This window comes from Anguilla anguilla, chromosome 1 (assembly GCF_013347855.1).
Source record: "Anguilla anguilla isolate fAngAng1 chromosome 1, fAngAng1.pri, whole genome shotgun sequence".
NCBI lineage: Eukaryota > Metazoa > Chordata > Actinopteri > Anguilliformes > Anguillidae > Anguilla > Anguilla anguilla.
The window spans coordinates 64,535,548-64,790,729 of record NC_049201.1 but is presented as its reverse complement, the minus strand read 5'-3'; the positions used below and the strand labels follow the sequence as shown (position 1 = coordinate 64,790,729).

General features: G+C 41.3%; 11 protein-coding genes and 2 long non-coding RNA genes across 25 annotated transcripts in view; 4 read left to right on the top strand and 9 right to left on the bottom strand.

Annotated features, from left to right (window-relative positions):
* LOC118230689 (glucocorticoid-induced transcript 1 protein) overlaps nt 1-24,274 on the bottom strand; it is a 33,623-nt gene extending 9,349 nt beyond the window's left edge. For both annotated transcript variants that reach the window (XM_035423918.1, XM_035423928.1), the window contains exons 1-3: nt 23,518-24,274; nt 8,211-8,362; nt 2,466-2,555 (exon numbers count right to left, since the gene is read on the bottom strand). In XM_035423918.1, the coding sequence (XP_035279809.1) occupies nt 2,466-2,555; nt 8,211-8,362; nt 23,518-23,884 (609 nt within the window). In that variant the 5' untranslated portion in view covers nt 23,885-24,274. The remainder of the gene's footprint in view (nt 1-2,465; nt 2,556-8,210; nt 8,363-23,517) is intronic.
* Nucleotides 24,275-31,498: 7,224 nt separating this feature from the next.
* On the bottom strand, nt 31,499-36,318 carry LOC118206955. The gene is made up of 2 exons (XR_004761282.1): nt 33,463-36,318; nt 31,499-33,390 (listed from the first exon to the last, which is right to left on the bottom strand). It is a non-coding gene; the product is annotated as an uncharacterized LOC118206955 (long non-coding RNA).
* Nucleotides 36,319-36,320: 2 nt separating this feature from the next.
* On the bottom strand, nt 36,321-44,366 carry mios (missing oocyte, meiosis regulator, homolog (Drosophila)). Its single transcript, XM_035380141.1, has 11 exons — nt 44,290-44,366; nt 41,827-43,202; nt 41,441-41,539; nt 41,051-41,305; nt 39,723-39,892; nt 38,858-38,923; nt 38,371-38,529; nt 37,562-37,714; nt 37,070-37,274; nt 36,720-36,849; nt 36,321-36,465 (listed from the first exon to the last, which is right to left on the bottom strand). The coding sequence occupies exons 2-11, from the start codon at nt 43,139-43,141 to the stop codon at nt 36,375-36,377; spliced, it is 2,643 nt and encodes an 880-aa protein (XP_035236032.1). The 5' UTR covers nt 43,142-43,202; nt 44,290-44,366; the 3' UTR covers nt 36,321-36,374.
* Nucleotides 44,367-50,058: 5,692 nt separating this feature from the next.
* On the top strand, nt 50,059-84,142 carry col28a1b (collagen, type XXVIII, alpha 1b). Its single transcript, XM_035406889.1, has 36 exons — nt 50,059-50,167; nt 50,905-50,948; nt 52,926-53,072; nt 53,373-53,938; nt 56,168-56,188; nt 56,331-56,393; nt 57,279-57,332; nt 57,446-57,490; nt 57,792-57,818; nt 58,283-58,327; nt 58,412-58,456; nt 59,821-59,874; nt 60,589-60,657; nt 60,864-60,932; nt 61,382-61,450; nt 61,825-61,893; nt 62,247-62,315; nt 62,430-62,498; nt 63,354-63,422; nt 64,865-64,936; nt 66,122-66,190; nt 67,256-67,327; nt 68,399-68,467; nt 69,281-69,349; nt 73,240-73,308; nt 74,284-74,352; nt 75,551-75,619; nt 76,266-76,334; nt 76,705-76,773; nt 77,550-77,630; nt 78,602-78,637; nt 78,805-78,841; nt 79,013-79,567; nt 80,317-80,495; nt 81,411-81,672; nt 83,451-84,142. Exons 2-36 carry the CDS (start codon nt 50,924-50,926, stop codon nt 83,621-83,623), a joined length of 3,594 nt encoding a protein of 1,197 aa, XP_035262780.1. The 5' UTR covers nt 50,059-50,167; nt 50,905-50,923; the 3' UTR covers nt 83,624-84,142.
* LOC118221655 lies at nt 67,241-69,279 on the bottom strand. The gene is made up of 3 exons (XR_004764160.1): nt 69,202-69,279; nt 68,355-68,456; nt 67,241-67,313 (listed from the first exon to the last, which is right to left on the bottom strand). It is a non-coding gene; the product is annotated as an uncharacterized LOC118221655 (long non-coding RNA).
* On the bottom strand, nt 84,091-86,408 carry LOC118221645 (glycoprotein-N-acetylgalactosamine 3-beta-galactosyltransferase 1). The gene is made up of 3 exons (XM_035406904.1): nt 85,900-86,408; nt 84,953-85,620; nt 84,091-84,761 (listed from the first exon to the last, which is right to left on the bottom strand). Exons 1-3 carry the CDS (start codon nt 86,072-86,074, stop codon nt 84,579-84,581), a joined length of 1,026 nt encoding a protein of 341 aa, XP_035262795.1. The 5' UTR covers nt 86,075-86,408; the 3' UTR covers nt 84,091-84,578.
* A 6,794-nt stretch (nt 86,409-93,202) lies between these two features.
* On the bottom strand, nt 93,203-123,724 carry si:dkey-256h2.1. The gene is made up of 12 exons (XM_035425738.1): nt 122,992-123,724; nt 122,042-122,178; nt 120,530-120,705; nt 119,089-119,249; nt 116,161-116,301; nt 113,892-114,013; nt 112,261-112,429; nt 109,804-109,949; nt 101,203-101,327; nt 99,843-99,969; nt 96,998-97,131; nt 93,203-93,465 (listed from the first exon to the last, which is right to left on the bottom strand). Exons 1-12 carry the CDS (start codon nt 123,480-123,482, stop codon nt 93,346-93,348), a joined length of 2,049 nt encoding a protein of 682 aa, XP_035281629.1. The 5' UTR covers nt 123,483-123,724; the 3' UTR covers nt 93,203-93,345.
* A 141-nt stretch (nt 123,725-123,865) lies between these two features.
* Nucleotides 123,866-133,861, top strand: LOC118231679 (protachykinin). Of its 2 annotated transcripts, XM_035425752.1 has the most exons (5): nt 123,876-124,951; nt 126,008-126,110; nt 126,499-126,522; nt 132,915-132,971; nt 133,337-133,861. In XM_035425752.1, exons 1-5 carry the CDS (start codon nt 124,838-124,840, stop codon nt 133,363-133,365), a joined length of 327 nt encoding a protein of 108 aa, XP_035281643.1. In that variant the 5' UTR covers nt 123,876-124,837; the 3' UTR covers nt 133,366-133,861. The 2 variants fall into 2 exon arrangements, with proteins under 2 accessions (XP_035281651.1, XP_035281643.1); XM_035425760.1 differs by lacking the exon at nt 126,499-126,522 and having other exon boundaries at nt 123,866-124,951.
* Nucleotides 133,862-136,013: 2,152 nt separating this feature from the next.
* On the top strand, nt 136,014-145,151 carry LOC118231847 (uncharacterized protein KIAA0895-like). The gene is made up of 7 exons (XM_035426162.1): nt 136,014-136,449; nt 137,566-138,233; nt 140,462-140,605; nt 141,985-142,117; nt 142,775-143,080; nt 143,465-143,562; nt 144,362-145,151. Exons 1-7 carry the CDS (start codon nt 136,425-136,427, stop codon nt 144,518-144,520), a joined length of 1,533 nt encoding a protein of 510 aa, XP_035282053.1. The 5' UTR covers nt 136,014-136,424; the 3' UTR covers nt 144,521-145,151.
* Nucleotides 145,152-146,773: 1,622 nt separating this feature from the next.
* LOC118231842 (endonuclease/exonuclease/phosphatase family domain-containing protein 1-like) lies at nt 146,774-164,907 on the bottom strand. Its single transcript, XM_035426150.1, has 7 exons — nt 163,444-164,907; nt 157,157-157,208; nt 151,891-152,001; nt 150,316-150,447; nt 149,658-149,787; nt 149,234-149,428; nt 146,774-148,906 (listed from the first exon to the last, which is right to left on the bottom strand). Exons 1-7 carry the CDS (start codon nt 164,298-164,300, stop codon nt 148,710-148,712), a joined length of 1,674 nt encoding a protein of 557 aa, XP_035282041.1. The 5' UTR covers nt 164,301-164,907; the 3' UTR covers nt 146,774-148,709.
* A 5,836-nt stretch (nt 164,908-170,743) lies between these two features.
* sept7b (septin 7b) lies at nt 170,744-202,476 on the bottom strand. Of its 2 annotated transcripts, XM_035431421.1 has the most exons (15): nt 202,320-202,476; nt 201,254-201,255; nt 194,826-194,925; nt 186,000-186,106; nt 181,022-181,122; nt 180,804-180,938; nt 178,711-178,828; nt 177,341-177,433; nt 176,534-176,630; nt 174,784-174,835; nt 174,412-174,537; nt 173,658-173,678; nt 172,833-172,968; nt 172,464-172,609; nt 170,744-170,928 (listed from the first exon to the last, which is right to left on the bottom strand). In XM_035431421.1, exons 1-15 carry the CDS (start codon nt 202,321-202,323, stop codon nt 170,889-170,891), a joined length of 1,278 nt encoding a protein of 425 aa, XP_035287312.1. In that variant the 5' UTR covers nt 202,324-202,476; the 3' UTR covers nt 170,744-170,888. The 2 variants fall into 2 exon arrangements, with proteins under 2 accessions (XP_035287312.1, XP_035287322.1); XM_035431431.1 differs by lacking the exon at nt 173,658-173,678.
* A 1,116-nt stretch (nt 202,477-203,592) lies between these two features.
* On the top strand, nt 203,593-227,254 carry nek10 (NIMA-related kinase 10). 9 transcript variants are annotated; one of them, XM_035405334.1, is made up of 38 exons: nt 203,593-203,941; nt 204,869-204,976; nt 205,114-205,171; nt 205,393-205,529; nt 205,723-205,821; nt 205,956-206,040; nt 206,267-206,308; nt 206,393-206,471; nt 206,568-206,635; nt 207,290-207,369; nt 207,650-207,736; nt 208,682-208,906; nt 209,327-209,466; nt 210,089-210,150; nt 210,400-210,477; nt 210,801-210,865; nt 210,961-211,063; nt 211,268-211,396; nt 212,113-212,250; nt 212,754-212,799; nt 212,934-213,055; nt 213,680-213,782; nt 214,504-214,579; nt 217,292-217,421; nt 217,944-218,014; nt 218,661-218,868; nt 219,096-219,228; nt 220,513-220,587; nt 222,544-222,598; nt 222,693-222,730; nt 222,815-222,877; nt 223,217-223,317; nt 223,587-223,697; nt 224,331-224,436; nt 224,895-224,947; nt 225,081-225,141; nt 225,484-225,510; nt 225,872-227,254. In XM_035405334.1, exons 2-36 carry the CDS (start codon nt 204,906-204,908, stop codon nt 225,135-225,137), a joined length of 3,294 nt encoding a protein of 1,097 aa, XP_035261225.1. In that variant the 5' UTR covers nt 203,593-203,941; nt 204,869-204,905; the 3' UTR covers nt 225,138-225,141; nt 225,484-225,510; nt 225,872-227,254. The 9 variants fall into 9 exon arrangements, with proteins under 9 accessions (XP_035261225.1, XP_035261278.1, XP_035261260.1 ...); XM_035405387.1 differs by having other exon boundaries at nt 203,593-203,961; nt 219,099-219,228; XM_035405369.1 differs by having other exon boundaries at nt 203,593-203,961; nt 225,484-225,500; nt 225,889-227,254.
* Nucleotides 227,255-231,527: 4,273 nt separating this feature from the next.
* Nucleotides 231,528-244,375, bottom strand: LOC118223156 (leucine-rich repeat-containing protein 3B-like). Of its 2 annotated transcripts, XM_035409371.1 has the most exons (3): nt 244,183-244,375; nt 235,847-236,790; nt 231,528-231,612 (listed from the first exon to the last, which is right to left on the bottom strand). In XM_035409371.1, exon 2 carries the CDS (start codon nt 236,620-236,622, stop codon nt 235,885-235,887), a length of 738 nt encoding a protein of 245 aa, XP_035265262.1. In that variant the 5' UTR covers nt 236,623-236,790; nt 244,183-244,375; the 3' UTR covers nt 231,528-231,612; nt 235,847-235,884. The 2 variants fall into 2 exon arrangements, with proteins under 2 accessions (XP_035265262.1, XP_035265252.1); XM_035409361.1 differs by lacking the exon at nt 231,528-231,612 and having other exon boundaries at nt 234,680-236,790.
* Between the last annotated feature and the right edge of the window lie 10,807 nt (nt 244,376-255,182).

Here is a 255,182-nt window from a genome sequence, read left to right as displayed (position 1 = left end):
CGGAGTAAATAAATCTGGTGCGGTCTCTGACCTGAGGTAACCCGTATCCGCAAGCAGTGCGTGTTTCCCTCGGACCGAAAAAACGCACAGGGATGTTTAACAGGCCCTGCTTTTAGCAGAGTCATAATGGGAATTTGGGAAATCGTGCCGCTGTAAAAAGTAAATGACTCATTGCAGAATTGCTGTAGCTGCAGATCATCTGGAAAAAGTGAAAGGGAAGAGGTGCAATTTGACAGCAGGGGAGAAGCCTTCCAGCAAAGAACAGAGAAGGGCAGAGACATACTTATTACTAATAAAGGATATTCCAATCAACGTATCAATACATTTAGGAACAAATGATCCAAGCACGTACAAAGTATAATGCATAGCTTAGAGGTTACTGCCATAATGCAGACTCCCGGCTTCAGTCAAAGGGTTGTACTTATAGACTAGTTGCTGGGAGAAAGAAGCCTTTTCCTCGTTGTTGCTTTCACAGTGGCAACTGAACAACCGCCATTCTGACTCAGAGCACATTTCCAAACTCCTGAATCTGCATACATCTGCTGGATAAAAAAAACATGTGGCAGGGCATGCCTCAGAAAGGTTGTCTGGCTGCTCTTGCGTGTCGTAAATAGAGGCAGGTCAGGGAAATGGCTGCCGTGGAGCCACTAAGTGCATATGAGGATCAATATTGACAAGTTCAGACATGGTCTGTTTATGTTTTTTTTTAGCTAGGGGGGGGAGGTGCAGTTCTGTAAAGCTAAAAAACCATAAAAGAAATTCGACATTTAATTACAGCAATTATAAGCTTGGGCTAAGCAGGTATCGTGTTGCAATAGCATTTGTCGCTTTCTGCAAAAAAATCCTGTATTGCAGGATAGTTTGGATCCACTGTATGCTTTTATTTTCAACATCACACTGACCTGAGTATACGGGTACCAGAAAATTTCTGTTGAAATTTCTACTTTTCTTAAGGATTTGATTGAGTCAAATAAAGAACGAGTTACAGTATGGCTTTATTCAACTAAAGCACTATTTAAAACATCAAAAAATAAAGTTAGGTACATTTGCTCTAATGGCATGTACAATGGCATCTTCAATACCACTCTTCATCGGTATTAATGCGCTGGGTATTTGTGAGCTCAGTTTACGGATGTCCTACATACATCTCTCCCCTGAAGGTCTCATGCTAATCGTGCTTAGCATACATGCAAAGCCAAGTCTAAAACCTGGCTCCAGGTGACCGGACATGTGCAATCAGTTCGGCTGATCTTTCAAAGACCTTTCATTCATTTAAAAAATGAAGACGGCACACTAATTCTCTGAATAAAAAGTCCAGGCTAGTGTAAGCACAACACCTTGTGCTGAGAAACTGGCTTTGCTCCACCTCGGTCTGCACGTCTGATGAATCACAGCGATAAATGCTCAAGAACCTTTGTTACTGAACGGCTTGACACCGCACATTCTTTTTTTCCCTCCTTTGTTGTTCTGGAGCAAACTAGCGAGGGTGCATAAATCCAAGCAGGTTTCAGCTGTTGCAAGGGGAAGTGGGCAGGTATGCAGGAGATAGGGCAATCGTCATTCCCCTTGTGGGCATATCAGCAGTGCGGAACTGAGAAAGGCTGATAAGGGCCCTTTTCACGTGCTTCCCCAATGAAATTTGAGGAAGAGCAATCATTTATATATAGAATGTGGGGCAGAATACTAAAAGGAGAATAGCTTGGTGTGGTTTTACAGCTTGCCGTATCTTAGATTTTTTTTTTTTAAATAGCAGCAGTGCTTGTAATACTCAATGGAGATTTTGGCATTTGTTTGGTCGCTAGAGGAGTTACAGTACTGTACCACTACTTCAGTGGGGCTCTCTTCTTTGGGTTTAATGCTTAAACTTTGGTTTTTAGTTGTATTGACTAGTTGTATCCTATTATTCCTGAGACTTGGTAAGCTTTAAACAATTTTATGTCCCCAGAACTAAGAAATCAAGAGTAATGGCTATATGCACTTGTTTAAAGAGCAATGTGCTGTAAAATGCAGAAGACATTCTCAGCAATTGAATTACACTGGCTGAGATCAAAAATATTCACACTCACACATGCATGCATGCACGCACACACACACACACACACACACACACACACACAGAAAGCTGAGGAGCTCTGGCCCTGAAAGAAGGCCTGAGGAACAGGGTTATTCTGGCTCAACAGCTCACAAACACTCGATGATGCAGTTGTGACATACGTAAGTTACGCTCCCACCCACATTTTCACCATCATAATTTGCATGCCTTTCCAGGAGAACCAGAAGAGCTCCACTACGTAGAGACACAGGACCAGGCAATGTGCACACTGAAATGTGGGTGTACACACGTTACACACACACACACACACGGACAAACACACACACACACACACACGGACAAGCACACACACACACACACACACATACAAACACACACATACATACACACACACACACGGCTCTGCCGTTACCTCTTTGAGCTGGTCGGCGCTGCCCCATGACGCAGAGCGTTGGTGCATGCCCCTCTTCTCCCCTCCTTCCTCAGTCCAGCAGCCGGGCGTCTGGGAACACAAAATCAGCCGGTAATAAAAGCACCCACATCCCCTCTCCCAGGATCCGGGTCAGGAGTTCCTGTTTCTGAAGAGATACAGTACGCTGGGGAGGGAGTCTCCCTGCAGTACAGCCATCTCATATCAAAGAAAAATTATCGGGGGGAGAGGAGAGAGAAAGTGACATCGCAGAATGCTCAAAACAGGATGCTCAGGTCACCTCGGACAATGGTGTTAGTTTAGCGAATTACAGAATCACGCTGAATAACCGATTGTGTGTGGCAGTTGCTACGAACGCAATACAGAGCTAAAAATGAAACAAAGGGTGAATCTACTGAGGCTCAGTACGCCTCCTTGCTGGCAGGGCTTGTTCCATCTAGTAAAGCACATTCCAGCCTAAATATGGGCTGAATCTTTCCACTAACTGATCGGATCTCTGTAGACTCCTCTTTTTTTCCAACAAAGCTGGACTTGTGCAGAGGAGAGGGCTGACCACCTGGAAGGCTGAATTCATTCAGTTTCACCACTGGTCTCCCATCTGAGGACAATAATGACGTCGAGGGGAGATGAGCGACTCTCCTTTCTGAAATAAAATCTTCCATTTAAAACATATTTTATTAAACCTGTACTAGAGTGATATTAAAAATGATCTTGATGCAAATGAGAAAGCAATTCAAAGTCATCCCGTGCCGCCAGGGCTTATGGGTAAGTGGAGAGCGGGACAGTGAACACAGCGGCCAGCAACGGGGCAACAAGTGAATCCTGCAAAAGCAACACAAGCGCCGCACTGTGAAAGTCCACAGAGAAACTCTCAAACGAGCGTGGGCAGTGGAATCGAGGGAGGACTCTAAATGCCAATGTCCTTAGACTGACTCCTGGCAGAACCCCTCAGAGAAAATGTGCCGTTTGACAAGGAGGGAAACGCGAGAGCGAATGGCTTTCGCCGGAGCTCTGAGGCCGCTTATCGGCGAGCAGCGGGCTTAAAAGGGCCGTTTGTCCTGGGAGAAAGACGCCTCTGTCCTCGGGGCCGCGCGGACCCCGGCCCGAGCGCCGAGCCCTTTTTAGCAGCGCCCCTGGAATAACTGGGAGACGCTTCTGCCAGGAGTCAAGTGCGATGATCTTTTAGCAGACAGATCAGCGGCGCTGTAGGGTGAAGGCCTGCACTGTAAAGACGGGTTTTTTCCACTTCTCTCTTTAATGCAGTGAGGACATAACACAACTGGTGGATTGTCAACTGCCAACCACAGCGCAAGATAAAACAAACCAAACTCTGTACTTTCAGTAACGTGCATTTGTGCTCATGCAAATCTAACGTGTCCACAACTCAGAGTCCCCATCTGGGAGACATTGTGTGTGTAATGTGATCTCTCAGGTAGCCTGTTCTTTGCTTTTACAGCTATGCTTTCAGTGGCAAATCACACACACCCATCCACCCACACACGCACGCACACAAAAAAACGCACACACGCATTATACAAATGTAACCGTGTGGTTGGAGCAACGCCAAAAACAGTAAAACAACTCATTAACGTTTGATTTGGCAAGAAAAGTGGTTTAAGCGTATAAACAGTGTGATTTGGGTTCCTCCTGGGGAATAAAAGCATTACGGTGAGTCAAACACGTTATGCGATGTTTGACCCGCTTGTTTAAAGAGCAACAGTCAGAGCTTATGAATCCTTTTTACATACACACATCTCCCACTCCAAAAGTCTACCAAACAGACAGAACCCAGCACGAGTCTTCAAAGGGCAACAACAGGAACGTGATATTAATACACAAGAAGAGCAAAAAGAAAGAACGCCTCATTCCAAGCAACTAAAAATAATCAGCAGACACACCTTGCGGCTGTTTTAAATGGTCTTACTCCACGCGCTAGGCTACACTTCTGCATTTCCATATTTGCACAGGACTGCATAACCTTGAGGTCAGACGCGAGGCTAGGCTACGCTGATTCTCGGTGATGAGAGTGTAACGTGCTGCTCTTCGCCGGCGGGCGTAACGCGCAGTAAAAACAGGATGCTTGTGGTCTGACTGACATTACTCGGCTGCAGAGCGCGCTTCTGCGTGGAAACAAAAAAAACACACAGGCCTCACATGTGACCCGAACGCAGGAGCGCACGCAAACGCGTCTCCTGTTCCGCAGAGGCACATTCACACCTTTCTATCGCGGGCAGCGTTCTCTGTTCCTCCAAAGTGTGCGAGAGCCTTTAATAAGCGGCAGGCCTTGCGTGCTCCGTGCGTTGTGATGCCGTGATAAAGAACAGAGAGAGAGACGGCGCTACGACAGAGCGGAGAAAAGATTCAGCCCATACTGCGCACACACGCGCCCATTATATCGAGGCTTCGGGATTAACAAGATCCGCCCTAAAATGTCTATATTTCTTTCTCTCTCACACACGGACACACAGACGCAGACAAACACAGCACGCACACACAGACACAAAGACAATAGGCCCGTACGCAGGCTGCGCTAGGAACCAGGCCTATCATTAAACCCATTTCACATGCGCGCGCACACACACACAAGCGCTAAATCTTGGCTTTAGTGTGAACCAGGACTTTAAACTGTCACATCACACAGGTCTGTGCACATACAGACATGCACAGTCCGGTACGAACCACACAATGAAATGTGCCGTCGCACGTTAAACGTGGCTAGACAAGGCCATCATTCTCAGATGAATACCTTGGACATTTTGTGTAGGTCCTAAAAGCTCTGTCCAAATCCTACAAGAAGGACTGGTGTTCAGTGAGATGTTCGGTGCAGAGCCTAATGAATACAGTCCTCCCTCCAAAGCTGTAGCAACAATGGCTACAAATTGCCACTGCCTCACTGTTATTTACACTTTTGACAACAATCTTATTCGCAGAAACTTACACGGCTTAGGCTACTTTCTTTTACACACAGTCCACTTATACAAGTGGATATTTGTAATTTATTAGGCTAACTGAAAAAATTCAGGTTAAATATCTTGCTCAGTGATACAAAAGCAATCTCCCCACATGTGAATCAAACCTACAACCTGTATGATACAAACCCAGTCCCCTAACCATTATTCCACACTGCTGTGGTCATCATCATCATCATCATCATCATCATCACCCTGACAAAAATGGAATATACTGTACTATAAACATTAGACCTTTTGTGTGTTTTTAATACTTTTCTCCAATGGCCTATCACAGACAGACATTGCTTATTGTAGAAGCCTCTATGGATTTATGAGAGGGCAGACAAGCACACATTCTCCAGAGCATGCCATGCCAGGAGCTGCTTCTAATCGCCCCGCAGTTTGCAAGTCGGGCATGCGCAGACACTGGCACACGATGAGGAACTGGTGATCCCGGCTGCCTGAAATCCTCCCATCCCCAGTGTGACACCACAGCCAACTGCAGCACAGACTACGCCGTGAGTCCGTGACTCGCAACTTAAATGTATTTTCAGCGCGTTTCATGTCTTTAAGGGCATGATCATCAACACCACCATTACCATTCACGTACTGTACAAAAGTTATCAGGAACACAAGCATTCTTTTGATAGGTAGAGAACTAAACTGCAGTACAGCTGGGGTACTTCCGGCAATTAGGCTAAACCAAACCAACATCAATATCAAATGACTTTAAACAATGAAGGCGTCAGTTTTCCTAAGGAACAATTTCACTATGACACGTTCTCCATTTGCTGCTATCAGTGACCGCATCCAACCTTGCCGCCAATGTTGTACTGCCGTCCCCACAAAACAATGACACTTCCCTCTCGCAACTGGCCCACTTGTGCAAAACAACGGCCATTGTGTCGCTGGAATAAACAGAAACTTGACAGAATTAAACTCATCTGTGTTCGGCAGGCTTCTGCTGGCATGCTTTGCAGTCAGGCACGTTGTATCCAGACGGCAGACCTTCAGCTCCGTGCTGATATGTGTTTATTTGTAATGGACAGTTCTGACCTCCTGACCCCATGACCACTGTCCTATTGTACGGGAGCCGATCTGGCCCGAGTGACATCCTGTCTGGAGCGGTTTGGGACGAGGGAATGCGTGGATCCCGATGTCACGGTCAGATACGGGTCTCATACAGCGCTGCTGAAATGCTGACACATCGCTGTCCTGGCGGTTTTATCTTGTGTCGACGCATCAACTGTATAGGCCTGATACTGAATGACATGAAGAAAATCAGTGGGTGGCAACTCTAACAGGTGCCATTTCTGCCCTCATTACAAATTAGGAATACTAAATGATTCACGTCATTTCCCTGTGAATAGCCCAGATGTTCCAGGTGAAGCACAGTATAAGAGTCAAATAAGTTCGCTGCTTTAAACAGGTCTTAAATGACTTGAGACTCCGTAATTGTACTATAACTGCTATTGTCATCACTACTGCTCTTAGTACTATACTCTTATTCAGCGTGGGCTTTAGAGAGCATTAGAAGATTTCACAAACTTCCTTTTGAGTGGTTCCATTTTGCGGTCGAGGAAACAGAGCCTTTGTCAGCGCCACTGAAAAAAAAGCAGGGGCTCAGCAGCTGGAACGCAGGCTGACTGCTTCCGCAGCACCTGCGCCCGTCTACCTGGCGATTCACCGGGCTGAGCCTCAGAGCGAGGGCTGAGCCGCGGCCGCCTGCACTGAAACAATACAGAAAGCGCCTCACGGTAACAATGCAGGCCGTCGCCGTGGCGGCGCCCGCGTGACTCCACGGAGGCTCGGGCCCCGTCGGCGGGCGGCGCGACTCGGGCCGGCTCCCTTCAGCCGGCCCCCATTAGCATATGTATGGGCTTTAGCCGCGGGGCGCCGCGCCACAAAAGGGCCGTGGAGGAGGGACAGGTGGCCGGGCGAGGCCGGGCGCAGTGTGATCCCCCCGCCGGAGGTGCAGGCCCCGCGCGGGACAGGTGCAAGCTGAGTGCTTCCCCTTCACAGACTCTTTTCATTTCCGTTTGTCCTCCGCAACTTTTCTTTTTTTTCCTCCTTCTCCTTCTCCTTCTCCTTTCTTTCCCCGGCGCTCGCGCAGCGCGCATAAAAGGCCCGCTTTTGTCCCCCCGGCCCGTTTTGTTAGAGACGTGTTAAGAAGGGCCGGGCGCCGCAGGTTTCTCTCCTGAATGGACGTAGCCGTCGGCGACCGCGCGAATTTCCGCGGCTACCCGTGGCCCGCAGCGGTGCGGCCTGTCACAGAAGGCCGCAGGATTGAATCCCGCGTGTGGCACAGCCGTGGGGCCTCTGAGTGGGGTGCGTTAACCGAACTGCCTCAGATAACGTCCAACTGTTCACCCTGAAAAATCAGTCTGCGCCCTCAGTCTGCTAACTCGTGACCTGTAGGCCTTCTAAACCCTAAGCTAAACCTCTCCCCCAATGCGAAGTGATACACACTGAGGGTTAAAGAAACAAAATACAAGGGACGTACATCTCACAGCTAGCTCACCTCCCACACAACAGATTTCTGAAATAACTTAAAACAGCAGCCAGAGATGATCTTATCAATTGCAAACTGACACTGTAAATAAGCTCCTTCAAAAAAAACAACAACAACAGATCCATCATTTAAACCTGTACTATATTGTTGTGTTTTTTTCACCTCAAAAATGTTTACGGGAGAAATTACATTTTGACAGTGCACATATAGACCAGTGTTTTATTGGCAGTTAAATGATAAACAGGAAGTAGGAAAGGGCCGTACCTGCGTGGCCTTGTCCTTCATGCAGGAGGGGTAGTGCACATGAGGGTCGCGGGGCCACTGCCCGGTGAGGTAGGGGCCCATGATGGTGTCCAGGGAAGACGTCCGTCGGATGGTGTTGGAGCTCCGCACTTGCTGGGACTTGGACCTCTCCACTGCAAGACAGAGGGAGGGATAACGCATGCCACATGGCGCTCTTGAAAATGTACCAAATTGCTCACTAAAGAAACCAGGCTGCAACAAATTGAACTTCAAACCTCTAAGGAGTCATTCCCATCACAAGTCAATTACTCATCTATTGGGAATCAAACAACACTATGTATAACTATAAACAGACGTAATACATACACATACTATACATAATATACACATAGATGTACACGCACACACTTTGCACACATTTGGAAATAATCACTGCCTTCAACGCCTGCCTTCAATCAGCCAGAAGTATAGCTGGACTTCAATGTCTGCCTTGAATCAACAAGCAGTGTAGCTGGACTTAAGAATTGATTGACCAATGAATGGCCTCTCACTGAGAGACAAATCAGTCAATGCCAGTGGCTTCCCTACGTCCTATTCACAATGCTGCCATTGTCATCGGACCCCTAGCGTTAGTCATTTAACCTAGCACACAAATCCACAAAAACACATGCAGCTGTGCAACTGCGTCTCGTCCACTCTGCCAGCTATGGAGGGCTACACATGCTGCATTTACCAAATCAACCAGAGGAGGTGCTATTGAGTAAAGGGGCAGGGATATCCAAGCTACAGCTGAAGCTGTGGGCTCCCATAGGGCCTCAGGTCAATCAGGTCACGGCGGCACAGGCTGTAGAGCACAGCAGTCCAGCAACGCACAGGAGTCCGACAAAATAGCTCTGATATTGGCACCACTAGGGAGCCCTGAACATTTCACACTCAGACCATCTGACTCGTGAGCAGAGTTAAAGGTATTTCCAGTCAGATGAAAGGGAGACTGAAAGCCTTGATGCTGTTTGGAACCATTATCAATGCCGGCAGCGGGAGGATCGAAGACAGGGGGAGATACATTTCTAAGACAATTACAGTCTATCACACAAGGCCAACCTCCTCAGTGGGTAGTTATACAACATTAGGCTTAAGTGCTAAGTTTTAACGGCTTAAGCATGCAGTAAGTAGATAGCTCACTCAATCATCAACAGTTTGAGGATGTTGCCAAAAGCATCTCAGCACAGTGTAGGCTAACACTATTTGCCTTTCAAACACATCGTCCAGTAGCCGGAAAAGGCTAAACATATTCTAGAGTCACATTCAGTGACTTCTGCTTGGATATGTCCTCCGCACAGATCTTCCAGAGAAGGAAGCTAGCGCAAGTCCAATGTCTCAACCCAGATGCTGCAATGCAACCCTAAAGCAAAGCTATTCCACTGGATGCCCAGTTCATTTTCACTCTGTAGTCTGGTCTCCCAATCAGGAACGCCCAGGTTATACTGGTAAGCAAATCTCATAGGCCCTAGGGTTGGGTTGCACAGTAATACTATATATCTAATTGTGGTTTTGTAATAATCTGACCAATCACCACAATCTGGCATATCAGTTATGATCAGGTGTTGTGTTTTTTTAATCACATGTAAGGTGTAAGGCCTTACTGCTGATTGGCCATCTTATCAACACCCAATAACTATAATTGGTACTGCTTTTTCCAGGAAGCATTATGTGGCCTCTGCATCAAGTATGATTAAAGAAAAAAAGATGAAAGATAGCAAATATGCATTATAGCCTAACGTTTAAAAAACGCACTTAGATATATTTGTACAGCCCTAGGTGTGTGTGTATGTGTGTGTTTGCATACTGTACATTTTATTGCTGGCTTCATATATTTTCATAATTGATGTTGCTAGACTGGTTTAAGTATTGTCAACATAACAAATAAACAGAGCTTTTGAAGCATTTTTCATTGCAGCCATTAGGTAGGAAAGTTAAAGTGGTGTCATTCAGGCCTACTATTTGATCTGTCATCATTCGATTTACAGGCCGTAGCTTTGTCCACTTTCCTTACGAATTCTGTGTCTTGCCTCCATTAGTTGAGGTACACTAGACTAGATCTCAAACTCCCTAATGACTTTTGTGAGTGAAGCCATAAATTGATATTCAGTGGTGCTTGTGACATCATGTAAGGATACTTTGAATATGATACTAGTTCCCCCATAGGTAGGCTATATCAATGCAAATATCCTCCAAGGAACACATGCAAAATGTTGAATCCATGCATCACGACTGAAATTATGAGCTGCACTCTTTCATGGTTAGACCTGAGGACTGGTAAATCCTTGTGGATTAGTGACCCTGGACCCACTGTTAAAAGTTGAATGAGAAGTCTTGCAATAATCAAACCTTTGTGCATTATTCTTTCAATGAACAAACACACAGGTTATACACTTCCTTATAGAGGATGTAGAGAAAAGATTCTGCGTTAATTACAGTGTATAATGGGCTGGGCTAGGCTATATTGTAGGCAGACTTGGAGGGAGGAGACATACTTTCTAAAAATAATAGGCCTACATATTTGGTTGGATATATAGGCCCTATTTGGTGTTTTCACTGGAACAGTGGTGCAGTGGTACACAGCACATTCCCTATGAAATTAAAGTAGTTCTGCTCCCTCTGCATTGTTCCATTTGATCACAGGCACACGAAAAAAAAAAAAAAACTTTTCAGAGGTTCGCCTCTAGTGTGTCTGTGCAAACAGTGGAGTGTGTGAAGAGCACGCTTCGGCCCGGTTTGCTCAACACCGGCAACACAAACACAAGCCTGCCCTTGAGCAAAGCTGCCCAAACAGGATGAGCTTCTGCAGCTACGCTCCGGCGTGACCGAGGGAGATCGGGAGGCGCCGTGCTTCCAGCCGAAGCGTGCAGTAAACCCTCAGGGGCTCCCGCTGCAGGCTCACACCCACAGGAGTCCGGAGACATCATCATCTTCATTAGCACCGCCGTAGCAGAACCTCGCACTCCGGATCACCGGCAATACCGCCCAGCTTAAATTCACACGGCTGGATTTCTGCTGGCCTAATTGAGGTTACCAAGAGTTTGTGCACTCATGTCCTCTGTAGGACATGGATGAACGCGCTGGTAAAAGACTTCATCTGCTCAAAATACTCCAATGGGAGGCAGCAGGTGAAAGTCTAGCCAATTCTGAAACTCAACACCATAATACAGGCAGTTGGTGTCTCTCTCCTAGTGTCTCTCTCCATTTCTATGTAGGCTATATGCAGGCAGCACAGTGCACACACGCACACACACTCACAAACAAACCTACACACACACGCAAACTCAAACATAAACATAAACATAAACACAAACACAAACACACAAAAATAAAGATACACACACACACACATTTTAAAATCCTCCATTATGTGACATTCTGACTTTGTGACTGAAAACTCCGACACCTTAAAGAGGAAATGGAAATGAAAGCCTCAGGTAGGAGACTGAGTCACAAAAACCAGTAAGCCTAATGTATGGAGCGTGTCACTACAGCAGTCATTAAGGCATTAGCCTACGCTGAAACCGTGTCACAGCACTGCTAATACAAGCATTTGATTCTGTTAGCCTTGGTGTCTCTAACAAGCACTGACTTGATCCTCAGTGAAATTAGCTCAGTAGAAGTTCCCTGGAAACGCAAATCCATGTGAAATGAGATTCAGTCCAATACAACTCTTCTCAGGAAATAGGCTAGCCAACAAAATAGCTACTGTACTGGAAATACAATTCTAATCACAGCAAGTGTTTAGTCTCTAGTTTAAAAGCTGCCAAAGGAGAGTACTGTAGGTCAGGAGGTTTTGGCAGGCTAAATCCGATTATCCATTTCCATATAAAATAAATTATTCTAAACACGTAGCCTACAGTTTTTCCGGACATTACCTGACCAATTAAATAAGCTGCATGCTTCAGCTTCGAGATTCTGGCAAAGGTGACATAGGTGATGTCATCTTGTGCAAATCCAGGGGATTACAGGTGCGTTTAAAGGGAAAGGATTTTGATCTGCCCATGATCCCATCACAGAGCCCAGTTTTCCGTATCCAATGGCAACAATGGCAACAGTTGCATGCCAAGGCATACAATCAACAAACTCCTTTTTGAAATGGCTTAATTCTGTTTTTCATACGTTCAAAGCCAGGAGCAACACAAAAAAACCTGTACATTGTAAAATATCTGAAGACTCCTTTTGAAAATAACGGCTATCAGTGCTAGTCAGCTTATGTGCTTAATAGCTGCTAAATGTAGGCTACTTGAATGCTGTTCTTATTTTATAGACTAAGTGTTTATTACATTTATTATGGTAATACACAACACCGTCTAATTGAAAACAAGTTGTCTAACAGTAAAAACATTCTCTACAAATGCCGGTGACTAGCCTATAGGCTATAATGTAGGCCTACATATAATATAATCAAGCCTTGTTCACTACATCTCCAAGTCCAACCAAAAACAAAGTTTTATTTTTTCCACATCACATAAAAACCCCTTAAACAAAATAGTCTGTTGCTTGGTATGCCCCAATAAATATCTTTCTAGGTTTTATTTTGTCATAGACAAAAGGTGCCTTTAGTTGTTGATACGCTCATTTCAGAAGAATTGGGCCAATATGAAAGTAAATTTTACTGAAATAAGTGAATAAATGAAGCTCCACTAAATAAGTCTAAATAATGACTAAAGATAGCTGTTTTGTCCGACTTGGGGATCTCCTGTGTAACCAAAACATTGCCCAAAAATGAATGGAAGCAAATGTGAACTATTCAAATGTATTTACATCTCTGATACACAGACACTCAGATTAGCTGGGGGATTTACATAATTTTGTTATGTAAAAAATGAAACTGTTATCAGATAAATGCAACAGGCACAAGAGGCACTTCACTACAGCCATTGCACCTGTCGCTTGCAGAGTGACTTACAGATTAAAGTTTTTCTAAAGCTTTCCATCGTTTCCCCAAGATTGTGAAGATGAGAGCAAGTTGCTTCACTCCCTTGAGAACCTGAACATTAGCAGATTACTGTAGGCCATCTATCACATCTTGGCTGCCCGCTTGACAATATATGTGTATGAATAGCTTTCAAAACTGTTAATGGTATTTTCCCTGCATGTGCTCTGTGTGGATTCAGTAAAAGTGCTTCTCGTACTAGTGTCTGGCCAGTGTATCCAAGCGCATAAAAAGAATAGTTGACAGTGACAGCGTAAGCACCATAAAATTTTAAGTTTATTAGCATTTGACTTTAGAACATTTTTCAGCGGCATTAATGATTGCTATATTTTGTACTAGTTTCAGAATGTACCGTCACGTTGCTAGTAAGAAGTGCATGGATCTTTCGATGCAAAAAAAAAAAACAATAAATAAATATAATGTTAAAAAAGAAGTGCATGGTAATTAGACTGGCTCTGGGATCCTGGCTAAGGAGATCTGGTTTAATTCCAACAGCATGGTGGTATGCTCCTCTTGCTGTGGTTTTGTGATATGTCAGTAATTATTCATTTGATAAGGGTGATGAAACAGAAAGAGACCAAATGTCCCCCAGATTGTCCACACCCTGACAGGACAGCATTTGGTGTTTGGTACTGAAGCCCAGTGTTTTCTCCTCCTTATTTTCCATCAGTTCAGCAGATGGACGGAGTTTGTTCCGATGCCAAAAGCGGCCAGTTGAAGCACACACAATGACACCATATCAGTTTGCCAAATATTTTCCACTATCTAATGTAAAAACCCAAGACCCAAATCCCAGCCACCAATAATGACTATGTCCAGAAATGAGTGCAGCAAGTTTGCAGCTGGCTATAAATGCACAGACACAAAGGAGCTGTTCTGAGAATGCAAACACGGTCAGTGTACACTAGGAGAAGCGCTGGTAGAGATGTAGACAGGCATGTCCGAATCAGTTTAGGTATTTTATCAGCACTAACACATGTGAGCCACACGGGCTCATTGCGCTTCACGGTGGTGTTTCAGATTGAGATGAGATGAAGCTCTGAGAACGTGACTGTACACTGGCCAATCAGGAAGCTTTCCACATACTTATCAGTGTTTCCATTCTTTGTAGCTATATGTAATGCATACTCACTGCACTCGCCCTCACTAACTACACTCACTGATTGGCCATTATGCCATTAGTAGATACACAATCTACTTTCAAGTGTTTCTGCTAAGGAATTGCAGATACAGGTTGTCTATTTGTCTTAATTATGAGATGTATGCTAAATTTCATTGATGTTTCAATGTAATTTAATGTTGTGTTCTTTAATTCAATAAAGTATTTTAAATGAATTTTCCTTTCCAAAAGCACAGCGATTCTGATAGTGAGGTAGATATTTTAGTATACCACCCAAACTCTCCATCTGAAAGGCATGTCAGTCATTTCCAATGTTCATTATGAACACAACAAGCCATTGCTTGTGATCGATTCTTGTTAATGTCACCTGTGAAATTCTGTGAAAGGGTTAGAGCTGCCAAGAACCAAGAAGCCATGTAGACTGGGAATAGCCTCATTTGCAAACATGAGTTTACAGGATTGATAGAATGGGCCCTTTCTTGGTTTACATAAACTGTATTACTGTACAATGCAAAATATATTCTGTAATTTTATGCCAACAGACAACTGTATTTTCAAGGAGTAGAGCTGAAAGCTTTTGGAGAGTTGAATTGAGTTAAGTTAAAACCTTACATACAATTGAAAATTTTGAAATACAAATTAAATGTAATTGAATTTTGATTTCAAAACATTACATACAATTTCAAATAATGAATGAAATACAAATTTGGATTTTAATAAATTCCCTGAACAGGGAAAGCAATAAATTTAAATTGTTCCAGCTTGTATGAGTCAAATGTGATACTTAGGTCACAAATATAGCTTCATTTTTGGAGGCTGTTTGCGAGAAATAGGCCCATTAGTGACAATACTGAGGAAACTGTGACATTCAGAGCATACTGTATAAGCCCTACTGTAGCTAGCTATGCTATGGCCTAAAAACACGCACACACTTTAATACACACTATAACATTGAGCTAGCCCTCAGTTGCTAGCTAGCTCCGCTAGCCAGCGCTGCATACAGCATTGTCCTTGATAGCTGTTAGCTAAATGGGGTGACTAACATAATCTTTTTGCTAGGATATTCAGACCAGCGTTCTGCACCAATTCAGGCCCGACAGTGCTGATTTTGGACCAGAAACAGTGCAGATCCAGCCCGGAGTGGCTTGCCGAGTTGCAGCCTACTTAAAATATGAAAGTGAACAAATCTCTTACATCCATGCTTCTCTAGCTAGCTAATGCATTTAAGTTTCTTCATTCGCGATTAATTTTTCTATGAAAAAAAACCCTCACAAGAGGCAAGCAAAGAGCAAGGAAGTACTGCCTTGAAAGACTCCCCACGCTGTCAAATTCAAACTATAAAGCAGCTAACATAACTAAAAAGCCAATAAAACCAAAAAATATAAATGTTACTATAAAAATTTAATGTCAATATGTTTTCATTTTAATTGTTCTTTTCAATTTTAATTGTAATTTAATTGTAAAGAATTTGCCTCACTAACCAATGTCTGATGTTCTTTTGGGCCAGGGGTTCAGTTAACACCTGTCACAAAATAAAGGAAACTCAGACTTGTGAAAAGTCCTTTCTTCTTTAACCCTACATGTGATTCAAGTGATGAAACACTATCCAAGTGGAATTTAATATGGTCATATTCAGCAAAAGATGTGAGCAAAAAGTCAAATATGTATTTTTCTTAAAAAAAAAATACTTTGATAAAACAGAGTTTTCTACATGAGTTCCACTTTTCTCAGCGGAAGGCTGGTAATTAACATGGTGCATAAGGTTAAACCTAGGCTATATTAAAAAGCTTACATGAAGAGGGTTTACGTAACAGTATGTGAACGATGGTAGTCGCTTGTAGGAGTGTACAGCATGGCTCTACTGTACACACACTGAATGAACCAGACAGCTGAATTCACTAGCGGACTGCCATCAGGGAGGCTGCAGACCTCCTTTGTGCTGGAAGGGGATTGTTTCAAATGCAAATAACCACCGGCATCTGATGTTCAGCTGCGTAACAGAGGGAGCAAGATGGCTGAAAGATGCCCCCCCAATGGTGCACCCCAGGTGAAACCAGATTACCCCTCTGTTCCCCGAATGAACGGGCTGCCTGTTCTACTTCAGAGCGCTGCAATAAGCATATCCGCCTCTTGTGTCTGCATGTAGCCTATTCAGTGTCTTTGGCTGCTTACCAGCATCATCGCCATTGCCATATTATTCAAACCTAAACCTTAAAATAAGGTTCCATAAAGCAGAACTGCCAATTTTAATATTAACAATTCACAATGGAATCAGCTGGGCTGTCGCTGAAAAACTGGGCTGTCACTGTTCTGTGATTTGACCCTCCCTACCATGGTAACTGTCTGCTGGAATGGTTGGACTGTTTTTGCCAAGTGGATGATTGCTTGGCTTGTTGCTCAAGAAATAAAGGCAAAAGCTTACAAAATATCTGCACATCAGGTGTATTCTCATGGAATGACTTCTATTATGGTACATTGCAAATAGCTTCCCTAATTCTAAGAGTATACAGAAAAGAGGGTGGCTTCTTCTCCTTGAAAAAAAATAAGCTAGGAATTAGCTAGCCAGTTTTATAAATTATATAGTATAGGTAGAACAAAGAAATATAATTAACCAATTAGCAAACACTAGCTGCTGTAGTGAGTACAATGCATCTCTTCTTCTGTTTGGTTGAACGGCATATGTTGTTGCTAGTTACGCTAATCGAGTTAACTTGTTAGCTTTGCTGCTTATTTACTGTACTGTGTTAAAGTCAGAGACCATTCTTACTTTCATTTACTTTCCTGTAAAGAGTTCCATTAAGTGCAAGTTAGTGTTTTTTCAATGTCAGAAAATAATGTAGCAAATGTACATCTAACACAAAATTACACAAAAACCTCCACAACTACAGTATGTACAATATCAAATATTTCAATATTTAGTGTGTCCATCCTTTGCCTTCATTAAAACTTCCATTCTTTTCAGGAGACTTGCTTTGAGTTTTTCCAAAGAGATCTGCAGGGTTATTTTTCCATGCCTCCAAAGTTCAGTCTTAGAAGTTGGTTGCATTTTAGGTTTCTCTTGATCCATGTAATCCCAAACACATTCAGTGATGTTGAGGTCTGGATTCTGGGGTGACCAGTCCATTGTTCTGAGAACACAAAGAGCTTGATCTTCTTAGCATGTGTGCTTGAGGTCATTATCTTGCTGAAGAATTAATTTGCCCCAATCCAACATTGTCCAGAGGGTATTATATGATATGTTAAGATTTGCTTGAATTTATCAGCACTCGTAATACCTTCAATCAAAACCAAATGACTCCAGATGTTATTATACAACCCCAAGCTTGCACTGATCCTCCGTCATGCTTGACTGCCTTCTCTTCTTACTTCCGAAAATCACAAATTCACAAATTAGAGATTTTTTGAGACATTTACAAACCAATCTCAAATTGATCCATAAAACTTTACTCCACCTCTCAGGTGTCCAGTGTCCGTGTACTCGTTGAAATTTTCTTCTCTTTTGTTTATTTTATTTTCTTGCATTGAGTTGTCTTCTCACAGTGCCAGCACTGACAGTCAGAAACACCTGTGGATTTATTCAGAGAGTGGTGTTTGATTTATTTATTTTTGCCACAGTGCATGACCGAATTTATTTCACGCGTGTTTCTGACATAACAAAAAACACTGATGAAAAGACTAAATTTCAAATCACATTTAAAGGACACTGAAAGTCAAAATCAACAGATGAATAGATTCACTCCAAAAGGGTCATCTTTTTCCTCCTCTGTTCTGCTCTCCTCAGCTCTTGCCCCTACCTGTTTGGGCTCTTTACAGATTTGTACTAATTGAAAAGGGCTGGAATTACTGCCATGGCAACCTGACATGAAGGGTTCATGATCAGGGCAGAGTTGTAAGGACAGACTGTCAGGGGTCCTTAGCCTGAGGAAAGGGGTGTGGAGAGTTTGAAAAATTAAAACAAGACAAAAACTTTTGGGAAACGAAGCTCAAAGAGGGATTATGCCATTCACCTCATGCTTATTTTACAATAGAAACATTTGCGTGCAATTGTTAGGTCTAGCTAAAGCAGATGCGTGTGCATGTTTTCTGTAAATATTTAACAAACCAATATGCCAAAATCCATGATAGAAAAGGCGCAAATGGAACTCAACTCAACTCAACTTTCTGTCTTCCTGAGTAACGCCACAAAAGGTTGTCACATCATTCAAATTAATTTAATGTAGTTAGTGGTGTTTTTGACAATCAGATGATCCTGTGTTCAAAGAACAATCAGTGAACTGAAAGGCATTCTCATGGGACAGTTAATTTTGTAAATATTATTTCTCTGGTATTTCTCTTGTGCCGTGCACCATTAATGAAATGTGATGATCCTTTAAGCAGAAGCAGTATTTTTCTCTGGTTCCTCTTCCTCTTGTTTCTCTTGTGCTTTCTTTCTTAAATATTTCTCTTATCGGCCACTCACATGCTGTCCTATGTTTTTACAGTAAAGCACACATTACAGATGAGCGTATATAGTACTGCACTGGCCCCTCAATGAAATTGATGAGTTCTGAGAAACAAGGAATTTCACAACTTATAAAGTTCCCTCTGCTATCTCGTTAAAAAATAAAAATGCCGACACAACCCCCAGCAATGAGCAAGCACGGAATCTCATACTCATTCTCGATTTCATATGACATCGCTGAATCTCATTGACACTTACGCAACCCCCAGATGCCATCCACCAAGTATCAGCTTGGCAGAACATGCCCCATACCCATACAGCACAGAGAGTTTGGCACTTTTCAGGGTTTCCAACAATAACCAAAATGACCACAGACACTCAGTCTCAGCCCTTAAGAACATTTACTTCTGTAACTTCTGACCTCATGTAAACACAGAATTCAGATCCAACTTCACACGTCCTCACAATAAAGCCACAAAATTGGGTTATTTTGTGTTGTCTCCTTCTCCATTAGCCTACATCTACCTACATCTGCCAATAACAACATCTGATCGAACTAGTCTGATCAGAGTAGTCAATTGCATGATACTCGGATACACAGGCAAAATAGACACGTATCACCACAAGTGATGCTATTTCAGCCAATAGAACGCATTTCATTCTTAAAACTTTGAGGTCGCCATCTTTGTTTTGTGTGGAAGCTAGCTTGCTTATCATCTAATAATTGTCAAAAATTAAAACGATCGCTTTTACAGCTGTATAATCTTTGTCGGAAATTCATGAATGTTATTCTGCAGTGTCCCAATTAGGCTAAGCATGTGCATCCTTCCTGTGATGGAAACTGTAAATACAAAAACCCAATTGGAAAATGTGATTTATAATTTAAGACAGTTGAAATGTTTTTTTTTTTTTTAGACTACTGAAAAATACCAGTCATCAAAATAAACAGTAATTTACAGTAACTTGACATTTGCTGTTATTTAGTGAGTCATCAAGCAGGCATTAAACTTGGTAAGTTTTTTTAAGTAATTCATAGCATGTTTTTTTTTTAAATATTTCAGTACATTAAGAATGTCTTTCTCTGTAAAATATTTAATCGAAAGGGAATTTTTAAATGATGTGTGAATTTAATGTTATACAAGCCATTCTACATGTGCTCATATGTACATCATGTAACCTAGCCTATATCATTTTATAAAGCAGAATTTTGTATTAACAGAACATCTATGAATAAAGAATGTGCCTTTTTTAATAAAGCATTCAAGAAAAAAAATTACTTGACAATTAATGTGAAATCTTTATTGTTAACTTAGACAAAATAACATTTCTTATAATTTCTTAGTGTTGAGTCTTTAAATATAGCTGTTAATAAACACTGGCTAATGTAGGACTTGTGAGCCATTGTTGCCAATATTGAACTCACAGACATTGTACTAAATTGTTAGAGAATAAATTAGGCCTGCTCAGTAAATTGCATGCACTGCCACTGTGAAGGACACCAGGAAAATCTGCATGGGCCACATGAATTCAGATAGTATTCATTGGCTTTCCTTGAAAGCTTTCAGTCATTTATATCGTACAGCAAGTGAAACAATGGAAGAAAATCCAAATATAGCCGAGTGTAGTCCAAGGTCCAGTTTTCCAATTACCTGTCAGTTGTTATTTAAAAAAAACACACATTTCTTTATTTTATTTTCAGCATTTAAGTTTTTTATTATTCAAATTTTGAAATCAACCCATTCTATGAACATAGTAGGCTATAGGTAATGGAATTGTGGTACGTTCCAAAATACTAGTGAAATCTCATCAGGTGCATTAGTTTCCCCACTGAGCAAAAGTATATTTGACCATCAGGCTACATACAGTAAGCATAAGACAGAAATCAGAAATTTTATGCAAGACGATAGAGAGTGAACAGGCCACATTCTCAGTCGGAGTGTTATAATTTGGCTTTCTAATCTCTGCTCTAATCTCGTCCTCAAAGTTAACCGTAGGTGGTTGTGAAGGGTGTGATTACAGGTCAGGATGGGGAACTGGGTCGATTTCACCATGAAAATTAATTGATATATTCTCAATATTTAGTTAAATAAGTTAATACCAATACAGTTTACTGAGACTACAGAAAGCACGTACATGGCAAAAATTATCCCTTATCCATAAATTCATATCACCTATGGTTAAAGCATGCCAGGCTAAACCTCCTGATTATCCACTTTTGGGTGAAGTGATTAATAATTTTTTAATGGTATACAACTTTAAATTTCAAAATCTCTTGTCAATAATCACTGCTGCTGCTGGGCTATTTTTTGAGGGAAGAATTCATCTGTTGTCCATAAACATGTAGGCTATTAAACACAAAGAACAATTTCAACCTTGGCAAATCACAATTGTCGATAAATTTCAGTTATGGCATTTTTTCTAGTACTTCTTTTGGTGAAAAGTTAAATTTAATGTATACTTGTATTTAATATTTCTTTATAATAAAATACAAATGAAAGCAAAGGCTTTCCAAGTGATAAATAAACCATCAGCTTTGACATCTGGAGGTTTGGCCAAGAGGGGGCCTTTCTTTGTTGAGGAGTATCTGAAATAGGGATGATGTCATCATTTCAGAACCTAAGGTCATGTGTTGGAATGTCACCCTTGTCTCTGGACTTCACGCCTGTCCTGTTGTCCTGGGAACTCTTTCAGTACTGTCAAGTGTGATGACAAAAAAGCAGAGTCTAGAGTGTGGTTTCAGATGAAAATGTTTACACTTCGGTCTCTTCCAAATAACTTAGGCTTGTACAGTTCACCTCTAGGTACAAAATCAGAGGGGAGAGGGGGGAATTATAAAACCAGCGAATGTACCAATATGAAATTATCATTAATAGCACAGTTAACATAGCCTACCTGTGGGGTAACCTGCTTCAGGGTGATTTTTAACCCTGTGTAAAAGTTAACACCCTGTCTACAACAAGACTGTGTTCATGTAGCCTATTTAAATTCACAAGAAATCTCTTAAGATCAACATAAGCACAAAGAACAGTGGCAATCAGTGTGAAACTGAGAGAGCACAAAGACAGTAAAACACATCCACAAGTGAATTTTTTTCTTCTGCTTGCTGCATTGCGGTGTCCGTCTGTCCAGTTCAGGTGGAGCGACTCCGCTTCTAAAATGCATCGCCCGTTTTGATTCGGAGGTCGCCCCGATCAAACTCTTCGTCAACTTTTCATCACGTCCTTTGGGGTTGGACTAGGTTGAAGGTCACAGCTTTCAGGGTGACAAAGAATGCGAAGCATGCTATTGTCACGGACTCAAGTCACAAAACGCACAGGACCCGCAATGCAGCACACAAAGATGGAGGCTGCCATTTTGAAAAGGTAAGGACAGCCGCCATTATGCTCTGCCGATGCAAGAGCTGGTTCGACAGTGGGGATGACGGAATATGAATCGAGATTCATGGTCTGTGCCGACAACAAAACCCTGAAGGTCACGCTGGTGAAACTCCCCTTTGGCCACTCGAAAAATAGTCTTAAATTACGCCAGCCCATCAACTCGGTATACCACCAGACTCGGATGCCAATGTCAGAAAAAAAGCGCTCACAGCAAATGCCACTTTTTGTAAAAAAAGAAATCTATTGTGCAGAACCAAGAATATGTTAACCCGTTTTTTACTTATTTGTAACTGAATACACTGTAGTAAATTTTATAAATTTGCATAATTGCATAATATTAGATCAATACACAAGTGATCTGAAGAACACACAAATCTGTCTATAAACAGAGGACCAGAGAGAATAGTATTCTCGGGTTCTATAACACCCCTGGGAGCACATCCACACGATTGGCAGGATTTTAGGGGGCCTGTAGTGCTTAAGAGGGCGGACTGGCCTTCCATCTTCCCTTTCAGTGCATCTCTTTATCAGAGGAAGCATGACCGTGCATCCACAGAAACACAAAATGTCAAAGCTCTCATCTCTCTTGCACATCTGTTAATATGTAAAACAGACCTTAAAATACCCTTGTCTGTTTCATGTCGGACGTGCACACGCCTACACACACACACACACACACACACACACACACAGGCTTGTGATTATGTACCGGACTACAGTTTGGTAATTAGGCCCATGTTCTACCTTTCAGTTCAGGAGGTGCTAATCCTAGGCCCTTAGATGGCCAGGCAAGCTTCTTCATCCCCTGTGCTTGTAAACAACATCGTATTGGCAGCACCCAGGGAATGCCAAGGGATTTAACTGACTTCCTCATCATAAACACTCATCTGAAAGGTTCACTAACTTTCCCCTACATCTATTTTCTGAGTTGAGCTTCTTTTACCCAAAAGGGGAGCAATTCGTCTCGTCAAAATACAATTTAAATGTCACAATCTGTGCCATTGATTCACGACTAGCTAGCCAGGTAATCTGATTGTGCTGAAATAAATTGCCTCTTTCAAATGAGCATTCCACAACCGGATTGCTTCTACAGTCGGAAAGTCCTGAGAAGAGGAAAAGGAGACTGTACTGTAGGTTTTTCAGTTTGTTAGCAACTGTAGCTACCTCACCAGATCAACGGTAGTATGTTCTTAGTTATATAATTTCAGTAAAATGTATAATTAAGAAATGTACAAAGTATAAAATGGTAACGGCTGTATCTGTAATACTGCAAGGTAGTGTGGATATAGCTTTATCCTTATTTAATGCCAGATTTGACACACTAAATTAAATTACAATACATTAGCAAGCTAGCCATCATAATAGCGGCGGACGGATGCAAGGGAACATAAATGGTGGGTCAGCCGTCTTACCTCTACAGACGGGTGAGTTTGGAGTCCGCTCAGGTGAGCCCTTGTTGTCTGGCGACAGTCTCTGTTTTGCAACCAGTTTTGCGTCCACTGAGCCGTTTGCCCCGGGATTCGACAACAGCTGTGTCGGACTTGGGGGGCTGGAGCAACGGGTCGTGGTCTGTCCCGTGTTGCTCCCAACTGAGAAGGAGGAGAGGGACCGAGTAGGACTGTGCTGACTTCCACGCAAGAGCTGGTAGGGCACAGTGGCACGGATGGGTTGCAGCCGGCTAATGCTGCTGTTGTTGCTGGTGGAGGTGGGGGAACCTGCATTGCTGCGTCTGACTCGCGATTGCTGCTGGTGAGCTGAGTTTGTAGCGGATGCGGACATGATCGCTTAGTCCAAAAACACTTTCAGTTAGAAAACAGAACGATTAGACAGAGCTCACCCGGTCCTCCTACAAAATGAAGGACGATTTCCGATAAACATTTAACTTCCCTTGACAGCAATGTGGCTTTGTAAATAACAGTTTAAGTGCCAGCTTAGTTTTGCCCCAGCTACCTATCAAATGTTTGGTAGTTAGTTAACAGTATAACACACCCGTGAAAACAAGGACATTAATCCAGCATTTCCATGTTAAATGTACTTCAAATATATATTGAAGACTGGTATTGTTAAAATAGGAAGTTTGAAGTGAAGAGGACGCAATATTCCAATGCAGTCGGTACGTTTCCCTACTATGCCAACCTTACTCCAAATGACAGTTGCATCGGCGCAGCGACTGGCTGACACAAGAAGGCGGGATACAAGCCTCAACCGTAATCATCCGGTTGGTGGTTGTACGATAGGATTCTGTGATCATTGGTCTGAGATGGGATATTGACTTCGATTTTGGCAAATGAGTTCATTGAGGTTTTGTACGGCAAGGACGTATTCTGTTTTTCTCCCAAAGCCAATTGGTTTTGGAATTTAATTGACAGGACACAACGTGATTCATACACTTCGTAGTGTGCTTAAGTAGCATAGTGCACCGTGACCACAGATATTAATATGAAATTATGGAGCGCTGTTAATATTATTTCAAATGCCTAAATCAATTGTTTCTTCATAAGGAGTATTGTATAATAAAGAGTGCATGCATCTGCCGTTATGTGTAGGTCAAAATAAAATTCACAGTGCTTTGCAATGATCCATGGAATCAACTGCATGACTGTAGTTACATAACATTCAATAAAGTGATGAACAGTGCACCGAACTTCATTGTTGGACTGGGAACCGTGTGGCGTATCAGGAAGGGGATAAATCCTGGTTCTGGTCATCTGAACAGTTTAATCTTTATGGTGAACGGTTTTGGTTTTTAGAAGAAGGCCTAAATACTTCCTTTCATGGCGCATTATCCCATTTCACAATATTTTGTGCTGCTGGTGCTGCTATTATGCAAATGTTTCCTATTTTCTAAAATGGTGAGAGCGATTACATGTAGGGATTTGTCATTTTTTACTTTCAGTGAAGACATACTGATATGCATGATTGTTAATGCAGGCCAGTTATGTACAGAGACATGCTCACCCAGCAATATGCAGAAACATGCTTACAATGTAGTAAATGCATGAACATCTAGTAAAGTAACATTTTTCAATGGAAAGTTTATAGCATGGCATTTCTGAAAGTGGGGGGGGACAAAAAATCCTGGTGTCCTCCCTATTCCGGCACCCATGAAAGTAGGCTACTTTGTTGTTTGTGGTTTGATTGTTGAATTTAATAGGTGAACAAGACGATAACAAAATGCTTACATTTTACATTATATAACTAAAATTGATTAATTTGGCAGATGTACTTGTCCAAGCTACTTCCAAGTCTTTTGGATGTATGTCTAACTGATAGTGAAACAGTATGTGTCAACATGCAACTGTCCTCCCGGTGTCTTTCTATGTGCACTGAAGTACAATAATTTAGTTAATTCCTCACAGCAGCATTTCCTGTTGATGTTTACAGAATTGAGTGTATTGAGATTCTCCATAACCATACATGTTGTAGCAAAGCTTCGAGTGGACAGCAGGTATTTTCCTGACTCCATGTAGAACGTCTGATTGGCGATATTCTGGTATTTTGATGACATTGTCCTGCTACCACCATTGTTCTTATGAAAACCAATTGTATGTCTCTATTTTCAAACAGTGACACTAAGTTGCTGGGCAACTTTTCATAAGGTAGCATTAAAGGATTTGGAAACATAATTCTGATCTACCGGTAAGTTCATTCTTCAGGGAGAGTGTACACTGTATGTTGAAAAATCAGTTCATATTACAAGGCTATTCTTTCTATCTTTGCTTAATTTCTCTTTTTGAAGAGGAACTATAAATTAACTTTAATCACTTGTAGAACTGAAGTATATGAGGACAACATAGATGTCACTGATTTAACTTTTTTCTTTCAGTGGGACATTCTTCCGGAAAATATTCTTTAATATGTAAACACAAGTAATACTTATAAACATCTGCTATAGGATACAGAGTTTACATATGTGCATATGTGTATACGTGTTTTTAGTCAGTAATGTTATATAAATGTCATATAAAATGGTTTATTAAGATGATGTACACTACATGGCCACAATTATATGGACACCTGTTTGACTCCTGTTTGAATGAACCACTTGCAGTGCAGGGCGATTTGTGTATGGTTTGAAAATCAGCTAGCTGCCCTATGGACTATATGACCTGTGGACAATATGACTTACCTCGCCACTACTACATTTGTAGGTTTGTGATTCAGCAGTATACTCTACAGCAGATGCGTTCTAAATTTAAAACTGTCTGCTGAACATCAAAGAGAAGTTCTAAATATAGAATCTAACCCAAGTGAATATACACACAAAAATCTCATGTTAATACTGTAATATTGTTAACACAGCATGTCTGCACAGTTAATATCGTATCTCACTCATGTCAGGGCAATGATGTAACTGATGCAGCCAAATATTGCCTCTGCTTTTACATATGGGTTGGCCTGTCTGCAGCATGGGTGCGCTCTGCAGAATATATTAGAGTATTCAAAATGTATTTAAAATAAATACAAAGTATTAAATCATGCTACAGCCATATGGTATATTCGATAGTGTTGCACAAGCAGCCATGGCATCTGTTAGCCTGTTGGCCAGTCCTGGCCACCTGGTGCCATCAGTGGTACAAATGTGTCACGAGACAACAGTGTCTGGGTGGTCATAAGGACAGAGAATAGCTTCTTTTGTCAAGTTTACAATGAGAACCCCAACCAGTGACCCAAATAAACTGTGCAAAATTTTTTAGCTCGTGCATCTGAGGTAAAAACTTCCACTGTATCACTAAAACATGCATCTGCTACCTGATGGAAGATAATGAAAATAACTTCTCTTGCTTGTTTTATTGCTTCTTTGTTTTTCATTTGTGTTGAGCGTACATGTGGCAATCTACCAAATGAGAATCTCAGCATAATACACAAACATCAATATGTCATTGTGGTTTCTCTTGAAAATACACTGAACATGGATGAGAGGGTTTGAGTTCACTGCCACCCCCCGGCCTTAAACAGGGACCAAATATGCATTTAAGCTTTAAAAAAGTTAATTGGTTCATTTATTGCAGGCAAATGTAAAGCAACGGACAAATCATTGGCCTGGAGGAAAGAGCAACATATTTTGTTGTCTGTTCTGAGGTTCCTGGTTCTTAATATTTACACTTTATAGAAATAGATTATGTTGGTAAACAGACTGCCATCTAATTGTAAAACTGTAAAATTGTAAAAGTGTTTTTTACAAATTATGCAGCATTTTAGCATTGGCAGCAAAATCTAGGTTTATGATTTAGCAGCAAATATACATGACAGTGGTACACATACACACACTTAATGAATCATACACTAAAATCAATCAAGTCTAAAAAGTCTATTTACTGGATTTTTAATACATTATCTTTAATCTTTAAAACATTAATCTTTAAATGTGGATCTAAAATCATAAATTTGGTTGGTTACGATTTGTTTTTAGGGACATAATTAGCTAAATAATATTCTAATTGTAAGGAATAATCACTTTAATCAGTTTTCAGGTGGTTCAATGTTCATAACCACAGTATTAAATCCTTGCAGTAGCCTCAAGAATAAAGAAAAGAACAGGATTTGTGTAACATTGCGTTGAATTAGCACTGACTGTCTCTCTATATGTATCTATGCTTCCAAGAAAAAGTACATTTCACAATTTTTTAATCTGTACACATTATTAGTAAGTAAGCCAGCAAATGTATTCTCACCAGAATTCAGTTCATGTGTGTTTTTCAGGTATGGAATTCTGGATGAATGAAAATATTTATTTTTGTATTTTTGTTTCCCACACGTTTTTCAGTTATGATGGTAGTGTCACTAATGATAAACTATACTACAGTATATGAAGATAAGGATATTTTCTTCAGGTTTGCCATCTAAAAAAAACAGACTTGTGCAGTTACTGTACCACTCTGTGATGTATAGTGGACAAACAAAGACAGAATCCCTTCATTTTTTCATAAATGTACTCATTTCTAATGCAAGCTCAATGTGTAGTCGAAGTTAAAGGCCAAAGAGAGTTCACAAATATGCAACCTAAACAGTGAATGTGATTAATATAGAAACAAGGGGCAGCAATTTGCCCAGAAATCAGACAGCCTTTTTCTCTCCTTACCCCCAAATTTCCTGTCATCTGGTACTGCAGTTCAGCTTGAAGAAACCACAATTAAAAGGTTCACCACTCTAATGTCTCTAAGCCAAATGAAAAAATGCTTAAGCACCAAAAATACTGGGTATATTCTTGTAATGAGGCCCACAAAACACCTTCCATCATTATATACAGAAGGAAACTCATGACAACAGTTTAAAAACAGAATAAATGGAAATTAATAAGTAAAAAAAAATCCTTTCCTTCTCACATATTGAATGTTTCTCTTGGTATCACTTGTAAATATTGTTATTCAACTCTGCTTTGTTTCATTATTCTGCAGGTTTGGTGGAGTAGTGTTGCCCCTTCATGCACTTACAGTACAATGACACTGGTTGTTCGCAATCTGTGTTCCACAATTTTATCGGAAAATATATGTACTGTAAATAAGGATTCAAGGTGATAGCAAAATATTCTGATCATTAAAAAGGTATGAAAGCATGAAAGCAATGCCTTTTTCTTTGTATCTATCGGTTTCAGAAAAGTATTACTTTGTTCATGAGGCAAATGGGTCAATAATGTGGATTATCTGTATTTAAAGAGTGGTTTTCTGATCACATTAATGGATTAGGGAGTATTAAGGCCTTCCTGAGACTTAGTAACAAAATCCCCAAAAGGCACAACAGAACACAAGACCAGTTCTGGCTTTCTCTATTAATTTCCCAATACCATAAGCTCTCTCTAATCAGGACATCTGGAGGATAACTAATTACGAGAGGATTGCACAGATATGCTGCATTTTCATTTACCGTTGCATATATTTTGCCCCTCTTTAAGACTGAAATACAAATGCTCTAAATTATTTGTAAAGAAAATATGATGTATGAAGCTTGGATTAAAGCATCCTTCCAGCATACAGTAGCTTTATTAAGCAGACTACTAGAGTCTCAAAGCTATCCATGACTAAGTGATTGCGTCAGTTCTTGGGTAGGCCTCTCGCTTATTTGAATTGTGTGAATTGAGGCAGGAAAGGATGGGGGCAAAAAGAGACTTTGGGGGGAAAAAAAACTCATTTTGAAAGACCAATTTCTTTAGGCAAGATCATTCATAGCTCCTCCTCTCCCCCATCCCAGTCCCAAAAAGCCTCAAACATTGCTGAGCCTGAATATGCATCACGTTTTTGATGTGTAGTACGCACATTTTTGAATTAGGGCTGGATTTGGCTGCGGGAGAAAACAGAAGGCCTCTCGCCTCTCTGAATCAATGGTTCCTTGGCAGCTGAAGTTCTTATTAGCGGGAACAATTTGGAGGGCTTGTCTAAGGGGTGAGCAGCTGCTGTTTTCAGGGCTTCCTCTGCAATCTCCCTCCTCCCACAAGAAAAAGAAAAGCCCAGACTGTAAATTTAACCTGGCCGCAAGCAATATTTTTCACAAAGACCCCCCCCTTCACCACCCCTCTAACTCACCCCCTGCCTCGGGGCCAAAACACACACATACTTGATATAGGTAAATAACCAAGTTTTTATTCACAGTTTTTTATGCGATGAGTAGAGTTACGGCACACACAATAACTGGAAAATAATTTTGTCGTCCAATATTACTAATCAGACAAGACTAATAGTCAAGTATGATAGAATGTTGTTAGAGACCATATATACAAATACACATATAAAATGTACAATGAAAAAGTATCTGCATTCACTCCAATTTAATTTACCTTTTGTGCACTAATACATATAATGTGTTATTTCTTTTGAGAGACCTGAAATATCTTCAGTTGGAAAAGTCTTATTAATGTAGAATTGTCTGTGCATGCCATGTAGTATCAATGAAATTTCTAAGAATTTTTTCCAAAAGGCTATGAAGTTTGTTAGGTACAGTAAACAGGCGTGGGCCTTCGGTCAGACCTCCTAAAAGGCAGCCCTTGTCATGAGTTGAACTCCAAATGGCACCTTGAGAAAACAGCCTGTTTCTATAAAAGCAGGCACTACAGTAGCAAGCTTCCCTTAACACAGGCATGTACTAAGGATAACAATATATTCCAACCTGGGTAGTTACAATAGCCTGCACAACCTTGTGATTTGTGTCATCTGAGCATCCAAAATGTTATGAGGTTTGTCCTACAGCTAAGAATGGACAGAACACCTAAGGCTCTGCATATGAATTATGTACCATTTTGATTCCAAAGGGAATAGGTTATCCAGAGAAGCACCGTCATTGCACCGAGTGCAAATTCACTCCCACTGTGAACATTTATGATGGTAGGATGGGTCATGTTTCCCACATTTCTTAAATTATGTTTTTATGAATATCTTGTTATGTAATGGTTTCCACAACAGCCATCTGTTTAAGTTATGCCTTACAGGCAGGACCTCTGCCAGTGGTGACTTATTTAGATTTTTCAGTAAAGAGAAGTGCAGAGAACACAGTCTATATTATTTAGCTTTTACGTTGATATATGGCTGCCAATTACATCCTCCAGAAATAGCTGTGCATTGCTGGAACCACTGCCAAAAACAACCAAGACTGAAGCATGATGTGGGAAACTTGTGTTGTCTGTAATAACTGGCGCTGCATTACTGAGTTATTACAGAATATGTGTTCAAATGAAACATCTGACTTTTTAAATATTTGAATTTACTTTGAAATGAAAAGGAATTTTGTTTTGATTGTTATGTTTGTCATTGATGGCATAGTACTGAATATGTCAGGCTATGCATTCCTCTTTAATGTGAGTATGAGCATCTGAGGGGAAACGATCCTGTTCAAATATAACGAGGCTATAGCTGTGCATATTGAAAATCAACACAATGTTCAAGTAGGAAAATGTGATATTGTAATTCATTGACAGATTCACTGATGACTAATGGGCATGTGATATCTATTTCAGAACATTAACATTATTGTAGTTCCCTGAGGGATGCAATGTGGGTTTGGGGAAGAAAATCGTTATTGTTTCAATGTGAGACCTGTAAATGAGATTTTTCTTCAGCTTGCATTAAATAAGACAAGACGTGCAGCACTGTGCTTATGTTGTTGGTGATGTCAAACATGTTAGGTTACATAATCCATACTGAACATGCTGTACTTTAGAGGTACAGCTTTGCTACAGCTCTGTGTCACTATAGACATATAGTTCCATATTATACATGTGGACATGATGCATGAAATTTCATGGAGATTAAAATTATGGTTTTAGGAGCAGTCCATTGCTGGGTGAATCACAGTGACTTACAAAATGAGTCTAATTAGTGGAATAGCCAAATAAAATATAATGAAAAAAGGTACTGGCAACGAAATATGCTATATGATTTCAAAATAAGAACCTGGAGCATATAATAGTTTAAATGCATCAAAAGATTTTATTTTTAATGTAATATTTGTACAAATTCTTTATTCATCGTATCTTTTTCCTGTAGAATAGCAACGAGAAAGAAAAGGCAAAGCACGCAGACTAGCATATTCTGACCACCGAGTCCCTTTGTAATTCAGCTTTTAGTCACTAGCACAATGCAACCCGTCATCAGTCTCCAGTTGCACAGCCACACAGAAAAAAACAACTCCCACACTACAGACAGCTGCTTGTGACATCACCAGCTTGTTTTGAGAGGGATCTCTTCAATGTCAGTTGCAGGTTATCAAGCAACAGTTCTGTCAGGTATTCAGTCCTTTTTACACCCCAAACATAAGTATACAAAATGAGCCTCATCATTCTGCGTGCTGTATCGTAATAAAAACAGCCAAGCAAACATGATCCTTGCTCATCTGACTGTCTTTCTCCCTCCCACAGAAGTTATTACTGACATGTAATACTCAAATTTTAATTTTTAGCATGAATTGTTCTAACCCATTACTACTTTCATCTTGCTCCATTTTGATTTCCATTTTTAATACAAGCCTTAGGAAATTGGATATAAACATGGTCTAGAACTTTAAACAGAATAAAATGATACAGGGATTTTTATGTTGTTAATCTAATTTATCTTTTGTGCTACAAGTTTGTTGTATTTTTTAAACGAGTCACTGAATGCAAGTTAACAGTAAATGCATAGAAATCAACAGAAAAACATTCATTCGACCATTGTAGCAACTGTAATTATGAAGTTTGCTTTACAGTGGTTAGTATAAACTTTTTCTTTATTCATAGCTATGGTGCAAATTATGGTTCTGTTGGAAAGTGTTGTTCTGCTGGAAAGTCTTTGCCCTGCACAGTGTAGCACACAAACTACTGTATGAGTCAGGACATGGAAACCGAAAACCTCATCCCCCCGTCTAGTGTGAAAATGGCCTTTTTCAGCAGGGCCTCCCTCCCCCTCCTTTCCCCTGGCAGGCTTTACCCTGACTGGATAACCGAATGTTGAGCAGGAGACTTTAGCATGAGAGCGACAGCAGCTTTCCGCTCGACCACATTCCGCTGGCTTTGCTCGCGAGCCTCTCCGAAATCTCTCCGTTTCAGTACAAGCCGGGCGCAGTGAAAACAGCGTGTCTCCGAAAGCACGCCGCTGTAAGCTCTGAAGAACTCTGGCTTACCGCACTCGAGACGAGCTTTATCTGAACTGAAACAATGGGGATGACACAATCGAGCGCGTCGGTCATCAGTTCGGATTAGCGCGCCGTGGCCCACTTTTGAGTGTTTGTGCAGGCGGCGCTCTGCTGAATGGCTCCTAGCCTTGATCGTGAGGAAATTGCGCTGGCTCTGTTGCACAGTCACCTCTGAACCGTGAGCGTGAGCCAAGAGCAACACGCAGTATCTGACCATCTGGGTCCGTTCCTCTGAAGAGCAGCTCCAGCTTACAGCAACAGGATGAAACAGAAATTACACTGCTCTGTACTAGAGAGAGGAGTTTCCTGCCTACCAGTAATTTCTTCCCCATTTTCAATCTGCCCTTGCAGATTTACAGAATTAGCTTTTGAAATCGCTTTTTTCTTGCCAAACATCTTTCAACATCAAATATAAATTCTGAGAAACTATGGCAAGTGACTGCCTAAACATATTCATGCATACAAATAAATGCATGTGCCTTTGGAGAGAATACTGTATCAAATCAACCAAAATACACAATTCTCTATAACATAATAATAATAATAATAATAATAATAATAAAATTGAGCAGGTGTTATAGGTGATTTTGTGAAAACAACCAGAGAAAGTGGGAACTTGGTTGTGGTCCGATAGTTTTGATAAAAACAACCATAGACAAAATTAGAGTAAAAGTGACTCTCCCCGAGACCTCTTGAGCTCCGATAGTTTTGATAAAAACAACCATAGACAAAATTAGAGTAAAAGTGACTCTCCCCGAGACCTCTTGAGCTTCAGACTGCTGTAGGACAGACCCCACGCAACAGCCCACTGTAGCTTCTGAATCCCTGCTCTGTTCTCAGGGATCATTTGTTCATTTTGTTCAGTCTGAATCATTTGCATTTCATATGTTTTCACCACATCATGTTTGAGTATGCTGTAAGTGCTTTGATTTCACTCAACCTTATAAGACTTACTTGAGTATAATGTATGAATGGGTAGATTTGTTTTTACATGTTGTTATGGTAATAATGAAGATGAACAGCTGGGTTTCATTTTCACCTTGGAAGGATGTGCTTTTATAATTAATCCCTCAGTGAGAAATATAATGAGTTCAAAAGACTGACAGAAAGGTAGGCAGGAAAGTTAAACAACTAGGTAGTTTGTCTAACATCATAAAGCAGTTTGTATCTTGAGACAAAATGGCAGCTGGGGAAAAAAGTTGTAAAATTGTTAAGAACCCTAATTCAAGGGAAAAGTTTAATTATTGAAAACAACAGGCTTCATCCTGTTTACTGTTAATTTGCAACAAACTGGCGGAAAAATGGGACTGGAAATAGTGGCAATAGAAATGGCTAAGATTTGCTTTGAATGAATGCACTTACACCAAGCGAGAGATGGAAAAAGGACTACGTAGTTACGCAGTCACCTGTGCCACAGGAAACATGCTTATTAACTGCACTCCTTCAACCATGTCACAGCACATTACCAATGCTAATTTTAATCTCAGCCCAAATACACATCCAAGGCAGGAAAACAGACTTGCACAAAAGATGGAAAAAATCAATTCTTACAGAAGCAGTATGACAAATATGACCCAAGGAGGATCTTTTTTTTTTTTTGCCTAAATGTAATGCTAAATTGCAATATCTACCCAAAAAGCTTTTCCAATATGTAAAGAATTGAAAAAAATATGAGACTATTTAACTTTTAGTATTGGTCATTGTTTTTGTTTTTTTAAATGAGGCAAAATTAAAAGTATTAAAAGAAATGTAATCAGTAATCGTATGTGTTGTCCTATCAGAATGGTGGGACTGAATGCAACGGGGCATTAATTAAACCACGTCAGCGCTTCGATTAAAAACAGGGTGATATCAAAATACTAAAATCAACACCCCTACCTTATAAAGTGCGTGAATGTATGTGTACGAGACAGTAGTCATGCTTTATTCATTTAATATATAAACATTTTATTTCCAATACTTCCAAAAGCCAATCTAGTATTTTTACAGTATTTGCAAATGTGCATATGCAAATATGGCAGAAAACTATATATTTAAAAGAAATACTTAATTTAAAATCATTTTTTGCTAAACACAGACATACAGTAATATGGTCATAAATACCACTGTTTGTACCCTTGATTGCAAAAAGCTTCAAAAGGAAAAATCCTGAGGATAGCAATATGGTTATTTTGATCAAACCTATAAACATTCTGATTTTATAAAATACATTTTTCTACAATGTAAATTCCTGTGCTACAGAAATGTACCATAACTTATAGTGTGCATTTTAGTATGTGTTACTTATACTTTAGTATGTGTTAATTATGATTAATATTACACTGTTGATTATAATATCTGTGGAAAGTGAAGCATATGTCAGCCAGGCTTTGATTGACAGGTGTATCTCATTTATTGGCTCCTTTTCCCATTCCACTAGCTCCATATCACATTTTCTAAAGTATCTCAAAATATACTGTGGACCAAACACTGGGGCCAACACTATTCCACAATTGTTTGCAAATCTGTCAGTGTGACTATATTGGTGAAAAAAACTGTCCCACACGTACAGTAACACATTTCTATCCAATTCATCAAAAAAAAACAAAAAAAAAAAAAAAACACCTACCTACTGTTACCGAACGGCTGAGACTCTCATAGGCTTATTGGTCAATCAGACCAATCAAAACCTGACGCAAAGCTGTGCCTACACTCACCATCCAAAACTAAAGGAAGTTATGGAACACCACTGCATCAGTGGGCATTAGCTGTATAATATTACACTAGCACCAAAATGTCATGTTTAGTTAGGTTTGGCAACAAAACTGCATAATACATTCATAAATCTATCCGGATTTTAACGTGTTGTGAAAAGGAATGACCAAAAAGCCACTGTATATATGATGTTGACGGCATACTGTGGACAGCAAATGCACTGATCAAACAACTGAAAATGAGATTTAAAAAAAAAAATTTTTTAGTTCCCCAACTTGCATAACCTTGCAACAGGTTACAATACCAAAAAAGGGGTCCAAAGCACTCCACTGTCGTTTTAAGTTAAGTCCTCATTCCACTACGGTAAAAAGGTTTAAAAACACGAACACACTGCAGCTCACCTGAGCCTTCATAAGGGGCTCACCCAAGCCTTTAGCCTTCATCACCACACCCTGAGGAAGGCTCAGGTGAGCTTCAAAAAGGTTCGGAGTGCCTCGGACCGCTTTTTTTGGAATTGTACCCCGTCGCAAGGTTATGAAAGTAGGGGAGCTTCCAAAAAGTCTCATATTAATGTCCAGTCCATTCTGAAGAGCACCTGTTGAATTTCACAGCCGTGGATTGTTGCAGCATTGACAACCCATCCGTCATTAAACAACTCAAAATGTCGGTAACGGTGCGAAACCGAGCAGTAGCCATGGATATGATGCTAGTATACTGACACCTTGTGTTTGGCCGTCGTGTCCCCCTTAAACCGCCCGGGGGCTGTCTCAGCCAGCGCCGTTCTGTCCCTTGTGCATCCGAGGAAGCGGCCTGCTGAAGAAAGCCGGTCCGCTGAAGGAAACGCAGCAGCTGGGCGGGAAGCTCCGGAGTTCTCAGCGTCGCAAGCGGTGCCCGGGACAGGGGCTGGGGGACGGGGGCTGGGGGCTGGGGGAGGGGGGAGGGGGGAGGGAGGAGGGTGAGGCCTCCTCGGGCGGACCCTCTAGGCGCTGTCGGAAGGCACGAGGTTCCCGGTGGTGTCCAGCTGCATGCACTTGCAGGTGCAGGCCGAGACGGGGCACTCCGTGTGGTCTCTGTAGGGAGCGGGGAGCGGTGAAAACCCACGCAGCAAAGCTAAGAAGCCACGCCCCTGTTCCTTCATGCCACTCTTTTTTTTTTTTCTTTTTATAAAGACATTTATTCATTTCATTTTTGTCCACGTGTGTATGAATTTATTATACATGCATTTGTCTCAAGTGGAGCACTACTTATTTACTGCTTTGCTTTAAGCATAATGATCTAAATTTAGGTAAGAAAATATCTGCACATAACAGGTAATGATGCTCACCTAAACCAACTGAGCATGTGCCCCGCGTGGCCGCCATGGCGACAGTTGTGGCACCAGGTGAACCAGTTGTTGAACTGGGCCAGCTTCTTATCCTTACTGAGGTCCACCTTTTCGTCTGACTTGCCTGTACCTGGACATAAGCAACGATGACAATCAGCTGTAAAACCTGAAATTATATTTCAAACTTTCAAACCGAAAAATGCTAAAAGCATTCTTTTACACTGCAAATTCCAGTATTAAGAGAACACTGCACTGATACCGAGTTTTTGCTAGCAGACAGAAGGAAAGTGCAGCTAGCCGTCGTGCGTTTGTGTGCGTGTGTGCGTGCGCGCATTCAGACCCATCAGTACCTGGGCAGCTGGACACGGGCGTGCCCATGTTCATCAGGCACAGGGCGCAGCGGGGGAGGGGCTTGCGGCACCCCGGGCAGCTGGTCACCTTCGACTTGGTGGGTGAGCCGCTGACCCCGTACTGGCTGAAGCCCCGCCCCTGGTGCGGCATCGCCGAGCAACTGTAGGAGATGGACTTCCCACAGAAGTTACAGCTCACGAAAACCTGACGGGGGTGAAACGTTCACTCATCTCAACAGGAACTTCATTTACACTTTTCAGCGACTTCAAGAAATGCCCTTTTTTGGGTACAGCATTAACAAATCTACATTTACAAACTGCTGATATTCTACTTATATGGGATTATAGAAAATAAACTTCCCTTGTTATGTTTTAAACCGAGTACGATATGCAAACATGACAAACTGTACTACCACGCAAAAAATCATTGCGTGGGACTTAGTCAAACTGCATCATTTATCCACAGGGCTAAACCACGCTTCAGCGCCATGCCTGTGCCAGGGGCTTGGAACTGGGGTCCAGTTTGCTCCGGAGGATGTCAAACTCGGCTCTTTTGTGCCAGAATCTCCAGGCGTCCAGCAGGTTGCGGTAGTTCTCAATCCAGCACTGAACGCGCGGGTCCTTCACCACCTCCCCGGGAGAGCCCTGGGAAGAGCGAGAGACAGAGAGGGGGACGACGTCAAATCCCACACGGAAACCTCCGGAAATAATCAAGCTTTGTTTGTGCTGTTCCCCGAATACCCTTACGTGGCTGATCTGATTTACATGATCCACAAGTATTATTATTTCCGGGGAGAAGTGTCCAGATTAAACAGCAATTACATTTTATATAAATTAAGTTCAACATTTAACAGTATATCCAGTTGGCTGGAGGAACCCAATTATGAAGTTCTAGAAATTGTACCTTCCTCAAATAGACCACCATACAGCACAGGTCCTTCACAAAAACTCCACTGGAATGAACATGTGCATGTACTGTGTGGCCCCAGAGACCAGGGTTGGTAAGCACTTTACTTCCCTCTTTGAGCAAAAAATACACGACAGGATACTGCTAAAGATACTTACCTATTAAACATAAACTTTTACATACTAGACCAGAAGTACCTATCCATGTCTAACCCAGTACAATCTCACTCTGCCTTTAACACTCACCTGGGAAGTGTACTTAGAGTGCTTGTTACAAGAAAACAGCTTGTTGAATTCACTGAATAAGTGCCCTTATGAAAAACCACCTGGTCCACAGCTTTCCATGAGCTAGGCAGAGAATTGCCTGTACTATACAAGAGAGTCCAGCCAGTTACCTTGAGCATGCAGAAGCTGGCGGTCTGCACATCTCCGGTTCTGTCTACGTAGCTCTCCATCAGGTCCACCCCGTCCTTCGTGAGCCCCGTCAGCAGGATGCCCTCCAGGTTCCCCGCCTCCTTCATCTCATTGGTCAGCTTCTCAATGTAGCGGGGCAACTGCACAGAACAGATCAAAAAGCTTTGGTCAGGACACTTCCCATACTGTTCAGTTTGCATACAGTGATAAACTAGGGCATGTAATCATTCTCGTACCTACAGTGAATTTAATGGGTTTTTTTAAACGTCTAAATATTTTTCAGATAGCTGAAGGGATCACCAAATGTAAATGTCTGCAAACATTAATAAGCCAGAGGAAAGGTTTTTTTTCCCACATTTCTTATCCATTAAGTCAAGAAAAGAGAATTAACAACAAAGAAAAGATATGTGGAGGTGTTTTTCATTTTTTCAAAAGAAAACGGGTGGTTCCTCGGACCAAGAATCTCACCTGCGAGTCACTGAGAAACATACAGGCAAAGGCAACCCGGTCTCTGACTGCCACACTGCTCTCATACTGCAGACAGGAAGAGAAGAACATGGAGTCAGAGCCATTTGTGTTCACAGGGACCTGCCCTCAATCAGAGCTACAGTCCCACCCCCACACCCCAACAGAAAATCTAAATTTACAGTAAGAACTCTATACACTGCAATAACAGACCTTCCACCTTCTAAAGCCAAACTAACAATGAGTAGAGTCATTTCCTTTACTTCTTACATAAAGTAATGCACCAAATATAATTTTTTTTTGGTCAATATACAATATTGCTCATCTAGTTACATCGATTATTTTAAGCAGATATCTGTGATTAAACAGCCAAAATTAGTCTTACTCGTTGCCCATTTAAATTCAACCTCCAACATTCCAAAACAGTTGATTCTACGAACTCATTAGTCCTACCGCTTGACCATCTCCTTCAATTGAATCAGGGAAATATTGCGGAATAATACGAGGAAGGGGCAAACAGCGAAAAATGCTGCATTTTGTACTTCCTGTCATTTGTCCCTATGGCTTCCTGGAAATGCAAAGAAATAAAAATCACTCTTTGGGCCTATTGTTAACACTGCTGTGCTGATTTATTTAACACAGTATCACAATGCACACTGCATGCTATGATATGCAACTCATGTATATGCACACCGTGTTCCTTATGGAGCCATGCTAATAGACAGGGCTTTCTCAAAAAAAGGCTATTCCTACAGGTCTGTCCCAAAACAAGGAGCCCGTATTTCAGTCTCTGTCTCAGAGAGGACAGTTCACACTCCCATCCCAGCCCAGACTGAAGTCCCGGTGCAGGCTCGCCCTCCCCACGCACCAGCACGGCGTCGTAGGCCCCCGGCTCGCTGGTGAGGAAGGCAAACATCACGCACAGGTACGGGTTGTTAAGCTGCAGTCTCAGGGAGCTGCACATCTCTCGCCACAGGGAGTTCTTCTCGTCTGTGTATCCCGACAGCGCCATGGCAACCACGTTCAGGTTCAGGTCCCCTGCGAGGGGGAGGCACGGGTTAGAGTCCGGCTCGCATGCTTCACCGAGCCGCCGATCATCTGTGACATCAGCATCTTCGGTGGGAGCTCACTTTCCAGGATGTTTATCATTTACTTCTTGCATACAGCGCGGCCTGTAGCACATGGGTGCTACCAGTGCACACACAGACTAATGTAGGGCACGGGCGTGTTGACAGCAGTGTTCCACAGTATTAAGAGACTCTCCGTGCAGGGATCATAAGGCTTGAATTACAGTAGGGTGGCAGGCAGTGCACTTACAGCCCTGTGTACACACCTTCTATCTAATTACTACCACTGCCATTCATTACCAGGCAACACTCGCAGAATGTGCCGAGTTGCCATAGGAGCAAGGAGTGGTGCGATATCAGTAATAGTTTGAAAACCTGCCCTTACTCTGAACTTGAGCCGCACAGCAATGGATCTGCTTCAAAGCAGTTCAACGCCTGCTCCATGAAAGAGATTGAGAAACTCACAGAGGACTTTGAAAAGGGCTGCAGCTATCTTGTGACACGCACCATCCACCCTGTTACTGTAGATGTGAGCAGTTTTGTGGAGTAATCATTTAGTCAAACCCACAAACAAACAGAGAGCTATATAACATATGGGCAGGGTATTTCACTGACATTGTTATTCAGAAGGTCCTTCAGAAGTGTTTGTGACGTAACTGTAACTTAACCACGACCGTGGAGCGATCAAATAAAGGAAATCATTTTTATTGATCAATACAATGTTAAAATGGTGATTGTGGACCTCTGTTCTTCCCAAACTCAAATTTCTTTTTTTCCAAGAAAAGGAAATACGTCCTAAATTGGCGACTATTACAGACAGACAGTTAAAACTACAGAGAACTGAAGAAGGGTGGTACTGCAGATTAAGAGGAGAATGCCCTCAGGTAAAATCCAGCAGAAAATACACATTCTGTAAGTACAGTGTTACAGTGTAAAACAAGTATCCAAACATTTGTCAATAGGAGTCAGAAGGCACTCCCAATGTAATTGCCATCACCTGAAGCTCTGACCAAGACAAAGAGGTGTCAGACTGTGGGCTCTTTAATGACACGTGCAGGTGTAGATTTAACTGGAGCGTGAAAGCCCGGTTTAAGTTCGTAAGCAGCTTGAGCTGGGCGAGGCTGCTGACCTTTCTCAGAGGAGGCGCCCTTGTTGAGGATCTGGATGGCGCGGCGGATGTCCAGGTTGAAGAGGGCGACGGCGGCGGCTCGCTCCCACTCCCCCTCCTGCTCCAGGGACTTGAGGAAGGGCTCCACGTCGATCTCCGGGCCCCGCCGGATCCAGCCGCACAGCTGCAGCGCCAGACTCCGCTCCTCGCTGTGGAAGCGCGGCGCGTCCGTCTGCCTGTCCGAGCCGCTCCAGCAGCGCCGGCTCTCCGTCGTGCCTGCAGGGGGCAGCGTTGGGCCGGTGGGAGAGGGGAGAGGGCTGCATCAGGCTAGGTCAAATCTCAAACTCGTTCCACTGGTGAGCCAAGCTCCAAGTGGACGTTCATTAGAGTTAAATCAGCAAACTCACTCACCAGAGGAGGACCTGACGATGTTCTTGATGCCAGAATACACCAGAGGCTGCTTGTTCCCCTGCTGCTTCTGCTCCAGATCTTCAGTGTACTGTTTCATAAGTGATACTTACATAGGAAATTTAACACTCGACCATTAAAATAACTGCGATATTTATCGTGGAAGCACAAAACCCTTTTTATTATGCCACCTACGCCCTGCATTCTTGTTCAGTGCACACATGTTCTGGAATTTACAGATGCCTCCAAACGATAACAAACAGAAAGAGGGCTGCTTTAGCATCAGCGAACGTGTGGAAAAACAACAGACGGCTCACTTCAAAAGAACCGTCGCTCCAGTCTCGGTTTGAATTTTACATTCAAATCTGCAGCGGCGTGTTGAAGGATATAATAGAGGGTGTACCACAGGGACTTGAGCTGTGGGTCGTCCCCTCCGGCCAGCAGGTGGTTCCTCCACACCTGGACGGTGTCGTGGCCGTACCTGGACTGGGCGCGCTGCCTCATCCTGGTGGCGATGTCCTGGTCCGCGACCCCGCCCCCGGCCCCAGCCCCAGCCCCGCCCTCCTCAGTGCACTCGTACAGGTGGCGCCCGCACGCCCACATGAGCGAGGTGGTGGAGCTCCAGGCCAGCGAGATGCGCTCGAACACGGTGAAGTCGGTCATGGCCCGGTTGGGCGACACGGCCACCATGCGGTTCTGGGAGGACGGGTGCCAGGCGAAGCCGGCGATGACGCCCTCGCACGGCTGCACGCTGCGCTCGATGATGGTGGGCTCCGTCTCGTCGCCGATGGGCGTGGGCGCGTGCTGCATGTCGTACAGGCGCACGATGTTGCTGTCGCGCGTCAGCGTGGCCAGCAGGCCCGTCCGCGTCGGGCACCACGCCACCTTGGTGAGCGGCTTGGGCTGCTCGCTCAGGGTCAGCACGGGCTTCTCGAACTTGCGCAGGTCCCAGATGGCCACCTGGCCCTCGAAGAAGGAGGCCACCCGCTCGTGGAAGTGCGGGTCCACCGTCACGCCCTGGATGGCCTTGGTGTTGACGAACATCTTCTGGCTGGTGTTGCGCAGGTCGAAGATGGCCAGGTTGCGGTGCATGCCGGCCAGCAGCAGCTTCTGGTCGCGCGGGAGCCAGCAGAGGGACAGGCAGGCGTCGTTCTGGCCCAGCTCGTACAGAGGTTTGGTCACCACCTGGCCCGAGTCGGCGTCGCCGGCCGACAGTCGTATCTTCTCCGTGGCGACGGACGCCTCGGGCGCGAACTTGCTGCTGATGTCCCAGATGAGCACGGAGAAGTCGGCCCGGTGCTTGTCCAGGCCGGCCGCCAGCCAGTTGCTCTCGTTGGGGTTCCAGGCGAGCGTGTTGCACTGGCGAGCGTGCTTGGGCACAAACTCCTTGCCCATGAGCTCCTTGCACTTGGTGTTGTGGCTCTGGCCCAGGCTGGTGAGGACCACGCGCCCGTTGGCCTGGCCCACCGCCAGCAGGCACTCGGGCTCGTGCTTGGGGTACCAGGCCACGCACTTCATGTACGGTGTGTCCGAGTTGATGGCCAGCAGCGTGGCGGCCGTCTCCTCGGACAGCGGCAGCACCCCGGCCTTGGTCTCGGCGCTGCCCACGGACTCGATCCGGTACAGGCTGAGCTCCGAGTCGCAGATGACGAAGCGGTCCACATGATGCGGAGACCACAGTATATCGGGCTTGGAGCCACTCATTATGCAACTTAAAAAATAGAAGCTATCCCCAAGGAATTCTTGCAAAGGCTCATCTTTGTATCTGAGAAAACAGTAAAGGTGCGCAATTATACTTCCTGTTTTTATTTTGCATTTTATTGGAACATCAATTCAATGCATTACCATGTAACATGGGCAGAAGCATGAGGCTTTGTGACTAGAAGGTTGCTCGGTTCAATTCCCACATGGAACAATGATGTATTCTACACTTCAGCAACGTACAATACCAGCAATGTAGAAAATATTGAAACATGGACACTACAAAAAATGTGACAAGCATGGATAGTCATCTGCTAAGCCGACAAATGTAATAAAGACACTAAATAATAACGACATTAAACCAAATATTGAGGTATGAGGTTACAAAATTTCTTAAAGCAAATCGTGTGCGCCTTACAAGACATGATGATATTGATTGCATAATGAGCGAAGTGACACTGAAATAAGACACCTATGTTATATATTAATGTTGTCCCAAGAAACGCAAAGAACTGTGAACACTGTCAACGTTAAGTTCTATTATTCAATCTTATAGTACCAGCTAACACACTTGGTTCGGACGTGAGTTAGCCAACTAGCTGGCTGCAGTACAGGTACCACTAGCAACACAACGACTAACATTTTTAAAGAGAAATTATCTACAATCTAGACTGCAATTGTTATTGCCTAGCAGTCTGGCTAGCCAGCTGAAGGTAAACAATCTATCCTTTGCGCCTAAGTGGCTGTCGAGACTGGCTGGCTTGTTGGTAAAACAGGCATGTGCGATGCTTGCGTCCCATAGCTTGTTAGAAAGTGTAATTTACCATTTGAAAATATCGTAGACAAGCTAGGAAATGTAATGCACATAATGTTGCAGATACCGCGAGCTAGTTGGCTTATTTCATGCTTGCATTGCAATAGCAACCAACAGCTAACCCGCTGAATGCTAACTGGCTAGCCATAACTAAACTAGCTCGTTAGCAAACAAAAGTTGGTGCATTTAGCGAGCTACCATTCAGTCTCCGTTCCTCTCGTTAGCATACAAACAATGCTTTGTAGCTCAATACTATGCACATATATCGATCAAAATAATTTGTTATATGATGTTTAATTTCACAACACACAACGCTGTTATAAACCGTGTTACTCACAAAATTCGGTTTTAGTCAATGAAAAAGGCCTCCACCTGTTACTGTGCCGCACAAAAATAATTCCCCGGAAACGTAATTGTGTCCAAAATATATACCGGGTACAAAAGGATCCTAGGACTTTATCAAAGTATTAGGATTTGGCGCCATCTGTCGATTTGGAGTACAATTCGAAATTCCAAAGGATTGTCCAAAAGGGGGCGGCAAATAACTTTCTGAACGTGTATGAATGCACAGCAATGATCAATCAATCAATCAATCATCCTTCATTTATATAGCACAGTTCATACACCTTAGTGCAACACAAAGTGCTCCACAATGAATTAAAAGAACAAATAAACTGTAAACGTAGAAAGCATCAAAAAGTATTAAAATGAACACAACAAAAAGTAAAAGAGGCAATAAAATACATACAATCAATAAAAGCATGGAATTCAGTTGGTCCAATAGTTTAAATATGAAAAGTTAAAAGTCCCTTCTATTTCTGCTCACTTTTCCATAACCTAAACAAACCAAGCCCCTGTCTGACTCACTGACTTTTTTTTTTTTTTTTTTTTTTGGCTGGGCATTGCTACACATAGTTACATGTTCAAGAGCAGTTCTACCTCTCTTGTTTGCACAGTAATATTGCATTTTACTCATTATGTCTATAGACCATGTAGGTGGTGCGGCAGTTATAAAAATGTATAGTACATACTTCAATTAAATTAGTTTAAGGTTTATGTATATAGCACATTCCTAAAACTAAAAGTTTTTAAAAAATTATTTTAAGAAGATTTTCTGTCAAACATCTCTAGTGTGATTGGTGGTGCATGGCACACTGACAATGATGTTATTTTCCCTCAGAAAAGAAAGAAAAAATATTGTGTTGGCCTGCTTCTCTTCCCCTGAATGGCTTGTGCTGCAGACAGGCTGTGCTAAATCAACACGCACAACAGACATGAAAACAACAGTACTGCTGCCAGAGGAGCAGGAGGAGGGCTGGAGTTTCCTGCCTCATCTCTCACATGACGCTGCATTCACACACAGCCGAGGATCACCAGTGTCCCTGAAACCTTCCTGATGTGGTGGCTGCTGCAGGGTCACCATATTGTTTCCAGTGCGACAAAGGGGTGAAATTTGTCTCACAAATAAACTGAATGTGTGAAATGTCTGAGCTGACACTGCTATGAGAATAAAGCTTGGGATACCCAAGCAAGTGGGCTTGCTCTCATGCAGTTAAGGGAGCCATACTGTAAATCACAAGTAAAAGGACTGTAGCTGACTGCTGGGTAATTCATTCATTATTGTGACCTCACCATCATGGGCGTGGTTACATGACTAGCACATTTCAGCCTCAAATCCTTGTTGTGACTGACCGACATTCCAGATTAGTTTAGACCAGTAGACAATCTCAGTGTGCAGTCAGGGTAAGCTGACTCAGTTCCAGTGGGTCCATGTATCTTTTTTATTTTTTTTTAAATCTTGATTTCTAAACTGTCAGCAGAGATAGCAGAAAAAAACCTGTAAATATATGCAATCAGAACTTAAGGTTTCTGAAGGTATCCTTCCTATAACATTCTCTTTGACAAGAAAAATCCGCAAATCAAAGGCTTACTTAATGTCAACATACTTACTGAGAAGGTTACTGAGTAAACTTGAAATATACTGTATATACTAGACATACATAACTATTTACCCATTAGTCTCTGACATGCAACTTAAAAAGTGCCTCAGATATTAGCTGCAGTGTTTAGTAGAGTGACAGTTTAAAGTCCTCCAGTAAGTTGTTGCTGTAATGCAGTTGGGGGTGTTTTTTTTTTATTTATTTTTTTTAACTCAGAATGTTTGGATAATTAGTTACACCTTACTGTATAACATGTAAAACATAAAATACACTACAGCACTGACAGCTTGATGGGCCATGTTCAGACCCTGCCTCAAGAACAGTAATACATGTATATTAATAATACATGTAATACATGCTAAAGTATACAAAACTAAATCAGACTAAATTTTAACCAGGTTTTTTTAGTTTTTTGTTCTAGTATGCCTTTGCATAATTTGCAAGTTAATTGGCAAGTTCATTTTCCAAAATATCTTAAACAAGCAAATTGGCATTAACAGTCTTCTTTAGAGTAGAGCAAATGGAACACAGAAAGCAAGTCATGAACATGGACAAAGTGACAGCGATAAGTTTTTGATAACAAATCCTGCATGGGTATAACGTATGTGCTGAGTACTGACAAAGTATCTCAGAGTAATATCAGGATATATTTGCTCTTGAAAAAAGACTATTGGCTGGCAATTCAGTCTGTTGGTTCTGTGGCTGTTATTTTGAGGGACTGTGTGCATTAACATTCACCACTATTGCCAGAACTGCTCACAATACTGCAGCTGCTGAGTCAGAAGCAACATTTTTCCACCCTTTGAGTACTGTGTGGAGATCAGGAATAGTGTCTCATAGATAGTCATTGTAATTGCTGAAATGACATGGTGCACAGGCACAAACACCAAGAAACAATATTTTGTTCATTTTGTTTTTCATTCATTCTGTCCTCAGTAACAGTAAATTGAACCAAGACGCTTCCCTAGCTTGCCCTATTGTAAATTCTTACATTACAAGAAAGCTCACTCAGTGATTCAGCAACATTTTTTTGTATGCACAAAACGTTTATAATGTGATGAGATGTTTACCTTTGCATTTTCCCTGAATCTCTGGCTTCTCCAAAGTAGAGGCTGCTTGAACAGCAATCTAATCTTTGTTTGTGGTTAGTTGTGAACTGTGTGCTGCATGGCAACTGTTTCTGTCTTAGACTCAAACCCCTGAGTGAAAAAAGTAGGTATTTTCCATTCGTGTCCACAGCAGAGGCCTTAAATGTTAAAAACATTCGTGTTCCACTTCCCAACAAGGAAAGAAATGCTAAAAAAGACATTTGTAGCCAAAACCCTGCTTCCTCTCAATACACATGAATCGTAAATCCACCCACAAAATAGAAGCACAGAGCCAGCAAACTTAATCTGCAACTGCATTACAAACACTTTTTGATTTACATTTAAAGGGACAATAAACACAAAATCACATTTTTTTAGTAGTATCCTGTTTCCATTTGATACATCACATTAGTCATATTATTAAAAAATTTTTTTAATTAAGTCCTGTCACCGCATTTTGTGCAAAAAATTACCATGCTCTGCCACCAAAAGGGGAAAAGTTCGGTTTCATTTTGCCTGGTGCCCAGCCCACATCCGTGTTGCCGAAGTAGGTAAGAACCTACTTCTGCATAAGCAAATCAATGTCCTATCTCCACCCCACATGATGGGTCAGCATTGTCAATTCAACTGATCTAATATGACTGCACAAATTACCCAGCTCATTTCAAAACGCCTGCAGTCCATTAAGATTTATGTACAGTAGTTAGACTCGTTTTTATAACCATACATAGCTTTTCCAATTGTAACATTAGTCTTTTCTAATTTTATTATTTTATAATTTTAATATTTTTTTCAAATGCAGCAAGTAGGCTAAGGTCATTTTCTAATTATAGCTGAGGTGGCCAGCATGGGTTTCACTTGGTGTGTCCGTATCAGAAATTACTTACAAAATGATATTGTTAACATTGCTTCTGTACAGTAGTTGATTGTACAAAGCTAAACCATTCAATTATGGTCTGCTAGCTAATGTTCATCTACTTTCCATGGACATCGATCACTGGCGTGGTTCTAACCAGGGAAGTAAATAAGATGATACAGTTGAATCATTTTCCTACTCAGTAAATGCATAAGGACAGCACCTGTTGCTGGTCTTTAGGAAACAAGGATTCAAAGTAATTTGCAGACATTATAATAAAAATAGCAACTACAGCTAGCTTGATCTCTGGTGGGTCCCAATTCAGAATGGAGACAGACAGGACTTTTTCTTTCTTTCTTTGTTTCCCCTTGCCGGCTCTGCCTTTGAAGCATTACTGACTGGTTCTATCGCCCCTCCCTCCTCAACCCTCCCCTATGTGTTCTCACTCTCAATCCAAATTAGCATCTTTTAAAATTGTGAAGTGGGCAGTGACAGACGACATGCTGGTGTCGCTGTACACTTTAACTGTCTCTGAAAGCTTGTCTCAGACACTGAAACCACATGAAAGTACTATGTAAAGGAATAACATGTAAAGAATCACCTCAGTGTTTCTAGCTGGCAGCTATCAGTGGCAAGACTCTCGTATGCTTCTGGCACTACTGAAGTTTAAATCTAAGTCAGATATTTTTAATCACAAATGCACATTTATTGAAACAAAAATTGCTGATGGCTTGGGATATTGCAAACATAATGAAACATATTTCATTAGGAATAGGACATTTTGTTTTACACATTTTTTGGCATGTCACATTGACACATTGATATTTAGCCAAGAAGATCCTGCAATATTTTCTCAAGCAAAATTGTGTGAATGTGTGAAAGCATATCAGCATAATTTTTCATATCATTTATGTGCCAAATTGCTGGCCATTTCAAATTCAATGTTTGCAAAGCTTCAGTGCTCCCACATGATATTGGCAAAAATGAAACACAGGAAAAAATACTCACAACAACATTAGGTTTCACACACGCATGTACGCATGCACACACACAAAGAGATTAGGGTGGATGTACTATTTTCTTGAAGAAAAAGGATTTGAATTTAAGTGAAAGCAATCTTAGTTAACAGCTAAAAGTTAACAGCTAACAGAAAAAAAGCACATTGTTGAGAGATACTGAGAGAAATAAATTATCCATCATGGATTATCCGCCAACTGGTCACCTCAGTGATACAGCATGCACACATATTCCACTGCTACCCCTTAATGCGCACAGAGGCATTATATACAGCTTCAACAATGCATCGTATTTTAAATATCATACTAATTATGTGCAGATTACATACAGATACGTCACTACTGCCCTTCTATTGTATTGAAATTCTCTCTACATATTTTTACCTGCTGAAAACTGAAGGAATCTAGGTAAAGCACATATATCAGGTAAAGTATTCAATGTTTTTGCAAACATATTCAGCTCTGCCTACACCTTTCCCTCACTGATCTGAATCCCCTCCTTTCCTACAAGCTCACCCACCCGATTTCCACTAGGTCAATGCAGTGCTTGTTTTACATGCCCACCCCCGGCTATTATGTTTGCCAGTTATACTTTTGACAGATGGTATCCCTTGAAGGACAGGGTAAAGGTCACACAACCTTGTACAACCAAGTGTTTTACTGCAAGTTTCCTGATTGAACTTGTGTATTTAACATGCTCAACATACTAGTGCTTTAACACTGAACCTGTAAATCATCTGTCTAAACTCTAAATGTATCCAACTGAAGTTTAAAGTCTACTTCTCAACCATTTGAATTTAAATGTACAATTTCACAATGAAGAACGTGGTTATGATGATTGACTTGTCCTGTCCCCTTGGACCAAGAAAGGAGATATTAGTTCTAACGACTGACATCTATTTCAAATAGTACAAACGACATTCAAACGACACGCAACACTCTAAGAATATTAACATGAGAAATCCTAGAAGGTAGTACTAGATAACGGGTAGCGCTGTCTTTTTTTATTGCGAAAAATAAAATAAATTAAAAACTTCGCTATTCGGCAGCAGATGCTGTAGTGTAGACCGTTCCCACTTTCCCTTGTTTTCTTGATATGACAACAAAATTATATGAGGTTGCGCCCTCCGTGACTATACAGAACAAGCCTCATAAATATTCATAAATGTCCACTCCTCCGTGAGAGTTCGAATTGTGAAGCGCACTATCCCACTAGCCTTGGTACAACGCAAAAAGAAAGTTGGTCCAGCAAATAATGTAATTCTCGGATCAGGAGACCTTTTTTAAAGCCATCATCTGGCAAATCAGAAAACAGGTAAGGTTTAATTCGCCAATATTTTATCCTCCAGGTAGTCTATCTGAGACCATGGGTATCTACCGTTGCCACGTTCTGTTTTTTTAAATTATGCATTATATTCTTCGCACACCCGGTTGTGGGAACAAGCCATATAGATCAAAATTATTAACTGCATCCATAAATAAGTAGCTTTTACATTGTTAATAATATTGATAATGCCGTTGATTCGGTAATTTCGTCGTTACTGCTGTTACTGTAGCTACAATTGTTTTTAGTTTAACACTGGCAGTACAGAATAAAACTACCTTTTCTTAAAACTATGAACAAAATGTAAATAAATGTTTTGTTTGTTTGTTTGGTCATTGGAATTTAATGATGGCACTGAATTGAGTTCCCTTCGAATCTTACCTGCATATTCAGGAAAAATAGGCTTGCCCATGGGGGCTTGCAGTGGAAGGGGGTTTGAAAATTCACCTTTGGGGGATTAAGCGCATGACACGTAACTACTTCTCCAAACTTTAATAAGCAGAATTGGATTCTTACAGTAGGCTACTTCATGTTACATGAATTGCTGCTACTTTTAAACATATGAAGTAGCATAGCCTAAGGCAGTAGAGAACCTAAATTTATAGTCATACTATCCATCAGTGTTTGATTTGGTGAAATGTGGAATTTACTGGTTTTTAACTAATTTAATGGCCTCGATGTTATGTTTTCCGATGGAAAAATAATTAATGTTGCCTTTTCTCTTACAGACACATGGCTTAACACCAAATGTCCTCACAGACAATTGTTACAGGTAAAAAATATTTTTATGGCTCCTTTAATGATGGCTCCTTTAATGATTTGTTATTTTTAAAAAAATAAGGGCCCTCCAACTACAAAATTGGAACTGATTGCATTGTACTTTTTAAGTTGGCTCAGTTTAGCTTCTAGGCCTTTCTAAGCCTTTTATGCTGACACAGTAATAAGCTATAAGTTAAAGAATGTATTTTAAAACCTTAAAAAATGTTCTGTATCGAATAATTATTTGTTCAATATGGCTTTTCCACCAAAAAATCTTCAGCAAACCACTCAAAATGGCTTTGGAGCATCTGTACACCTTTACCCATTTAAGAATGCCGGAATATATGAATTTTCAAGTTAGCAACGCTTGTTGCTGTGGTCCCAGGATATAAAGTAGACACTGGCATCTGGGTACAAAATCAATTTCTTTGTGGAATCCATTGACTTCTGCATGCAGTTCTGTCATCTGCAAAATGTGCACAACAAACACGGATTCCCTTTATACTGTCAGGTACATACACATGATTTTTATAGACAAATTACACCCATTTTTGTTTTAGAATGGGCTCTTTTGATAACGCATGGAATAAAGTTCCTACCTCAGGACTGCATCTTAAAACTGCACAACCTGCCATGTTCAATACACCAGCTATCACAACAATGTCACTAACTGGTCAGTTGATGGTTTACCACATCCAAGCAGTCAAAACCGGACTTTGTGTTTGAAGCTCACTACCTGGTCTTGTTGAGAGACATTTCTCACGAGCACCAATGCGGTTGGCTCCAGTATAGGTTTTTCAGCCACCTGCAATAGCGCCAGTGTGATTGGCTCCATTATGAGTGTTTCAGCCATCCGTTTCAATGTAAGTCAATGGTAACAGTATGGTAAAAATACAAAGTCAATCATTTTTTCTCACAAGAAAATCTATTTCTCAGAAGAAAATGTATTAATAGTAGGTGTTTTTTCTTCATTGTCTGTAAGTTATTGTGTTATTTTGAGAAGGCTGTAATATCTAATACGAATCAGAGGCAGTTTGCGTCACTGCTGAGTCACTGTATCTTAGTGGACGACCGGACTTAATACCCGTAAGGGTCCTGCTTTTCCCAACTGTGCAGTCTCTGGCTCCAATTTGTACAACATGGCGGTGCCCTCAAACTGCACTTCCCTAGCTTCAAAAGGCCTTTCACCAAGCCTATGGAGAGTCAATGGGTGATGTCACGACTTGGTCGATATTTTTTCTACAGTCTATTACTACATCGCTGTCCTGTAATTTGCATGTCTTTTCATAGTTGACCATGATAGGTTTGATATATTTGTGATGTCTCAAATTTTTCTTGAACGTGCACATTTTCAACACACATTTCAGAAGCTCTCTGTCTACAGTGTCAGGGTGAAGACATACATCCTGTGACGAGATCACTAGTCATTACTCTCACCTCCGACAATCGGTCGCCTTTGGGCATAATAAAATTTTACTAGCCTGGAGTTTGGAGCCTGCACACTGAAGAAGGCATTGCTGGAACATTCGTACAAGATGTGTAGTCTGCATTTTTTCAAATTTAAAACAGTATAATGTGAACTTCAAAAGCCTGGAAAATCAATTTCAGCACATGTATTGTTGCATAAGGCTTATTTTCTTGTCAGTTAAACAATATTTATTCATTTCTATATGTTTGATATATTAGGCCTTTACTATAGACAATGCATCAAAACAAGGAAAATGAACTTCAACATAAGCAATGATATGATATATATAATATGATATAATATGTATAATATATAATGATCACAAAATGTTCTGAATAATGCTAAACCAGCATGCTTCACCTCTCAAGCTCTGCATCCTGATATCAGTTTTGCTTCACAGCACATAAAACAGCTTAGCATGCTCACAGCGACAGTGTTCTGTTATGTTCACTTAATATGCCCTATGCGGTCTGCTGCAGTGTACTGTACCACAGTAACCATGCAATATTTCCTCTGTTGAAGGGCGGAGATTGGAACCGGGGGGTAACATGGCTAAAGGTGTGCTGCTGTGTCTTTTACTGCTGGCCCTTTCAGATGTGGCCAGAGTTCAGGGCAGAAGAAAGAAGGGACAGAGAGCAAATGGCCTCATTGTCAGAGATGAGGGACACAGTAAGAACGCCTGCGGTCATACTACATGTGTTCAGACTTAGAAAGTAAACGTCTGTGTGTAAGAACGATGAAGGTCATGTCTGCGAACAGTTCCAATAATCTCTTCAGTGTCTTTCCATCGAAAAGTAATTCAAGAAATTTTAGAGCAGTTTGATTGGGAATGTGAAGATGCCCATTTCTTATCAGTATACATATACTGTCCTGCAAGTTCAATTAATCTGATAATGCTGCACCTCTCACAGGTGTGGACATTAATCCCAAAATCTCGATGAACTTTTCATGATTTTTCATTCCTTAAAGGCATGACTTGCACGATGGACATTGCCTTCATCTTGGACAGCTCGGAAAGTGCAAAGACTATCCTTTTCAACAAGGAGAAGGAGTTTGTGCTGAGCCTCAGTAGCCGGGTCATGCAGACGCAGCAGGCTGGCTGGAAGCTGCAGATCAGAATGGCTGCTCTGCAGTACAGCAGCTCAGTATCTGTGGACCACAACTTCCTGGACTGGCAGGACCTGGACGTGTTCCAGAGTCGGGTCAGGAGCATGGCCTACATCGGCCACGGCACCTACACCGCCTATGCCATTACCAATGCCACGCAGGTGTTCGCCCATGAGACCAAGGCCGGTGGCTCGAGGGTGGCCCTGCTCATGACCGACGGCGTCGACCACCCCCGGAGCCCCAGCGCCATCGCTGCTGCCACCGAAGCCAAGAGCCACGGCATCAAGGTGTTCGCCATCGGCCTGTCGGACCTGGCACGGGAGAGCCAGAACAGCGCCAAGCTGAGGGCTATCGCTAATTCCCCACCTCAGCAGTACGTCCACAGCCTGACAGACAGCTTGCTGGAGGAGAAACTGCTCAGAGAGCTGGTGGGTCAACTTACGCATTTTTTTTACACAATACTTAGTTACAGTGCAGGGGCTCATTTCACGAAAGCTGCGTGAGAGATCTGCAAGATGCAATAGAAGAAGGCAAGGTTTTACGGGGTATCTGAAGGAATTCAGCTCGCGGTCAGTTTAAATTAGAATCATAAGCCTACGTTTTATTTTAAAAATGTCATTTTAATGATTTTATTGTAACTATTACATCTCTCTGGTACATCTAATATAACCTATACGTTATAGCAACGTTAGGCCTTTTGCGATTTGTAATCAAATTAAACCTACCCACGGTCACCTAGAAGCCATACATCAGTAATGTCGCCTGTGATGAAGTGGTCACACAAATCACAGTCGCTCTAAATGTTCTGTAGTTGTCGGGTGTGCTCCCAGGTTATTTAACCACAGCGTCTACTTACTCTGCGACTAGCATCATACTGTACTTGTGCTTGTATGTTTACTGAGTGGTACCCTTTTGTACACACAAGAGTGTGTTCATTTTCAGTCAGGGTCCTGATTGGAATTAGTGAATATAAATTGCACCAAGGATTTTTGGGAACAAAATAGTGTGTAGAAGTTTCACTTGACGCCTGTGTTGGGGCTCGTGATTTTTTCCTGGAGCCTACCTCCATCTTTGCACATCAGAGCACATGCCATGTTTGCGAGAGAAAAAATGGTTTTGTGAGAGGTTTGTCATTGCTGTTTTATTTGCGATTTTCGCGTTTTGACAAGATATTGCAATCCTCACAAATCACTTTCATGAAACAAGCCCCAGGATTCTACGGGGTAATCAAGAGGTCAGCCTAGGTTAGTTCTTAACCACTGGTTTAAGTGCTGTCCAGTCTTGTAAAATGTTTATGTAAAAACAGTCCTTCAGCCAGCCCATTCCAGAAGAAGGTAGGAATGACAGCATAGTAAAATAAAAGTGAAAGCCATAAAACAGAATCTAGGAACACCTGAAACTTTGTGTCTAATCCTCAGTGCCATATGTGGGAGGTTCAAATATCTCACCTGTGAGGTGGCAGAGATGTCAAGTAATCAAACAGCAATCACATCACAAAACATTTCAAAATAAGAGTTTGAATGCAGTAACGAGAAAAAGGAAATGCAAACAATTTTGTACTTGTTAGATGTAGCCTTTTATTGCTGCCCTGCTGTATGATTGTTTATTACATTTAATGTATTATTATTTACAGATGGAAGTCTTGGAGAAGAATCTTTTGTAGCTTGGGTCAAATATAAATTAACATCACTTTCCACTCAAAATAGATAACAGCTTTCCTGTTTTAGCTGCTTACTGAAACTATTTTTAAACATTAAAAAAACACATTTTCTACATTGCCAACTGTAGCCAAACTAAGGAAGTTAAGGAATAACTTTTATGTGTATCTTAGAAATGGTTTGTTACAAATAATAGAGGGGGTTGCTTGTGAGCTATATTAACCAACTAAATGAACTCTATTGGACACATTTTGGTTGGGTCAGTTTTTTATTTACTGTCTTGCAACAAATATCCTGCATTGTTTCACCCTGCTTCAAAGTTTTAACAGGTATATCCCAATATCTCTGTAAGTTTTTAATATATATTTAATGACAGGGCTCTACAATTTTTACATGCTTTTCCACTGGAGATATTACAACTGACTCAGGTGACTTATTATAATAATGAATGTAGAATTTAAACCCATGACCTTCAGGACAGTCTCTGCCCACAAAGCAAGTAACTTTGCGTTATGGTGTCCGACTCTGACTGTGAAGCTGAGTGAACCAACGTGAACTGAAGTTCTCTAGTGAAAGTTTCTGAGCACTTAAGTCTTCATTCGGCTGTCCTACAGGACTGTGTTTATCAGTTCATTGTTAACTATCATGTAGGAGTGGGGCTTTACACAGTGTCCCAAGCCTCAATGCTTGGATTGTGTTAAAATGGAGAGACTTTCTCCACAGATGAGAATTTTCCATAATAAACACTGAACTATCTTGAGATTTATGAGGGGTCTGTCTGGACTGAGACAATAATGCAGATTGTGCGCCACCCCAAGTATGCATCTGCATAAAATCTCACTTTTGCGTGCCTTTCGACTCAGATAACCTTTACAAATGCAGCAGGATGTCCTGGATTCATTTAGAATGTAACAAATTTCCAGAAATCCACTGGACCCTTGAAGCATGTTGTTTAGTTGACAATGCTTTTAAAACTAATTCATCATTTTTTTTTTTCAGAATGTCTTTGCTGGGGATGGAGTAAGTATTCAAATATAATAAATATGTCCCATAAGAGTATGAGTAGTGGATATTTTATAAGTAAATATGACTTTATCCACAATAATAATAATAATAATAATAATCTTTTGTCTTCATACATACTATTTCTACAATTTTTCAGTGTCCACAGCCACAAGCACAATGTGCATGTGATAAAGGGGAGAGGGGCCCTCCTGGTAATCCTGTGAGTCGATCAATGAGCCTCCGCCTTCACAAAATGTAAACAGGGAACGGTTGCATTAGGACAGTTGACAACAATGCCCACATTCACATACACACTGAAGCTCATGGACCAGTGACAATTCTGGTATGGTATGGTTTCATTTTAATTTAGCTGAATCTCTGAAAACCTTTCTTGTATAACATCTGATCTATGGAATCTGAACGATACTTGAAAAAAAAAGTTGGCTCCCCATGGAATTTCCTTCATGCGTAAAGCACATAGATGTTCCTGGTTGCAGAGAAAGGAAAACGTTATTTTTATTCCAGAACGTTTTACATTCTAGCCACTATGGACAGTACTGTAGGACCCAGATAATAGTAAAACACAAGCTCGCACTAGAAAATGACTGAAATGGCTTCCCACATTGCAAGTGTAGCATGCTGCTGTCCGCTTGGAAACCATTAAATCCTTTATTTTCATTACCTCATTTTTAAAGAAAATAATGTCTTGCTGTATGTGAGGACGCCATTTCAGTGAAGGCAAAGGTCAGAAACAGGATTAGGAACAGACAAACATGCTGATCAGTGTTGATTTTCCCACATAAATGTGGGGATTTAAAGTGAAGAGTGAAAGGTGAGGACAGATGCGGTCTTGTATGTTCTGAATTGTACTTAAGGATGTAGACATATGTCAGTACAGCACAGCCCTAAATTATTGCAGAATGCAGAAATAAGTGGCTAGTACTGTTCTCCTGTCACAACAGTATGACACATGATGACAAAGGAAGTCATTAAAATACATAGGTTTAGCAGATTATGCCAATATGTAAGACACTAAGCTTTTATTTTTTAGTTGATTGGCCAAAATTTTGCTTCTGTTGAAACTATCAATTTCCTTTTTCTGTAGGGCAAAAAAGGGGATCCAGGATACAATGGCCCCCCAGGTCCGAAAGGATCCAGAGTTAGTATGCCTCTTCTAATTTACGTTCTTGTCAATATCTATGAGATAGAGTTACACATATATTCTCTGAGACCATTTATAATGGGTTATATTTCCATTGTTGTTTTCTAAAGGGTGAACCTGGTATCAATGGCCGTCCAGGAATTGAAGGCATTGAGGTACACAATGTCATCTTTTATACTTTCCAGTATGTGTGTGTTGGGTGTTTTATCCATGTACAAGCTATACGTGTTTACCCTCAGAATCAGTTTAGACTGATTCATTTCACAACCATGAACAGGAAGGCATATAATTTAGATTCTGCAGCAGTTAATCTTCCAGCCAGTGGAACAATATCCCAACCAATAATTATGTCAATCTTTACAATAAATAATCACTATTTGTGATGTCATCAATTTACAGTGAGCATTACAGAAGTTTCTCACATAATGCTGAAACACGATTCTTGTCATTTTACAGGGAAGACCTGGTTTTAAAGGTGAAAGGGTGAGATTCATAATTCATAATGCGCTTTATTGTAATGTTCTTTGTGATATGATATGAACTGCCTCCATGGATGATCACTGTGTGCAGCTGTGCATGCTCTCACTCTGTAAGTGGTATGTACGTTAATACTGTGTGAACAGTGTCATTATGGCAATGCTTTCACTGTAAGTGTTGTTATTCTGTGTATGCTGTTGTAATTGAGTGCATGTACACAGTCAGTGTGCAAATTATGTTGTGTAAACCTTGTCACTGTTTGAACACTGTCATTGCACACTGTCACTATATGAGATGTAGTTTGTGTATGCTATCACTATGAGAGCACTGTTTCCGGGTGTACATTACCACTGGGCGAGCCCTGTCATTATTTTTGTGTATGCTTTCACTGTTCAATTACTCTGATTAAATATGCATTGTAACTGGAAAGAATACAAGAATGTAATTGTACAGGGCTTGTCTTGTTTCAGGGTGAGAGAGGTGAATGCGGTGCCCCAGGGATAAAGGGAGAGAAAGTAAGTTCATTAAACCCCCTCAGTGTCTTTGCATTATTCCAACCATGTTCACGAACTAGTAAATCATGTCAATCATTCCTGCAGGGTCAAGAAGGGCCGCCGGGGCCACGTGGATACAGAGGAGAGCAGGTGTGGTGATGTCTGTGTGTAGTTTTTAACAATATGCTTTTGATATTTTATGTTATTTACCTGTATATAGGGCAGTGTTTATACCATAGATATCCTATAGCGACATTTCTGTGATTTCAGTACTATTTGCAGCATGTTTTTACCAAGTAGAAGACTTTGAAATGAATGCAATGGGAGTTCGGAATTTTTATTAATTCAAATTATTTGAATTAATTTAGATTTAATGATGATGGGTCATTAGAACCAAAAGATGGCGAATACCATTTCCTAGGAGCATGCATACAGAAAATATAATGAAATATTAGATCAGAGCAAATCAGATATTCGAAACACCACAAATGAAATACTGAAACTAACAAGTGGAAGATCTGCATAGAAATTGAGTTGCTTCCTGGCTTATGCACTTGTGCACTTATGGAATGTGAATTAAGGATTATGCTTAATCCCAATACTAATGTGAATATCTAAAGCTGTGAAACGAAGCTTGCACTATATTATTCTTTTTCAGGAGCAGACTTTGTCCTATAGGATTAGCACTGGGACAGAGCTACTCAGTTGCCTCTGTCTCTTCATACCCTGCAGCATTGGCATGGAGACAATAGCCTCCATTTGAAGGACTAGCTTTTGGTCATGTGGGCAGTGCCCTGCTTGGAGTTCTCAAACTGTAGTCTTGGTAATATCCATTGGGTGTTTTATATGTTGACTGTTTGGCTATTCATAGGCCATAAAAAGAATGAAAAATGTATGTAAATGAATGACAAATTTTATAAGCATTGAAAATTAACATAATCTTAATGCTCTCTTTGTCTTGTGTTACTGTCATCACTCTCAGATTAAAAGAATATGGGGAAAGATGGTCCAATGATTTTTAAACAAGAATTTCATTATCATGTTAACAGTTAGCCAAGATTAAATTTGGAAAACAACACCAAGGTGGTATTTAGTCATTTATTAGATTCTAGGTCTCATCCAAAAACAAGACTTTTAGACAAACTGACCAAACAATCTCTGATTGTCCAAAAAATGTTATTTTTTATATTGGTATATATGATATATATGATGAAAAGAGCTAAACCTACTCAAAGGAACCAACATAGATGCCCTACATCCCCAATTTTAAGCAATAGTAGAACAAGCTATCGGCGCTATGAAAATACACAGCCATTCAACAGTTTTGACAACTAAGAAAACACATATAAAGCGGTTTAAGGGCCTGATATTCCTACTACTGCTAGACTGGAAGCAAAAAGTACAATATTGTAACCAGAAGGCCCTTTTTTGTATAATGTTCCAAAACAGTTTCTTTCCCTATGTAAATGATAAGTCTCATAGCTGTGTCCCACTATTTTTTGCTTTTACTGCAGGGTCTAACAGGACCAGCCGGAGATCAAGGTCCTGAGGGGCAAGCAGGACCCAAAGTAAGGAAGTGGTGTTTGAGCCAGAAATACACAAGAGGAACTTAACGCACAACACGGAAAATATATTCACAACAGTCTTTTTGACTACTTGTATAAATGCCCAGTGATATTATTCATGTGCTGAAAAATACATACCAGTAGATCTGCCAGCGAAGTGGGCATGTCCTGACTTTACAGCATATGTCCTACTTGGCTGATATCTCGCTCACTCGTTGGTCGTTGGTCATAGCCAACTAACAAAATGTGCCAAAAAATGAAATTCCTGCAATCGAAGGAATATTGGCAATGGGTTTTTACAAGAACAAATGCCTATTATATGTTTTTGAAATGGTGCAAATGTCAGCTTTGTAGTTCCATTTCAAAAGGTCACCGGACCCCATTAAGGATACCAATATAGCTATATCTCTCTTTCGGGAGAATGTCATTTCTCCAAGACTAGACTTCAGTTCACTGTAATGTCATTCATTGCGTTCTTTATGTTTAAATCTTTCTGGGATTTCTCATTTGTGAGCTGAAAAGAACATTTATGAGATATTCTTGTCCTTGATCACATTATTTACAATTTTTCTGACCAGCACATATAATAATGGGGAACAGTTTATCATATAGTTTAGTAGTAACCTACATTTCTACATTTCACAAATGTCTGTGGTCTAGAAATTTAAACCTGAGGTTTAAAGTCCTAAGCCCCCTAATTTTGTACCCTTAACATAGGGAGACCGAGGGCCCAAAGGGGCGTCTGGACCACCTGGTGACACAGGCATCGGATTCCCTGGCCCAAAGGTGACCTGGATTCTGTGGAAATCCCGATCGTGGATTAAAGCGCTGCATGTTTAAAAGTCAATGACCCATGACATAGTGGTTTTTGCCACATGAGAACAATACAACAGAGTAAACTGAGTTTAAAAGGGTTTAACCCTGTATTACCAACCGATGCATCTGGTGTCTTTTTAGTCTCCTCCCCTCAATTATTTGTGTATGTGTTCCAGGGTGACAAAGGCAACCAGGGAAGATCAGGTCCAACTGGCTTCCCAGGAATTGGGGAGCCAGGCCTGCCAGTAAGTTTTCTGTGCAGGTACTCAGCAGCAGAATACGTACTGAAGCAATTCCAGGAAGGCTAAGTACCTTGCTCAAGGCTACAACGACAGCACTCCAAGTTGGAATCAATCCCACAGTTGGGCTGGACTTGCAATCTCAGATTCCTAAGCATGACATGACTCTGCTGTTCAAATTGCTCTATATTAATGCTACGTTGTATGATGCTGAACTGTCTCCCACAATAAACCTTTATTCTATTTATCTAATAATAAATAGTATTCAGGGTAATTGTGCTTTATTTAACAAGATTTAAGAGTATATTGAAATTATTCTGTGTGTGTGTGCGTTTATGTGTGCATAAACGTGTACATGTGCGTGCGTGCGTGTGTTTGTGTGTGCGTGTGTGCATTCATGCTTGTGTTTTGTGTGCTTATTCATGCTTTTGAGTGTGTGTGAACTTGTGTTTTAGGGCCCTCCAGGGCCTCCAGGAATACAGGGCAACCAAGGGACCCCAGGAGAAGGTCTGCCAGGGCCCAAGGTAGAGTGGTCCACCATTATTATAAGTACATGTTTTCAGTAAATAATTATCATAATAAATATCTTCTAACTTACGTTCCTGTCTGGAATATTATCTGATGAATGGAACAATGGTATTCCATAAAGCATAATATTTTTTATGACAGGTGGCTTATACTGTTGGGATACCTATGTTGAGATAATTCTGTGGTATATGTTTCAGAATAGCATGAGTATTCAGAATACACATGATATTTGCATGTATTATCTGCAAGCTGAAGCAGATGATAGCTACAAAAAACCATTCTTCAATTAAGGGTTATTTAGTATTTGTTTTGGATGACATAAACCACTTGTTCGTGTGGGGACTGCTCTTTAACAGCGTCTGTGTTTCAGGGTGACCGTGGATATGACGGTCTCAGAGGAATGCGGGGTCCCTCAGGTACAGGAGCGAAGGGTGAGAAGGTAATCTGAACAACAGGAACAAGTCGGCTATTTACAATCCAAAATCACAGTAAATGTAAAACTGAATACATTTCAAGGTACTATAAATAAAAATAAATAGAATCTTAGATCATTAGTTGAACTGAATTAAAATCGTCATTTTTTCATTTCAAACATTTTTAAAAAAAAGTATCGCCAGGAAACATTTTTACTACATTGTTTAACCTTACAAGATACATGCTTTTCATTGCTTTGTGTTCAAGACATTACAACCATCATGGTCATATCTATCATCATCCTGACTGCAGTTTACATGTTTTTATGATTCTGATAAAAAAGAGCATGTTTGAACTATGACCTTTGGCTCTGTCTAGGGAAATACAGGCTCTCCAGGATTGCCAGGACCTGTAGGGTTTCCAGGAGCAGGGATTCAAGGCGAAAAGGTAGGAAAGAAACATATGTTCTAATTTCATGGTCAATATCATTTTAAATCATTCTTCTGAAAAATAATTCTAGTGTGGAATACATATTGCATCTCTCTTCCCCTCTTTGTTTAGGGTGATCAAGGACCAATGGGTCCCTCTGGCCCCAGAGGAATGCCAGGGGTGGGGTTCATTGGTACAAAGGTAAGTCTGAGATCATGTAATGAGTAGTATTGCATGGTTATAAATTAGAAGGGGGACTTATCCTTTAAAAAATGAAATTAATCTGGAAAGTGGCCGGTTGAGAATGTTTCTCTCAGATTAGGTTTGGGAAGAAAGAGGAAAATGGATCTACCACGTGAAAGTCCTAAAGACTCCATTTAAATACATATAACTACAGGGAATTTGTGTGTCCATATCCAGGAGTATATGTGATGTGAGGTCATAAAAACCGAGAGTATGTGGATTAATGCATGTTCACTGCTTTGGGTGATTTATCAAGGCTAGTTGCAACTGAACAAAATAAAAGTGTGTTTTTCCTACGTGCGGAAAGCAGATCTTTACTTTTTGAATAGAGACACAATGTGCTACTCAAGCACATTCCATCCATCCTTAAATGATGTAACCCGCTTATTCCTGGTAAGGGTCGCGGGGAGTGCCGGAGCCTATCCCAGCATGCATTGTGCGAGAGGCAGGAATACATCCCAGACAGGTCGCCAGTCCATCGTAGGGCACACACACCTTTGGACTGTGGGAGGAAACCTACGCGGACATGGGGGGAACATGCAAACTCCACACAGAAAGGCACAATCCTCTTATATATATTGGAATTTGCTTGAGTAACAAATTCTCTCTGTATTCCAAATTGTAATCTGGTGCCAATCATGGTGTAAGGTGCAGTATCCACAATCAGTGTACGGATACATTCCCAGTCCTCAGGAACACGTGACTCATCATTCACGGGGGATCACTGCTGAGCAATGAAACAGAGTCATACCCACCAACTGAATCCCTTCTTCCATGACATTCTTATCTTCCTTCCTTATGTTTCCTACACAGGGAAACCAGGGCTTTCCAGGAGAATCTGGTCCCCAAGGGGAGAGAGGAGTTGGAGAACCTGGACCAAAAGTAAGCATGACATTTCATATTTTAAAGAAAATGATCTGAAAAAATAGTAAAAATATAGATGTATTCTTTAAATCATTTCATCTGAAGTAGTTGTCATTTCCATGTGGGAATATGCTGTACACAGCACTGAATGCAGCATTTTACATGTCTAAAAACCATCGACATACACTCAGTGCCATGTTATTAGGTACACCTGCTCATTAACGCAAATCGCCTGCTCCTCCAAACAGTGACTCATGTGCCTGCAGCTCAATATATTAGGCATGCAGACATGGTGAAAAGGTTTAATTGGTCAGCCACATATTAAAACGGACAAGTGACTTAGACCATGGTATGATTGCTGGTGCCAGATGGAGTGGTTCCAGCATCTCAGAAACTGCTGCCCTCCTGGAATTTTCACATACTACAGTTTCTAGAGTTTGCAGAAAATGTTGCGTAAAAAAACATCCAGTGAGCAGCAGTCATTTGGGCGAAAACACCTTGTTATTGAGAGAGCTTTGAGGAGAATGGGCATACTTGTTCAAGCTAACAGAAAGGCCACAAATGCTCAAGTAACAGTAGGGCATCTCTGAACATCCAGTACGTCAAGCCTTGAACAAAATGGGCTACTGCAGCAGAAGACCATGCTGGGCTCCACTCCTGCCTGCTCAGAAGATTAGGCTACAGTGGGCATGTGGTCATGAAACAGTATGACTGAAAATTGTAAAAATGTCACCTGGTCTCACAAATGTCAATTTTTGCTGCAGCATGCAGATGGTAGGGACACAATTTGGCATAAAAGGCATAAATCCATTGATTCATCCTGCCTTGTGCCAACAGGTGATGGTTTTATAGTGTAGGGAATATTTTCACGCACACATATTAGGCCCCATAATACCAACTCAGTGTTATTTCAATGTCACAGTACACCAAAGCATTGTTGCTGACTGCACATCCCTTTACGGCGACAGTCTACCCGTCTTTAAATGGATATATCCAGCAGGATATTGTGCTCTGTCACAAAGTGCACATCATTCTAGGTTGGTTCCGCAAACGTGACAATGACTTCAGTTTACTTCAATAGCCTGCTCAGTCCCTAGATATCCGTCCAATAGAGCAGACAGAATGGGAGGTTCACAGCATGAATGTGCAGTTTAAAAATCTGCAGGAACTGCGTGATGCTGTCGAGTAGGCATAGACTGAAATCCCTAAGGAATATTCCCAGCACCTTGTTGAATCAATGCTGTGAAGTATTCAGGCTGCACTGGTGGGAAAAGAGAGTTCTACTTGTTACTAGATAAGTGGACCTAATAAAGTGGGCACTGGGTGTGTTTAGCCTCATGTTGATGAAAACACATATCTGCCTTACTGCGGTGGTGATTGGTGATGGTTGCATGTTGTAAATGTGTTGATCCATAAGTGAGCTTACTGACTACAGTATTTCTCTGGGGGGGGTATGCCAGGGTGACCCTGGTTCAGCAGGACTACCTGGACTTCCTGGTTTTCCAGGGGAAGATGGCACTATTGGAGCCAAGGTGGGGATGTTGTCACGCTCTTTGGCATCTTACCTGAGGTTTCTTATAATGCTAAACTAATTCAAACTGTCATACTCAATAGTCATTTCTGGTGTGCTGCAAGATCATTATTTAATGAGTCAACTAATATCCTTTTCTCATAGAATGTTAAGTAAGTTCATTACAAAATCTTTAGTAGAATTGTAAGTTCTATTACTAATATTGTGCATATGAATTCAATTATTCATCAAAAATGTAAGAAAAAATGTTTGTTGTATAAAGAAATGAATGTGGTGGCAAATTACTGAAAAGTAAAATAGGCTTTGAAGATATCTGCTGCGGGAATGTGTAATCATTATTGACCATCAGTCTAGATCAGGAACATATAACCATACACTACAATGCCGTGAAAAAAAGTATTTCTGATTTCCTCTATTATTGCATATTTGTCACACAGAATGGTTTCTGATGTTTATATATATAATCATTTTTTAAGATGTGTTCTGTGTTTACTCAGTTTCCCTTTGTCTAATATTACATTTTGTATAAAGATCAGAAACCACTGAGTGTGACAAATATCCAATTATAGAGGAAATCAGGAAAGACACTTTTACACAGCACTGTAGATGTAAATGCAGAATAATTCATGCATTAATGTGTTTCTTTTTGATGCACATTAATGCATAAATAAATATTATCCTCAATTTGTATGCATCCTTAATGCATCTGTAATGCATAATTTAAGCATTACTTTGAGCCTACTTTGAGTGGATGGTTATTTGCTCCAGATCTTACGGCATTCTGCTTGCATCTCAGCCAACAATAATGAGATCATCACCAATTTAACATTTGTTTCAATAACATCAATCTATATCATGTTTACTACATAAAGGAGCCATATGTGTTTATTTTATCTGACTTAGGGATGCATATAACATATTAGCTGCATTAACTAAACTTTACATATGACACGTTCCATTGTGATGTCTTTTGTATTGAACATAAATTAATAACGGACAAATCCAGATGGCCTCCACAATATTATGGCTCCTCTCTGACTAAAGCAGCATACAGTGCATAACAGCAACTGCTTATAAACAGCTACTGTCACATGCATGTTTGTTGTACCATAGCTATCATATTATTGAATATGTTTTATGTAATTTTGTTCATAACCCCTGCAATTCTCTTGTTACTTTAAATTAGGGGGAAACAGGGCCAGCTGGTCCCAGGGGTCCAGACGGCTCACCTGGGAAAGGAATACCTGGAGAAAAGGTATGAAAACCAAATCAATATACTGTTTGATATTTGATACATAATTATATTCCCCAGACACTCCCACGTCACTCCCCTGCTAACTACCCTCCACTGGCTGCCTGTTATAGCTCGCATCAAATTTAAAACATTGGTCCTAGCATACCAGGCAGTCAAGGGATCAGCCCCAGCATACCTCCACAAGATATTCAAACCCTACATGCCAGCCAGATCCCTCCGTTCTGCTACCTCAGGACGCCTGGCACCTCCCCCTCTTCGCACCTGCACTTCCAGAACACGTCTCCTGTCTGTTCTGGCCCCACGATGGCGGAATGACCTCCCCGTGGAGGTCAGAACAGCTGTGACACTGACCCATTTCAAACGACGACTGAAGACTCACCTCTTCAGGCTGCACCTCTCCCCATCCCTCCCTACCCCCCTGTAAATGACTGTAAGCTTAGGGTTGTAACTAGGCAGCTGTTTCGTAGGTGACTTAGGTGCATTAACTGTCTTAACTGCTGCTTGTATTTTTGCATAGACTGCGTTGTTGCCGTTCTCGTTGTGTTAGTGTTAATCAGTTTAACCTTCAGGGTCCAAGTTGAACTATGCGGTTGTTCCCTGCACTTGGACCGGTACTTCTCTCTAGGGTTTTCGTCATACTTGTTCCTGGTTATGGTTATACACTTTGTTGTACGTCGCTCTGGATAAGAGCGTCTGCCAAATGCCTGTAATGTAATGCAATGTAATATGTAAGTCATACAGTTCAAAAACAAAGCACAATTCATATTTCTGAAGGTACATTATTTTAAATTCATGCTTAAGTCACTCAGTTCCAGAAATAATCATAATGTTCAGATTTTTTCTGTAATTTCATGTTTTTTTATATTGTTTCACAAACATTCAAATACATCTATTGTGTTATGTATAGAAAAGAAAAAATTTAATAGCATATTTTTTGTAAGTTGTTGCTTTTTGAAAGTTTGTTATCTTAAACTTCCAAATTATTTGGAAATAGTATATTACTATAATTGCTGGCAGTCTGCTGCGGATGATTCGGGGTGGAAAAGGTTTTTCTTCTGTGCACAGGGGGACCGAGGAGACAGGGGTCCTAGGGGGCTGCCAGGATCCGTGGGGCCTGTGGGGCCTGCAGGGGCCAAGGTGAGCAAAGAACAATAGGCAAGACTTTCTTTAAAGGGCCCTACAAAGACACACAATCTTTCAGGTGCTGTATGTGAAACCTTCCTAAATACCACATAAATAAATAATAAAAAGGTATGCCAGTGACATAGGCTTATTATACAGTACTGTAATATTTTCATTTAATATTTTAAGGTACTGTTCTATATGGTTGGCAGTAATGTTCATGAATATTTACACAATAATATTTTAATGAACATCTTATGTCGGTCTTATGAAGGTCTTGTGTTGGATATGGGTAATCATTTTCATTACCCTCACAGATCAGCAGGGATGCTTTAAGAATAACAAACATAAACAATACCACTTCTGCATTGCTGGAGCTATTTCTGTTTTTGTTCCATTCAAATAAATGACATAATTAGATAAATGATAGGCTATATACCTCCATTGTACAAGGCAAATTAAGTCCAAAACGATGACCTTACATTTGTACTGTAAGACGTAGTGTAACAGTGCATTTTACGACATTTTAAGAGCTATAAGTAGAATATAAGAGGATGTAAGATAAACAAATGAGAGAAAAGCCAGACAATACAGACCACATTGAAAGCAGGGCCTGTTAGTGTCTGGTGCTGCTGTCTTATAACTTGAAATATTTATTTTAAAAGTTAATTTCAGTTCATCTATGAAATACATATACCTTGTTTGGAATTGTGTTTTTCTGATAGTCCACATGATGGTGCTGTTAATGTTCTTGTAATAGCTTACCCTCTAAAGAAGTCTTATTTTACAGAAGATTTTTATATTGAACAAGAGATATCAGTAAGAAATTAAGTTGTACACAACATCTTTAAATATTAGTTGTACATTTTTTAAAACATCGACACAAAGAGTAGGTGCCTTTCTTGAAGATTAGGCATTTCAGTTGTGTAGCTGATACTGGTGTAAACCGCATGGATACATTGTATCCTGAGGAGACGTTGAAAGGCCAGTCAGTTTTGAGTTCAGGATAATAAAAAAGTAAGTGATAAGGAAGTTGGCTTACCTGTGATGAAGAAAAACATTTCTTTGAATTGTGACTGTGTACAGGGAGAACCAGGAAGCTCTGGGCAAGTCGGAATTCCTGGGCCGCCTGGGCGGGGAATTCCTGGTGCCAAGGTAAATATAGACATTGTACCTCATAAAAGTAAATGGTAAATGGACTGCATTTATATAGTGCTTTTATCCAAAGCGCTTTAAAATTGATGCCTCTCATTCGCCAGAGCAGTTAGGGGTTAGGTGTCTTGCTCAAGGACACTTCAACACGCCCAGGGCGGGGTTTGCACCAGCAACCCTCCGACTGCCAGACAATCGGTCTTACCTCCTGAGCTATGCCACCCCGTAGTCTTCACACTGTAATTATATTCTTGCCCCTTGATTATTTATTCATTAGGATAGCTGTTGAAAAGCATCAGCTAGTCCACACAAAGCAAGACAGTACAGAACAGCTAGTTTCGAAACATCACAAAGATTACACTATATAAAGAGTTTTAAAAAATGTAAGCACTTATATTAACATACTGCATATGGTGCCAATGCACTTTATTATGCAGTAAGTTAATTTAAGTGGCAGTCTCTAGATGATCACTCAAGAGACTAGAATATATTAGGTGACAGTCCTGTTCTTTCATTTAAATTATATAAAACACAAATTGAAGAAGAGACTAATTAAACTCATGGAAATGTCAACCATCATGGCACCCGAGTTCTAATGTACAGAAATGTTTTCATTAAAGCTTGCATTTTCCCTTGATAACAATGATTTAACTTTAGTGAAATAACACATTGATACATTTGCAGTTTTATCAAAACCACCGATCTTGTCAACAAATGCAGACCCAAAATCAACTTACAGTGCTCAAGTAGTTTCTCTTTCTGGTGCAGAATATTTTTTTGAATAATCTGATCGATGCATGGCTTGTTTGTCAATAGGGAGACCCTGGTCCTGTTGGACCAGCCGGACCAGTGGGGGAACCAGGACTTGGGATAGCTGGACCAAAGGTAAATTCACAGCAAGGAAGTTACTTCACCATCCTCGGGGTCTTCCCCATGGAAATATAATGTGTTACACTACCTGAATTTAGCAGATACTTTTATTAACCCTCCTGTTATGTTCATGGATCAGTTACATCACTTACTATATGTTCCCACCGCTTATCCACCTGGTTTAACCGTTGCCTAGTTGTCATACAGGTATTTTACCCTCCGGTTTCATTTTAACTTAACACCGAGTCAGCCATCTATGGCTTTAAGATTGACAATATTATTCTGTACAGTACAGACTTATAATGATAAGACACATAACTTTTTAATTTTCTTCTCTTTGACCTTGAGCCTCAGCAGCATCCTGAGGGAAAAGATCCTTGGAATTTCTTGCTGACAGGAGCATCGTTGTTACTGTCACTCTCACTATATTTGCTTTCATTTGAACTATCACTCCTTTTGACCACCACCAATAATGGTATTCTACTCTTTTAAAATACCTCCACTGGCATTTTACCCGTATTAACATTAGTCAACTCGTGAAAGAGCAACACTCACACTTCTGCCATCTCTAACATTTTCTTTATGATGTGTCAATCGTGCTGCTGACAGGACAAAGGGGCATGCCACACAGCCTCTCTCACTATCTCTTTCGCTTACTCTCTTTCTCTGACTCACTGAAACACAGCTATACACAGGTTTCAGTGACAATGAAGTTGTCTGTTTTTTCCCCCTTCGAGGCAGGAAGAGAGAAAAATGTGGCTCGGTCACCAAGGCAATAATACACCAAAAGCTTTAGAGGAAAATAGCTAGCTAGCGACTCGTGTTACAAATGTCAAAAAATACGTTTATTACTTTCAGCAAGTTTGTCAGTGTTTTTCAGAGAGTGCCGGGCTTAAACTGTCAGATTGTTAAAACCTGTGATTGAACTGGTTGGCCAATATTCGAAAATATTTTAAATGAATTTCTTCATCCTGCATTTCACTCTTATGTTTAACAAGAACGTCTCTCTGTTTTCCCTCCTTTGGTTTATGGGACGGGTGGACCACCTTTTTTCCTTCCTTGTAATTTTCTTTAGAACGAAAGGAGATTTAAATTTTCTTCCTCGTCTATTATCTCAATAATTTTATGAAGGTTTCTATGGTTAATGGGAGTTTGGCGTCTTGTTGCCCAAGAGAACCCTCCCTGCAGGCCTTTGGCAAAGTATAGGCTACACAACACTAAGCTAAGTGTAATATTATGCACTTGGGTGCTTGGGAATTAAAGCGAACTACCAAAAGTTGTCACGGTTTCTGTGCAGGGTAGATCATTTTTCCGTGCCTGCACCGGCTCAGTGGTTATAATTCCGATTAGCCACTCGGTTAATCGTTATTTTGGTGTGTGGGGACGATTAGTTTCGTGCTTGCAGATTAGCCACTCGGCTAATCGTTTTTTTTGGTTCCTGTGGGATGATTGTTCCTGCTCTAACATTCCTTGCATTCCTGCAGGATTACCTCTGATCTGTTTCACCTGTTGGTTGCTCACATCTTCCGCTGATTACCCAGCCACACCTGTGGCTGGGTATTTAAAGTGTCAGTAGGCAGTGGAACGGTGCTTTAGTGTTTTGCACGTTTGTAACGTGTTTTGCTCTAGCCAGTTCCCTGTCGCTTCTCTGAGCAAGGTGTAAGGATTTTAGGAACCAAGGAATTTAAAAGAATTCAGACTTCAGTTTGTTCTTTTTTGGGGAAAAAGGTATTAGGACAGTATTTGTCCACATTCTGAGGTTGGCGGTTTTAAGGGGTTATTGTGTCACCTGCGGGGCACAAACCTTTCTGCCTCTTACTAACCAGTTTTCCCCCTGGTTTTAGTTGGCCTCAGAACGTCTTCTGTTTGTTTTTGAAAAGACATTTTCTTTTTCTCTGCTTCGGTTCGAAGTCGTTTATTCTTCATTTCTCATTTCCCTGTTCCTTTATTTTCTTTATATACTCCTTCTTCCTCAGTTACCCGTTTAGGGGTTTATTATTCATTATTTGGGATACGTCCCTTAGGAGTATAGCACCACCTTCTTATTTTGTCTCTCACGAGACTCAGTGGTTACTGGAGTGCCTTTTGGTAACTTATAGATCCCCTGTTTGGTCACGTCTGGTCTTCACACTTCCCCTCCCTCACAAAAAGTAATATAAAGAATCTAGATTTATTTACAGCATGAAGTGTATGTGCTTACAGGTGCATCAATAGTCTTGTCAGACACAGGAAGGCTAAAATACCTAGTCTGATGTATACAATTAAAAAGCAGTGACATAAGCCCACCAGAGATTTGGTATGACTGTTCTATTATCACAAACACAGTTTGGTGCCACTAGTAGGTTTCAGTAATGCCACGGTAACAAGCCAATAGAGTTTTCCATTTCCATTAATCCCAGGGTTCTTCACGAATAGCTTTAGCACACTAACTTCTTACTGGGCAACAATTCTTATTTGACCACCCCTAGCCAGCCAAATATAGACTTCCCAGATATTTGTCTTGGTGACTTGAAATAAGGCCTTTTACGACCAACTTCTCATGTTCTCCCTCCAATGACCCTTGTTTTGCTAATTTAACCAGAAGAGTCCATTGAAATTTTTCATGAATGAAAGCTCAATTTTTAACCAAAGGTAGAATATGCTTAAAAAAATGTTTAAAAAAATGTGAACATGAACAATGTTATCCATATAGCCCTGCCATTTTTCTCACATTTGATTGGTTTTTTATCATTGAACACGACTGTATGGATGGATGGATGGCTGGAGTGACTAATGTGCTTGCAGAATGTGATCTATTCATTCTGTATGTGCATGACAGTATGGGAGTGTCTGTGTACGTGATGTGCACATGCTATTTCTTGTTTTCGTAGCAAGTTGTGCCAGTTTTTCAGCTGGTTCTTGGAAAAAAGACACCTCCTCAAAATTCTTCACCTTGAATTTCTGTCTGGGAAGGCCTCATCCCCTCCATCGCCTGTGAAATTAACCAGTCAGTCTTTCATCCACTATGACTTCAGGATCCCACAACTGAAGACTCACCTCTTCAGGCTGCACCTCTCCCCCTCCCTCCCTTCCCCCCTGTAAATGACTAAACTTAGGGTTGTAACTAGGCAGCTGTTTCGTAAGTCACTAGGTGCATTAACTGCCTTAACGACTACTTGTATTTTTTCCATAGATTGCGTTGTTGCCGTTCTCGTTGTTAGTGTTAATCAGTTTAACCATCAGGGTCCAAGTTGAACTATGCGGTTGTTCCCTACACTTGGACCGGTACTTCTCTCTAGGGGTTTCGTCATACTTGTTCCTGGTTATGGTTATACACTTTGTTGTACGTCGCTCTGGATAAGAGCGTCTGCCAAATGCCTGTAATGTAATGTAATGTAATAATAATTTGTTTTCCTAATGTTGAGTTACCACATGGACAGTGTGTGTGTGTGTGTGTCCACTCGTGTGTATGTATGCATATAAAACCTAGCAAGTTGTCATAAACTTGATCTGTGCATTGTTTTTTCACTTGTTTTTGCACCCTGTTGCTGCATTCGTTCTCACTAGTCTGCACCCTCTGGTCAAATTTGACCCAGAACAGTATCTTTATATCAAAATGGTGTCTATAAATGATAAAAACATCAAATTGCTCATTATCAAATTCACACGTTCATATTTGCACGGATGAGGATGTTGTTCCAGTCTCCACCATCATTGAAACACTCTGCTTTATAAACTATATTTTTCAGAGTAGATTGTTTCAAGGATGGTAGAGTCTAAAACGGGTCCGTTTTGACCTGAACGTAACAGCAGAGTTAAGAAAAGGACACAAAGGTGTTATTACATAGGTTAACAAGAGCAGAGGACATTTCAGGACAGTTGTACACCTGTTCACCCCCAGTAAACATTCATTAAACTTTTTTTAGGGGGAGCGAGGATTACCTGGACCCACGGGACCACCTGGGGGGAAAGGAGACGGCTATCCCGGCGCACCAGTGCGTTATTATATATGTTTGATTACCCTCAGTTATAAGCTTGGGTATTGATATACTTAACTCTTTGGCCATTGATGTTTCTTACACTTGGGGATAAACAGAAAGCAAGTTTTAATATTGTGTCATTTGAATACAAAAATTTGCAACTGTATTTCATTAGCTGTATCTTACTGTATGTCATTAGGCCATGTGTACCATAGTTCTCTCCCTCTCTACAGCACTAGGCTGGAAACAGACTGCAACCATAATGTTTGTTCTATTGAGCCTGCTTGACAGGTAGTATCTTTATTGTGAACAAACAATTGACTATGTAGGATGATTGCGCAACTCATTGTATACAGTGTTCATTTTAGGACATTCTGCAAGCCTTTGACTAGAACTTCATGTCCACATAGTAAAAACACCCCACCCTAATATACCTAACAATTTAGTCAGCCAACAAACATCTTTTGAAATTATACAATGCACATAATGCAAGGAATAAAGGAATGAAGAAGAATGGGCAGGGTGGAGTAGATGAAGACAAGATGTCTGATTAAAAATATGTGTGATTAAAAATGCATGTATTTTATTATGTGTTTTGCTTTCATCCAACAAGCTATTGCAGTTCACAGTAGATATTGTAATGCACAAATCTCAAAACCAGGACATCTGCAGTAGACAAGGTAGCTCATCTCATTATTCAGCAACAATAGCCTTCTAAATGCATATTCTGCATTTACTGGATGTTATATTGGACTGTCAATGGAACAGAATGTCAAGGACGGTAGTGTGTTCCAGACACACACTGTTCATTGTGTGGTTAATAAGCAGTGTATGTGTTTATATGGATTTCACAGAATGGCTTGAAGGGAACATAACCAACAAACGGAATGATAAAGGCTCAGTTTAACTTTGTGCATTTATCAATGGCGAGCACTGTAAATGCGAATCATTCAATTTGCATGAACTGTGCTTTCTCATGCTAACCTGCAGGGACCCCCAGGGTTGCCAGGACTATCAGGAGAACCAGGGCCTGAAGGCAAAGGATTACCTGGGCCAAAGGCAAGAGGACCTTGGAGTATCTCTTACATTCTTGTTTTATCCTTCTAGCTTTTTGTAGTTTCAAGCCATAAAATGTCAGGGAATATAGACATGTTCAGTTGTTAAGTTAATTAGTATTGAATCTAATAATGCTATGCCACCAGCCTCACTGACCTCGTATTTTAGTCAGATCTTGAGGTGTCTTTTTTTCGCAGTGATTGGAATATAATGGTGCAATGGTAGTTGTGAACATAGTCTTAGAAGCTGTTATGTATCACAGTACAATATCCACTCTGTATGATTGAGGGAGTAATTCAATCAAAGCTAAAAGCCCTTCAAAATCAAACAAATAAAATCTGAGAATTGGGTAAGCTTCAAGTAATATAGTACAAGGTATTGTGAATTATTAGCCTTCAGCACACTCCAACTGATTTGCCAGTTACCCACCAAGACCAAAATCTTTATTTGTCCATGTGTTCCATAATTACCATGCAGAACTGTCACTGAAAAATTACCTCTGGTGCATTTACAATAATTGCAGTATTGCAGACTTATGGAGATTTTTCCTGGAAAAATTAAATGAAAAGTCACAGTATGAGTGAACGTGAAAATCTTTGTTGTTAGTTGGGCTATTAAAATTTTTTTATTGTTGCATTGTTAAACATTAACATTTTCAGATGTTGGTAATTATGTTGCCATTTCCTGCAGTTCCATTCTAAAAGAAACGGCTGTTTCACAAATGTTTTTTTTTCTCTTAAAGTTAAAAGTTTTGTAGTGTGATTAAATTATTTACAATGAGCCATTGACTATGGCATTACATTACATCACTGGCATTTAGCAGACACTCCTGTTTCTGTTTATACACCAGGATGTGTTCTGAAGCAATGTGCCTTACTCAAGGGTACAACAGCAGTATCCTAGTTTGGAATTGAACCTGCAACCTTTCTGTTACAAGCCTACTTCCCTAAGCATTATACGACACTGCCCTCCTGCATTTACAATTATTGTGGCATGACAGTTGCATGTTGCTGTAATGAGAAAAATGGTTGATAATGATCACTTTATTTTAAGGACCTTGGAGCTTGATTGATTTACAGTCCAGTGACTATGCTGTCAGGAGCATGCACTGATAATATGGAGTATCAACAGTCCTATGAAGGATATGAAATTATTTATTAATGGTTGTTTTTTGTATTGTCTTCTGTTCTTTTGTTGTTAGGGAGATCGGGGTTCTCAGGGCATATCTGGACCTCCAGGACCACCAGGAATTGGCCAGATGGGTCCTAAGGTTGTAGAAGACCTCATTCAGTTCTAACAGACCTGCTCTGCTCTCTTGAAAATGTGCTTTGATTAGGATAAACTTGTGTTTGCTGCAGGGTTAGTAAAAAAACACCAGATCTGAGTGAGGTACAAGAGGTCGGAGATGCAAAATAAGGAAGTATCACCACTTTCAGTTAAAGCAGCTGTTCTTATGCCATATTCCACAAGGTGTGATATGGGCAATGCCCACTCCTACTCCTAAATAAAACTTTTTTATTTAGTTCCTGTTTTACCCGTACTGTATGTTGGTGTTAGGCGGGCAAGATGTGTCATTCATAATAAAACAAATGGCTGGCAATTTCTTTCAGGCAGCCACTTTTCCCTTTAACAGCATGTGAAACAAACCAAACCAGTTTAGTAAACAAACTTTCCAACATACAAATGCTCATCTGAAGGATACATTGTGGACATTTTGTGGCCAATATTAATCTTTGCTGACGTGTGGCAATGTTTATTCTAATAACTAAAGTACTGCATGACTGCATCTCCAGGGTTACACTGGGTTAACATACTAGCTTGCTGACAAAAGTAAACAGTAGCACAGATTATTTTATTTCAGGTTTTATGTCTGTTATCCTGGCTACTGGACACATTTGGCATGTTTGTGTTTCCAGGGCTCTATTGGCCAGACTGGCCCACCTGGTCCTCAGGGTTTACCTGGAGAGGGAATTCAGGGACAGAAGGTATAGCATGGTCACGTTGCTTGGTCACAACTTAATACAGTACATGGAAGAACACGAGGAGCCTGGTTATACTGTATGTCAGCTTAATGCATTGTGTGTATGTGTGTGTGTGTGTGTGTATGTGTGCTTTATAGTATTTATTCAAATAAAGAGCTGCATACTTTTTAAATAAAGGTTGTGTACTTGATCCAATGCAGTTTGATATTGCTAGGACATCTTTCAGTTATACAGTAATAACTGAAAATGGACTACAGAGAACATGTACATGCAGCATTGCATGCTATCATGTGAAAAGTGCTTATCTACAGTATTTGTAAATTTAACGTTAAAATGAATGTTAACCGGCCTGGTCTGTGGTTGGTATTTTCAGGGGGATCCTGGATTTCAGGGGATCCCAGGGCCCAGAGGACCTCCAGGAGAGGGTCATCCAGGAGAAAAGGTATACGAGACTGCAAAGATATAAGAAAAGTTTCAGTAGTGATAATCTCAGAGGATATTGATGGTGTATGACAGCTGTTTACCACACTGGCATAATCAAACACCTACAGCATTAAAGGATTCCTTTTGTAAGGATCAATTAAAATCTGCCTTCCCACACAAACAAAAATTGGATAATTGTTGGTCTGAGCCCAGCTATAAACCTCCAAAAAGTGGTATCAAGAAAATGTTTAAAGGGTGGTTACTTACTTATCTCCTATAGAATCTGCCTGTGAGGTAGGGTCACTCATGTCTGCTCTAGTTATCCCTGCAGTGATTGCAGCAGCTCAATAGAAGAGTGGGTAGAATTGAAAAAAGCTGGGAAACTGCATGCATGCCAGAATATGTGTGTACTAGTGTATGTACATGGTCCTACCGAACTGGCGGTGCATATTCCAGCACTTTTGTTGGTCCTATCAAACTGACGGCATTTCATAATGGAGTTTTTGAAAGTGGTTAAAGCCTAAGTTCTGACTCCTTTATTGTGATGTAAAGCAAATTGTACATTATATAAGCAAATCTCTAACTGTTGTATGTGTTCATGATCTATGCGACTCAATGAAGTTTCACCCAGTACAGTACTTTCAGTCAAGAAATTCCCACAAAGTGCTCTATATTGAAGAATTGCAGAATTATTGCAGAAATTCAATAATGCAGAACTCATAACCAATATGTCATAATATCTTCATTGTTCATTATATCTGAGGCGGTTTTGGGGTCACTGATGTTTCTTTGCAGGGAGACAGAGGATTGTTTGGTGACCCAGGAAGAAAGGGGGAAAAAGGAGAACTTGGGCAGCCAGGAACAACAGGACCTGTGGTATGGCATTATATTAGCCAGTGAAATTGTGATGGTGCATTTGATAACAGGTTCTTTAGGCTAAACCCATGGTCGGCTAAACCGGTGGTCCTGTGTTCCTTCAATCTTTATTACTTCCTAAATACAGGTATTTCTGGTTGCAACGGGATTCTGGTGCTCTGATACCATTTATGAACATTCATTTGGAGTTTCAGCTCCCTCATTTGAAACATAACTATCAATATTCTGTATACGGTGCAAACTTCTTTGATGGTTTATAGAATCATAGAAGTTGATAGTGCCCAGTTCTTCAGAGGTGTGGAAAGAGGGTCCATTGTTCTATCATGACTTCTGTTGTCACAAGACATTAAATAAAGGAAAATAAATTCCTCGTCTACCACTTGTCCTGATGGAGATGGGTATGGCCTGCGGTGATCCAGGTATCTTGCACATGAGAATTCACTGATCACTTCCGAACCTATGACCGGTCCAGCCATAGCCTTCATTTGGTCTCTGGAGAGTGATTGTGGACAGTACTGTACTGTTACTTCAGTTATTTCCTTTGTTGCATGATTTTCTATTTTTATTCTAAATTTTTTATCATTATTTCTTTTTTTAATCTGTTGGAGCTGAACTGCTTGTGTAGAGCACATTGAGTTGCTTCCTGTGTGAAATGTGCTATATAAATAAGATTTGATTTGATTTGAATAATAGCGGCCAGTAGGACTCAGGAGGTAGTCAGCCCAGAGACTATAAATGTTTGTCCTGTTTGTGAATAATATTTTAGTGGATTTATCAATACTCTTGCAAACTTCCATGCATGAAGGATTTAGAAATTGTTAAATTAATTGGTCTGGCTTCAACCTTAGTAGGAGCATATCAGTCTAAATACAAATAGCATTGTGTTCAAATTCAGCATTAAGCATTTTTATAATAAATACAGAATGAAAGACTAATTCAATAAATGTTTTTCTTAACTCTGATAATTACAGGGTAGGCTTGGACAAAAGGGTGAACCTGGTTTAACAGTAAGTAGCCATACATTAATACAATATATTTTATGACAAATTTATCATTTCAAATAAAAGTTTAGGTTGCCAGTGGAAATTACATTACATTTATTTGGCAGACGCTTTTATCCAAAGCAACGTACAATAAGTGCAATTATGATTATAATCTGTTCCCTTTCACACAGAGAGAAGAAGTTATCAAAATAATCAGAGCAATCTGCGGTATGATAATATATTTCGATTTCTACTACTACTTCTGTTCCTACTATTGAAATATTCTATCTAGCAAAGAATTGGAATTTCAGAGAGGCATAAAATCCAGTTTCTGCAATATTTGCCTTTCCTGCTGCTCAGGAACAGTAACGGAACATTTCTTTTGCCGTTGCTGTTCAGGCTGTGGTGTAAAATGCCGGGAGAGCCCGCTGGAGCTCGTCTTTGTCATCGACAGCTCCGAAAGCGTGGGCCCCGACAACTTCAACACGGTGAAGGACTTTGTGAACGCGCTGATCGACCGCGTGTCGGGGGGCCGGGACGCCACCCGCATCGGCGTGGTGCTCTACAGCCACATCAACGTGGTGGTGGTCAGCCTGCAGCAGCACTTGAGCTACGATGACATCAAGGCAGCCGTCCGCAGGATGACCTACTTGGGCGAGGGCACCTTCACGGGCAGCGCCCTCCAACGCGCCAACCAGATATTCCAGGCCTCCCGCCCTGGCGTGCGGAAGGTGGAGATCGTCATCACGGACGGGCAAGCAGACGGAAGGGACCTGGTGAAGCTGGAGGACGCGGCGAAGGACGCCCACGAGGCTGACATTGAGGTGTTTGTCATCGGGGTGGTCAACCAAAGTGACCCTTTTTACTTGGACTTTAAAAACGAGATGAACCTGATCGCCTCAGATCCTATCGAGGAGCACGTGTACCTGATTGAGGACTTCATAACACTTCCTGGTATGTTGTATTAGGTGGTTTGATTCAATGATTTATTTGTGCGATTTCTGGCATTAGCAGGTTATTTTCCCACGTGCAAACGTGAGCTACAGTATATCCATTGTTTTGAATTTCAAGTGTCTTTAAGGCACAATAAATACACACATTTGACAGGCCTTTCAAAAACACGCTTCACTGAAAGGGATGTTTATACACTTGGTTTGGCAATGTCTCTCCTGTAACGTGCTTTAAAAGACCGGGCCACCAACAAACACATCACAATTAAACCTGTGAGCGTCAAAATATTCCTAAAGGTTAGAGGTCTCTCTTACTGATGCAAGTCTTCAAATTGTCTCTGTCGCCCAGAGACAAGCTCTTGTGGAGGCTGCCAATTTGGGGCGGAAGGTGTGATGAAGCCCTCAGAGAAAGAGAAAAGTTTGCAATAAAAACAGCAGGCCCATGAAATGCGGAAATACAGCCCACAAGCTGCTATAACGGAAGAAAGGGCAAAGACCTTCAGACTTCTGTACCCTTTCATTTTACAATATGTAGTTTATTGTTTTCTCTTTACATAAAGAACAGTACCTGGACAATGGTGCATAACAGCCAATCTCCTACATCAATTACCATATGCCTGGACTCTCTGACCCTTACAACTTAACCCCTATTCCACATTTCATCTAAGGATCAAACCAATACTTTATTCTGAGTGTTCTGGAATCAATATTAATTAAACGTGGCTGACTGGCTGGTGCTTGTGGTCCTTTTAGCCCTGGAGAGTAAGCTGCTGACTCGAATCTGTGAGCCTGAAGACACATCTCTGTTCAGCTCCAGCCCCAGCTCCCTGCTTCCCTCTGGAACTCCCACCAACTCTGAGCTCCCCTGGGAGACACCCGAGAGGATGGACACCCCCACTTTCACTGGAGACTACAACAGGCTATATGAGGAGGTGAAAGCATAGCTCATCTACCATGCTACTGTAGTTTTAAATGAAAGTTAAAATTAAATACTGAAGATAATTCTTTGAATGTTCACTGTTCACCGTCAAACTGTATCACTGTGACAAACATTGCTTTATTGCAGGAAGGAATCCATGTGAAAGAATTATCAGGCGCAAAAGAGAATATTATTATTCTGGAAGGCAACGCATTAGACACTGTATAAGATAGAAACACTGAAAATACATTAGCTGTTAAAACGGGATCATTTATAAACTAGAAGGAAAATCATAAGAGCTATTTATTAACAAAATTAACCTGAATGCTACCAGTTTCTTGACCTGAGGGAAATAAATGAGGCTTTGGAGAATAAAAAGCAGAGTTGGGAAAATAAAATGTCTAATATAGTTCTCCTTCTTCACTGTTAATGCTAAAAGGCAGTGAATTTATGAGAAATGTGAGGTTGGGAAGAGAGTAGGAGCAACAGGAACCCAATGATGGAGGGTGGAGATCAAATAAAAAATATTCTTCCTGCATGTTACTACAAAACAGTCATCTTCATTTAGAATCAACAGTCATCATATTGATTATGTATTTGTGTTTGACAATTTTGTCAGTTCATTAATGAATAACCTTCCCCATCCATCACCACAAGTGAAAACAAGATATTCTCTTGTTCAGTAATTTAACATACATTTTTTTATCACTTCCCACATTTTTGTGGTCATATATACTGTAGCTGCACCACTTGTAAAATTTGATTCAAACTTTGTATTTAAGCAGAACATTTTGGAGTTGCATGTTAGTCTGCTGAGGAATTTGTCAGAGAGCAAATTACTTATGCATGTATTTTCAATGAGGACAAGACAGTATGGTAAAATCCCTGTTTGGCAGAGTTTAACATCTTTAATAATTCTGTTATTCAGCCAAGACTTCCTGGGGAATTGGAGAGGCATCCGTTCTCTCAAAAACGAGACAGTGGCAAGAATGGCAGCATCAGCATTACCAGGAAATTATCCTTTGATGGAGAACCACTCAACAGCCTGACAGATCTACTGCCTGATCGAGTGAAGCAACTCTCATCCAGTATGCCAGTGGCAGGTCCCCAGGCCCCTCCCAAACGACTTTTTACAACAACACAGCCATCTCCCACAACACAGTCTCGGCCCCTGGTACCGAGCAAACAAGGTAGTCACTGTATCTCCTGTATCTCATGTCCCTCACAATTAAATCACAATTTCACAAGTGAATTTAACATTTTCACATGCGTATTAAAATATTCACATGTGAAATAAAAAAATGTCACATGTGACCTGGACAGTTTCACATGTGATTGGCTTTTTCACATGTGAATGAAAATTTACATGTGACAAAAAAATAGTCATGTGAAATTTTGCATCCTCATTTTTCAAATGTTAACTCTGCCCTGATCTTATAAGTGGTATTATTTTGATAATGCACATGTGTACTCTTCACATGTTGTGTGTTCACATGTGGTTTTTGGACAGGTGGTTATTGCACATGTGATTTTTTCATGAAAGTGCCACTCATATCGCCCACTTTCACATCTTCAATATACCCAAGTAGTTCCATTAGTCTACAGATGATATCCACTATCGCATCTGACTAATTCTGCTTCCAAAAATGGCTATCTGTTTACTTTGTCTGTGAAGTAGACAATGTGAAGGGTTGGCAACACTGGATATCACACTGATAATTGTTATGACAGGGCATGTTTTCGGTACATGTTCTGGGTATGTGATGCCACATCATTATATTACAACTAAAAAGACATACAGACCTCCACAAGTATTGGCACACAAGAATAAGATGCCTAAATAATGATCGTATAAAATCAACAACACAGGTAATGTACTGTATGCTCAAAAACGGGAAAATTATGTTATTTCATACAAATCACTCAGATAAAAAAGGTTTAATGAAAGTTATTTTATTTCTGTAAAATTATTTGATTTTCAGTGCTTTGTGCACCCTCCCTTTGTAAGGATAAAACTACTGAATGGTCTTCTATAGTTCTATAAAGTCTTATTTGTAATCCAATTGGGGGATCTTTGTTCCAATCCAGTTTCAGCATTGGACCTAACCAGACCAGTGGTGGGTTTGGCATCAGAATAAGGGTGCCTATGGTGAAATATGGAGACTATCTCAATCACCAGCCTTTAACTGTTTGGCAATGGCAGTCCACATGTACAGACCAAAAGATCTGAAGGATCTTATAGAATTCTATATGGAGGAATGTCAAAGATCCTCCTCAGTATGATCACTAATCTCATAAAACACTATAAAAGAACGCTCAGTAGTTTTATCGTTGCGAAGGATGTTTGAGCAAAGTATTGAAAAGGTGGTGTATTCTGACATCTATCTTTCTGGGAGATGTAATTATTAAACTTTTTAGTATGAAAGTATATATTTTCCCATTTTTGAGCAGATAATATAACTCTTTAACTGTGTTATTTCATACAACCTTTCAAAGTATCTTGGATGAGTGGATTTTCCAGCATGAGTAACCACAGGGCTCATTTACAGGCCCTCTAGGGTAACACATTGACTTGGGTATTGTATGGAATTTTCTGTTTGTGAACTACAGTACAGTATGTCCAAAAGTCTCTTGAATATAATTGATCCCCTCAGTCAACAAATGTTGATTTTGTTCCATTTTTTAGCCCATTTGCCTGTTCCTTCCCCCTACAAGTGTACCATAATCATGAAACGTATGGTTTAAAACTAAAATAAGAATGGACTCTTCAAAATAAAATAATTGAACATAAAGATGGTAGCTAAATATAAGCTGCAGGTTTTTAAATAATGGCAATACTTTTCATGTTGAAGTCTTTACTTCCTGTCATCTGAAATGGCACTAGAAGCAGAATGTTAAACAGTGATGTGATTTTATCCTGACAACAACATTTTAAGCAGATTTTTTATTTTGTCTTTTTCCTCTTCAGATGAAGGATGCGAAGAGGACTTGGATCCAGGTCCCTGCCGAAAGTATGTGGTGAAATGGTACTATGACTCAACGGCAAACTCATGCGCCCAGTTCTGGTTTGGAGGTTGTGAGGGAAACAGGAACAGGTTTGAAAGTGAGGACAGCTGCAGGAAAGCCTGTGTCAAAGTATAATGATGTACGGATAGCTGTAAGGAGCTATTAGCAAATATGTATTTGTTTCAACAAGCCATTGCCATGCTCATCAAACAGGCCAATGGGAGACAAGTACTGTTTTTGTCTTCAATTTTTCACTAGATGTTTGTCTGCTAAATGTACATGTTTATGAATTTCCATAAAACCTGTCTTTAAATAAGCTTAAGATATGTACAACTCACAGAAAGTGAAAGGGATTTTTTTACTGCTTAACATATTGATAGCATAGTATACATCACTTGTATACATTGTCTCCATAGTATTTGCATTTGTAGGATTTAACTATATTTTAACAGTGTAATTACATTTATTTATCTGCATTGAAGTAAATGGTACACTGCAGGCTGTGAGAATTCAAGTGGCCACAGTCATGTTATTCATATTCGTAAGTATAACAATGGTTACCTATGTTGTAAATATTCAATGAATTGAGGAAATTCATTTGGCTGGTAAACCATCTGCTTCTCAAGTTACAATAAAACAAGTAATTGTTTAGAAGTATGCAAATAATGTCCAGTATTTATTATCTGCTTGGCAACGGCACAAACAAACATTGCATAAAGTGACACATCTCAGTGATATTTGTTTATTTTGGATATTTTATGTATTATCATAAACACGCACCACCGGTTATTTAAACTGTCTACGTATATATTTTCATATATAGACATTGGTAAATTGGCAAAAACTGGACACTTTAGAATCATGGAAAAACTTTCTGACTTGCTGAAAAATGTTGGAACTCAAGTTATCCAGAACTATAATTATGTTTCAGTTAAAACCAGTTGAACGTTCCAAACCAGATGAACAAGATACAATTTGTTTTGAATTATTTTTAGATCAAGGAATGGAAGAGCTACCAAGATTTCAGCAGGCAATGTAAGGGACAGAAAACCAGTTCAAAGATATTAATCAAGATATGATTAAGCACGACTTATGTGCCCATATTTGTATTTAATGCTTTTATTTTCTCAGTATTATTTTGTGGAGAATCAGGATTGAATCTGTAGTGGTAGCCATACGGACGAAGGTGATAGGTAAAATAGTCCAGTACATACATATCATCTGGGCGTATGTAATGGAAGGACACTGAAAGATCTGAACAGCACTCAGGACCCTGAGAAGAAAAAACATAATATATTATTTATTCTTGCATGGACAAAGCTTACTGAAATGTCGATAATGCAATAAGGAACTTATTGTGTCTAATTATCATGGCACTGCAACAGGTGTATTACACATGGGAGCCCTGCCAGACTACTGCACACCTTTCGTAGATTTTAATTGACTTTAGGTTTGAATACTTACTTCAGTGGTGGGGTAATATCCATAACCCCAGTACCAGGATTGTTTATTGCCCGGATCCTTGATTAAATGCGATTCTGGGTGAAAAGGGTGAAATGTCTCCCGCTTCTTTCTGTCCCTGGAGTCTCCTGCTTCCACTTCCATGGTCTCCATGCATTTTCCCAACGCCATGTCCTCAATGGAAGAAAAGTGGGTGCATTTTCCAACGCGAAATCCTTCCACAAACCTCCTGAGCGCCTCTTTGCTTAGAACGTAACCAGCCCCCCCGCTCATGTAGCCCTGTTGTATGAATGGTCTGAAACGACGGCCAAAATAAATGGGTCGATCCGAGTCATATTTAGAAAGGAGATAACGAAGATTGTCCAGCACAACGTAGGTGTCGTCGTCGGCTTTCAAAAACCAGTCGGCATCATCCAAATGGGTTTTGTGAATATACTGGAAAGCTCTTATTGTCTTCCAGTAGAGTTGGTCTCTGCCCTCGGTAACATTGAGCCCCACTGTAGGAAACTCGGTCTCCTCCGAACTCATGAATAGCACTTTATCACATCGTTTGGTCCAAGTGGCACGGACATGCAATGCCTTCTTCTGAAGATTCTTAGGTGCCGTCATTACCCAGCACAGTACTCGAACTTTGGGAAAGTGGTCCTTCGTGAGTTTCAAGATTGGCATTTCTACAATATATTTACAAAATATTATAATTAATAATCATAATAATAATAATATATAAAAATAGAACATTTTCAATATTTTAAATGAAAGAACTAGACAGAAACACACGTTCTACTTCGGTTGATTAATTTTTCTATTTGTGAAAAGCAGGCGTGTGTGGGGATCTGAAACACAAATATTAAAATTCCATAAACCAGAATAAATTCAGTCAAATTAAAATAAGCGCTTGAATATAGTTTCCATTTCGCCTAATTTGTAGAGTTGAGGCCTATTGCGCTTACCTTCGGTTGGCAGTAAAGCATCCGCCTTTGGAGGGTTTGTGGTAGATGTATTCGTTATGTGGTTTCCCGGAGTAAGCCGAACATAAGTAGAAATGTCAAAGTCAGCACGTAAAACAGAATAACTGACGATGAAACCAAAGAAAAGCCCAAAGGCAAAAAACGGTAGTGAAGACATCTAAATAAAAATCAAGGTTTATAGCTAGGCTAAATCCTTCGTGAAATCAGTGATGTTTCAAAATTCCAAAAAGGATAGTCTAAGAAAACGCGCCGCAAGTAGGTTAATTCACAACATGCACCTGCTCTGAACAGAAAAGAACGGTCCACTAAGAATATCTAACAAAAATTTTTTTAACTATCATTGCAGATTTAGGAAAGTACTGTAGGCTATGTGCCTATTTTACAGAGACCATAAAATAGATTAGAAAAACAAACAGGCTACCTTTAGAAAACTTTTATACAGCGTCTTCAATTAGGTAGCCTATGGTAACGGGGGTGAAGGTAGGTCTGCACCACGCCTTAGGGTGACGGAACGAATCCGCCAGTGAATAACAAGTCTTATTTGTACAGGCCCACCATTGACGTGAGCCTAAGAAAATATAAGACTATCTTTTAGGATTAATTTTAAAGTAGGCTACCTTTAATGGTTTACGAAGCTCTTTAGCACCATCATACTTTTCGGATTGCCTGCCAGCATATGTTCCAAGCAGAACACTTCAGCTGCTGGTTTACGCAAAATAAAATAATTTTTAAAAAAGAAACATAAGAAATCCGGTAATGCAGCTTTTAGTGTTCATGCCCCAAAGGCTTGGAACGATTTTCCGGTTGTTTTTAAACAAGAGCTGTTTTAAATCGTTTAAAAGTTTAAAAACGTTCTTTTTAATTTGTATTTATTTTATTTCATTATGTAGTTTTAACTCTTTGGTTTTACTGTTTAACGATATATGCTTTCGTTTACACATTTTAATTATTTTCATAGCCTATATTGTGTCATTCTATGCGTTTTTCCCTGTTTTATTTTATTTTATTTCATAATGCTTGAGCTCCATTTCAATGTATGAAAGGTGCTATAAATAAAGCCATTATTATTACAGAACAGGATGAAGAGGGAAAGAATAGGTCAGGTGTAAGAAGATTTAAGATGCTTTAATGGCACTGATGTGTGTCTGAGAGGCGAGTGAGAGTTATAATCTCAAAAGAATGGTAGAAATACAGGTTGTCTAAAAAAATTAAAGGGTTGAACAAATGGTTTTTCCCGTTGTTCTGTTGTTTCTTTACAGCTTGTTAAAGACATATGTACCACAAATAAAGAATAATTTTTTGTTTCTGTATTTATTTTCTCAAGTTTTTCTCCCAATTTGGTGACCAATTATACCATATAGTTCTGTTCAATTTCCCGTGTCGTGCTCAGAAACCGCGTCGGTCAGCAGTGGCAAGGAGGTAGCCGCGTCTCCTCCGAGCCGTGGCTCCTCCTGCCCCTTACCGTGATCCCGATGCCTAACCAGGCAGCTTTGTTCGACGAGTCCCTCCCACCCTCCCCGGAAGCAGCCGTCCAAGTCGACCAGTTCCTCAATGCACCGGTCATACTCAGATCTGGCATGACCTGTGCAACCGCATTGACTCCAACGCATCTCGCAAACAAATTCTGATCCGGTGGCTGATATGTAGGAGGAGCTGCCACGTGCACAGATGGACGTCAACATATCCTGACCTGAAGCATATGCCCTGCCCTGAGACTTTTTTGTTTTTTTTTTTCCCGCAAGTGCCCTTTGCAATCACTATCTCCATTTTCTTTCTGAAATATTGGTGACAACTGTCAAAATTTAGGAGGTCAGCATTAAAGTTTACATTTCATACCTTTATTCATATAATAAAGATATAGATTTACGAACTAGCATTGGCCAGGGAAAAGAGTGGTGCAATCTCAGAAAAACTACACCCTAAAAATGTTAGTTTAGTGGGTGGTATTAAGGTGTGGTTGTCATGTAATGCACAACTACACATATTAAGTTGCATACTCGCTTGAGCAGCTTAATTTCAAGAAATGTTGTGAAAATAAGCATGTGTTCAAATAAAGATGGTGTGTGTGTGTGTGTGTGTGTGTGTTTGGGGGGTGGGATTACATTTTTGCAATTCAATTACAATTGCAATTACAACTCGCTTCACCTGAGAATGGTGCTGTTCACTGATAAGGTTGTCTGTGAAACGGTTCCTACTTTAATATACTGCAAGACTCCAAATGAACTGAGTTGGGAAGATCACATCGTTTTTGGAAATATTCTGGTTAAAAAAACATGAAAAATTTAAATATTATGAATTGGCATTGGCCACCGGAGGGAACAGAAAGCATTGCATTCTCACAGAAGTAATATTTCAGAATCCTTAGCTTCAAACTGTGAAGTACTTAATGCTGATGCCTATTGAGCAAGCATTAAGTCCTCATTGAAATAACTTATTTTTGGGAATATTTAGAAATAATGTCTTGCTCTAAAGACGGTACAGTCCAACGTATGTGTAATGTGGACACTAGATGGCGACAACACATTTGTACATTATACTGTGCTTGAATATAAAGATAAAATGATTAAAATATATGAACAAGCATCTAATTCCTCGACATATTATGAAGAACAGAACAAAACAAAAGACTGAGAGGCAATAAAATACATAAATTTATATGAGAAATAGGAGTAAAAGAGAATTATGAGTGTGCTTATTACACTCAAGCAAGAGGTTCTTCTTGTGCTGCAAGTGTTCCAGAAGCTGACAGTGACTCAGATGTGTGGCCCGTCTCCATCTTCTGCATTTATTGCTCTGCTTATAAAATATGTGCAAAAACATCTATGTCCAAAAAAAAAAAAAAAAAAAAACGACAGATTTTTAAAAAAATTTTTACATTGACTCTATGTGCAGTGGGAAGAACATTTTTGAAAGGTGCCTATAATGTGTATTTTCCCTCAGTAAAGCCATCTCTGCATGTGTCTAAATTTATGCACAGTTTCCTTTGTGCAGTGAAGCTATATGCTTTGAATACTATTATCATTTGGAGGGGTGGGGGGGGGGAGCAACTCATGTTCTACCTGTAGATATAATTACTCTGATACTACTGGTAAGTATAGCTCCTACTCATCTAATTAAGTGAGCAATAATTATATACTCCTCAAAAAAAGTTTGGAAATTTGTGTTTGGTCAATCATATCTCTGTTGTCATTGTATTATTAGCATTGTATCTTATATCATTTTGTATTGTATCTTATATCAAGCCTGTTCATTTCCCTTTACAATGATGTCCCATTTGTAAGGATCACGCATTTGTGGGATGAGCAACACAGCTGATTATGTGGGTGGAATCCAACTGAAATGTGGCAAATTTCCCTGCCAATGTCAAACAGTGTATTCTCCTGTTGGTATTGACTCGATTGTTTTGAGTTGTTTGGGGTATTGGATGATTGAACTCTCTATCAGTAACAAGGAACGAACAAGACATATTGGTAATTTTACACTTTATTCATTGAACAAACAGTCGGGAGCTTCAGTAGCGGGTGGAAGAACCATACGCAGCCACAACAGCCTGGCATCTCCTCCTCATGCTGGTCACCAGCCTGGTCACGCGTTGCTGTGGGATGGCATTCCATTCCTCAACCAGGATTCGTCGCAGGTCAGCCAACGTGGTTGCGTTGGTCACTCTAGCACGTACAGCACGCCCGAGCTGATCGCACAAGTGTTTAATTGGGTTGAGGTCTGGGCTGTTGGCAGGCCATTCCATTCAACCGCGTTGGCTGACCTAGGCTACAATAATGTTGTACTGTAACACAGAGCTGTTGTACACTCAACTCAACATCAGTATCAAACTTACACCCAAATAAAGAAATACAGATTTTTGGAGGACCTACTTACCAACTTACTCCATCACACGTCTGTTCTGCTACAACCGGGAGTGTCTCTAGCTACAATAGTTGGGAGGCAGGTGAAGGGAGGTAAGGCACTGCACCATGCACCAGTGCCAGCCTTTCAGCAATGCCACTTTGTTTCTTGTAGATTGTCATGTTGGTGAAGTCCTCCTTGCAAAAATGGGCACTACAAATATTACCTGTTGGGGCTATTGCAAAATCGCAGTGCCCATTGGCCTCCAGAACTGAAACCCATTTAATTGTGTCTCCATTTTTTGGAAAAGAAAAAAGAATATAGTTTTTTCTGCATCCAGAGAAGGCAGAATGCTTGGGTTCTTATTTTAATAAGAATTCTGTCCGAGCTTCACCTTTAACTATGCAAAGACAGCAGTGCCAGGAACCGCCACCAAGTAGGAACACAAATCAAATCACTTAGATCCATTTACTGAACAGAGCTCCAGAATCTTTTAATCCACAGTGCCAAGACAGCACCAGAGGGGAGCAGCACCCTCAGAAGCAGAGACTGCTGCCAATCATGCGTCTGCATACTATTTCATCCCAAACTTGTACTGGGGCAGATTTCTTGGATGGGTTACATGAGTGACTGAGGGTCAACAGGGCCAGGAGTGCACTGTCCTCCAGTAAAAGGTATTACCAGTAAAATAAAAAAAACTGTTCGGAGTCTGCGTTCAGTGCCATTTTTCAACGTGGAAGCAATTGCATTTGTTTTTCTTGGAGAAGGTAATGTCAGCCTCATATACCAATAACAGTCAAATTCAATTACAGGAAGGCATTATATGAGGCTGGCTCAATTTCCCCATTCAGCAATACACAATTGAATATATCGAACAAGGCCATATATATATATACATTTTTTTTTTAAGTAAAACTATACTGTACAGTGTCTATACTGTAATTAAAATGAAAATGCCCAAATGATCCTCCTGTAATTGAGTTGCATTTATTTCAGACTCCAGCATCAACATCTTGTACATCATACTGTGAAAAAGTGATATGAATACAGCTGACTGAGATTAGAGTGAACGTGAAGCGTCTGTATAGAGCCTGTATGAAATGACCCATTTGGTTTGATGTACTACTGTACGTGATCTGTGGCCCTTTCAAATGTCTGCAGACGTGCATGCACACGCACACTCGGAGAGAAGCACAGTGCGTGAGAAGCCCGTTTCTGTAATATGTCCATGTCTTACTATCTAGAGGCCATTACATGTGCTGCATTGCTCAGGAGAACAAGAGAAACAAAGGTCTGTTATCCAGTCAGAATACGATGTCAGGACAGCAAAACTGATGAGCAGATGAGCAGCAGCCCGGAGTGTCAATGGACTCACAGCCAAGCCCACCAATTAGATCAACATCGATGCAGGCAGCCTTCACAAGTGACAGAGGATGAGAGGTAGGCTTTCAGAAGCGACAGACCCACGGACACTCCCCTGAGGCACCGAAAGGACGATTCATTCATACATGACATCAGTCAAAGGCTTTCCCTTCCTGCGACACCGCAGTACCCCAGCACTCCAGCGCCCAACATCGGCCCTTACGAGGGTGCAATTACGTTAAAGTGCTTTTGAGACGCGGCTCAGAAACAAATGCCCCTCCAGTGTTATGTTCCTTCTCATTTGTTCTAAGGACAAAATTATAACCTAGTACATGGGAATCTGCAAGGACTAGCACTATTCCTTGAATGGTGTAAGCTTTTATAGTATCAGAGGACCTGCAAGTAGTGTTCCTATCAACAAAGACTCATTATCACCAAATAGTCACTGCTTTTGAAACAAGCTGTTTAAAGGAAAGGACATATATTGATAACACCAAACAAAAGAGGCACCACCCTGAAAATCTGATCCCTAACCCACAAAATGTTTTATCCTTAGCTTTAACTTACCAATTTGAAGTTAGGGTTTCCCAATATATTGCATTTATTTCAACAATAGTTGAACCTGTGATGATGCATAAGGACTGAAAGAGACACTTGCTGAAATCCATCCATATATCTGTGATTATAAGTATTGCAAGTTATAGCTTGTGAAAAAATGTGAGACCCAACACTGCCACAATTTTTGAAAAAATATGGAGTAATATTGATCCTGTAAAGTTTCTTATGTAGAACTGAAGGTATATTTTGTAAAAATGTCTTACAATGCAGATTGCTGCAAAATACCTGTTAATTAGTGTTCAAACTGAATACAATTTTTACAAAATATACCTTCAGTTCTACATAAGAAACTTTACAGGATCAATATTACTCCATTCTTAAAAGGGTGTACTACCCTCATCCAGATCAGATCTGCAAACTAAGAAACCCCCAATCCTGTGTGAACTTAAAAATAATGTTAAAATCATTTCTCCAATGAAACCTGTAAAGAAGTAGAGCGATATAAAAAGGCACATTTGCAAACCCTGGGACCGAATAGAAAAAAAGAGACAGATGAATAAACGTACACTGACTTGATTTTCTGGCTGTGTGTACAGAGTGACTTCAGCAGAATTTCCTTAATTTCAATTAGCCATAAAACAGAGAGCGGAGGTTGCATGAAATCGAATACACGGGAAGAAAGTCCAGAGAAATGGTTATACAGATATTAAGGAACTGTAACCACCATTAACAAATTAGAAAAGAACTCCCAAGATGAACACTGAAACAAATAAATGCAATGGTGAAATTGTTAGTCGCTATGTGCAACAATGCAATTCACCATCTTGCAAAAGTCATCAGGTCTAACTTGATAAAACCACCTTCGCCTATGAAAGAGTAAGAGACTATTTTAATCAGTCAAACCAACCAATTAATGGAAAGTAATTTCGTCACTTTCCAAGCCAAATTCCACAAAGAAACAATATTTCCCAAAACTAAAAAGGAAAAAATGAAGGACACTGCTAAACCTAGATCAGACAGGGCTTTGTGGAATGCAATCTGTGATGCTGTTTATGACCTGTGGCCCTCTCAGATGCTAGTGGTAGCCAAATGCTAAACCTCTAAAAACATTGCACAAATACTGCCATTCTTACTCTCAAGATAGCATAATTTTCTTAACTAGATTAATCATCTTTTTAGTGTTCTCGTCGTAGTAGAAGCTCTTTGAATTCGAATATCTTAAGCCTATGAAGAGTTCACCAAGGATCACTGTGCCAGGTAAGATGATAAGTTCTGTGCCAACAGCTTCTTTAGTTATTATTTTGATTCCTGTAACCTCTAAAGCAAGCCAAGCTCAGAGACTCGCTGTACTCCGAGGCTAGGTGACATCCTGGTGTGTTGATTGTTGGTTTTCAATTCAACACACATTTCTTTTAATAGGCAAGACTAAAACTCACAAAGCTTACTGCAAAAACACTAATCCAAAGCCTTTTAGTACAGGTTAAAAATACAAAGCAATAATTAAAGCAATTTCATTATTAAATATTTTGTTTCCCCAAACCATTTAACGAAAAAAGCATTGATTATCAAAACAAGCATTCTAAAATAAAGTTTTATTCACAGTTCTGATTCATCATTGACATTTACAATCATTCAAATAAAAGCCACCTGTTTTCCAATGAAGCATTACTTATAGAACACAAGGTAGGAGTACATCACAATATAACCAGGGTTACTTGTGGGGTTGGGGTCCCGCCCTTCATACAAACCAAAGTACAATATGGTATTGGATCCACTCATGTACAGCTGAAAAATAAAGAACAAATAATTAGAGCTTCCTCACCCAATACAACATAAGTTGGCACACAAATATCACAAGTTGGCACAAATCTCTTCATTGAGAGCAGCAAGCTACCAGATTCATAGGTCTATAAATCCTCAGTCACTGACAGCTCTGGGCAATGCACCGATAAAGGATTTGACAATGAGGACTTGCATCCCTGCATTCCAGGGTTGTGGTTTTCTCTTGTGCTATAAACTGTCAAGCCTCAAGGGCCTCAAGGGACCGAACAGTGCCAAATATTGCAGTGAAAAATAAGCCGTTAACATTTTTCTTCACAATTAAGAGAGAAAGAGTGTTTATGCGAGTTATTATAACTGGATATTGAAATCTTAAAACAAAAAACTGCACCTGACACAGATCTCTTCGTATCTGCAAAGAGCATACCGTTTTCACTTCTGAACTTAAATGTAATAAACCGCACCAATGTAAAAAAAAAAAAAAAAAAAAAAGGTAATGATGCTGGGGGGGGGGGGGGGGGGGGGGGGGGAGGCTTGTTAAATTCAAGAACAAATGGTCCTTTCATCTCCTGGATAATTCAGGCCCACTGCAGCCCCTGCTGTTTCAGTAATGCAATATTTCACACTCCTAAACAGGAATTAAAAAGAACACTTTATTGTGCCTTGAAAAAAAAAACGTGCAACATAACATGAATTTGTTTGTTTGTGGAGCATTGTTACTGCCCCTGTGGCTATATTCAATATTCAAATAAACAAGACGGTAAATTTGGGCTTTGGAGACTGAGAGGGTGCATTCACTAATGACTTCCTGTGCCTCTCGTTTTTCTGAAGGACCGCCGCGGCTGGAGAACTCTCCCATTTTAAAAGGATAATTTCATGCAAATACTGAAGCAAATGGATACGGGCCACAATCAGCACTGTGTGGAATGCCTCCAATTAAACAGTCTCTTTTGTTTGGGATCTGAATTGAAAGTTAATAATTTACAAGGCCTCAAAGCAATGCTGGGATACATGATGGCCACAGCCTTAAATGTGCGAAGGAATAAATTCATCGGGGGGAAACAAATAACAGCGAGTCTTCACAAGTTTATTTACGATGGCTGATTTGACAAAATGTTACGAGACACAGGGGTACGAATGAGTAGATTTGGATGAATACTAAAAAAGGTCATTAACACGCCTGAGAATGAATCAGAGCACGGAAATTATTTTTAATGTGCATTTTTCGTTAACCTTTATTTAATTCTCACGAGGACTCATTGCTGTAAAAGTTATAACTTGGCTGGTCCTCTGGAATTTAAATTTGATTAACTGAAATGATATTTCCCTATATTCCCTCAGATCTCCTCATACAAACGGTCATGTTCACCTGGGCTTTCAGAAGACTGAGCAGCTTTGCTACTCCACTCTGCCCACATCGTTTCCAAGGTGACTTTTCAATTCATTAAAGAAAGAATTCCAGAGGAAGTCAAGAATTTATTATTTAAAGCCAGTTATTGAACAGGACATATCATTGGCACTCTAATGCATACGCCATTCATGGTTACTGAACGTTATAAATTGAATGGTCGAGTCACCTTAGAAAAAGCAAAATGATTGAACTTACACCAGGAGTGGTCTCTCGAGAAATTAAAACGCAAAGAAAACCTAGCTGGTTATAATAGGTTTTTGAAAGTCAGCATGGTAAAAAGCAAAATGTGCTTTTGTGCACCCAGCTAAACAAGTTCCCTGGGGTACATTTTCAAAAAATGTGAGATTGAATTACTGGCTCCAATCCAGATTTACATCTTAGAATAGTTTTTATTTTCAGGTGGACCAAAGATTTGAGTATTTGATTAGAGAAACGCCGCACACGCCAGCCCTCATCTGTATTCAAGGACCGTGCTGGTTTTATAGCAGTAGTGACTCAGGCAGCGGGAGGGTTTTATGGCTGAATGCACTTGCCATTCATACAGGACAATCTTGTTTTTATGGGTGTCAGACCTCGAGCCTGCGAGCAGATCATCTGTTTAATTTCCCTCGTAGTCAAGACATGAGATATGGTCCGCATGCACGCGGTGAGTCGCAATAACTTAAGTGCAGCAGCAAAAGGAGCAGCCTGCTCTTCCTAATGAGGAGCGTGTCCGTTTTACAAAGCTGTGATGCTCATAAATATCAGCTCATTATTGCCATTTCAGCTTGATGTGCCAGAGTGCATTAGGAAATACACAATACCATTATGGCATAAATCAATTGAAGCAGATTCATCCCTAGCACCGGTTTCAAACAACTACATTAGATCCTGCTCCAGCTCTTCCCCGGCCCTTTTCAATTCTACTGATGACGGCACATTTTCAGGACCCCTGACTGTAAAAATATCTCTGAGAATTCGGGAACATTCTCAGTTAGAGTACACTCTGTTCACAGTTAAACACATAAGACATGATGGCCACTGGCTAACCGCTGTTATGAAATCACTGCTGTGTTCCACCAGCTCTTTTCTCTCTGACCTATGTAGGGCACAACATCTCTCGTTTAGACCACAAAGTCTCCCTGTCCAGGAGTCCGTTTGATCCCTAAATAATTACTCTGTCAGAATACGTTTAATTCAAGCTGACAAACATTCATATATTGCATGAATACATATACATGAGTACAATACAAGGAAATTAACAGGGCAGGTATGTAAGTGAGAACCCTCATTGGTATGAGGAGGTGGAGTAATTCATCTGAGGACTGCTCCGATTAAATGACATGACATTTCAGTTCTACAAGTCCGCTTGCCACAGCAAGCGATAACACAAGAGGTCAGTATGCCTCTCTGGGCTTTTATCACACCAATGGGCTGTCTTCCTCTAATTAGGTAGCCACACAAGCCACGCCCATCATGCTATGAGGGTGAGCATGATTGTCACATAGCAATGTAACATTAGTAAAGACATCAGCCTCTCTATTTCCGTCAGACTTGCCGCTTGTAAATGCTACAGATTACAGGAACAGAACTAGACCTGGTACTGCTGGAACTACAAACGTAATCAATTCTCACAGAAAAACATATCTCTGATAGAAATGATCACATGAAGCAAGAATTTTAAAGATTCTGCTTCCATTGGCTTTTCCTCTAAAGAAAAAAAAAATTGCGATCTATCTTGCCCCACTGAGATATTTATGTCATTTGAATCTAATTTAAAAAATGCAAAGTAGATGCAAATACAGTACCATACTAAAGTTTATTTTGAGTATGGCGCTGTAAAATAAAAAGCTTTTATACAAATCAACCGTATTCATATTTGGCTTTGTGAGGATATAATTTTTTAAATATTTTACAACACACATATTATAAAGTCTGAAAACAATACACGCTCTGGAGGAAAATTAACACACAATCTTTAACTGCCTTTTCATGAACGTAAGTAGTATATAGGAGGAGAAACTGAAAATGAGACAGCATATTAAATGAAGCAATAAAAGGATAAATTCACAAAAAAGGCAAGAGAGACAGTTCTGATAGAACAGAGAGAGTGAGAAGAATTACACAACACAGATTGGTTTGCCTTACCTGATCAGAAATGTCAATTCTCCAAGGGTTCACCTGGAGCCCATCACACCACCCTCCTCGGCCGTACAGCCAGGTACCGTGTTCATTGGGCACCGCCCCCTCCCCAGCTCGGGCTGCACAGCCCAGGGCAGTACCTAAGGTCATTCAGGCACACACATCACAAAATGTCCAGTGACCAACAGAGGAAATATTTATTTGAAGCAGCAACACTTTTGCCACAAGACATTGCCTGCCCCATAATCCACTCAACAACAACAACAACAATGTATTTTGAATCCTTGAATATAGCTAACTCTAGTTCATAGCATGGAGCAAACCCTTCTAAACACACTGTACAAAACACACTGTACAGAATAAAATGTGGATTGTGACTAGCAGTAATGCATTCATTTCATAGTCGACCTCTTACAGGGGTAGGTTTCATGCAGGTTAAAACCAGGAGCAAAGACTTTTCAAAACAGAAAGTGTATTCATATTTTTCATCACTGAGGGGTACTATAAATGTTACAATTATTTTCTGTGAGTCCTCTCAATGTCAAGGTTACCCGAGGTATGCACGACGCCAATGTAAAAAATGCCATCTCCAAGCAACAGGTCATACAGGCAAACATGATACCAACCTGAAGCTACGCCACCCAGAATTCAAAAATTCCTGATGCATCAAAAGCCTACAGGGCACCAATACAACCTGCAATGACCCATATCCTGTTCAAGAACTTTGTGTTCTGACTCTCCTGGGCAGTCATTATGGCAGTCCTATTTCAGTGTACCAACATCAAACTCTGAGCAGGTACAGAATCTCCATGCAGCCACTGTGTTCAGAAACATTCCCATTACCCAGCTGTTAGAGGGATCAGTGACAACAAAATGGTGGCACAAGAGCATGTCATCTTTGGTTTGGGATCAGTGATGGACCAGTTAGAAAAGGGCAGGAGGAAATCTGTGGCTTCTTTAAAGCCAAGAGAACTCGGAGAGTTTTAGGTATTAAGCAAACATCTTTGGAAACCTGGATCGATTAATATCCTTTTATCTGAACAATAACAGAAATTACCTTTGATCTGTGCTTACATTTCCTCAATGCATCAATGAGATAATTGAAGAGATTTATTTGAAACAAGCATTGGGTTTGAAACAAGCATTGGGTGTAGGGGTTTCGTCATACTTGTTCCTGGTTATGGTTATACACTTTGTTGTACGTCGCTCTGGATAAGAGCGTCTGCCAAATGCCTGTAATGTAATGTAATGTAATGCATTGTAATGTGGCTGGAAAACAACATGAAAAGCATGCGCTTCAACTTCTCATGGATGGTGCATCGTAATAATGAACTGCATGATGTAAAAATACTTTTCACAGTGGATTATATGTGCTGTTTTTTATAAACATTACTGTGGAGTGAAAGCAGCCAAAACGCCCCAAAATTAATGAAGAAAACTGTGAACAATTAAACTGTTTACAGTTGTGTTTGCCAGCAAGGCTTTTAGATTTTTTTTGATGAGAAAAGCAATTCTGTCCAAAGTCCCTCAAGGGTAGGAACATAATATGCTTGGGGCAATTTCCATTTGATACCAAGAAACATCATCATCTAAAAGTCATTTATTCATGAAAGGTTTAGTACTGGGAAGGCCATGCATGAACTGGAACTTCAGTTGTTCTGCATTTTCTCTACTTGCTACACAGTTCTATCTGAAATTGCCAGAGATCTGACCGCCTGTTTCTGTTTTAACTAAACTAAGCCGAACTGAGCAGTTAGCATGCATATTCCAACTCCCTCAGCCCCATATGCATTGCTAAATCAGAGTTTCAGTATAGATATCCCAGCAAGTAGCTGTTGACCTAGGGCTTTATTACTTAATACACTTTTCCTGTCGATTATGGAATCACTAACTCTGAGTCATCACTGCAGCACCCGCCCCTTTGGCCACAGTAGAGTGCAGGTGCATGTACTGCTGCTAGCCAGCTGGAAACTATCTTCCAAATGAGAGAAAGATAACTACATCCAACCACAGCTGACTCTCAGTTAGCATTCTGTTGACCCCTTCTCCCTTTGAAAGTGCCTGGTTCCTATAAAAAAATAAGGTTTGAATCCATCTTCATAATTTGCTCTGGTCTCAAATCTTAAAACCAAAGCTTGCCACTTCAAAGACATTACAGTACACATCTAACTGTATGATCATACAGCACAACAAACAAAACTCCAACATTATTGTATAGTATAACATGACCTTGCATGCATATGAAGGACACATAGGTACACAGTGTGTATACGTATGTACATTCATTGACCACTTAATTAGGTACACCTGCTCCTCCAAACAGCAAATCATGTGGCTACAGCTCAATATATAAAGCATGCAGACATGGTGTAGAGATTAAGTAGTTGTATGACCTAAACACTAAAATGGTCAAGATGGTGCCAGACGTGGTGGTTCCAGCATCTCAGAAAAAGTTACCCTCCTGGAATTTTCATGCACTACAGTCTCTAGAGATTACAGAAAATGGTGCAATCAAAAAACATCCAGCAAGTAGCAGCGGGAAATCCAGGCTGCTAGATCGATGTACCTAATAAAGTGGCCAATGAGTAAGCGAGCGATCGAGCGTCTCTGTCTGTGTGTGTGTGTGTGTGTGTGTGTGCGTGTGTGTACACTTACAAACAGCGCATGTTTTGTAAACATGCCAAACCACATTTTACAATTTTAATCTTATAAATCACTACAAGATACAAACGCTCAATCTTACTTCAACCTCACAGTGTTCACAAAACAACCTCATGCATGTATTCATCGGACACATCATGACCAATTTAGCAGACAAGAACCGTCTAGGCTGAAATGTCACCAGGCTCACCGGCAGAGTCAAAGATGCGTGAGTTATTGGACAGGCCGTTGATGAGGAAATGATGCGACGTCACACAAAACTCCCCGCATCCGTTCTCATCGCTTCCGTGTCCAGTGATTACGGCGTAAATCTCAACCTGGGGACCAGGAAGGAAGATCAAATGAAAAGCCAACAAGGAAAGGAGGTTGTCAAGGCAGCAGGCTAGAATTAATTAACGATATTCTGTGCGTAAAAGACTCCCTTCCTCCTCCCACTGGAAGTTCAATGATTCCCATGAAATATGCTGTTCTCCATCCCTCAGTTTTCTTTTTGTGCTGCTGATCTTGTCAGGTTAAATTATGAAGCACGTTTTCTTTTTCTTTACACTGTTGTCGCAGAAGACATTAAAAAGATAGCCTTTCACAGACTGAAGAGGGGAGCCTTTTTTCCAATGAAAACTGTCAGGACGGACTGCTGAATGTGAGAGTGGCAGATTACAGCCATTACAGGTGCGGTGCGATGTCAGATTTAGTCTTTATTGCATCTCTCATCACAAAAAGAGTGTGCATAGGACGGAGGAGGGACACGGCTGCTTAAGAGAATTAGATCCCATTTGCATTTCTATAGAGAGGCACCGCGATGTGGAGGCAGTTCCAACAGATGGGGGGAGGGAGGCTGGCTTTCAGACCGACCACTAAGGTCTTTAATCTGAATTACAAATGTCTCCAAGTATCATTCCTCTACTGCAAACTGCTTAATAAAGGGACCAAATCACTCCGGGTGTTTTGCAGTATTTCATTTAAAAACATCACTCGAGACAGAAAACCCCAGTGCCCTGATGCGTATAAAATAGAGAATATAGTGGTGAGGATACTGCGTGCAAAATATTTCTTTCAAATACCTTACGCTGCAGGCAGCAGTAAAACTATTGTATATTAGTTTTAAAAAGAAAAAAAGTGACTTCTTCAATAATATTCAACAAAATTCTTCTTCCATGTGATTGTACATTTTGATTAGTAACATGTCTTCCAGGAAATTCTCATGGATCTGCAGAGGTTGCTTCAGATGTTACCAGCACCTAAAGGGTTAAAGTATTTTAAATTACCCAGGCCTGCTGTTCTGTAAGAATATATAGGGGCCCAGAAGGACCCGTGCTCCGGGTTTTATGGCCTATTGCTCTGTGCACTGAATAAATAAAGACCTGAGTACCTCAGAATCAGTACCGTCCTGGACAATATTTCCTGTATGTATTTAAACAAGTCCCACTGGATAAGAACAGCTGCCAAAGGCCTAAATATAATGTAAATGTTCCAGGCCGATGCTTGCTGTAGGCACTGCCATTTACACAGATATAAAAGATAATAGAAATGATATTAGAACTAGTTCTTACTTTTTTAGTTGAAGCTGGCACAGTGAACTTGATTGGCTGGTAGCCCTTGTTATAGTCTTTGTCAAAGGTTCCTCCATTGTACAGGGACATCAGCGTGAATGGGTATAGTCTGTCTGAATGTTGACCTGTGGAAAAAAAAAAGTTGTATTCAGCATCAGAAGTTAAGTGAAGCAACTTGACAATAATTATGAAAATACGGATTCACTGGTACTCCCGAGTCAAGCTTGTCAGTCATACAGCAGCAAATATGTTGGGGGCCTTTAATGTTAATGTCAGTACATTGTAGGAAAAAAGACATTGTTTCCCATACAAAATATGTATAATAAATACATCAGATCAGATCACCAGATCTACTGTAACCCACTGCATCAGCTTAAAGTTTGGAATCACTTGAGAAAAGCATACGATTTGAAACTGGTCAGTTCACATATGTACAACAACTCGTTTTATTTAAACAGAATGGGATTTTTGCCATGACTAATCACAAAACAGTAGGAAGACATGTAAAACCAGACAGGAAACCAGATTAGGCAACAATGCACAGCTTACTGGATAGATGCACAAGATATAAGATGCAATACTGAAGCTCATCTTGTACAACACAATGTTATGTCCTTCTGTTCTGTACTACACCACCACCAAACAAACTAGCAAGAAACAGAAAGCTTACCGATATACATAGCAATAGTTATAGGCATAACCAGTGCCATATACTACAAAGAAATTTGTGTTTCGTGTCAGACTTTCCTCCAATTATTCTGCAAAATGTCAAATATTGTACTGTTGTACTTCAGAAAAGGTATGCAATTTCATTCAGGCTGCAGAGGTATGCAATAACTTCAGTATGACTCTCACTCTGCAACCTCTGCTGTTGTAAAAGGACCAGAACTTTCTTCAGCTAGGTTTTAATGCACATAGTTTCCTGAATACAGAATTTCACATTCCTTCTCCATTCTTCCACAACGCTTTCAATAACTGGCCTTGCTTCAACAAAAAAATACAAAAAAGAAAATATAAGCATTTTATCAATGCACCCGTCTCCACCCCCACCCTAAGCCTTACTTTCGATTTTAGGAATGCATTGTAATGAATGTTAAAGCAACAGTAAATTGGATGGGAGTGAAGAACAAAGATGCATAGAACAGCAAACCGATTGGACGTGCTGAACCTACAAGTGCGGTTTCGAATTAAAAAACGCCAACTGAGAACAGGGTAATGGGCTTATACACAAGTAATTCTAATCTGTAAATCAATGGGGGGATTTTTCTCTCCCTGCTTACTGTAATCTTGAGGCTATCACTCCTCTCATGTTCAAGCCAAGCAATTGCACTTCCTCACTCCAGGCTGCTGAAGGGTACCCGCTTCTTCATTTCTCCATTCTCCACCTCCTCCCTCACACCAGCAGTGCAGAGAACAGCAGAGCAGGTTTGAACTTGGCATTCTCCATTTTACGCAAGTCAAGATGTACACTCAGCTCCATTATGTTTGGGACAAAGACTTGTTTTCATGATTTCACTCTGTACTCCACAGTTTTAGATTTGTAATCAAACTATTCACAAGTGGTTAAAGTGCAGACTATCTGCTTTTATTAAAGCGTATTTTCATACATTTCAGTTAGAAATTACAGCAGTTTTAATTCAGAGCAAGGAGCTGACCATGTGAAATCTAAATAAAGATCACCTTGTTTCTATGTTTTTTTGTTTCGCTGACCATAATCCCAGTGGTTAGCACTTGGGAACAGTTCGACCCTCGAGTTGAGACTAACCGAGGCACAAAATTCAGCAGGGCTTAACTGCAACAACACAGATCAGGTGACTTGCTCAAGGACATAAAAGCAGCGTGCCACTAAAAACACTTACTATGCTAGTCCTCAAAGCCCACATTATACCAAATTGTTATATTCATCATTTCTAATGAGGCAATACTCATAATGCATATTTATAGATAGCTATAAATTAATTTTTAAAATAGACTTCATGGAGCCCTTAAACAGATTCAAAAGTTCACTAGTGTCACATTTCTTGCCCTGTTGTACCGCACGCCAAAAATAAAAACAATTTCAGAAATAAAACTGAGTACATTATTAAAAATGCTCTGAAGAAAAATGAAGCAAGATTTCAACCTCTAGACAAAGAAAGCGTGTATCTGTTATGACAAGTCCCTTGTCAGGAAAGCAATTGTAGCTCATAGACAGACAGATATATAGGCCGACAAACAAATAAACAGATTGAAAGATCCTTTAAAATGTAAAATAATCAGTAAACACTGCACTCCAATAAAGATAAATGTTTTTTTCTGTGAATTAATTCCTAGTGTAGAACACAAGCATTCCTCCAGATTACACACCGAGCAACAAAAAGACAGAGAAGTTATTATCTTGTCTGAGTTAGAAAGATTTAAATGCTAATGGAGTTCTTTTATATACAGCTGCCTGAGCATCATTATTCCAAGGTGAGGAGTAACTTTAGCAGGGAGAACAGAGAAGCACAGGATGCATTAGGTAATTAAAATAATCACTCCTGACACATGCCGGCTACTAATGGAAGGCTTCTGTTGTCAGGAGCAAAACTGATTTATGCAGACAATGTAAATGTGCAATATCCCGAAGATCACAAAGCCAGAATGAATACATATTTAATGTGGGGTGAGACTGCTAAATCTCACAGTGAGACAGTTCTGAATTCAAATGCATATCTACGGGGTACTTCATGATTCCTACAATTAAATCCCTAAGCACATACAGGAGTATGCTAATAGTCGTACGCATTACATTATTTGCAGAAAGTGGAATCAAATTTTTTAAAAAGGATCAGCAGCACCTTTTGCATCATTACAAAAAAGAAGAAAAGTAGTAAACCTAGTAAATGAAGAATCATATCACTGAGCACAAAAGCAGCATCAGACCCCAACTGCCCATTGATGGCTCATTTCACTGCATGTGAACGTACAGGACGTCTCCGAACTCCATTTCAACCAGAGAAACAGGAGGCCATTTCCATTTTCTCCTCCAAAGGGAATCTAGGAGGATACATCAACGTACAGTAATACTGTCATACCCAATGGCCTTAAGGAAGAAATTGACTTGGCATGTTTTCTGTAGCCAACCAAGCCGTTTGTGTAGGATAGCTATAATTATATAGTTAATTGGGATGGCAGGTATGCCATCCCGCCAAGTTACGCCTTGGCGGGGGCATGCCCCCATACCTATACAGCACCGAGAGTTTGGCACTTTTCAGGGTTCCCCACAGAAATATATTATATACATGGCTGGATTATGGACCGGGCCAGTGGGGCCAGTGACCCGGGGCCTCGGACTGCCAGGGGGCCTCCGAGCCTCAGGCCGTGCGCGGTGCATGGCCCAAGACTTCCCGAAGAAGCTGAACGCTAGGGCCCTCAGTGTGCACAGTGCAAGCTGACCACTAGGCCCCTGGGTGCTTCTAGCGTGAGCTCACCACTAGAGCCCCCCAAACCCCTCAGTGCTTACAATGTGAGGGCCCCCGGGCCCCTTGGTGTTAAAAATGTGAGCTCACCACTAGGGCCCCCCAGACCCCTCAGTGCTTACAATGTGAGGGCCCCCGGGCCCCTTGGTGTTTAAAACGTGAGGTGACCACTACTGCCTCCAAGACCCCTTGGCGCTTACAATGTGAGGGTCCCCAGACCCCTTGGTGTTTAAAACGTAAGCTGACCACTAGGGTCCCTGGGCCCCTCAGCGCTTACAGTGTGAGGGCCCCCAGGCCCCTTGGTGTTTAAAGAGTGAGCTGATCACTAGGGCTCCTAGGCCCCTGGGGCTTAAAGCGTGATCTGACCACTAGGGCCCCTGGGCCCCTCGGCACCTACAGTGTGACGGTCCCTGGGCCCCTCCACGCTTAAAGCATGAGCTGACCACTAGGGCCCCCAGGCCCCTCAGTGCATACATTGAGCGTAACACCTGGGCCCCTTGGTACATACAGTTCATGTTTAAAACGAGAGCCTCTCGGAGAGTACTGTGCTGTACAACCGAGCCACTGGTTGGCACGCTACAATATGCTGTGACATCATACGATATTCACCAAGTCAGTTCATGCTGCATAACAGGACAGTTTGTAGGGTGTCATATTATGGCAAGCCGTTTGTTATTTGACTTACTGTAATCAGCTATCCATTTATTTTAGCTAACTGCCCATTTTCCCTAGCTAGCTGCCCATATGATTCAGCTTGTTAACAGAGATTAGTTAGCTAGCTGCCATTTTTGCCAGCTAGCTGCCCTTACAACCAAATTAGCTGCACTAAAAAGCCAGCTAGTTGACTAGCTATCTGCCTAAAACTCAGCTGTCTAACTAGTTAGGTGGAACACAACTTAACTAGTTAGTTAGGAGGCATTTGTTCGTGGGTCGTCTGTGAGAAAGGGGTATAAGATAAAGGGGTAGCTAGATACAGTGGGTTGAATAAATGTTAAAACAGCATGCCATAGTCATGATGCTTAAATCAAAGCTACTAGCTAGCTAACTATTAGTGCTATTAGTTCAAAACATGGGATGCTGTGGCCGTGGGAATAAAAACCTCATTAAGAGCTTATTAGCTAGCCCAAAGGAACAAGTGTGCTAAATGCACATTGTGGTGTTGTTACACACTAGCACACTGTTTAGTGGTTATCATTTAATATTGTTGTTTATACTGTATGTAAAATTGTCTATTCTTTAAGTAATCTGATTATAATTGTGGACAAATTTTTTATATTCACTTGATAGAGCATAACAAAAATACAGAAGGCATGATTAAACAAAGGCAATATTAAATGGAATAAAAGTAATGAAATGGCTTCTTTTTGAAAAATACACCGTGGTTTTGTGAAACATTTAAAAAATATGCCGAAAGCTATAATTAAGGAAAACCCCATTCATTTTTTCTATAGACCGTCTGTTTTTAGATCCACGGAAGTAGATAATGCTTTCAAAAACCCTCTAATAGTAATAATGATGACAGCAGCACCATGTGAGGAAGGAACTAGCACTAGTTCAGTTTCCAGTAATGCTGTCACTCCCCCAGAGCCATCCTTTGAAGGCGAACTCTCAACAGCTAATGGTATAAAAGAACCATCATTTCCACCTCAGGAGCAGTTGGGCAGTTCACAAGAATCAAATCAGCAACCAAGCCATTCCTGGTGCTATGAGGTCATTGACCCTGCATTATGGCAAAGCACTTCCAGTGACATTGTTAAGTCACTGCTTATTGAAAGATGAGCAGTCCCCTTCCAAAACCACAGTTTCATGTGAGCACTTGTGACTGGTGTTCCCCTATCCAGCATATCGCTGCAGGTCACCTGATCTCAGGAAATCGTGACTCATCCTGATGACGTCTGTGGACAAATCAAGTCACTGACAGCACCCTAATTTTCTATGGCTTTGTAGTCTCCACCCCAGCAATGTTTAAAATAGACCTCTCCTAATATTTTTTTTTCTTTTTAGAGCCTTGCTTTGCTGTTTAGAGCACATATTCCTTGCTATAGCACCAACTAAACAGATCAGATATTTGTTTCAACCCTTTAGTGAAAATAAGTCTGGGGGGCTTTGCCCTCTCACTTGGGCTTTAATGTTCTCTCATGGTTCACTTAGTGCCACAGACCGGAAAGAGGGGAGGGTGCCAGCTAATGTCAATGCCAATCTAGCCGGCTGTGTACCTTGCGCACCTTCTCACGAAGGGGTGAGGCAAAAGTAATTGCGGGTGACACAGGAAAATAACACACTGGAGCAGAGCCAAAAGGAGCCTGACAGGATAGCAAGCGAAACATTGTGAATAGTGATAAGATAAAATACATGTCAGATAATAAACCCCAAAATGAATTGCACATTGCTGCTACACGTTTACCAACCTACTGTAAGTCTTTGTCAAATGATCTAGTAAATGTTCAAGCCAAAGTCAATAGTTTAAAGCAGGAATTACACCCTGCCATGCTAAAGTGAAAGACCATAGTGCAAGAACGTGAAGTACATGGTAAAATAAGTTATTTGAAAAAATTGGTTTTAAATGGAATGCCCTTCTTCTCAGAATACTCGTAAGAATCAAGGTTGCAAGAAAACAAAGCCACACAGAAGGAAGAACAGTGGGTTCATAAGCTACTTAAACCCTATTCTTAGTACAGAAACCCACCCAGCCTCTGTTAAAGAAAGACATTGTGAACAAGAGATAAATAAAGTTAGTGCAAATGGGATCTTAGGATATGCATGTAGATCAAGATGCAGATGCGAATTCTGACACCCAGCATCTTCTGAAAGTTAATTTACAAATGATAAAATTAGAATTATTATTCTTTTTTGAAAGATAAAGCACTGAGAGTTGAGAGAAAAAGCTGAAAAAGCTAACCCATTCAATCTAACTTCATTCTACAGTACTTTTGTATTCCAATTATATTCATTCATTATATTCATAATTCAAACCAAGGGACAAAGCACCATCATGTTTAAAGTGAATTCCCTAAAACACTTGACTGGTGGCTCATGGGATGAAGGGAGTATATTTGTGTAATGGATCATCGGGAGATACAGCTGAAACTGGCCTGCGGGAGGCATTCAAGGACACGGGCAGGAAGTAGAGGATTAACCCAATCTGTGAGCTCCTCTGCACATACTAATGAACCTTCCTCATCACCCTCTTATTGACGATAACCACCTCTGAATCATGGCGTTCCTCTATTTACACCCAACCTTGGAATTCACTGCCAAGAATAAAAAAATCATTAACCAGACAGGATAAAAAAAGATAAAATGCACGAAGCACTCAACATTTCATAATAAATAACCATATTTTGCACAGCAGCAGTATGTGGAATACTGAATAGTCCTCTGGGATCAAACTGTAGGCGAGACACAACTGATATATATATATATTTTTTTTTTTTTTTTAAAGCTCTGTCATACTATAAACATCGTATATGAATATATGAATGAGAAAACTAAGCAGTCATTTGGACTGTCATTTGGCTGCCATTTTCTGCAAATCAGCCATGCACATGGCAAGTATTCTGAATATGTAAAGAATTCTGAATAAGGGATTTACAAGAATAATATTTGTAACTAATGAATATGGAATGGAATGGAATATCCCATATATTGTGTTCCAAATACTTGCATTCTGAATATTGGTTTTCATATTCTGAATACGGTGGTTTATGCCCTCCGATAGATTGTGAGCCTGTCCAGGGTGTAATCTTGCCTCTCGCCCAATGCACGCTGGGATAGGCTCCAGCACCCCCGCGACCCTGCCCAGGATAAGCAGCTAAAGATACTGGATGGATATTCTGAATACCGCATACTAAATATAGATATGGATTCTTTTATATTGGGAATAAATGGACATTCTGACCAATAGAATACTACGGTTCATGTGAATGCAGTCATTGAGCTCATTGAAATTGCCATGGTGCTTAGTACAAAGAGCAGGGGATTCTTTGCTGTTCAGTCAGGCCATTTTATAATCCCCCAATTAAACAGGTTAAGCAGATCGTTCCCTCTCCAGTGTATGATAAAAGCCACAAAATGGCTGCATGGCATCACTCAGCCTGATGGTATGCACCTGTGAAAACTGCACTGACACCCGCTACTCCCCTTTCATTTTAGACTAAGGAGCTTTGAGATCATTGGAAAAGGTCTGAAAAGTGTTACGCAAATGTATGCACAATATAAAAAGATAGGATACAAAAACACAGCTAGCATAGTCACCATGATTAATCTCCAAATTAAACAGGCAATGATCAAATGCATTAAGAAATGCTGATCATATCACTTTTATCGATAAGTACTTGCTCCATCTTGAAATTGCTGATCTAGATTAAGTATCCATGCACTATGCAAACAATCTCACTAGAACACAAGGAGAACAATAACACAAATTTGTAATGTGATTTTTTAAATTATAAAACATATCTGGAGGACTGGAACATTCAAAAAATAATGAAGAACTACAATAAGACTGAAGAATTACAATGAATTATCAATGAAATGCACGATCGGAGGGCAAAAATGAAATATGTACAAGAACTGTATAAGATAAAATTATTAATTCTTCATGCCTTATTATATTGGACAATGATCAAATGAGCAAAGGATCATACACAGTCCACTTGTGCATGAATATTAGGTTTGTGGGTCTGAGTTTGAAATAATCTGTGTAATAATGTACTGTTAAATAATTACAGCGCACACAATGCAGTATGTGTCCTTTGGAAAAGATCTTTGAAAAGGTCTGACACACTGCACTCCGAAAGAATTGTCATGGTTGACACTATAAAAGGCTCACTGCATTCACCAGGGAACTGCTGTGGGGAAGAGGCTTGAATGTGTGTGAATAATGTGGACTGTACCAATAAAAACCAAACCGAACCCTAAATCTATGGAAAATCCATGGAATATACACCATTTGTAGTATCCCTTGCAATACCAACTGAGGCTTGTTAGCCTAATTCCACTATAGCCATGACAGATTCATCTAATGGAAAATACAGTTTGCTGTACTGTACCACTGTGACCACGGCTTAGCCAATAATACAAGGTTTTCCATCTACGTTGGCGTTTTCCGTGAGATTAAAGCTCCAATACAGAAGAGCAGTCGAGTGTTTATATGACTCACCTGAATGATTGCTACTGCTGAATCGCAGGTTCAAGGACGTTACCCATGGCATCGCCCAAGGCACCGTCTTCATGGTGAAGGCACACTTTCCATTGTTCAGCAAGGGCAAGAGAGGGGAGACATCAGTCAGCCAATGGCCAGTACCTCTGTGAGAACACAATACACATTACATTATGAGTACACAACAGTTTTCATGCATCCAGTTTGCACATGGTCTAATAAGAGACTTGTGAAGTGAAGGACATTTTGAAATGGAAAATGCCATCCTCACACATAAGCCGTTAATTGGTAAACTCATATAACCTGGAGAAGAGAACTCTCCTTGAATTCACAAAGGGTTGGATTTTCATTGCATAGCTATAAAAAGTTATTTATTTTTGCTAAATGAATAAACCGACATTTTAAAAAAATCAGGTACCTTCACCCACTATTCGACTTCCAAGCATTTTCACAACATGAATTTTCCATATTCAATTTCAAGCACTCTCATGTTTTCCAGGGCCTGTGTGAACCTAGTTTTTTCAGCCTCTAACAACTGTAAATGCTCTCTTAGCTTTCGTTTGATCAAAAATCTGTCATATCACAGTGTCTTTAACGAAAATGAATGTGGCAAATGCAATTAATTCAGAATAAATGAAAGATTCTCCATAATTTAGCCACAGAAGCCATAAAAGCACGGTGCTCTGAGTAAATCTGCATCAGTCTGGATTCGGCAAGTGAATGAGTAATGAAGAACAGTATGTTTAAAATTACTGTTCCATCTGTATTCATTACAGTTTTTCATTACTGCAGAATTGCAATCTCTGCGGCTGTTTGCCACTTAATCTTTTGTCATCTGGTGCATTATAGAGAATTATATTTTTCTCTTATTACATCCATCAAATAATTTATAACATAAACATAAAAATACAGACTTTCCGATCATTTTCTGTGTAGGGTAATTCCAGGAGAAAATGGCACCTTTTCAACCATGACCTGTAAGATCTTTGTGATATCCGACACCCATAGGATTAATTACGTTGTAGTAATGACCGTTAGTATATGTTTGCGAGAAGAAAAAAAACACAAAGTGCCCATTTTCATTTCACTTTTGGCCTACCCACCTCTAGTTTCTAAACATACAGCTTAACTTAACAATTAAAACAATATCTTGGTCTCATTGTAATCACAAATACTTTTTCTACAACACGAGTCATGTTTGAATATCTTCACTTCATTCTTCCATTTATTAAGGAAGTAATATTATTTATCAAATTATCTGAAAACTACTAAATTGTGCTCAATTTTTGATATGGTGTTCTATACAGTCCATTATCTACAGATGCCAATTTACAAAGTGGGATCTCTTGTAATTATTGTTTTACAGCACATTTGCAAGACTATTACAAGGGGTGATAGACTGGTTAAAACAACAGTTCACCCTAAATGATTGATATCAGTACATCAAATGACTTTGTTTTGATTGTGTGAATGATTACTTTCAGCTTCTTCTCACCATACATTTGAGAGTTTTGCCATTTTCTTCTCACTGACAGGAGAATCCCCCATGGCAGACAGACACTTATTGAAGTCTGCCAATTCTGTGTCCATCCAGTCACCTTGCTCCTCATTACATGACAATTTCTTACGGCACTTCCTCATGGGATTTTATTCTTCTTGAAGCATTTTTTAAAATATCAGAAGAAATCTGAGAGGTCAAGATTGAAAATGAGCCATTTTCATCTGGAATTACCCTTTAGTGAAATTTGTTCAAGATGCGAGTACTTTCTTTGACTGATACAGCACTGTTTCAGATTACTGGCTCTTGTCGTTTTTCATGTTCAAATTTATTTATTTATTTTTTTTACCAGAAAAGTTCTTATGGCATGTATAGCATTTATTAGTGCAATCTGATTACCATTTTTTAATTGCCTCAATGAAAACTGGGCTGTGGTTAGCATAACATAAAATAACCTCTTGCCTCCATTCACACACACAATGTAGTTCTGTATTGATTTTCTCCATGCTGCAGCTACACAGGCTTACACATGCCGCAAAACATGACTGAAATGGAAAAATACAGCCAGTGATAAGGTATGCTTCTCAATGACCTCCAGCTCATCTCCATTAAGTACACTATGTATTACCTGGAGCTTCAGTTTCCAAGGACTAACTGTAACCTCCTTTCACAGAAACACACACTGCTATAATGAGCTGGACCGAACAGTCCTTGAGGAAAATAAAATTGTTCCAATTTCAGTGTACAGCCTTGCTGACAAGGTACACGGTATTCAAGGCATTATCCACTATTAAATACTTTCCATTTATACAGAATATTAACCGAGGAAATTCAAGTAAAGCGCCTCGTCGAAGGGTACAACAGCAGTGCATCCCTTGGTTAAAGGCACAGTTTCTCAACCAGTGTTCCCCCTGCCAGTCCCCAAATACAATATTAGCACAGTATTAGCACCAGGTTACCTGCGGAATGCCGTGATCCAACGGCCAAGCTCCATGTTGCAGAGGGGACTGAAATTATCGCAGCACACAAACAGCTGCACAGTGTGATCCCAATGAGCACAAGTCTCATCCCTTTTTCCAGGACAAGACAGGGATGCATCCAACTCCAGCACATCAAAATTCATCATGTCTGGCACGCAAGAAGAGAAAGATCCCAACAGTTTTCACCAAGATGCAAAACAAGAAGAAAATGGTCACAGTCCATTCTTACTCCAGCTACATTACTGGCTTTGTCACAGTACTATACTACTAACAGCTGAACATTGCAGGAGATGCATGAGAGGCTGCATCCTCCAAATCCCAAATGACACATTTCAAGCAGCGTATAGATTATTACTTTACTCCTGTATTTAAGTTTGATAGATATTCAGCATTACAGGTTTAACAGAGGGGTTGACTTGGGAATTGCTGACATTTAGGCTTGTATCTGGTTACAGTGTTTACACGCATTTACGTCCATTCCCTGACGTTCCTCATCAGGTAACTATATGCAAAATGCAGTCTAGCATCTCTTTGAGAAGCTTGTCTCTCCAGGCTTGTGTAGGCTCCCTAATAATGATTGATCCCAACATAAATTTTAATACTAGTAAAATGAGTTCTGTGTAAAAAAATGGGCAATGCAGAAAAAGCAAATCAACCCAAAGGAAAGCTTAAATACTAATGGGACAATTATTATGCTTTGTGTAGAATGAAGCTGTCAGATTTGTTGAATGTTAAATACTTTGCACAAATGTCTGTCAAAATGGCCCAAAAGAGTGAAATGTAAGGCAATTAGTGGTTTAGTGGACTTAACAATGCACGCAATGCAGTAGTGGATTTCTCCAGAGCTTGAAAACCTATCCCCCACCACCCATACTAGCCTATGTGGTGCACTGAGAGACACATACTGTGGTACAGAGGAATGCCAAATATTCAGACTCCATTTAATGCGGCAAACGTTAAAATAGCAAGAATCCAAGGTGTGAGCGGGGAATAAAATAATGCAGAATATAATTTCAATAAGGTACTGCAAGTCATCCATGTTATTTAAGCCATTCTAATGCAACAAGTAATAAGATAACACGCTGCTCTAATTAAGGCAAATAAAACTAAATGTATTCTCACAAAAGGTATAAATTCAATTCCTGCACACACAATAATTATGGTCTTTTGATCGGTATTGCAGTATTCACAAGGCAATGTGTACTTTCAGAGGACAGTGAAAAAAGAAACTAAGAAAGGAAGAGCATTGATGAAATAATTAAACTACACTGCTTCCCCTAACATTCTTTGTATTATTTGCAGATAAAATGCCTTTGATGTGTGTGAAATGAAAGTGCCTGGAAATTAACTTCTAAAAAGCAGGAAGAGAAGCAACGTCTGACACGCAACCTTGGTTTTCCATTAAACATCAAATGAATATTCAATGTTCAGTATGCACAGGATTTACACAGTATGCACAGGATTTAACGCTCAGCACCATGCAAATATTTCCTCAAACGTATCCCATTATTTTGTCAAAATGCCGCAGTCTTGTAAAAAAACAAAAGTGAGTGAAAAGTGGTGAATATTTCTGGGTAGTTCTCCTGAAAGAGTACAAGGTGATCAGTTACCTGCAGGCAGGTTCACAGCGGTGGTGGCTCCGCCCTCACCCTGCATCACTGCATTATCAAACACAGTGAGCACCTGAGCCGGGCTCCGCAGCTGTTCCTGCAACTGTCTGGAAAAATCGAACCTGCAGCAGAGCGGGAGAATAGTGAGAAAAGCACTGACAAGTCCTGACATGCATGATTTACCTGCTTAGTACAAATCATTTCAATAGTTTACTTTTCAATTATTATTACGCTGGTGACTATAACTGCAGCAAGTCATGTTAAGCGCCATGATTATTCCGCTAGATTCTTAAATAAAGTTAGCTAGGATTCCCAACAATTCAAGTGCAGTATCCCACCCAAAGGAGCATTTCAGAAGTCTGGTTCCTTAATTACTGCTCCAAACTACTGGCACCAACACAAGGACCCTGCAACAGCCCAAATACATACATACAGAACTGCAGAGAAACAGAGGACCACACCCAACAGAACCTTGAGTTCTACAGAACGCAGCATTGCGGGGCGACATAGCTCAGGAGGTAAGACCGATTGTCTGGCAGTCGGAGGGTTGCCGGTTCAAACCCCACCCTGGGCGTGTCGAAGTGTCCTTGAGCAAGACACCTAACCCCTAACCCCTAACTGCTCTGGTGAACGAGAGGCATCAATTGTAAAGCGCTTTGGATAAAAGCGCTATATAAATGCAGTCCATTTACCATTTACCATTTAGCATTGTTTATCATTACATTATGTGCACATTGAAGGTTTTGCACAAATGACGATAGGATTTTTTTAATGAACGTATTTGTTTTTAGCTTTTTATTGTTTAACAGGCATACAATGCAATTATAGAGACACACTCGCACTTCAGCCAGCTTCTTCTGAATCCCGATGCTCTCAGTAATAGACATACAGATCAGCGAAGACTCTCCGGGTAACTTCACTTAAAAGGACTTACCCAGAGAAAGGCACTGGAGCACACGGATCTTCTTTTAAATATTTAATGTGCAAACACTACCAACGTTTCGACGCTACTGCGTCTTCATCAGAGTCAAAGCGGCATACAATGCAGTTGAAAGGGGGATATGAGGAAGGAGCAAGATAAATACTGCATGTCAGTTTGTGTATAGGCAACTTCCAAAACATCGATTTACCTTTACCATAAACCCGTAGTGATGCTAATTCATATTTAATTTGTGGGGTTTGATGGTTTAATAGACTCAGATAACTAAGCTCTTGGAATCCACCCCTTCTAGCAGGACCTCAGAAAGATTTATGACAGGTGTCCGCTCTTACGCTCAAGCTCTACGCCAGACCACACAGGGGACGAATCGTAAAATATGTCTGCCACTCCCCTGGCATTCCCTTCTCCTGCTTGTTGAGACAAAGGAAACCTGTTCCAGCCCCTGCCTGCAAGGGCTTGATTTAATGATGTCTGAGGTGCAGAAAAATGAAAGGACAGGAACGCCCTGGGCATAAGCCATTCCTGGCACTCTTTCCACTGGCAACTATCCCCATTCAATATCAGCAAATTCAGTGTTACTACAGAGAGTCTCCATTCAGATTTCTACACAAGTAATCCTCATAACACTGGTGGCTAAAGATACCAGGTAAAACTTTATAAATACTGCCCTGATATGACATTTGCAGTCAGTACATGCAGACTACAGAAAACTGGTAATATGCATAGCCCCTATAGAATACTGTCGGCACTGTGAGCATTAAAATACCATAGAGGCTGCTGGGTGGCTCATTCAGATAGGGCACCATGTTGTGGTGCATGGATGAGCCCCACGGTCTCAGATCTAAGTGCACTGCCCTGGTTATGGGAGGTTAGTCACGTTTCATTGCTCTCTGGCGACCCCCGTTGGTCGATCGGGCGCCCATGGACTGCATGCCATAGCCGCATATGAAATGTCTTCCTCCAATTCAGCTCTGTGCAAGCTTGGCTATGGGCTGAGGTGTGAAACGAAGCAGGCTGGTGCTAACATATGTTTCAGCGGACAACCACATACATCTTCACTTTCCCAAATTGAGGGACAAAAGGGACATCACACTTGAATGGACTGGCTACAAATAATAAATTGGACATTCCAAATTAGGGTGGGAATTGAACATATTCAGTCACATGTTAGGTGCCAAATTAATAAAAGAAAATGTAAAAAACAATAGCATGACAATAAAAAGGGCCTTCCCTGTATGAAGTGGTAATACATGTAGCCCTGTTGTAATGCACACAGCCCATGGGCAATGCAAATATGGGTTACTCAGATATTTCATTTACCACACTCACCACTGGGCTTGCCAGCTGATGAATCTGAAGGTGGGGTAGAGGAACCAACCCATCTCAGCCAACGCCCCCTGCTGGTCAATCCCGAAGAAGAAGTTTGGAGAAGGGGTGGTTTGGAATGACACTTTCACTGGCTGCATTTTTCTGCAAAGATAAGAGACACACATTGAGACCTTGGATAACTATGTTGTTGCTGGAAGTGGTGGAGGGCCAGAAGGGGGACATCTTTCAACAACACAAAAAAGAAAATAACAGAATAGTTATAATGATGTTTAGAAGTACATTAGGAGATGTCAACTTTCAGCTGACTTCAGGGGAATTAAGTCCTGTCTCCATACAGACAGCTTCATGTCCTCAGTTTACCTACCCATACAGTACATAGGTTAGAAAAAACACCACAACACTGTGTGGCAAATCTTGGTGTGTCACCTCAAAACTACTTAAATCATTAACTTCGTTTCCAAGGCAAGATTTGTGGCATTCTCTATCGAGCTGAAAATCTATAGTCTCACGGGAAAACTTTAAGAAAGGCCATGGAAGGCTGCTGATAGAAACAGTGATCAATAAAAAAGAAATACGGCTTGCTGTAACATTTATGTTTTCCCAATAACAATTTCAATAGTTTGGAGGGGAACTCGACTGAATTGGGTGAATTGGAAAGCGCAATTTCCCAGAGCAAGATTGAGAAGAGCACAGCGGTGATTCACAAAGAAACGCTGCCAAGTATCCCATTACCGCATGGCACGCTGCTGTGCCACCATTATCACAAGTGGATCCCCTCAATCAAAACCTCTGAAAACAGCACTGCAGACACTGAATCACTTCCAAATAAAAACCGGGACTCAGACTGCCTAAAAGGGGCGGACTGGCTCTCTCAGAGGTTCCCTGTATGATATTTCCAGCCAAGAGCTCCAAATATTAATACCTCACTTCATCTGAGAGGATTGATGGCTGAGGCAGTAAGAGTCATTTTGATGTCATAGAGATCTCATTGCACTGCAGAGGAGAACCCATTTTATTAATCAATGCATGGAAAAAACAAAGGTACTGTACAGTCCAGGGACTACAGGTCTGCCAAAGAATCAGACACGGCTTTATAATATGCAAGTACAGTCATTTCCATTGGATAATGATGTTTACTAATTAAATAATATGCTTTGGTGACACAGAGTACCTAAAGACCAGCATTTATTGTACTATATATGAGGCCACATTCTCTGAGATGGGATTATATCACTTTTTTGCATCTACAAAATGAAAATCTGAACGAAGTGTCTGTATGTCAATTAAACATTTGACCATGGCCCTCTCCGAAACGACACTAAATGCCCAGCTAAAATCTTGGGAGTCACTGGTAAATTGTTAACTCTGTGCTTTCCTGAATGAAAATGATATATTGACTAATACCAGCCCGAGTTCAGACCTGTACACAGTACAATCTCAGCTACCTCATTAGTCCTCAATGACATTGTGGGCACACTGGATAAAAGGCGACACCGTGCTGTTTTATTTGTTAATCCATCGAAGGCTTTTGACACAGTGGACCATGACTTTTTAACTTAAACTGATAACTATAGGATTGCATCAAAGTGCAGTCAGTTCAGTAACTATCTTAAAGAAAGAACTCACAGTGTATGGTGGCAGATAATTTAAAATCGCAGCTCCTGGACATTGGTAAGAGGATATCACAAGCTTCTATACTTGGCCCTTTACTGTTCACTTTATATATCAATAATATCGGCTCCCGAGTACGAAATAGCAGGCTTTTATGCTGACGATACAGTACTTTACTCTGCTGCCCCTTCTGGTCAGGAGGCAACACAAAATCTTCAAACTGCCTTTGATGCTTTCCAGCACTCCTTATATTGAGGTTAGTTCTTAATGCATCCAAAACCAAATATATGATCTTCTCAAGAGCACATAAAAATGAAGCAAGTAATATGAAAATATGTACAGTAAGTGGTGTCCAAATTGAGAGAAAATCCAACAAGTACTTGGGTATCTGGATTGATACTTCACTATCTTTTAATACACATATAGACAAATTAACAATAAAGTTGAGATTTTTAAATAGAAATAAAGTGTGTTTTAATATGGAGGACAGAAAGAAAATTGTTCAATCCTTGTTTTTACCTGTATTGGATTAACAGCCATACATTTTATAACAGGAGCTGGGTATCGTACCCATCACTGCTATCTCTATCAGGCTGTTAAATGCCCCCCCCCTTGGAAATTAGGAGGAAAGTGCATTGGCTCATTTTCTTATATAAAGCACTAATTGGTAAGTGCCCAACTTATCAAACATAGTGCATATAATGTCTGGTCACAAAGTCGGTTGTCGTTGGAAGTGCCACGCATTCATAATGAGCTGGGAAGGACTGCTTTTAGTTTCTCTGCAGCATATACATGGAACGAGCCGCAAAAACCTATTCCACTCTCCACTCTCGTTTCTTTGGGGCAATTTAGCACCCTTATCAAAAACGATCTATCCTTCTCTAGTACATGTTTTAATTGAATAACTTGTGTTCTGATAAATTGTTTTATTGTGTATTTATGTAATTATTTTATTGTACTTATGCATCTGCTCCTTGCTGTATGCAGGGCTCCCTTGTAAAAGAGACCCTGGTCTCACTGGGATTCATTTCAGACATAATGTCCTCGCATTTTTAAAAAATAACCAATTAATTTTACATCGTCTAAAAGTCCTTAAACTCAGTAAAACCTTGCATTGATAATCTCTCCTCAAATGTCGACCTTCGAAACCAAACAGTACAATACAGGAACAATGCATCATTACACTTGTCTTCACCATTCAGGGGTAAGAAGACAAGCTTGTTATTTCCAAGTAATAAGCCTGTACCTCGGGCTGCTTCGTACTCTCTGTCACACAAGCTGTCAATCTGAGCATGAGAAGGGCGGTAAGAGGCTCACAGCAGGGCTTGAACCACGGAGGGCTCCAGGTGCACCATGGAGGCAGGGACACTCAGCGGTACGAAGCACTCCTCCCCCTCGCAGTTCATGTCCTGGATGGGGCTTCCGAGGGACGCGTATACGAGGACCCCCACCGCCTTCGAGTTAGCCATGTTCCGCACCTGGAGCAACAACAGTAAAAACTAGCTATAGCAAGATGAATTTATAAATCAGTCAATCGACCAATGAGCTGAGCCGTAATTTTATATGGTCAATAAAGAGCCAACATACTAAAGATATTAGTGTGACACATTTATAAATCCAATCACGTTTTTTCCAGGGATAAGGTATTTTTTTCACATTCCTTCATGTATTATGCAAAAACTGTCACACAGCTTAAATGAACCCAACTCAGAACCTAAAGTTTAAACAATGTAGGGGTGCATGTACCCTCCAAAATAATTATGGGTGCAAGAAAAGTGTAAAGCAAATTGTAGGCAGAAATAGTACTGGCACATTGCTGATGTTCCAGAACATGAAGTTTTATTGTGCTACCAGGGACAACATTTCGATTTGTGACTACTAACAACAACTTCTCTTGTCAAGAAGATGTCCTTGATTGTGCAATAAAATATCATTTTCTGCAGCAATAGCAGTGTGTGCGTTATGATTGTCCTACTGGTTCTGAAACTTCAAAAGACTGCCATCATTTAGTACCAATTCCACAAAGCACAGACTGAGAAAGAGTACACTCTTTACGGTTAATAAAAAAGCATGCTGTACAACCACATTAACCTGTAGTAGCAGCATTAGTAGTCGTACGCAGAGCAAGTTTTTTGGTGTACATGGCTACAAATGCACAACCAGTGTCTTGATAAAGAGTAACTGCGTAAAAATCAGACTGACCTAATGAGGTCATACCAACACTTCTAAAACAGTGGAGAAACAGACGAGATGAAGACATGAATTTTCTCCACCACCCCTTTCAGTGACATTCACTTTCCACATGGGGTCAGTGGGAGATGATGTATCAACATCTGACTGAACGGTGCTAGCAGGAAAGGTCTCCCATTTGGCACCCCTGAATGCACTCCATTTTCTTTTGCTGAGAATCTGACGGAGTACCATTTCATAGTGCATATAAATCAAAACCAAAATGAATAATTAACTGACACACTTCACGTCATGGGTATTTGTGGACTTTCGAATAATATTCTGTTCGATGTAATGTGTTAATTATAAAAAATATTACACCACTGCTTAATTTAATCAAGAGTAAATGTCTGACTTAATGATACGTTTTAAATATAAATGAATCAATTACAGCTGTGAAGTGGCGCAAAAACTAATTTCAAACTAATCCCCCATACACCCACTCCATTTTCGCCGCCAGCAGTCACCCGACGACAGAAAAGTAGCCCTCAATCCAACTGCAAGTAACTGCCACAGGTGCATTTCTTACCTTTGTGAAAAATGAGCAGTTTCCCTCAGACACCCATGCCACAGCAGCAGACACAGTGGCACAGGGCTGACATCCATCACCTGCGTCAATCAAGCTGTACGACCTCTGATCCCAGCGGCCCATCAGCCAATCATATCTCGCATCCAGTCGCTTGGCAACCACAGGCAAGTCCCATTCTGTGTTAAATGAAAGGGCTTTATAATTAGTGAGTTTTTCTTTTTGTGTTTTTTTTTTTTTTTTTTTAAATGGGGATTAAAAAACAGCAAATTTGTTTTTGCTAAACACCGCTGGGAACGTCAGGGGAATTCAGCGCAATCAAAGCCCATCATGAGTTTTTATCTCATCACCTTTTATTTATTTATTTTATCACCTTTAGCCAGCAATGGAAACTCAAATCACAAAGGGTCAATCATAGTTAAGAGCAGCAAGAAAACCGCACCATTAGCAGTGATTAATGTGACCCCTCTGGCAACCTAAAAGTATCATGGGTACAGCTTGCTTTTCACTGTGACCCTCTAATTCCATCGCACAATGATGATTTATAAAGAAACCTAATTCCTTCATAAAAGGGGGACATGTTTAGTCACGGTGCCATTTTCTACTGTGGGAGAGGATTCACACCTCACAGTGGATTTCCACACCAGTTTCCTCCTGCATTTCAGTGACAAGCTGTTGAGGTTAACTGTGTCTCATATGTGCTGTACAAGGGAAGGTGTGTTCTACAATGGACTGGCATACGTTGTAGCATTTCCTTACATACTGTGTTCGTTGGGTTTGGTTCTGGCTTACTGAAACACTCTACGGGATAATGTAGTTGGTAATGGTCTATGGTTGAATGTTTGCCCTTAGATCTGACAGTGATCCCAAAGTTAGTTCTAAATTAATTTCTGCAGACTCTAACAGTAGGGAAAAAAAACAGTATTGTGTGAATGTAATAACAAAGCAAAATGAGGAGAAGTGTGAACTCTGAATTAATTAACAAAAGCATTATCCTGAAAACACTCAGTTACATCAGCAGAGCTTTATTATTTTGTATGGCTTTTTTGTATTATTTTGTAATGAGTATGTATAACAATATGATTAAATATGGGAAATTATGGCTGCACAAAACACTTCAGCGTAAAGAGCCAATTTAACATAATAAAATGCTGAACTTGTCTCAGTGTCTCTCAATAACACTGAACAAACACTTTCTGATGAAAATTAGCCTGCAAGATGACTCACCTCCACTTATAAAAACCACTTCAAAATTTAACCCCCTGAAAACCACGTAAGGCACCTCCAAAACATTCGTTATGCAATAGTCTGTAATATACTGAAATATAAAACCCTTCACCCTCTCCAAAAAAACAGTCATATTATTGTCAAGGCTGTACACAAATCATTATAAGCCTTTTTGTTAAAAGCTGTGACCAAAAAATAACAATAGGACCACAGCCTAAAACTTCCTGTGGAATTATGGGATGCTTTGTGAAAATATAGCCTAAAGATGAGTAAATGCTGCTTTTGCACCTGTAGAGGTAAAAGTGACCTGGTCCAGGCCGCAGTTGTGTCCACTGCAGCCCCAGGAGTACAGCACGCTGGGTATCCAGTTCCCAAGTGCATGGACAGGGACAGGTGAAATGTGTACTCTGGACAAGACATCTTTCCTATGAGTAAAAAGGGGGGAAAAAGAGAGTGTCAAAAATGCCTCGGATAAAAGTGCCAATGATTATCTGAAATTGCTTTAAAATATCTTGGGAATTGGTGAACCTCAGGCAACATAATTAAGTGGGCATACCAAGGATGCATATTACGATTACCTGGGTATGTAAATCAGCTGTAGCACAAAATGCCCCCACTTCAATCTGCACTTTTATTGGCCACAGCATTAGGGAACTTTGTGAGTGTTGTGCTCTTGAACTGGTGGTTCACTTCGAAGTACTAGCAGCTTTTTGCAAAACCCTTCAAAAGTATGTTTTCTGTGAAGTTATGGCCCCCAGTAACAGCCATAACGAAATTAATTACACACCATTGAACACTCCCATTGTAATGCGTGTTTTTCTAATGATGGGAGCTCAAATGATAGACGGTCAGTTTAAGTAGGTTTAGAAATTCTATCGATTATTATTGATTTTTGCACACATTATATAAAATACATTTACTCACGAATACATTTTGAAAAATTAACAGTTTTATTCAGTCATAGTACAGGCGCCTAATTATTGATATTCAATGCGTAAACGTATCAAACACATGATCTGAATAACGGCAAATGCACACTTTAGGTGAGCGTGTTCAGACATACGCTACAGTGAGCCACGACCAATCACAGGGGAGTGGGTGTACTGTGTGTAATCAAAGAAACAACTTGAGGTATTTTCTGAACTGATTTAAGAGTTTTTGTCACGTTGCGGCTACTGGTTGGATGTCATCGGCATCCGTATTGTTTACTGGAAATACCAAAAGCCAATTAGACCTACCTGTGCGCTGCTACGCGTTGAATTTGCTCCTGCATCCACAGAGCATCACGCGCAGCCGCGTCGTCAAACGTGAGGAAAAGTACATGACAACTTTCAGGAAGGTACTGTACAAAGTCTGTTAGTGAAGACTGGGAAGTCCATAAACATTCTAAGAAGGCTGACTTGTTGGTAAACGCGTGGATAACTAATGAAACATTTAAGCCAGAAGTCGGTGGATACACAAATTCCCCATCCAATGTTTTAATTTGGAATGCAGGTGCAGAGTCACCTGGCTCAAACGCTGTATTGGAGATCGGATTTAAATTTCTATGAGATCTGAAATTAATTAATGTTCTTTTCTTTGTGGGAATATCATCAAATTCGTCCTTCATATAGTCTAGCTTCACCAGACTCGATTTTATTCTGCCTACACTTGCGCTCGCCTCAGTTTCAAATACAGACGTTTTGATAAGAATATAAACCGTCACTGTCACAGTATGCAGGAAGACCATGATTCGCCTATCCTAGTCAGTCGGAGGCAGTAAACTTGGAGAAAAGATTAAGCAAGATAACGAACTGTCTAGCTAGTTCCTGTGCTGTACCTAACTACCTACCAAGATAACTAAATAAATGCGTACAAAACAATGGCGTCCATTGCACCTAATGCATTCAACGGGCAGTGAGAGCTAAGGAAGTACTTTCAAAAGTATGAAGTACCTAGCGCAGTTTCTTCGCTTCACTATTTTGTTAATAAACTATATAGGCGTGGTTAGTGTGTTTCTACGGTGGCTCTATGAGAACAAAATGCCTAGTAATGATCAAATCTGTCGGCGGAAACGTTGAAAACAAAACAACCCAACTCCAGTTTTGTTTTACGCGCATATAGGAGTAGCGCACATACAGACGACTGCATGTAGTAACATCTTGTGAGCCAATTCGATGAGCCTCCGAGTTAAATTTAGGAATTCAGTGCCCCCCGACGAACCACGAGCGTGACGCATGGGTAATGCAGTGTCCGGTGTTTTCCCTTAGGCTAAACCTATGGGCTAAACCCATAGAGCATTCATGTCTATTACTAATTCTCATATCACGTTACCTTAACTGTAGAAAAGAAATTAATCATCTACTCGAACGACACTTACAGGCAGGGTGTAATATTTCAAACTCATTTAAGCTTATGATGACCCGAAAAAATGTATATGCCAAATTGTGACAGATCATTGATTGTTCGCTATTAATGTTCTTTTTTATATGTAGCATACATACTCCACTGAACCTTGATGCGTCACTAATTTTGAGACGCAGTGGCCATCCAAACGTCCCCAGTGACTCCGACTGCAATAAATAAATATTATTTTATCAGCTGAAGTGAAATACGTTCTAGTATCAACTAAAATGGAACACAAGAATGGGAATTAGTCATACTGTGCAAGAAAATCACCAGCCAAATGAATAAACTTAATATCTTTAAAGCAAAATAAGACAGTTGCCACCTCCCAATCTCTTGCTATAAAACTGGCGCGTGTTCAAGTGCGCCCGCGGAGACGCAGCAGGAGTGGGCTGGAAACAACAGTGTGTGGTATTGATTGCAAGCTTGTTCAGGGGAACTGGGTTCTTACATTTCATGCGCTTGGAATTGGTCGGAGGCTGTAGTTCTTTGAGGTGTTACACTAACAACCCCCCAAAATTATTAGAATTAAATACGAATGGAAAATCACCATATTTTGGTTAGGTTTGCACACTGAAATATCAGTTGGTTTTTTATATTATTTTAATCGTACGCACCTGCACGAGTTCCCTGGCAGCTCTTTCATTGGAGGCATTTAAAGAAGGGACTTCAGAGTTTTTGCTGAACGTATATTTCACCATGAAATTACTACTGTCCATTTTGGTAGTTTTTCTTGCTCTGGCTGAAGTATTTTGTGAAGAAGTGGGCCAAAATGAAGATCTAAACCACTGGGCAAACAATATTCAAATACAGGTAGGTGACCTGTCATTTTAATCCATGTCGTTTTCGTGACACAATTTAACTCTGCTTGGACAAACAGGCAACTTATTCTGCTCTCACGCAAAGTTGTGCAATGTTGTACATTCCAATTATGATTTTATTTTATTTTTTAAAGAAACACCAGAAACTATTTATTTGCCTCTGGCTGTAACAATTTGTCATTTTCCCCAATACGGTAAAACGGTTACATTATTGACCACTTTCCCTGTTATTGTTTTTAATCAGTACTTCACGTAATGCTTTCACTTTTTCGTGTTCCATTATAAAAAACGGTGGATGATAAATCCGATATTGGATGGCAGCTATTTAACAGAGTAAAACGCTATGGCATATAGCTACTCATGCGCACAGTTGATGAATGACTTCGTTATTTCTTCTGGAAGGAATAAATATGTTCAGGACTGAAATGCTCATCCTATGTGATGAGACGAATAGTCTAATTTGACAAGTTTTTCCACAAAAAAAATAATGTCGGTATTTGGATAATATCAGATAACATGTGTATGGACGGTGATGTTAAACTATTTACCTCCTAATTAACCACAAATTGAAATAATTATCATATATGTATATTTGAAACGCTGGTTACATCTAGTATCCATTGCTAATGTTTCATATTTGGGAACCTATAATGTATATAAATTTTAAAATGAACCATGTTTTCATTAAATAAGTGTACAACAAGACAACTCTTATCGTCTATCAAAATGTGATATCTTTGACAACTGATTTTGGCTTTCCAAATGGGGCGAACGTATGAAATTTGACATTGCGGATTGACCACAAACCAAACAATATGATAGTGTTAGAACTTGTAATGTAACTTATCCGTATATTAATCGTGTTTGACAGCTGCATAGTTGAATTCTTGAAATTAAGTAATCACACAAAAAATCCTGTTCAATATATACCATTTCAAATGAGCAGAATTGTGTTGATGTTTTAAGTATGACCACTGTGTGTGTGTGATCGTGTTGTGGTCGGGTTATGCGGATATTTGTGTTTGTGATATGTCATTTTATCTCTTAGGATGAGTGGCTCGCTTCTGATCCACTAAACGAGATCCTGAAAAGAATCACAAGGAAACCTCGGCCTCGTCAGTTTTTTGGTCTAATGGGAAAGCGATCCTACGGTAAGTTATTTTTGTGTTGCACCTTTTATGGCACCATTTTACTACTTGTTTCCTGGCGTTCCGAGGAAGTAAAGTGCATTTTATACCTCCACTGAGTGTATGGGTATGGGCTTTTGACGTCAAGACAGAAGCAATCGTGCTATTATGGAGCAAGATGTTGAAATGGCTTGCACAAAATAGCTGTCAACTGTATTGATTATTGAAACCATGGTAGCATTCTAAAGAATTAAAACCATTTTGAAACCCTAGATAATATTTTCCACATGCGGATTACATTTGATGACCAGACTGCACATTTGACTGCACATTTGGCCAGTGTTTTCGACATGCTTATGTATCCATTTAATCTTCATTTTTCTCCATTTTCTTTTTCTCTTTCTCCCAATAGCAAATGCACAGATAACCCGCAAAAGTAAGTTAAAAACCGCAGAATTACAATCAAAATAAGTTGTTTTTGGCAATCACAAAATTGATTTAGAATAAGTGGTAGTTTAATTCAGTCTCTATTGCTTATGTAACAAGTTTCAATTCCAAATGCAGATGAGGACTGAATATCCTCATCTGACATCGTGCTCAGGCAAATTCCAGATAAGAATGAGGATAAGTGTCACTTATGGGTCATTATCAAATTATTTACTTATCGATTATGGGCACTAAACCTCTGAAGGATGGATGTGTATTTTTTTCTCCGCACTCTGTTCCAAGTTTAATAATTAGCCTAATCATTTATTGGCTGGACCGCAATAGCGGGGCCAGCCCTACAAACGCGAATGTCTGTGACTGAGTGACTGAGTGAGTGACTGACTGACTGAGCAATGATGTTACACCAGTGGTCAGCCGGACCACGTGTGTTAGGTCCAGCCATATACTAGGTTTTAACCTGGTCTTGTTTAGTTAGTATTTCCACATTTTTCCACAAGATTATACATAACAGCTGAATATCATATCTGCACCATATAGGTCTACTCTTACTATTTGTTGAAGTATACAAAGCTGTGTCAGTACAGTATCCATCAATAAAATGCACTGATTACATAAGAGTTTGACAAATATGTATAACGTGAAAAAATGAAAATGGCTGTCTTAGGAATTGAGTTTGGCACATCGGTGGTGAGCACATGGTGAGCTTCTCCATATCAGTTTGCAAATGTCCAATGCTCTAATAGTGGAATCATGTAATGATGAGAACAGCCCATTCACCCAACTAGGCTCATCATTTACCTATAGTCTAGAGAATATTCAGCACTGTGTCAAATCTGGACTTAAACACCCAGAGGTCTCTGCCTTTATTACATATATATTATGTAATATATTGCCGAGATGTAGGAATGGGGTGCTTTGGAAGAAATAATATATCTTCAGACTATACAAAAGCAGAACAGGAAAATGCTGCTATCTTGTTACTTGAAGAGAGTAGTTGTTTTATGTTACATTGGCAAACATTGATTTTAGCCCTCCATTTGTGTTTTCAAGTTGAAAAATGAACCTTTAAATTGTATTACAGCAGGTCTTAAAAGGCACTTAGGGGTTCTACATGAAGAAATAAAACCCACTGACAAAGGCTGGCTGGATGTGCCAGTCTATAAATCTTCCATTTAGGGACCATTTGATTGCTGTGTGTTTAGTGCATTCAAATAAACAATTTTTAAATCAATTTAAGTCATTTCCATTATTTCTTCCAGAAAATCTTTTAATTCGCAGGTCCAACTAGATATGCATCTCAATTTATCATTTTTAGAGAAGACATATAGCTGCCCTTTATGGAAGAAACTTCAAGAATTTCCAACTGATGCACTATGCATCTTCACAAAACCTTTGGCCTTGGCAGGATCAGATTTGTTGCAGAAAAAATGACCAATGTCAAGTAAATTGCACTGAATCTCCAACATAACCTCTAAAGCATCTCTTGCAAGGTTTACAGCCCTATATCTTATTAGTGTGGATGCAGGGATGTCAGACTCTAACAAAACTGTGTTCCAGGAAAAGCATTCAGCTCATCACTGGCACAATATCTGATATTGAAGAGCATAAACACTGTCACACTGAGTAGTGTAACAAGAAAGAAATGATATTTTAACACAAAGCAACTGTAGAACCTTTCATGCTTTTATATTCTCACTATAATTTGACATTTTCATCCTGAAGATAGACTGCATATTATATTTCATTTCTCATAAAAAGTTTCGGTCAGCCTACCGGGTTTTGGGTTGCAATTTAACGTCTCCCTAAATGTTTTGTCAGTAACAGTGTGTCTCTTGGTATGTCGTGGTAATGTCACTTGCTGCCTCAGTGGTGATATAGCATAATTTGTGTTTTATTTTGAGGGTATTTACATCCATATCTGCTGATCCGTGTAGGAATTACAGCTTTTTGTACATACCAATTTTAGGTCAGCAAAGGTAATTGGACAAAGCAACATAATATGAAATATAGTTACCATATTTAGCACTTGGTAGATTTGGAATCTATGATTGCCCAAAGTCCCATAGACATCACTAGATGCTGGGTGTCTTCCCTGGTGATGTTCTGCCTGACCTTTACTGCAGCCATTTCAGATCCTTTGGGTTTTTTTTTTTTGCTTTCACTCTTGTTTTCAGCAAGTGAAACACATTAATTGGATGCAGGTCAGGTGATTGACTTCCACTTTCCACTTTCTGGCCCTGAAAAACGCCCTGGTTGCTTTGGCAGTGTGCTTGGGGTCATTGTCCTGCTGCAAGATGAAGCACCGTCAAATAAGTTTTTAGTAATGTGGTTTGTATTGTAATGTTTCTATTCCCTTCAGAATTTATCCTGTTACTGCCGTCATCAGGCACATCTTTAATGAATACAATTGAGCCAGCTGCAGTGGCAGCCATACATGCCAAAGCCATAACACTACTGTACCTTCATTATGGTTCAAAGATGATTTGGATCATGAGCAGTTCCTTTCTTTGTCCACACGTACTTCTTTTCCTTACTTTGGTATAGGTTAATACTCATCTCATCTGTTCATAAGAGTTTGTTGTAGAGCTCTCCAGTTCTTTTGGTAAATGGTAAATGGACTGCATTTATATAGCGCTTTTATCCAAAGCGCTTTACAATTGATGCCTCTCATTCACCAGAGCAGTTAGGGGTTAGGTGTCTTGCTCAGGGACACTTCGACGCACCCAGAACGGGGATCGAACCGGCAACCCTCCGACTACCAGACAACCGCTCTTACCTCCTGACCTATGTGGCCCCCTGAAAAGACCTATTCTTTTCATATACCTTTTAGCAAACTCTAACCTGACTGTTCTGTTCTTGAGGCTTGCTAGTGGTTTGCATTTTACACTGAATCCTCTGCTGGTGTAGTCCTCTCTTTATGTTAGTCTTTGACACATAATTGCCTACATCCTTAAAAAGGGCTTTTTCTTCACAACTGAAAGTATTCTTTGGTCATCCTCTACAGTGGACTTCCATGGTCTATCAGGTTGCTTGCAATTGCTGAGCTCACCAGTGAATTTTTACTCATTAATAGTGTACCAAACGGTGGATTTTGACTCACCAAATGTTTTGTATATGTCTCTGAGCTGTTTATTCTTGTTTTTCAACCCCATGATTACCTGCAACAGCAAAATAATCAAAATGAAAATTTCACACCTATAACCATTTGTAGACATTTTGTTAACTTTCTTGTGCTTGAACTAATAATGCAACAGTCAATTATCCTATTACTTTTGGCCCCCTAACATGGGGAGGTCTGTATATAAAAAGGGGTGAAATTCCTACATGGTTCTCCAATATGAATGTAGATGTACCTGAATGTCTCCACTTTAACCTCATATTCATTGTTTCATTTCAAATCTAATGTGCTGGAGTACAGAGCCAAAATAACCTCCTGATTGATTGCCAACATCTAAAAGGTGATGCTGGTTTCGCTAGCCGTCATTTCCTTAAATAATTGTATTCAAGATTTTAAAAAAACCCAGATACACAACACATTTATCTAGCACATTGGTTTTCAAACTCAGTCTTGGGAACCCACTGTGTATACTGGTTTTTGTTCCAACTGCAATTCCAATCCTAGAATATCCACAAGCTGTTAATTTTTCTTAATTGGGCGATTTTCTTTTTCTTAATTGGATTATTTGCCCTCTTAAGCCCATTATGTCAGAAATAGCTATGCATGCCATTAAGATAAAAGTCTCATGGTCACATTGTGCTATATTCCAAACAACTGCATGAAAACAGGTAACACAAATTTGAAACTGTCAAATTCAGGACTGAGGGGGATCAATAGGCTCCTGATTAGGTTGTCAAATACATGTGTTTAAGTTATTTCATTTTTTCCCTTGAATTTATTAGCACAATGCAGGTTTGGCTCATTATCATTTGCTTTTCCTTTGAATTCTCCATTATCTACAAAATGGCTAGTTTTAGTGGCCAGGTGTCCACACTTTCACCAATTAGGAGCCTATTGATTCACCTCAGGCTTTAACTTGATCAGTTAAATAATCTGGAACCTTGTTATGCAGTAGTTCACAATATAGCACAATAAGCACAATTTGAAAATGGGGCTTTTATTCTTCATGGCATGCTTGGCTATTTCTGACATGGGTAAACTGGGCAAATAATTAGGTGCTTTTCAGGGGATTAAGAAAAATGAACTGCTAGTTAAAATTCTGGGATTTTAATATTGTGGTTGAAATGAAAAGCAGCATACACTGGGATTCTCCAGTACCAAGTTTGAAGGCCAGTGATTTACCACCATTTGATTGCACTGCTTAGATAAAAAAAATATATAGCACAGGCATTAAATATGCCGTTGGAATATCAAATAACCGCATAGAACATTCTGTTGCACATGAAATGACAAACAACCCTCTGAAGGTGCATGCCTTCATGAAACTGTTAGCTATCTGAATTTAAAGGGTTTAGGATGTTCCAAAAACAGAGTATATCCGCTACATACATAAAAGGGGGCAGCTGTTATCGTAGGTTCCTCATCACAATCATATTGCCTGCATCTGTGACCCTTTTGACTGGTCCTGCTGTGATCCTTATTCTCACTACATAGCGTAATTGAAAATGAGTTGACCCTGACCATACTTTGTCTTCCCTTTAACTCACCTTTTGTATACCCTTGCCTTTGTGAATAGGATTACTGAAAGTAAGCTTATCTCAGAATGTATTGCAGCTGAGATAAAGATAAGAAATCCATCATAGTAAATGTTTTCACTGCAGGGTTTTTATGTCAGTAACTCCTTAAAGTCCTTAAAACACTTTAGGTTCTTGAGTGTGTTCTTGAATGTGGGTCAAAGGGTTCTTCAGACTATAGGACTATAGTTTCATTTTCATTTCCTTCATAGCCACTGAGAACTTCACTGAGAAAGTTCTCACTTCTCACTGAGTTACAACTATGGGACATTATCAGGAAGTATTTGAAACAGCATTTACCATTTTTCTGTTGTCTGCCTCCTGTTTGCCACTTGCCACTCTCACACCCTGGAAAGGCATTTAGTTGGACACACCAAGCATACACCAGGTAAATTGCCCCAGATTTATGCACAAATTTATGGGCTGCATCCCAATACTCCAAAAAAGTTTTCTCCTTTCCTCCACTACCACCTCCCTCCCTCCAATGTCCCAATATTGGAGGAGACGAGTGAAGTGGCCTCAAACTCGGCTTCTTGCCTCTTCCCGGCAAGGGGTACACTGGTGTATCCTACCACAGAAGTCTTTTCTGGGTGACAATCATGCTCACGCCCACGGAGAATGAAAGACCATCCCCCAGAATCTGATACTATCCAAACTTTAGAAAGCAGAGATGGAAGAAAACTTGAATTTTCCCCAATTATGCAAGGTATTTTAAAAAAGCTAGATTGCCTACAACGGATTACAAAATGTCAGTTTGTTTTTCTGTCTCATATCCTACAGTCAAATCTTCAGACAGGGAAGCAGATTTATTTATTTGCTTGTACATGAATGTTAGTTAAAGGAGTTTGACTATGAACATAAATAAGTATTGCAGCTATCATTATTTCAGCACATGCATATGCATAAATAAATTTATTCAACCAACCATTTTCAAGGAATGTAGTTATTACCAAAATGTTTGATTTCAGATGTTACGGTGGGAAATAATTGTTTTTCAATGTGAAGTGATACTATACGAAGGGACTGTTTCATTTCATCACTTCCACCAATGATTCTGGAATTACAATACATTTTTATATTTGTATGCTATGAGATGTTTACTTTGATCTAACATTGCCGATTACATATTAATTAGTGTCTTGAAACGAGCCACAATGTCAGGTTCATGTTTGTCCAGGCTACTGTAGCCTACATGCAACAATTTGTACTTGAAACTTGAAACAAACTATTTTTCAGCTTTAAATGTGCTGACCACATGTAAGATCTGCGATTGGCTATGGGACAATTTAAGGGCTCAGCAAAATATAACAATTTTGATTTGCTTATTTAATCGATAGTCAACATCACCTTTGATGAATAAGAAACTGATAAAGCTGTCCCAAATTTTGTCACTCCTCCTCGTTCTCTCTTTTCCTCCACATACTTCCGGGTAGGAGACAAGTGGTAGTGGGGGAGTGGAGGAAAGGAGATGAGGAGTGAAAAGGAATGGGATTACTCTGAATGCTTAGCACGTACAACCAAGCACTTCCCCTGTGTTTTGCTTCCCTAGAAAATTATCCCTCTTTCCTTTGAAGTCCAATAATCTACATCTGGGCTTAAGTAAATCCACAATCAAAGATGCTGGAGGGAGCAGAAATGCTTACCAATGGTCTATCAGCTCAGTCTGAGTCTCTAAATGACTTTTTGTAGGGCAAAAACTCAACTCTTTTGTGAGCCTGATGGGGAAAAGAAGCCAGGAGGAGCCAGGTGAGTACACTACCTTCTTGGTAAGTGTAACTCAGTGGTCACCAATAATGGGCCTTCTTTTATACATCATTCTAAACTATTCAAAAACCATGAATATGACCATACATGCATACTTATTACTTTTAATTCACACATTCTTCCTTGGTGGACAAATTTGAATTAAAACTATTACTCTTTATTTGTACATGTTAATTATACTTGTGCATGTTTTAAGTTTGTCATAATTTCTAACAAATATCATATGTAATATGAATAACATAAAGATCTACAATATTTATTTATTTTTAAGAAAGTACATTTAATTGAAAGTAAAACATGCGCACGTATTACTTCTTCTGCATCACATTTTTCTTTCGCTTTTGCAGATATGTATGAATGGAGAATACAGAACTAGGATCAGCAATGCTAATGGAGATTGTGTCAATGTGTTCCCTGCTGTGTCACTCCTTATGTGAGTGAGAGGTGCCTGGTATTAAATTGATGTTTTTTGTTTTGTTTTTTTTTTCAAATGAAGTTGTATGAATAAATCTTTTGTTTTCTCATTGTGGTGACTATTTTACTCATCAGAAACACAAAAAAAAAAACAAGATATGAAATGTTACATATTACATGTTATCTGCTGTAATAAAGAGTGAATTATTTTATTACTGCCCATAATGGAATGCTTTACCCAGCTAACCTGGGGAATTTGCATAGCCAGACTCATTTTATTGCGCCTCATTGTTTTTTGTTTGTTTTAAATTATATGGTAGTGCACAGTCATGTTTAAATGTCACAGCATGCCTGATTGTTTTTTGTTATGGTAGCCTACCGTAAAGACTCTGATACCAAACAAAATTGTATTATGTTTGTGAAAGTGAATTGTTATATTAAAATAATTTTTCATTTGAGCTTGCAGTGCGTTTCTGTGTTTCTTCTGGTTAAAGAGCTTGGGGAAAGTGTGTGGCCCTCTGCTGGAAACAACTGGAACCAACAACTGGAATTTCAGGAGTTTACAAAACTGTTGGGGAATTGGTGTAATTAATTGTGTGTGATAATTTTAAAAGACTCATGAAGCTTAGCAGTTATTTCCTTTAAGGCATGGGAGAAGATAAGATTTAAGGAGAGCTACTTAGAATATAACCTGGAGAGAGCCATAACTGTTTTTGTACCATGGTTAATTTTAATTCTTGATAAATACTAAATTATAGCTTTATATTACCTTATAGCTGTCATTAACAAGTTAAAATTTAGTTAGTGTCACGGTACGGGGGCTAGGACCCAGGCGCAGAGTAAGGAAAGACAAACTCAAAAGGGAAAATTAACAAAGAGTTTACTAACAAAAGGGGGAACACAAATGGGGAACAGAAAAGGCCACGATGGGCAAAAACACAAACTCCAAAAATATCTAAGAAAACAGAAAACGAGGAACTCAAAAACACAGGCAGGGCAGAACACGGGCAGGCAGAGTACAAGGGTAGGTACATTTGGTCAGAAACAACCACAAGTCAGGAACAACCACAAGTCGGAAACAAACACAACTATATCCATACTAACACAGTTGACATGTGCCAGCCCTCACACTGGACCTACCCGCCACCACTCCAAGAAAACAGCACTGTGCCGTAAATAGCAGAAACCCTGCTCATCTTCTGATTCTAAAGCTGTCGGAATGTAATTGTCACTGTCCTTGCCTTAAGGCCAAAGATCACATGCTGTGAAGCCTTTATTCTCATTTTTACTCATGGGTTTTTCCATGTAAATGTCACTGAGAATTGTGTGTTTCAGGAAAGGTGTTAACATAGTGCCATCTTGTGTTTTTAAAAATATATCACAGCCAAGAAGCATTATTACCCATGAGATTTTTCAATCACAACCACCACAATAGAGCAAATTGACTTAAAACAGTGGAAGTTAATAGTTTATATAGTTAAAAGGGAAGTATACAAACCAATTCATTTTAAACATTCCACAATATATTTTGTAACAAATTAAAAATTGTTACATCCCCCAGACCCTGGGTATGGGCCAAAAACAAAGATTCCCCCCTCCCCATCTACAGCCCTGCCTACAGGGCTATACTGATTTGTATATGTTCCACAATAATTAAACTAGCACTTTTCTAGAGAAATGCTATGACCAAAGTTTCTTACAATTGACTGCTGAGTGGTAACCATTTTGTCAGAATTAGTAGATTCAGTAGTGCCAAGTTACAGCTTGAGGGGGTATGCCCCTTAACTTACAGTGTACAAGACTGTGAGTTTGGCCTTTTTCAGGGTTTCATACAGAAATAACTACAATGACCACAGACTTTCAGCCCTTAAGTACATTAACTTCTCCTGCCAATTTTGTCATCGTAAATGTTGCAGTCCCACAATCAATAATTATCCCCATGGGACATTTAGCTACATCTGCTAACAACAACATCTGATCTAAGCAGTCTGATAACGGTAGCCAATTTCAGGATACTTAAATTATTTAATGTAACTTGGCCCTGTATTTTTGATGCGTATAATTGATGCAGCCAATTGTTAAACATAAAGATTGGTCATTTTAAAATTGTTTAAGTGCAACACACCAGAATTGCATATTATTTCCATTATAAATTATTGGGATTTAAAACTGTAATGTGACACATGAACTTTGAATGACCACATTCTCTTCGGATGGTAAAATGAAAAAACTCAGAGCCATGTTACAATCAAGTATTTAGGAATCATGAGGTAGCATTGCTTTAGAATTGAGCGTGTTTAATTTATGTGAGCTAAGATAGCCAACATCGTTTGTTGTAACTTGGTCTTATTTGATATCAATACTTTTGAAGGCAGGCTTGAGTGTTTTTTTTTTTTTTAAGTTCGAGTTTTTAAATGGTTGCTAAATTAAAATGAATGATTAATGGCTTATAGACACTGTTTTTTATGCGTGACTAATTTGGCATTTTTGTACGTTGAAAAGTTTTTTGCTGAGATGAAAACATGCAGGACATTAGTGAGTAGCCTAGTTATTTTTACAGTCGACACGAGCCCAGTGAAAGTATCCTAGTGACGTAATTACAAGCGCCATGGCAACTGGAGGAGCTCAAACGCCTTGTGTGTTCTGATCGTTTCGGTGGGAGACTGTTCACCGAGTCCACAATCAAGTCAGCCTCTTGTAGCTAGTCAGTGGGCTGATTTCCTTGATAATTTCCTCAAGAAAATATTTTCGATAGGCATTCTTTAATTGTAGAATTAGATCACCATTAAATATCATTTAGTTATAACTACCACAATTACTTGAGCTAACTTAGCTAGCTAACCATATCACCAAAGGTGGGCACAATATCAGATAGAAAGCTATCTAGCCAACTGAGTTCTTCGGCTTACTAGCTAGTTACAGCTGTATCCAAGCTTAGACTAGTGAGGTAGCTGAGGTTAAGGAACTAAGAAGGGTGTTCAAAAGAAGGCTGTGCTCTGTCTTTCTGAACAGATCCGAGGAATGCTCGAATCAATTAAAGTAACCGGTATGTATCTAGTATAACCAATTGCATTTAAATTACCAAACAGTTTAGCGCTGTAACGCTATTTGTGTTCGTTATTGCAGTGACTAGTCTAGCAAACGTAAACGAATACGAGCTTAGCAAAATGTTGCTAACTAGCTCTGTAATGTTGACCGTTAGCTAGTAAATTAACAGTAGCTGTCTAATGTCCGTGAGCTAAGCTATTATTAATACTAGGTAGCAAGCTAACGTGTTTTAATTTTGTCAGTTAGCCAACAACATGGCCAGTCGTCTTACAAAAATGAAAATCATCATATTTAGTTAAAAGCCTTAGCTAAGTTAGCAAGCTAACGTTGAACTGGTAATCAGCAAGTGTATTTCTGTTAACGTTAACTGCATAGCTAGCAAACATGCAAAGATTTCATGGTTGTATTAGCTCCAGTGATAACTTACCAAATTATATTGTATTGATTATTAGATCGAGACCTTTCATGAGTAACAACTTAAATAATGGCGACGTTAAATTGAATTAGAAATATTTGACCACATAGCCAGCTGGCTAATCAACTTGAGAAAAAAACTATTGCATTGAATTGTGTCAGAATAGTACAGGCATCATAGTTAATTCATCTTGATTCATAGTAGATCTACGGTTTTTCTAAAGATTCTGCACCCGTTTTGTGACATTGTTACTAGCTGGGCAGCTGCTAAGACATAAGAAAAACACGGGTTTGATGTGGCTGATATGACGGTAGTCACATCACTCCCGTCAGTACTATCAGGCTGGACAATTTGTGATGATGATCTAGGCTGTTGGGCGAAATTTGCGGGGATGTACTGTGCCTACATTCAAACCTCTGAATTCTGAAGATAGTTACAACAAAATGTGCCCTACATAGTAACAAAATCGCAGTCAGTCCTTATTAAATCTATTCTGAAAGACTGCTCTTGCAGATTAGTAGGTAATAGGACTTATGGATCAATGATTATTTCATAGACATGGGCAGTAAGGGGTAAGCTTGCTACTTAGATCAAGCTATTTTGGTTGTTTGGTTGTGTCATATAAGAATGTGAGAGAACGAATGAGAGACTTGTATAGGAATCGGCTTCATTTCTTATCAAATAGTTGTCTTTTCACAGAGAGGCTCCACTGGCCAGAACTGGAGCTGTCAAAGAAGTACCTTCTGAGTCCCACAGATAGGCCTGTCAGCCTTAGCCAAATTAGCTTACAGAAGCTCTCATCCAGTGTGCTAAAGGATATCTTTACCACCGGCACCAGCAGCTACAATGTGCTGCTGCAGACTGCAGAGGAGAGGAAGAGCCCTAAACACTCTCCCTACAAGAAGCCCCGCACGCCTGGGCGATGCTCCTCCTCCGCACACGGGAAGGACCGCGGTCAGCAGGCTCTCGGCCCGGCACCCCTGGCGGGGCCCGAGCGGTGCGGGAGCCCCAAACCGTCGACCCGCGCATCGGGGGTCCCCCGGCCAGGCCACGCCATCAAGGTGACCGGCAGCACCATAGGCCTGGCGCCGCGCCCGCGAGTCCCCGCCAGGAAGCTGAGCTCCTCCTGCGGCGTCCCCCGCACAAGGCTGCCCCTGCTGGCTGCGGGCAGCGCCGCGCGCGACGGGGAGAACTCCGCCAGGAAGCTGTGCATCCTCTCCGCCATCAAGCCCACCAACGTGGACAAGGAGAAGGCCAAGTTCTTCAAGTCCGACTTCACATACAACCCGCAGTTCGAGTACAGCAACCCGGTGTCCCCGCTTGTGCTGGCTCGGCACAACAACGCCTCTGACAAGTTCCTCACGCAGGTCAGTTTCCTCATCCCGGCTGAGTCCTGAGAAAGGGAGGAATTCTTAACACAAACAAGGTTCATACACAGGGTCCAGGTACTGTGAGTGGTGTTTTCCTGGCGGAGACAGGGTCCTGGCACCAGCAGGAGTCCTGGCACAGGTTAGCGACAGTTTCCTGATGTGTAAGTGATATGATACTGATGCAGACAGACGGTCGGTGTTGGCATAGGTAAGCAACAGGCTGGGCACAGGCAAGCACTGATCTTTATAGCTTTCCTGTCTAGCGCATTGTGTCAAGACTGCTTGCTGGGTTGTCGGTCTCTGTTGTAAGGTCCCAAGGTTCAAGTCAGCAGCCTTTCAGTGTTTCTTCCTTGCAGTGACTGGCTGCCAGATCTGTTCATCCCACAGGACCTGGCTGAAGTGAATTTCCCTTTGACTTTGGTCAGTCAGACCTCAGCAGGTAGAGAGCAGCGCTGTCAGCTGCATTTTCTGCTGACTGGAATTGAGCATGAGCCTGGAGTAAGAGCAAGGAGACAGCATTCTGCTCTGCATAATTAAGGCAAGATCAGCGTATGTGACGTCTCAGCTCAGCTTTCCTGGAGCCATATTTCCAAAAATTGTTCAGTACAATGAAGTGATCACCACATAACATTTCTGCAGTGAACCTTACCACCTGGGCTGTATGGATGTATGCTGAATTTTACTGCAGTGCTTTTGAAATTCTGGTTTGGTTGATGAAGTAGTTGCCAGAATTTACATTTACAAACAGGAATAGTACATATGCGCTTAAAGTTTCACAGGGGCTTAATACAAAAATAAACAATATTCAACTGAACTGATGTGTGCCCAGATGCTGTTTTAATATCATCAGAAGTGTTCAGCCACTAGTCTGGATCCACAGGTATATTTTATTGCAGTGTAAATGAATATGAATATCTAAATAAGGCAAGTAATTGTGATATCTTCCGGTATTAAAGTTTTATTGTAGTATTGAGTTAGCAGCAGCGAGGTACTATAGGTGTCCTGTTTCTGCCAATTGTGTGTTGTGCTACATTGTGACTGAGACAGACTGCCTCCAGTGAAAGGGGATCCAAACAGGAAAGTAGGCAGTAACAGGATCGGTGTGACGGGTGTGTGGTCGGGGCATGGCTTGTATGAGTCTGAGCACCGGTGTTTTACATGCAGGCTCTCCATGGCAATGATGAGACCACTAGCAGCTTCAGTTACGGTCTTGATTTAATTAGGGTTCTCCATTGTAGAATGGCTGCAGTCACACATAGACATACCTCCTTGTTACCTCAAAAGACCCCACCTGCTTGTGAGGGTGACACTTGTCACGGTTTCTGACCCCCGAGCATACAATGCGCTTGTTAGCATGGAAGCAGAGGTCAGGGCAGATAATGATCTTTTGTGATGTTCCATCATATACTCTGTGTTGATCAGTCTACACATTGTCGGCACAGAAAGTATGCACTCAGCATGTAGGCTACAGTATGCTGTGTGGCTTACTTGATAAAGAATTACAATTGTAACCAGAAGGTTGCTGGTTTGAATTAAGGATAGGACACTGCCACTGTTATCAGAAAGATACCTCAGTGCAAATGTAATGCTGTAAAACACGGCATTTTCCCAATACTTTCTATGCCTGGTTTGGAATCAGCAGTTGTGACAGTTCAGCTGCGGTAGGCAGTGAGCACTGCAGCTCAAGCATGCACAGTCCTCCAGTTCCTGTGCCTGCAGGCCAGGGACGTTTTCAGTACAACAGGTCACCGGCTTGCAGGCACAGGAACTGGAGGACTGTGCATGCTTGCCAGTGACATGTTCAGTATAACAGCCAGTAAGAAGAGCCAGTATAAAATGTTCCACAAAGAAGCCTGTCTGCTTTTATGATTTATTTATTGAGTTTATGCTCATTCATAGATTTAAAAAAAAGATTCTGTAGTGAACAGTTATTTTTGCAGTGTGCTTAGCATGTCTACCCCTTTCAGCATTACACATTAACAGTTTTTCTGCATAGTTTATTTTGCCTGTTTTTTCTGCGCCACACAGAATTATTTCCATAAAAATGAGTGATTTATTGATCCTCCTTTTCGAGTCATTATAATAATATGATCAGCTATCTGTCAGGCATCCATTTTGAATCAGTGAATAGCAAGAAGTTTGAAAGTGCTGCCAGCCTGCTCCTCACTTATGTTGCCTCCCTCTCTGTCTGTCTGTCTCTCTCTCTATCTATCTCTCTCTCTCAGGCTGTGCGGATCCTGGAGCTGGCTGTGCAGAAGTACGGAAACTATGAGAAGTTTGAGCAGGCCACAGGAGGAAGCCTGCTCACCAAGAGCCGCATCGGGTACCATGTAAAGAAGTACATGGAAAAGGAGGGCTGTATGGGGGAGGTGAGAGGCAGGAGGGGGGCTGTATGGAGGTGAGAGGTGGAGGGAGCTGTATGGGGGAGGTGAGAGGCAGGAGGGGGGGCTGTATGGAGGTGAGAGGTGGAGGGAGCTGTATGGGGGAGGTGAGAGGCAGTAGGGGGGCTGTATGGAGGTGAGAGGTGGAGGGAGCTGTATGGGGGAGGTGAGAGGCAAGAGAGGGGCTGTAAGGAGGTGAGAGGTGGAGGATACTGTATGGGGGAGGTGAGAGGCAGGAGGGGGGCTGTATGGAGGTGAGAGGTGGAGGATACTGTATGGGGCAGGTGAGAGGCAGGAGGGGGGCTGTATGGAGGTGAGAGGTGGAGGGAGCTGTATGGGGGAGGTGAGAGGCAGTAGGGGGGCTGTATGGAGGTGAGAGGTGGAGGGAGCTGTATGGGGGAGGTGAGAGGCAGTAGGGGGGCTGTATGGAGGTGAGAGGTGGAGGGAGCTGTATGGGGGAGGTGAGAGGCAGGAGGGGGGCTGTAAGGAGGTGAGAGGTGGAGGATACTGTATGGGGGAGGTGAGAGGCAGGAGGGGGGCTGTATGGAGGTGAGAGGTGGAGGGAGCTGTATGGGGGAGGTGAGAGGCAGGAGGGGGGCTGTAAGGAGGTGAGAGGTGGAGGATACTGTATGGGGGAGGTGAGAGGCAGGAGGGGGGCTGTATGGAGGTGAGAGGTGGAGGGAGCTGTATGGGGGAGGTGAGAGGCAAGAGAGGGGCTGCATGGAGGTGAGAAGTAGAGCACATCGTTTGGGGGAGGTGAGTGGCCGGAGGGGGGCTGTATGGAGGTGAGAGGTGGAGGGAGCTGTATGGGGCAGGTGAGAGGCAGGAGGGGGGCTGTATGGAGGTGAGAGGTGGAGGGAGCTGTATGGGGCAGGTGAGAGGCAGGAGGGGGGCTGTATGGAGGTGAGAGGTGGAGGATGCTGTATGGGGGAGGTGAGTGGCCGGAGGGGGGCTGTATGGGGAGAGGAGAGGTGGAGATAACAGAATGGAGGAGTTGAGGGGCAGGAGGGATGCTATGTGGAGGTGAGAAGTGGAGGACATTGTATGGGGGAGGTGAGTGGCCGGAGGGGGGCTGTATGGGGAGAGGAGAGGTGGAGATAACAGAATGGGGGAGGAGATGAGAGGCAGGAGGGATGCTATGTGGAGGACACTGTATGGGGTATGCAGAAGGTTTTTTATGTAGTGTATTTGCTGTTTTGTGGTTGTCATTTGTATACCTGCCCAGGGACAACAGATGTAAATTAGCTGCTAGCTAACTCTGGTGCAGTTACTTTTTAATTGTGCACTGTCCCTGTAAAAATAAACAATAAAATAAATAAAGGTGTGTCCCAGATGTCACAGGAAATGGGCCCTCTTCTTTCCTGCAGATTGTGGTCCACCTGACTGATGACCTTCTCTCTAGAGCTTCAATGACCGTGGTGAACGGTCGCCCCACACTGACCATCAACATCTCCACAGCCCGGGAGCACTGGCTGGAGGGTATGCTGAGGCACGAGATAGGTCTGTATGCCAGTACCTGTGCATTTGTGCTTAACAAGACCTAGTAATCAAAGTGCTCAACTGACAATATGACACAACTCTCTTATTGCAGCCAACTTTTGGATATTAGCTTTGTAGAGCAAGTTCAGTATACATTCGCAGTTATTCATTAATTTATGTGCACCCTTTTATTGTGTTTGTTCATTTTTCATGAAGGTCATCTTGCAGATAGACCAGAGTGATATAGGTTCAGTTAAGGTAAGCTTAATTGACTCTGTGGGGTAATTTGTCCTGTGTATTTGACCCATCCTAGTTACTTAGGAGCAGTGGGCAGCACAGTGCAGCCTCCGGGGACCTCCAGTCCTGAGGCCAGTGCCTTGGTCAAGGGCAATGGCAGGAGTATACCGAACATGACATGCATGTCTTTTCTAAAGCATGGTCCAAAATTCATTCATGTCATGAACTTGCTTTAGGCAAGGCTAGGAAATAATCTGGTTGTTCTAATACTCTAACAATCACTTGAAATTAAATTCAGAACTCACTTGAATACAGATTCCACAGGGGCCAGGTCAGACAGTACCACAGTTACACACCATCCCAAAGGCATTCACACGGCCATGCTCTGTCTCTCTCCGCTCTCCTCCTGGTTTTTGCTCTCCATTCCCCTCTTTCTCACAGGCACCCACTACTTCCGGGGCATCAACAACAGCCAGCAGCCGTGGAGCAGCGGCGCGGGGCGGAAGAGGCTGGGCCTGAGGCCCCTGAACCCCACCGAGGAGGGCCTGGCCAGCATCCACAGCGTGCTCTTCCGCAGGGACCCCACGCTGTGGCGCGCCGCCCTGCTCTACTACACCGTGCACCAGGCTGGGCGCCTGTCCTTCTGCCAGCTCTTCCAGAGCCTGGGCCGCTTCGTCCGGGACCCCAACACCCGCTGGGACTACTGCGTCCGCGCCAAGAGGGGGCAGATCGACACCGGCCAGCCAGGTACCCGCACACCCCGCCCCGCCCCGCCCCGAGCGTGCGCTCGTGGGTCCTCTGCCTCTGAGCTCCTATTATCATCATCTTATTATTATTATTATTATTATTATTATTATTATTATTAGTAGTAGTAGTAGTAGTATTATGTGGAAAACACTCAGCTGAAGTGGGAGGGATTATTAAGCCAATTGAACAATGAAAATAGGTCAAACTGTTTTTTTTTTTGGAAAATATCTTAAGTTGGACAACAACCAGAACATACATGTGATTTAATAGGCCTTCCGATGCTTGCCTTGTCAGACACTGTCCGTGGGGTTTATTTTCTCACAGTAGACTGAAGGTGCCTCCTGAGTGATTAGGAGTGATACTCAGTGCTTATTCCTGTGGCAGGCTGCTTCAGCAAGGATCAGGTTTACCTGGACGGCGTCCTGAAGATCCTGAGGCACAGACACAATATTGACTTCCTGCTCTTAACTGCGCTGGGGAAGGTGAGCATTCACACTTCTCTAGAATGCAAAATGCAACACAAAAGCACATTACTAATGTGGAAATGAAACTTTCACATGATGAAAATGACGTCACGCTAGGGCTGGGCAATGTTTATAAAAACACTACGACACTCTCATATATGACACTGTTTAAACTGAGATTTGTACAAGGCTTCTCAGTTGTATTTCTTGAGACATAGCTCAGGAGGTAAGAGTGGCTGTCTGGCAGTCGGAGGGTTGCCGGTTCGATCCCCCGCCCTGGGAGTGTTGAAGTGTCCCTGAGCAAGACACCTAACCCCTAATTGCTCCCAACGAGCTGATTGGTACCTTGCATGGCAGCCTTTCACTGTTGGTGTTTGAGTGTGTGTGTGTGAATGGGTGAACGAGGGGCATCAATTGTAAAGCGCTTTGGATAAAAGCGCTATATAAATGCAGTTCATTTACCAGAAACTGAAATCTGTGAATTCTTTGCTGATGTGTTGTTTTAATACTTTTTTTTGCATTTACAAATGGCCAAGAAATGCTTATAATTGGGTTACAAAACTTGAAAGAAATATTAAGAAGACAATTTTAAATTCTGGGGAAAATAACATCAGTTTGAATTCAGTTTTCCTAGACCCTTCAGATAGAGTAGAGCCAAATGAGTGAGTTTAACGAATTGGCTGTAGCCATTGTGGCCCTCTGGGGCAGTACCTGGGGTTGCCAGGGTTAAACAAACAAAGTGTAAAAGCCCACTAGGGATAAGGAGTTATGCACAAATTCCCACCAAGCCCTAAATGAACTCTGCCTGGCTGTGCAGGTCTCTTACGAGGATGTGGACAGGCTGGTGGGTCTAGCAACCATGGAGCACGTGCGGATCCCCCACTTCCTCCAGGACCAGGCACGCTACAGAGAGCAGCTTGACAAGATCATGGAGGTCAACCAGCTGACGGATGAGGAACTGCAGGCGCTCATATGAGCATGCTCAGAAAGCACCCAAATGTCCTACAGTAACCCGGCCTGCAGCTCGTGCCTGCCCAGAGCTGCCTGTCACTACAGTACATCAGCTGTCCCGATATGTGTGAAATCTGTAGTATTTAAAAGCTTTTTTTGTAAACTGTACCGGTATGTCTCTTTGACATTTTACTCCGGAAGTGTACTTTTGCCCTGGTTTGTTTCCCAAAGAGCACATATTCCTGAGTTTTACAGAGCTTTTTCTGTTGTCTTTGATCAGGGAATCATTAATGAAACAGGGTCTCACTGTTTGCACTTTGATTTGTTGTACATAACCTTTGACTTTTGAATCACTCTCTTCTTTAAATGGCTTAAGCACAGATAATGGTAGTTTCAACTGCACTTTTTAGAACGATGTTTGAAGTTTACAGTGCATTTATTGGTTACACTGTTTAACTACTGAACACTGTGACATTCGATTTTACAGTGCTGTGTTGTAGACGTTTTTATCAAACATTGCCTGTCTGCTCTTACCAGTGCTTTCGGGATATGACCCCAATTACTCTGGTATTTGTATGTAATGTTGCACAAGCTCCTCTGCTGCTTTGCAGTGATGTGCAGAGACACCTTAAATAAACTCAATACAACACCACCAAGTATGACTTGAGTTTTGGAGCTGCTGAACATTTTACTGTAAGATGTGTGTTCTGGTCGAAAATCTGGATATATGATTGGCATCATCTTTGGCCTAGACTACATGTAGGCCTCTGTAGTTTGGTGGCCTCATGTTTAGAGCCAGATCTTGCCCTGGAAGGGTCTAATTGAACCCTATAATTCGGAATGCGTAGCATTGGGATTAGCTGGGATATTGTCCCTGTGATAAACTAATATGTGGCTGTCTCAGGCTACTGAAAGATGAACGAGTTTAGATTCTTTCCATCATCATTTATGTATTATTGATGTAACGCCAAAAGCATGTACATCATTTTTTTTCTCATTTAGAGCACATTATTATGATTTTGTCACAGAACCAGCAATTAGTTGCTGAGATAGTTATGAGATATTAACAGAAAATAGAGCTGGATGGAAAACGAAATGCAGTGGACACTGTTTTTTTACATGATGCTGAAGGTATGTGTTCTAGCGCGTAGCAGCCCCTTCTTTCTGACCACGTCTGGCCAACATGAGGGCTGCGTTTCACTGTGAAACGCGACACCTGGTCTCCAATGATTGACAGCTACAAGCACTGGCATGCCTAACAAAGGGCTGCTGTCTGTTAATAATGTGTGCGCAAGTGACCTCTGTCCCATGGCCTCATCATCTATTCGCTCTGTTTGTTTGCTGGTTTGTATGTGGGCCAACTGAGAGTGACACCTAAGAAGCAGACAATACTGTTAAGCTGGCTGGACTGGCTCAATACCTGTCATAGCCATACACAGCAATCCTTAGCCCTTTTTAGTTACAGTACTGACGTAAGTGCCAAGAACAAAGTAAACTGTTACAAGACAAAAGAAAGTAACATTTCCCTGAAAAAATTCCTTCGGGGTATGTTAAAGTGACAATGCATACTTTTACATGGTGCAGCTGTAGAGGGTAAGCTGTTCCATTCATTTCTTTAAAGTTTAGTTTTAATGGTCTTTGTTTGTGGAGAGGGGGAAAAGCTAAGTATAATAACACGGTAGGTGCGGAAAGTGGAAGATGAGAGCATTTTTCACAGGAAAAGTATGACCGATCCGAAGAATAGAATTAAGAGCAATTTTTTTTTTTTTGTGCTTCTTTCTAAGTGGTGTTTTAAAGAAGTGAGTATATTTAAGCAAGCTGCAAACAATTTCACCACCACATCTTTATCTCTGTGTCAGAACAGAGCGGTCTACTTGTTTATAGGTCAGAGGTATCAGCTGTTAATGTTGTACAGGGTCTTGACAATGCTTACTGAGATAGACACACCAGAGGGCACTCATAGCAAATAGTTAATGTTGGACGTGGTCTTGGCAACCTTCCTTTCTGACATAGACATTTCAGTCATTAGAGGGCACTCTCAACCAGTGGTCAATGCTGTACAATGTCTTCAAAACTTTCAGTTTCTGAGATAGGCACTTTAGTTACTAGATGGAACTCGCATCTATGATGATTCCAATGGATAAGAGATGAAATGCAAATACATTCTAGTTTTTCATCATATATTCATGGGCTATTGACCAACTGGGTGTCTTAAGAATACTGTATTGATGATGAAAAGTAGGTTTGGGTGATTTTTAAAAAAACACTCATGCCAGTATGTAATTAGCAGTTTTATCTGCTAACTGAGTCCTTCCAAGATATTTATTTGGCTTGACTCTCACCAAAAGAAACAAGGCTAAACAATGACTAAAACCTATACAGACAAAAACAACTCAGAGTTCATATATATGCAAGAAATCTCAATTTTCTTGCTTTTAAAAGATTGTAAATACATCCAAAACAAATAAAATAAATCTATAAATGACTTCTGACTCAACTGGCCTTATATCTTTCATTATGTCCACAATCAGTGAGAAAGCAGTAACAGCACTGAGCCTTGTCCTCTAGTAAATGACACACTTGCCTCTCTTCTGATTGTGTAAACGAGGCTCAGCAAATCTGGATATACACAGGGTTATGGACCTTCTTTGTAAACAAAACTGGTACAAAACTGTGTAAGACAAATTTCATCAGCCATTGCGTACAGGAGGGTATTTCACAAAGCAGGATTATTGAGTAAAACCTGGAACAGCTCTTTTTACTTCAGTCCATGTTCCAGAAGTGGTTATATTAGTCTACATGGAGTATGTGAGGAAGACTGCTTTTATATGTTGTGCATCTCTGTTATACTGCTTGTATGTTACATTCGGTATTAATCACTGCTTTGTTGCAAAACACTGGTGTTTAATCATTATGTTTTCATTGAGTGGTAAGGAAACTATTGTTTAGCCACAACTTTCTTTTTCAGTAATCATACACGCACAATGAGTTGTACCTCACACACAAGATCCCTATCACTGGGTCACTGATTTTCTGCCATACCTACCACTGTTCAGCGGGTGATAGCATCCCTGCACATGTCTATCTATGGTTCTATGTGCTCTAAGCAGTATGGGAGCATCGCTGTCAATCACCGTCTGTGCTTATTTAGTGTCAATTGATGTATATTACGGGGGGCAGTAATAATTGACTGTCAAGAATGCTCTATCAACCTCTTGCTGAGGGATGACTGAATTGCAGGAGGGAACACTATCCTAGATAACTGTTGTCCCAAATCCTAAGCAACTATATACTGTATATTATTATAGTTCCTACACATTAGTAAGCCTAATACAACATGTCCTGTTTTGTTGTTTTTTGTGTATATAAAACTCCCAAGAGGCCTTGCATGCCAGCAATTTGTTTAAATCAATGTAACATTTCCATTAGGCATTACAATAATGTATTAATTTATCCATGATAGTTCTGCTTAAGCCAGGGGTCTGCCTGGTCACGCCATATTTTAAAATTGTGCATTCAAGACTGACTGCATGGAGATGAAATGTTAGTTCACTTAAAATTTCCCCAGGAGCTATGCTATTAGTGCTGCATGAAATGCTTTAAGTACTGTAGGTTTATGTCTCTTTTTAATGTCATACCTCTTTCACTAACTAACCTTTTTTCTGCTGTTGAATAAATACTGGAGCAGAGGTAACAACCCACATCTAGGAGAGACACTGCTGGCTGTTTTATTCACCTTAAAATCAGAAACAAAATCAGACCCAAGGAACAAGTGTTGGTGAGGTAACTGTGTAATCAACTGCTATGCGTTTCTATTCTAGAATTACCCACCAAACCACTAAGTCCGTCACACCAAAATTTATGGACCATTATCCCTGATACCATGTGGCATTTGCCTAACTTTATTCAAAAAGTCCATTCTCCAGGGAAAAAAAAAGTTTAAGTTTCATCTTTTTTTTCCACATGGTCACCTTCATTTTAATGTCCATTGCATTAAAATTGAAATATAAATGTCCTTTCAGATATTTAATATTGAATTTAATAATACTATGTTGTAGTTTCTGATGTACATGGAAGACAGAAATAAAAGGCAATCTTGGTGCTGTTCACATTGGCCCGGTCAAGTTGCACAATTCCATCACATGACATGCGCATGTTCTGCATAATGTGACTCCCGGCCTGGTGGTCTGCATAACCCAGGAAGAACAGGTGCGTCACCGCTCGTGTTTGGACATGGGTTCGCCTCGCTCCACCACTGCAACACTGTTGCCATTTTGGATCAGCTCCTTCTGGGTCCTGTCGATGAAGAACTCAGCCACGACTGGACAGTGGTCTGATGCCACCCCGCCCCATGACCAGTTGTCTGGTATCCAGGGATTGGTCAGGCCCTCTCGCACCACCAAGCAGTGACCTGCAAGGACAAGTGAGCAGATATGAGGGCTTCCACCAGAGTATCTTTTCAAACTTTTTAACAATCACAGAGCCTTCAGAAATGGTTACAATGGCAAGCTCTCTCATGGAAATAAACAAAGATAAACAGACAATAAAATGTAACAGAGCTCAGGATACTCAAGAGTCAATTAGCTCTGATCATGTCATTTCCTGGAGTCAGGACCACCCCACCCATCACTGTTACGACCAGGCGGATGTCACAAGGATTTATAAAAAGACATTAAACTACACTGATGCAGTCAAAACACACATATAAAAACACAAACACATACAGACACAAACCCACCTGTGTAGACCTTCTTGAGCGAGCGGCTGACCCAGATGTTGTCCAGACAGAGGGAGCCCTGGGGGGTCTTGGTGCTAATGTTGGTGAAAACAGTCGCTGGGACTAGAGCGCTCAGCTTCTCCTTCTTCAGAAGATCCATCTCTCCACTGTCTGGGGGCAGCCCAAAGTCTCCCAGCACCAAAAGGTCCTTCTCTCCTGTTCCACAACAACAGCTTTCATATTCACAAGAGACCCAAAAATGTGCTCATGTTTTCATGGGGCTTTTAGTATCATTAAAGTTTAAAGAGCACCGCATTTTGCCATTAAATACAGACACTACTAAAATCTTTATAGACATTACTAAAATATTTTTTCCTATTCTTCTCATTAATTGTGCTGTCACTTGAAGAGGCATAATAAAACAGGAAGTGACTTCAAGGCTGACCTTTCAGTTTTTCCAAAGCACTGTCAGCGATGCACTTGTGGTCATCAGAATGGCTCTTCCCATTTAGATCCCCCTTCAATGTTGGAGCTTTCAACCGGACGTTAACAACTGTCACCTCGGATGAACCTATCTGTAGATGAAAGTAACATTAAGTTACATTACTCACAAACACTACATGAGTACCAGGTCAGGACTCTGATGATGTCAGTTGTTTAAAGAGAGATGGGACACCCGCTACTATAATTTGAGGCCCATCAGGATAGGCTATGAGTAACCTTGCAGTGGTATGGAAGGTCTTTGGTGAAAATAATTGTATTTTTATTAGTAATTCCTCCAGTGTAGGCTGACTTTTATTGGCTGTATTTGGAACTTTTACAAGGCCTGTAACCCTGATATATGTTTTTGTTCCAGATCAGTCCTGTGCCTGAATCAGATACACACGAGTTGCAGTGTTGTTACGGAACTGCATTTGTAACCAGGAGGTTACATGTTTGAATCTTGGGTCAGACGCCACTCTTATACCAAGACGCTTAACCTCAAGAAATTCCATAACTGCCCAGCTGCACAAACGGATAATATGAATGAAGGTATCAGCACATACAGTGAGCACATAAATAACAGTAGCCATACTCTACACACTTGATTGTGTCACACCTACATTAAAATGTCCAAGGTAAGGCCGGGGATAGGCGTGCCTCCCGTTGCCATTGACAACAGGACTCTCCAGGAGGAATGCATCCTTCAGCTCGATCCCAGAGGATGTATCCCAAAGGAACCCGGAAAACTCTGCCTGGGGAACAGGGAAACAGGGAAATCTTAACACTAGGCCCAAAAAGCATAAAACATTCAGAATTATCTTGTAGTGTTTTCTGCTTGAAAAGAGTCATAAACATGAGCTGCTTGGAATAAATATGGAATAAAGAATAAACTTTTAAGGGCTTTACTCTTTATTTTGGAATACACAATCACAACTGTGCAAACCCGTCCCATCGATACAACATCCTAATTCAATTTTTGAGGGTATCCCCCAGCATGTATATCATCCCAAATGCAGGCCTGTGGCTTTTGACTCTGCACAGCTGTGACAGCTGGAAAAGGAAGACCACAGTAACCAGAAAAGTCACTATCGGTTAACAAAGAGGGGAACACCCGATGACATAGATCAGACAACAAGGGGAAGAAGGACGTTGCACAATCAGTCCCGTCAGAGATGCAGAAAGAGGAAGTCACAACACAAAGAAAAGGGAACAAAAACACTGTACTTTTCTGCGCATTTCATACAAAATATGACCAAATGTCTGAGCTTTCTGGGGTTTTGCACTCACACGCGCAGACACACACGCACACATATCTCACATTTTCTCAGTCACAGTTTTCTAAAAGCACTTCTTGTGCAACAAGCCAGCCATCAGTGGCCACACGCATACGGATGCACAAACCACAGGCACATATACACAGTAATTAGTTCTTTATCACGGTCACCCTACACAGCAAGAAAAAACAGCTTTAAGCTGTTAATCTGCCACCTGCAAGGCCAGTAGCCCAGAAGCACCACAGCATCAGCAGAATAGAGTGTAATAAACTAGTCACACAGTCTTAGTGCTCACGACACACACACAAAGGACCTAATCTCATCCTAGCCCCAGATACCCCTCTGCAGAGGTTGAAAAGCAAACAGAAGGGAATTGATTGAGAAGAAAATTCTCTTTAAAAATACTATTGTAATCAGGGCAGAGGGCTGGCAAAGTTCAGCTTACAATACCACAGTGACTGTCTTGGAATCTGAGCAATGATTGCATATTGTAGGCCTCAATCCAGAAAACAATCTTCAGTCCCCTGTTTAAGAGGTGGAAATACAAAGCTGGTGATTAATATGGCGATTGATCGCATGAGGTGCATTGCTTAAGGGTGGTGGCAATGTGACTCCAGGGGAGGTGCCTTATTTTCAGAAGGACTTCATACCCACCCCACCCTCTACTCCACCCTCTCCTCCTTCCTCAGCATGGCTTCTGAGAGGATCCAAGAGTGTGTGTGACCCTACAGTACGTTATAGCACTGCCCTGCTTGGTGGGATGGTGGCTGGTTTTTGGTGATCAGCCTCTCATGGGACTACCTTGTGAAATGGTATTCAGCAGGATTCTTTTCTGAAGGGGGCCCTACCATTTTTGGCTATGCACAGATAAGGGGAAAACTGTGAGTGTGTGAGTATGGTAGTTGTCGGTTGTGACTCTACCTTGTGTAGCTGTCCTGTTGAAGTTTCGGAGACGGAGCATTTCCACACCCCCCTTGGGGCCCTCCATCTCCGGACACTGGGCAAAGTTCCTTGGTTCAGTTCCACACAGAACTGCAGATACAAAGGGGAGGGGGGGAGAGGGAGGGTCAGTACACAATCCTCTCTCAGGGTCAGTCAGTGCATACTGAACTGGAATGACAGAGAAAAAGTATAATGTAACACATACAATCTGATCCCTGTCACAATATAACAATGCAAAATGTACAATGAAACACACAAAATAGGATGAGAAATCACAAAGAAGAAAAAAAAACACTGTTTGACCATGTTTCCCTAAATATCAGACACAAACCACATCAGGTCACACTGGCATGTAGTGACATTGAGTACACTGGCTAAAAACAGGACTTGATTACATAACACACCTGTCTTCATGTTTCTTTCATAGTACCAAAACAACAGCACTGTTATCCCAATAAACATGTCGCCCTAATGCACACGTACACTGGTACACAAATAAAATCTCCCTCACCCTGCTGATCTCAGACTAGCAGTAGACTAATACCCTAAGTTCTAATACTCATATCTGGTTACACTAGCAGGTCACTGATCTCAGACCAGGAGTAGAGTATTAATTTCTACCAATGGCAGTGGTTGCATAAGCAGGCTTCAGTGACAGGTCTGTGGCAGCAGTTTGCTTTATGAGTGATTAGTGTGACTGCTGCTCTGTGCTGCTGTAACCAGAGACTGTGCGTTGGCTCAGTGTTTGGAATTCTGAGCGTCCGAGATGTGACTTCTCAATACGCACGCTGCATTACTGCTCGGGATAACAGCCACTCACAAAACAAGGCAACTGCCATTGGAACCATAAGGTTGCAGGTTTCATTCCCAATAGACAAGTTAAAGGCCTACTGAGAACATAAAAGCACTGATGAAGGCTTCTCACACACGTGTGTCTTATGTTTTGCACTGGCATTCTGCATGTGCCCCCAGTACTGTACAAGAGTTCTCATACTCCGTTGAAGTAAGCATTTCTGAAATGTAAGGTTTGCTTTCCTTTGTTTTTTGCTTTTTCTTTTTCCAGTTTAAGCACCTTCTAAATGCCGTTGGTTAACAAAAAGGTATCCTAACTGAATTACTTCTTTGAAAACTGAGTGGTATATCTGGATAAAATATGTGCTCTGAAAGTTGCCCTGAATGTGAACATCTGCTCAGTAAAAAAATGATTGCATTAGGAAATAGGCTGACCCAAAATCTCAACACATAACCTTAATCTGCTGCTGACATACATTCATATTCCAGCTGCCTGGCGGTCAAATATAAAGAGAGAAACAGTCTAACTCAAAGTCAGACATATCGAGCAGTTTATCAATTAGTGTAATGAATGGGATCCATGGGAAATGAGACACCGGAAATGGGCTTTTTCAATATCTGACCATTTCAGTAATTGAGTTAAGAAAAAGCAAGGGCTCTAAATGTAGGCAGAGCAGTTTTGTTTGGAAAGGAAACGCTTGGCATATATCACCCTGATGTCGGGGCATTCTCTTAATTAGCATTTAAAATAAAAGGTGCCTTCCAAAGGCTGGATCGATACCAGCATGAGGTCATGCGTTCTCAGTATGCAAATGGAACCCTGTTCTCCCAGCATATGCAAAGGTTCAACCAATGTGACAATTACTGGAAGCGGAGTCACCTGTCTTGCAGGGACATGATGCTGTGAAACATGGAAAAGGAAACGCAAAATGTGAAATGTAAAACATGCCATAAACTTTGAAAACAAAATGAGGCTAGGCGTGTTTTTGGTTCACTATTATGAATGGGCTTAAGAACTGGACCCACAGTTATTCTGATTTTAAACAGCCGTAAGACCTGTTTTGTGGCCTCAAGGAAAATGCTATTGTAATAAACAATTTAATTATACTTGAAGTTCTTTGATTGGTCAAGGCTTTATTTTAATTTAAATTAACTCACTGGAGGGACTATTTAAACTATTAATCAAGAAAAGAGCATCCCATTCAATTGTAAAGACTGATTTTGTGATTAGGACAAAGATACTGATTGCTTAAACGTCAAGATAAAACAACCTCAAACGGATGCAGGTACAAACCTTTGATTGCTCAGATTTATTTGTGTGCTACATAAGCAATCATTCTCTTTGTGATGACTTTAACATTAATAAATACCCACTTTCTCCTATTCAAAGGTTGCTGTTTGTTCTTTTGGGGATTTACATTGCTTGTTTACATTGCCTTCTATGCAGCTGTTGATTTTCCTAATACTCTCATTTTTCCTCAGTTTGAATGCCCAGTAACGACTGTATGCCATTCTCATTGTAAACACAGGAGGACCAGCAGGTACAGTATGTGCTGTTAAACACACAACTCCACTCCGATGCAAATACAGCAACTGTACAGGAGGACAGAGGAGGGAGTAGACATCTGATCAACCAGAAGAGTCACTGCTGCGAAGTGAGGTGGGGAAACCGTACTGACTGGAACTCCTGCTCCCTGACCAGCCAAATGGCAAACTATAAGCAAACTATGGTTTTCCAGCAGATGCTGGCATGCTCAGGATTTGTTCCAGGCTCTTGGGTGAATCACTGCACCTCTTACACATACCTTAGCCTGATGCACCACTTGGAAGCCAGATATCCTGATTGTGTTTAAACCACACAGACTCCATTACGTACCTATCCATCTCATGGAACATTACTGTGCTCTGTTTGGACACTAGACAGGGATCTTTTTAGCCTGGCAGACAGCTGTGACTAAGAGAGCAATAAGACCGTTTCCCATCAGGAATACCGTGAGTCACCAAGGCCTTTATCACTTTTCAATCTGCTCTCAAATGCCGGGGACTCCCTGATAACCCCCCACACACTCAACACCAGATTACACTGCTGTACAGTCCCCAGTGCTATGCGAAAGACCCATTTACCAAATGTGATCACAAAAAGCCCTCATTAGTCCAAATGTACAAGCTAGCACAGTCAAACAATCTTACCGGCTTCTTCATTAACACTTAATCCTGAATGTACTGTTGGTCCGGAAAAAATAATCTATACAAAGCTGATTAAATCCGACACTGTTTGCACAGGTGAGCAAGACATTCAATTCCCCAAGCCACAACATTGTAAAACTATCTGTGTCCAGTACACATTGAACCACATTTTCCCCCAATGTAACCATGGTTATATAGTAACCAGATATTCATGTATTGATGTTTGACTCGCCTTTAGCCAACACTACTGTATATTATATGACATGTACAGAAATCCATACTGACATTGGGATTGGGTTTTGACTTAAGGCCTTTGGGGTGGAGCATTCAGCTAATATCCCAGGTGCAATGACTTACTGTACCCCAAGGACCAGGGCTCAGTCCTTTGTCCTCTCTAAAACCCAGACACAATACAAGTCTGAAGTACAACTCCATATCAGTACTCCATGCTATATGCTGGTAAATTATAATTATACCAGTCACTCTAATTGTTACCTTATACCGTAACATAACTCAGGAGACTACCCACATTCTTCTGATTGTAGTATAATGATTGCTTAAGGATCTGGGCCGTTCTATCCTGGATCAAAATACTTTGAACTGGTGAAGATGAATTGCTTCAGTAAAATGTCCAGCTGTATCCAGCTGCAGGCTTAACTGGAGAACTGCGAAATGAGCCAGACCTCATTGTGATTTGATGCACAGTGAAAGGTCGTTTTTGAAGAAAATGCTGAACATTCAGTACTCTGTCTCAGCATGGTTCTGCAGTTTGCCCTGAATACCCACAGCAGAACTGAAAACTCCATGAAAGAAAAAGCCTTGTCACTTCTGTGCTCACAGCCATGTTCTAAAACACGGGACAGCGTGTACTACGTGATGTAGTATATTACATCTTTTCCCTGGGAAAAAGAATGGCGTACCCAGGCCTCCCCCCCCCCCTTATCTCCGTGGCGGTGCCGCACCTACGACCGCTCTCGCCCTTGGGATGTGATTTATAGAATGCGGGGAGGCGGGGAGAATGCGGACGTCCGCACTACATCACAACGCTTTTTTCCCCTCACAGCTTGTCTCCCCGCTTTCAGACACACAGAGGAATCACAATTACTCAGATCATCTCCCTGACTCTGCAGCGTTCGGGGGTAGGAGGGGTACTAAACAGAGGAAGGGCAAGAGGACAGAAAATAAAGAAAGGGAGAGGATGAGGAGGAGAGGGAGAGCTTCTGCAGTTATGTTGACACTGACAGAGTAAGATATTTTCATCTGTAGCCAGTGACATATGAGCTTCATGGTGTCTTTAGACCTGTTCCTCTGTAAACTGTAGGGGTCCTGATCTTATCTAAGAGGGACCTTACATAAATCATACAAGGCTCTTGTATTTATCTTACTGTGTGGTGTGTGCTGTCATAACAGCTTGAGGGATGCACTAATGTAAGGGAACCATTCTCACAGATATGTGTATCTAGAAACACTTGTTACTGGAATATCTGAGCAGGAAAGCCCACAGCTATTACAGATGACTCTGGATGTACAAGTGCAGTTTGCCTGGTCGTATGAAGGAACAGAACACAGTGATCCCAAGGTTGCCTTGGGCTGATTTGCACACCAGAGGACAGGGAAAGCCAATCTCACCCACAGGGGCACACAACAGAGAGAAGGGCACAAGTGAGAACTCCACCCCCTCTGGAGTCAGCCAATAAGAAATCAAGCTCACATAATTGGTGTGTGAAGGTCGGGAAGATGACGCAAATGACAAAAGAAAAACTGGTTCACCTATCAGTTCCATTCATTAACCTCAAATTCCTCCATGCTCACTGTTCAGAGGCCTTTCCTAGTTCCTGTCACTAACACTAAATATAGATGTGCAGCTTAAGCATCTCCTAGCACACCATTAGCATGTATCATATCCTTATAATATAAGCTCTTCAATGGCATTGGGTCGAAACAAAATGGCAATAATGTAAATGTAAAGACAGTACAGCATGGATGCAGAGAATAGCTATTTAAAAAATATATATTTCTGTCCCCAATATAAAAGAGGTTGCATATACTGACCCAGCTTACACTGTAGTATATCTTCAACAGCCTGAGCTCTGGGCTGAAACCACTGAAAATGAAACCACTCAAAGATGACAAGCCTTTATTGATGGGCCATGGGAAAACACCACTTGCCTGACATCTTTATCGATGCAACGTTTTGCCCAATGAGAATGCGAGAGACTGAGAGAAGTTGACAGGAGGGGAGGGAAATTAAAAGCTGATATAGTACCTTCTCCAGGGCTTCTCTGTCTGCCAGGTCTTGAACTGCTAAAAGCTTGATGCTGTAGGGAAAGGGCAGAGAGATACAGAAAGTATGAGCAGTGAGACTGATTCTGTGTTGATCAAATGATTGCGAGTTAGCAGATATTGCTACAAGGCAACCATTTTGCAAGAGTTTGAAATTCAATGCCCAATATCTATATATTCACTGATAATGAACGGATGACATTCTGCAACAACAAGGATACGTGAATCATTCAGCAGACAAAATAGCATCACACCACCGAAATGAGAAAATGATTTTGTTCAGACGTGATTTGCAGCTTGGTAGACATACTGAATACAGAGGAGATTCGCCAAAGTATCCTCCTTACAAGCCTTCAAGCTGACTGTCTTGACAATTTGGAATCATAACTATGTGTGCCAGGATTATTATCACTCACGATAATCTAAATAAACTGAATTATAATGAAATCAATACCAGTACTGTTTTACAAATTGTAAAGTGTGAACAATATGTCTTCTCTAGTTATCTCAACATATTTTATGATGAAAAATATATATTGAAATTGTATGTTGTGTCATTCACAAGAGTTACCAGATAAGAGAGTACTCTGATACATCTTTACCTTAAACATTGCACAAATTAATCTGTTGCATAACACTGTTGCACAATGCTGACACCACAGCGGCAATGATAAGCTCCACTGTACCAGGGTCACTATAAAACTGCACCCCTCCTTTTTTAGCTTAATTCATATTCCTGGAACCAGCCATTTAAGATGCCCCATCATCTCCATTACAGAACTTGAATCTATGCCACACTGTGCATTACACTGATGGAGACAACCTCACTCGGTCAAACACCAAGTTATCATTTTACAATATTCCACATGCATTCAGTCCCATTTCTTTTTATTTATTCCACAGAAACTCAGCTGGTTAAGGGTCCATATTTATCAGAAATTTATCTTACTAAACAAATTTTTTTGTTTATGCTCAAAGCCAGAGTGGCAGTGAGCCAAACAAGCATCATTCAGTCTCAGTTTACACATATCCCATCACCTGTTGCATTTGCACTGTGGTAATTAAAACCGTGTGTTTTCTATGGATTATTAAGTATGGTCCAACAGGCTTTCTCTATGAATTGACACCTGAGGACTGACCTACTCCCTTGCAATTGCAGAACTGGCAGGGTTACACAAGGTGTAATTACAGAAGATGCACAGCTGATTGTTATGTAGTAGGAAAGGTACCGTGGGCCATATGCAGAGGAGGGGTTGAATGTCACCTTCCGAGTGCTGACTTGAATGCAGATCGATACGGCATTTAAGCCACAACACTTATCCTCTATGCCTCGGGAAGCAGGTCGATGAGGTGCTGATGAGACTGCAGCTAGAGATGACTGCTGCTTTTACAGAAAGGGACTGTCGGACGGTCCCCATATGGGAAAGAACTGCATATGCACAATTTTACGCAGATACACAATAATAGGAATATTACCAAATTGCTGATTTAAAAAAAAACTCAAATGTCGCCCCAGCGACATGTTATTCATTGACTGAACACTCATGTTATTCTATCATTCCATCCTCTTTTGGTTAGTAAGATTTCCCTCTTTTGTAGGAAAAAAGTAGGCTCCCTTGATCCTTATGATGAAATTGTAAGGAAGGCACCGAAATCTACACATTCGAAAGGTAGTTAGGGAACATCTGCTTTGTTTTACATAGTAAAATCCACAGTCAGCTATAAATAGGATCTACAATCCACACTCCAAACTAATTGATTAATCAGATTTATAAGCCAGTCTTTTGACAGCAATTTCTTTTGTAAATTGAGATTCACGTTAGTTTCCCTCTGGTTCATTTTCAAGTAAATATGTTGGCTATGTTCCTCAAAAATCAATACCCAGTAAGACATTCATATTAAGTTCTGACTGTGATGGAACTCATTTAATTCAGACAGCAGTGTTACATGCTACAGGCTGGAGTGAGGAGCTGGCAGTGTGCTAAAATGTGATGCTACGTCAGCAGCGATTGGCTGAGGTTATCAGGGGATCGCTGACTCCGAGATGTCTGCACCCGCTTGTTTATCTTTCCCACTGGCCTTCCAGCGGATATGCTGCACTTCCACGAGGAAAGCGTCTTGCTTGTGAGCCAGTGGGAAGGTTTCCACTGGGAGCTTCTCGGACATGTTCTTCTGAACGTGAGGGTCAGTGAAGAGTGAGCTGATGAATGGGAAAAAATTTCAGCCTGAGGGTTATTGGCTCCGCCCTGCACTGTGACATCACTACATCACATGAGTCTACTAGGCGAGTGGAGTTCTACAGCCTGCCCCTGGGCAAGTCACATGCCCAGATCTTATGCAATGGTAATCAACTGTTACCATAGCGACATGAGGATGCAAACAGGATGTTTGATAACAAAAATAGTTACAGGGTTGAAAAAGTTCTTGAAGAATTTAAAGGTACCCTGAAAGAAAAAATTTGCAATTTATAGTACAGACTATCCATAAGGTTGATGAGCAACTTATTTTAGTTGTCTCAGAATCATGAAATAAAAAAAGACTTGAATGTAGAATATGAAAAGACTGGAACAGTGAAGTGTGATTAAGTCAATAGCATCCCAGGTGTATAGTGGTGGGCTTAATTACATTAAGTGAATTGCAGGATTCACACACTAGGTCACCATCAGAGCACATAGAATGTTCATGGCAGCAATCTTCAATTTCCAAACAGCTGGAAATGACAGGTAAGTACCAGTATCTAACCTGTTTCTTCATCTGCTTACATCACCAGCTGCATTGGTATGTCAGTATGAAAACACACAATGTGTACATTTCACTCAATTATGGAGAAACACAATACCAAACTAACATTATTCAGTTACACAGAAACATGCATAGGATTCCATTCACTGCTAATTTTCTGGCAATTCTGATATAAAAATGAAGGCAATGTGAGTTGTTTTCAAACTTTACACGTGAAAAATTAGTGAAAAGGTGACAGACCCGAAAAAAAAAATCTATATAGTGCCCCCTCTATGTTATGGTGTTGCTACCATGTCCACGAGATTAATATTAAAAAACAAAGATGGGTCACTTTAAGTTTTGACTGTGATCCTGCGCACTGCGGGTTTAAGAAGGGACTCTTGTTGGTTTAAAAAGGGCTCCTGACTGGATATATATCCTGGCAGCCTGCTTTCAGGGAATTATACTGGTGAATGCTGATTACAGAGAGCTCTATGCTGATGGAAGACAAGATTTAACAGGGAATGCTTGGAGGCTTATGTAGTACACTGTGCTTTGTAGCCCATGGCAGGTGAAAAAGAAGCTCTAACCAGAGGTCTGTAATTCACGATGCACTGCAAACTGCTGCCTCCATAGATTTTCCACTTGGGTAGCTGAAATGCTTCGAACGATTGAGTCAGCTCAGTGCGGCGGGCCTGGAGCACTGCCACGGGGTGGGGGTGGGGGGTGTGTGGGGGGGGGGGGGGGGGGGGCTGGTGCATCATTCAGGGCAAATTATCACACAGTACAGAATCTTAAACATGTTAACCAGAACAATTCAGATCAAGCACCTTTCCTACTGGAGGCCTCAGCAGCGTCACACTTGGGCCCTTGAACCCAAACCACTCTTGACCAGAGCCTAGATCAGCTCAAGCAGGCTGTTGGTTCTCTAAGTGTTGAATTCCACATCAAAGCCTATGACCGCACACACAGAGATGATGAGGTCCTATGCGCCTCCTCACAGGGATGTACCTATAGTAAATAACACCCGATTCAACTCTTCACTAACTTTCCCACTTAATCTCACCAACTTTGGTATTCCAGTCATCTGGCACACCTGGTCTCCACCGGGCCTTCTGTGAGACACACTGCTGCAGTGTCGATGCTCACCAAAATACTAAATTATTCACTGAAACTGAAATTCACTGTAACTTTTTGGTATTCATGGGCTTCTCTTAAAGCCTGCAAGAATTCCCCCAAGCATGAGGCAGGCACCATAGAGACTGCGCTGTTGTTAATAGCCTTCCTCAGACCTGTTGGCATTGACTCTTTAAACATAAAAAGTTCAGAAAAGCACATAAAAGCAGCACAACTGCATAAATATAAAGTGCAGCGAAACTGGCTTGATACAGCCCGAGTATGATTGAATGAACCACTGCATGAATGACCCATTGAATAAATACCTTCAGTACTGTATTTGGCTGGGGTGAGATTAAAGTAAGCCTTTGACCCACTAACTAATCCCATCATGGCAAACTCTGGTCTGATTGTGTTTGCTTTCATTATATAACGTTCCCTGGCACTAAAAACAAATATTTAGTCCATATCGTCAAGCAGATTAACAGTTAAAAGTACAGAAAAATATATATTATATAAAATATAACAAAAATTATTGACAAAAAGGTGATTAAAGTTAATTTAAGTATTACTCTCCCGTTGTAGATGGATGCTGAGTGATATCACATTACTTTAACTGTAAGGAGGAAACAGTGAAGTTATATTCTTTTTTTTTTTTAAACTGCATTTTCTCAACAATATTTTCTTTTCACCCAATTGAGCCCAGTCATGTTTATAGGCCTCTCCCATCACAGTAATCCACTCTGTCAATCAGAAGAGTGCAGACAAGAGCAGGTTGTGTGTTGCCAGCAGCTGTCTCTTTAATCTGCCATGCACCAGCTGAGTCCAAGGAGCTTTCTGCATCCACAGCTGGCTCAGGCAGACTGCAGGCACCCGACTGACCTGTCTCTCCAGCAAGATGAGAAAAAGGACAATCCTGGCAACTGAAACCCCTCTCGCCCTGAGCAATGCTACAGCACATGCACTGCCCTGCAGAGCCATCAACCACAGTCAGGATTTGATACCATACATCTGAGCACATGATCATGCTGAGTGCTCAAGCAGGAGAACCCCCAAAAAAGTTATGCTCTGGCTTTGTTGACCTTTTGTGCAGAATATCTACAAGCCATGACCTATAGTCTTTGATAACAATACAGATATTTGAAGCAGTAACGGGTCAACACAGAAGGCACACTGTCTAATACAACTAAGTATACTACCTTTGACAATTTAAATCAAAGATACATAAACAGACTTTCTCCATGCCATATAAGCATGGAAGACAAAAAGCCACGGACAGCCAGCAGTTCCATTTTCAAAAGAACTCGAGTAAACTCGAGCAAACACCTTTGCCCTGCTTTTCCTTCTGAAAGTCAGCACCCTGGGAGAGGATGAAGCCATGGGAGGGAGAGAGGGATAAAGACAGGGAGAGTAAACTTGTGTCTGTCTCTTCACAAATAGCTGACAGTCAAAGCCCGCAGCACACTGACCTTTAGCAACTGTGACTCAGAAGAGTTTGCTGACCTGGAGTTACTCTCCCCTCAAGGGAAGTGAACAAATGCAAACAGGGCCAAGACCAACCAATACCTTGTGACAGCCCAACATGTGACCAAAAAGAACAATCACTATTTTTGCCTGGAAATCAACATTTATTGAGAGTGGTGGTGGGGGGGTGGGGAGAATTATGGACATGCAGTGGCAGCTCTGGCTCAGAGACAGTATGTTCCCTATGATCCCTGACTCTCCTGGACTGCAATGAGGTGAAGGTGCACTGCTTCAGGCTAACTGTAATATAAGGTCACTATCACTGTACTCTACGTCAACAAAAGCAGGAGGAGAAATTCAGATCACTCCAGGTATTCTTTTGATAAAATCATTACATTACATTACAGGCATTTGGCAGATGCTCTTATCCAGAGCGACGTACAACAAAGTGTATAACCATAACCAGGAACAAGTATGACGAAACCCCTAGAGAGAAGTACCGGTCCAAGTGCAGGGAACAACCGCATAGTTCAACTTGGACCCTGAAGGTGAAACTGATTAACACTAAACAACGAGAACGGCAAAAACGCAGTCCATGGAAAAAATACAAGCAGTAGTTAAGACAAAATCCCTCTAGAAATGTACATGTACAGCCTACATGTTTACTTAGCCTACATAAAAAACCCATATCCAAGGGTAATTGACAGCCCTGCAGATCAGAGTCTTTTTTGCTGTTCCTATTTCCTAGATACGTAGCCTACATCTGAAACTAGTAAATGCTTAGTCTTGGAGGTGACTAATCTTTCTTGTTATGGAGGCAGAGCAATATGCTGGCAGTAAAGCAGAAATCGTGCTTCCTGTTTGCCAAGCTAAACGTTCTCCATAGCAACTCACAACAACATCAGATCAGTAGGCCTATAGCTTTATATCCGTTATGCACCTGTAGAAGGGAGAAAAATCCAAACTCACCCATTTTCAAGCAGTGTCATGCATACAACTTCCTTCACGCCAGGGTTATTTGCCTTCTCGACTGAACAGGACTGCAAGTTCCAGGTAGCCACTCGTACAGCAGCTTTGCTGTCACGCATTCCAGAGAATACTTCCACATTGGGCCGTGCCGAGATTATCTGTGTCGGCCCACCTGGCGGAAGATCGAGATCCTCACTCTGAAGACTGAGAGAAGTCGGACTGGCGTGCGATTTGCTAGTGCAGGCAAACCCACCGTTGGTATTTGTAGAAGGCGTTCTAGAGCGTTCCACAAATACCTGGAATCTAATTTTGTCCAGCAGAGAAGAGTTGATTTGATTGACTTTCACCAGATCCTCTATGCTTTTGAATGGTCCATACTCTTTGCGGTAGTCTACAATGCTTTGGGCAATTTTCTCTGTGATGCCGCGGATGCTGACGAGCTGCGCCGGCGTGGCAGTGTTGATGTTCATACCTGTGTACGCCAGATGTTCGTGGTTCTGGTCTTTGCGCAGCGACGAGGAGGGAGAATGTTGAGATGAACCTACTCGGTTGCCGACGCAGATCTCTAGTTTAATTGCCTCTAATTTGACGGCCCCTACCCCGCTCACCAGCGCCAGGTCCTCCACTTTTTTGAATCCCCCGATGCACTCTCGATACTCTACGATGTTTTGCGCAACTGTACGATTTACCCCCGGCAGGGTCATGAGCTCTTCCTCAGTGGCAGTGTTAATGTTCAGTCGCTCCTGGTTGACCATGATGTTACTGAAGTTACACGCCGCGCTGAACTTACGCTTGCTGTGACAAAAATCCATCGGATCTTTAGGAATGGAACGATGGCACCCCAAATTCCCTCCCATGTTGGATCACCTGTGCAGAGAACCACTGACACAATCTCCGGTGCAGAAAAGAACTGATGGACACAAACAGAAACCGGCTACCGTTGAGCTACGTTCCTTACCTAGACTACGTATGTAGTTAGCAGACTAAGCTTGAGTATACGTATTTGCTATTTAATAACTACATAATGCTGACGTGAACTAGCCTACGCAAAGATAGCAGTTTATATCTTCTTAACAGGTAGTTTACTGAATCCGCTGGTCCATGTCCTTTTTGAATTCCTTGTAATCTTGCTTGCTTTTTATTTTCGTTTAGTTTCTAGGCAGGCACACCCTTGTAGGTCTGGTGGCTATATTGGAGCAAGCGTGTAATTCAAGCGGTACCTACCGCCGTTTGCTGAACGTAGCTCCTCACGGCGTTTGCAGCACAACAGTCGTCATGCATTCTCACCACCCTGATAGGGGGCGGGGCCGTAGCACGGGTTGACAGACCTGGCAGGACATATTACTGCATCGTCCGACTTCGATGGCACGTCCCGCGGTAGCATGCTATTTCATAGCATTAACTGCCCAAAATCAGTGTGAATGTTAACGTTTGAAACGCTCAAATTGCACATTCTGACAAAAAATGTAATTCTCCACAAATGGAAGGCAAACGTTGCGTATTAAAGATGTGACATACTGTCACATACTAGTGAGAGGAGTTGAAAAACTTATATGAATAAAACAAGCACCATGGCAGCTGTATTAATGAATGAAGATACATGCAATTCTTTATTTGTACATGTAGTGCTAGCTGTATTGGCATCTTTTTAAAAATAATTACAGCGCATTTTATTTTCATATCTGAAACACGACTGCCATTTCACTATTAAATTGTAATCTATTGTGGTCAATGACTTTGCCCAACGTGGACAATTGCTGAAATGAATACATTCCTTACCCCCATTTATCATTACTGCCCAGAAGTATGCACATTTACTCTGCCCTCCAGTGTTGTCAGAAGAAATGTCACACGATCATTCCACACTCTCGGCTTTGTCATGTTTTGGGATTCAGATAGAACACGGCATTGAAAAAAAATTAAATGTTCAGAATTCAAATCAGACTATAGCTGCTTCGTTAACTCAGTAGTTTCCAGTTCTTTCTTTTAAAATTAAAAAAAAAAAAATCACAAACTGGTGTGCTTACTCTTGCTGGAATTTATGCATTTTGAAGGAGACTAAATACTTCCTATTTTCCAAATGTAACAAAATTGTTCACTATAGTCAGGTTATCAAATTATGGGGACAGAGCCCATTCAATCTACTTGACCTTTTAAGAACTGGGTCACTACATAAGGCTATACGGAGAGGGAACAGTCCAGCACTTTCAATGTAACATAATCCCATCTAGGTCCTCTAAGCTCCAAAACTGGACGGGGGCCACAGAACAGCAGAGCAGAAAGAATGAGAAAGTGGAAAGGGAAATAGTGGGGGCATAAAAGGGTGAACTGCCTAAATGATGTAATGGGGATTTGGTCAAAGGGACAGATTCTATAGAACAGGCAAATGGTGAAAGAATACAGATGACAACTCAGAAGTGTCCTCCGGTCACACTGTGGAGGCGCTTTGTTTTGTGCGGCAGTTTCTGTCGGGCTAGTCCGTCCTGTATTGTGCAGTGTTCTAAGAAGAGTCCATGAGAAGGAAGCTCCTGAGTCGTGTCCTTGTGAGAGTGTTTGGACTCACACAGAAACTGCTCGGGTGAATGAGAGCTGAGGTGGTAAGTTTGAAAACCGGCTCTGTCCTTAAGTTTGGACAGGCCCCAAAGTCTTGTAAGCAACTGCCAAACAGGCTCTTTTGAATCCTGGCGTGTAAATTAGCTTCCCCAGCGGTGTCAGCAAGGACACAAAATGAGTTGGGGAGTGTTGAGGACTCAACCAGTGAGGTAGTGGACTCAGTGGGAAGTGTCAGCTCATTCACCAAGGCACTGCCATAGGCAGCGAGGGAAATGGAGTCGCAGATTTTGTTATGCATATTCTCAGTGGGTGGGATGCTGTGGTGACGCAGTACCTCAAAGGAGGAGCAGAAGAATGCTGACCATCCGTATGGATCTTCTGTCATATTACTGTAGACTGGAAGGGCGTAAGGGAGCTTCACTCAGTCTGCAGAGGGCCGGGATGCCTGACCCTGCCTCTAAGTATAGCCTGAAAGAACACGTTATGATGGGGGTATTCCACACCTACTGTTCTGGCAATCCTTTCAGCAGACCTGCACTGGAAGGTTAGTCGTTATGTCAATCAAAGGAACACCGTACATGTAACCACATACAAAATCTTTTTGCATGAAAGTTCCCCTGCTTTCCTGCAACTAATGGAAAGGTAATTTGTCTCAGGAAATTGTCCTTTGAAGTTCCCATTCCCCAGCCACAGCATTGCGAAGAATTGTCCAATGGAACATGGCAGTGGAAGGGCTCACCTCTTGAAATATCCTGCACCAGCTTTAATATTCAAAATAAATATCAGCTAACTGAGATACTGTTATTCCCTTTGTACCTCATAAAGCTCAATTTTCCAACACTGGCTCGATGGAAACTCACTAAATTACGCAGTCTTAAATGTAAGGGAATCCTTCTGTTCAGTTCAGCATCATTTCTGCAAAACACCATATATACAAAAGTGGACTTTTACATTTAAGTACAATTAAAATAAATGCGTTGAATGAATACAAGTGAGTGTTGAGTGCATGAAGCAATGTGTGTTGTTTGTCTATTTCCTGTTATCTTGTTGCACAAAATTCAGATGAACCTTAAGGATGGCAAAGTTTTTGTTTTTGGAATGCATGTTCATATTAATCTCTTCTTGCTGTATTATTGAATTAGTGCGAAGTATTTATTGAACTAAATGCCATGCTGAATGTAGTCTTGTATCAGATATAATATAGTGAGGCATATCAATGGAGTTGTCTATGACCTGGCATTCCCTACTACATAGATGGGGATCACTGTTATATCTGAAACAAGACTCAATTCAGATTGGAATTATGTTTGGTGGATTTTGGTAGGCGGAAGACCTTGTAGATCCCAGGAGGAATTCATTGTAACCACCATGGTACCTGATCTTTCATTTTTGAGTAGATAATTTATTAAAATATGAACCAGCAATGATTCGAATCAATTTCAGCAAAACAACACGAAAAGGTGTGTAGGAAACATTCAAATACTCAAAAATCTAAGCAACTCACTCAAGGTCAAAACGACTCTTCTTTAAGCAGTTAAAACCAAACAGGATGAATGATAGCAGACTTCTGTGATCCATTTAAATCACTTGGAGGAAGTCCAGGCTTGTAAAATGCTGTAGTAATACAACACTACTCTGGGTTTTACTGTCCAATTCCAAGATGATGGAAATTGTTCTTATGGAACCAATAGGCCCAGAAAAATATAAGCACAGAAGGTTAACTAAATTTCAGTTTTGGACCATCTCCTTCATCCAGGTAAATCTATGGTGGCTTTCATAGGATAACAGGGCTTTTGCTAGTCAGTACTAGATTCTCACCACCAAGCTTTTAGTCAGCTGCAGTTCATTCAAAGTGGAGCCCATTGAATGCTCAGTTTAAGACATCAGCAGATGAACCTCCAAAGCTCCCTACTGTAACCAAACCTGTACCCTGAATGTGAACTCCAGCTGGCGCTGAAGGGAGCACGTTGTTCAGGGGATGTAGTTTAAAGAAACGAGACAGAGGTGGTGCTGATTACAGGTAGACGGAGCCCGGATTGTTCAGAAAGGCTCTGACCCAGTAAACTGGCTTTAACCCTCAGACCTTCCACATCACTGCAGCCATAGCACACAGAGCACTGTCTCAGCACACGCATGTAGCACAGTGCCCCAAACAGTCACCATGGAGACCTGGCTTTCCTGCCATCACCCCAAATGAGCATGAAAGTGGGATGCACTATTCATAGGACATGTGACTCGACGGATATGGGACTGAATTCTGAAAAGTAGTGCATTTGGGAAAGGAAAAAGAAACCATAACATAAGTAAAGTCAGTCACGATGCACCTATGCAGATAATGTATTGTGTAGATGTACAATTTTATGTAATCAGGGACCACAAGTGTCCATGTTCCATTCAGTCTGAACAAAGTTCCATAGAACACTACTGCCGAAAAAGATCTTTCAGCAAGGAGTGTAGCACAGCATCTTCATATATGTTACAACAGTTTTAAAAACATTTTATTACCAGTGCATCTGTATAGTTACAGATTAAAGTTTTTATGATGCAGCTTTGTATACTTTGGCAAAACCAGTCATACTGCAACAAAATTTGGAAAGTTTGGAGCTCCAGCACTAAATACCAGGGTCTCCCATGCAAACATGCACAGAATCTTAAGATTACGTGTGCTGGATCCAATGTCCAATTTGGGTGGCCTTGCAGTAGTCCTAATACACCGATGGTCTTATGCCCCCTTACAAAATCAGCCTATATCACGTTGCATGGTCAGGATCACTGACCAATAACGATTGGCAGAGAGACCCCAACCCGATGACCAGCGCGTGCCTTTAACCAATGAGGAGAGAGGTTAGGTACACAGCATCACCCTTTGAGCGCAGGGCGGTTGTGCCCTGCCAGAAGAGCTCAGGCCATGTGTGCGTTCACTGCAGCACTCCAGCTGGGGTCCAAAGTCCAGCTTTTAACCCAGGTCATTCAGTAGCAGGGTGAGGTAAGCGCATTCCACGCATAAATCATCATGCGAAGAATAAATAATGAAAAATCTAAATGGGTTTAAGGACTGTGTTCAGGATCAGGTAAGTCATCTTCAGATTATAACAACGCTACTCAAGATGCTCAGAGGTATGTATGTGGGGGAGCGCACAGGTGTAAATGTGCACAAACAATTAAATAATTGGGCCGTTTAAGCCAGAGTAATTGGCTGGAACACACACCAGGTTACACAAAAGCCCCCTTGGGAAATGTGAGAGACTGTGGGGCAGTTCCCTAACGATTCCCTCCCTTAACCAGAACAAGAGTAAACAATCCTGTGTAAAACATATTAACTCTGCAGGTTGTACTGGGCAGTGACCTAGCGTGTGATCATGCAGACGTCTGGCTTACGCATATAAAACCAAACAGATGATCTTGATAAGAATTGAACATGACTAGACAAGAATCCTCTGTAGAACACTGGTCTGGCAGTAATGAAAATAATCAACAATACCGTATCACCTGGTGTACGTGCTTAATCATCCTAAGGAAAGCCATATGCAATATCTACTGCATGTGATTCGACTAGTCTGTTACCTCTTATAAACCTAGCATCATCATGTTGCCCCCTGGTGGCAAAAATAATAATTATGTTGATATGAAACATTCAAACGATTTCAAAGAAACACTGATGATCCATATTAAAATATAGAGCTTCCTTCCATAACAATATGAGTCTGATTTCACACTACATTAGTATAGTAGACAACCAAAATGGCTTGAACATGAATTTCTGGCAAAGAAACGGATGAAGCAATGAAAATAAGCCGACCTGTATCATCACAAGTTTATTACGTGACTTTGTACAATACGAATGAAAAACAAAATAAAAAATACAGAGATGCAGTACATGAACAAACCTAAGTGTGGCGATGACCTCTGGCTGTCAGGGAAAACCCAATGCTGGCGTGAGGACACTCGTTAAAGTAGACATACAGCCGGCCGTCAGTTCATTCTGAACTGCCCACTGATGCTACCTGAAAACCAGTCAACTAACTGGCCAATCCTCCCAAGACTCCTCCAACTTCCAAAAAAAAAAGATTACTTTATCAGGGCCTATATATATATATATATATATATATATATATATATAAACCAAAAAAAAAAAACTAAATGAAATATTACATTAATGATGTTATACATGGCTGTCCAAGGCTAGATAATTTAAATTACAAGAAATAAAAGAAGCATTATTTTTTGGGAAAGATAAAGCAAAAACCAATGTTATACATATATATATATTTTTTAAAAAAGCCTGAGGTGTAATTCATCCTTTTACGGTTCTCTTAAATCGTGGCCGTCATCGTCATGGTTACAGTGAGAATGGACTGGTCTTTTGGTCATTTCGCATTAGGCTACTCTCTCATAGGATGCTGCTCGGTACATGGTCTCCTGTGTTATGCATATTTGACAAAGAAGCAGAGAATAGAAGAACGTTTAGAACATCTCGCTCAGAATCACCGTACGGTTTTTTTTTTTGTTTTTTTTTGGGACGTCACGGAAGAACGGGATTTTTTATATTTTTTGTGTGTGTAAACAATCAACCACCAAAACATGATTGTACAACATTACCTCTGCATTAAACGGTGCTTTCTTTTTTTGGAAAAATAAAAACTGTAAGACGGAACTGAGCTTTTCTGGGTTCAGCGTGTGCAAGATGGTAAGTTTTATGGCGGTTAACCCCCCCCCCCCCCCCCCACCCCACCCCACCCCACCCCACCCCACCCCAAAGGCCACAGGCAGCAGCGTTCTGGCCCTCCCTCATGCAGATGATATTCAGCTGAACCTGTGCGTTGCCCTTTGACGAAAACACAGTCATCCAGGCTGGCAAATTGGCAAATACAAAGCGCTGTTCCCCGAACACTTTAAAAGATCTTCCCTTTCTTTTTGTTCTTCTCCAAGGTCCTAAATGAGAGGGAGAAAGAGAACGTCTTTACATCCCTTCATTTTCACTTAATGATCAGTTGTTTTTGAAATCAAATATTTCAGAAGTGCGTCCCTGTTGCGGACAGGGCAGGGACGTGTGCAGTGTGCAGGGTGCAGGTTTTTGGGGTGTTGAGGTAGTGCAGCATTAAGACAGAGCAGGGAGGTGTTCATTGTGCAGGTTTTTGTGGTGTTGAGGTAGTGCAGCATTAAGACAGAGCAGGGAGGTGTTCAGTGTGCAGGTTTTTGGGGTGTTGAGGTAGTGCAGCATTAAGACAGAGCAGGGACGTGTGCAGTGTGCAGGTTTCTGGGGTGTTGAGGTAGTGCAGTATTAAGACAGAGCAGGGACGTGTGCAGTGTGCAGGTTTTTGGGGTGTTGAGGTAGTGCAGCATTAAGACAGAGCAGGGAGGTGTTCATTGTGCAGGTTTTTGGGGTGTTGAGGTAGTGCAGTATTAAGACAGAGCAGGGAGGTGTGCAGTGTGCAGGTTTTTGGGGTGTTGAGGTAGTGCAGCATTAAGACAGAGCAGGGAGGTGTTCATTGTGCAGGTTTTTGTGGTGTTGAGGTAGTGCAGCATTAAGACAGAGCAGGGAGGTGTTCATTGTGCAGGTTTTTGTGGTGTTGAGGTAGTGCAGCATTAAGACAGAGCAGGGAGGTGTTCAGTGTGCAGGTTTTTGGGGTGTTGAGGTAGTGCAGCATTAAGACAGAGCAGGGACGTGTGCAGTGTGCAGGTTTCTGGGGTGTTGAGGTAGTGCAGTATTAAGACAGAGCAGGGACGTGTGCAGTGTGCAGGTTTTTGGGGTGTTGAGGTAGTGCAGTATTAAGACAGAGCAGGGACGTGTGCAGTGTGCAGGTTTTTGGGGTGTTGAGGTAGCGCAGTATTAAGACAGAGCAGGGAGGTGTGCAGGTTTTTGGGGTGTTGAGGTAGTGCAGCATTAAGACAGAGCAGGGACATGTGCAGTGTGCAGGTTTTTGGGGTGTTGAGGTAGTGCATCATTAAGACAGAGCAGGGACGTGTGCAGTGTGCAGGTTTCTGGGGTGTTGAGGCAGTGCAGTATTAAGACAGAGCAGGGAGGTGTGCAGTGTGCAGGTTTTCGGGGTGTTGGGGTAGCGCAGTATTAAGACAGAGCAGGGAGGTGTGCAGTGTGCAGGTTTTTGGGGTGTTGAGGTAGTGCATCATTAAGACAGAGCAGGGACGTGTGCAGTGTGCGGGTTTTTGGGGTGTTGAGGTAGTGCAGCATTAAGACAGAGCAGGGAGGTGTGCAGTGTGCAGGTTTTTGGGGTGTTGAGGTAGTGCAGCATTAAGACAGAGCAGGGACGTGTGCAGTGTGCAGGTTTTTGGGGTGTTGAGGTAGTGCAGTATTAAGACAGAGCAGGGACGTGTGCAGTGTGCAGGTTTTTGGGGTGTTGAGGTAGCGCAGCATTAAGACAGAGCAGGGACGTGTGCAGTGTGCAGGTTTTCGGGGTGTTGGGGCAGCGCAGCAGTAACACCCCGGGCTGTCCCGAGCGCCCGCTCACCTGGAGGCGTCCAGTTTCTGCTGCTCCAGCAGGCGCTGCTGCGCCTCCCAGCTGGCCCGGTCGTCCTCAAACTGGCGCCGCTTCTCCTCCAGCTCCTTGTGCTGGGCCTCCAGGTTCTTCTTCATCTGCTCATGGCGCCTCTGCAGCTGCAGTACCACAGGGCACAGATAGGGGTCAGTCACGCCAGCGGCAGGGCGCGCCAAGACTGGCTAGCGCAGATAAGTGCATTTCACATGCACGCACTCGCACTCACACTCACAGACAGACAGACAGACAGGCAGGCATGCACGCACAGGCCGCATATGCGCACACACAGGCACACATGGGACAGTGACAATGTTGCAGTCTCCTGTGCCCCTGAGAAAGTACCTCAGCCTCGGAGTCTTTCAGCTTCTGGATCTTCTCCTTGACTTTCATCTCGAACACCTGCTCCATCTCCATCTCCATCTTCTTCATCTTAGCCACGTGGTCCCTCCTCTCCTCCTCCATCTGGGCCAGGGGGCTCCTGCAGGGGGGGGGGGGTCACACACACCGACACGGGTCAGCCTGGGCGCTTCAGTGTCGCTGCGCCCCAGCCCTGCTCAGTGAAGCCATCTCTGCCCTTTCACACCTCATCCGCGCCGTGCTACGCAGTACCCCTCCCCCCGGGCCCCACCCCTTTAAACGGGATGAGCTGTGGAGAGGGCAGAAACCCCAGCACTGTGGTGACAGCAGCCTGTCGACGGAGAGATAGGAAAGAGAGGGAAGCCCTTACCCGCTGCGCGGGGCCCCCAGGGGCCCACGGTCTAAAGCCAAGCAAGACAGCAGGGTTAGAAACTGGAGCTTCGTAGTGTTAGTGAACCCAGAATCAGCACGATCAATACAGTTTCCGACTACCACTAGAAGCCAAAAACAGAACCTGCTCAAGAAGGAAACGTGATTCAGACTGGTAATTTACAGCACTAAACCTGGAGCGAAGATTCCAGAGATTATAACGATTATGAATCTTAAAAAAAAAAAAAAAAAAACATTTTTTAAAACTGTAAAATCAGAGGACTAGAGAGGAGTGTCTGGAGCCCTCTCAGTGAATCAGAGAGAGAATGAGGAGAGCATGCACACCACTGGAGTATGCTCTACCAACCAGAAGGACAGAAAGCAACGTCAGAGCCATCTTACTGTGCGTCAGGTTTGGGAATAACATAAATGACCACTTACATGCCTTCAACTGTGTCAAATCTAAAAAAACAGAAACACAAACTTAGCATGCTGTAATTAGACCATGCACTAAAAAAGCAAACATTCACTCAACAAAAAAGTTATTAAAAAGTGAGGGGGTGACAAACTGGATCGTACATTTAGCTGCAAAAGCACATAAATCAACTTGTGTCAGGTGCTGCTCACAGTAAAATAAATAAAAAATAAAAAAATAAAGTGAGAGAGCTGAAAAGCACTGTGTTCAGGCTCCAGATTAGTAGTGCCTGAGGGCTGTGTGGCTGCCGTGTTAAGGTCAGGGGGCGTGGCTTCAGGTCTGTGTCCAGCTGCAGTACGCAGTGTTAAGCAGCCTGGCTGTGCTTTAGAGTGGAGGAGCAGTGCCTGTGTGCAAGCCTGCTATGCAGTGAGCTGCAGCTGGGCTGTGGGACCTCAGGAAGAGGGATGCGCTTTTAACCTCCATTTCTTCTTCTGACCAATCAGCTTACAGGCACCGAGAGGCGGGGCTAACAGTGCCTTAGATGCTGTCCCTCTTCTACACGTTACAAACATCGGTTATTGTCAGAGAAACAATATTATCAACAAAGTAAGGGAGGGAAAAAAAGGAACAAATATCACACACAGGCTTTACACGAGTCACCTCTGTCTACAAACACCGGAATTACGGGCTAAAGGACGCTAGCCCGTAGGCTACGTGCACACGGCTAGCCCGCGGCGCGCGGCCTGCGGCACTGCTGTGCTCTGAGCCGGTGGGACTCACTTGGTCATCTGGCCCTTGCTCTTGTTGTTGTCCACTCCGTTGTAGGTGACAGCTGCCAGCTTCCCGCTCCTGTAGTTCTCGTAGTGGACGTTATTGGTGACGTCCTTCAGGTCCTGCATGTGGGTCCTGGGGAAACAATGTAACCAATCCAGCTTCACCAGTCTGCACGTGCTCAGACAGAGCTGCGCTTTGTTTCAGTGATGCTGGGAGTCATGTGTCGAGCTCCAGTACTGCATGTTCTAACTTCATCCACAGCAAGGACGTTCTATGACCAATTTAAATTATTCTACTGGCAGAAGTGCACCGCCATATGTGGCAGTAAGGGCATCAGCGGTGATAATGTACAGACTGTACAGACAGACGGCTCTGCACCTGATCAGCATGTCTCTGAGGATGGTGAAATCACAGTGCTCTCCATTCTCCACTGTACGGGAAGAAGAAAAAAACAGGAACAGAATAAGTAATCACAGATCTTTGCTTTGAATATTCTCAGAGTGTTAGTGCAAATAACCAGGAGTACATGTATTCATTTTTTAATGACGTTGATAAAATGTGCACAATTTTGCAATGTAAAAGAAAATGAGTTTAGTTTTCCACTAATAGCCTGAGAAGAACTGGCTATATGTGATGGTACTGAGCATTACGTGAATATGATATACTGTGCTCATATTAATTTAGTCATGTCAGTGTTGAAGCTCAGCAAAAGCACTTTTATTTATATTTTAAATTTTAATACAAAATTCTGGTATTGACGGTGCAGCAATAGCTACACGGGTGTAGGCTTGTGGACCATACATCTCCGACTAAACAGAACACCGCAACAAGCCTACGGCCAAATATAATGAACTAGCTGTGGAAATGTGTTCAGACATTGTGTTAAGCTCTTTAGATGTTAAGACACAGCAAATCAACAATCCTTGCCCCGATAGGAAAAGGCAACACTATTATTACAACGTATCTCTGGAAGTGATAAGAAGCAGAGGCATCAACAAACCAGTGAGACACCGACTGAAATCAAACAACTATGCAGGGCAGAGGGAGACACAGGCCCTGCAGACAGTAGGAACTTGAGTACATAACATATCTCTGTGCTCGCCTCGCTTACACATGAAGCATTCCAACCATTCAAAAATGCCTAAGACCAACTGTCATTCATCTTTCTTAACATCCTACATACTTACAACCTACCTTAAAATCACTTCTCAAACTGTTCTGCTGGTTATTGGCTGTGCATTGCCACAGTTCATCCACCAGAGGGCACTGTAACAGCAGTGGACCGATGCAACTGCTTGTGTAATGCATTCTCTAAAAACTGCCCCTATACATATGCATGATCTCTCTCCCACAGCTCATAGAAAATTAATAAAAAGGTGTGTCAATGCATTTCCGTTAGACCAGGTGGAAGCATGTGACTGCCAACATTCCGCTACCTCAAATTTTAAGTAGCTGGATATAATTAGTGCAAACCTGTTCAGAGCCACAAGTGACATGGCTTTTGAGAAATAAATACTTGCATACTCGGGTGCTGATGATGTCAGTTGTATAGTGACACCTACGTCACCACTGTGATATAGGTGTCACTGTACAGTGTGTCACTGCTGCTGATAAACACTGTAGCCAAACTGATAAGAACCCCAACCATGACCCAAAAGGGGAAGTCTCTGCACTGGCGAGCTCTGAACAGAAACAGAGCACCCGTTATCTGAAGCAGCCTAATCCTGCACTTCAGACAAACTCCTCAGAGCCCGTCCTGTGGGCAGGTCTGCAGCTAACGCGGAATTCCACCCTTTATCTCCCTCTGCGATGGGGGTCTCTCCAGCAGGCAGGAATTTTAACTGACCCGGAGAGATAACTGGTTTGACCAGAGGCGCTGAGAGCCGGGACAGGGTGAGCAGGACGGAATCACGGCAGCGTACTGTCATCCGTACGGACCAGACCGGACCGGCCCGGCCCGTCGCCCCCCGGGGCACGTGCTGCCGGCGGCTTCGCCTTCTGATTTTTTCACCGATGAAGCCGGGAGGTGTCCACAGAAACCGAAACGCTCCTGTGAGCGATCGGCACAACCGGCGGCCCGCTTCGCAGCAAAGCTCGAAGGGCGGGAACCCGGTGTTCAGGAGCTCACCTTCAGCCACGCCCCACGGGTACTGCCTCCCTCGAACCCTCTTCCCATTGACCTCGATGATGGTGTTGCTCCCGACGACGGCCAGAGGTAAGCGGTCCTGTGTGAGGAGAGGTTTTCGTAAGGGGCAGAGCATAATACAGCACAGCTGGGCATTTCAGCTCATGTTTTATTAATGAGGGGCAGGTGGTGTGTGGTGCTTTCCTGGGGTTCACCCTGGTTATGGGCTGTGTGCAAACAGCAGCTCTCTATTCCTGACCCAGGGCCTTACGGGCCGCGTGCAAACAGCAGCTCTCTATTCCTGACCCAGGGCCTTACGGGCCGTGTGCAAACAGCAGCTCTCTGCTCCTGACCCAGGGCCTTACGGGCCGTGTGCAAACAGCAGCTCTCTGCTCCTGACCCAGGGCCTTACGGGCCGTGTGCAAACAGCAGCTCTCTGCTCCTGACCCAGGGCCTTACGGGCCGTGTGCAAACAGCAGCTCTCTGCTCCTGACCCAGGGCCTTACGGGCCGTGTGCAAACAGCAGCTCTCCGCTCCAGCAGCACTGCAAGTCGGACCAACGGCATCACACAGCTGCCCGAGGCTTACAGCGACACAGGAAGTGGAGTGGGCCTCTCTCCTGACAAAAAGCAGCACTGCCTCTGGCTCAAGCATGTGACCGCTGGGTAGCGGCCGTTTCAGGGTCACTGACACTCGGGGCGATCGCGCTGGTCTTATTGACCGCGCTGGCTGTTCTGGGACAGGCCGAGCGTATGTGGGAGTGTGTGACCCGATTGTGCGGGTCGCGTCTCGTCGTTTCCGGTTCCGCACCTTTATCTTCTTCACGAGCTTGTTCTCCTCCTCGTCGTCGGTCTCGGGGAACTCGTAGATCTTGATCTTGTGCTCCTGGATTTCTCTCATGATCTGCAGGAGGGGAGAACACAGATACAGCACTGTTCTGAGACAGACTGAGGCCAAGAACCAAACACACAGGCCTGCCAGCACACAGCTTTCATGGAAGCTTCCACTTTTAAACTGACAAATGTAATAATAAACATTCACATCTTACATCCGCTTTGGGTGGCTGACTGGCTCAATTTAAGTACCCTGAGAGTTGTTCCTAACTTTAACTTTAACATCATTGTTCAGGAGACCAGGCCGTTTGACTGGACACATCTCAGTCCAAAGCCACAGATGACGGCACTACCCAGACCCAGATCCTTCCAGCAGGTCAAATGAAATCTAGCACATTCAGTACAGAGCTGTGCACAGGAAATGGCCCCACCGTGGCCTCATCTTTCACAGCAGCTATACAGAAGAACTGTGAATTTTTAAGAAGGTAGTCAGTCTTCTCTTCCATCTGTGAGGAATTTTTGTCCTCTTATCTCCTCTTCGGCAGTGATAATACTCGCTCAGGCAGAAGCAGAAACATTGTTAAGAACTGCGTGCCCCGTGCCTGCATTCTCAGAGAAAGGAATGTCATGGGCCTGTAACACGCATCAGACTCCCTGCAACCCGATAGGAGGGCCACGCGACAAAGAGCCCAAATATAACTGGCTAATGATACCATGTCACTTACGGCAGCACCACCAGCCACAGGCACCCTCATACGAATGAGGAGCTCACAGCCAACAATAATGAACTAGGATTATTATTAGGAACTGAGCTGGAGCGCTCGGGGGGACTTTTAATTGCGAGACAGCGCCGAGCTTCTGCTGCTTATACTTGCGCTTTCACAATAAAAGCTTTCGATAAAAAGCAAGCTTAGCACGTTGGCTGACGTGAGTTTGAGCAGGCGTGCCCAAACGCTTGATAGAACACCTTACGAGCGGAAACTCATGCTAATCACCTCATGTTCCACGAAGTCTAAATACCTTCATTCACTGCACGTTCAAACACGGGATCCAAAATACAAATGTCAAAATGAACATAAAAATAACCAACACGTCCATATGTCTATTCTATACAATTACACACATGGCAAGCGTACACATCAATTTAATGTTTACAGCACCTCCCATTTTGCACAGCGCCTACGGTACCATATTATTCAGATAAGCTCAACTTTCTGCATATAAACTACCCAGCACAGCGCATAATTAGACATGAATGCCTCTGGACAGCTGGTAACACATGCACATCGCACATACGCGCAGCGAGGGTTGCCTTGGTAACCCTCGTGCACAGGCGCGCTCACTGACCTGCTTCTTGAACTGTTGGCACTCCTCAGGAGTCAGAGTATCAGCTTTGGCAATGAGAGGGATGATGTTCACTTTCTCATGTAACCGTTTCATGAACTCGATGTCCAGCGGTTTCAGTCTGGGGGGGGGAACGGGGGGGTTCATCGGTTCAGGGAATAAGGAAAACAAAAATAAATTCATTAAAAAATACTGAAGGCAAAGTCTTTCTAATCTCTGCTTTGGCACTGCGACATCCACATTTTTTATACTGTTTACGTTTAATACCAGACACAAGCACTGGCCAATTGTGAAATGGCGCAGAATAAGAACTAATAAAAATCAACATAGCACTTTGTAAAACTAAAACTACTGTAAACTTTACACATTGTAAAATACAATGTATTGTCTCTAAGCACTGTTTAAGTCATAAACAATATTATGGAATATTATGATTATCTAAAGTTGCATGTATGTTCTGGAATAGGAGCACAGGCATAAATCTAGCATCACCTTTTCCTTCTGGGCATTGCACTGTAGCATCTCTTTATTCAGAGTATTTACAATGTGCAATAAATTCAATAGGGCAGACCGAACCCTGAGTTACACAAGCTTGTAATTGGGTTTAATAAGAAGCCGCTCAGGCAGCAGATGCCAGAGTTACTTGTGTAACCCCAGCAATCTGAACACACCAGTCCGGGCACTTCCTGCTGCCGTGCGTGACTAAAGCACGACAGAAACGCAGGCCCGCGAAAGACCGGTTCCACACACGTCCTGCGCACTTTCCCATCCCTGCAAAGGGCGGTTCTGCTGGCGCAAAACAACGCCCAGGAATGAAGCGCTCACGAGTCACCCTTAAACAGGGATTACACAAGGTCCGCCGACCGGGTAGGAACCCCTGTGTTCGACTCAGTTTCCCTGGGTGCCATTTTAAAGCACGTACCCACTTTTCCAACCATAAAATTTCACATTCATTTCATGCTGCGTCAGATGAACAGCCCGAGCGATATCTGCGAGTTCAGAGGAATTCATTTTTATTTTTTATTTTTTTTTAGAAGCTCAAGGCAGTTAAGGAGGACTGGAGCAAACCTGCCTGGTTTTCAGAGAACTACGCTCACGGGGAAACGCGCGCTCAGGCTGGAGGCCCGGCTGACGCTCCGCTCCCCAGCGCTCACGGGGAAACGCGCGCTCAGGCTGGAGGCCCGGCTGACGCTCCGCTCCCCAGCGCTCACGGGGAAACGCGCGCTCAGACTGGAGGCCCGGCTGACGCTCCGCTCCCCAGCGCTCACGGGGAAACGCGCGCTCAGGCTGGAGGCCCGGCTGACGCTCCGCTCCTCAGCGCTAACGGGGAAACGCGCGCTCAGACTGGAGGCCCGGCTGACGCTCCGCTCCTCAGCGCTAACGGGGAAACGCGCGCTCAGGCTGGAGGCCCGGCTGACGCTCCGCTCCTCAGCGCTAACGGGGAAACGCGCGCTCAGGCTGGAGGCCCGGCTGACGCTCCGCTCCTCAGCGCTAACGGGCAAAGCCGTGCGGGGAAAGCAGATGTTGCTGCGAGCACAGAGGTGCTGGGCAGCGTCAGGGTGACATACGCCGCTGGCCGTCCGCGACCGTGACGGACAGCTGGCTCGCTGAGGGGCCCGATTGTCCGCGACACAATATCCCACAGAGCGGGCGTGCCGTCTCCCGGGCAACGGCACGGCTGGCGTGCACCGCTTCGCAGCGTCCCCGGACGCAGAGCCAAGAGCTCCAGGAACCTTTGTTGTTCGAACTACAGAACGGCCTGTGTGCAGCCAGATGGGCAGCAGCTGACTCTAATCAGGGGATAGACCCGAGAGGGCAGTTCTATAATTCTGTCATTTCAAATGAGAAAATGTTATTTTTTTAAATCTTTAATGAACATTTTTACTTTTGAAGAGCACATTACATAGCAGATATTACACACTGCCCTTTAAAACTCCTGTGAAATTGTAAGATTAATGTTAATATAAATGTTTCAATGTTAATATCTAATAACTAACCAACTCATTGCTGATTAGCCATACAGCTGGCGCTTAAGCAGTGAGGCAGAGGTGAGGGAGGGACTATGACAGTCAAGCCCTCGAGGGTGCAGTACATACCCGTGTCCTGAGGGGGCGATGAAGTACAGGCAGCAGTGCACTCTGTTGTCGGGCATCTGCCGTCTGTTCACGCGGGACTCGGAGTTGAGGTAATCCTCAAACTTGCTGTCGATGTGATCGATGACTGGCTGCCAGCTGCAGAACAGGACAAACACTGACTCTCAGAGCGGGAGCTCGATGCACACGGTCCATCGGAAACAGCGGGGGACGGGACTCACCAGTTACTGTTGTCCACGGCATCGCCGAACCCTGGGGTGTCGACTATTGTGAGGAGCAGCTGGACTCCGCCCTCCTTTACTAGCACCTTGGACTGTTCCACCTGGAAAGGGTCGGGTAGTTGGGATAGAAAAGAAGATCCAAAATGAAGCCCTTCTTCGTATTCGTTCTGTACTCCATACAAATGTAATCTGTGAGTCAAATAAGTAGCAGTAGCAGCAAAGCTGTGTTACAAGGTTCAATTTGTTTTGTGTTTTTTGGAAAAAGAGCATGCCTCATCTTCATAAGGTTAACCAGCTTAAATACTTCAGTACATTTTATTCTTGTGACAACTGGTGTCAGATGCTCACAAAAAAACAGAAACAGTACAACAATGACAAAAACCGCACGGAAAGATTCTCACTGTGAAAGTGATAATAGTTTGTCACTACCGCTGCCAAGCGAAGGCTTTAGATAGAGCTCCCCTTGTATACAGAAACCCTCGGGGCAAAGGCTACACACTCAGACAGAGAGGACTCATGTAAGGTAACTGAAACCATTAGGTACACGTCAGACCTGTGAAGAATGGGCCTCAAACAGTTCTGCATTTTAACAACAGCGGTGATAAATGTCAAAAACACCACCAATTTTCAGGGCAGATTTTAACCACACACAAAAAAAAAAAAAACTCTGGAGAGTCATTCGCTATATTTGTACAAGCCATCTGTATAATTTCTTGAATAGCCAGACATGTGCGTGTAGCAGATAAAGGTCATTTTATTATTTCTGCTTCGGTGACTGCATCTTGTGGATACGGTAAATCCTCAGCAGCAAATGCTTAACAGGTACGAAATCCAAAATAATAAAAAAAAAACGCTCCATCAAAATAACAATATGATTTACTACCCATTACAGAAACTATCACTGCCAGTGCAAATAGGCCTATACCACAAGTGTTTTCAGCGAGCCACTGCAGGCATTTAAACATTATTTTAAGTAATCACAACATCATTCATTTCTTCGGCACAGGGGACAAATTCTAATGAATGCGGGTATCTATACAGGGACAACAATCCTGTGGCAGTAAATCAGACGGACGGAGCGGGGCAGCCGCGGGGTGCTGGAATGCGCAGGCTCCGCGTCGGCCGCGCGTGACGACGCACGTTCCCCCAGCACCTGGCGCTGCGCGGGCGGGGTTCTTCAGCGTTTTTTTACGGGTCGTCGCGGGTGCGCGACCCACTTACCGCACGCGCGGGAACCCTTCAGAGCGAGCGCGCGTAAATCCTCGTCCTGTCTCCCGCCTGACCTTCCCACCCCGACGCAGCCGGCGAGCGGCACTGCGGCCAGCCGACGGCACTAAGCGCGGCTTCTCCACAACCACCAGAAACACGGGGAGGCATTCCGCACGAAGAAAGCACATCAGGCTTCAAACAGGCGTCAAACTAAATGACCCCGCCATTCTAATATTATGTACCTTAAGGGAGACTGACAAAAAAGTTACTTGGCGATAAATGCCACAGGTATCCGTAAATAACTTTATAAAGAAAAAAAAAAAAAAACGTAACGGTCAATGCCCTTACCTATGAAACTCCAGATGAGATTCTAGCCACATGAGAGAAACAGCTGTTTGGCCAAGGTCAGCTACGGTCAAGCGCGTAACAAACACTCCACCTCCGGCATGGATGTGTCAGGGGTCAGGGGTCAGGAATGACAGATTAGGGGCTCTCCGGTCTCACGCAGCAGAGACAGGAGTCAAGGTGAGAGGAACATGGAAGCTCCTCAGAGCTGTGAGTAAGGCCGGTTCACTGAGCCCGAGGTAAACAGACCGGCCCCACCGTGCCCACTGAGCATCCGGACTGTGAAACAGGAACAGGGTGCTGAATGTGCCCCCGCCCCACCCCACCCCACACACCCCAGCACAGAAACAGCTCGGAGCTCCGGGCTCCTTCAGTCCTTTAACCTGAGCATGCTCAAGCTGCACCCCACAGCTCTGTGGCCTGCCCTGCCCCTCCCCTCCCCTCCCTTCCGCAACATGGCCTTTCCAGCTCCCAAACGCCGAGCAGAGGAGCATAGCGAGCGGCGTCTGAAAGGTCAGGCTCCGCCCCGGCCCGGATAAACTCGTCAGTTTGCTGCCCGAACGCCTTCTGAAACGGGGCGGCGAGACCGTTTGTTATGACACGCTGGAAATCTGCTGAAAACACCGCCGCTTGCAGTAAGACAAACAGGCAGAGAAAGAAAACCGACCCACACAGCAGAGGCCTGTACCATCAACAAACACGAACGCACACCCACTTATGAGCTCAATGGGCATGAATGGGAGCGTACGCAACGCACGCAGAAAGCACCGGAGAGGTTTCATAAAACGCCGCAGACAAATTAGTGCAGCCTGCAAACGGACCCCCGCTGGGCACTTAAAGGCTTAGGGAGATGTCAGCGCTGAGAGACGCGACTGAACTACAGGGAGCGGAATGCGAGGGAGGAAACATCAACAGTCTGCACACGGCTTGCTGCAACAGCACTGAGCATCTGAAGCAGCAACAGCCTCTCACACGGTACACACACAAGGCCGATTCAGAACGATGCTTTACACAAGGCTGTCTATAAGCCAGTAATGGAGCATACGCAGCTTTGCTTTCAAGCCACTTGGGCCGGTAGAACACTTTGGCCAAGCGCTGCAGCCCATCGTCAAGCACTTACTGTTCCTCATCGTGGCTCGGATTCAACACTCAGAGCTTGTGTGTAAAAGCTGGACCTGCTCAAAGGAGTTTTCCCGCAAACACAGGAAGGAGGCGAGGCTTTGAAGAGCAAAAGAAAGCGCACGAGTGGAGGAAAGAGAAGTTCCCCGCGGCGCGCTAGCCCTGCGCGGTACGGGCGGAGGAGGAAGCGGGAAGCGCGCGTCGCGGAGGGGAGAGCGGTGACGCGCGCTCGGCCTGCGTGTGCCGACACGCAGCCGCACCGCCGCTCCATTAGCCAGCTATGCTGCTCAACCAGAAACGCAGAGGGAGCCGCCGCCCCGAGGAGCGCCGCGCGGCTAACGCAGGGCTAGCGCGGCCCGGCGTTTCTGCGGAAGGGAGGTCTGCCGCAAAGGTGGCCTCGCTCGTTCGCTCGCCGAGCCGCGGCGACGACGCGCGTCCAAAACGCAGAGCGCTGCATTCCCGAGCTTCCGCATTCCGCCAGACCGAGGGCGGCGGCCGCCCGCGTTCGGCACCTCGACCGCGCCGCGCGGGCCTGAAAAACAGCCAGATATAGCAGCGCTGGGCTGAGGCAGGGAGGCCGGGAGGCCGCGGGAGGAAATGCTTTGGGTCTGTGTGGAGCAGGTATGAAGGCTCACCGAGGGGGAAGTCCCTGCCGCAGACCCCAATTATGCCCCCCCCCCCCACCACCCCCGCACGCCTGGCGGCCTCAGCGCGGGGTTACACCGAGCGCGTTCAGGGCCGTCCCCAAGCACAAAGAGGGGCCTCATTCCAGCCCCCGCCAAAACCCGACAGGGGTCTGAGCCAGAAGCTACACACAGACACCCCGGAGCGAGAGCTGCACCATTCCATACAAATTAAAGCGCAAGACGAAATCCTATACTTTCATTACAGCGACATGGTGAACTGAGCTTCTGGCTCACCGTGTGTCATTACTGGCACAAAGTAGTGATGAGAGATCTTTCACGACCCGACCGAATTCTGAACCTGAATTTCTCAATCTGGAGAGTTCTCCACTTGGAACCATTCTGGCTACACACACCAAGCGCTTCTTCCGCTCCCGTCCCCCTGGACATTCAGGAGTAATGGGAAACAAGATCAGCGCTTCTGAGCAGGAGCTCTCAAAATACTTAACCTAAACTGCACCAGAAGATAGCCATCTGTCTAAATGAATATTATGCACTTTAATAAAATAACTGACAACGGCATGAAAGATAAAGAGTGGCTTTGACACGTGATTTTAAACAGATCCATCTCTGTACCCGGCTGAGCCTAGCCAATAATAATCCTGCATTCTGTTGCCACAGGAAGTGAATTACCACAGGAAGTTCCATCTTAAGCGTCAGCCTCCCATTTGCTATTTGCAACGCGACTAATTCATGGCTGCACCCGACATGTTTAACCACGTTGGGTAGTCATCCGTCAGCATGTAGAAACAGCCTCGTAAAAGAGCAGGCCTCTGGCTCACTGGGAGGTGTAATTAAGCTGACGTTTTTTTCCAGATAAACGGGGCCAACGTGAGCTTGCTGTGATCACACGTCTCTCAATGAGCAGCGGGGGAATAGCTGGAGTTCCCAACTAGATCATCAGAAGTTCTGGAAACGTTGGGCTTCGCGAACCTCAGGAACGACTCCAGTCGGCACGCACGGTCCGTATCCCCTACCTCTGAACCAATCACCGTGTTCGCCTACTGAGAACAAAACGCTTTGGCTGGTTCGCCGCTTTATTATTGGGTTGATAACTCCTCCCTCCCAACCCAACAACACAACACGTCGGCCTAGAGCTGCTACTCAAAGCAGTGTGGAGGGTTACATTCATTTTCGCAGACTGGATCAGACGGACCAAAGTGGACCAGGACAGGAATATTCAATTTTGTAAATCTAATCAAAGTCTCCACATGCAAGAACTGCTATCGACAAGCAGATGAGAGTCCAAGAAAAACCCGAGTTCACTTCAAGTTCAGCGGTGATCTGATAAGTAGCTAAAACCCAGCTAACTACTCTGTGATTAGAATTTCTTAAGATGACAAAGTTTGAAGGGAGGCAAAGCATTCCTGACAATGTTTATGGCCACAGGTTGTCAAGTTCAAGAAGTGAAGATACAGACAAGATGCCTTAAACCCTACTATACATAAAAATGTATGTTTCAGCTATACTTGCCAACATAACTTCTGTATGCTGATAAAGAACCCAGACCGAACAGAGAGAAACACAGACAAAGACACAGAAGAAGAGAGAGAGACAGAGAGAGACACAGAGGAAGAGACAGAGAGGCAAATGGAGACAGAGAAAAAGCTAGAGCTGATCACCTGTACAGTCTTCTTGATTCTATGTGAAGGCCCAGGGTATTCTGGAGAATACAAGTCTGTCAGGAACAGTGAGTTGATCAACGTTGACTTTCCCAAACCAGATTCCCCTATGGAGAGGAGAAAAGGAAGAGTAAAACATGAATATATGAAGCTAATGAGACAATATACAGGATCGAGAACAAACAGGCCTCCACTGTAATGTGCCCAACAATGAAAACTGAACTTGAAGAACTAAGTAACAATCATGACATGTTCAAAATACGTGAAATACAATCCTACCTGCACTACTATGAGTACATTATGGTGGAGAAAGTTCAGCCACAACCGTTGCACTTAAAGAGATAGTCCGACTTTGGGAAATTCGCTATACCTATAGTTAGACGATAAGATCGATACAAATTTCATCCATGAGCATCCAGCACAAAAATATTAGACAATTATCTAGGGGCTACATGCTAACTTCGATACCACTATGAACGGCTACAGACAGAAACAATGTTAGCTGTGCTAATTAGCCAGAAATACACCTTCCTGCATCTCTCACTGCAGCCAAGGGTACTGCATACCGGGAAACCCCCTAACTCATGCTTGTATATTTTTGTACTAGATGCACAGGGATGAAATTGGTATCTTATCTAGCAATGGGTTAGTTAACCAAAAAGCAAATTTACCAAAATTTGGACTATCCCTTTAAAATGACTTGAATGGTCGATAAAATGGATAATGTATGGGTGAAGAAACAAAGACAGCATTCACTTAACATGAAATATGGCTACATGAAATATTGACTCCATACTTATCTGTGCCCTATCAGCACAATGAGAGCCATTTTAAATTACAAGTTAATACATTTACGTTACATTCTTTAAGTGCTACGGTAAGCTCAGACAATAAAAATTCATGAGGTCATGTAAGTTCCAGAAGTGTACCGCGTAAAAGGCAGAGAGAAACTTTTGGCTGTTAGGAGTACTGAGCACAGAGTGTTAATTCAGCCGCTGTGCAGAGCCTGCTGTGTGATTGGATTTGTCCACTGCTGATTACCTTTGAGCGCTTCATTTCCATGCCCATCCTGACTCAAACAATGGAGGCAGTGTGAGAGAGTACTGGCACCGAGCGCGCTGACCTTTAACGAGCACAAACATCCAGCAGCGAGCTGTGAGCGTGTGTGTGTGTGAGTGTGAGTGTGTGTGTGTGAGAGTGTGAGTGTGTGTGTGAGTGTGTATGTGTGTGAGTGTGAGTGCGTGTGCGTGCGTGTGAGTGTGAGTGCGTGTGCGTGTGCGAGAGTGTGTGTGTGTGTGAATGTGAGTGCGCGTGTGTGTGTGTATGGGGTGGGGGGGTTGGGAAGGCTACGGAGCCAAAAAACATATCCGCCACAAAAGAGGCTCTTCAACCAAAATAGTTTCCACAGCGCGAGTGCCATGCTGACCTCACAAACATAACGGACATATTTAATGGTCTCTGTGAGTATGTGGGCGTCATTTCTCCAGCAAGACTTTTAAGGCCCATCTGTCCAACTCCGTCTCGCTGGAATGGGTCTTGTGGTCTCGTATAAAAAGCAGATTAAAACATGCCAGCTATAAAGATGTCGGTTTCGGTTAAAAAAAAACCAGAAGCCTGACACAGGAAGGACGTGCGAGGCGCAGCAGTCGAGCGCTCTGTGCAGGCCCGAGACATGCGGCCTCTCACCCAGAGCGGAGCGGCCGGCAGCCAGAGAGCCGGGCCTGACGGGGTCCAGCTCCTCACACGGCGAGGCGAAGCCGCATCATTAACCTCGCCCGGCCGCTTCTGGCACGAGCCCCCCGGCTGGCAGGAGCGGGGCCTCGGTGCGGGCGGGGCCGAGCGAGGCCGAGCGTCGTTAGCACGGCTGGCCGGAGACGTGGGAACGAGCGCGAGGTTTCCCGCCGCCCGCGGAGCTCAATCACAGAGCGGGAGAGCGGACAGGTGGGGGGGGGGGGGGGTTACGGTACTCTCACACCTTCCTTTTCTCATAATCAATCTCCAGAAGAAAGGGACGGGCGCGACTCCGCGCTGCGTGCTACGCGACCTTTAGCAGAGAGGAAATCCATTCCAGCCCCGCGCTGGCACAAGATGGAAAACATGTGGAACGGAGCCAAAGCCTTCCTCTCGGCCAGTCCGTGACAGCAGGAGCACGGCCTAATTAACAAGTCAGAGCGGGTTACGCTCACACTGCCACAGCATTTTCAGACTCGGACCCAGAAATCATATCATTTTCAGGCACTAGGTCGAGATTTGATTGGGCCTGAAACTTGACCCTAAACCCAATCACTTCATGTACAAAACTTACCCAGGCTGGAAATGCACCAGGATTAATAAGACTTTATAAGAGTTTATCCAACCTGGACTCAAGACAATGCAAGTAAAGAACAATAAACAAGCACTTTTTCCCCTAAGGCTACAATAACAAACGTTACATAGACCCAAATACAGAATGAGAAACAAAACAACCATTTTAACCCATTCACACAGATAACAAATCTGGCCAATCCACATCCATTTAGGTACTGTTCTATTTCAGGCTTTATACAGAGACTTGGAAATTGGCTTAAATGAAGCAAGGCACTTGTACCATTTACAATACTAGCTTAGTTTATATTCATAATTTAGGTAAAAAATAAAGCTTCATAAGTGCAATTATCTTGCCAAAAAATCAAAAATGAAGTTGTTCTCCTTTAGTTTGAAATGAAATACTGAGCCACATGCAAAACAGGTAAGACTATACATTTCCTGGATCATAAACTCCTGGACCACAACTGTGCAAAATCTCAGGTGATACGCAAACCAACTAAAGATATATAAAGCAAAATGTAAGCAGTGTACTCTGCTCTCCCTTAGTGTCTCCAAATATATACAATGGTTAAACTGCATTGCTGCAAAATAAATCATAACATAATCATATATTTCACCACAAATCAACTGGTGTGACTCATGAAACTCCCTTCTCCATCATTTTAAAGTAGGAATTAAAATAATATTCCACCACCAGAAAAAATGTTGGCGATGTTCCAGGCTCATGGTAGACCAGTGCAGACACAGCACATGACTGAGCCACCTATGAATGCTTACACTACAGTATGAGGAAAAACCCACATTAGAGTATAGCTCAAACCTCTTGGAAGACATTCAGTTTAATTGTGAGATATGAATTCTAACAAAGCAGGCCACAGCGAACCACTACTCTAGCACCATCCGGGTACACTAACAATGCCCCTATACGAACAGCTGTTTGCTAGCCCCAAAACAAATATGCTGAGCATTATTCGCAAAGGCTAACAGTTGTCTATTACGACCAATGCAAATATAACAATATCAAAAATATGTGAACGGAAATAACTAATAAAATGTTACATCTTACAAGCAGTAATACGTACATCTTCACCATGTTTGTATGCATCCTTGCTAGACTTCATGCTTCCTCCTCCTCTTCTGACCAACTCCTCAAAAAATGTCAGCATGGGGAGAATTTCCTTTAGCCATGCCGAGGACTTCGGTCAGATTAGTAAAATCTCGCAAAAACCCAAAGAAAACAACAATTACGCCTCAACGAGTGCTTGTACATTACTGCGTAACCTTACGGTTGACTGTGCCCTGCCATGCTGAAGCAATCAAGCTCTTATGCCGGGCTTTCAACTGTTGTTCTGATGAAACATGCCATACACAGTTGGGAAGCTTATACCGTCCGCTACTGGATAAAAGTTATCAAACAAAAAAGAAAACGGGAAAAGAGTTACAACGGCGTAAAAAGCACGTGGGGTTTTGCACGTGGCCGATGGATTGTACATTTATTCCATATTTAGTCACAGATGTCGATAGTAGAATGATGTGGCGTAATTACACAATAATTCCTCTTGTTTATTTCGAAATTGAGTGAGCAGTTTTTCACCACTGCATTGGCATACCTTTGGGCTATTTTTGGCTTTACTCATATGATGGAACACAAATCTTGGTAGTGAAAGAATATATTTGAATATGAACCCAAATAGGCACTATTGTTCAATAGAATATGAACCAAAATAGGCACTATTGTCCAATGTGTCACACTACTTGCAGATGAGACGGGGTGGTGCTTGTTAAATGGATGAAATACCTGACAATGGCAGCACTTAGAAACTCCGCATTTGGCAATAGCTGTCATGTATCGTCTACTAATTAAGCTTGAACACAGTTTGTTGTTTCCAGTCAGTTTGGTTTTAGGAGCACTGAATGTCTGAGTTGAGCAATTTCAGGACACTAGCCGCCTGGCCATTATGGGGTTTACTTGAAGGGGTTAAGAAGACTAGAATTACATTTCACAACAATTCTTGGCAACGGAAATAGCAAATTAATACAGTCAGCTTTGAACAGCTTTGATTTTTTTTCCAGGACAATAAGCACATGAAGCCAACCCCACTATCCCTAAACATTAATAAAGGACTGCAGTCATGGGCTTGCATTACTCAATGTCTGCTTGCAGTAAGCCTCATGGATACAAAATTAATTATATTTAAGTAACCAAATGGCAAGAGCTAGGCTACATTCTGTGCCAAAACATACTACAATGCACATTCCAGAGGGATATCCTCCACCCGTAGCTATAACCCGATGTAACGGTCAAATTAAGCTGTATAGAATTGCTTTCACTTTAGTATAGTAAAGTATCCACGTTCAGTATGTCCCTGCAGGAAAGAATTGAGACTTTGTTCACTCCCAGTTTCTAAGAATTTTCGGCACTTTGCCCTGCAAAAATACACAGGGGCAAGTCATTACTGGTAAGCATCAAACTGACGTTCCTCCATACCTCAGGTTGTGCCCATGAGTTATTTACTATGAGGAACATATTCTCCTCATAATAGTTCTTTTAAACTTAGTCAGCTTTGGTTTTGTATTTAAACCAACAAGTCTCCGACATGCCAACCTCTCCCTTAAAGTGCTTCTAGCAAACAAATTCCAGTAATTTACCCATAAGCATGTGATTTTTTCCTGAATACTACAGCCTCCGCCCAAAATAAAGCTTAATCATCAGAGCCAGATCCAGCCAAATCCGGTGGGTCTGGGTAAACAGAAGCCCTGTGACAACCCCTGCTGAGAGCTGTCCCACACTGCCTAGCAGCTTGGAGTATATGCTACATTATTTGTGAATATTCAGGTTAATATCCTCTTACAGGAAGCGCATTCCATGAACCCTGGGCATAAAATTCAGTGAGGAAGAGGAAAACTACATTTTTTGGAAACAGCAGGGGTACAGTTTGCACACTGCAGAACAGTGGCTCAGCCAAATTCAAAAGGTTGAACAATTTGTGGAATACGTCATCAAAGCAGCCAGTCTTGCTATTCCCAGTAGCCAAGAAACACCAATTTAAATTTAACAAGGCATACATTTGCAAAACACAAGACTTTGGTAGAAAGCCCACAAAGGACATGAGAGAAACTTAGGTAAAATAATACACACTGGAAACACGACCAGTGCTAAAATGGACGGCGTAACACCATGGTGAAGTAGCTCTGCAACAGCAGCAGCCACCAGGAGGGATTCACAGTGAAGTGGCGCCTAGCCAGATGACTTGGTCAGCGGCCAACACATTTCCTTTAAAGGAAATTTTATGTAGCTGTATAAACGATGAGCCATGAGGCCCCTTTGAATGCTGGGAATCTAAAGCTGGGAGAGGCAGGACATCTTGAATTGCACAGAGGGGTTTTCTCTGATTCATGTGATGGAATGCCACTGTAAGGAAGCAGACCGAACGGCCGCTGCGGCAGGCCCGTAATTCTTAGGCAACGGCACAGAAGGGGGAGTGGGAGTTTTCTTTTTTTTCGCCCAGTTTGCTCAACTGGTACTCCCCCAAAAGCAGCAAGGGGAGGGGATCGGTTCCATTCAAACAGCAATGTAGCCCGACTGCTCAAACGTTTCACTGTGCATGACAAATTGTGATTCGTGGACCAAACATCTTTGGGCCAAGTTCATCTGCTAGCAATCACAGAATTCTCAAACGGATGGGGAAAACCAGGGCTCTCTGACAAAAACAGAGTTTTTATTCCAGTGAAAGGCAGCTTCCAGGCTGTGAAACAGAAGATCACACACTTTTCTCCTTTTAGTATAGCAAGTGCATAGCAATATGTCACAAACAGTATACTGTAGCCAACAAATATATCCATTTTATTACAGATAAAAAATGAATTAAATACAGCCTTATACATCTTTGCCGGTGGGTCAAATAGGTAGCCTGGAACTGCAATAATTTTCTTGTAGATCTCCAAACTGTGCAAAACCTAAATAAAAACCTTAAAACCTAAAACCAATACTTTTACCTTATACACCTTGCCAATTGTGATGAATGAATAAACCGCTGACTTGGATACTAACTCAGCTAGCTATACAGGTTGGCTGACATAATGCTGGTGGAATTTCCATTGTAATAAACGCCTGGTCTAGACTCAATTAATCAAGGGCTTGCCCTTTTTTCAATTATGAACGCAGAGCAGACAAGACGCATCCATACCAGGGCCAACAAGTCGCCATTTACTGATTTCTTTTGATTAAACACAGGATTATAAAGTTTGCATCTTTGTGAACATGCTGCACAATGTTCAGAAAGAAAAAATATTTGAAAAACATTCACTTTATCATTTATGAAATTTAATTGCGATAGATTTTTTAACCACAAGTCTATCGCAATGAACACAATGACTCACAAGAGCTTCGAGAATGAACAACACTACATGTGGCAACACCGAAGAATAGAATTACAGAGAAAACCACAGAAGGCAGCGAAATTACCTGCAGAACACATCCACAACTCCATTAAGTTCCTTAGAAAGAATGCACACTGTGTTAAGTGACTAGCAGTGGGGCCCATTTCCTGCATTCCTGTGAGAGGGAATTCCAGGGTCCCCACATGAATACTGATCTCACATTTGAGAGAATGCCTCACATTTTCTTCTGAAAACAGGCATGAGCATCAGCTGAATGGATTCAGACAGGAAGTGATGTCACTTGCCATTAAAACAGGTTTCCTGTGCCAATGTCTCAAGGCAATCTTATTGAGGGGAGTGACAGGGATGCATGTGTGTGTCAGCTGGGTTGGCTTTGAGCCCTGTAAGTCTGAATGGAATTACAGGAAGCTTCCCACCCGAAGTCCACAAGAGCACAGGAAAAAAGCCACTATTCCAAAAAGGAAGATGCATGTTAAAGTGCCTGAACCACATTTCAGACTGAAATGTGGGTCAAACTGTCTCTTCAAATATAAGGATACTTAAACTGAATGCTATGGCACTGTGTAACAAGTAACATATTCCAGTGTAAAATAGTTATGTGCAAGAATCTTGAATCCTCGAATTTGTTGCAAAAGGTTAAGGACCAAGGGCACGTGATGAGAGTAAATGACCCTGCACTTAAGGAAAGGGGTAGTGCAGTAGTCATAAACTTAAGTACAAAGGAAATGCTCAACACATTTAACATTTCCTTTGCAGGGCACAATTGTTATGGAGTTTTTTCTACTGGCCCAATCAGGGCAGCAGGCCAGTGTTCTACTTGCCCCAGGTAGATTTCCACTGGCCCAGCCACTTTTTTAAAGGAGATATTACAGACTACGTGCATTAAAAAGCGTCAAAACGCCAATCTGCAGCACAGCAAAAACACAATCCTTTATTAAATATGAAAATATGCCAATCGTTCCCTCCAAATTATAGATGAGCTTCATCTTTCTGAGCTGTTTTGACCAACTGCAGGTAAAGCAATTATCAGAAAATACTTAGTTTGTTCTCTTAGGTAGCTTATGGGTTTGCTAGAAGGCTACCATTATCATTTTAATATTACGTCAGTAAATATTAGTTTTATCTTATGAGTAAATATGTCAAACCGTAATGCATAAATATATGGTCTGGGGCTGGGGCTGTTTTTCATGGTTTGGGGAAGGAAAATCTTAATGCTACAGCATACAATCACATTCTAGACGATTCTGTGCTACCCCAACAGTCTGGGGAAGGCCCTTTCCTGTTTCAGCATGACAATGCCCCCAAGCACACAGGGAGTTCCATATAAAAATAGTTTTGTCGAGAACAGCGTGGAAGAACTTGACTGGCCTGCACAGAGCCCTTACCTAAACCGCATCCAACACCTTTCAGATCAACTGGAAACCCAACGGTGAGCCAGGCCTAATCGCCCAATCAGTGCCCGACCTCACTAATGCTCTTCTGGCTGAATGGAAGTAAATCCCTGCAGTAATGCTCTAACATCTAGTATAAAGCCTTCTCAGAAGAGTGAGGGTTATTATAGCAACAAAGGGTGGACCAACTACTTATTAATGCCCATAACTTGGATGAGATGTTGGATGTCCGGTGTCCACATACCTTTAGCAATGTAGTATATTAGTAAGCAAGCATTGGTACAAAAATTAATTAAAGAAAAAGCTGTAACATAAGTTACTGATAAGCAAGTTTCAGAACAGAGAGGATGACTGTAAAGTTAGTTATTTATAAGAAAGCCTTGGTACAATGAACGATCAAACTGAAACATTCGCTATTAAGAAGCAAGTGTCATAGTTGTAGTGTAGTTACCAGGATGGTAAAAAACATCTCTTTCTCTTCGACCTGGATAAGACTTACTTTCCTCGATTGGGCAAGTGACAGATCAATCAACTGCCCCGAACGAATCTCATAGTGGCCCTGGGCAAGCAGACACTCCCTATTGTCGAGCCCTGCTTTGGTATGCAAGGTTACTGCAACGTAGAGATGGCATTGACACAACACAGCCCAATGAACAGCCCAATGAATACTTAAAAGATTTCAGGTTCTTATTCAAAAAGCACTGGCAGCCAGATTATCAGTACTCACCCACAACCATGAGAGTGAACTCAAAACCTCTCTTCACAGACTTCCTGTACACTTGATTGGGAAGGTTTGCAAAGCCAACATATCCCTCCACGTTCTGTTGCTGAAAAAAGCAACAGAGACAACATCAAGGGTTTGCGAGATGGTGGAATCCTGAACTCAACACATTTCAACATTTCAGCTTGGCGTGTCTGAGCAGGTGAGAATTTCATATGTGGATTCAAAATGCTCTGATTGGTTAAAGCAATGTCTCAATGGATATGTTAGTTGGTCTCATTCACACCCAGAGAGGGAGGACAAGTAGGGCAACCAATGCCCAACTGCTTAATAGCTACTCCTCTAGTCAAATCAGCACTGGCAACTGGCCGGTAACAGTCGTGCAGTGAAACTAATTTTCTGAAGTCAAATTACCATCATAGAAGCATTTGGGGAAGTAAGAGTGCTTTCAATCCCATCACCTTACTTCCTCTCCTGTCCATTTTGTGTCCAAAATGAACAGATAAAACGTGAATGGCAAAGAGTTACTTGCAGGTTTAATTTCATTTTTGGCTCATGCATCTTATATACTGTATATAGAGTAGGCTACTGTTTGCTAAAACCAGAAGTGTGACCATATATACAGCCATTTTTGGTTCATCAAATACCCAGTTACCATCACACACACACATACACGTTATTTTCTCTAGTATGTTCAATTAAATCCTTTCGAATATATATATGTATTTCAAGGTATAATTTAGTGCATTCAGGCAGAAAAGCAGATGAGCAGTGGCAAAAAGGACATTTTCAATGAGTCAGTACTTACAGCTGTTATGATGAGCGTTCACACACAGTTCCAGGAGTCGCGGAATGGGGATGCGCCGATTGTTTGAAGAAAGGAATGCAAAGATGAGGATTGGAATTCCCAGGTGGCAGAATCGTCATTACAGAGAGCAAAGACAAACAAAGATCAGTCAAATTACTTATTTTATCAAGGGTCCATACCAATACAAATAAACATGCAAACCATAAACTTCTCAAATGAAAAGATTAATCTAAGACACAGAACATGAACTCCTGAGCACAGAAGAGATTTAAAGGCTGCATTTTCATACCTCTACCAGAAAAAACACAATGAGAAGCATTTCCTTTCTAGAATTCATTTCCCCTGGATATTACAGCAGTGCTTATCCCAGATCAGGCACCAGCCAAATTATCTTCAATTCTTCAAGTCAAGAGCTATATTCATCACACCAAATAGAAACACATTCTTTTTAATCTGTTATCCATAACCCAAGCTCAGGCTAACATGTTTATCATCTGGAAAAGAAGGAAATGTATTGTAAACAATGCTAAGTGATGTGCTCGACATTGAGAGATGACTCTCTCGGGACGTTAGAGGATTTTTAAACATTTCCTTCCTTCGCTATGTAGAGCATCAGCAGAGGTCAAGGATCCTCCACATTCTCTGCATGAAACCAGCAGCACAACTGGACAACTGCTAACAGGCAAGAAAAGCACTCTGTCGAGTGGCCATATAGAGCAGTTACTGGCTCCAGGCGAACCACCTCCCTGGGGCTACGAATGTAATCTTCGCACTTAGTCCCAGCTAATGCACGATCGTTCACTAATCCTTAAACTGAAGCAGTGCGGCAATTTAGGCATTTACGGATCACCCATAGGGCTAACATGGAGACTTTGACGGACATAAAGTTGGCAACTTCGAAAGACGGCCGCTGAAAGAGGCTGAAGTATTCATTTACACTTCACAGCCAAAACAATCAATAAAGCCAACCAAGTGCTCGGAAAACGATAGCACACCTATAAAAACGAGCCGCAGATAATGTTCCCACTGGACACTTAATCCTGCTAGCCGCAAGCGCGCGGCTTCGTTTTCACTCACTTCCTAAATAAAACCATCATGCACAAACCGCACATGCATGCGCTCATAAGAATTAGACCAACAGTTAAAACTAGTCTCGTCTTACTGACAGGGGCACCGTTAGAATATAAAGCAACTGTTTTCAACCGCCTTTTGTCGTTCTCCTTTCAGTCAAATGAAAAACTCTGGCAGGTAGCTGTAAAGCCCGCTTGCATCACTGAGTGGGGGAGGGGGGTCAGGTTCACGGCTCGACAGGAAGTAGTTTCACATGCTAAGCATCCACATGAGCACTTCAAACAAAAGAAATATAACATTTCAATATATGACTGCAGTTTCAGTTTAATATGGAAACCAAAGTGAAACTTATTTTCAACGTTTTTTTGTCTGTTAGGCTTACAGAAGTTCTCAACATCACACAGGCCAACTGTCTGGGATTCAGTCTCACTCTTAACTCAGTTTCAAATCAACCACACATTTCTCTCACCCATTTTCTGATGAACAGTTTCACTAACAAAAAGTTCAATCCACATTCTAAAACTTTCACACAGCAAACATTTTTGTTTCAGAAATGGACCCAGGAGCCTGCTCTTCAAATTAACAGAGACCAAACACTGCTACAAGAAAACATGCCATTTGGCTAAACGTGGCTAGCAGACCCCGCATTTCTCAGCTAGCAGCCATCCAGCAATCAGCAGACTGTATACCAAAGGCTTACATGCCTCTGAACTCCACAGGCTCCTGCTGTGCTCTGCTGTACACAGGGGGAAAGAAACTTGAAAAATAAGCACGGGAAGAAATTCACTGCGTCACAGAGTCAGAGCAGCGGGGAATGAGTGTACGAGAGTGGGTTGTGTCAGAGATTCTCTCTAAGGACAGGGCCCCTCTAATTCACATCACCCCCCTCCCGTAGGGAGGATCGCACTCAGTCCCAGCGCAGCAGGAAGCCATGGCGTCTCCATGCTAGAACGGCCCGCCGCAGCGCGTCCAGCTGGGCTAGCGAAGGAGGCGCTCGTAAGAGCAGCGCTGTGAGTCTGCCTGGCTCGCTGAGAGCAGCAGCGGTGCCGTCAGCAGCTGGAATTCAGAAGCGCTGAGCATGGCTTCCCCGGCTCCTCTGAGAGCAGAGAGCCCTGCATGCGGTGTGCTGCGGCACAGAAGCGGCCCTGCCTCCAGTCATCGCTAAAGCCTGCTGCAGTCCTCAGCGCTAGCAGTGCTAACTACACCCGCCAACAACAGGGCACCACGCTCGCACGGTTAGGGGATTTAAAGGTCTCAACAAAAAATGGAGAATCTGCATTTTAAATAAATATATCCATAAATTAAAATGAGTCTGTAGGGAAGAGGCGTTCAACTCTGAACTCCATCTTGCTCTGCTCATTCCTAGAATGTCTCAGGACAGCAGTAAAATAAACTGAGAGGGTTTAAGGCTAAAATGAGAACACGAAGGTCATACTTTCATCAATTATACATCTCACAGCATATTTGCAAATGTTGCAGTACTTCACAAAATATTAATAAACCCAATTTGGCACAAATTAGGACTGTTGGTTAACACTACAAATACAGAACTACAGATAGCAATACTGCATAAGGTGAAGCCATACAATTAAGTAAGGTCACTACATTGCAACTTGACCTTCATTACCAATGTCCATTCTGATGAATCCACACCAGATGAATCACCAGCCTCACACTAAAATCAACACCCAACCAACCACAGACGTACAGGAACAGTAGAGTAAAAATAAGATAATTCCTGTAGCGTACAGTTTCATCATTCAGCTCACACCCAGCCTTCAATTCACTGGCAGGAAAACAAGCATGCCTGGAGCATGCCTGAAGGCTGTAGAGCTCTTGGGGACACTGCAGTCTATGCAGTGGCAAATTTACTCACTGACTAAGAAAATACAATCAGGAAGCCTACTGCTAAATTTGAGCATAAAAAAAACTTCTCTGTGAGAGAACTACAGGAAGTGCTGCGGTGTGACAAGTCTGTGTTTTGCTGTTCACCCAGGCCCGACTGCACAACGAGCAGATGTCTGCTGCTACTGGAGGAGAGTGAGGAAAAGCACGGCCTGTGCGACAACACAAAAGGCCTTGGGAGAGATATTAAAATGCCTATGCTGAAGAGTTGGTCTCAGCAGTGTGACTGTGCTCTGAAGTGAACTGAAAGTGTGGCCCAGGTACCGGGAGCTGCGGCTCTCCTCTGCTCACGGTTTGAGACGGCACGCAGCCAAGCTGCTTCCTCCCCCGCTCTGCGGTCACGCGCCGCTCTCCTTTAGCCTCCCGCCCTGCTCCAGGTCTGCAGCTCCGCAAACAAGCGCCACCAGGCTGGCCAGAGTGGGTTCCCAGAAATACAGGAAACGCTAAAAACCAGCAAAACCGAGCAGCCCCCAGCAACTTCTTTCAGCAGAAGAGAAACTTCTGGAGGGAAACGTAGCAACTTTCTGCTCACATGAACTGGCAATGCTGAGTGAGCTTGTCTCTAAAGCATCATCTCAGACATTCAGAACTTACTGTACTGCCCGTCATCTCAGACTTGACCAGAATTGCCCTGGGATTGCTAACAAACTTATAACCAAGCTTACAAATTCATCCATGGACAAGGATATGCCTGGGATATACTGAAAACAGGATCTAGAGAATGGAAACAACTGCAGCTCCACAATGATAACAAGACCTTATTAGCAAGACACAATAAAAACAACCGCCTTTCACAATTAATCCTTTTTGTGGGTGCTTGGAGCTGTGGGTTAAAATAATTTCAACACACTCCGGGTGCATTACAAACAAAGTGAATTGGGAACAGATGATCCCAACTTTTTCCCTTCTATCCAATTCAAACTCAAGCCAAGGCAGACTGTATGACTTAAAAATATCTTTGTAATTTAAGATTATAAATTGTACTTCATGTCCGCATGAGGACAAAACGTTACTTCAAAGAGCGTACAGCATTTTGGGAACTTTGAATTTCAAAGGGGGGGGGGGGGGGGGGTGCTTTTATGAAAATGTGGGCAAACCTGAAATTGAGGGATTGCAAAATTAAGTCCCACAAACTAGATTTGAAACACTTTCTAGAGCACAATTCCCGTAAAACACAATGAAAGTGTAATGAATGATGCAACAGAATCCTTCAACAACACATCTACAATAATTTACTTTCCAAGTCAGTGTATCATCATGATGCTCAAATAACTTTAAAAACAAATGCATAAAAAGTCAATAGATAATGAGATGAACAAGAGGAATATGTTGCAGTAACAAAATTGTCGATTGAAGGGTGCCTAAAGCTGCTTTATGAAATTTCCATTACAATTATGATTCAACATACAATATGAGAATGGAATTAACTTAGTTTTCCTGAATTTTAATACATCTTTTTAAAAATGTCTAAGGTGGGCAGTTAAATATACAGTGCAGGTCACACAAAGAAACCCTTTGACCCATACAAGTTCAATTTAGGCCTAAACAAACACTTTACTGGGGTTCCCCCAACCCCCCACAGGTGACCCTGTGTGCCTTTTATGTTGTAATTATTTATCAATGATTTAACAGCACAAACACTTTGCACATTGCACTGACTTTGAAGCAGGTGCTGGTAGCAGTTGCCAGAGGCTGGGAAAAGGCAACTTACTCCAAGCAATCATGGCCAGTAAACAGATGCCTTTCTAGTTGGACTGGGTTAGGGATCTCGCTACTGTGGCCGGACAATACTTTATGCCTGTTTCTGCCATAAGTTAGTTGTAGATTCTCATAAATGTGTTACCGCCCGCTGATTTTAAAAAAAATGCACATTTAGGTCTACGTGTGCTAAAACAGTTGAAACTAAGAGTTGTGACTTAATGAAGGAAATAACTCATGGAAAACGTTTCCATTTTCCTATTCCACATAAATCAACCGGACTTCCAAAGGTCAGATTTTCCTCTGCTACATGCAGGTGTTGTAATAACCATCGTTTCTCCACTTTCCTCACAATTTGACCCAAAATAACAAACTAAGCCAATGTCACTTATTTTGTTTCGCAATATATTCGAATGTCATTTTAATGGAATTTAATTCTTGATAACGCTACATCATTTTTTCCACCCAAAAGACCAAACCGCTGCACTCCACCCCGTGTTCTGGCCGAGATGTAAATTATTCTAACTTAACCCGAGTATGAAAGGACACCAAACATGGTATAATTTAGAACCTGTGTCGATTCCTGTGATTTCAACCAAGTAACTGAGTCCCTAAAGTTCAATGCCAATTCCATTTTCTGTGAGCGGCTTTAACTTCTAGGCCTATAGAAGGTTCAGAGTAACGTTAGAAGCAGCGTCCGGTATGGTTAACGTTAGCTAACTAGTCTAGATAACGAGAAAATTACTTAGAATAGGTAACATTGGCGTACCTGCTAACTGGAGAACCCTGCGCTCTGTGTGAAATGGGCGCCAGAAACCTTCACTCTCAAGCTAGCCAAGCTAACACGTTTATCTCCCTTTGCCATTGTTATTCTCAGCACTAACAAAGCTAACAATAGCTACAAGTTAAAAAGTAAACTGTCCTTATCCTTATTGTCCAAACTCGTTTGGACAGCTTTCGACATAGCAAGTTTTGACCGATCAATAAAGAACACACAACTAGGTGATATTACTATGAAAAAAATATATAAACAGAATATTAGCCACTCTTGGTTAGCTTAATGACGTGTTAAGATGTCTATATACGCGATTAGTTATAGCTATATTTTCTGTTTCTACTGCAACTTGGCTCGTTAACGTTGCTGTGCTCTGACTAGCCACCACTAGCAGCTAGTAACGAAAACGAAAAGTAACATTATTCAGCAAAGTCAGACAACTTCTGCTAGCACTTCGATTCGGTATAACTTAATATCCACCAAACTATGTTAGCAAACTTGAGTAAAATGATCAGTGCGTAAGATACAGCAATTAAATGAGCGATAAGCAGTTCATAAAAATTACCAGTACGTGACGCCAGCTACTACTTCGAGAGCTAACAAGACACTGTCAAACCATAACTTTCGCTGGCTAACAGTTAGCATTCGCAAACCTACGCAGATGGCCAGCTAAATCAACAAAACTCGCTAATGTTATAAATTACGCTAGACTATACCGTTTTGTGCAGGTTGGCAGGCGCGAGGTCAAGTGACCGATCTGTAGTTAAATAACGACGATAAAAGCAATAACGACTACCAGTATTCCGCCACCTAAATTGCTAGTTAACTTTAGATGTAGCTAGAAAACCGACCGGCTAGCGCTAAATTGTAGCAGCGAGTCATCCAAATGATAGTAATTGTGGCTATATAGGGAGCCAGCTATATCACTATTATCGGTGGTCAATAAACTAACAAGCTGGATAGCTAATACGATTGATTTAGCGTTTGCGTTTTTTGACAAAAATGCGTTCAATAGGTAGCTTTGTATTGTGTAGTAGCTAACGTAGTGCTAACGTTAATGGAAGAGAAAAAATCCACACAGACAGGAAATGCCTAACTCGCGCTCGATTCGTGAATAAATGTGCTAGGAAACATCTGTTCGGCATCGGCAATCTTATTATAACATACAAAGTTTCACAAATGAATCAAACATGACTGTACTTTCCAACAGTTTGATCACTGAAAAGTCTTGCAGTAGACTCACCCATGATGTTGACTATCCCAGCCGCCTCTGTAACCGATCCTTCACATACCCCTTCTCAGACTCACGGCGGTCCTCACAATTCTGCGCACACCTACGTAACTTTTCTTACGTATCGCATACACTGCACCATGGATCATCAACGGCTCGGTTAAAATGCGCATTTAGCCTTTGGTGAATAGCAATGTCAAGTGTATATCTCGCGAGATTTTATTCAGCCACACCAAAAGATTTTTATTTTTTCGGGCGGGGGGCGGGCAGGGGACGTGACTGGGCAGCATTTGATGAAGTTAGCTAATTATCTTTAATTAATTAAAGTTTTATAATGTGCTTAATATCCACAACTTCAGTGCGAAGAACACGCGCTTATTAGTTTTATGTGAACTTGTTTAATTATCAGGGTTGCCAACTTTGGTCAACTAGCTGCAGTGATGTCAAAGAGATTCGAATCTCTTTGGTGATATGAGACTGTTGCGCGAGCACGCATGCACTTACATCGCGCACATCTTTTTCTAGCTTAGTTTCAGAATATGAGAACCGATTAAAAACAAATAATAATTTATTGATAGACAATAAACAGCAACATTTTTCAGCGAACCAACAATCAACTATGTGTTGACATCACGTAGGTTAGTCAAATCAAAGAAAATCGTGCAAGTAACTTAGAACAAAGATACATTTATGTGACTGATGTGATATGGAAAGTCAAGGCGGTCTGTCAAGTGATCTCGAGGATCAGTGAACGAGTTTATTTTTCAGATCTGTAAATAACTCTGGCGTTAGATTTCTTGACGGAGCGTGAGATCATTCAGATTAAGGCTGAAAACATGAGTATCAGAGGTCAGATGCATGAGACTTCGTAGCCCTGGAGTTATGGAGTACTTCTTGTGATCATAGGTCATTATTATGTGGCTAACGTTAACTAAATTAAATTTCTTAGGAAGAGTTACGTCCGGTCTGAAGGTAGTCCAAAAGCCAATTTAATGTAATGAGAGGAATTATATTTCGCTAGCTACTTGTCCGTTTACTTACTTTATCAATGACTGTGTGCCATCTACTGGTGGCTGAGCATAATTTCCACTGTGCCATTGTCCAGCGATGGATATGCTGTGGCTACCGAACGTAATGGTTTAAACTCCATGGCAGGACTCATACAGTAGCTTTTTTGGCAATAAAATAATGGCTCGCCGCTTCAAAACTTTAGCAAATGTAAATATAGTTGTGCTTGTTGTTCCCACGTGTTGGAATTAAATAACAGTTGTGTTACAAGAAGATTATCTATCAAGACAGTGACGTTTCAGTTGTCTGTTTTTGATAACACAAATAATGTAAAAATACACATTTTGTTAGTTATATTTCCACAATCAGACTACTTGTGGGGCATAGTTTGGAGCGCATGGTCTACTTTAAATGTGTTAAAAATTCCATGGTGACAGGATATAGAAAACAGCGTCAGCAGTAGTCATGGTAATGTACACTTAACAATATTGCTCCGACCTATTGGTCGGATTTTGGTCTATGGCTAAAGATGAGAGTTTTTGATTTGGGCATGTGCTCTTAATGTTTTGTGCTGTTTTATTACAAAATTAAACTGCAACATTGACTGATCATTTGGATTATGAAATGTAATTATATGTAATGCCAGGTAAACGACGGACAGCATTCTGCAACTGTCAAAATTAACGAGTTGCCTGCTACATGGCTGAACAGGCTTTTACCTGCTGATAGTTAAGCTTATTTGGAATTCTGACGTACAGTGTAGTTAGCTTTCTTTCTAGTTTGCTACCATTGCTGCAGAGCTATGATCCTTTCATAATAAGAAAAGAAAACACAATGTTGTCTAGCTACTAATATAACAACGAACAGGCATGAACAAAGAAACTTTTATACTATGTTGGTAACTAGTTGTAACATTTTTGTTTGCTCGTTTCAATTTTTGGCTTCCATAGTCGACACTTCAGCAATTTGGTTAGCTAGATAGCTAACGGCTCGGAATGACTGACGGCCGATTGCAGTTTATCATTTTCATGTTTAATGGTTGTGTTGTTAGTGTTTGTTAACGTTTCAGCGATATCTGTTTGAATCACATCTGTTTACATTGTGTGGCGTTTCAATTTTTTATGTAAGCGTAAAACGCGTTATTTGGCTAGTTTTAAAAAAAATATATCAGAGTTTGCTTTTAGAATTTTGTTGTGCGTGTTTATACTGCCATTATTTATCATGTTTCATATTTGTATCCATTGCATTTTGATTGTACTTTAGTGATACGCACAGAAAGACAGTTGCCACTCATGACTAAGCTGGCATTCATGAAACTAATTCGAATATAGCCTGTATTAGCTTTTGATAGTATTATTTGTGACGGGGGCCAACTTAAAAAAACAAAATGTATCTATGATTACGCTATTTATTCAGTATTATTTGATACAACATTCGCCATAATTTGTGCCTAATGCTGTGGTTAGTGTGGAATACTGTATGGTGGACTCGTAAATCACCTGCCACCATATCAATAATATTGTCCGTTCCTGTCTAACTGTCTATACCTGTAGGAATTATATATGAAATCCATAGACCACAGATTTGAAAATGCCCAACACAAACAAAAAAGGGAAACAAGCAGAAAAATTACATCCAAGGTCAAATAAAACTGTAGACCGGTAAGAGCCTCTTTTTATTTTTTTTCTTCTTCTTTAAAAAAAAAAAAAAAAAATTATTATTATTATTTTTACATTTCTCCAATTGTACATTTATTTATTTATTTTGGCTTTCCAACAATGTTTATTTTATTTTTCAGGGAAATATTTGATCTCAGAAAGCTATTGTCCTACCTCACTGTTTCTCAGATCAAACAGGTAATGTCATGTTTTATATTGTATTCTATTTATTCAAAGTGCAGTATGATGCAGTCTATATAAATATGATAATTAATTTGTTCTGTACCACACCTTCTCTGTGATAGCTCATTTAATTTTTTCACTTGTGTTTTTGAAGCAGCGGCTTCAGGATGAAGACCAGCAGTAATATGTGTTAATTAGAGCAGTCATAAATGTGTTTTCTCTGCCTGTCCTCTCAGGCACCAGCAGCGAGTTCCTCCAAAGCACGGAGCACTACTTTCAGCAAGTCCCAGTCCCCTGTCCAGCGCAACAATGACAGTAGGAGCAAAGCTGCATTGTCACCAAATGCTGAGGCCTCAGAACTGGAGAACTTCAGGTACTGAGCAAAAGAGGAAAATAGTACAGGTTTTATTTGTACCATCGAAACATCAGCAGTTTTGGCTTTGGCAACAAAATAAATAATAATAGTATTTTTTTCTGACACAAATAATAATAATAATAATTATTGTATTGAAGAATTGTGCTCTGCAATTTATTTGTGTTCCTAATATCCTTTGTTTCTTGCACAGTGTGACCTACAGAAATCATAGGAGCTTTAGCGGTCACCCCCAGAACAAGCTGTTTTTGGACATCTTTACCTGTTTGGTCAGAAACCGGCTCATGTGCTGGTAAAACCTATTTTTGCACATCAATATATGCTGACCAATTTGTATGTTTTCATCCTTTTGAAGTGCTTTGAGTGTAACATTGCAGCATGATGGAACAGTAGCTAATTCATATCCTGTATTTCCTTTGTCTGCAGTGCCTGGATTGGCCAAGCCAGTCCTGGACACCTCCTACGAATATTGATTTGTCTGCGACTGTTAATGAGAGAACCACTTTATCAGGTTTGTTTCAGTGCTCTCCCTTGGTTTTGTGTAACTGATGTATAATTGATTAAGAAGAGGTACTAGGTGCCTGACTTACCTCTTGCTACTTCGGCTACTTGCTACTTAAAATCTATGTAATTCCATTATGTTTAAACATCCAATAACTTATGGTCAAAAACACTTGCACTGTTCATTCCTCTTCATACAGTTCTTTTCATATGCATCATGTACCTTTCTCTTACAGAAAGTTTTCTATCAACTCCAAGGGATTGGTTGCCTTGCTCAGGTAAAGGGTAACTAATACAAATGACAGTATGTTTGTGCATGTGCATGTCTGTGTGTGTCTGAAAGCATGTACATTTTACTGCAGTACATGGAGTCAGTTTCCAGGAGCTATCTGGATTGTGAAGAGCACACATTTGCCATGGAACAGCTGGTCAACATGACATGTGAGATGTCTTGTTTCACATTGTAAAAACGAGAAATGTGATTATTTCTCGAAAAATGATGAAATTCTCTCTTGTAATACTGCCTCTTCTGTGTAGATATGTTTCAGAAACTTTCTGTGGTTGAAGAACAGAGGAAATGGGTTATTGAGTGTGGAGCTCACAAGGTAGTCTACATTCCCTCTGGCTCTTACACCTTGTCTTTTACATGGACTTCAGATGAAAGGCAGCTTTTTAGCAAAATCTTTTACTCTGAATAGACATCTACATGCATTATTCCTATAAATGGTAGTAATAAAACAAAACTTTTTTATTTAATAATAATAAAAATTGAATAAATTAAAATAAAATAGTTATTTTCCTATTCCTTATTCCAGCATATTTCATGTTGCCTAATTTCAAAACAGCCTCATCACATGTACAACAAATTACCAGAAACTCTGTCTTGAAAAACGGGAGAGATGAATTAATTAGGCCCAGTTTTTCCTGGATAAGGACATTATTGTGTTAATGTGGAGTCCATCAAGGACCTGAATGCAAATGTTGCTTATGCAGGCTGAATGCGTGAAGAAGGTGCACATTCCTAATTAAATCATTTGCTTTGGCAACATGGTAATTAACTTAACAGGAGACACGCAGACATTGTTGCACCAATTTAATTTCCCATCACCTTTATGCTGTGAACTTTGGGGCCCGTCTGAGCCAAGTGCTGTGCAGTGTGAATTTTTATGAAAGATAAAAAATGTAGTCCCATGATGTCTGGGACTACAAATGAGTGACTAGAAAAAAAATGGAAGAGTCATTTTACTCTTTAAATACAGACCCTGGTGAAGCTGCTGGCGACGCGTGACAGCAGTGTACTGCTGGGGTCTCTCCTGGCCCTCACCAGCCTTGCAGAGAGGTACCCTTGCTCAGCACTGACAATCTTAATGCTGCAGAATTAAAATGAAATGGGCAAGAATGAGGGCTAGACTAATTGAAAAACGGTTTAATGGTTTTGTTTGTTTTTCTGATGAGGGAAGGCAACTCAGTTGTAATCACACTAGGACTGAGCATTTTAATGACCTCATCTGTTTGTGCACTGCTTGGAATAATTATGATTGTTGTTATAATGATTTCTTATTACTGATTAAATGTGTGTATTATTCTAATACATTAAGTGTTTTTCTCATTTCTTCCAGCCCAGACTACAAAGAGAAGATTGGAGAGCTCTTGATTGTGGAAAATCTCCTCATTATACTGCAAGAGTATGACTTGCTATCAAAAAGGTGTGTTTTGTTTGAAGTGAAGTCTAGAATGTACGTTATTAACACACTAACTGGTCCCATGGGCACTTCCTGAGGAGCTAGATACCTTTCTCAGCTCCTTCCCTGAGGACAGAACCCCCACGAACCTGCTGGGAAATTTCAGCATCCACCTGGATGGCAATCAGTCATCCAGATCCTCCCGCTTTTCCACTCTATTGACTTCACTGTGGCACAGACCTCTCCCATACACAGGTGGAAATCAGCTGGAGCCAGTCTTCCTGAGTGCCTGATCTACCTCCAGCCTCACAGCTGCTCCCTCCCAGCTGCATGATCACTACTTTGTATCCTTCCTTCTTCCTAGTCCTCTCCCACCTTCCTCTATGAAATCCAACACCCCTGCAGACCTGTCCACCTACCAAGCTTTCCTCTCTGCCTTCTCCTGTAATGTTCTGCTGGTTTCCTTTTGTAGTTTCATATTGAACCCAGGCAAACTGGTTTTTCACCTTCTCTTACCTACTTCCCAATCCTGACTCTCCTTAGCAGACCACTTCAGCAAGAAGATCACAGATATTTGCAGCTCTTTGCAAATGTCACATGCCGACAATTCTCATCTTTTTCTCTGTTTCCCTCCACCTCACACTCAGGGCTCACATTGCATCTCAGCTTGCCTGATGGGTATCTGATGTTAGATGGCAGACCATTGTTTGAAGCTTAGCATAGTTAATGATGCTCACTGGTTTGGGAATGCTGTTAGCCAGGTCTGGAATTATTGCTCATATTAATCAGGTCACTGCCCTTTGATGTCTCTTATATTGTCATCTGCTTAATAAATGTAGTGTTATGTTAAAGAGGCAAAAGTCACTGTACACTCCTGCCCTCCAGGCATTGAGCTCAAGCACAGTTTGCTAATGTGTGCACTAACAGTGGCTAAAGTCAGTGCTGCGGGCGCCTGTGTGTCTCCACCAGGATAGCTGCAGAGCTCCTGAGACTCCTCTGTCCGGATCGGCAGGTGAGGGAGCAGGTGAAGGCGTACGAGGGCGTGCCGGTGCTCCTCAGCCTGCTCCACTCGGAGCACCTGAAGCTGCTGTGGAACGTGGTCTGGGTTCTCGTCCAGCTGTGCGAGGACCCGGACTCCAGCGCCGAGATCCGGGCCTGGGGCGGAGTGCAGCAGCTGCTGCGCATCCTGGACTGGTGAGAGCTGCAGTCAGCGAGGGCGGATATGTGCCACTGGTCTCGCCTAAGTGGGAGTTGAATGTGCCCCCTATTTTTTAATAGATTGGACTTTAAACTCAAATATATGGTGGTCATGCTATGAGTTCCTTAAATCACTGAACTCATAGGTGATGAACACTGATTCATACTGGCTAGGTACTCTGTGCTCTAGCTGATAACTATAGTACCTTAAAGCGCTATCAATCATCAATAAAAATGTATTTATATAGCGCATTTACAACAATTGTCACAATACGCTTCACAGACAACCCTGACCTAAACTCCCACAGGGGCAAGCCTGAAGCAACAGTGGCAAGGAAAAACTCCCCGTGGCTAGAACTTGTACATAGCTTTCATATGACTTAGGTTTGTAATGCCCAGTACCTCTCTTGTGCTCAGTGACAGGGTGTATGTCTCGGACCGCTCCTCTGTTGAGACTCTGTCCAGTGCCAACGTTGCAGGCCGAATTGAGCGGCAGCTCATCTCAGAGGAGCTGAGCCCACGGGAAACGCAGGAGAGCACGCTGTCACTGCAGGCGGGTGGGTGTTACACACACACGCGCGCGCACACACATAAACCCCCCCCCACCCCCACACACACACACACATACACACACACACTCGTTTTGCACACATGCCTACATATACTCATACAAACACATGTACAGTACACGCATGCTCACTAACTCATATGTACAGTATGACATACAGTTACTACCAGACAAACACGGATATATGTGTTCTTTCAGATAAATAATTACTAAGTCAAACAAACACGCACATTCATTTAAACACAGTTATTCAAACATTTGGATACATTCACTGATGCGCACACATTTGCCTAGACACATATTTATTGTACTAAAATATTAGTGGAAGACAGACACCTGCTGACTCTCTTTGGTTCCCATGCTGTTCCTTGTAAGCACTTTCCTGCTAGGCAAGGTGAGCTTTCTGCTTCCATTCTTTCTACAGTCTTTTATGGAAATGGGTCTCCTTGTGTTATCATATTCTTCTGAGAATTTGCATACATTGTTTTCTCCATTTCCACTTCTGCTGTGACAAAGTCTGTGCTGTATCAGACAATATTGATACAGTAAAATTCAGCTGTTCTCCTGGCACCTCTTCCTCTATCTCACCTGTCTTACCTGTTCTCTTGCAGCGTGCTGTGCAGCCCTGACAGAGCTTGTCCTGGATGATACCACAGCACATCACGTGGTGGAGGTACGGAATCTTCTAGCAGTTCTTCAGTCTGCAGCAAGCCATACCTGGCTGCTGGCCTTGTAGCAGTCCTTGTGAAATAATTTTACTATCTGCCTTTAGTGAATGGGTAGAGCTGCATGCTTAATCTTCTGTTTGTCTGCATCTTTTAATCGAACTGTGCACAAGCCATCCTTACAAACAACTAACCAGAAATTAGCCTGTAATATTTATACATTCTTTGTATACTATGCAATATGTGTGCTTTTCCAGGAGAATGGAGTGTATGTAATAGGGAAATTAATTCTGCCACATGACTCACAAACTGGACCAAAAGCAAAATCTGTTCAGGTACTACAAATTACTATGGAATAATTCATAGTAGTTTTGATCTAACACATGTGACATTTTTAACTAAAGTATGCTTTCTCTTAATAACTTTTTAAACAATCATTTTTAAAAAAGTAATATAAATATACATTTTTTTACTTGTCTTACGCAAGGGCATAGTACTAATTAATGTCTGTCAGAAAGTAATGTAATCCGTTTTAGTTGTAATAAATTATAACCTAATTTATTATAAATGATGAATAATATGAGATGAATATTATGTAATATATAGAAATAATATGATGTAAGGTAATGTTATAAAAGTGTTTTCTTATTGTTGACAGTGCTATGCCTTCAGAGCCTTAAGATTCCTGTTCAGCAGGGAGCGAAACAGACATCTATTTAAAAGGTACTGGTAAATGTCACTGCTACATGTATAATCAAAGTTCATTGTGAAACTGAAATGACACTCAGTTGCTCAGCTGTGGAAATGTGTACTTTCAGGCTTTTCTCTCCGAACCTGTTTGAGATGTTTATTGACATTGGACATTATGTTCGGGACATCACTGCCTATGAAGCTCTTCAAGAGAAAGTCTCTCTCCTCTCTGTGAGCACACTTCCCCTCAACTTTTCTCCAGTAGTCTGTCTCTACATAAAATTCATCCATACCTTCTCAAGCACGCGTAGTTTCATAACTATTAGGAATGATTTTGCACCATTAACACAACACAGACAGACCATTAAGCATGAACAGAATATTAATATGCTTGTGCAGAGGCTGATGAATTTTCACCAGTGTGCATGTCTGCAGGATGAGGAATTGAGCAGTCTGAAAGAAGGCATTGAGACGGTGAACCAGAACAGGGCTCCTCTGAAAGTGATCAACGGCTACGCTGTTCTGGACCATCTGGGCAGCGGGGCCTTCGGCAGCGTGTTCAAGGTGCGGCCCTCAGACCGCCATTAATAACAATCCGAGTTCCTTATGGAAACTTCTCATCCTGACCTGCAATCTTAATGAAATAAAAACTCAGACCCGCCCGTTAATCAGTATTAAAAACCCAGGGCTAAAATTGGCTTAGTATTAGCATATTCTATTATGTGCCTCTGGTGTTACAGTGCAGAGCTGTCCTTTTGAAAAGCGAACTCGTAACCCGATGGATGTGGGTCTGTGCTATTGTACCCTGGTGCAACATTTTTGTTTAGTGAATATCTGGCTATATGGATGGATACTTCACTAAGCATACTAGGACACTGTTTTGCTAAGTTGTTGTAATGAGTGAGAGTGACTCCGCAACAATTGAACACAAAACTAAATTTTTATTCAGTCGCTCTCACAATAAATTGCATTCTGCTGTGAACACAAACATAACATTGTTGATGAATGTGGTTCCCCCAGCTGTACACCATGAGGTTTCCTTCATAACTGCTAAAGAAGCTACATGGTGTTCGGTGGTGCAGTATTCCAAAGACATCTGGCAAAACGACCCTGCCAAGTGCTCACAGATGTTTCATTCATAGTCGCGGTGCTGAGGTAGTTTTGTGAAACAGACATGGTGATCAGGCTGCTATGGCTCTTGGCTTATGTGCGTAGGCCCCGTGACCCTAACACAGTTCGCTGGGTTTATTTCACCCATCCTTTCTGGGACATGGGAAAAGGTTCGGAAGCAGAGTGGACAGAACCTCTTGGCTTTGAAGGAGGTGAACCTCCACAACCCGGCCTTTGGCAAAGACAAGAAGGACCGGGACAGCAGTGTGGAGAAGATTGTATCTGAGCTCACCATCATAAAAGAACAGGCAAGCTAGCTTCTGTATTTTATGATGATAATAATATGATTCATTGCCTTTAGTTCACTATACAGATTGAAGTTTGCTATGTGTGTTTTTTATCATACAAAGATAATCATGTTGGCAACCTGTAGCATTTAAATGTGTTTGTTGGTAACCTGTAAAACACAAGCTGAGGTCAACTCCTATTACTTCCAGAAAAACATTTTTACATAGACATACCATTATGAGTGCCAAGACATTGCATTTTTATTGGAATATAGATTTTTGGAGTTAAAAAGAGTGCCATCTCTTTTTTGTCTGCACGAAATTACTGAATGTTCTTTAAGTCCATTATAAGTAAGATTGCTCCTCAACACATGCCTTTGTACCGCGTTTAAACACACTCCTGTATGCCACTGTATGCCGCTATATTTGCATGTCATTTTTAGCATATACCTGAATTTAAGAATAATCGGTTGGAGACATTTATGAACAGAATGTTATTTTGTTTTACCCTCCGTTCATTACAGATGACTCATCCAAACATTGTCAGATACTACAAGACCTTCTTGGAAAGTAAGCATTTGATTTTCTTGAAATACGTTTCAAATTCAGTTAAAAGGCAAACTGTCATGTGTTTCTGCCCCTCTTCTTTCTGTGAAATGGTGCCACTGTGCACGTCAGTACTGTGAAGGTGGGTTCTCTCTCAGACGACAGATTGTACATCATTATGGAGCTGATAGAGGGAATACCCCTGGCCGAGCACTTCACCTCCCTGAAAGAGAAAGGACAGCAGTTCACTGAAGAGAGAATCTGGAACATATTTATTCAGGTAGGAAAAGAATCAATGACCTTGTTAACTGTAGAACAGTAGAGAAGGTGAGCTGGACACAAAGCGGGGTTTAGTACAGCTTGAATAGCTGGTAAGTAAATCAAGAGCTATAGATTAAAAGAGTAATTCCACCACAAAGCAACATTTAGCTCATTTAACAAATCAATGCGTAACTGATTCATTATCTCTGTGTGGCTGGCCGTTTTAACATTGAATAGTTTCACTTGAATATCCATAATTACAAATTGCATTTGACATGTCATAATTACAATGTGAACAGTCAGAATGGTAATTCAGGATATGTGCAAATACATATACTAGTCAAAATACCCTTTAAGATATCTATAATGCTGTCACGGATATCGTAATCGGACTTGTCACATATACCAAATGATAACTGGAGATATCTGCATTTCTGTTTTGACTAGGCTATGTATTTCCTTGGCAGATACCCCCATTCAGTTTGTTACATAACTTTATTTTCAATTCACGCTAAGTACCGTAAAGTAGCTGAAATAGCTGCATCCCTCACAGGATTCAACCTGGCACAGCCAAGGTCACAAGCCAAGTTCTTTTCCCAAAAGTCACACCTCTTAACTGCTTTTCCTCACTGAAATCCCTCAGATGTGTCTAGCACTGCGTTATCTGCACAAGGAGAAGAGAATCGTCCACAGAGACCTCACCCCAAACAATGTCATGCTGGGAGAGAGAGACAAAGTCACTATCAGTGAGTGTGTTTGTCAGTGTGTGTGTGTGTGTATGTGTGTGTGTGTGAAACAGTGAAACTGGAATTGTGTGACATCAGCTGTGAATGGAGGAATTTTGATTGAAAACAGTACTGTGTTTTATTCACTAGATGGCATTGTTGGCTCAAAGTTCACAGTTACTTAAACACTTATTCTTTGAGCACTTATTTAACAATAATATAATCAATAGAATGAAATAATTATTCATACTACAGATATGTAACGGTGGCCCACTCAGTAATTTTGGTTGCTCATAAAATGCTAATGGCTTAACACTAGCAAAAAGAAAAAAACATATATATGAATCAAAACTTGCCGTGTGGTACTTTTAAAGTAGAAAAACTAGAATTGTTTTGATAGGAGAGCCTAACTGTGTGAAGTAAAATGACCATGTGCATATTGTGTATATATCGTTAGCTGTGATAATGATAATTAGCATACAGTATCATTTAATAAGCATATCTCATTGGTGCTTGAAATTAGTTTCTCGGGATTTTCAGATAAATATGAACCCCAGGGAAAGTGCTCAGCCGAACATACCAAGCAAAACTCAGTCAGATTATGAATGTTCTGTTCATCAAATGAAACACTTTTCCATGGGTTTGCTATCCTCGGTACAAGCCTAGGTGCTGGAACACCTGAATGAGGGAGTGGTGTTTTCACACATCATCACACATTGTCTGTTGTGTGCTTGCTTTCCAGCGGACTTTGGCTTGGCAAAGCAGAAGCAGGAGAACAGCAAGCTGATGTCAGTAGTGGGCACCATACTGTACTCCTGGTGAGTGTTGTGGTAAACTTGTGAGTGTCGGTGTCTTCTCATGGTGAGTGTCATGGTGATCTGATGGGCATCACAGTCTGCTCTTTGTGTCATTGGCTAGCCTAGACTACATTCTGGCTGGTGGACTACATGCTGTGGGTTCTGTAATATTAAGCAAGTCCTTTGATAAGACTCATTCGGACCACAGTCCTGTGGAGTTTGTACATATTTGTATCATGAGCCTTTTAGGAGCAAAAAGACTTTTAATCCACTAGAAGAATGTTTTCTACATACAATGACTGACTGTCTTCATTTGGTGCAGTTTCTGGCTACTTTTAAAGTAGGTGTCCTGCCCTGTTTATTAGACATTATTACGTGATTTTGAGTGATCTGTGTATTTTTTTTACTTATTTATTTTTTCTTTTTTGTTTTAGTGCTTAGGGATGAGTTCATTGTTTTGCACAAAGAACAATCAAATAAATAAATTATTTTTTAAAAAGAATATACCATAAAATACTAACTGATTTTTTGTATAAACCAGGGGAATTAAAATAAAAATGTCCTGGATTATGAGATTTTTGGATTCCTGGAGAAAGGTAATGAAGGTGTTCAGTGCCATTGTGACACATTGTTAACAGGCTGGTTTGCATTCCCACTCAATTTTACGTGATGCCCGTCATACAGTAGCATTGTCATACAAGCAGCTATTACAGTTGCCACTGGATTAATTGTGACATTTGAGTGTGACATGTTTTAGTGTAGAGTGCAGCATCAGCACTGACTGTACAATGATCTTTCAGTATATTACTAAACTATGTCAAAAAATCTATTCTTGGCTAAGACTTTCACCGGCTATAAACCTGACTACCAGACTCATGTCCTCAACTGGCATGAAAACCTAAGCTTGAAAAACCTGATATTCTTCTATATTATTTTTGACTAGACCTCTTAAAACAACTGAAAGAGATATTGGCAGTACTTTTCCTGCACTTTGCGTGTGTGTGTGCTTGTGTGTGAGCGCGAGCAAAGATGTGTGTCACATCCAGGCCATCTTGAGAACAGCTTATTATCAAAGAGAAGAAGACTGTTGCTTTACAGAGGACACTTCAAGGGGGATTTTTGCATTACCCACATCATGGTGGCTGCCCTCCCCTCCCTCTTCTCTGTGTTTTAAAGTACTGAAAGATTCCTCCACAAAGAGGAAACTCAAGCGGTTTCTCCTCAGTAACAAGCCTACAGTAGAATTGATTCACTCTGTGTAACCAGTCCTCACTGCCTATTGTTTTTCCAATGGCCTAGGTAATGAAATTATTGCTTTGAGCACAGTTTGTAGCTGATTCACCTACTTCCTAGTCTTTGTGAAATGGTGAGATATAGTATATCCCAGCAGTTCACCAAGGCATTGAACATGACCATTGCTCCTGCCTGTCTTTGTTGTATGGAGGTTTAAATTGGTTCAGGTTGTGATCTTTTGAATGCGACAATTAAGTGAGTGGGAGGAGTAAAAACCATGAAGACATTTAACTGACAGGAGCCGGTTGGATGCCCCAGCTAGAGGACTGTGCAGATCTACCTTTTTAATCCTCTGGATTCAAATGTGTCAGTAGATGTTTATTCTTTGCATTAAATTGAACTCACTTGCAGTCAAACTGGCATTTGGGCAATCTACACACTGTAGGCGATACTGGCCATCTGCTTGTTATATCTGCTGCTTCCATCTTCAGAGACACAGAACAGAGTGAAACAGAGAGGATTCTGGGAAACTACCCTGTTTCTCCAGATGCGCTGTTCCATTTCAAATGATGTATGTTTCTGTAGAATAATTTACCACTGCTGTTGTTGTCAATACCGGCAGTGCCAGTGGGGCTGCTTTGTAGTCCATTTCAAAGGACTAGCATGTGTAGCCTTTCTCGTTAATTTGCTTCCATTTGAATGCAGGATTTTTTTTTTTGTAGGCAGTTTTGTCATATTTGTACTCCTTCATTTAAATCAACTGCTCTTTCATGTTAGCAGTACAAACGGACATGTTGTGTGAGCTGGAACTGGGCGGTTACTTGGCTGTACACCAGATAGTCTTGTGCCTTTAAGCTGGGATACCAGCTGGGCCTCTACTGTCTGTTAAGCAGGCACGATGAGTGACGAAGACCCACACATTCACGCAGTAATATTACGCTGCAGTGAAAGAGCTGAGGGATGCAGGCTCTTGATTTATTAAAGCCAGAGGCAGGAGCCATTACTCTGAGTTACACCACTGTGGATCCGCAGAAGGCACTTCACCTTGCAACGAGTCCTTTTAAACATGTTCATATCCCAAACTGCACATAAAGAACGGTAATATAATATGAAGTGATGAGCATGTATTGATTTAAGGATGGTCATACCCTGTGGTGTTTGCATTACAAAAACATACAGTGTGACCTGTAGTACGGAGTGAATGTATACACTTGATATATTTATTATATATCAATATATGTTATATATGTTACTTTAATATTTGGCTAATTTAACATTTGTTTATTTCATGTGGACATGGCAGTAAGATTGGTGCGACATGCAATATGTAGCAAGCACATGATGCAGTCTACAAGATGCAATTTCACAATGCCTGTCAATGAGACATATGAAACAACCAGGTAGAGACAGTGAGAGTGAGGGGTGTTTGGATAGTATGTGAGGGGCTGCTAACTTGGTGTGCCTGCACTGTGTGCCTTTTTTCCTTACTCTCTCTCTTAGCCCAGAAATAGTGAAGAGCGAGCCCTATGGGGAGAAGGCGGATGTGTGGGCCACTGGTTGCATCCTCTATCAGATGGCCACTCTCCATCCACCCTTCTACAGTAGCAACATGCTGTCCCTCGCTACCAAGGTCAGCCACAGAAGCACGCATTCTCACTCTCACACAAACGCGTGTGGGCTTACAATGGCGAACCATTCACCAAGATGCACGCACGTACAGTACGGTTAATTTCACAGGCATCATGGGCATGCATTGCAACATTCTTTCACTCTCTCAAATACACACACACACACACACACACACACACACTACAGTAACTACTGTTTCTTTCACAAACTCAGCGACATAATAAATAATACTTCTTTTGCAGAAACTTTATTTCACTGCAATTATATACTTTCCCCAAGACATTACTGGAAAGCATTTGAGCCCATCGACTTTGGTAAAAAAAAAAAGCACAATTGCCATAATATGTCCCAGTCCGCATTACTGTCCATTTGCTGCCTAGCAATGCTGTACCAGTGGGGCCTGGGACTCCCTGTATTAGTACTGTATTAACAGGGAGATGGTAGAAAACAGGACTGCCTGTGCAGAATGCTTCTGAAGTATGCTGTTTACGTGCAAATATTTCTGTTTGCCTTTCTCTGCTAGATTGTGGAGGGTGTCTATGAGCCAGTGGTACCAGGGCTCTTCTCTGAGAGAGTGACAGACATCATTAAATGGTAATGCATTCACTGTGCTTGGCTTCATCTGTGAATATGTCCCCCTGTAGAGCAGCATCGAAGAGGTCTAGAAAGCTGATTTGTTTAAATATACTGCTCATGGATCATGCATGTATCCGCAGTGCATTCGATTTGCACCGAGCATCTGACAGTGTTTGTTAAAGATAATGAAGAGCCAGAAACAAGTCTCTGTCATAGAGATGGAAATGGCTTGTGATGCAGTTTTTCTGTATGCCTTTTTTTAACCATTAGTCTTTATTTATATTCAGAGCAGAGAAACATCAATGTAGCATGAATATGTTAGCGCAAGCTTCCTTGGCTGACACAGATGGCTAAATCCATCTCTGCAAGACAGCGAAAACACTTCTCCCCATTTACATTTCATGCTCCACTTGATCAGTAGGTAAATGCTACAAAAACTATAGAAGTTTCAGGCTTTGAATAAATAAAAATTCAAAGTTGCTACTTTTGTTGTGCTTCTTGGGAGGTTCTTTTCATTAGTTACTTGGAACATGTGTTCAGCCTGTACTGAAACATTCTTTTCCAAATGTTTGCTGGATAAGATTTAAGTTTTTATTCTTGGTGTTCTTTCTTTTTTTCTTTTTTTGGGGGGGGGGGGGGGGGGGGGGCGGGGGGGTGTCTGCAGGTGCCTGACCCCTGACCCAGACTTGCGCCCTGATATCGTAGAAGTCAGCTCCAGGATTTCTGATATCATGATGAAGTGCATGGATGCTCTGTATGCTTCCCAGCATGCTCTTGAAAGAAAGCTGGAGCGAGACAGGAAGCGGGCACAGAAGTATTTCCTGGAAACCAATAGGGGTGGACTCTGCCACTGCCACTCATCACACTCACAGGTGAGTGAACTAAAGGTTTGTTAAAGCAACAATAGATGTAACTCCATATAATTTACACAAGATCTAAGCTAATCATTGCTGCTATGTTTTTACTCTTGCAGGTTTTTTTAGGGATGGGTACGAATAATGGATTGATTGATTACTCATTGGATACGTGCTCACTTGATCTTTTTTATTTTCTCATAAAGGCTATGCATGTACAATTAGAGAAATATCTGTTTGTTCAGCAGGCCTTTTGCATGAAAGATCACAGTTTGAGCAGCAGTGGACCAGCGATTGTGAAGAGTGACTCCATCAGAAGCTCTCCCAGCTCCTCCCTGCCTAATACTGTTACTCCAGGGGAGCATGGCCCCAGTCAAGGTAGGTCTCTCCTCCGGCACTTTCCATGGGGCAAATGCAGACCTCAATTACTGTACTTGCAACTAGCGATGGTAGAATGAAGCTTTATGAATCGGAAAATGGATAGTGCTACAACATAATGTTAATTATTCACTGAACAATTACAGTATTTTACTGTGGAGAGCCAAGTCATTGGTTGGTTCATATGATGAGCCGAGATGAGCTGAATGGCCTGGTCCTGGCAATATGTTCTGATAAGTCCTATTCTTTTGCTCTTATGCGAAATAGGTATTATAAGCACATGGTAACTCCACCCTATATGAAGCCTCCCCTACCAAGTGGTAATTTGGGCTTGCTTCTCTCGGTGTATACTATTGTGATTTTATTGCTCAGAGCTGAGTACATTAGGAGTGAGGGAATGGGTGAGTACATCCTGCATTTTTTCTCCGTTCTGCAGGGGTCAAGCAAAATATAGCACTTCACTCCACACTGTTGGAGCTGTCAAAGCGGCCGTAGTCTTCAAATGTTACATGTCTCGTGTAATGATGCGCGAAAATCAGTGTTTTTGTGTTTTGCTTTGTTTAAGTGTTAGCCAATAGCTATACAACTCTATTCTTAAATGGAAAAACAGAATGCACGGATCTTTGCTCCCAATGTGGAGCTGGCAGTCAGTGTGGCACTAATTAAAATTATTCTTTGAGAAGCTTTATGTCATTAAAGAGAGACTGCTAAAGTCTGGGATTTATGAGGTAAATGAAGATAAAAGCAGGATTTAAAATCGGTGTGAATTTTTGCCTGGGAGAAAGCTGCTTCACCAAAATGACACCACACAGTCAGTTTTCTACTGTCCCTATGATGACAGCCATCTTGCCTTGCAAAATGACAGTTCACCACTAATGAGCTGCCCGAACTGAACATGAAAGTAAAGAACAATTCTGAAAGAACAATGTGCCTTTTGTTTATTTATATACTTTACATCCATAACAGCTCCAAAGTCTGCCAGTGATTGCTGGGAAAAAAAATACTGAAATGTGTTCAGATCAAAACTGGGCAAGATTCCAGGGCAAACAGGTTACTTATCAGTTGTGTGGCCGTCTGCTCTACAAGCTGAACTAGAATTTGATTTTCTCCCCCTTCTAGTGTTGGTCATAAAATGTTTTAAAAAAGTTATTAAATTAACATATTCAACTGTGTGTGCTTTCATTATCACACATTCACACAATTTCTTAAACCTAGCCTACCCTGTTTTCATGATTTGTTTATTTGAATAGATCTGTGTATTAACCCTTCTGTTTTTTTTCACAGAAATTGGTTCTGAGGAAGAACTGGATGCCTCTGATAAAACTTCTACCTCCAGTCCTTGTAGCAACATATCTGTTAGTAAGTATTCTAACCTGTCTATCTTCTTTATATTCGCATTCCTGAAATTTATCACTCAGTGATCCGTCCATCCGTCAACACAGGTGTTCATCTATTCTGCTTATTACAGTGTCCTTGGCAGCTGACTTGCAGAGCACAGATATTAGGAAGAAAAATGACAATAGGGCAGAACCTGTGCTGCTGCTGCTGTATTGAGTTGAACCTTCAAATGCTCTTGAAAAATCATTTGCCACCTGTCCTGTGCATATATCTTTATTGATGCACTGTTATAGTGTAGGGTAATATAAGGCCAGCGGGCGTTGTGAAGTCAAGCCAGGTTACACCAGGGGAAGGTCCCACAATAGCTGGGCTGCAGGAAGAAATGACTGTTCACTAAAGTACATTTTTTATTTTTTTCACCAGGCTCTAAAGTGTAAAGAACATTTAGCAGAGGAAGAATTGGATTTGAGTTAAATCATCTCATATTTGCATAGTGTGTGGAAGCCTTTGATTGGGAGCTGGGGGGAGCCTCTCAGTGGAATCTGGGGAGGGGGGTGTTCTCTTAGGCAGGAGAGAAGAGCTGTGATCTCGAGGTTTCCTCCGCCATTACACGTTTTAGGAGATGGAAATGACTCACAGCTGCCAGAGGAATATCCAGGCAGACTCAATGTCTTTAATTGGACATGCATTACTCCCTATTATTCAGAATAGTGCAAACACATTTGATTTCGCCAGACTAATTGTATTATGCAGAATATATCCAAGAATATTATCTTGACATCATCCTACATCGGGGCTTGCCCAGCCCTGTTCCTGGAGATCTACCATCCTGTAGGTTTTCAATCCACCCCTAACAAAGCAACCTAATTCAAAAGCTAGAGATTTGTTGAGCTGCTAATTGGAAGAAGCACCTGCAAATTCGGGTTGAAATGAAAACCTGCAGGATGGTAGGGCTCCAGGAACAGGGTTGGGTAGCCCACAGAATCAAGATTTCCGTATTTATGAGCATGCACTCAACTCAAAATATTTTTCTAATTACTTTTAAACATTTGTATCTCACATTTAATAGTGATTAAGGAAACACTGTAAAATGTGCATTTTTATTTATTTAATCCTTGCGTTTCTGACGTCCATTTATATAAAGCTGAATATGTTTGTGTAGCAGCTGAGGTTAAGTGCTAAGAGCTAGGCTGTGCCCCATACTGCTGTTATTAGTCTAGCATCTTCACCACTGCATTACAGTTCTACCCAGTATCGCATGTTTCCTTGAGCTCATTTTGAGTGAACCCATGGCAAAAACACATAAAGACTCTACATAATTAATGGTTGCAACATGAACCATATGGGGTTACTGAAATGGGGGGCACGAGGTCATGATTCATGAGGTGATGTAATGGTGGAATGTCTTTGTGGTTTAAATAGCAGTAATAAAGAGGTTGTGAGTGCTGGCTGCGGGTACTTTATGGTTTGCTTGAGAGCTACAGGCCCTGTGCTAGACAAGAAGACCCCTCCAGCCTTCCTTACCTCTCTTACATTATAGTCTTAAAATGGCTTCTCAAAGTGTCAATGAATCATCACTGATATAAAAGTTTCAGTCTCAGTGCACAGTATGTCATTTCTGTTAGTATAGCAAAGTGGTTTTACAGAACTAATATTTTTTTCTGCCAGCAATAAATTAATAATGCACATTGTTTTTGTTGCTTCTTGAAAAAGGTGAGTGGGTAAAAAGTAAATGCCTCATTTAAAATATTAAAGGTACTTGAATATTTCATTATATTTCCTCCTGTTTGGATGTTGTCCCAAAGGCCAGCGTTTTCATGATAACTACTTTAGCAACAGTGTAAAGTGTTATTGCAACATATCATTACTTTTTATTATGCCAAACACCATATTCCTGATGTACTTAACTCTTTATCTGTTTTGACTTTGTTTCACATAGATAAAAGCTTTAATGGTGGTATGTTTTTCTGTTTAAAGGGTCTATAAAGCGCAGTGTCAGTGCTTCTGTAACCGAGGAACCGAACCTTGCTAGGTGAGTTCAGGTGTGTGTATACAAATGGTGTGCACTTGTGTAAGTTGCACTGATTAGTGTGTGCCGTATGCATTACTACCCTCCTGTCTTTCAGTGGAGAATTTGCTGCCCCAAAACTGAAACCCCGACCAGGTAAATCATATCATTCTGAAGATTTATTTTCACTGTGCGGCTGGGAGCCCTGGCAGTATTAACTAGTGTTTTCTCTCTGTTTAGTCCAACTCTTCTCCACTAACAGTAAGGCAGGGATCTCCAGAGACAGCTGGCAGACAGTGAGAGGTCATTTCAGTATTATTACAGCCATAGTAACTCACCAGGGTACTGTGTTAAGGCCCATTATAGTGCTCAGCCTTGATGGTATTAACTCCTGTTGATTACTCTATCACACTTCAGGCAATAAGGAAACGCTATTGACTCTTTAATGATGTGAATAGTTTTTCAGACCTGATATGGAGGATATAGGACTTGAGCACAGGTAGCATTAGGATGCCTTTACACTAGAGCCAAGCAATTTGTGATCCAAATGCCTTCATCTGGGCAGACATGATTAGCAATTGAATGCCTTGTAAGAAGGGTTGAGAACATATTATTTGCATGGTTCACTGTTTTTCTCAACAGCGTCAGCAGGGATCTGTGTGTCTCAGAGGAAAGTCCGTCAAATTGACGACCCCATCCAGAGACTGCTGGTTCTGCTGCATAAAATCATTTTCATCAGTCAGGTCAGATGCTATCTGTTCCTCCCGGTGACGACTATTTTAATGGCTCTTAATGCATTTCAAATGACACTTCATTGACCTGTAAGAGCTCACGACTGCTCCTGAATTCTCAACCAGTTAAATTCATGCACACCACCTTTGAAGAACAGTCTTGATTATTGTAGGAATATTGAACGCAAAAAAAAGAATACTTTATGTATATGACTATTTCAATACTGTGCTAACTGTGAATGCTGTAAATGAGCTTTTAACAATCTTGTGTATTTCATTAGCTTCCTCCTGCTCTTCAGCACAACTTCAAACGGAGGGCCATCGAGAGATTCAAGAAATCACTGTTCCACTACCGGAGCAGTCCGTACAATCTGAAAGTAGAGCTCAAGAAGGTCGGTTACTGTGAAAATAATGTCAAATATTGATTACTAGAAACGAACCCTTTTAAAAACCAAATACATTCGTTTTCTGGTTATTACCAAAATAAGGAAGCATGCTTATTTGGGGGAAAAGTGCATAGTTTCATTCGTCTAAGTGCAGAAGGTAGAGTACTTCATCATTCCAATGGCTTGTTTATAAGCAATTAATACAGTACATCCTGTTTTTAAATATACACTCTCCAGAGGCTCACTAGTGGTATAAAAAAAGTGGGGTGAATTATATATTTCCATTATCCCTGAAAAGGAAAGCAAGTCAGTGGGTTCCGTTCCTCTCTGTCTATTACTCTGTAACTGCACGGATGAACACGGGCCATTTCATCATCCTCATTAAGCAGGGATACATGCACTCCACCTGCCATTTTAAAGACAGCCAGCTCGGTCAGGTCTCGAGCTACGTTTACCAGAGAACATGGCCTCTCTGTGTTTTGAAAGCACTGTGTCCAATATGTTTCCAATATGTAAGTCTGGTCCAGCAGGTGAAATGTTATAATGAGAGCCTCATTGGCTTTGTTACTCAGGTGTATGGATTTACTGGTTCACCATGAATGTGAAGAATGTCCTTTTGTTGGCATTCTGTTGGTGCAGCTCCTGCAGGGTTCTCCGGAAGTGATTGAACCATGTTCCAGCAGTACGGATTGGTTTCCCCTGGTCCAGTCTTTTGGTGGGAAACCTCTTGGCACTGAGGATCAAGGTACAGCTTTATCCATAAACCAGAAAAATCTCCTTTGCTGGTGCGGTGTCCTCAGTGTTCTTTCTCTGGCGTGGTGTCTTAGGGATTTAATGGAATTCAGTTAATGTTCCAAATTGTTTATTTCCATCAGTGGGGGGCTGCAACAGTGTCAATTTATATTATAGTACAATCTGAGCCCAATATTAACAAAGGCTTTTTCAGTTTTGATCTGTGACGGGGTGACATTTCGATTTTGAAAGTGGTTTCAGATGATGAATACTAATGAATTTTTTAGCCTTCAATACTTCCATACAAGGTAGCATTCCGGTACATTCCGGTACCTTCCTTAAAATAGATAGTTGTTAATTCCCCCTGTGCTAATGAACTAGGCTGATTCTTTGCACAGTGGGAGAGACAGCTCTGGCTCTGTCTCTCAGCAGTGGGTAAATTCCTCTCTAACAGATGGGCCATGTTCACAGGTAGTATAAGCTGTATGAACCATCAAGATGGAGTCACCTATGAACAAATGCAAGTAAGTTTATGTAGTATGCTCAAACAAAGATGGATAAGATAACATCAGCATTGCTGTTTGTATAACACTTGTCACGTGAAGTATTTAATTGGTCATTTGACTGCGTTAAGAAATATTTGTATCAATGTTTCAGACCATTATTGAAGAGGTCCTGGAAGAAAGTGGATACTACAGCACAACACAGCATTAAGCTAGTAAGTCATTTACTGTGCTGAGGAAAATATTTGGAAACCTGATGCCTGTAAGTCATGTATCACTGGTCGACAAAAATAGATTAGAAGTAAAAAATTGAAGCTCTTGATTGTGGTGCAAAATTACATTTTATTTATGTATCCCAGGTGCATACTTTCATGCTCTTTTAAGACTCTGTTTAGATGTAGAAAATTCTGCCTAGAAATCTATTTTTTTCATCAGTCTGTTGTAAATATACATAGGTTATGTATCAGACATATTATTACACCATCTTTATCTTTCATGGCAGCCAGATGATAGGTCATTTAAGGGTTGTTCTAATTTGACCTCCTCCTCTATAACAGGTTCAGAGGGTCTCTTGGTGAGTCATGGTATGTAGATGTGGTTGTGCTTGACACCAAACAAGTTGTTTGTATTATTTGTATTATTATTGTAACAGCAGCAATATTTTGTTCAGTTTTGCACAACGTGGATGTGGTCTATTATTTTATCTTCCTCACTACCTCAGTTTACCTGACTACTATGTGCAGTTTTTTTTAGTGATTTTACAGTCAGTAAAAAGAACTGCATTATGGGAGCTCATAGTTTCTGTTAGCCGAAACAGTAAGCTCATCGCGTTGTACAATAGGTACAAAGGACCACATTAATATTGATAATTGGAAAAATTCATGAACAATTGCTACATTTAGAATTTAATATGGAGACTAAGTACAGCTTTGTGTTTGATTATAGGAATTATCACTGTCTAGGTAGAGGGTGCAGTGGTTCTACTGCCAGCTTCCCTAAGAACATGAGGCCCCCAAGCACTGACCCAATTCTGACTGGGTCTAATTCCAGAGCCATGATGCCAGTGGGATGTCTTCTGAGTACCTCAGCTACCCCTCCTGAGCTTAATTAGGTCCTTATCTACATCCGGTACCAGAAAGGTGCCATTATCAATGCACTTTATCCTTTCTGTGAGTTGAGACACATGACCAAGTGTCTGAAACTGACAGGTCTAGGGCTGGACACAGGAACGTATCTGGGTAAAATTTTACAGAACTCAACTGACTCCTCACATCTAATTAAACTGGTGGAAAAGCTTAAGTTGACCTCCAACATTTGCTGTCAAATAAAATACTTTCCCCACAGAAATTGGTCTGACTTATACCCTGAGAGTGAATTTAAATCTGGTAATTATCTATTAAAAGTTTTTTGCTTTGCATGTATTGCGACAGAAAAGAAGCTTTTAAGGTCAGAGCAATGCCTGACATCAGTTAGGAGTGTAATGAATGCACAGCACAGCTTGTGAAGTGGTATTTCCGGAGTCCACGGTGGTCTTTCTGCAATGCTGTGGGAAATTACTCTCCCAGCACCCTGTGCCTTCAGGGTCTTTAAAAGGGCTTTTGTGTGCACCTGGCTTTTCCGCTCATGGGTTGTATACTCCATACTTTAATAAAAAACATACTTTAGAGTTTAAATTATTATTAGGAATATGATATTTAAAATGAAAATAAATTATAAAAAAATATTTCTTAAATCTTTTGCTCAATTCATTTCTGTTTTATTTTGTAGCAATCATCCTCTGCAGACTGTATCAAATGCTCAGGGGGATGTGTGTTTCTGCTCTGTTGTATGATCACTTTTCTTGATGCTAATCTGCACATACAGTATGATGTTGGGTTCTGTAGCATTGAGGTGTTTTTTGCTTTGGGATCTGTGACATCCCAAACCTGTGGGCCTAAGGCCAGCTGTTGTTTTGTGTATACAGTATGTATATTTCTGGGTGATGGAGAAAGAATGTACCGAAATCTCAGGATAACCTTTCCGCACTTTATAGTGATTTGTTTCTTCCTTGCTCAGATGTCTGAAATTATTATGTTTGTGTTTAATGCTGTGTTGCACAAAGTAAGCTACTTGCATGTATTATATACATATGAATATGTACAATATCATGAACTGGAGCTGGATCATAGATCGTGCACAACTTTTCTTTTTATCATTTTGTTTGGGTCAGAAGCAAAATTTATCAAAAATCAATTGTATGTAATTGATTACATACAAGTTATGAATAAGCTGCTTCCTTGCAACAGTTCATGTTTTCTGATGCAATAAATATTTATTACAGCAAAACCACTTGAAGCAGTAGTTGGAGTCTTACTGTGTTCTTTGTTTTATCTCTGAAAATACCAGCCATCAATTCAAGTATCCATTAATGATGAAGTATCAATTTAAAAACCCATATTTGTAATTAAGATGATTGAAATAGTGAATTTTAAACTGACCTGTTAGCCTACTGCAGAGGGCTGTGGTTCTTCACTGACTTTGAGTATGCATAAAATTGGCTTGATATGCTGAAGCAAGGAATAGTTAAGAAACCCACGGAAGATGCAAGCAATCCAATTATGCACGCTCAGAAGGCTGTACTGTCAAATGCTAGTGCAAATGTAATTAACAGAGTGGACTTTCTTCAAATCGGAGCTCATCTCTGTTATGTTTTCTTAAACCACAGCGGCAGAGGTGGCTCCTGCTGCCCGGTATAGATAAGATCCAGGGCACCAGCATTGACATTATACCACAGCTTTAACTGCCAGTCTGTTGAAGGGCTTTTTCAACCAAATTAATGTATGGTTTAGTCATGAAGTGCTCTAAATATGTATTAATGATCAATATTACTGGTTATTATAGTATGACAGTTTATAGTATGTTACACATTATATATAAAGGTGGGAGTACATGACAACTTTCAACTTTTGTTTTTTTCTTTTTTGAAGTAATATGAAATCTAGTGTCACAATTCCCTATGGAAATTGAATATGCTGAAAATATAGGTCTATGGAAGAAACTGTACTTCACATTTACGGGCAATTATAGAATATTATTTCAGATATTTAAGTATATGTTTTAGTAATACACTGCTGTGAAGTATAATTATATTTTCAACACATTTACAATATGTTGCAACATGTTTCATTTCTGTTAGGGTCTGTTATATGCTGGCATTAATTAGTCATGACTAGTAATTCATACCTGACATATGTATGTTAGTTGCTTCGTAATTTTGAGTTCAGAGTTGTCCTTCAGATAACTTCATCACTGTGAACATCCAAATGAGATCATCACCAATTGTGAAAATAACTTCTGTTGCAATAATTCATTAAATACTTTCCCAAAAGGATTATTTTACTGGCTATTGTGTAACAAGGTTGACTGCTTTTATGTATCTATGAACAGCCTTGTTTTGCGAACATTATTATACCAGCAAAGATGAAAATTTTCAATGTAGAAATGGAACTTATTTTGAATTAAGCAAGAATAGTTTTAGAATTGGTAGCTATTTCACCATTAATAGCTTTAGAATATCTGCCTGAGATTCGAGTGTGCTAAAGTGAATTAATTCTTTGCCATGACTCTGCAGTGCGTTTTGCTCTCTATTCAATATTAATCTCTATATTTTATTAATATTTAATTCAATAATGAGCAGAGGCAGTCGAGCAATAGATCACCTAAGAAGCAGTAATGTGGGGAGAGACAGGAAGCCAATGATCAGTCAAATATGAGGGGGTGTGGTGCAGGGCTCGGGGGAACCACTGTATTACATGGTGAACTGTCAGAAACACAAAAAGGGAGAATTGGCTTGTAGCCATTTATTTACTCTTGGAACAGAAAATAACGGAAAAGCCTTTGAAAATAAAGAAAAACCAACCTGGCAACCAAAATGTTCTAACAATCGCAAAGGGAAAAGAAAGCAGCAAAAACCCATACTCCCCTTAGACCTGCCAACCAGGCCTTTTATTAAGCCCATTATTAAGGTAATGGGGCACAGTTGTAGTGATTACGATGCCTTACAGCTGTGGCCATAGCTGTATGTAGGGACTGTGCTGCCCCCTGGTGGACTGTGCTGCCCCCTGGTGGACGGCACCCCAACTCCTTTTCTGGCACCACAGGGGCTATTGAGGTCTGTTTTACATAAGTCCCATAAGCTTTTGGATGCAGGCAGCAAGAAGAAATATTTATGAAGAGATTATAACTTAAAAATTAACAGATGTCTTTAACCATGCTTCCTTTAGTAGGCCAAGGGTTAAATAACATCTGCCCATCCCACATCATTTGACATCATATCTCTACAGTTATAAAGACCTTACCCTTCATTTCATATTTAGTATTCCATTATTTCTTTGGAAATGACTACAGTATGTCGTTGGAGCGGGAAGCCAACTCATTTACGACTATTATATTTTTCACCCCATTTTCCTCTGTAACATGCCAGCCATTCCAGAAGAACGCTGGCTGTCAGTTCTGCTCTCAACTCTTACAAAGATGGCTGAGATATGTGATGAATTTGCTAATTCTAAATATTTTAAAAATAAATTAATCACACCAGCCATAATTTGAGGTCTCAGGGTTGTGTACTATAATTTCACGTGAATTACATTGCAGGGGAAAATATAGCAAAAAAATCAGTTTTATGGAAACTGTACAAAATGGTGGCTTACATTGATATACTTACTCTCACTACAGGGAAAACAGAAACCTGACTGAAGTGTTACTTAACACTATATTTACACTCAGGTATTTAATTCATTTGGAGCATGAGCTCTTGTGAGTTCACTCACTTTCTTTAAACAGACGGAAGTAAACCTGGTTTAGTCAGGGCCAGGAAATGACTGGCATGAGTGTCATGTAGGCATTGCTTTAAATGGGCATGAGGCAGTAGATACTGCTATCTTCCTAGACTTAGGTTACATAGCAAAGAAGTGGAGATCTACATTTTCCCAAGCCAGGACATTTGACCACATATGGACCACACTGGACCAACCCGTGCCATCCAGTAACTATAATGGGTACTGCCATGGGTATGTCTGACATTGGTAGATGTATATATGTTCTGTTTGTCTGCAGTTCATCAGATGGTTTAAATCATGTGTCCTTTTTCAAACAGAGACATACTGTATCTAATGCCATATTGACTTGCCCCCAATGTAAAGACATTAGTCTGAATTTTTTTTAACATTAGTCAGTTTTGCACCTCTGTCATGAAGTTAATATTGAGACTAAATAATTAGATTAACCAGGTGAGGCTTTGGTTTTCTGTCTCATTAACTCATTAAATATTCATTTTTAGCATCATGTGGGAGAAAGGCTCACTAAGAGTACAGTGAACCCTAAATGACAAGTCTTTTGATTACATTGCAGTTTTCATGAATGCAGAATTCTTGATGAAAAAGACAAAACTATCCTCTTTTATTTGAGGGTAAATGGAAGTAAAACTTCTATAATTTGCCATCAAAGTTTTAATTACTACTGTATGTGTCAGGGCCTTAAGTAAAGCGAATAATGGTTCTGGCCCCATCAGCATTTCATACTCTTCTCTGCTTCCAGCCCTGGCAAATGATCCATTTCGTGTTCATTTAATAGAATTCCCTGGTCTCATTCCAGCATATATAAAAAGGTATCTTTTCTTAATTTTGAATGTTGTGCATTTTGAGCAACAATGTAAAAATGTCTTTTTTCCTCCAGTTCCACAGTGAAATGACTCACAGACAGGAGCCCATGCTGTGACAAAAAACCTCGGCTGCCACAGCCTCCTTTATCATAAAGCTATTAACCTCAGCAAAATACCCACTGTCATGGAGGCTTGGTACTCCATTCCAACCAAGTTTCTTTAAATGGTGTTGCTATTCTCAGCAGAACTATATATAGCTTATTTTGAACAATGGATGGACCGTTTGGTACGACCGGTACCTAAGCCGGCTTTAAATAGATTCAATTTGAGATCTAATTTAGTCCTCTGGTAATATGCATAATTAAAATGCAAAAATCATAACAGACGTTTGATCTTAAAGTCAGACGGAATGCGACAGCAGCTGACTAAGCGCAGTAGAGTAAAAATGAAGGTAATTGCTCTAAGGCAGACAGGACTGCTCATGTGTGACAGCATTAGTGCTTTTATCGAACCCCTGCTGAACAACCTTTCATTTCAAATGTGGATGTGCACATCTGCGCTTCAACTGTATTCCTTTGGTACTGGAATAATTTTCCTTTTTAATTTTTTTTTTTACTTATCTGTGCATTACAATTTTAGACTATATGTTAACAACAGAAAACTAAATAATCTCTAAAATATTCAGAACAAAAAACCGTTATCCTTTGAGTATTTAACCATACTACATTAGCCCTTTCCAGTTAATAAAAACATATTAGTGATTTTGAGGTAACACATAATTGTGTTTATGTTATGACACCCCAACATTTATTTGTGATAAAGTACAGTAACCTTGTGATGTTGCAAAATTCATGCAGCTTTACATAGTAATATTCATTGCGGTGACCCCTGGCTCTGTCTAATAATTCACGATTATAATACATTTACATTAAATAAGGAGCAGACACACAAAGTAAAATGTTTCTCTTTATTGTCTTTGCTTCGCAACATGCCTACTGTATTTCCTTAAATCAGTGTTAGGTCTTCAAGAAAAATGCCATGTCGTTTCCTAAAAAAAATAATAATAAAATGGAAGAAATTAACGAACAAGTATTCATTTGAGAGAAAAGAAGAGCAAGGGAAGAGATAACACCAGCCACATTCTTTCCCTGTGTTTGCCCCTGGCAGATATGAAGCTCTCCTGGCTGATAACCTGCCAGATGGGCATGTCTACAGTACATTACACTCGGGGCTCAACTGTTGTTCAGTCTATGGGGAGATTAATCCTAAAGACATGCAGAATGCAATGAATGTCCCCATTCAATTGAATTATTTGATTCAGCAAAATGAATCACTTAGTCTGTTCTGGCCTCCCCCTCGTTATTTGATGATTATTTCCGTATTGCAGTATGGGGTTCTGTTTCTGTCTCCCTAAAGCACTGTAGAAGTGATTCTCACTAGGTGAAGCATACACACTAACCATGCAGGGAACCAAAAACATTAATTCACAGTAAAAATGAAAACCATGAATTCACGAGGCTATGAAATGACTGCTGTCAAACCAAAGAAATTAGGTTTGTGTGAAAGACAAGTATTTCAGGCACTTGAAATTCTCCACAGCTCTTGGCTACATTGTGCTTCTTTTGTGGTTCATGCATTGAAAAGACAGTTTGGGTATTTTATAAATATATGAACATGTGAAGGTAACAGAGTGGACTTACAGTTGTACATCCAAATACATGGGGTTTAAATAGCAGGTATTAAACAGTCTTTTTATTTACACATTATGCTCTTGGGCAAATACATCAGTTATATTTATCAATCTGGTAACTGGTAGGATACTTATGGATTAAAAGTAACCTTTTACCACCGACTGTAAAACCTGCTTAATAAGTGTTTCTGTTATCTTGATTCGTGCTTTCAGCATCTGGGAATCAATGACTACTTTTCCATCATTTTAAATGCATTAATTTAACAGTGGAATGCTTTTGACTTAATCATATTGGTTCTTTGAATTTTAATTATGACATTGCATTTCTCTCTCTGCCACTGCACACCGAATAGGATCATTTTACGCTACTGGAAAAGCTACTGGAATTGACCTGCCGTTTGTGTCTTGTGTTACTGCCGAGGGAAGCAGCTATGATTAGAGCAAGGCCATTTGCACACTGACGTTTCAAATCCATAACTGGTCTGCTGGGCATTCACTTCATTTTGTTTATAAGAGCAATAGCTCCCATCGTAACACTTTGTACATTTACACACTGAAACAACCTTGTGCAATTTAATATTCTTCAGCCCTCTCTCTCTAAAAATGTTAGCAGATACAGTCTGTTTTTGAAGTTTGTGTTTGTCATCTTGGCTGAGAGAGGGATTCTTCTCTGTGTGGCTAATTTCTAACATCTCTGCCTGCAGGGTCTACAGAATAATTAATTGTGACCACACCATTTAATGACAACTCAAACGATTTGAAAAACATCAAACAAACCATCCATGGTACTTACGCTGCCCATTTCAGTGACAAAAGAAAGACAGTTACAAGGCTTTTTCAGCTTCTGACAGTCACAGAGCTAACAAAGTATGATGGGTGACACAAAGCCATTACCAGATAGATCAACAAGGAGGAGGAAATGTCACATAATGCTTAAACCTGAGTTTCTCTGTTTAGTCTTGAGTTGGGGTTGAGTATATATTAGAGCATGTACTGAGCATGTAGAGTACTTAGCTATTATGAAGTTTTTTCTGGCTCTACTCCTGTGAACAACACACATGCCATTGCTCTCAGCCATTTAAAATAGTAACCAGACATTATGCAGGAATAGCTGAGGCCAGATTTCATATAGCAGCTTCATTTGCCCAGCCCATACTTCCATCTTGTAGATGACAGCTACAGAAAAATGGGAACTAATGGTAAAATAATTATCACTGTACATATTTAATGCACTTCTCATGGTTTTTTTCTGCCTTACTTAGATTTTAGTTACTCATAGCTGGCAGCAATCACATAGAATTGACATTTTATTAGTTCCAGTAATGTTTTTATATGCTAATATTCGCTCCTTCGAGGAAGATGTTGAACATTAAGTAATTGAACTAGTGACATTAAAATGCAGCATGTGTCTATCTGAGTTCTGTATGCTATATAGTAATGGTTCCTGAGGGAGCGCAGGAAAAGTTAATGCAACGACTTCTTTGCAAAGATCCTTCTTCGCTTCTCCGCAGTGTTTATTTATGGGAGCCATTTGTGTAGGAAACCATATCTATTCCAGTTCCACAGAATTATGTTAGCTTTGCCCATTTCAGCTTTCATATCAGAAAGTCAGCCATCTTCAGCTGGCCCTGGTACCTCAGCATGCAGCCTACCAGACAAGCATCAGTGCTGTCTCCTGACCAGCATTCTGAAACTAGCGGCAGGAACGTTTACCTATTTTGCATTCTTTTAACAGCTGATCATCTCTCCTGTCTTAAATCAACTGTCACTGTATTGCCGACTGAAGGGCAGCTAGTGGGCACTGGACATTTGCTAGTCAGGGCAGGATGAGAATGTAATGTAATGTAAACATGCTACATGATATAATTGTAGTAATATTCTGGTATAAGGTACCACTGACTATTCATTTTGTAATACATGATTACAAAAAATATAGTGACAAAAGGTCCGTTATGTTCTTTTGTTAAGGATATGTTAGCTATTTGAATGATCACAAAACACAATGAGAAACTATTACTCAGGCTTAGACATAGGCTTCTCCTTACCAAGCTGCTGCAGTAGCAGAGAAGCAAAGTCCTTCATAAAAACCTTGGTCAACGATTTAACAGTGGTGTATGTAGGGGTCCTGAGTGGCTCTGTCTGTGAAGGCACTTGCCACAAGCTGTAAACAGCTGGGGCAGTTTATACTGGCCAAACTATGACTGACTATGAGTCAGCAGTGGGAACACAGGGGTAGGGTGGGTTTATGTCAGCCAAGGCTCCTCCGTTTACCGCTGCAGTAGTTCCCCCCAGCACTGGCCTGTGTGCTGAGCCTGTGGCAGGGGTACGTGTGTATGTGCATTTGCATGAGAAGGAGTCTATATGTACTGACCTTGGTTTGCCTCTAGATCTCCTGTAGCGCTACATAGCCTGCAGTGTGGACACTGGCCCGTGGGCGAGTGCTCATGCATTAGCGCAGACTTCCTAGTGCAGGGTGAAAAGTAGCACAGCGGTAACGTGAGAGGCACAGTTGGCAATTCTAAACTGTGGAGAATTCTATTTAAAATAATTGATATGTATAGGTTTATAAAAGATGGCATTGTTAGGTCGAATGCTTGCTCAAGTGTAAAAGTGAATTGCTCTTGTAAATGCAGAGTTAAATATAGGTAATACAAGCAAGGGGATTTGATCATTTTGTGATGAATATTAACATCAATATACAATCAGATTTTTTTACTGTTGTAACATACATACAACAGCTCTGCCACTGTGTGGATGACACTGATTTTAGCGGGCATACATGCTGGCCTGGTTACGTTTCATTTCCCTACCCTTGATCTAGAGACATGGGTTCATGAATGGACAGCAGTCTGCTCAATAGCCAAAACACTACAGCTTTCTAAAATAAGTAATTTCCATTAATATTTGCCTAATGTTCTTCATGTTATTTTTAATGTAAAAATGCCAAATATCTGTTTTTCAAAAGTTTATCATGACATACAGAATCCCTTTGTTCACATTTAATGTCCATTTTCATATCTTTCATATCAGTTATACCTCTGCTTTTGACTGACAGTAATGGATTTTGAATCAAGTCAATTCAAATTTTGAAATCAATATGATTCTTTTACAGTGGAAATATCCAATTTTTTCAGCTCTACCAAAATTCTGCAAACACTTGTCAGATGGGAGAACAAGCTTGAAAATATGAGTTATTTGGAGTTCCTCTCCCCTAATATTTTGCATGGTATTTTACAGATTGTGCAAACAGTTGTGTCCTGAGCCTTAAGCCTGGAATAAATCAATATTTGACTTTAACTTTGACTTAAAACATATTCAAACAATACTTATTTCTCTGCAATCAGTTTGGTCAGTTTAATCAAGTAAATGAGGGTAATCACTGAGCTTACTGAACTGTTAGTCAAAATAAAAACTCACTCTTGCATTTAATTGAGTCTACTTAAAGACTAATTTTGATGAATCTAGCCTGAGCCTATAGTCATTCTGCATGAGAATGTGGTGTCATAGCAACAAATCACAAGCAATCACTCTACCTTTAATGCGACACGATCCTAAATATGAGGAAAGACTTTGCGGTTACGTGACATCATACCATTAGTCAAGTGACATGACTCTAACTCCCAGGCCATGTCATACCACAGTACTGATGTCATCTCCCTCATCTGATTTCTTCTGTTTACTGGGGAGGGATTTCAGGTACTCCAGGTGCCGGCGAGCATCCTCCTGGTTCTGCCGCACGTAGTAAACCACATAGGAGATGACCATGGTGAACCAGCCGAACATGGTGACCAGCATGGCGTAGTCAGTTGTGCGCTTGGCCAGGTTGCAGAGGTCGGCGTCAATGGCTAGGAAGGGCCGCGGGGGCCCGTGGTCGTGCAGCTCGGAGCTCTTGCACAGCAGCCGGCTGGCAGACTCGTGGTTGTACGCCATGCCCTTGAGCACCTGCTGGAGCGTGCAGTCACAGTGCCACGGGTTGTTGTCCATGTTGATCCGGGCTTTCAGCAGCGCAAAGACGCTCTTCTGCACGGTGGTGATCCTGTTGTGGGACAGGTCCAGCACCAGCAGGGTGCTCTCCACGCCCTTGAAGGCGTTCTCGCCCAGCGTCCTGATGGCGTTGTGGGACAGGTTGAGCTCCCGCAGGAGGTGCAGCTCCTTGAAGACCTGGTCCGGGATGGTGGTGACCTGGTTGTGGTCGAGCCAGAGCAGGGCGGTGTCCGGCGGCAGGTCTAGGGGTATCTCTTTCAGCTGGGCGTGACTGCAGGTGACGTTGAGGCCGTTGCCGTGGACACAGGCGCAGCCCTTCGGGCACATGCTGGCGGGGTGAAAGCACAGGGCCATGAGGACCAGGCTTTGGAGCAGCAGACACATGGGGAGGGAGCGGGTCAGCCACAGGTCCAGCACAGGTCAGCATAATCCCGCCAGTGCCCGTCTCCAGTTCCCCCCGAGACGCACTGGCATTCACTCACACCCCATGCTGCAGACCAGGTGACCCGGGCTTCAGCTCAGATAGACTCATGTAGTATGCCTCCACACTGCCTGGAATACATCAAAAGATACACTTACTCAGTGCACATTAATTCCATATGGAAGTTTGGACGAGACTGGAAAATGTAACATTACATTAAATATATAGCCTTATAAATCCATAACACGTCAGTTGAATAAATTAATATGAAATATAAAACTTCTAACAAAATGTGCCTCTGCTCCACATATTGCACTGATGTAAACTCCAGCTGTGCTGTACTATACAGTAGCACATTCTTAGCTGCTGACCAACGCGTGAAAGAAATAAAAGGGACAGTAGAGATGAAAAGGAGAAAGAGAATGTTTTTCTGAACATTTTACACAGCTTTGTCTGTTGACCTATGCTTGTGACATGTCATGGTTTTCTTAGACACTTAATACCAAAGGCTTTATTGTGAGTATATATACAGTGCAGGCTGTAAGAATTTAGACGGTGACACAATTTTTACACAACATATAAACTGGTAGAAAATAATGGGACCCATTCTGCCTCAGTATAAAGTGAAAGCAGCTGAAAATGAAGGAATTTGAGGCATTGCTGCCTCTTCTTTCATATCTTGCAGCGATAGAAATTTCCAACAGAAGTTAAATGAATTGAAAGGTTTCCAGCTTCTTCACAGGCTTTCACAGCCAATGAAATTAATCGTGCAATACACAGTAAAACTAACAAAACACACGTTTCTATTAAACACGGACATTACAACAATGATTACAAGAATGATTTGATGTTAATGTGAATGGCAGTGGAGAATTATAAGATAGATCCAAGAATCTGTGTTTTAGGAATGTTAAGTAAGTATACAATGGCTGCCCCTCATTCTAGGCATGGCCATTATACACTGACTTGGTTACTGTGGAATCACTGGAGTACTGGACATACCAGGAAGTCTTAGTATGCCTGTTAGTAGGCTGTCACTAATGTCATTACCATTGCTTGTCCTCTTAATGCTAGTTTGCTCTGGGGCGACATAGCTCAGGAGGTAAGAGCGGTTGTCTGGCAGTCGGAGGGTTGCCGGTTCGAACCCCGCTCTGGGCGTGTCGAAGTGTCCCTGAGCAAGACACCTAACCCCTAACTGCTCTGGTGAATGAGAGGCATCAATTGTAAAGCGCTTTGGATAAAAGCGCTATATAAATGCAGTCCATTTACCATTACCATTTACTCTGTGTTTGCCCAACTCTCTAGTCCACAGAAACAGGGTGCAATGCAGTCTGATGCATTAAACAATTTGTATTGTCATGTATGAATAGCAGCCATGCCACCTTGTACCCATCTCATGGCAAACTGCTGAAGCTAAGCAGATGTGGGCTTGGTTAATTCTTAGATGAGAGACCTCCTGGAAATGTTTCTGTTGAATGAGGTGTGAGTGGGCCAGTAGGGGCAAACAAAAAACCAAAAGCCTTAAACCTTTGTATCTGGCTGGGCGCTTACCCATAGGTATCAAGATCTTTAGTCAGCACCCCACCACCAAAGACACCACCTTGTTCCCCATGACATCAGCTTTCCAACAATACAAAACATGATTCAATTGTATTATGGAGAACCTAAGGTTCACCTGCTGACTCCCTGTCAGCACAGTAAACAGCCTGTTTTCCTTTGGGGATCTGGTACTGACAACAGACCTTCACCAAATATCCTGATAGTATCCAGCTTGAGCAAAGCTGGTTCCTTCTAAATTCCATCTTAGGCCGGTAGCTGAAATCTCCACCAGGACGTCCTTTGAATGAGACGTTAAGCTGGTGTCCTGACTCACTGTGGTCACTGAAGCCTCCCATTGCACTCCTCAAAAGAGTAGGGGTCTTGAAATAATGTGTTCAAGATGACCCTGGATTGTGGTTTTATTGACTTTATTGCCTTAACTCAGGAAGGCCCCCACGAGCTTGATACGCTCACATTTCAACATGTGCAGCACACACATACACTCCCCCAGCCAGCCGCATATCCTCTTCAGCAGGAAGGGCTACTCAATCCATTATGGGAATGGCAGTATTTCAGTGTGTTATTACCAGGTTCAATAAAAAAAAAGACATAACAGTAGATAATGAAAAGAACAGGACATTGAGCCTATTTAGGCACATCATATAATTACAAACTACAGAGTTTCTAGCACAAAGCCTGAACTTGAATACCCTGTGTGTCTCTGCCTCACATACAAAACCAGGTAAACATAAATGTTTTGTAACATTTCACATAAGATGAACTGCATCCATTATTTCCTTTCTTCACTGCCTATGCCTTATTTTCCCAGACTGGAGGGCATAGTTTTGTGTGTTTGAACAGGAGAAAGAAATTAAATTAGCTGCAGAAAACTGAACAGGAAGTTTCAGAGTAAAATGGCTTATTATTCATTTTAACTTTACAATGATATAATACTATAAATGATAATGATAATATAAATGGTACTATAATTGCATTCATACTGCAATATAGAATGCAAAACATATTAAACATAATAATATTGGTAAGATTCTCCTCTAATGGCTCATACACAACCTTACAGCAGGATCTAGAAAGGATGGAGTTGTGGCACAGTCTTTAAAAACTTGGAAGACACCAACAAGTGCTACTTCATTCTTTTGTGAATCCAAGAACAGAATGCACACCATCACACTCATACATGAATGGATGGGTCTTTAGTTATATGCAACGTTTTGGGAACACTACCCAGCCACCATCGGATATAGTGGCTGTTGTCCCAGTAATAGTTTGCAAACCTGCATTACAGGAGTTTGCTAGCCAGGGAGCAGATACTTGAAGCAAAGATGTTGACATGAAGATAGCCATTGACGCAATGGAAAACAATTTTCATTTTATTTTTATTTTTTCAATTTGGGCAATTTTCCCACATATTCAAAGATTTTCAAGAACAATGAGTACCCTGGTGTAAGACGTTCACACACCACCAGCCAATAACCGGCTGCCATGGCAGACAATCACTGCTCAGAAATCAGTGCTGAGATCTGCCTAATGCATTTAAGACCTAGAGCACACTGAACCATCTCTGAGGGGCATATATATTATGAAGTTATCAGAGTAGGTCCAACGTAAGATGTCTAGCCATCCAGGCCTGACACATTCTGGTGAATAAATCAATTGTCTATACAGGCTGCCTTTAGTGTGGTCATAGGAAGCAGTTGGGTTTTCATGTGGAAGAAACTGATAGACCTGCATACGTACAGAAGCATATGCTTCCACCCTCCCGTTACTGTAAAATCATGACTTAACAAAGATGAAACACAATCAGTTTCCCTAATATGCCTCTTCCACCTGAGGATTGTGTCATTAGGAAGACAAATTCAATTTCAACAAATTCACAATGGACTTTAACAAGAACTGCAATTTTAAAATGTCCCACAATAACAACTTCCCTTGGCAGAAAACAAGTCAGATAACTTCCTGTGGTGCAATATGTGACTTTTAATTCATTTCTCCACACTGCTCTGAAGATACAACTGGTTTTCATTGTTTCAGGGCACATCATAGCTGATGAGGTAATGCATGTAAAACATTATCTAGCTAATCCTACTACCCCAAACACTCCTGCTACAGGTGTGTACCCATGCTAGTTGTTACATACATGCCGTTAGTCCAATTATTTTCAATAGTACAGATCCAATTATACAATCTTGGAATGCTGCAGGCTGTGGCTTTGTAGTCTAATGCATAGAGAACCAGTGTCACAACTATGACGTTGTGGCAAGGCACTACCATTATACCTTCAAGCAAGGTACTTAAACAGAACAAAGAGTGAATGATGGATAGAATGCAGATGTTCAGTACTTCCACCTCATTCCATTGAGATTATTATTCACCTGTTCCACTTTTCAAACTTATCCTTCAGTCTCTAATCTAACAGATACCATTGCCATTAGCAAGCTGTCTTTCACCGCTGAGCCTAGGTGAGTGGGGCCATCTGAAATGCCTATGAAGTAAATATTGATGGTACCACCAGAATTTTAAAGATATCACTAAATTTTAGTTGGCAGCCTGTCAACTACCTCATTGAAAATGAGCTTGATCTACATTCATCACTGCATGTTATGTACAAGATATATCATATGCAAATGAGCTTGGTTTTGCATAATGCATACTAATTAGTTTGATCGGTTTTATGCTGCATGGCACAAATTTGACACGGCCTCTGCATAAATCACAAATCATTAACTCGATCAATGAAGTTGCCAGGAAAGGGAAACCGTCAGTTTCTGGTGCTGAGACATTCCCTTTTCACACGATTAGTTAGGTGTGAATACATTTTGGCAGCTTTGTGCTGTTATTTAAAAAAAGAAAAGTTAAAAGGAGCCAATAGGGCACACTATGCATTTAGAAGAACGATTATACAAACTAGAGTAGTAGTGGCTATTAAATATGAACCCACCAGAGATATCTACCTCAGAGAGGGATCCAATCACGGGGCACCAAATACTAAATTAACATTAACATTGAATAACAATTTTAGACACTACCGACACCCTTAATAACACATCACTATTTCTAAAATAAAACATTTATTTATAAATTATTTTAGAAGACATATTAGAATAAACATTAGAAGAAATAATATGTGTTTTGCTGAAACACAAAGATGACCTTATATTCTCAGTCTTTTAGGACTTGAGGTTGTGATGCCCAGTTTGTCTGTTTGGTTGCTGATGACTGTGGGGCCAGCTGGTCTGCTGCTGAAGAGCCAGCCGTTGGTCAGCGTGGAATGACCAGCCACGTGGCTGCGTGCGGTCTGCTGGCTGTGCACTGACGCCAAGGGACTGAGGAGAAGCCGTTTGTTGTTCTTTTCATTTCAGAAAGAAATTATGTGCCCATAGCCTCTGGCTTTGCTCAAACTGATGCATACCAATGGAGCGTGCTTTACGGAGACACATTTCAACATGCAGTTGTCAGTTGATATGTAATCCCAACCAAAGCTGCATTACGGTAGGAATATGTGCTAGAGCAAATCATGACATAACTAGTTTCTCTGTCTTGGCTGAAGAAAATTAGGCTTTGAAACACAAAGGCAGTTTATGTGCACTGATATATAATATATATTGTTCCAGATTCTGCTTCGACAATATTGGAGGGCGGTTATTTTTCAGATGCTCTTGCTTTAGATTTCTCTAAAGGATAATGTGCTTTAACTGCAGTTTTATGGTCTAAAACCCATTTTGCAGTGGCCATTTGCAGTCGAAGCACTTATTGGCCTGACAAAAATGAAAGTGCGTATGACTCACAGCTGGTCAATTAGGGGCCTGCAGGTTTTCCTGTTGAGCTGCACGTGTCGTCCTCTGAATCGTGTCTGTGCGAGTCCGACCGCAGCGAAAGGAAGCAGCACCTGACATCCTCTGCTTCAAAAGAGGGCACATGCTGTACACTCTCCAAAATCAATGACGGAGGTCGCGATTGCAGCATGAACATGACCGAGCAGTCCGAAATTGTGAGAAAAGGGGGAAAAGGATAAAAAGAATAAAATGAAAAATTACTCTTTTCTCGGAAACTGGAAAGGCCAATTTGTGCAAAGACAAGTACAGGCTGTCCTTTGAAACATGTGAGATCAAAGCTCCTGCTTCTTTTGACTTGGCAGTCCACTGCCGATGTTTGTCTAGACAGTCAAAAGAGCACAGTTCATGTGTAGCTTGTGCTGGCACACTGTGGGTAGCTGATTGACCAGAGCTGGTGCGTAAGGAGACCTGGGTATCCCACTGACTCTCAGCTATACTCTGCCTTACTTCTGCCAGCAGGGCTGCTGGCCACAGCCAGCACTTTCACAGTCTGGATCTGATACCAGACAGCGGGGCCTATCAACGCACAACCTCCTAACAGGATAAGGCAAACATCACAATTTCTGATTTGACACTGTTGGAATATAGTCCACCCACTTCTGCACTGTCTGCTTTAGAACATGCTGAAAGTCTGGCCTGGACTGTGGTGAGTCAAAGTTGTCTGAACTTACCAAACAAAAAAAAACAAAAAAAAAACTGATCTTATCTTGTCAAATAACATAGGAAAAGGAATATCTCTCTGGACTTCACCTGTGTACTTTGAAATGCACTTTGCTGTCTCTGCCCCTGTTCATGATCTGTTAACCTTTCCTCCTTTTTGTGGAGATCTGCTCATAAATGATCTGCCAAAGAAACAATACTACACAAACACAAGATATAAAATTCAAGTCATGTGTAATAAATATTTTCATTTTACATTTATATAACTGGGGAATTGTGAATAATTTCAAGGCATCTGCATTGCTCTTTTGAACATAATCCATTTCAGTGCTTACTTTGCAAGCTGTTATCTCATGGTATACAGTATGCCTTACATTAAATTATATTAAGAGGTCAGAATATTGGACAATGATGAAAATATAGCATGTAAAAAATGGCAAAATGTTGAAACTAATAATGATTAAAATTAGGTTTCTCACTGAGAGATGAGTTTTGATATCATTTATGACAGCAGACTTGTGAGCATGTGAAAGGCTGCTTGCTGATTTCAGGCTACAACTGCACCACACTTTTATTATTTCACTAACCTAAAAGTTATTTTTCATGCAGTCATTATCAAGCTATCATGAGTTGTTCATTACAAGGATGTACCTTTCCCGATCAGTATCATACTGTATAATGCATCCCCTGAATCTTTTAGGCTCCGTTATAGGTAATAAATTACAGGCAACGTATTTAAAGAGGATGGAAAGGCAAAACCGACGACCACACAGAGAAAACGTCCTATTCTCAATTATAATTCCGATTTGTAAAGAATTTTTTTAAAGGCAGACGTTACCAGATTTCCTTTTTATATTTCAGAAAATGTATAATTTCAAACACGTAGCAGTTTGTAACAAATATGAACCACCCAAAGCTTTCTCTTCCTATCCGATCTTCTCTGCGCCCTGACAGTGTTTCCTAAACACAGCAGCTGTTGTTATTCATTAAAATAACACATTATCATCACCGAATTATTGCATGGCAGCTTGTGTGACACTCAGGAAACCGTGTACTGTCACAATTCATCTTTGGCATAGTTTTCCCATTTCACCCACGTAATGTTGACTGCATGCGAAATATTCCATACCTACCAGCCTATTACTACCACTACCCACTACTACTACTGCTACTACGACAACTACTATAGGCTACTACTACTACTACTACTAATAATAATAATAATAATACGTTCATTAAATTCTGAGTATTTCGAACAGTCTATGCATGTTACAATAGAAAATTTGAATGTGATAACATGTCTTTCATAGCCATTCGTATGTTATCCTAGGTGAAATGCAGTCTTAACATCAACAGTAACAATTTTAAAACTGTTTTTACTGAACGTAATTTTAGATAACACTTTTATCACTTTTATCAAAACAACAGATTAAAACCAATAAGTGAGCAACAGGCGACACGTCCACTTACCAGCAATAAAACCAGTCTCTGAACGTTCTTTAACAAATGTTATCATCGTAAACGAATTTGTTAAGAGTCAACCGTGTTGAGGTGATATTCTCCCAGCAACTGATTTTTACAGCAACCGATCTGAACATCCTCCAGCTGTTAGACGAGAAGCGAGGGAGGAGTCATCGCTAAGGACTTGGATGTATCCTCGGTGGCGCGCGCCTAAATGACACTACTTTACAGTCCAACAGGAGTTGGACATTCTGTTGACTACATCACACACTGCTACACATCGCCCCTTTCCTTTGATTTACTGTGCACAGTACAGCAAGGAAGGGCAGGGACTCATGTTGTGTGCACAGCTTCCCTCGTGATGGCAATGCGGCTTGAAATGCCCCAAGTTTTCGAGAATAATATACGCGGCTATTCAAATAACCTTTAGTTGGATGTATATTTGATGGTGCGGTACATTTAATTTTGGTGATAATAATATACTATCTCTGGATTGAAAGGGAGGTAGCCTACAGTATGAAGTACTGATTCTAGAGGAGTGGGTATTTCCCTAATTACTCTGTCCCGTGAGGTACAGTGCATTCTGACACTACTCTTTTCATAGTTTCAGTAGCCTATGGTTTACCTTAGTGGCTTCTGGTTCACCCACTCTGTACACTGAATGTTCCTTCAGAAGACTGGTTCATCAAGCTGCCAAATGAAACAACGTGATTATTATTATTATTATTGTTGTTATTATTATTATTATTATTAGGATTATTATTATTGTCGTGGCATCTTGGTTGTTCTTTTAGTCTACCATATCATTAATTTAAAATATTTTTCCTATTTTTACAATTGAAATGCAATTTAATGCAATTATTTCATTTTTATGTTATTATTTTATGTTATTATTATTGTATTCTTTTTCATTATCCTCTTTTCCACTTATGTCATGGCTCCATGTGTAATTAATCTGTCTGTCTGTTCAGTATAATTATATCATTTATTTTCTCTTCTGTAACACAATTGTTTGCAAAGAATTAATGTAATTTCTGTTATTATGTTTGTTTTATTTCTTTCCCATCCTTGTCCATGTAGGCGTATTGATCTATACTGGAAAGATTTCATCGCTCATTGGTTTAGCTTCTGTGGTGTGCAGTGTGCAAACAACTATGTCAAATCTCTGTATAAGGCACTGGTCTGTCAGAAGACAGAGAGCATCCTATATGCTGGGAGAGCATTTTCATCTGAACCACCATCTTAGGTCTGAGGACCCCATCTCTATAAAAAAGTGAATGTTTGATACCCCTATCCAACACAACAGGAGGCAATGGAGTGGCTATGTCAATGGAAGCATGTCTAAATTGTGATGTCATTCTATATTTTCACAAAATAAATAAAATAATAGTAAAATTATTATTATATATAAATTCTTATGAAACTTACAAACTTACATAGGCAATAAAACAACTAAATCATGGAAAGGAGCACAATCTGCGTGCTTGGTATAACGATAATTGCCGTTCTGTTTAGGTTTTTTTTACTACTGAAAATCTCAAAAACAGAAACATATGTAAGAATATTGTTGACTGCAAAACATGTCATACATGCTGATAGCGAATATCCAAGAAACACTAGCGGGGTATTGACGAAGTTGAGAAATATGTAAAATGCTATTAATGAGAGACTTGTATCTCTGTTCACTAAGGCCATGTTTATTTCCATTCTAGAGAGAAATGCGACATAGCAGCATACTCATTTAGACTTTGTACAGCTGTGTAAAGGAGAAACATGCATACATTCAGGATGAAAATGGATAAAGGCGGTAGTAATGGGCAGCTGCTTTTTGCTCTTCACAGGCCCCGTAATTCTTATCTGCAAGTGCTCATATAGCATTAATAATTAATTAGCAATTATTGGTTCAGGTAGAGATGCAAATCAGACATTTTCTTGCCCTTGAGGAATGCGCACGGACGTCCCATTCTCAAAGGACTCCCAGAAGCCTATTTTGTCATATTCATTTTGGCAAATTCCAAAGCACATGGGACAGGATTGTAGCATATCTCACTCATCATCGCAATTAAAACCTGTAGACTTCACTTCTCACACAGTATGTACTTGAGGCAGAGCAAATATATGTCACTGACTACATATAGCAAGGAGTCAGTGAGTCAATGCATGCAGAAGTCTATTGTGTTTATTTAATATGCATAGGGGTCCCTATCTGGATTACTATAATTCCATACAAACATCACTGCCAAAAATAGAAGTACATTCAGTGCACACCTTTTTGATATGATTCTGCATATGGTTATGTCAGTTAATTTGAATATATGATTTAAGAAATCTGCTGCCCCATATAAAACAGAAATAATTAAAAAGACTAGTAACGCCTGCATACACTATACTTGAACACAGTCATGCACAGTAATAATTAACTGATCACAAACATTTTTACACAGACTGACTACATTCACCATTCAGCACAAATCAAATATGAGCAAGCAAATGCCATGGCGATACAAATTCAAATCTAATCACGAAATGAATGCAGTTTGACAAGACATTTTTCACAGTTTATGATTATTTTAATCAAAGAGGAAAACAGATTGATTTAATTGTTGTCTTGGGGGCATAATACAGTGCAGTGAGAAAAGTATTTGCCTGATTTCTTATATTATTGCATATTTGTTGTGCTGAATAGTTTCAGATATTTACACAAAATGTGTTATTTGACAAAGGCAAACCAAGTAAACACAAAGCACATTTTAAAAGTTTTATTCATTAATTTAATGAAAAAAGTGTTCAAACACCCATATCACACGTGAAAAAGTAATTGCCCACTTAGTTACGCAATCTATCAATTAACCAAATTTAATTGATAATTATATTCAGCTGATTGAACACAGCCAGGCTTGATTGCAGTGAGCCCTGTTGAATCTAAAGCTCACTCGTATTGAACCTTATCATCAGAGTTAAATAATCACCATAAAGTTATTAAAAGCACATGCCACGATCAAAGGAAATTCTAGAAGAGAGGAGAAAAAAAGTTGTTGACATACATCAGTCTGGAATGGGTTACAAAGCCCTTTCTTAGACTTTGGGACTCCACCAAACCACAGCGAGAGCCATTATCTCCAAATGGAGAACACTTGAAGCAGTGGTGATTCTTTCCAGGAGGGGCCAGCCTGCCAAAATTGCACCTAGGGTACAGCGACAACTCATCCAGGAAGTCAAAAAAGATCCCTGAGGAACCTCTCTAGCCTCAGGTAAGGTCAGTGTTCATGACTTCACAAGCGACTTGGCAAAAAAGTGATTCATGGGAGAGTAGCAAGGCGGAAACCGCTGCTAACGATGAGAAACATCAATACTTATCTCACATTTTCAAAAAAGCCCCTGGATGATTATTCAAAAATTAAACTTTGAGGATGACATGGGCCTCATTATGTCTGGCATAAAGCAAAATCAGCATTTCACAGTAAGAACATCATAAGAACAGTCAAACATGGTGAAAGTGTGAAGGTGTGAGGATGCTAGCTGCCTAGGGACCTGGAAGACTTGCCATTACTGAAGGAACCATGAATTCTGCTCTGTACCAGAAAATTTGTAAGGAGAATATCCGTTCATCTGTCTGTCAGCTGAAGCTGAAACATAATTGAGTTATCCAGCAAGACAATGATCAAAAACACAACAGCAAGTCCACATCTGAATGACTAAAAAGAAACAAAATTAAAGTTTTGGAGTGGCCTACTGAAAGTCCTGACTTGAACCCAATAGAGATGCTGTGGCAGGACCTGAGACGAGCAGTTCATATTCAAAATTAAAGTAGTTCTACAAAGAAGAATGGGGTGAAATTCCTCCACAGTAACGTGAAAGACTGATATCATCAAATCATAGGAAGCATTTGCAGTTATTGCTGCTAACGGTGGTGCAATCAGTTATTAAGTTTAATGGGGCAATTACTTTCTCCCATGGATGATATGGGTGTTTGATAACTTTCTTCATTAAATAAATGAAACTTTTTTTTAAAAGTGTTTTGTGTTCGCTAAGGTTCCCTTTATCTAATATTATATTGTGTCTGAAGATCTGAAACCATTCAGTGTTACAAATATCCCATAATAGAGGAAATCAGGAACGGCCAGATACTTTTTCATGCAACTGTATCTATGGCATCAATTACCAGTGCTGGCTTCCTTGAATTTTATTACTTTTCAAGGTATGTCAAGTGAAATCCCAAATGAAAAATGAAAGCTGCAGAAAGGTAGATTTTTCTTTAAAAAATACTCTTGGTTCCCATATAAAAGGAAAATAAAACATCAGCCTATTGGGAGATCCATTGAGAAGCGAAGAGCACAAGTGTAGGCAGAATTGCTTGTTTGTGATATTTTAACAGCTTTCAGCTTTCCCGGTTGAATATCATATAGTCTCCCTGGGGGTATTTGGAGGACAAGATCAGCTGAGTTACTGTATCATTGGAAGTGTGTGAGATATGTGATTAGTTTTGAACAGCAGCCATTTTGAAAGAAAATGAGCACACATGCACCTCTGTAGTATTACAAAGATGATCCTTTGTTACGACTAGATAATCACTGAACTAGATGGAAACAGTATTTACCAATTTCAGAACCTCAATAATAGCTGTCTCTGGCTGTTTGGTTATGACTGTTGGGGTGCTACATTGCGAACGATTACATGAAGAGTGGTACAAATGTTTTAACTGATCAAATTAAATACTGAAGGGAATCAATAGGCTCCTTACTGGTGAAACAGTAGACACATGGCCATTAAAGAAAAATATTTTGTAGATAATGAAGAATTCAAAGACAAAACAGATGATAACGAAGCATACCTGCATTGTTGTTTAAGGAACAAATTATGAAATACCCTAATCACGTGTTCAACAACCTACTTACTGTAAGAGCCCATTGATTCAACTCAGTCTTTAATGTGATCAGTGTAAATATTTTGTTGTATGTAATTGTTTGTGCTTATTGTGCTATATTGCAATGTGAACATGGGACTTAAATTCTTCATTACATGCATAGCTTTTTTGGTTGTTAAAATTCTGGGATCGCAACTGTGGTACGAACAAAAACCAGCATACACAAGTGTCCTTTAGGACCAAGTTATATAAGTTATGTCATGGGTTTGGGGTGCAGTTCCGTTTTTTGGCCTCCCGACCTGATTATTACCTTATTGGATGCACCTGTTTCCAATTATTCCTCCTTATGCCGTGATTTCGGCCACCTGCATCAGGCAAGGCTATTTAAGACGCTGTCTGACTTTCAGTCTTTGCTTCAGTGTCAACTTACGTTTTCATTGAGCCGGTAAGGGATTTCTGAGCCTGTTTATTAAACCCCCTGTTCTCGCGAAGCGGTCCCCCCTTAGAAGGTTTGTATTTCGGTCTGTGTTTCTGGGCTTCCTGCCGGCAGACTGTTAGGGCTTTACCTTTTTGTTTTCCTAAGCTGCGTCTTAGGTTCTTGGGTATCGCGGTGTTCGACCCCAAGTTTTCCTTTTGTTTTGGGTCTGAGCTGCGACTCAGTTACGTTGGGTTTCCCTGGTTTCTATCCCAACTATTTTTCGTTCCTGAGCGGTGCTCAGTGTTTTTATTTCTCTGTTTCTCGCCCTTGTTTTTACAGGGTTGTTTTCTGTTTGGCCGTTTTTTAAGGCTTGACAGGGAGTTTGAGTTGTCACTCCTGTCAGTCTGTTATTTTTATTTTTCCCTTCCTCGTTTTCGCTAGCCTCAGTGCCTTATACAGTTGCGTGTGGTCCTCCGACACTCCCCCCCCCCCCCCCCCCCTCCCTCACAATTTAGATGGTCAATGCCATCACATATAGCAGAAATTATTTTGCTAAATAATCACTGTATTAGTAATCATGAAATGATGGAAAACAGGTCAAGCCCAATGATCAGTTTCAATGGAAGGGTTAATCTATCTGTATTTTCAGCTCACCAACTGCCACTGCATGCCACAATCTTTCCACTAAGGCTTCTAGTACACCAAGCTACAGTAACAAATTAAGAAGCCAGGATTTTTGGGACAGGAGTCTACATGTTGAATCTTTAAGACACAATTGCCTAAGCTAATTTAAAATACAAAGACAAATTAGATACCCATTACATGTTCACTGTGGGTAACAGGAGACAATCTGAGTTTATAAGCACTGGTATAGCATAGTAGTTATATAGCATAGTAGTTATATAGCATAGTAGTTATATATTCAGATCAAGTCCTTTTGCTTGCATTGTGAAAATGGACAGTAAAGTGTTGGCCATGATTGACTGTAAAAAAACAAAGTTGATTACAATTGAACTCAAAATTGAAGTTATTTAGGCAGAATCTCGAAGTCCAGTGTTTGGATATAAATATTACCTTAGCAGGTGCGGCCCTGGCGTTACAGGATTGTAAACTCAACACCAAAACACTTTATTTCCTGTAGATCTCTGTTGGTGGATACTTAGGGAGTCACTGTACCAATAGCAGGTTAAATAGCAGTGTGATATGGTGATTTGAGAATAACTAGAGTACCACTGGGTCATATCCTTGTGGGTCTTATGTAGCTTCTTTGTGTAAGGATGGCGGTGGTGGTGTATGCCTATGCCTATGCCTACCTTCTGGCCTACCTTCAAATGGCTGTCTTGTGAACAACCAGCCTCCTGTAATTATTTGTTAGCAGTGCTATTGTGTTGTCTTTAGATTATTTGCATGCCACTTTAGATAAAGGTGTTTTCAAAGTAAATCAAAGTAAATAAATAATAATTTTAAAAGGTAAAGGTAAACACCTTCAGATTGGTTTAAAGCATTTCAGCACTGAAGAGTGCTTTCTGTTGCTGAAGGAAATCCCATGGAATAATTGCTATTATTGGTTCAGCAGAAGCTTTCATGGTGTTGGAAGAACTGTGTTTGTTTTTCTCTTAATTAAAGTGGAGAAAACAGACTATAGGGAATGCCTTATATAAACACCATTCATCAAGTGCTGTAGGGAATTCTGCCCAGACAGGCCAGACAAGATTAATCTGTATTCAGAGTGAGTGTGGATTCCTCTTGGGCACAGAGTCATGTAATGCCATTCCTCCTCATCAACTCCTGTGAGAAATACCCCTCCCCCTCTTTTTGATGAAACAAAAAAATCGAAGACGCCTGAATTTAAAGAGAAATTTGTTTTAACAAAATTGGTCCAAGATACATGTAGCAATTAAGTGCAGTCAAAGGATTCAAGATCTAGCCACTGCATTTTATGGTCATATAAGTCTTCAATGTGTTATGGAGTATTTAATGCAGAAAACTAAGTGTTCCTATTCTCTGTTATTGTGCTATTATTAGTATGTCTGAAAAAAGTGAATATTTCTCCTGTGGTGGTAAAATAGCCCATCTTTGATATAAAAAAAAAAAAAATACATTTGTGACGTATGTGTGTGCTGTTTATTCTTACACAGACTTCAACTTGTCTGACTTCCTAGTGATGGGATACCACTCTTATGCTTAATGATGCAATGTCATCTATAGACACTACAAAACTCAAAGTTAAAAGGCTGTCATTGTGAGAACTGTACTGTATGTTCACTCAGGGAAAGAGCTTTGAAAAGGGTACTTTTATTAGAGATGTACTGTAATGAATATTGATTGGGAAATACCACAATTATTAAAGACCCAGAATGACTGAAGCAATCAATATGATCTAACATGGAAATGAATGAACTAGAAAAGCTGTTTTCTCTAAAAGGAATTACTAATGCTTCCAATTTTATACCTAATCCCCAGATTTATAGTGAGCTTTGAAATGCTTTTTAAATTTAAGCAAAATACTGGTCCAATTCATTAAAAATGATAAACGCATGACTTAACCATGGGAAAAAAAACTAATTGAATTTCTAGAATAGAGAAAAAAATCCAAATTGAATTCAGATTGGAACTGCAGTTCCCCCTCTCCACATTTATGCAAAAAATACCCCAATGAAAAAATACCTCATTCCGGTGTGTAATTACTGTACTATTGAATTTTTTTTTACTAGAAAAGTTATGTTTGCAATAAAATATTTTGGGCACAAAACATCTACAAGAAAGAATTTGACTTGGAAACCTTATATAATTAATTGCAATAATTTACCTGGCAGCTGCCATTAGTCTCCTGTCTCCCTGATTGCCATCATTCATAACCATTATTATTATTTATTTTCTTGGCTTGTGTCCTCATGCAAGGCATTTGCATCACTCACAGTAACAACATTGCCAGTTTATTCATACTGGCTAAATACTAAGTGGCAATATAGTTTTAATGCATCTTCCCAGAACAGCTCTTTAATCTCAAAAAATGCAGAACTCTATAATAAACCTTAAGGACTATTTTATTCCTGCAGAGAGAAATATGAGTCAGTTTTTATAGTTCAGGCTGGTTTTTAAATGTTTTATGTACACACCCTAATCATGCACATGAGGGAAAGTTTGTGTGGAATTATGAAACTGTATGAAGTGTATGTGGAATTTACAAAAATATACTCAAAGAGCTTTTCAACCATGATGTCATTTTCAGAGCTGTATTTGTATGGAGATAACAGTCTAAAGATTGTATGTTTGTGCACTTGATGGTACAGACCTTTGGAAAGCTGTTGCCTTATGCATTGAAAAATCCTCCTGGACAAACAGGCCTCTCTGCTGTGCTGTATCTTCTGTTCTGAATGAGTCTAGCTATGAATCATCGCCCTGTTTTTCTTTGCTCCTTTCCTACTTCCTGTGTGTGGTGTGCAGATTCTTGACCTATACTGGTGGCATTTAGCAGGGCCATAGCTCCACTGATCACAGGCCTGACCTGCAGACTTCCCAGAAAGTTCTGTTTGTAAAGTTCTAGTAAGGGTGGATATATTTTGTATTGATGGCTGCGCCAGTTTTCTCTGCAGTAGTTCTGAGTAATTTTCATAATCACAAAATTTGATCTATTATAGCAACCATAAAATATGCTGTACAGCACTTTGTAATTTAGAACATGATTGCAAAGCAACTGCCTGTGACCCTGTCAGGAATAAGCGGGTATAGATAATGGATGGATGGATGAATGCAAAGCAGCCAATGAACAAAATAAACAACATACAGTAACTTCTAGAAAATGCCCCAGATTTTATAGAATGTTATAGAGGTTGCATATAGTATACGTGATTAATCTTCATTGTGAAAGAGCTTTAGTTCCTGTAATTTCATCCAAATATTGAACAAACCACGGAAAATCTTTAAAATAACAACTGACTTGCTCTGTGCCTTTGTGTTTGTATTTACAGTGTGCTTTTAATGTATCTTGCCATAATGCAATTCCAAGTCACGCTTGATTAGTGAGTGAAATAAATAAATAAATAATAAGAAGCAGTATTTCATAACCATTAGGAGAAAATGAAATTGTCAAAATGGCCGCAGAAAAGTAATAACGTTTGGGAAGCGAGTATTTTTCCTGCCATAACGATCCATAATTGACATGTGTGTTCTGATGAAAAATGAGTATATGGAAAATGGATAAATGATGATGGCACAATGGCAAAATATAACCTGTCAAAATATGTGACAAACTCTGTTGAATTGTTCGAATTATATTAAACATTCAATATTTTATTACATGGCTGCCCAACATGCCACCCAAGTGTTCAGATCGGAGGGTCCTAATAGTGAGGGTATGTCATCATTGAAAAATGTGGCGCACTTGGGCTATATTTAAAATATCGACTCAACTTTCACACAAGGTGTTTGGAGAACAGAACGAGCTGACAAACTGTTATAGACAGCCTCAGGTGTGAAACACCAGCAGTACCTCCTTGCTGGCGTAATAACAGCTGTCAACCAGATCCAGTATTCAGACACTCACAATGACAAAACTCCCCCATTTCCACTGCCGTTGGGACTGTAGGATGTCATGGGATCAACTCTGCAGTGCCTGTCAATACCGCACCAGCCAATGCTCAGGGAGACTCACATGTTTCTGTTTCAACATCAGAGCCAAAATGGCTCTGTGGTAGAAATGTGACACAAGCCAGCTGGCAGCACTAATTACCAGTTTTATGGCATTGAGATTGGAGGCATTGGTGATTTCTTGCTGCAGTCTGTGTGCAAAATCTGGTTCCCACTACAGTAGCTATGGGGGAGTCTTTTAATCAAAGACCTATCTTGCTTTGTCCTTGCATTGTGACTAATTTATCAAACCAAGTGTTTCATTCAGCATCACTAGCTTGTCTATAACTGAAATCAACAAATGGGTATTCTCTGTACATATAGTATGTCTTAAAATATACCCTAATTTTTTACTGAATGTGAAATACAAAGCCTGTAGTACCATATGCTCTGTATGATGGTGTAAGTCTGTCAAACTTTGTTATTTGTTAGTTTATTTGATAGAATTGATCAGCAAGGCTGATTAATATCCATCTTTTGATATGGGACCAAAAGGATTTTCTGATGTTGTCTGTCTGTGCAATTTTTCCTAATTGATTTTGCTCCTTGAAACACAGGATGGGTTCTGTTCCATTGCATGGTTGGGGAGTGGGATGAAGGAATTTATTTTGCAAGCAGAAAATTCAGGGCTACTCACCAGTCTGGACATTTTTGGGAGCAGAAGACTGAGACAGGGAAGGGCAGGAAATTTAATTCCCTACAGGAATTGCATTATGATTTAACTCATGCTCATCTCATCTCATCTCATCTGATGTACATGAAAATTTAAATCTGAATAAGATGAACAGTGATAAATCACAGTGTAAACAGGGGAAGCTATGTAGTTGCACATCACCGCTGGATTATTGGTAAAATCATGTTTGTAACCTTTCATAGCTATGTGAATTGTACTTGGTTAATTGTAATGTCCATTCTTAACAATCTCTACACTAGTGGTTAATTACAGTGAATAATGTCATATTTTTTAAATTTCAGAGATAGGAGGCCTCGACACTGCAGAAAATGAGGATATTGAGAATTTTCAAAGGCCTTCTTTTGATCTTTGAAGCAGGAAATTCTACTTGACCAGATCCTGCAAGCTAAGCATTATTACACATC

Excerpts from the sequence above, each read along its gene's own strand:
- mios (XM_035380141.1), bottom strand. The coding sequence starts at position 43,141 with ATGAGTGGCTCCAAGCCCGATATACTGTGGTCTCCGCATCATGTGGAC. Across the intron at positions 41,540-41,826 it reads CCTGTGGTACACCCTCTATT|TTATGAAACAGTACACTGAA; the intron begins ATATCCTTCAAC and ends TGTAAGTATCAC. Across the intron at positions 38,924-39,722 it reads GGGCCTACGACGCCGTGCTG|TATGAGAGCAGTGTGGCAGT; the intron begins GTGCGTGGGGAG and ends TCCTGTCTGCAG.
- col28a1b (XM_035406889.1), top strand. The coding sequence starts at position 50,924 with ATGTCCTCACAGACAATTGTTACAG. Across the intron at positions 67,328-68,398 it reads TGGGGCCTGCAGGGGCCAAG|GGAGAACCAGGAAGCTCTGG; the intron begins GTGAGCAAAGAA and ends GACTGTGTACAG. Across the intron at positions 78,638-78,804 it reads AGGGTGAACCTGGTTTAACA|AGAGAAGAAGTTATCAAAAT; the intron begins GTAAGTAGCCAT and ends CCTTTCACACAG.
- LOC118221645 (XM_035406904.1), bottom strand. The coding sequence starts at position 86,074 with ATGTCTTCACTACCGTTTTTTGCCTTTGGGCTTTTCTTTGGTTTCATC. Across the intron at positions 85,621-85,899 it reads TGCTTTACTGCCAACCGAAG|AAATGCCAATCTTGAAACTC; the intron begins GTAAGCGCAATA and ends AATATATTGTAG. Across the intron at positions 84,762-84,952 it reads GATATTACCCCACCACTGAA|GGTCCTGAGTGCTGTTCAGA; the intron begins GTAAGTATTCAA and ends TTTTCTTCTCAG.
- si:dkey-256h2.1 (XM_035425738.1), bottom strand. The coding sequence starts at position 123,482 with ATGGTCTTCCTGCATACTGTGACAGTGACGGTTTATATTCTTATCAAA. Across the intron at positions 116,302-119,088 it reads TCCGTGGTTCAAGCCCTGCT|AAAAATGCAGCCAGTGAAAG; the intron begins GTGAGCCTCTTA and ends TTATCTTTGCAG. Across the intron at positions 99,970-101,202 it reads TGCCAGCTTCAACTAAAAAA|GTTGAGATTTACGCCGTAAT; the intron begins GTAAGAACTAGT and ends CCTGGTCCCCAG.
- LOC118231679 (XM_035425752.1), top strand. The coding sequence starts at position 124,838 with ATGAAATTACTACTGTCCATTTTGGTAGTTTTTCTTGCTCTGGCTGAA. Across the intron at positions 124,952-126,007 it reads CAAACAATATTCAAATACAG|GATGAGTGGCTCGCTTCTGA; the intron begins GTAGGTGACCTG and ends TTTATCTCTTAG. Across the intron at positions 126,523-132,914 it reads TGCACAGATAACCCGCAAAA|GGCAAAAACTCAACTCTTTT; the intron begins GTAAGTTAAAAA and ends GACTTTTTGTAG.
- LOC118231847 (XM_035426162.1), top strand. The coding sequence starts at position 136,425 with ATGCTCGAATCAATTAAAGTAACCG. Across the intron at positions 142,118-142,774 it reads TATGCTGAGGCACGAGATAG|GCACCCACTACTTCCGGGGC; the intron begins GTCTGTATGCCA and ends TCTTTCTCACAG. Across the intron at positions 143,081-143,464 it reads GATCGACACCGGCCAGCCAG|GCTGCTTCAGCAAGGATCAG; the intron begins GTACCCGCACAC and ends TTCCTGTGGCAG.
- LOC118231842 (XM_035426150.1), bottom strand. The coding sequence starts at position 164,300 with ATGGGAGGGAATTTGGGGTGCCATCGTTCCATTCCTAAAGATCCGATG. Across the intron at positions 157,209-163,443 it reads ATGACACTGCTTGAAAATGG|CATCAAGCTTTTAGCAGTTC; the intron begins GTGAGTTTGGAT and ends CTTTCCCTACAG. Across the intron at positions 149,429-149,657 it reads TGCTTTGGAAAAACTGAAAG|GAGAGAAGGACCTTTTGGTG; the intron begins GTCAGCCTTGAA and ends GTTGTGGAACAG.
- sept7b (XM_035431421.1), bottom strand. Across the intron at positions 186,107-194,825 it reads GTTCACTCTCATGGTTGTGG|GGGAATCTGGTTTGGGAAAG; the intron begins GTGAGTACTGAT and ends TCCTCTCCATAG. Across the intron at positions 170,929-172,463 it reads CAGAAACTGGACGCCTCCAG|GACCTTGGAGAAGAACAAAA; the intron begins GTGAGCGGGCGC and ends CCTCTCATTTAG.
- nek10 (XM_035405334.1), top strand. The coding sequence starts at position 204,906 with ATGCCCAACACAAACAAAAAAGGGAAACAAGCAGAAAAATTACATCCA. Across the intron at positions 210,151-210,399 it reads CAGCACATCACGTGGTGGAG|GAGAATGGAGTGTATGTAAT; the intron begins GTACGGAATCTT and ends GTGCTTTTCCAG. Across the intron at positions 210,478-210,800 it reads CAAAAGCAAAATCTGTTCAG|TGCTATGCCTTCAGAGCCTT; the intron begins GTACTACAAATT and ends TATTGTTGACAG.
- LOC118223156 (XM_035409371.1), bottom strand. The coding sequence starts at position 236,622 with ATGTGTCTGCTGCTCCAAAGCCTGGTCCTCATGGCCCTGTGCTTTCAC.